General features: G+C 35.5%; 7 protein-coding genes and 1 long non-coding RNA gene across 52 annotated transcripts in view; 4 read left to right on the forward strand and 4 right to left on the reverse strand.

Moving 5' to 3' along the window:
- The first annotated feature begins 9,746 nt into the window (after positions 1 to 9,746).
- Positions 9,747 to 17,820, forward strand: LOC118266552 (uncharacterized). 4 transcript variants are annotated; one of them, XR_007707140.1, is made up of 6 exons: positions 9,747 to 9,893; positions 9,971 to 10,092; positions 12,299 to 12,476; positions 12,878 to 13,389; positions 14,293 to 14,736; positions 16,966 to 17,350. XR_007707140.1 is itself a non-coding variant. In XM_050704456.1 (5 exons), the coding sequence occupies exons 4-5, from the start codon at positions 14,734 to 14,736 to the stop codon at positions 16,483 to 16,485; spliced, it is 861 nt and encodes a 286-aa protein (XP_050560413.1). In that variant the 5' UTR covers positions 12,120 to 12,218; positions 12,299 to 12,476; positions 12,878 to 13,389; positions 14,293 to 14,733; the 3' UTR covers positions 16,486 to 16,957. The 4 variants fall into 4 exon arrangements, 1 of the variants encoding a protein (XP_050560413.1); XR_007707142.1 differs by lacking the exons at positions 14,293 to 14,736; positions 16,966 to 17,350 and adding an exon at positions 17,579 to 17,820 and having other exon boundaries at positions 9,749 to 9,893; XR_007707141.1 differs by lacking the exon at positions 14,293 to 14,736 and having other exon boundaries at positions 9,749 to 9,893.
- Positions 17,821 to 18,826: 1,006 nt separating this feature from the next.
- On the forward strand, positions 18,827 to 21,684 carry LOC126910598 (WAS/WASL-interacting protein family member 3-like). Its single transcript, XM_050704455.1, has 2 exons — positions 18,827 to 19,500; positions 20,528 to 21,684. Exons 1-2 carry the CDS (start codon positions 19,468 to 19,470, stop codon positions 21,416 to 21,418), a joined length of 924 nt encoding a protein of 307 aa, XP_050560412.1. The 5' UTR covers positions 18,827 to 19,467; the 3' UTR covers positions 21,419 to 21,684.
- Positions 21,685 to 26,016: 4,332 nt separating this feature from the next.
- Positions 26,017 to 61,576, reverse strand: LOC118263000 (protein grindelwald). 2 transcript variants are annotated; one of them, XM_035574854.2, is made up of 5 exons: positions 61,323 to 61,576; positions 44,400 to 44,608; positions 38,729 to 38,794; positions 36,485 to 36,618; positions 26,017 to 36,351 (listed from the first exon to the last, which is right to left on the reverse strand). In XM_035574854.2, the coding sequence occupies exons 2-5, from the start codon at positions 44,599 to 44,601 to the stop codon at positions 36,034 to 36,036; spliced, it is 720 nt and encodes a 239-aa protein (XP_035430747.1). In that variant the 5' UTR covers positions 44,602 to 44,608; positions 61,323 to 61,576; the 3' UTR covers positions 26,017 to 36,033. The 2 variants fall into 2 exon arrangements, with proteins under 2 accessions (XP_035430747.1, XP_035430661.1); XM_035574768.2 differs by having other exon boundaries at positions 61,405 to 61,572.
- A 2,565-nt stretch (positions 61,577 to 64,141) lies between these two features.
- On the reverse strand, positions 64,142 to 97,638 carry LOC118261937 (period circadian protein). 33 transcript variants are annotated; one of them, XM_035573188.2, is made up of 31 exons: positions 97,361 to 97,638; positions 95,004 to 95,111; positions 88,494 to 88,577; positions 87,033 to 87,187; positions 85,171 to 85,265; positions 84,595 to 84,675; positions 84,146 to 84,220; positions 82,817 to 82,948; positions 82,668 to 82,743; positions 81,053 to 81,256; positions 80,077 to 80,305; positions 79,828 to 79,939; positions 79,579 to 79,698; positions 78,183 to 78,332; positions 75,069 to 75,187; positions 74,343 to 74,438; positions 73,772 to 73,924; positions 73,301 to 73,496; positions 72,547 to 72,709; positions 71,895 to 72,032; positions 71,645 to 71,752; positions 71,228 to 71,391; positions 70,192 to 70,338; positions 69,431 to 69,520; positions 68,842 to 68,901; positions 68,374 to 68,580; positions 67,883 to 67,972; positions 67,683 to 67,784; positions 67,332 to 67,466; positions 66,944 to 66,997; positions 64,142 to 66,611 (listed from the first exon to the last, which is right to left on the reverse strand). In XM_035573188.2, the coding sequence occupies exons 2-31, from the start codon at positions 95,090 to 95,092 to the stop codon at positions 66,489 to 66,491; spliced, it is 3,747 nt and encodes a 1,248-aa protein (XP_035429081.2). In that variant the 5' UTR covers positions 95,093 to 95,111; positions 97,361 to 97,638; the 3' UTR covers positions 64,142 to 66,488. The 33 variants fall into 33 exon arrangements, with proteins under 33 accessions (XP_035429081.2, XP_035429004.2, XP_035428924.2 ...); XM_035573111.2 differs by having other exon boundaries at positions 72,532 to 72,709; positions 82,683 to 82,743; positions 97,361 to 97,637; XM_035573031.2 differs by having other exon boundaries at positions 72,532 to 72,709; positions 97,361 to 97,637.
- A 3,893-nt stretch (positions 97,639 to 101,531) lies between these two features.
- LOC118261860 (coatomer subunit gamma) lies at positions 101,532 to 105,511 on the reverse strand. Its single transcript, XM_035572905.2, has 2 exons — positions 104,865 to 105,511; positions 101,532 to 104,327 (listed from the first exon to the last, which is right to left on the reverse strand). The coding sequence occupies exons 1-2, from the start codon at positions 105,393 to 105,395 to the stop codon at positions 102,273 to 102,275; spliced, it is 2,586 nt and encodes an 861-aa protein (XP_035428798.2). The 5' UTR covers positions 105,396 to 105,511; the 3' UTR covers positions 101,532 to 102,272.
- Positions 105,512 to 106,273: 762 nt separating this feature from the next.
- Positions 106,274 to 229,603, forward strand: LOC118261815 (uncharacterized). The gene is made up of 5 exons (XR_004782448.2): positions 106,274 to 106,737; positions 114,298 to 114,439; positions 173,489 to 173,534; positions 202,983 to 203,074; positions 229,534 to 229,603. It is a non-coding gene; the product is annotated as an uncharacterized LOC118261815 (long non-coding RNA).
- LOC118282310 (uncharacterized) lies at positions 106,850 to 228,947 on the reverse strand. Of its 4 annotated transcripts, none has more exons than XM_035572706.2 (17): positions 228,301 to 228,947; positions 186,968 to 187,111; positions 138,445 to 138,507; positions 129,676 to 129,812; positions 129,184 to 129,383; positions 126,357 to 126,461; positions 126,045 to 126,165; positions 117,940 to 118,215; positions 116,711 to 116,903; positions 115,856 to 115,984; positions 115,184 to 115,418; positions 114,746 to 114,922; positions 114,222 to 114,430; positions 114,016 to 114,128; positions 112,824 to 112,910; positions 112,085 to 112,249; positions 106,850 to 111,960 (listed from the first exon to the last, which is right to left on the reverse strand). In XM_035572706.2, the coding sequence occupies exons 1-16, from the start codon at positions 228,776 to 228,778 to the stop codon at positions 112,097 to 112,099; spliced, it is 2,820 nt and encodes a 939-aa protein (XP_035428599.2). In that variant the 5' UTR covers positions 228,779 to 228,947; the 3' UTR covers positions 106,850 to 111,960; positions 112,085 to 112,096. The 4 variants fall into 4 exon arrangements, with proteins under 4 accessions (XP_035428599.2, XP_035459422.2, XP_035459347.2 ...); XM_035603529.2 differs by having other exon boundaries at positions 117,940 to 118,218; XM_035603454.2 differs by having other exon boundaries at positions 126,333 to 126,461.
- Positions 229,604 to 262,444: 32,841 nt separating the features above from the next.
- The window catches only part of LOC118278004 (RING finger and SPRY domain-containing protein 1), a 43,212-nt gene continuing 17,298 nt past the window's right edge, over positions 262,445 to 288,358 (forward strand). For all 6 annotated transcript variants that reach the window (XR_007707139.1, XR_007707138.1, XM_035597161.2 and 3 more), the window contains exons 1-4: positions 262,445 to 262,689; positions 277,339 to 277,538; positions 286,500 to 286,680; positions 287,849 to 288,019. Coding sequence is in view for 4 of the 6 variants with exons in the window: in XM_035597161.2 (XP_035453054.1) it covers positions 277,342 to 277,538; positions 286,500 to 286,680; positions 287,849 to 288,019 (549 nt within the window). In the remaining 2 variants the exon portion in view is untranslated. The remainder of the gene's footprint in view (positions 262,690 to 277,338; positions 277,539 to 286,499; positions 286,681 to 287,848; positions 288,020 to 288,358) is intronic.

Consider the following 288,358-nt stretch of genomic DNA (forward strand, 5'->3'; position numbering starts at 1 on the left):
GTTTAATTATAATAGGGGTGAAAGAGTTATTTTCCACAATTTACGTGTAGTAAATATTATGTTTAGAAACTTACGGGTGTTTTCGTAAAGACAACGCTAATTAATTTGACTTCTTAGATGACAGGGATGCCAAACTGCGCCTCATATTACTGTGTCGACGTATGTAGTGAGGAGGTAGGCTGCGTTTCAAAATTAATTGCAGTTAGCTATCACATGTGTCATTTATCATTAGTTATTGTATAGATAGGGAGGGAGGATAACTTAAAATTATAGTATTGTATACGTTTTCAGTTTATTTTGCATAAAGTAGTTTAAAAACCTTTTCTTTCCGATGTTTCGTAAAGTCAAGGCTAGTTAATTTGAATTTGATGTTACACTCGCATCTATTTTTAATTGATTGATTATCGAGGATTATCGGGTACGATTATTTGATCAGACAGAGTGTAATTGCGGTTTTTTTTATATCTCAGGAATAGCATACATAGCATTGCCATACTTCAGTATGGCAATCCACTCACTACGTGGGACTCCTCACAAAACGAACATGGGGCCCACAAAAACCAACCATACTGATGAATGATGATGAATTTTAAGTGTGGGAGAGCCAAACTTCGGAACGAATGGCCGGCCGGAGTGATATCACGGCCACACAGATAACCGACGTGAAACGAGGCTTGCGTTGTGCTTTTGCCCAATTTGCCCAATCCCCGAGTCCCCAACAACCTCTAAATTCCTAACCCAACCAAAAAGCCAGCACCGCACATGTAACGCCTCCGGTGTTTCGAGTGTCTACGAGTAGCGGTTATTGCTTACCATCAGGTGATCCGTCTGCTCATGTACCATTAAAAAATGAATCCTTCGTGGCATATTACCACAACAAAATGCACTACCATATAAGTTACGGTACATAGAATCTCGCATCAACGTACAGACAGAAACTCCTTGCACAAATAATAACAGTTACTATGAGCTCCACTAACTAAACAACGTTCCCAGGTTCATAATTACTTACGACTTATTTATTTGTTCAAATGTACAAGATATACTCAGGGTTGATGCTGTGCAGGTGGACGAGCGTAGTTAAATATGATTTACCAGACAGCGCTGAAATATTGCATTTTTGTATTTGAAGAACAAAGATGCATGCTAATTGAAAATTAATGATGATGTGTGGGTGCTAATTATCCTGAGATTCGATCAAGATTTTTTTAAAGTTTTCCTATCATACTACTACTATATTTTATATTATATTAAATAGATTATTTCATAAAATAAATATCATACTCAGACCAGGAACAACAATTTGTAGATCAAACAAAAAATTGTTACGTGCAGGATTTCGAGACGTTTCGCAGACGGTGGTCTGCGTACCAATCCCTTAAACAAAAACATTTTAAGCCTATTTAAATACTAATCATAATAATTTTAATACTTAAAACTACGTAAGCGTTCTAGATCGAATACAAGCAGAATGCATGCATACTGTCAATTCACGTGGCGATCAATACTTAAAGATTTTAAAATAAAAAAATGTACCTAAGTGTGTGTATTAATCGCCACACAGAGTAAGCAGGTTGGATTAGAGTTTTATAAAGTTCGGTTTTAACATAGGGGGCTGCACCCCAATCTCATTATTTAAGAAAATGGTGACTATGCTAATAATTATGCTCTATATAGAAATATACCAAAGGTTAATAATAACTAGCACTAAATTATAACAATTGGACGCGACTCCATTTTTATAAGCGGAACGTGAAATTTTAATTGAGTAGGGCAGCGACAGGGTGGGCGCAGTTGGCAGCGGTAGACTGAAGGTCACGATCCAAATCCTACTATCACTCATTGTCTTTTCTGTTTTCTGAAATAAACCACATAATTTATACAACTATATATTTATAGTTCCAAGCTGTTAGTCGAAATCCGAACACAATACATAATTCTGATTGTAGAACATGATGATATACTGAAGACGCTCGACTAGTCATAATTTAGGACTATATTATGTAACTTTTGAGAGTGATTTTCTACCAGAAATGTGCTATGCTACATTGCTGTTTGCTGTGGATGCATTTAGCTTTCACCAAATTATATTCATTGGTATACATAGCTTAGCACTGATGGAAACTTACTCAACTAAACTGTCTTTTATATCGAAAGATGCGTGCTATGGATGGCTTCGCCTCGAGCTGCGCATCTTCCTCGCACAGCTATATAGCTTAGGATCAGTGGAAACGGTCACATATTTCACAGATTAGCTATTCGGTTCATCTATCGTAGCATTAGCTATCTGGTGAAAAAACACCCTTAGTCCCGTGCTGTGTTAAAGAATATAAAACATAAATAACAGTAGTTTTTACACAAACCATAACAGTAAAGTAAGCGGCAATTGAAATAAAGTTCAATTAAAACAAATAGAAATAATTACACTCCACAATTGCATTTAGTACGAGAACAATAAACAAACGTTTGCGTTCCCTGCGGCTAATTGTTCTCATAATTACTTTCATAATAACTTTTTAAACGGGATTCATCTTACTTAGTCTTAGCAAACGCACAGACAGAGAGACAAGCAAACAAAGTTACTACTTTAAGTAAGTAAGTTTCATAATACAGTTACGGCTTCCTCCACATACGAGTTGCGCATTTCTCTTCTAATTCAAGCGACTAAATGATTTAGGAATTGACAATGGGAGTACCGTTTATTACATGAGACTCATTATGACTCACAATATAAAGCATAATATCAAGACTATGGCAGAAAGCAGACAACGCAGTTATTATTAAATATGTGTTCCTCTTTGAGGATTTAAAAGCGGTATGGTATTTGTTATGTTAAGTTATTTACTACAACTAGTATATTAGATTTTTTTTATATGCTAAACAATGAGATCTTTGTAGAAAATTCTACGTTCATAGGTTTAATCGAATACTAGTATTACTGGACATAACACTCATAACAGTGTATATACTTTGAAAAACTACCAAATATGTGTGGGTTGGTATAAGTAAGAACTTAGAAAAGATTACTTCGCCTTTTTTGAGAATAACAATAATTATGTAGCTGTATAATTGGGTAGTACATGACTAATTTTTATTTTTTCCAACTTGTAGGTTATTTTAAGACATCAGACACGTACTTTCAAAGATATATCGATTCGAAATATCCCGTGACGTCACTTTTAGTTATATTTTATACGTAGAAATGACAGATGTGTTCCCACTCCAAAACTTTGATTCGTTTTATCTAGATATTATTATCTGATATGACGAAATAAATAAATGCGTGTCTAATATTTTTTAATTACCTAACTGACGGACTAAATAGAATTTTAATTTTCAGACCCTCCGTCTTCCCAATTGTGTATCTACAATCTATACCTACATTGTACATACACTTAGGCTATTCCATTCACAGGAAAAAAATTAAATAGAGAAAGTTTTCCATTCCACCGGGACTTTCTTATTCACCGACTTCCTTACCCAAAAACTAACTCGTAACATAATTTTGATTTCCATAGTAAAGCGGTTACTGAGTTACATTATCAGTTGGTTCCATCGTACTATCTCATTGGGAGGTGGTTAAATTATTAATAGTGCTGTAATACAAAGCCGGTAACTCTAGTTCTCTAGTCTCCTGTATTGAGAGTTGAGACAAAGTTTGTAGAAACCTATGTTGACTGACGGACAACGCAAAGTTCCGCCACTCTGCCCGAATTACCCTCTATAATGTAAGCTGCCAGTAACCACCCCAATTTCCCGGCAAATTTTGATTAAATACAACGTCCAGGTGTTAGATTAATTAATGCTATCAAGACAAATCTTACGCTTTTAGGTAAAATAGATTAATATGAAATCTGCATTTTACTAAGCTATTTTTACTGAGGGACAAATATTTCCAAAAGTATTTGTTTATGAATGTGGTCTTGTGGTACATTGACTTTGACCTAGGTAATCAAAATGTTATAATTGCATGTTTTAGAATATTTTTCACTATGTATGACATTATCATACTTTAAGAAAATTAAGTACTGTAAATTTATCAATTCAATGAATAAAAGTTTGATTACTATCGTTTATTTAATGTTTTGTACAGAGTTAAGTGACGGCAAACGAGATAATTATTAAAAAAGAATTTATTTAATTAAAACAATGTTTATTACTTGAAATGTACTACAAGACTAATTTACAATTATAATATATCTATTAACTAAACTTATTGCTAAATCTGCAATTGTGCAGTTTCTGCTATGACGCACGGGGTCATCCGATGTGCATTCAGCAATTACGCATATCAGGCGATTGCCTTACTACAGTCGAAATAATTTATTTTTGACCGAGGAAACTACAACATTCGTATTATCATGGAAATTTCTCGCCTAAAAGTAAACACCGACCTCCACACAAATATTAAATTGAGCCAGATTTTAGCAACCAACGTGAATTATTCCGCTGACATGTACACTATGAGTTAGGGGGAAATTTGTACGAATTGACATCATGTCCAATTTTAATGAAGCCAGTTTTGTTTGTACAACGAACCGTGGGTTCGTTCCCATCGAGTAGGAAGTTTGACTTAAAACAATAGAATTTTCTAGTATTTAATGAGGAATACTGAAACGCTACTCAATGTTAAGTTGTAATTTCCTATATATATCGTGCTAATTCTGTCTTTTATAACGAACTATCCCCAGTTTCACGTGGGTACAATGGTGATATATTAGGCATATATTATACATATAAACCGTCCTCTTGAATCACTATATTTATTAAAAAAAACCGCATTAAAATTCTTTGCGTAGTTTTAAAGACACATAGAAAAGGACAGAGAAGGCGACTTTGTTTTTACTATGTAATGATTTGTACTATGCTTGAAAAGTTGAGAACGTCTTAAAATTGAGTGACGTTTGAGTATTTGAACATTAGTTGTTTAATAAGGTCATCATCATCATCATCATCAGCCGAGAGACGTCCACTGCTGAACAAAGGCCTCCCCCTTGGTCCTCCACGTAGAACGACAAGTCGCCACCTGCATCCACTGCAGCGTGGGCAGACCTCCCACTAGGTGGACCGACGACATCGTCAGAGTGGCGGGGAGCCAGTGGATTAATAAGGTCGCTATAGTAAAATGTATGTGTTACATAATTATCATTATCTACAGTCTAAAATAAAAACATAGTTTTTCGAATGGGAGAGCCGCGCTCCGTCGTGACCGTGGTGATACCACGCTTGCACAGAAAACCAGCGTAAAACCACCTTTACGTGGTTTTTCTTTTATGAAACGAGCCGACGTATCTCCTGATTATAAGCAATCGCCGCCGCCCATGGACACTTGAAACACCAGAGGCGTTACAAGTGCGTTGCCGGCTTTTTGGGGGTTAGGAATTTAAGGGTTGTTGTTCGGGAATCAGGGATTGGGAAGGGGGGAATTGGGCCTCCGGTAACCTCACTCACATAACGAAACACAACGCAAGCGTTGTTTCACGTCGGTTTTCTGTGAGACAGTGGTATCACTCCGGTGGACCCTGCCCATTCGTGTCGAAGCATGGCTCTCTCATACTTTAATGTGTAAGTGGTGTTTCAATGTGTAAGTGAGTGTGTCTACTACCAGAGGTACCGTCTACGCGTTTGGTTAAAAAAAAAATATTGAATTTGTTCCTTTTCTCTCTGTAAACACTAACGAGATGAAAATGTTTATGTAATTATGGATACGTACTTTACTAAAATAGTACTGTGATACACAATGTACCTTCCCGTGCGCTGGAATTCAACCGTTAGACGTCAGACGTGTTATCGTTAAGCCACTTAAGATTGCAGTCTAAACATAGTTTCAGTACTTGGCATTCACAGATGTACTTGGATTCTATTAGTATTGAACTTGAATATCAACGCCAAAATTGAATAAAAAGTAAACATCGCCACTTGTAATTTCTAGGCTGGGTAAGCAGAAGTGTTCAGTTTAATGGGTCGAATACCATAATAGGTCGCGCGCATTTTTTTATTGATGGTGTCATAAGTAAGAAATCATTTGTTAGCTAACATTTTAATTGTGCTTTGCTGCAGTTCTTTTTTTAATCCACCATTCATTACTTCTTAATAAATTGTAATAAGTTAACAAACGAGACAGTCAAAATCTGTTACAATATCGATCCGATATTTGAAAATAATTTTCGATCTAATCTTAAAAACATTATAAATGTAAAAGTTTGTATGTTTGTCTGTTACTCCTTCCAGTCAAAACGACTAAAGGTATCGAAATGAAATTTTAAACAGGTGCATATACATAGGCCACTTTTCATCATAATAATCCATAAATCCTTATTAATCTGACTAAAAACAAGATAGTCAATTGTCATTCTGGTCCTAGATCAATACCTAGAACTGCACAGGTTTTAAAAAGCCATGGTCTGGTGGAAATGTTGTTTCAATCAGCAAAGCGCGAAAAGCTGTTGGTCCTGGGTGATTGTTAAAAAAACTTGTAACTTTTATTTAACAAATCATTATTCTCGCGCGGTATTAAGCATCATGTTAACTTAATATCATCTTTATTTCTGTTTGATTGATTGAAAGCAGTGACACAGGTCAATTTATTGAAACCAAATTTTGTGTTTCAATCGCCAGAATTGTTAACTTTTGGGTGAGGATAATGACGCCGTTAACTTTTTGTGACTTTTTTGAAGAATCACCCTCCTACGCCTGACCTCTTTGTGCTGTCGGATTGCCCTCCTATCGGATCATGAGAGTGAGGGAACAGAGTGCACTTGTGTTTCTATATGCTTGTGTATCTACTATAACTATATACGTATGTTGTTACGTCACCTAGGGAAGAATTGTGATCTTAATCGATATGTAGACCAGTTAGTGTATTTTAATTACGGTATCCTTTTACAAAACATTGTTCAAATATTGAAAGAAGAAAAAAAGCACTTGCGTCTACCTAATCTAATATTGACTGCACGGTTGGCGTGGTGGCTGGGCAACCGGCTGCCGCGCAATGTATAGCGGGTTCGATACCCGCACGGGGCAACTCTTTGTATAATCCACAAATTGTTTTTCCGAGTCTGGGTGTCATGTGTATGTGAATTCGTAAATGCACCCACGATACAGGAGAAAATCCTATTGTGGGGCAAAGTTTAAAAAAAAAATCGAAATGCCGATAGGAATCTTCAATACTCTATCTGAAGTGAATTCTTCATTAATTAGGTACACGTGCAGTCAATGAAAGCAGCATTCTTCTACTCTCTTGTTTGTTTTTAATTCTGTTATGGTTTAACAATTTCATAATGAAGCCAGCCTGTTACAGAAGGCTTAATTAAAATATGTATGAACAGGAAAGAAGGTGCAAGTTTATTTTTAACTCAACTGTCCAACAATGTGTAAAATATTTAATTGAAATTTACCCGAAGTTAAAATTTTGACGGGCTATTGAAATTCAGATTGTTACGTAACGGCGTTCAGTTTCATAATTAAATTGCTGAACAATATTTAAAAATGTATGCTCATTCGAAAATTCTAGACTGTTTTAACATTTTTTATTATTTTTATAAAATATTTCATATTTTGTTTTATAAACCAAATTCTCAATATAATTATAGCTTTTTCACTACCGTACTATAACCAGTTTGTTGTTTGTTTGTTTATCTAAAACTCTATAATTATGATAAAAGTGCAGCTATTGTTACAAAAGACTCGTCTTATATCTAGTTGCACAACTGCCGCAACTACTTTTAACAGGGAAAATTGATACCGAAGTCGAGAACTTCGCGAATCTTCTAAAAGTAGATACCATACCAATTAATACCAAAGACCGCAAAAATGCGCAATTGACTAAATTCTAGATTTGCAGCTACGGCCCTATCAACTTTTAATATAAATGACATATTAAGTTGGAGGAAATGATTGCCTATTATAACCACCATTACAATTTTGTCATAACTATCTATAAAGTATAAGTATTATCAAAACATTTATTAAAGGTAAAACTTACACATATTATGACCATTTAAATCGAATCCAATAAATATTCGAATAATTTCAATAGTCAAAATTACTCCATAACTCGAACAAGTGCCACGCAACAAATGCACGTACTAAAATAATCTTAAACTACTTTATTTACATCAACCGTTAATAATATTAAATCTGCAGTATACTAAGGGTGTAAATAAAGAACCCAATTGTCACTTTACATGGTGTTTATGTAAAAAGCGTAACAGGAGTAGAGGTGTGAACGAACATCGTGCACGTTGTCGAGCCTGAATAATTCAGCCCGCGGTTGACAAATTAGATGGCTGTCAATCCATCTTAGTGACGCTGATGGGTGTGCCATGCGATACCACTGCAGCGCGTTATTCTTAGGCAGACGGTAGTACCGTGCTTTCCCCATCAAATCCAATGTGTCGTAACATAATATGTCATCGCTTCGCTTCCATTCTTCGCAGAAACAAGACCATCGTTGATTAAAGATTGTTATAGATTTATTTACAATGGAGTATTATAATTGTATTTGTAAATACATAAAGCACTATAAATATTCCTGTCTCGATTGTCATCCCCCAGCATTTACCTCAATGCTAGAATTATCTATACTCCGGGGTCTAATGACAATTTAATTTTTCACCACAATCGTTTTAAAAAGGTTTTCGCCACAATGACACGTTGGAGCCAGCCTATGGCTGAATTACGCATCCCACAATATATTCGTGAAAACCGCATCCAACTCGGATCAGCCGTTTCTGAGATTAGCGCGCACAGACGAACAGACAAACAGACAAACAGACAAACAGACAAACAGACAAAAAAAAAGTTAATTACATTTTTGGGTTCGACATCGACATAACAATAACCCCTGCTATTTTTTTTATTTTTATTTTCAATGTACAGACAGCACTTTTCTACGATTTTATTATATGTATATAGATGGAGTATTATAATTGTATTTGTAAATACATAAAGCACTATAAATATTCCTGTCTCGATTGTCATCCCCCAGCATTGAGGTAATCAGGGTCTAATGACAATTTAATTTTTCCCCACAATCGTTTTAAAAAGGTTTTCGCCACAATGACACGTTGGAGCCAGCCTATGGCTACGCAATACACATATTACATGCGTACATCCCTCACCTTAATAGCTCTGTAGTTAATTAAATGCAAAGCCGAAGATTTACAACAAAACAATTATTTTTGAGTTTGTTTCTGTTTCGCTCACATTGACTAATTACATTATAACATGGCTTCACTTTGTTATTGTTTGACCTTGCTACCTAGTAACAAATGTCAGCGAATAATTCTCAGTTGTATAGAGTTGAAGCCACATGAGTTATGTCGCAGCCGGAGAGGTATTATTAACATTTTCTTACTCTAGGCCAGTGTCTTGGACGACTATTTTTACACAGTGCCCAGCGAAACAATTGTGTAGAACTCTTTCGCCAATTGGAAAGAGTTGGGAGTCAGTGACAGTTATAAATCGTTGTACATAAATATTACCCAATGTCCCGCTAGCGCTGGCCGACACTGCTGGGATGAATCACAATAAGGAAACAGTAGATAAAGCTCCCTCTAACTCGGTAGGTAAATGAACTGAATGCAATCACTCTCCAGATATCGGTGGATACCTTTTCAGCAAAGATTTATGATAATGGCTTCCACGCGCTTGCATTTGTTTTGAATCAATCTTAGCTCCTTATAAATGAGATAAACATTACACATACCGTACTCTTATAAGCCTGTGACTCTAATTTATTGTGAACCTCGCGTTACTTTGATACGACTTTTCTAATACGGTTTTATCTGAAAACTATTTCAATAAGGAAGTAAAACATAAAACGTACGTTACACATAAACACCGCGCGATATTATTGAATCGTAACCGCAGACTCTGTTACCTTAGAGAAGGTGAATAAAGTTTCACAAGTTCTTTAATCGGTGATCATGGGTGTGTGTCTCTGCTTAAACGTATTTACTGTTTTTAGTTCATTTCATTTTTGTGTGGGAAACGTAATACGATCAGACGAGGTAATTGAAGAAGTCAATGCGAATATTAAGGATGCAGCCGACGGCGATAAGATTATCAAAAATATGGTTGCTGGAAAGAGTAAGTAAAGTTGTAGAACTACTTTCTTACGTTAAGACGATCGCTCCTTTAATGAACGTTAACTATTGTGAGAAAAAATCGTTTTAGGAATTGCAAAGTCACCTGCAATAATCATGTTCACCGCTCCCTATAAACTGTGTGAAGGCGGATGCAATGGAACTGACGAGGGGAATATCATACTGCAGTTCCCACTGTTTGTTGGAAAGAGAGGACGAGACGCTTACAAGCGTATATTCCATAGAGACTCCGAGAAATTGCATTCCAAGGATGGAGGAATGCCCAAAAAAGTGAAAACGAACGGAATTAAAGCAACAACGACACCGTGTGTGGCTGTGCTAGTGAATGTATTACCAACAACTACAGCTACCACCACCACGGAAGACCCAACCACCACGACACCGCCCGCGCCCCAATGCCCATTCTTCCCTTCTGACGTATGTTTGAAGAAGAAAAAGAAAAAAACAACTTTAATTACTGACGATGCGACAGAATCTCCTGCTGGGCAAATTGAAGATCAAAAATTAGGGATACCTATAGACAACTCTCCAAGTTCCGTTGCACTTAGATACGATAATGGTGATACGACATATTTAGATGGTCCTGTTACTGAGTACAATTTTTACGATCTCGGGTATCCTTACCTTAGCAAGGAGTAGGAACGGCCAGTATTTAAGCCAGTGGTTTGATATTTACTAGTGATACCAACTTTTATTGGAATTTGTATCTAACTGTCAAAACTACAGGATATTTTTATGGTGTAGCTAAATTTTTAACCTTCATCTATAACGATAATAGAAATCTTAGAGCTGTTTCATTGGTCATAAAGGTTCTTTTCGACGAGAAATGTGTTACGAAAATGTAATAGATAAGCTGTGAAACTGTGACCCGTTTCCATTACTAAACTCCTTATGTAGCTATCCGAGAAAGATGCGCCGCTCGAGTATACGATGTATCGATAGTAGGTAAGCCATCCATACCACGCATCCACGCATCTTTCCTTATAAAAACATAGCTTAGCTGAATACGCTTACATGTGTTTATTTACTTAATGAATAACATATTAGAATATTACCACACCTTAAAACTACCCTGTATACAACTCTCAGTGTTTACGTAATTCATTCAAGAAACTGAATACGGTACCGTACAGTAAGAGTTTTGTAGTTTATTAAAAACAGCATAATGGCGCATAATGGGTTTGTTGTTCAAGACTGAGGTTTGCTTGTTAACTAGATACCAGACAGAAATATTATATTTCATTCCGGTCTAGAAAGTTTATGGAGAAAATATCAGATTATACAAACAGAATGGTTACTGTATAGTATTGTATAAGGGGTACGCATACTGCATTTCTTTTTAAACGAGAATCCGACTCGAGCAGGACCACGTATCATTAAATCGTCATACCAGTGAAAACATACAGTGAGACTTCATATATATGCATGTTACATCAAAATATATAACAAGCCCGTGAATAAAACGTGGTGTGCGCGTCCCCTAATAGTTTTTAAAGTAATTTAATATAAAATTGATATGATAGTAAATGCTTTGTTATCTAAAAATCACGGTTTACTAAGGTAAATTAATTGAGAAAAGCTCTACTTGTTTCGTGTCGCAGAGGGACTCTTCATCATGCGCGAGGTTGTGCAACCTACCAGCAGTAGGCAAACCGTGATTTTTAGTTAATTTAGTGTCAAAATGTCTTACGGTAGTATGCTTGATTGTAAAATATACAATATCTGTACTTTTTACATCGTCAATAAACTATACTAAACTTTAAACAAGGTTTTATTAAACACTAATTCCGCTATGAACCAAATCAATTTTAAGAATTACAATTTCAATGATTTTTTAAACTCATTTATTTTCCTAATTAATTTGTTACACAAGAAATGTTTTTCTCGGATTTTTTTTCTTTTGTTGTTAAATTGCCTTGTTGTTATGTTATCTTCCCTATGTTTTGCTTATTTAGTTTTAATAACTTTATACAATTTCATCACCTACCTTAAATTCTAAATTATATATACTAGTATTTGTACGCCTAGACGGCATAACATCAACACGTTAACATATTTATGTACCTTTCTAACACCATTGCATGCACTTCTTATGTGTAATATGGTTTGGTAGGCATTAAAATGGATGCAAATAAAATATATCTATATCTCTATCAAATATGATATATTTAATATTATTTTGTTGGCAGTCGGTGTGCGTGACTCTGGTCCTGACGTGTATGGTGGTGGAATCCTGGCAGGGGATAATGCCGTGGGACAGATGGTCGTGGTCCCTACCACAGGAACCTATTCAGTATTTCTTCCGAAGACATGAGAACTTGCCTGTAAAATTCCCTTCTTTTAGCTGTGATTGTCCTCCTAATAACGGTAAATATTTTCAGTAATGTTTAATTTTATGCATTAAGAATTTTAGTACATTGTTTAATTAATATTTATTTTTCCAATATCCATCATTACGGAAGGAGCATGATAACTAAAAATCTATTTAGTCCGTCAGTTAGATAGTGAAACATACTAGACACGTATTTTATTATTTTGTCATATAAGATAACAATACTTAGACAAATGTGTTGATTTTACAAAAACTATTATTATCAACACCCATGTATCTTAATGTTAATTTTATTAACAATCATCATCTAAACGTACGTATGTTATCATTATACCTAGGTATATGACATAGTATTTAATATTCACTATCGCTAATATCATTGTTATACATGACATAGTTTTTATTCGACTTCATAAATTGTTTATCTTTATTCCAGAATGCGTTTTAGAATTTAAAATCGACCAGAACATGGCTGATTTTCTAATCATGCGAGGGGTTATAAAGAAACAAGACGTAAATGCATTTCGAGAAGAAATGAAAAGATTAGAACTGCAAAGTAAAAATAACAGTCAAAGTGGAAGAAAATTGTGGAAGACATTGAGGAATAGACGGAGTAACGCTAATGATCCTGAGGATACATGCTGTTGCCCTCCCAAAAACGTGTATATGCCCTCATTCATAACTGACAGTAAATTCAATGAGATGGCCAAAAAATTCCAAGCACAAAAAACATAAAACAGTTTCAAATAAATATTATTCAAATTATATTACGTTTTATTGTTCATAAAATAAAAACTATATTACATTTTTTTAATGGCTTCATATTTTGTTAGTCAATCATGTACACAACACTACTGAGTTTCATGTTATTTGTTTTTTCTTTATTTCACTATTCGACAAGTGAAGACAACGCTCCTAGTTTAAATAATATACTTAGAAATAATCAAGGTACGTACATTTTATAAAGTAGTAGTATTTAATTAGATTGCATAAAAAGTAATTTAAATCTTTTGGTATTTAATATTTTAATCACAACTCATTTCCATAGTACGTAATAAAATCTTTTTACCTATTAATATTGAATTGAATGCACGAAATCATAAGATATAAATATTTGTCTCTATATTATTCTACAGTAGCTTATGCCCGCAGCATCGCTCGCGTTGTTGGTTACAGACTTTGTGACTTATAAAAGTAGCCTAAGTTACTCCTTAGTACATCAACCTGCCAGAGATTAATCAGAGAAAACTGACGGACAGACAAAACTTGTAATAAATATTATTTTGGTATATGTATATTCAAAGCATTGCATGTAGTAAAACGTGGTTATTTCAATATTACAAACAGACATTCAAATTTCATTTATTAATCTAGACTAGATTAAATAGAACAAAAAGTTTAATACCTCATATAGGGTATTAGGGCGCTTTTCCGCCTGGGATGTGTTGATGCAGTTTGCTGACCATTTCCATTCCAATACTAAGCTATGTAGCTGTGTGAGGAAGATGCGCAGCTCCAATATCCGATGCATCCAGAGCACGCATATTTCCATATAAAAAATATAGCTTAGCTAAGTCTGTTTATAAATATTATTGCTGAAAAATCTCCATGAAAACTCTATGGATTAAGAACAATTTTTGACATTAGTTGTATAGAATTTTGGTCATAAACATAAACAGAGATCGACCCAGACAATTTTGAATTAAGATCGGTTATTTATTAATCTCGGCTGTTAGGGCTAGACTATGGTTAAACTATAGGACTTTAATCGTATGAATTTATAAAACTAGATCATTAGTCGCAATTGCGGTTAAACGATTTTATACATAAACGCGAAATTGTTTGTTTCAGTTGGTTGTGCTCAAGCGCCAATAATGATACAACCAGTGATAATAAAACTATTTAAATATCCAAATCAAAATCAAAAGCAAAACATACAGGAGCAACTGGAAAAAATGCAAATAGGAGGATTTTTAGGATAATGATAACGAATAAAATAAAAAAATTAAGCATGCAGTTTTATTTGTAATAAACGAATTATTTGTAGTAGTATATAGTACTGCAAATGATGCAACGTTGCGTAACAATGCAGGTGGCGATACAATAGAATTTGTCGTTGAGAACTATTGGAAAAAAAATAGAACAATGCCATAAGTAGGTGCCAATAAAGCGCGAATGAAAGAAGTTGACGTTTAAAACCAGACACAAAGAATAATGTCGGTGAGTGCCCGAGCAGACGCGACTACGAGTGACGAAGTAAATTATAAAACAGACTAGAAACTAGGTGAAACAATGGTGACTAATTCCTTTTCCTATACCTAGATTATGTGTGGGAGAGCCATGCTTCGGCACGAATGGGCCGGCTCGACCGGAGTGATACCACGGCCTCACAGAAAACCGACGTGAAACAACGCTTGCGTTGTGTTTCGTTGTGTGAGTGAGGTTACCGGAGGCCCAATTCCCCCCTTCCCAATCTTCCCCATCCCCGATTCCCGAACCCTTAAATTCCTAACTCCCAAAAAGCCGGCAACGCACTTGTAACGCCTCTGGTGTTTCAAGTGTCCATGGGCGGCGGCGATTGCTTACCATCAGGTAATACGTCTGCTCGATTGCCGGTTTGTTCCATAAAAAAAAAAAAAGATATTGTACACGAAACTTTACATTCAATAGATTTTTCAGTACATCAATGAATTCAAGTCTTATTCCATAATATAACATCACACATTTCATGTAATTACGAGTTGACAACATTGTAATGAGTGGTATCAAGAGTTATTTACAATTTAATTAATGTTAATATTATTATCACAGAGCACATTATAAATACGTTACACCTACATATTGGCATGGATGTACGACGAATGCGAAATCAGTTCACGAATCCCGCATATTTGTATTTTCCACCAGATAATGATGGAGCGAGATACTAATTAATAAACATTTTAATAAATCTATTTACGTTTGTCCATGAAGGTGTACTGACCTAGTCATGCATTACATTGCTTCCATCATTATTATATAATATTTTTGAAATATTTACTAATTAATGTTTATACAGTGTCTTATTGCCGTTTCCTTTTTTGTACTTGGTAAGTCAGAAACAACCAAGTTATTTATAACCCTTATAGAAACTTACTATTTATTACCAAAAGCATATCGTGTGTCAACCATAATTTACATTTCCAGCTAAAATGGATGGTGCAAGTATTAGTACATTACGAGATCATAGTAATAACGTCGCCATCAATCACCGGTGTCACGTACATGGACAACTTCGATTTCGAGGAGAGATACAGAGACGTTAATGAATGTAATCCGTTCCACTGGCATCCGCTGCATTTACCTCCTTACTGCGTAGAAATTTTCGAGAAATTAATACGCTCCAGATTAGCCAGCAATACTCCTGTCAGAATCGCGAGGGAGAAGGAAAAGGGAGGAAATGGAGGACAGGGACATCGAAACCACGGTTCCAGTTCATCTTCATCAGAAAATCAACATCATCACCCACATTACCCTGAACAGTTATATCAATTTCCATATCCGTTGTACCAAATCACTAGTGATGAATACGAGTCGTACAGTCCATCACAACCTTTGCCTTTGAGTCCGTATGAAAAACTAATGAAGCTTCTACGAGAAGATATTAAGAAAGATCCGAGCTCGCCGACCGTAACAGTCATGCCAAGTTTGGGCCCAGTCGCCTTATACAACCAAGCTATCTCCCAGAAGAGTGTCAACCTGATTCGCGAATTAGCTGAAGCCTACGTCAAAGCTACAAAGGAGAAATATGATGAGTACTATTCAGCGTTTGATAACTATCCCATGGAACCGCAACTATACGTATATGATAGTGCTAAAAATAAAACTAATGAAGAAAAAGCTAAGAAAAAGAATAAAAAGGACAAGAAGAAAGAAAATGAAAAGAAAGAAGAAGATAACAATAAAAACAAAGTTTATAAACTGAGAACTAAGCACGGAGGAGTAGTTACTATAATAGAAACGAGAAACGTAGACATGATGAAAAAAGACAGTCTCTTTGGTTGATGATGCTTCATCTATTAATCGTATATATACGTAACAAATAAACACGAGGTTTATAACGTTTTTAATAAAAAATATTCATTATATGAGTAACTTATTAAGAATATAGTTTTAGTTCCAATATGTATCTCTTACTGAATTGTGTAATTTATTGTGTGTCCTTTAGCTAATCTTTTTGTTGTGATCTGCTATCATATTCATTTTAATATGATCTTAATGAAGCCTTCCTTCCGTTTTCTTTACCTATCATTATTAGAATTAGAATATATATGGATTCTTATTACTTAGATGCACTAGTACCTTTACAGAATACTGCTATCCGCGCCTCCTAATTGCTACCGTAGGGTACACCGATGTCCTTACCTTAATTTACTACACATTAATCAAACCTTGTTTCAAAATCTCAACTAAATCTCTTTATAAATTGTAACTTTGTACAAACCATATAAGAAAAGTAGCATACAAGTTATGAAATTGTTACAGCAATGCAGATGCCAATAATTGTGTTACGCCAAAATATGTCGAGGAAAGGAGAGAAGATGATCAGAGCTGCAGCAGAATCTTACTTCAAAGCCCTCCAACAAAATTACTACTCGGCTATCGCTGAAAATTATATACCGCAATGGTATATTTACGATAGTGCCGTAAACGGTACTGGAAGCTATGGAACAAAAAATAAGAACAAGAAAATGAAACGAAACAAAAAGAAAATGGCAAGACTGCTAAAAAGGATAAAATACAGAAGTTGAAAGTTAAACGAGAAACGTGTATTGATATAGGAGTAGAAAACAATAATTCTGAACTATTAAAAAATACAGACGCCAATCCCAATGACATATAGTTTAACCTTAATAAAACCTGTTAAGAATTTAAGACAATTTTATTTACAATCATTCACCTTTAATAAACTTATATTTAGGGTTTATTACACTATACTATGTATAAGTTAAACAAATGAATTAATTGATGATAACTAGAGTGTTCTACATCTCAGATTCCTTAAAGTATAAAAATATCCTCTTAAATATACGATCACCTACAATTACTTACTTATAGTAACAAGTAGTAATAGATCCAAGTTCTGCAATTGTTACAGTAATATCAAGCCAGAAACCTGTTCGGTTGTACGATTACCAGGCTATATCAAAAAGAACTGAAGACATGATCAAGGCAATGGCTGCAGCTTATATGAAAGCTCAGCAGAAGAGACAAGAAGAGTATCTTAAAGCTTATAAGGACTACCTTAAAAAAAATAAAGTCAACAAAGACAGTGATGAGGAACTAGATGATGCACAGAAAAAAAACAAAAAGAATAAAAACAAAAAAGAAAGTGACAATACAATAAAACGAGGTAACTTAATAACTGTAATGAATCTAAAAAATTGGAAGTTGCTATAAATTGATAGTGTTTCCTTACTGTAAATACATCATGATTTTGTAAAATCACTGCAGTTTTGATCCTACAATTATTCTCGATTTTACATTGGGATGTAGGGCCCACAATTCTACGTATTTCTACATTGTAAGGTAGGACCTTATACACCGGGTCCCATTGTAAACTCCAAGCTACTATTTAGTATCTTTGACTGCCAAAAACTCCTTTTTTTTTTTTTTTTTGATGACGGGGGAAACCTTCAAAAGGCGCCTAGCTTTTTGGAGATAAAAGACTAGGGAGTGTGGGATTTTTACCTCACTAAAACCACCCCGGTGGCCACCCTCAACACCCGTAAGGGGCACCGGGTCCTCTTAATAGACCTGCTCCGGAGCCCCACGGTGCAACGCCTGTTACGGCACTTCCCTAGGGAGACGTTGTGTCTCCCACGAACCTTGCTGTGCAAGTTGCACGGCAGCACGTGACCACTGTGCCACCGTCTTCCCTGAGGTCACTGGGTAGGCGCCTAGAGTCCCCACTCTATGCGCCCGTGGCCCCAAAGGACCGCTTGCAGTTGATACAAGCGGAATTTCGGCGTATTAGACGTCAAGGCGGTTGCCTCCTCGACGCCTTCTACGAACAGGATCGGCCCTCTCGCGATCCCGCTCAGCAGCCTCCTTTTGGGACATTACAGTCTCACAAAAGGAAGCCACTTCCCTCCAATTTTCTGTCTCTGCCAACATAGCCCTAACTACTGCTGACAGAGACAAATCTCGCCCGATCCTAGCGACCAGGACCCGCCGCTCAGAGGTCCACGCTGGGCACTCTTCGAGCGTGTGCTGTGCGGAATCCAGGTCACCTCCGCAGTGATGACAATTCGTCGTAGCTTCTCGCCCAATCCTGTTCAGGTACTCACCGAAGCAACCATGTCCGGTGAGCACCTGAGTGAGCCTGAAGGAGACGCGCTCCTCTCTAGCCAAAAAAAAAAAAAAAAAAAAAAAACTCCTAGTGACACTGTCTGAACAAGGGCGATCCCTGCCCTAAACATCTAGCTTCACAGGTAATATTTGCGACCAAGAGGGAGAAAAGGTGAGGCATTGGACGTGCTTCGGCTGATGGTAATAATGTTTGCTTTCACTCTATTCACGAGAAGGGGAAATATATTTCTTACCGTATTAGGCTTAAAACTAATCATAATTGTAATATGTCGTGGCTTGTAAACTATGTAATTCACAAGTTCAAGCTTAAACATAATATTTGTTCGAAAACGCTACTGTCTGTCGATCTTCTTTTGAAGCTGCACCTCCATTTAAAAACGTTGACATTTCGTTTACTGTAATTCAAACCAGAAGCCGTTTCCAAATGCATTATCAGGCAAAAATTGAAATCACGTCTCCTCGTATTGACCATTAAGGCAAGACTCGCCATCTGGAATAACAGGTGTAAGTATGAAATAAAAGCAAACAAAGATTTTCAAGTATTGTAGTCTAAAAATAAGATGTTTCATTGACTACGTTGAGTTCTTTTCATTGTTTAATAAAATCTTTCACAATGTTTATAAACCTCGTCGTTGGAACAAACCAGTTCAGTTTCCACTTGATAGGATTAACACAATGTTCTACATAAAAGCCATTACAAAATTAAAGGTAAGTTTGAAAACAGTGATATTTAAAATTCGTAACCTAAATGTGGGACTTAAGTGATATGATGTGATAAAATATCATTCGCTCTCAAAGAAGCAGACATGATTATCACATTTTTCAAATGTGATAATCATCAGAAAAACATTTTTCAAATGTGATGCGCGGAGTAGCGGAACACAGATCCGGTCTCTAAGAGAATCCATGGTCGAACGGTTGAACTCGTCCTTGAAGGCGGTTTCCGATTGGGGTGAAGTTCAACGCTACCAAAACCCAGGCGTGTCTATTCTCTGCCAAACGGAGTCAATTTCCGCTGGCTCCGACTTTCCGAAATGTGTCCGTTCCGGTAGCGGATCGTCTTGAGCTTCTGGGCGTAACTCTATCGCCAACGCTTAACTTCGGCTCTTATATAGAGTCGAAGGCGCATCTGGCTGGTAGGAAGTTGGGTATCCTCTCGAAGGTGAGACGGTACTTCACACCGATGCTGAGCCTGTACCAAGCGCAAATGGAGTATCACGGCTCGGCCAAATCAGCTGGATGCGCTCATTGAAAGAAGGCTCATCAATGACGATGAGGCCCGGCTTCAAAGCCTTGAACACAGGCGCAACAAGCCTTTCCGTTTTTTTCATTTCGGAGAGTGTGCGGGGGAATTGCACAAATTCCCCCTAGTCCTTTTCATCATCGAACCACAAGACAATCGGCGAGGCGTCACCGCTTCATGGTAGATATCCCACCCACTCGCACGAATCAAGCTTCCTTGTGCTAAATCTTCAAGGCCCGAGTGAATAGGTTGCTTATAGACGTGCTCCACCGCAGGCCGTATCATCACTTACCATCAGGTACCCTGTACTTAATACTGAATCATAATAGGTATCACTAGGTATCATCAACGTGAAGAATCATATTATGTACCATTGGCAATTAAGGAGTGACGAATATAGGTTACCAAAAGCGTAACATATTAGTGTCTGTCCACATGTAGGTATACCCAAAGGACATAAAATGTAGTCTGAATATCGCATTTTTGTTGCAGTTCCTTATCATAGTTCTGTCGCTAGAGGGAATAAAATGCTCAATAGACGGAACTATTTCCATACGCCGGGGAAATGAAACGAAAACCGGCGAAGATCCCTGCAACCCTCTCTACTGGTACCCAAAAGCTATTCCAGAATATTGTAACTACCGGACCATGCCCACTCCTCCCCCGGATAATGGGCCTGGCCAACCTATTCCTGTCCCTATACCGGTACCCTTGCCTCCTCATGTACCAATACCAGTGCCTGTCCTGCCTCCTCCAGTTATGCCCCCAATGATGCCCCCAATGATGCCTCCAATGATGCCACCTGGTCCTCCTCCGCCGATTGCTATTCCTCATCCAATCATGCCTCTACCGATGCCTTTACCATTCGGTATTCCTCTTGCTCCTACAAACCCGATGGTGCCAGTGGCAGGAATACCTCTGCCGCCTCCACTACCAGCACCGTTACCCATGCCCTATCCTCCTCCGGCGCCTTACCCTCCTCCTTTTGGTTCACCTTATGTTCCACCGTTCCCACCAGCTTTCCCACCGGCTCCTTTGCCACCACCTATGTCACCATATCCACCTCCTTATCCATCAGCCTATCCATCACCTTATCCACCGTTCTATCCTGGACCCTATCCAATGCCCCCTCGTAGAGGAATAGGTATGATTCCTGGGATACCAGGTATAGTGAGTCCAGACGGTGGAGTCAACATAATGCCATTCTCTGATGCCTACGCTGACATGTTAGAAAGACATAAGCAAAAGATGATAAGGAGACGGATGCAGAAGATGCTGGATAACTACGAACGACCACCATGGAAGTCTCGAAGAAAAACGAGACGACACAATTGTAACAAAGCTAGTCATGAAGACAAACATAGTGATAATGACCTCGAGTAAAACAAAGCATTAAAGCTTAGTGATGATACTTTTGTAATATAAGAACCCTAGACAAATGGCACTAACCCTAGTTGATTCGAGTGAATAATAAAATAAATTAATTTGAGATTGATATTCAACAAAATGTTACTTATGTTAAAACTCGTGTATATCAAGCTCTACTAAACTTTTCTTTACATTCAGTTGGCTAGCGTTTTAAATGCCATTGACTAGAGGGTCAGGACAGTGGAGAAAGATTTTGTAACAGCAATTCATAATAAAACTTTGGTACAAACATCTTTATATTATTTTAAAAATACAAATTAGTTGCTTAATTCGTAAATATCTTATACCGCCACGTATTATGCTAGTACAGTTACTGGCTACGGTTACTGAATCCGCAAAATCACTTGTGAAGTAACATACTCGATGCTACAGCTTGTATATTCATCTTTTCAACGTTGCGGCGAGAAATCTCACAAAATATAAATCTAACAACCTGAGCAACCAAACGTCCGTACAAATCGGATCCACGCACAGATGCGACGCAAATATCGTGGGAAGATTCGTTGCAACTTTACCAAGTGAATATTTTATTATCCCAGTATTGTAGGGAACATGAAATATTATTCCCCTTGGAAGCCTTTCAGGGATTACAAACTACGATTTTCTTGTACTAAACACAACGAAGTTTTAAGAAATATATGCAAAAATGTACTGCAATACTTCTATTATACTGAGCACATCCCGAGAGTAAAACTTGTAACTCATGTTTTCTGGAAAGAATGATGGATCTACTTATTTAATCATATGGAAATGGAAACGTACGTACATAGGTGAGGTTTGTATGTTTTGTCTCACGTGTTTATAAGTACATCAAGAGCCGCTTTGCATGCTATACTAAAACAAGAGCTTAAGTCTTAATACGATAGTATTAAGATTTAATTTACAAAATGTTGTTATTATAGTTTTAAACAAAGAACAGACATGAGCCGCGCATTCGAAAATTTATAGGCAAATAGAAATAGTATTCGTGAAGTTTCTGTTATTACTGTATCTCTTTTATAGATAAATCACGGCTTTAGAACCAGTTATTTAGAACCCGACACATTTGCGAGGTGAAATAGTAATGTACTGTTATTACGTGTAGTCGCTTTATTTTGGATGGCAAAGCTCGTCTCGTGATTTCTATCTAGACGATGCACGATGAATAGAGGTTGATAACATCGAAAGCAATTCGTACGAATGGTTTCATGCCGTTCTCAAAGTCAGGTACTCATTGCTCAAAGTAGGATCATATCAAGTCGTAAAAGGTATTTAGAATTATGGAAACGTACTTATTTTAAAGCATGACTATTGTGTTTGCTATGAGTATACATCATCATGGCAGAAAGCCAGTCCTGTAGTGCCAGGATGACAAAACACGAACCTATAAAGTGGACAATAATAAAATAAATGTCCAACGCAAAATAAATGGTTACCCACAGCTGTGTGTGCAATATTAACGTGAAAAGTGCCCTTTACCTTAAATACACGAGTGTACATTTGGTGCCAAATAATGCTTTCGTTCAGTGGTTTTTACTAAGGAAACATCCTAAAATAAACCTTCAGATTCGTAACACTTCTATCAAATTAATTTATTATTGTTTAACGCGTATTTCATACTAAATCATGTAGTTCTAGTCACTGCGTATGATCTAGTGATTTGAAACTGACCACAGGCAACATAATCAGGACGGTGCCAGCTACTCAATTATACCAAAATCCACAGGAATTATCATAAATAAATTGGTGACATACTAATTAAAATGTTGATTAGGTCGATGACCGGTTCTAGGATAATGAATTTCATCAATTTTGTGATTAATTAACAGTTACAAAATTTACATGCCAAGAACGAATACCACCCCAAATGTTACTATAAAATTTTCAATTGTAAATTGGTAAGTGCTTAGAGTTATTTCCTTGGACCCAGTGTAAAATTAAAATAAATTTCTATTCTATTTAAATACTATACTATTTAAATAATTTAAGTGTTGTAGAGCCGTGCTTCGGCACGAATGGGCCGGCTCGACAGGAGTAGTACCATTTTTTTTTTATTTTTTTTTAGGGGGAAAATCATCCAATGACTTCTCCCGCCTTGGGCGAGGCGAGAGGGAGTGTCAGACTCTTACTGACTAAAAACCACCCCGTTCCTTCTCCTGCTTTTCGAGCCGGAGCCCCGGTAAACCCGCTAGGTAGTCCGCAGCTCCGGATCAGGCATCAGCCCTACTGGGCCCCATCTGTGGTGGTCTGATGGCTCTTTGAGGCGCGCGCGGAATGCGACGCGCCGCACGCACGGGTCTGGTTCTGTTCGGGCGATGAGCTACCCTTGCTCGCCGTCCACAGGCCCGCACTTACGGTGGCCGGAGATCGTCCCGCGATCCCCGACGCCCAGAGTGTCTCTCGCGACGGCTGGGGCGTGAGGAGGTTTGTTCCCTCACGCGCCCCGCCTCCTCCTTAGCTAGCATGACTGCTTCGCAAAAGGAGGAGACGGCATCCCAATCCCTCTCGCTCCGCACCATGGCCTGAACCAGTGCCGGGCGCGAGAGGTCGCCGTCGCCGACCACATCCCTGAGGACTTGGCGGTGCTCGGCCCACGCAGGGCACACCGCCACTGTATGTTCTACTGTGTCCTCCGGGCGGTCCTCGCTAGGAGTAGTACCATGGCCTCACAGAAAACCAACGTGAAACAACGCTTGCGTTGTGTTTCGTTGTGTGAGTGAGGTTACCGTAGGCCCAATTACCCCCATTCCCAATCTTCCGAATCCCCAAACAGCCCTTAAATTCCTAACCCCCAAAAGGTCCGCAACGGAGTTATAACGTCTCTGGTATTGCGGGTGTCCATGAGCTGCAACGATTGCTTACCATCAGGTGATCCATCTGCTCGCTTACTAGCTTATACCATGAAAAAATACAATGAACCCTACAATAGACGCTGTAATAGATAGAGATGTATCTTAAACATTCTGATCCACGATCCAGAAGGATTTCCATGAGTGAATGAATGGTATTTTTATTTATGACTATTTATAGAAGTAGATGATTAACGGTGTAAACGGGAGACAGGGTGACTTGACGCAGCATTTCTTAGAAGAGAATGTTTTATTTTAGGATAGTTTACATGTGAATACGACATCTGTGGACTGCGCGTGAGTGATGTGCGGCGCGTTGACGGAATCGCGCCAAAACTGTACTAAAACTAATTAAAAAGTTTCCACACATTTCGCATAATTTTTACAACATAATAGTATTTTACAGTAATGATCGTATAAGATTATGCATGCAACTTCGCTGATTTTCAAATTGCTGTGACTTTTTGTTTTGCTTATCTTCTATATATTAATACGTGATGCAAAAACTTTGGACCGTTTTTTACGAAAATTACGCGGACGTAGGAGCATAAAATTTGGTACACTTATAGTTTATGTGTAGGAGAAGTGCGGGACGCTAATATTTTTTCAAAAATAATGCTTATAAAGTAAAACATTACACACACATTAGTATCTGATCGTATTTGACAAAACGTCAAAATCGATAGACATTGCGATGATATTGACGTCTCATATGAACAGAGTTTTATAAAAGAGTTTGTTTGAGTTTGAGTTAAATAAAAATTATCCTTGAACGTTTGTTAAGTGGTATTGTACTAGGCGACCACTAGTATTTATAATTTGGTCTATTTTTACCGGAATTTATAGGTAAACATTGTAAACAGAACAATAATAACATAATGTTCCCTATATACATATATATCTGTGAATGTACGATTAAAAAGAATATCGTAAGTCAGCACAGACATATACCAAAAATGAAATTCTCAATTTTCATCGCGAAAATTGTTTGGCCCGCGGCCATTTTTTTTTGTTTCAGCGAGGCAATATTTTTTGTACGCGGTTTTAATTTTTTCCTAGTACACGTACACCTGACCAGTAGGCAGTAGTAACGTGTCGAAAATGTATGCGATTCTGGGTAACATAACTGTTACCACAGTCGACCCAACACTATTTTTTTAATACCCAGGGAATGTTTTGCAAATATTTTTAAAAATATCGATGGAAAAGCGAATATCCTTTCGACGAGGCAAAAAACGGTTGTATATCTGGTTTAGTGTCTATGTAGTATTCTCAAAATAATAAATGATTAATTTAAATGATTAAAAATGTGGCTTACCTACTCATTTAAACTGTTGAGAAAAGCTCTACTAGTTTCAAGTGACACCAGGACTCTTATTCACGAACTACGTGCGCCAGCTATTACTATAGTAAAATGCAACGTCATGCCTTTTATCCCCGAAGGTGTAGGCAGAGGTGCACATTACGGTTCGTAATTACGCTATACCATATTGACCTACTTTTCACCATTTGTGTTATAAGTACCATGTAATAGGGGTTGAACCTTACCATACACACAATTCCAGACTCCATGCTTCTACTGAGAAATTTTCTAAAAACCGATAAAAACCCAGTATACTTTGCCCGACCCGGGTCTCGAACCCGAGACCACTTATCCGGCAGTCGCACTTGCGACCACTCGACCAACGAGCCAGTGAAACACTACGGTACAATAAAACTAAAATATTAATCATAAAATTTTATTTCCAATTCGAAATCAAAATACAACAATTGAAGATACAATATACCTATATTTTATTTATGTTCCTTTTGACATATACATACAATACCTATACATAGATTCTATATCATTTTGTATCTAACACTACAGTATAAGCTTTTTCTATAAATGATGAGCCACTACATCTATTTCCACTACTTGTGTAATATCGAGTTATATGCTCAGAAAAAAGTTACTAAGAAAATTCTATGTATAATTAGAAATGACTACAAAGGTAAGCGTCCACAGGCCCGCATCGTACGCATCGCACGCAACGGATTTTAGTTTGTCTTGTATAGAAACTCATACAACTGCGTCCACTGATCCGCATCGTTCGGACCGCATTATCGGCAATGCCTACATACGACGCGTACTGATGACGACATACGGAATGCGTGCGGTGCGTACGATGCGGGCCTGTGAACGCTTACCTTAAAAGACTATTGGCATGATGAAGAGCCTTTTAAAGTTAATTTCATTCAAATTCTTCAAAAACTTCTTACAATGCAATTATTCATCATTGTCATAATCAAAATTGACTACAACGACAATTCTAAAACAATGTGATAATATTATGACTAAATTCATAAAAGCTTTAAGTATTGAAAACAATCTACAGTCAGCTAAAATTAGTCATAACTTAGTGCAGATCTTAATCTAGAACTAATATTAATATCTTTATAAATATCGCTACATAACTAACTTATCTACTTAAATAAGTTAATCTAATTGATTGGACGGAATTCCTGAAGGCTCCAAATATATACAAATACATTCTTAATACTAAAATACTATCGTAATTGTAATTCCTATAGACTAATTGTAAGTATTTTAATATTGCGTAAAAACGTGGTTTAAATTAGGTATTCACGTAAACTAGAATCATAATTATTAAGTAGATCCGTATAACTCGATATGTTTTCAAAATGTGATACAAAAATTATAATCTATTTAATGAAAACTACTTATTAACTAAGTATTATGTTTACCGGCTTTCTCGCCTAACTGTTTGACGTCATGTGTCGAACAATGATGCTCATGAATATGTGCCCTCTGTGTAGCTTGAAATTAGTTGAGTTCCGTGAAATAGTTACATAAGAAATCCGGTAAACATAATAATAGTTAATTTAGTACTATTTGCTAATTGTGTATAAAAACATAATACTTCAAGTTTCCTCTTTAAAAGTTGAGTACACTTAAAAATGCGAAACACAAAGGGGGAATTTTCTTTTTGTAAAATACGAGTATCAGTATATTCATCGACGTAAATTCTTGGCTAATTGGTTAATATTGTAACTCATGATGTTCCTCGCTGTAGGGAGAGTACTCCGCTACCTGGCCATAGAGCGTACTAAGCGTACTTGTCTGCTAAAACATGCAGTTATTTTTTAAGGCGAGAGAGCCACTTCATACTCTTAAGTAGGGATTATTTTTGTAACTGTTTTTCCTAAGTACGCTAATTGATGTCGGATTTTCCGCCGTAATTGGCAGTACGATGTTATGAGAACGCGAGCGAATACTTGGCTTTATGTTTGGCACTTTTATAGTAGTCTATATTCATGAAATTAATAATCTTGTTCAATCCATTAGTGATGATCTCAATTTTAAGTAATTTACTTCATAAAATATTGTCAATTTTCTTCTCAATAAGTATTTTATAAGTTTTTAATTTGAAAAGAAATGTACACTAATCTAATATGAATTGGCTTCGTGACATTAAAACTATATTTAAAAACGACTGATTCGATGAGTCTGTTTTATAATGATAATAGATAATACCAAATTGCAATTTTGAGAATTTAGAGGGTAAAAAAGATGTCGTATTTAGAGTATTAATACTTATAGCCGCTAGGTAAACAAAGCAAGAGAATTGTGATTATTAATTTCGAGGAATAAATGTTCAACTTTGTATAACTTTACGTCAAAAATGTTCCATAATGAGTCATTATATTTACTTAGTTCTACATACAACCGTTACGGGAATACCTAAACTAAGATTATTCTTAGATTATTTAAGTGCATTAATGCCGCAGGAGTTATCAAAATCTTAAGTAGTACTCCAGCTAATTTCATTTACTTTAAATACTAAAACTCCTTACACATAGTTAGAGCTATAATTTCTACGTCTGTGATTCAAAGTACATAGTGATGTATCATAGCAAATATCTTAATGTCTATTTAATACTATAATCGACCGAGCTAGCTCGCTACCATGTACGAAATACTGCGTACATTTTACTACCCTTAACATAAATACATTGTGCAACAAAACCTAACCTAGTGGAATGTCTAGTATGGACGGCTTAAGTTAAGTCCTTAAAAACAATATTAAACCTACCTTATCAATTATACCCTTATTTAACCTCGACAAAAATATACTTAAGTACTAGAATGTGAATGATGCAACGCTATAAATAAACAATTAAGCACTAAGACGCATTAGTGTCCACATTTTAAGAGATTTCGTTTAAACTGAGATTCGAGAAAATAGAGAATTTAGTTTCACCGTACCTAAGTATCGGTTGAGAGCGTTTCCCTTTAAATAAAATACACTAATAGGGATGTAAGTAGGTAGTCTGTATGTCTGAAGTAATGTTTAAGCCAGTAAGGAGCTTACGTTGTAGAAGATTAGTGTGCAACACTCCGGGCACGCGTTTACACGTTTCTAGCAGCAGCCTGTACCTAAGTCCCGTTTTCTGGTTAATCATTAGTTTGCAACAACATTAAGGAATTAAATACACTGTCCGGGCTGTTTGTTCTGGAAGCATTACACGGACTTAGGTACAGGAAAAGCATCTGTATTGGACATACTTAAAAGAAGATGCTGTTTTGAAAATTTTGGAACAATTTTAGTAATATGTTCTAATTAAGAACTGGGCTATCGTTAGCCAACAGATTAATTAAATTCGATTCAATTAGACAAATATAGGAGCACAATTATGCTTTCTTAATTACTTAAAAAACATTTTTTAGAAATGTCCATTTTAGGTGCTACAGTAGTGTATACATAGATGATAATCTTGCTAAGTTGTGTCAAAAGACACGTTAGCACGTTTTGTTTGTGTTTTTACAATAGTTCAAAATCTGTTCAAGTCACTTTTGTACACAAAATTACTAGAAACGTGTAAATGAGCTAAAGCTGTTTCATTGTCTAAAATCCCGCAGGTAATTCCTCCCTTAATGAGGCTAACCGCCGTGTAGACGGGTTCGAAAACATTTTCCCCTGTTATGCAGTGATAATTTCTGTTTAAAACATTCAACAACTGAAATTAGAACCTAAAACCATATCTATAAAGCACCTATTTACTTAACATATCCAGAAAATAGTTCTACATTTTAATGTCGTATGATATATGACTTATTTATTCTTATTTAAGTATCTTATACCGACATGTGATGTTGTGTAGTAGACAAACTACAAAATATAATGAACCTTATTATTATTTTGATAATAGCTGTTCTTAAGTACCTACTTCGATATTTCAAGTTATCATTAATGCTACTTCAGATTCATGAAGATGTCTGGCAACGTTGTTATTTTTTATTATTACTACATAATAGAGAGAGGGTCGTTTGTAAGAAAATAATATGAATATTTGCGAGAACAATGGTCTATAAGAAGCGTTTTATTTTATTGCGTGGTCTTAACTGTCTAGGTCTTAATCCAATAGAAAATTAAACCCTTAATTTAAAAGCGGCGTATTTAGCATACTACGTCTGTTCGAGTACAGGGTGGGAAGACGATGGATCAGGAGCCCATGTTCAGGTCACTCCGGAGTGCAGGAATGTGCAACCACAAACAAAAATCTAACTTTCCTTCACTAATTCCTTCAAACAAAATGTATCCATAAACTGTGCCCCGTGATAAAATATAAATTATTATTAATCGTAAATTATCTATTTATTTAAATTATTACTTATTAAGAATCTACCAAGCTATTTATAAGCTCTACTGACACATCATCTACCGATATATATGTATTATGTATGTAATACTAAACACAATTTTGATATAAATCGCCGATGAGTTTAATTACGTATCTATGATATATATTGATTTATTACATGGACTAAATATATACCCGATTGCTTTTAAATCGTATAACAGCACAAGGAAAGTATGTACAGAAACATCGATAGTGATAAACTTATTTGTAAGGTATTATGAGACAAACTATAGGGGGGAAGACGATGGATTTGGAGACCGTCATTCGGTACCTCCGACAGTGCGATATGGTGCTATTATAAAACAAAAATCCACTACTCGTCCTCAACTCAGAAAATCAAATAACTGTGAACCAGTGAAAACGGCTTCGTGGCCTTATTAAACAAACCTTAATTATTAACAAACTGTTCAAATCTTATTATAAGTTAAACTAACAATGTGTGTAGCGATACAAGGTTGAATTAAACCAGAACTTAGGTCGGAAGACGAGAGATTAGAAGCCATTAAGACTTAAGAATTGTTCTATACTGCCAATATGTGCAAAGCGAATATTCGTAAATTATTAAACTTACTAAACACAACTACTGGGATGGGAAGACGATGGATCAAGAGCCCAACTGGGGTCGCTCTGAACTGTGCAAGTAAATATGTGCAATCACCAAAACTAAATCGCCTTAAGTATTTCAACATAATACTACGTCAAAAGTGCTCATGATCATGATGACAATACTGATGTATCAGTGAAACCTAGGGTCGGTTTATATCTGACGGAACATGCGTCGCGTAACGCCAGAACAGACAAATGTATAGAAAAACAATTGACCGTTCTTACTCAACGGATGATACGCTCGACGTATTTTACGTTATATATGAACCGACCCTTAATCTACCCAGATGTTGCATATTTTCACTTGTGTCTTAAGATGTTAAAGTTATTTAATCAAGTTCCACAAGTGTCCTTATGTCTAACTGACACTGATACATCGTCAAACTATGATAACAAATCAATTTATGTTTTTAAATATGATTCTGATTGATGTAAGAATTTTCCAATTGTTCCAATTTGTTATGAAATAAATACTGTATTTTCAAATAAAGAAACTCCCTAAAATTATGAATACTAGTTAGATAAATATAAGTATGTAATAAGAATTTACTTATAGGAAATAATTATTTCATTTAAAAGCAATCGTATCACACGACCTAAGCCGAAACTACTTATTTCTTATGAATTTAAATATACATAATTTAAGTTTTAGGATTAACTTAAGATGTCGGAAGACGGTGGATAAGCAGGCCACACATCTGTGGGTCTGCCTGTGTCAGATTGTGAACTAATTAACAAAACCCATTAACCTACAGATAGTAATTAAAGAGAATTATTAATATTTCCAACGCATTTGTTCTCGTAAAAACCATATTCATTAAACCACAGTGAAGTATCAAGGAAACTTAGTCTCTAAGTACTTACAATATCTAAGTACAGAAGGGGGACAATCGTGTGATTTTAGAACTGCAAATCCGAAATTGTGTATCTCTTTCTAACAAACTGATTTAGTTATATGTAAGATAAGGAGGGAAACAAAACAATCTGTTTACGTGAAATCTTAGATAATAAATACGAAGACGATAGAGTATCGCTTTGGGAATAGACAAATTGATTCAAATATGACTGATGACTGTTATAAATCAAATGTAATAAACATACTTCCTTTAAATAATAAAAAGGGATTTTATTCCAAATCCCTTGGTGAAGAGATTATATATTTTAAATAATAAATGAAGAAGAACATCTATTGGTTTGGACGCGAAGAAATCTGTCCACCGTACTCAAAGTTATTTAATGATTACTTGACCCAATCTTTAGCAATGGTTTTTGGAAAAACTCGTTGCTAAGGAATAGTTTAAGTAATCATTAAATTACTCTGAGCACGGCAGTTAGGTACTTTGGTTTTCTTTCAAAATATATTTTTGGATCGAAATCTAAATAATTATGAATGCCAATACATAATAAGGTTGAAATGGATTTTTTAACCACATATCCAATTTTCAATAGTTACGGTTCACCGTCCTCAATATATTTTGATTCAACGAATGCAAGAATGTTTTTCTGTAATTAAATATTAGGTTAGTCACCCCTTCCTGACTTAACATGACTTATACCGAATTGTGCCGAAGTGCCTACCTTACCTATCCTAACTACCTTACTTATGACACTACCTTACACTAACCTAACTAGTGCAAAACAGTGACTTACCTCTATCACTACCTTACATAACCTTACAAGACTAAATAATTTAACTATAACCATGAAGTATTTACAAAGGGGAGATGCCATAATGTGATTCTGCACTGTGACACAAAATACCAAAAAGGTATAGATAGATTATAAGTGCTCAGATATTGGCACATTAAAATGTGGACCATAAGCAACGTTTTTGTAGTATGGGTCCGATAGATGTAAAATAGCCTATCTATTTGACGTGGTTTGTAACGTCCCGCGCTCCCCGTAAAGTGAATTCCAGTAATGACATCTCATCTTTGTATTTGCTTCACGACTATCACTAATAAAGTTCCTATGACACCTCACTGAAGTATATTATGAAGAAATTTGAGGAATTTTGATTAATAAGTAACTATATGTAGCCAGCCATCTTCGTGTATAAGAAGTAACAATAACTTATAAGTAAATAGATGATATAAATACACAATTATGTATGTATGATGCAAGTACTTTGTGCACATAAATCTATCATGATCTTCAAAATGTATAAAATAAGTTTCGAATACCGATATATATTAGTAGTATGTTAATTTGAAATTGCCTGACTGAAATATCAATTTTATGTTATAACTTTAGACCCACAAAATTCAGAATCTATTTTAATTTATAAATGTATAGGTGCACGCCATTTTTAGCTTTATCGTAATGACATTTATCATTGTAACCGCTTGTATGAGAAATGTTCCAGTCACTATTTTCATTCTAGTTGTTATCTCAGTAGTGAGTTATTACATAACAAAGAATGTCGCGGCTCATCACGAGTAATGTTTACTTCACTCAGTTAGATTAACTCGGAATGCAACGCAAATATTCTCACAGTGCAAATAAGAATACATTACTGTTATTAGAAAACACAAAGATCGTGCAAGACATTCCCATTGCATACACGACAAAATCTAACTGGTATAAATAGGTAATTTGTTTTACTTTGTAGATGTTATTATAATTCCGTATCCATAGAGTACTCGCGACAACTCTCCATTCGTAAATACAGATAATATTTATTATTGTAGTTGGTAACAAGTTGGTCGTGCCAGCGAGTTTGTGAAACATACACTGAACTACTTACATTGATTGGAACAGCACCCACAAAAGGACAACCCGAGACGCTTCCAAAGTTTTCATCTGAAGGACACTTGGTTCGGTACTTATTTTGTCCTCCTCACTTATATACCATTCATTCCTTAATACACGCGTCAACATAAGGGTCACTTTTATTGCTAGAATACTTTAAATACAACCTACGGGTACTTATTCGTAGAACTAATGATGGATAATTACGACATTAAAATTCGAATCTATACGCCTTACGTAGGCCTGCTAAAACTAAGTTGAAAAGGCACTGCAGGGAATGCTTTATAAAAAACTTAAAAGTAGCTATTGAATTAACTTCTACATTTTAACGAGAAACTTAAATAATGATCTGAAATTTATTCCGCCGCTTAGTTGCAACACTCTAACAGAATGTGCGTGACCTTAAATTAATTAACTACACCTTATAACATAATCCTTAAAAGTATATAAGAAATTCGTAATCTCTTTCACAATTAAATATACGTGTATCTTTTGGTGAGCTTATATGCGTTAATAAAATACATCAAAGACAAACAATCAAAGCGGTAAATACATAAATACACTTCACAATAACAACAATGTTATATTATCGAGAATCAAGTAATTACAGGTACTACAGTCTGACGGATTAATGCGAGAGTTTAACTGTTAGTGTTATCAGACATTACTGTATTAAATACACAGATCAAACAGCTTATTGTTGAAGATAATTTAGTTGGAGGTATTTCGGTGGCACACGAGGTCGCTTGAGGGATAACACCGGTGTAAGTAAGTGTAGTTAGTAGTGAGCTCAGTCAGCGGGCTCTTGTTCCGAGCTTACACTCGGGCCGGCTTACAGTTGCCAAGCTGTGGTTGATGACTACACAAGCTTCTCTTTTAATCATAAAACGAAACATCTCGACAATAGCAACATGCGTTGTTATCACAAAGTTAGTTTACATACTAAACAAATAGGATCCGACACCAACAATCAGTAACGTAAACATTTAACATAACCCATAAATAAAAAACTACCGCAGCCATGCTGGACATTTATTTAACCCGAGTCGAACTCGAAAATATACAACATAATTATAATTATATAAGCATTAGGTATACTAACTACCTCTATATGTATACTCGCAACATAATATGTGTCAATATTGTAGCTGGGATCCGCCAGACTAATGCGTAATAGTTATTAAATTGAAAACCTCAGTTTTGGGAAGTGGGATAATGAGTTCGAGCGAATTCATATTTATACACATTGTGTTGGAATCAAATACAATACCTGCCAATAACAACGTCACTATTAAACATCACAGTTCGTAGTAAATGCTACCTTCCAAAATCCATTCATTTGTTGAAAGCTCAGTTCAGTATTAATTAGGCTATAGACTGATCAAAATGTTGCGCTTTGCAACCAACTGCATTATTCGCTATGACAATCATATTGACATTTCCGAAACTCGCGAACTGCGAATTGAGTCTGGCGGTATCCAGGCTTAATACAAGCATTTATAGGTATTCAAACGCTATGCTATACATACAATATATACATTATACATCTTTAAAAATTATTGCCGACAGAATACACGTTTGTTATAGTCGTAATTAATCAATTAAACAGTAATTTACTGGTATCCATGTGACGTCTATCAATTCTCTTTGTTTTGTTTTGTGTGACAGAAAGACGCAACCAACGTATGTTTGCCAAAAATAAAAGACGGCCGATGTAAAAGAATCTCGTTATTACTCATTAAAAAGTGATTTTTCAAGAGCGTTAGAGAAACACTATTGTATTTTTAAATTATTGTTTTAAAATTCTGTGTTGCCAGCTTTCCCTATTATTTTTTAAAACTTGCGAATTTAATGTGAAATATTTCGTTCTGTGTAAATTAAAAATGATATAACGTTACACGGATACCGAAGTTTATTCTGTGATGCGTTTAAATTATTTTACTTTTTAATTGTAGTTTTAAATTACTTATATAATCTCCCCACATATAGGGCATTATTTAATATTCGATTTATCACTCATAACTACTTTATTGTTGGTGTTACGTCTTACAGTTAGCTTAACACTAATTGATCCTCACGTGTGTATAAAACAAATCTACATTGTAATAATACCTTACGTAATATGATAAATATCTAAAAACGCTTATATATCTCCCAATACTACACTTACATTTTATAGAATTTGATTACAAATCGTTTATAAAAATGCTTCATTTAAATTCGATGCATCGAACTAGTTTCTCTTCAAACTACATCATTCCGAAGAATAAATAGATCAAAACTTACTCTAACGTTATATAAACTGACTTTTAGTGAAATTACTGTAGAAAAATGTGCATTTTACTGTTATTTATTATTTACTCCATAACATTACAATATTATATTCCCGCTACGATTGTCTGTAGAAAATATTTCCTACTAAAAATACTGCAGACGAATCTAATAAAAAGTTAAACAAGGCTCTACGTTGCTCAATAGAATTAGTGCTAAGGACTATGATAGCATTACAACACGATAAATTCAATACAATCCTACGGTAAAAAGTTGTCTCATTTAGTTTAAATCTGAAGAGTCTTTTAATATTGTGAAACTTTTGTTGGCCTAACATTCTGACGTGGCAGTACTGAGCTTGCGGTGTATGAACCTGATGGTGGCACTGCCGAAGCTGACAACCCTTCCTCAGAACTTGTGGCTGGTCGCGGGCTGCTCCGGCGGTGTCACATTCATACCCATGTTATCGTACGAGAAATCTAAAGTCGTATCCTCGGCTGGATGTCGGTTGCTAAGTGCAGTACTGATCGTCTTCGGCGTAGTTGCTCCCTGACTCTTCTCCGTCTGAGAAGTCCTGGTTTCCAGGTCCCTCACATTCAGAGGCTGCTGCGGTCGTTTCGCTGGATCGGGGTTCCGTATCTCCAGTTTCAGTTCGTGCTTAGGTTTCGGCATCTCCGCGTGTGGGTTGTGATGGGTCAGGTCGTTTGGGTACTGCTTCACTCGGTTCTGGAAATTTATGGCAGGAGTTTCAAAATAAAGGAGTCAAAATTAGCTCCCGTCTTTTTTTTTCAACCAAATATAACTTTATAAAGGTTATGAATACTACGTGAGAGTACCTAAGTGAATAAAACGTCTTTACCTTGGCCGGCTGAAATTTCTGCTTGAGGTATCGCCAAGAGAACTTGCCCCTGCACACGATGATGAGCACAAGCACCAAGATGGCGAGGGCCACGGCGCTGATGATCAGAGCAGTCTGCGCTTGACGCTGCACACCTTCGAAATCATAACCTTTGTCAACCACCTTTCACCAATATTCTACAATATTAAAATAATTCTACTGGATCATAAATATTTTGGGTTTTAGGTAAATATAATTATACAATTGCATCAGCGTCTTGTCAAAAAAAATCCTTCGCAGTATATTACTATAATGCATTTATAAACTTCTGTTTAGCATTAGCATTAGCTAGCACTGGACAGGTTACTGCAGAGAAAGTTCTAACGAATAGTGCTTTCACTACTGGATAAATATTACGTGTAGTGATTTGCCAATCGAAACCTTTTCTTCGCTAATATAAATGTGGAAGCAATTTTATTTTGAACTGTAAACATTATAAGGCACAAAATGGCGCGTATGTACCCGCAAAGCCGAACTTGTAGTAACTACACTTAACATTGTCAATGAAGAATTATTAAGGTACGTAGAGGACACTAAGGGGACTTAGGAACACTAGTAGTTGGTCCAGGCATTACATGTCCGCTGTACCGAACACATAATTCATTGGAAAAGTTTACAACTTTAGTATCCAGCTGTATTAGTAATACATATGAGAGTCCGGCAGTAGTAAATACTATTTACTGCTGTATGTAACTTACATCGACCTCATTCGGTGTAATATGTAGCACAAGGCTTTAGCCACAGTTCTAAATAAGGCTATATCAGTTTTGTTCGCAATAGCAATCATATCGTAGTGTATTTGTGAGATTCGCAACAGGCAAGCAATGAGTTACATATTATGTGCTATTTGTTTAGACAGAATGTTGATAAAATATTATTTCTATTTCGAAATTTTGTTCAAATATAAACCGTTAGTAAACAAACTGTAATATGGATAATCAAATTAAAAAAAAACAACTAACAAAGTTACGTTTTTAAAAAGTTTCATCAAATTGGAAGCGGCAGTGTGAGCACAGCTATTGTTAACTTCTCAAGGCAGTGCAGACATGCACATTAAGAAATATCGAATCAAAGAATCAATATTACTCCTACAAAAGTTGAAGAGAAGCGAGATCGTAAGTTTATTCAACATTCGCAGTAAACATGTCTGCCGTCCAATTAAAGTCTAAAACTTGGAGATTCGCTGTGCAATCTGCAAACTTGCATAAACTTATAATAACAGATTCACAACACCAGACAACGGTACATCTAATAGTAAAATTGTTTTTACTACTATTTATATAGAGGATTTGTTCGAGCTCAACAAAGTCCCGGCTTATTCAATATTAACCCGACGAAGCGCTCAATTGGACAGCCAAAGGACATTCTCATATAAAACTCAGAAACCAATTTATATCTTTTTTAAAAGAAAATATACAGTTTCGATGTTCTAAGAAATAAACATTTATTTTTAATATCACTGAGACAAAATAGCATTACTTATTTGATTGTTACCGAGACTATGATTTTTATACTGGACCTATATTTTTATATTCTCGGGAGAAAATTGAATAATATGAAGGAGAATAAAATATAAGTTAGTCAATGTTTGTTTCAAACGTAGTTTCTTTTTAAATGTCATTATTTTGTAATCATGATGCACAAAAATAGTTAAGAAATCACATTAAAATGTACAATATATTTGTGTTTATTTTTGAAGTTTACTAGACGTGATAACGTGGCTACTAGTAACAAGCTAGACAATTAATGTTAATCTTTTTAGTCATTAAGTAGTGTTGAACTCATTAACGCTTGCGAACAGACGTTTAGCTACTTTGCTTCACACTTTAAACTTTGTCGAACTTTCACACAAAATTCGGATTATCTAGATTCTAGAACTACTTGTTTCTCGTCATTTATAGACAGATTTATTACTTCATAGTAAATACATTATATTGTGCTTAAAGAACTGATGCAACACGGTAAAGGTACTAGTCATAAGGCAAATAGACTATAATATCAAGAAAAAATCAATGTTCATCTATTGACATTTGAATTAAAATTAATTGCCTCATCTTCACTTTATTTTACCTATAATCTATAAAGACTCTTAAATATATTAACCATATTTACTACAAAACAGTCGCAAGAGCAAAAAATAACAAATTATGTACAAAATATTCTAAGTAAGTATATGTAGACGAAATATAAAAAGAGGATATTTACCGCTCAGATCCCCGGGAGGATGTGTTTCCTCCGACCTTCGCATATACCTCAGGTCGAGGAGATATCCTGTGAATAAAGAAACAACTTGGTAAATAAACTATTTAAAAACGTACATAGGTTTATGTGTGTGAGTAGTAAACATTCGTCATACCCTTTCTCTTCCCGCGGGTGTAGTTCGAGCTGATTAAGCGATAGAGCATGTAATAGAGATGAGACGGCTCTCTGATAAACCTGAACCTTTTAAATAGAGATCTCCTGCCTGAATGAGCTTGCTAGTCAAGCATTGATTATTACAAGATCTTCCTAATGCAGAAAAGTCCAGCAATAGACCGTCACCGGCAGTTTATTTGATTGGTTTATGTGTGTGTGTGTGTGTCAAAAATGTTCTTTCACTAGCTATCTTTGTCTCCCAATATTTTGACTACAAGATCGGGATTATCTCGAGCAAATCTTTCAAATTCTACTCGAACGAATTCGCAAACGGACAACTACAAAAAAAAATCAGACATCCATACTGGCAAACTAACAAAAAATAACAATACATTATTACATAAGATAGTCAGATACTCAATCATGTAACAGAAACGTAATAACAAAAAATATTGGCTCAAACACTAATGTAATAGAGGTGCGGAATGACGCTGTACAAAATTCTTTATTGTTTTAAAATATATGAGCATCAATTTCTAGTCATCAACCGTTATTGTCTGGCATTTTTCACAACACTTTTTGTAACTAACGTACGTAGGTATGTATGTATAATATATAATGGAACATATATTGCTTGCCTGTCCATCTGTAACGGCTATCTAAAATCTAAATTGACATACAATTACCTTAACTATACTCTACTAGTACTTAGTACCCATAGTATCGCTCTTGAAGAGTGTTAAGTATAGGCAAAATCAATTTCTTTGATAGATGTTATTATGTTTATATAATACTTAAAAAAATTGATACATGATTCACGGTTTTTGCTTTCCATTTATGGAATACATAGCTCGCTGTGGTTTCTTGGAAATAAAGTTGCACGGTTAGATAGCCACTGACTCTAAGACTATGCAATCATAAGTAAACCCTAGCCAACCACTGAACCGTGCCTACACCAGGCTACACACAAGATATTTGCCATAGTTGATCTGATTCCGACCACAATTTGCGCATGGTCCCTGCTCTTTGTGGGAACACTCTAGAATCCCTTTTAGTGCATCTAAAATGACTTGTGCCGAGAACCTTTGAACTCAGTACAACATTACATGACTAGCCATCACAAGGCATTCCCTCTGATGTTCTGCACCAAAGAAGCATTTCTGCCATAGTAAAAGCCTGTTAGACCCGATCGCAGCCTAAACGATGTTCCAGCCTAGACTAATTTTAATTTGTTTCCATCAACATAATACGTGCCGTAACAAAAGAAATTACTTTTGTTTTCAGTAAAACATCTTGTAAAACTCTGATTGGTTTCACAATAGAAAGCCACAACGATACGGTACAGTTTCTTTGCTACGAGATAAGAAAAAATTAGGAGCAAGTATTATGTTGACACAGGCGAGGTCGGGAAAAAATGTCCCGAACAAACAATTAGCAGGTCGAGCTGCGCCGACAGGTGCTTGCCCGGGCCACACACACACAGCGCCGTGCACACACACTCTCACAGCGCAGTTCACAAAACTATCAACTATTAAACGCTTAGCGAATACATTGTTTCGGAACTCCGAGCTCTAGCTACAAATGAAAACAAAGGTAAACTCTGTAGCCCGTGCCGAATATTACAGAAATATGTCGTCAAATGAAATATTTTAAATTGTCCTTTTTAGGGACATGAGTGACAGTGACTCCTGTGATAAACTAAAAGAGCATAGCTAGGCGCTATTTTGGGTAACATGATCGTAACAAAGTTCTAGCGTACTTCAAACTGTTTAGAGACAAACTCAATGAAACTCGCATTTAATTGCATCGCTACACATGCGACAAACAGATTACACTTGTACAATTTATAAACAAGGAGCCACCTGTATCGTGTGCACACAGGCAAGCTGCGCACACACACTACAGCTGGCGTGCGCGTGTGTGCGGGCCGTACCTGTCAGAATCAACGGAGCATGACTTTTATGGGTATTGTTACACCCCTTACCAATGATCCTCCAACTGCATTCTATTCAGGTCGTTATGAGTCGTGATGTGCGGAAAATAACGATCGCTCGCCGAGGTTCGGATAACTTGGTACTGGCGCGCACCTGATACTTTTAAATTGTACAGATGATATAAGCGAAGCGAGAAGCGTCCGCCAGTTGCGTCTAGTGATAGAACTTGTTAAAGTACTTTTTGATATTACATAGCGTTACTGAATGCATTGAACTTTTTAACTATTTATTATAACTATTCAATATTCAGTTTTCAATGAGTATTTTTTCAACTATCGACAAGGTTTACCTTCAGGGCTAACCTCGATATACGCTTATTTAATGGAGTACATTTTCCCTTAAACAAAACCATTAGCATAATACACAATTTCTAAACATGGTAAACACACTAAGTGCCCCAAAATGAACAGCAGCCAACCGGCATAGTTTAATACGATTTCCAGGTTCCGTAGTATGGACTAAACTAATGTACCAGATACGTATTACTAATGCGGAGTAACGTGAGGGAACAACTAAGTAAATAAGAGGCTTAATTGAAGTTTACAGGGAAAATTGGCACTATACCTGTTCAATAGTATTACTCTAGTCTACCTCGAAAAGCACTGAGTAATTGAATAATTGGTAATTGAATAATTATTACATTAAAAGCAAATAATGATTGAGTGTTCTCGTTTACAAAATGTAAGTGCAGTAAGCTAATGGTAATATTAATATCATTTTAAACACTATCCACTTCGGAATGCAGAAAATAAATTATAAAATCATTCGTAATTGAATTCACTCATTAAAAATGAATAAATAATGAGTGTTCGCGTTCATTTAATTAATTAATAGTTAGTCTAGATTATAGCAATATTTTCCTACGAATAATAAACCTTTTGCTTGTTTATTACGGACTAGAGACAAATAGAAATGAAATATTTATTTATTACTCTGATACTAGGATAAAATAAATGTAAGCTAAGAATCGAAGTTAGATATTATTATGGTTCAATAATTACTGTAATTATCTGTTAATTAATAATGGAATAATAACATGACGTAGTTATTAATTTTCCAATTACTTGATATTCGATGTGCATTAAAAATGAATATTATTTCTATAGAATTATTTCTTCTTTTCGTAATTGCAATTTTGAACATATTTAAAGACTTTTAGTTCTAGGGAATGCTTTACTTAATTTTTTACGTATACTTGGTGAAATGGTGACCTAATTTACATTTGAAGTCAAATCGTAAAGCTGTGCGTTAATGTGTTATGATTACATTATACACATGGCCGGAGCAGTGATGCGCTAAGAAAATGCGCATCACGCGAGAATAGTCCCGTAGCTCTAGGTATCTATGTAGGTATAGCATACCTACTAGTTTTAACCTGTACGGGCATTACAATCTCATTTTCATAACCGCGTCATTTAAAATGCTAATGAGCAAAAGTACCAACCTAATAAAAAGAACAATTCAATCTCTAAATAAGAAAAATTACAAACACAATATTTGCGTAGCGACTGTCATTTCATGACGAGTTCATTATCAAGCTCCATATAAAATGATTCCACCGAAAACAGATTTATTAATGTGTCACTATGTCAAGAATCAAGACTGCTCTCTGTGTACCTACTTGCAGCATCCTGGCACTGCACATATATAATTCGGTTCGACATCTGCACCATTACCTTGTTGTTGGATGTATAAATGTGAAACCACTCTCATAAGAGATGCTTGACCTGAAACCTACACATTCTTTACTCAAGTGTAAGCGAGACAAATCACGAGTAAAGAGAGACAGCTACAACCGTAGGCGGTTTGCGGTCACGAAACTGGTTGTAAAGTTTATTGTTTAATGATAACAGCCTTTATAACTAAGACAACTGAGTGAATAATCGATTGCTCACTGCTGGAGGTTCTATTATTATTATTTTTTTCGTATTAGTCATCTTAATGGCTCCAAGGATTTCCATCTGATGGAAAAACGGCTGTTGTACTCGGAGTATTTGCTGTAGAGTAGATAACACGCGTGTTTGCCGGCGGCGATGTTATACGTAATGTTTTGTTATTTCGGTGGCACACTCGGATTACTGCTCTATACTGTGTACAGTTGGCATAAGATAGTTTTTATTTGTTTTCTATCGTTTTTATTATTAGTATTTGTTGGGTATCGGCCGAGCGCTTCGGTACTGTGTTGTGGAAATAGTGTACTATAAGTCGTATGATTATTTGTCTGCAGTGGTCCTGCTGTTTCGTATATTCTAAATTGGTTTCGTTGTATTTGTCTATTAAAAAGTTTATTTGTTGGGTTTTCCTGGTTAAATTATTTAACGTAGGTTTAGTTTGATATCGATTATTAGTAGTTACGTTTAATAAAATTGTAAGTCTATAATTTATAAGTTAATTAGATTTAAGTCGTTTCTTTTAAATTATTTAGTTTCCTTGGTATTATAGCATTGAGGATAGGTTGTAATATAATTTCTTTTTTAATTGTTATAAATTCGTAATTCGTTTTCACTTTAGTTTTAAGTTAGTTTTCATCTTAAGTTCGGAAAGATTATAATATTTCTTTAGTTTAAGTCCGTTTTTAAACTATTTTTTCAATGCCCTAAGTGAGTATACATCTATTAAATTCAAACGCAGAGCTCATTATGTTGATTTTTGAGGAGTTCCCTAGAATATCTTCCACATCTCATTTTTGAAGAGATCCCGCGAAATCGGGAACTATGTGGTTAAAACCAAAAAATTGCCGGAAGTCACTATTCCACACGAACGAAGTCGCGGGCTAATAAATCAGGGGCCTTAGCTGTCATGCGAGAGGGACGGAGGTATAAAAATACTGCTCTCGACCATTCTGACAAATTGTAATAAGAGTAGAAGGGCCAATTCTGTTCATTGAAAATATAGAAAAAATAAATAGCAGGGTGTTACTTTCCATTATAGTGATAAACCTAACGGTTTGATTTCGATGAAACTTGGTATAATTAACTTATTATCCTGGACATAAAATAGGATCCTGGAAAAATACGTAGAAAAAATCTTTATTTTTCAGTTTTATTCTGCTCAACAGCAGTAGCTCAATAGAGGGATCTCCTTAATTATTATGGGCCTTGCCGTATTTGGGTCCAATAGATATTTATAAGATGTCATTTTCACAGTTACTCAAAATGGAGAAATAACTTCCACGCGAAGGACATCCGCGCGGACGGAGTCGCGGGCAGAAGCTAGTACGTAATATTTTGTTATTTCAGTGGCACACTCGGATTACTGCTCTATACTGTGTACAGTTGGCAATCTCGTCTGTCTGTACTGTGACATCGTAGTTGTGGCTCAAATTGTATTTTCACGTGTAGGTTGGAAATAATATTACAAATGGAAATTTTAAAGTTCACTTAAGCTGTCATCGAAAAAATACTCAGAAAATTGAAGAGTATAGGATTAATAAAGTGAATTTCCATTATAGTGATAAACCTATGGATGCGTGGGACTGTACGAAGACCCGTATTAATTTGGTTGTAATCTGTTCATAATCGGCTTACCTTGGCACTCTTTAATGCAGAGGCCGGCATCGTAGTTGTGGCTCGTCTTGTTGCAGGCGACGCTGCAGGGCGCGCAGCGGTTGGTGTCCGGGGAGCAGTACTCCTCGAGCTGACAGACCAGCTGCCCGCATCTGATGCCATCTAGTGTCAGTTGCGCAGACGCGGCACCGGCCACCGCCAGCAGGCATGCTAATCTAGACATGTTTGATCTGTAGACAAGGAATATACCATTTTAGAAAACTCATTCAAATACAATAATTCCGCAAACTGGCTCAAACGGGTTAAAGAGATGTATATGTTTTCATATTGTAGCATTACGACGAGCATGCATGAAAAGACTGATTACATTCCATTGTTCATTCCATTGTCTCTGCCTACCCCCACGGGAGACGAGCATGAGGCTATGTGTTTGTGTGTATGTATGTAATAATTAAATACTAATCCCTACAGTATATTATAATCTTGTAGTAAATAGATAAGTGACAATAACATTTTGAATCAGCTAGCAGTTAGCAGGACATCTTGTTACAATAAACAGTAGTATCATCAATAACAAAAGGAACCACTCGCAGTTCGAATCGAGTCGTACATACGAGTGCAAAACATACACTTGAAACTCAAAGTAACCGCACTATTAAGTCCTTTAGGCGGACGGAACAACGGAGTTAGTTAATGGAGAGGGGTTATAAAAACAGTTGTAGGCGACGTCGGTTCCCCTAGCCCCACTCAACTTCAAAGGGTTGCAAGTTGCAATCAACTCTACATGCCATCTGTGAGACGTCAGACGCAACCACGCAATCATCACAAAGCAATACTACCCCCATCTTACCGATACACATAAATTAAAAACTAAGATTAAAGTAAGGTAATTATTCAGAGGGCCTACTCCGGTTCTCGAATCCGAAGTTTCGTTCAATTTTCAGCCGTAAGTTTTATTAATTTACTAATGAAATAACTTAAATAAATGAAGATGTTTTATTTTTAATTTCAAATCAATACTTATTTATTTATCTTAATTTTTTTCGTTCGTTTTTGTTCACAAAGGTTCTCAATAAATGGAATTGTGATACGACATTTGCGAAGTTTCGTCACAAAGATATATGTGAATTATTTAGAAACGCATATTTGGTAATGTAAAATCAGTTAACTATTAAACTAACTATATTCATGTAACAAAATTTAATGTATGGTCAATGGTTATTGAACCGTGCTGCACATACCATCCATTAGTCGAAGTTTATGCATGTTAGCTTTAAGCTGCCTGTAGTGCTTTGTTGTAAAAAGTAATACCTTTATGCATAGTGCTAGTTTCTAAGCCCTAATCCCCTTTCAGGGCTTCCAAATATTAATCTTCCTATACGTGTATTGGCATGCAGTCCATACAGGCAAATGGACCTTTGTAAGCAAAGGTATATATGGTATTCACTCTTAGTAAGCTAGGTCTTACTAAGACAGTGAATACTATATGCTCGTACATACATAGTACACACGCTTTCAATAGAAATCCCCATCTAATGGTAAGTTACCATTGGTAACTGGTGACTTCATAATTTTAGAATAATAGTTCATAATAGTATATCCTTACATAATGATAAAAAATTAAAGTCGTATTTTTTTATTTAAAATTACAATTATTAGATAAAACGAATCAAAGTTTAAGCAAATACGTAGGTAATTTCTACGTATAAAATGTACCAAGAAGTCACGTCACACGATATTTCAAATTCAAATCAATTTATATACGAAAGTATTTGTATCCGTAAGAAAATAAAAAATACGTGTCTAATGTTTTAAAACTAATCTACAAAATTGGCATTAAAGTAACAATTAATCATCTACACTATTACTTGATTTTCGAACAAGGTTTGTATGGGAGAAAATATCGATAAAGCCACCGAGAAAATTTTAAAAACTAGATTAGTGTTCATGTAAGGTAGGACGAGTTTTTATGCCCCAGTATATTAAGTACATAACACTATTAAAATGTTTGTGATTAACTTATCTTTGAGAGTCGATTATTGACGCCCTCCGTCCTCTAGTGAGGGAAAACGTCGAGTTCTCTTATATAAACTTCATTTACTTGCAGATTATATTGGAATAATATTAGCATAAGTTATTTACACCCGACTAGCATGGCCAAGTGGGGGGAGATGAGTCTAATGCATTTAATACTAGAATAATAATTAGATTCGCGAATGCTAAATGATTTACCTGTATTATGTTATTCAGTTGTTTGATACATTTATCCTATTTAACGAGATTTTGGTGTAATTTTTTAAATATATTAAAGTTATTGGTACCGTATACATTTAGTAAATAAATAAATATATTCTTATTAATAACTCTCTCGCTTTGCGATTTGATGTGCAACTACTAAGTGCATATCACAAATTTAATGCAGTCACATTTTAGTTCTTTAAAAGAGAGATGCCAATTCGGGTATCAATATTATGGTCTCAATACTCTCAATGCACCTTCAATTTATTATATCCTAACCGGGCTGACATGTTCTCAAATGAAAAGTCCTTAAAACAATAGATATTAAAAAAAATAAGCTTCAAATTATCTTGTAAAGGCAGAGCACATAGAAAACACAGTTTCTACCATAAATTTAATATTAATTTCATCATGAGCCCTTGCTTAAATATGAGACGCGAGGATACGTGTCATGTTAAGGGTGTTCCTACTTAGCACCTAAACAACATTGTACTCCTATGTCGCTGCACGTCTCATGAACTGATTGCATACACCCTGTGGCACGTAATGCCGCTATATAATGTAGGTACACCCACTTTTAACCATTTGTGTTATAAGACCCGTGTAGGGGGTGAGCCTATTGCCATATACTGGACACAATTTCAGACTTCGTGTTGATACTGAGAAATTTACGAAAAATCGAAAGCCCATTAATACTTTGTCCGAACCGGGAATTGAATCCGAGACCTCTTGACCGGCAGTCGCACTTGTAACCACTCCGGCAACGAGGCAGTCAAACTTGTACATAAGTACCTAGTATTTAGATACCTATATCCTATTTCCGTCATCCGATTTCACTTCGTCTTCAATGAGTCTATATTCCAGTTTGTTGACGGATTTCTATCGAAGATATGATGAGTTAAAGTAGCCATATATACCTACATATTTTTATGCCATTTAGCACCATTTGTGTCTAAATAAAACTGAATTCGGTTATAGTTTTTAACCGACTTCCCAAAAAGGAGGAGAATAACAAAATATAACTTACCTATGCTACATTGTAATATATTTTTTTTACTATTTGTGGCACCGACTTCTAAACTATCAGTGGGTAGGTAGTACAGTGAATAATAGTTTTTTTTTTTGTTTTTAGTTTGTGGAAGTCGGAATTTTTAATCCGTATTTCAGTGGTCGTAGTGGAGAACCACTCTAACTATTTTTGGTGCTTCCGAGTAAAATATCAAAGTAAATTACATGCAACTAGCGAAAACCAATTCGATGTTGTATTTATTTTTCTATACGTGTAGATTTATTTTACGCCTACATATTTATTATGTACCTACATACTCCTTGAACAAACAAACCGAAATACCGTACGCTTTTGGTTATACCACCATCAAAAATACAAACACGGGTTTGCAAATAAAAATGTGCGATATACAAATTTATAACGAAAGGGTTTTCATCAGTTCCGTACAGAGCAAATATTAAAATTTACTTTTCCTTTGACGAGCCACAAATCGATGACTCGCATATGTATATAGGTAATAGGTATCGCGGCTACGGCTGTACTGGTGTCGTTCAAAAAGAATAACGTATTTTATTCAATAGTTTTGTGAAAACCGGTATTGATACAGCGATATTGCATCCGTTAAAATATGGCGTAGTCAAATACAGACTCAATAAGTGTGGTATTAAAAAAAAAATTGTGCAACGCACTTGATGGTATTTTTGGACCTGTCCAATTATTTCAACGTCCTTTGTGGGTTAATTCTACCGTGAACTGAGTACAAACGGTACCGATACATCAGTCGAAATTATGTATCTTTTATCATTACCTACAAATGTGCTATTTAATTTTTAATTTTACTACTTTTCTCCTATGGCTGTTACGTGAGTCCCTATGACTTGACGTCATAGGATATTTAAAAATAAAACTGAGATAGCTAGTGGCAATTATCCAATACCTATGTTAGTAATCCATATATTAATACGTAAACATCAGAAAGTTAAAAAAATCCGTCTCAACTATAAATAAATACAACTATATCAGGAGAAGACAGACCATTCATACCTTCTACACAAGGTAGGATATTTCAAAACCTTTTTATCGAAGCTAAGATTTAGGAATCAAGTGTTATCAATGGCGCCAGTATTGACTCTACGAGTCTATACAAAAATGACAGTTGGTTACAAAAAAAGATGTACCTACGCAACAACAATGATAATGCTTCTAAATAATATAATAACCACTGCACACAATGGAGTGCGGACCGTTAAGGTACCAATAGAAAAAAATATATATTTAAAAGGACACACCGTACTTTCGCTGCATAGTAAGCAGGATGAGTCATCGGTCTTATGCCACGCTAGTAAGGCGAGACGCCATATTTTTGAACTACACCTGTGTAACACACAAGTATTTTTGATAGGAAGGTAACATACGCGGCCCTTCCACAAGATAGGTCAATGACTTTTAGGGAATACGGGATGTTAAAATCTATTTTTTACACGTTTTTAATAGACTTTCTTAAAACGTTTAATGTTATTACCAAAAGTACTAACCAAACAAAAAGCGTGAGAAAGTATTTAACGTTTAAATAAAATAACATTTAATTTTATTGCAATATCAACATTTTCGACAGCGACAAAAATGTATGGTCATCAATAATGACATTGTTTTGAAAAAGGAACGTGCCAAGCGTAAGTTGATATTGTGAATTGAGCGTTGATCACGTCCGAGTGCGCAAGCGTTCAATGCATAGGTATGAGTAGGTATTTATGTTATGTAGGTACCTCTCTAGGATGTGCAACGTCAGTAAAATGACACGCGACGCAATCGACAAATGACAAGAATTGTAAATAAATGACAACTGACTACATAATAAAGTACTCCGCCCCCGCAGTAAGAGGTGAATGAAAGTAATTGCCCCCCTCTGTGACATCGTAATTAAGAGCACTCTGTATTTAAAATGATGAAGTTGTTTTTATAACAGACTAAAAGCAGTTTTCTCTTTGCTTCAATTCCTTTTATCGTTGTCGAAACTCTATCCTCTTACGTTTATGAATTATTTACTTTGCGTATTTTTATTTACTGTGGCATATGTGGCGTTTGTTTTAATAAAAGGTAACGCTATTTCGCGACTCCGTTCAAAATGGTACTAAGCAAAAGTGGAAAATTTAAATGTGCTGTAACATTAAGCTACTTACAGAAATCATTAACACATTTCGCACATTTATATAAAGACAAAGACGAAAGAACATTTTTATTTAGGACACCAAATAATATACAGAAGAGCTTAACCGATAACATCTCGTATTTGAATTATTCATAAATATCTGATATTTGTTTTATATTATTCACAAATGTGCCCGTGAACATCTACGCAGTACAAATTTAATGATTATAAACGACCTTTAATGTGTGAGTCATTAACCAACTGATGATTTTCAGAGGCTCGCGACGTTTTCCTAGAGCGTCATTGAATTCGTTGGTACAAATTTACCTTATAATAATTACACCAGGAAATACAACAGTCATAAGTCTCAAAATTTAGGACATTGGCAGCAAAAATTGACCCAACACGAGTCCTTCAGTTACTAAACAGATCAGGTACTGACTGTACGGGACTCTATTACCTGGCCCAAATGTCGTTCTCCTCACAAAACACCACATACCACACACCACACAGTATCATGTAATCCACTTTTCATGGAGGAAATAGCAATTCAAACATTTTACACGATACACTCATGATTGCCAACAAACGCATTTGTTCTGAATCACAACCTGTATTGTTAAGTTTTTACTATCGTTGCTAGGCGACGGGCATTTAATATGCTACGCTTTAATCCATATATTGGGAGCAATGTGAAGTGAAGTGAATGTACAAATATTGATGGTGGACGTCCAGGGTGATGGAGAGCCGACATCATGCCGTACTGAGCTCAACTGACAATATCATTTAAAAGTGTACCCCACTAGTAGTTTGCTGTTAAAATATCACCTGTTGTTTCGACGCTTCAAGCAAATATGGGGGATTGACACACATAAAGACTGTTGTGGACGATTCTAACGATAAGGTTTGGAAAATAAAACTTTGTATATCGACGTTTGCATATTTGCACTGTGTTGCAAAATAAAGGGAAGTGAAAACAATAAATAAGGCGGCGAGTGAGCTGACAGGCCAAGTTGTTTATTATTCACGCATCAATCGTCCCAGTCACAGTTGAAGACTAAACCTTACAGTTGTAAAATTGGTTCGGAGAGCATGGGCGTGCCTAACTAAGATTGATTTGAACTTCCTCAACGCTGAAATTCTTGCTGAATACGTAGCTGAGGGATTCTGAGATTTAGAGACAAGTTTTGTTAAACTAAGAGGCGCACGAAGTATTATGTAGGCCGACAACTTATTGAAATTTTCATGTGTCATGAAATGTCTGTGACTCATGAAGGAAGATAAAATTGATAGATGGTAACGAATTAAAAGTATGTTTTCAAAATTATCGATATAAATCTAAACCTAACAGTAGGTAAGTAGTCCCTACATACGGATACTATTTGAGTTATTGGGTTTTAAAGCGAGTGATTGATTTTTCGATAAGACTCGAAGGCTTAATATTCCTAGATAAGTCTTAAGCAAAGATACTTCGGACGGTACCCAAAGCTGATACTAATATGGCCGTCCAGTCCACGCCGTCGATACATATCGCTATTGTTGGAAATGCATATAATAGAGAGCTTTGAAAGAAGATTATCCGGCCTTTGCAGGAGAAATGACGTCACAGTATACTATCACAAGAGTACTATGACGTCATCTGTGCTCTTTAATATATCGAGATTTCTGTGTTCCACAAACACGGGTGTAACATTTATTTTCAACTATCTCAACATTGCATAAGTAGGTATTTATTAGTGTTTTTTTTAAAGGGAGAAGAATCATCCGCTGACTTCTTCTGTCTTGAGCGAGGCGAGAGGGAGTGTCAGACTCTTACTGACTAAACACCACCCCGTTCCTACTTCTGCCTTTTAAGCCGAAGCCCCGATAAACCCGCTAGGTAGTCCGCAGTCCCGGGCTATTTAGTGTTTAGTAACCAAGTGGTTAGAGTCTATCTATTCATTACTTATCTAAAAAAAATGGCAAAGAATCCTCCCCTATTGTCATTTCACCATTATTTAATGGGTCCCGTTAAACAATACTTGCGGTGCACTAAGTCTGGCGCATTCACAACGCCATACTTAGCTTCCGATAACGCTTCGATAATAATATAACTGCAGTTTTTTACAAAATGAGGTGTACAATATTACGCTGGGATTAAAGCCTTTGTGTTCCAAGATAATTGGCTCGCAATGCACCGTATTTCATCGTTCCTAGGATATAAATTAAAACCTCTTAAGACGAACATTTATTAACTCTTTAGGTGCCCGTTGATTATTATTTGACATTTATAATTATCCAGCTTTGCTGTTAAATGGCGTTATAAAAGTTATTGTGATGTGAATCTATTTTTTTTTCAACACTAGGATTTTCTCCTGTGTCGTGGGTGCGTTTACAAACATACAAGTTCACATACACATGACACCCAGACCCGAAACAACAATTTGTGGATCACACAAAGAGTCCGTGCGGGAATCGAACCCGCTTCACGTTGCGCGGCAGCCGGTTACCCAGCCACAGCGCCAACTGTGCAGTCAAATGCACTAAGGCCTATTTCGCCACCTTCATATAAGTGCCCAATAAACTGATGTGACAGATAATGCATACAAATTACGTTCTTAATTCAAATTTATCTGTCACGTAACGGCTATCCAGACATTGTGAAACAAGTCCTAAGCATCATTAATTTGTCTATGATGTGTTTAGAAAAATTTGATAATTAAGTTATACTTGTTATTTTTTATTGTTTTTTTTTAGCGTTGCCCTATACTATGATGTTCTATTGTGAAAAACAATTTTATCATTAACACGTAATATATTTTTAATAAATATGTTCGTACTTAATAGAATCTAAACTTAAACTTTAAGCGGTTTATTCTAATAGACTTTATAAAGAACAACTAAACAGCATTGATTTTAAATAGCCAAATATTTACTATAGCCATAGTTGTGCTTATATGTATGTACTATGGTATTTGGCTAAACGTGACACGATTGGTATGTAATGATCTAAGCGTGGATCACCTTGAAACGGAGGAGGCGCGCGCGCACGTTCCGCCATGCATCCTCCACCCGCCGGAATTAGTATATAAATATCTTTATATATATAATTCTTCTGTACGTGTGTATGTCACTGAACTCCTCTTAAACGACTAGACGGATTTTGATGAAACTTTTTGTGTGTGTTCAAGAGGATCTGAGAATGGTTTAGATTCACAATTTTGTCCGCTGGACAAAGTTTTTTTAATTAGTTTTTAATTTATTAGTAGTTGTTGATTTTGGAATGTTTTACATTGGATCCGACAGACGGCGCTACTATCGCAGTGTCAAATATTAATGACGTTAGATATTGTCATAACATTTGAATAACAATTTTCATCAAAAAGGTCCAGAATGTTTTAGCTTATTAAAAAAAGTTTAAAATTTTCAAATTAAAGACGTGTAGACAGGACAACGTCTGTCGGGTCCGCTAGTATCATATTAAATTCATATAGCATTACGTATATTGATATACATATGTATTGATATATTGCCTATTATGTACCTACTTATATACAGTCGTTAGTTAGATCACGCTTATTTTTTTAATTTTTTAAACCGTTGTGTGCCGGAACGTAATACTACGCGAGACACAATGTATTTTCTATTGTTGTCTTATGTACGAAAGGTTAATAAATAGGTAATCTAAATACTCGTTTTATTTAAATACCTATCATTCAATAGTCTAGCCCAAACTCGTTCGTTATATTGTTTTAATTCATCGAAAAAAGTAAATAAATAGTAAAAAGGTATGAAAAAAATAATATCAATATAATAAAACATTTAGTACACTTGTTTAACAATGTCACTTACAAAACAACCAGTAAAACGAGCAGAAAACTATTTCATCATAATATTTATCTTCAAACGTGTTTGTAATAATTACCATGTTTCCGAACACTTACTACATAATTTAATATCTTTAAAAAATAAATTTACTTTTGGAAACAAATAGTAATATATTGTTTCTCTTTATTATACGTGGAAAAGTTGTTATAATAAGACCTAAATTAGAACAAAATATATTCTTTAATAGTAGATTTCAACTTTATTTCTTATACATTTATAATATAAAGCATTTTCCTTACAGGTAGGTATCAAACTGACATAATTAAATATTAAATCTAAATATAGTTACAAAAATTCTATTCTTCTTTTTCGCTTCTTTGATATTGAAGGTCGTATCTGCAAGGCGACTTTTTTTTTAATCTTTTTTGCATAGCCATCCAGAAGTGTTCTTCTTCTTCCTCCAACAGAAGGTCTTCAGCGTCATGTTTGGTTCTTGAAATAATCTCAATCACGTAAACAAAAGATTCGCAAATCCTCAATATCAAAACCAAAAACCCGTCGTACATAAGTACGATTTATTTAAACTCCGTCTTTAATTCCAAAAGGTCTTAATATTCTATTATTTCAGTTAGGTACTAAACACTTCAACGGGATGTTACATAACTACTTTTCTGATAAAAGAAAACGCGTTATCACGAAGTAAACAGCCAAAACAACAACAAAGTAATTGACTCATTTACTTAATTATTGTAGTGACGATGTTTCAGCCTTAACAGTTAATGTCATTGACGAATAACCCCGCAGTCCGCACGTTTTTATCTAACAAGGTCGCAGCTCGTCATCGTCGCTCGAAAGAAAGCAACATAAGTACCGAAGAACCTCGCCGTCCTTCCATACCCAGACCCACACCACTTCATTGTTTCCCTCTCATTGGTATGCACCTAACATCACCATGAGTGTCCCAACTCAACGCTCTATGTATGTCTCACAATCGCAAAGTAAATCCCACGCAAAAATCAACTCTATCTCAACAAGATAAAATCCTATTACAGATAAAGAATCAATAGCGGAAAGTGCAGTTGCAGATTAGAGGACAAAAAGGTTAAGTTACTTTAGTCTTTACTTTGCTACGGCGCCATAAAAATGACTGCCTTTATCAATAATAGAGTATGCAAGCGGTGCATGTGTTATCGATCCACAGTTTTCCCAAGACCTGTGCATATTATAGTAGTAGTTACAAGCATAATTTTCTTGCGACCTCGCCGACAACTTATTTAGCTCGATTTAAAATGCAATCAATAATCCGCAATACAGTTTCTGAATAAATTATGTGTATTGGCATAAAATGTACCTACTCTGTAACCTTTTTCACTGCGCCTGCCCAGTACAATTTTCTAGAAAGTTTCAGCAAGTCCACTGTGTGTTAGTGACATATTTTAAATGAAACAAGATTCTAAACTAAAACGAAATGTTTCTATCGAATTGAATGCACCAATATGTCATCGCTGGAACGAGGATGAGTCCGGATATGATTGGGACATACTGTTCTGGCCCGGATATTACGCCGAGCTGTCTCAAACACTATTTGGTGTTTGCTCACCTGCCGGGATAACCGGTTTTCACAAAGCTTTTAAATAAAACTGCATTTACGTCAGTATTTATAAAAGTGGACACGGGATGGGAATGGTGGGAGCGGTGAATATTTAATTTATCGTTCGCAATTAAACGCACTCAGCCCAAATACACGAGCGAAATGATTTACTCCAAATATACTATTACTATAAAATGTTGAACCGTGTAAAGGAATAAAATAGAGTAATGTCAACGAAAATGAAAGTTACCCAAAAAGGAAATAACGTAAAAACAGTACCTAACTAAAAGTTACACGCAACTTCCGAACAAGTTATGTATTATAAAAACTTTAATAAAATGTGTATATTGCATATTATACTATTTAAACATGTATTTATAAATAATATTTCTCAGACATAATACAATTTGAATGATAAAAAAATTATCAACGGTTTTCATTGTTGACAATTGTCAGAAAATGCAAGCAACATAAAATCGGCTTGCATTGTCTTAACCATCTGCAATAGACATAATCAACTTAAAAAGTGATATTTAATTAGTCTAATACTCACCTTCATATAATCCCGGTTTCCCAGTTTCCGAAAGCATTAACAAGAAAAATAATTAATCAGTTATTTAGGACTACACACACTATATATTAGATACTTCTAAAAAATATAAAAGGAATAGAAGCAAACTAAAAATCCCAAACGGAACTACTGCTGATAAGACGAAAAGCCTTATACCAACACATATAAAATTGACTCATAAAACATGATATCATAGACTATGACACTATAAATTAACAAGAAATAATTAAGTAAATCACACATTAATACTGTGCACGTACCTACAAAAGATGTCAGCATCTCGAACCCGCACCACGGCAGTCTCTTTCTATACTTATGCGTTTTCCACAAATGCAAAACCATACTGACAGACTATAACCGAAAATAAATTCGCGACAATCCAATTAAAAAAGAAATAGGTACTACTATTATTTAATCTACTTAGTTAATTTCGAAAAGAGTGAAGAAAAAATATTAATTCAATTTAAAAAAAAAGAAGTTAGGGTTGGTGTCGAGGCGTGCGCTCAGACCGTCAGGCCATGCATTTCTTGTAAGCCTCCTAGGGCACCAACCATTATATATGGACGTTGCCCGGCTACCGAAGCAGTAACAATACGAAGCAGTAAGTGTGGATACCCAATAGAATATTGACTATTTTATTATTAGACAAATCAATACGATGCACCACACACTGTACAGCCTTAATATCAATTACATAGCGAAGAAAACGACGTTGCCCATGAATAATAAATATTCGTCCTAGATTTTCAGGCCTTTCTAGGTCTTATGTTCTACCTTTTATCGAACGGTTATAATACTTAGTTGAATATGCAAAATTAAATAAGAAATGCTAATTTTTCATTTAGTAACAAATTAATGAAACTTTGTCAAAATAGTAGGTGCAAGGACAACCCTAATTGTTAAAAAGAGATAATACAATTTTGGGACAATTATTATGCAGATTACCAAAATGCAATGGAACAAAACGACAAAAATCCATCTCCATCTAAAATATTCATCAAATAAACAATTCATCCAAAACGACAAAAAATGCATCTGCCAAATCTGGAGATTATAGGATTATGGCCAGTCCTTCTTATGTAGAGAAGGTACATAGTCCAGCAGTGGACGACGATAATGATTTTGATAATTAAGAAATTAAATTGTCCACTCTATCTAATTGAATATCTAAAAATATGTAGAAACTGCACTCCAGTGATAGTGATAAGTTTTCCAATCTACTTTTCCTTTGTGTAAGATCATTGATTCGCTGTCTGAATAACAAACGCAGTTTTGTAAACTTACTGAGTTTACAAAACACTGACCACCTGAAGTGGAACGTGTCGTTTTGGCACATATTAAAAATGACAAATTTTTCGGCCTAGCATATGTATGTATAATTAGCTCTTTATTATACAGAGATTATAAAAAAAAATATGGTTAATAACTCAATTCCAAAAAATTGGTCACATTCATAGTTGCAGTGGTCGCACCATACAGGGTGGTTGTCAAACAAATTATGGAAGGGTAATTTTGTTAGGAAATACCCCATTGCAATTTAAAGGTAGGAATTGTAAATGTCAGGAGGGCTTGGAGAGACATTTACGGTGAACCTACCTCAAGTTTATAAATATTAGAGCAGAGAGAATATGTCAGACGGAGTACCTCAGGGCACGTAACTTACGATTTGATTACACCTATTACACCTAATATTTCCAGCAACTACCTCGTAATCTTCAGTATTCTATAATGCTTATGTAAGTTCGTTGAACTAGCAGTTGCTTACCAACTTATGTTCTATGTTTCTATCTGATGTAGATTCTCTTAACGAAAAAACTGCTACGATTGAGACTATGGTTTTCAATACGCTTTGCTGGTTTGGGAAAGGTAGGGAACTATCAAGGGAAAGATACATAGATTGTGTAAAGATTGTTGTGAACGATAAGGAGTTTGTGATAGAGTAAAATTGGTATAAGAACAGAAAACAGAAGAAGAAGACTTCTATGGTAGTGGCATTGAATCCAGCGAATCGACACCTATGTTTCATAGAAAATTATTGAAACTAACATCTTAGGTACAATACATCATTGACTTAAACTAGAATTTCATTACTAAAATCAGTTTTCTATACAAATATCTTATCCCCGTATCTATCAAGTATTTTGTCAGCGACGATACTCCTATGCAACCTAACGTCATTATAGAAATGAATATCTTATAAGTAAAGTAAAATAACCACGCTAGTTTCCATCACATTCAATATTAATAAACTCATTTGCCTTCGACTTGTATTTTAAATATTTTAAACTAACAATGCATTTTTCTATAGGGCACTGTTTACCCTTTTGTCGTAATTTGTTTTGTAAAATGAAGGCCATGTGCCAAGAAACCCACGCATGGGGTTCCATAATTGAACCTACGGTGAAGGGTTAATTTGTAACTAGTAGTATTGAAATTGGAGCCTAATTGCAAAGCTAATAATGGTAAAGGGGAACAGAAAAAGAAATTCGATAATATTGATGAACAAATGAACTTTATCAATCACCCTACCCTAAACCTCTTTACTAAAAGTTACTTAGCGTGATGTAGCACCTAAACTACCCCTTAGTTGTAGGTATGTAGGTATATAGTACCTACACAGGGTTAAACCTACGTAAGGTGTCACTTATAGGTTAGTCATAACCAAAAGTCGTTAAAATGACATCTTATAATTTGGGCGATGTTGGTGAAAACAGGCATCGGTATTTTATTCCGTAATTACTTGCACAGATTCATTTCAAAACTAACTTATGAAACAAAATCAAGTACGATATACAAATGACGTTAAGAAATTAATACTACTTTTACCTATATTCATAAAAGTAGCCAATGAGGAAAATATTAGTAACTCTCAAGAATTATTATTAACTTTAAAAATACCAGTTGTTTACGACGAAAAACGCTCATACCCTTCTCCGTGTGAGAAAAGGCTTATATACTTATAAGCTGATGCTATGAAAAACGAGTTAAGACTGCAGTGAACAATGTCTGTAAGAACCCACAAACCAACAATCAAGAAAAAGAATCATCAATAACCAAGTAATCACAAATAAAGCCCTTAAAGTGTAGGTCGTACTGACCTTCATTTGACTTCTTAAAATTTAAATGCCGTTGAAAAAGTTTACTCTTCATAACTGAGAAGAAAAGTATTGTTTTCCTGGGAGGCAGACGTACATGTTATATATAAGGCTTTATTTGTGGCGGTTAGAAGGGTGCAGAAGTGACAATACACCGAAATTAAAGCAGAAGTACGGAATCTTTTTACAAAGTTTGTCATACATTTTCATTTTTTCGTTATAATTCAAATTCGAAATTATTCTATTACCTATAACTAAACTCTGTTCTACAATTTCTGTCTACAATAAAAAATAATAAAGTAATAAAAAAACAATCTCGTGAATGTGAGGAATCAAGATTTATAGTTACACTGGTGTTATTATAAAAACTACGTCGTTATCATTTCAAAGAAAAACATTAGAACCTTGGAGAATGATATTATTAATCTGTGCATCATTAGCACACCCATTATCATTAGTTGTAGCCCGGTTGGAGGTATCATTGGCCTGATCTTCGTGGGCTATTTTTAAAGGGGGGTAAATCATCTAATTCCTTCTCCTGCCTTGGGTGAGACAAGAGGCAGTGTCAGACTCTTACTGACTAAAAACCACCCCGAACCTACTACCTACTGCTTTTCGAGCCGGAGCCTCGGTAAACCCGCTAGGTAGTCCGCAGCAATTAATAAGTTTATTTGTTGGGTTTTCCTAATTTATAAATTAATTGGTTAAACTTTTTAACGTAGGTTTAGATCGATTATTAGTAGTTATTAGTTACATTTAAAATAGAACAAGTGTGTTCCCAACGTTTTTTGGTCTAAAACAAGTTAATTCGGGACCCACCTTAAAGAAATTTATCCGATATTATTATGAATATATTAAACTAAGTATGAAACGGTTACATAATTGGTGCGTGGTTTTTTTAAACAAGACGCCACTGAGTCATGCCTCACAACCCCTAGATTGAGAAACCTACAGAAGTGTAGAGCGGACCTGGTATAAATTCTGAATAAGCACTCAAACTAAATGCTGCATCCTAGGACTTATTCTGCCCGACACTCGTAAACTCGATTGCCGTCCAACAGTAGACTCAGCCCAAGAGTCAGTTTATATCTTCGCAAAACGGAAGTCTAGTAGCATCACAAATAATGAATCATATTAATTTCCTAGTACCGAAATTATTGGCTTCTTAAAACAATGTGTTTAACCAAACTCTCTAGTTTTATTCAACCTTGTGACTTGTTTCCTTCAAAGTTACCAAAAGTAAGTTTAAAATAAAGACCATGCTCTTTGACATTAAACTGCAATCAATTATCTGTAAAGCTAGCTTAGTTAAATAATATAAATAAATATATTTTATGTTATGAATTGCATTTTAGCAGGCCGCAGACATTCCTGTACCCGGAACATAGAATCTGATGTTCGTAATCTCCATAAAAAGCAAACTGCGCCGGTGACTCCAGACTCTAGAGTAACTAATACAACGGTCTAATCAAGGTTGTTAAACAGATAAAGTGCTAATATTACACCCGTACTCTGGTCTAATTAGCTTAGGATCATTATCCCGCAAAGACATTTAATGATTACTTAAACTATTCCTTAGTAACGATTTTATATCGAAAACAATTACTAAGGACTGTGTTAAATTACCATTATATGAAGTACAGTTAGTACTCAGAGGAGTACCTACAGCGGTAAAACTTATGTTGGGAATATACTTGGGTAGGTAACTAGGTACTAAGTAAAGCAGTGCTTCATTCATCACATATTTTTCTTCTCGTTGAGATGGATTGATTCGTGTTTGTGCCTTTTGATTTCGTTTTTACTATTTTAACATGGTTTTATCAAAAATAGGACATTTACAGTCTAGTGTTTTCAAGACACAAATCTGATGTAACGTTATCCAAATTAAAAGTAGGACGACAAGTTTTTAAGCGGGACACGCCAAGGACTTGTTAAAAACGTTATTTCAAATCCAAACATTCAATGTAACATGCGCAATACATTTTAAATGACATATTCTGATGGGGAATCCCTATGAGATGGGGTAGTCATTGCATTCGTGATTCTTGGTAAGTAATTACTTATGGACTGTGACAAAACGTTTATGAAGTTAACAATTCAAGTAGCAGACCATAAAAGTACAAGGCGAGTACCTTGATAACTGTGATGTCACGATATTTAACAAAGCCAGTAAAAAAACTTGCACCACTAACTTAACTTCTGTAGTTATTTTTTTCGCAGTATTTCGCAGATTAGTCATCGACCAAATGATGGATCGTAACGCTGAGATGTTTTGTAAATCGCAAATCTGCTTGTGTTATTCGGGATTTAATTATAATCATACCACCTTTAGAAAGTTATTTATCGGAAATATAATTCTATAGGTAAATACACAGAAATTCAAAACAGAGAAGCCGTTTCTAGGTATTACTACGTTCTTCCTTAACGAATACGAATACATAGGCGACAGTCTCACCATAATACATGTAGTAGCAAAGTACCAACCTTCGAGAAAATGGATAAAATGTATCCTTCACGCTGTTCAACTAACTGCACTTGTTAAACTAACTACAAAGTTAAGGCTCACCTTATAACACTGCCGACATTATGCCTCGTACAAAACCAATCACAAACACTGAGCCAAACTTTCTAAATTTAAAAATTTGAAGCGCTGTTCAAAGCCTTCGCAGGCTCGGCGGCCAATCGCGGAGGTGGGTGACGGAATGTGACTCTTGCGCAGGTAGAGGCGCGCGTGTTGTAAACCTGCGTTTGTGTGAGTGAATGTAAGTAACAGTGTAACGATATGCCCGTTGATAATGTGAGTGACGTAGCGAAACATTAAACTCTGACGTTTTAAAAACTTCCGAGGCGCATGGGTAGCTCCCATCGAGCTGTGAAGCAGAAGTGATTATATCTTTTTTGTAAATAGATAACAGTGCGCCGTGTTTTACACTGCACCTGTGTATGTTTGACGGATGTTATGGAACAGTATCTTATTTAGGTAATGAACATTCAACTTGCCTTGTACCGTAACTTAAGACTCGATTGCGGATTGTCAGGAATAAGCCTCGTTATTTAAGATTATGGCTTAGAATGTGTGGTTAATACTTACTACATAATGTTTTAAAACCTAGGTAAATGTGGCAAAAACAAAAACACTTCTGTGTAGAAAATGTCTTGAAATAAATAAGTGGGTAAGTTACCTATAGCTTGGTATGGTAAGTAGGTATAGTGAGGTGGTCTATGGAGCTTAACAGTTAAACGAGTTAGGTACAAATAAAATACCACGTGACCTAAATTTAAGACCTAAATCTAAGGGAATCGAAGTGGGTGCCAATCCAATCACTGTAGCCATTAAGTAATGGTCTTACATAATCTTGGAGTGGAGTGATGCGATTGGGACATGAAATCCAATATGGGAAAACGTTTCAGATGGTCTCTATATGAGCGGGCTTATAGAGTGGTTTTTAGTCAGTAAGTATGATACTGGCTCTCGCTTCACCCAAGGTAGGAGAAGCTGGACGATTTTCCCCCCTTAAAAAAATTGTCGTGTCGAACAGGGAAGAGCTACTCCCACAATATATCTGTCTGTCATGTTAGAATCAAAAGAGCATGACATGTTACTGCATAATCTAGTAGGTGATAATTTCGGATGGGGAAAGGTTAGATTATGGTGTGTAATAATACATAGGCCACTTTTAATCCCACGGGAACACGGTTGAATCCGCCGGCAGAAGCTAATGAATTCATATAGGCACTCAAGTTTTTCTTGTTTTCAAGCTAAAACATGAAACATAGTTAAATTGTTGATTGAGACTATTGAGTAAAAGTACCTAAAGGCTTTTATAATTATCTAGTAGGTAGGTAGGTAGTATTCATTTACAGCTTCAACACCTAACTTATCCACTTCTTGTAAAATATACATTGGCAAGGTATTCCACTCCTTAGCGGTTCTTAGAAGAGAAGTGCTTAGTGCGAATTGTTCAATACAACAGCTGCTATCAGCGGTAGTCTATTGTTTGGCTACATCTACAATGATGAGAAAGGCTGATAATAATCATAATATTGTGCAATTCCTTTGGACACTTACCGTATTGTCAAGTATTTAGATCATCATCATCGTCATCAGCAGCAGCCCATGAAAGTCCACTGCTAGACTATGGACCTCCTCAACAAAAGAGGGAATTGCCTCGCCACTATCTCCACGCTTGGCAAATGGGTTGGAGATTGCAGTTTTACAAAAGAATCAAGTTTATCAGATATCATTGATGTCCAGTCTTTGTCAAAATGTACATAATGTAATGTTTAGTTTACGCTCACGAATTCCACAAGGTTGGGATGAAACAATTTCCTAAACTTCTCAATTCAGATCCTAAACCACATTTTTGTGTATTAAGCAAATTATCGTTCCGAACAGGAATCGGACCTGCGACACAATAAATTTGCATTTAGGAAATAGGTAACAAACCACTCCCCTCTCTATTTTCCTTCTAGCAGTCCCATACTATAAAAACTTTGCCAATTGTTCACATTTTAATGTGCCATTTTCTGAGCGGTTATAACCTATCTACACCTTTTTACTAATAATATCATTGGGCAGGGCAGTTTTTGTGTCACAGTGTACAATCACATTATGGCATCTCCTCTTTGTGCTTGCTTTATGCCCCACACAACAATCATACCATAAAATCCATCCACTTGGACGTAAAGGAAAGACAAGTGAACACTCTCTCGTATTTATCATATGGAGTGAGGTCTGTGGTAAGGTATTGAAGGGATAATTAGAAAGAAACACGTTTTGATAGCTACAAGTCTCATTCATCATCTCTTAACAAAAATCCCTTCAAAAACATTCTGTAAAAACTAGCTAAGACTAATGAAGTTGCTTGTATATCTCTAAAAAATAATGAAATCTATACAAAGTCGTGGCAAGACAAAGGTTCATTATTAAACATTTATTATTATAGTGAACGACTGCCTCTGTGGTCTAGTGGTCGCAAGTGCGACTGCCGCTTTTCAATCAATTTCTCAGCACGGGGTCTGGAATTGTGCCCAGTATATGGCAATAGGCTCACCCCCTATTACATGAGACTTAAAACACAAATGGTGAAAAGTGGGTGTACATTGTATAGCGGCATTACGTGCCATAATGTGTACCACTTCGGGAATAAAAGGTGTTACGTTGCGTATTATAGTTAATGTGATATGATCGTTAAACATTCATTATACGTTAGTGGGTACAATTCAACGGCGAAGTCACACAACCGAATATAGACACACAACATAATATTACAGTACTAAACTACAATAAAACACAATAAGTATTCACTTTCCAATCATTTATTTCACAGAAATGTCATATTTTGGTGAATTATTCGTAACATTTAATTTTCTTCATAATGTAATTAATTAATTTAAAAATAATAAGCAACATCAATAAAGTAGAAGCCAACTCGTAATAATTAGCGAATAAAATTAATTACTTAATGGCAATGATTTTAAGAAAATTGTAATTCTTCTTCCTTCCCTTATAAGCGTTAGTAATCTAAATTAGAAAGAAGAGTCAAAAGTGGTAAACGTCAAATTACGATACATCTAAAGGGAACTAGAATTGACCATTCAAAATACCGCTTTTAAACTAACTTTACTCCGCTAGTTAAATTGAAATTACGAATAAAATTACTGGTAATATTCAACATTTCTTTCTGTTTTTATGTGACGAAAATGGCAGGATAATTACCACGCACAAGATAAAAATAAAAAGAAACATCTTTGCATATAATTAACTATGTATTCAACTATAAAACAGCATGAATACTATATGTCAACTTAAATATAAAAATCTTTTATACGTCTCTATCAGAAACGAATAATTTAAATTTAACGTAATAATAAACACCAACTTATTGTAATCGTTAGTGCGCAAATAATATTTACAAATAACTATCGTATCAAACTTAACATTAATCACACTTACAGCATATTTTAACTAGGACTAAGGTAACTATGGAGTTACCTATTCTGTCTGTTCTGATTCTAAACATAGGAATGAATGCCTCATTTAAGTATTTCAAATTTCTATAAGCTAAATCAAAAATTTGGTAACCTTGGCATTTAAAGACCGCACGAACAAATTCATAATTTTTAAAATTTCTCTGAATAAAAAAAATATATCTTACTGTACAAAACTAGACTCTCAACACATTAAAATCTCATTAATTCATCAATCACATACCATTTATAATAAATGCATTATGTAAATTTAATTACAAACTCGTTTCAGATATAAAGAGATATCTCAAAAAGACTTTTATTCTTTTAGTAGGAAATACTAAACAAAAGTTGATAATGTCAAAACCCTGCACGGACTTTTGCCAACAACATATTAACACAACATACTCTAACAACTGTTTAAAACAAAATAAAATCTATTTTTGTAATGTTGATCGATTAAATTCACACTGAACAATAGTTTAAAGATCGATTCTAAGGCACCTGTTACGATGATGAGTTTATTTTAACACTTTTGTTTCATAAAATAAAATTAACACACAAAATAATCATTCGATAACGTAAAAATAACCAATTAAGTATACAACAAATGATAAAGTCGCTGAAACCTGACAATTCTTTCATATCACATTACGTTCAAGTCAGTCCAGCTATTTATTTTATTTATTTATTCCAAATGCATAAATAGGACAACGCACAACCAACATAGCAATGTCTTGCGTAATCCAGTAAAGGCAATAAGTCTTTGACTGTAAGTATAATTCAGTAAACATAACGCTCGTATACATATATAATTATGTGTATAAATATACTTATGAAAATATAATATTTGATTCTGATTCATGATAATACTTTACCCTGTTAAAATACTTTATAAGCCATTGTGAGCAACTGAGCACCAAACGGAATGTTAAGAGAACTAAGGATACAATAAGCGCTCAAATTGAGTTCACTGGTTTTTGGTACCCCGATATAACAATATAATTTACTCATTTACATTAAATGACGTATATAATCATATATATATATATAAATCTCTTTTCATCTAGTTGTACTACCTACTATCTGTAATAGGAATTTGTGTATCACAGACTAGAATAGGTTTAACAAATTAAACTCGTATTCTTAACATTCCCAAAGTAACTCACGTTTACATAAACAATTTTACAATTCAGTATTAGAATTTGTGTCATAAAATACAAGCAAAAAATAACACACGCAACAAAAATAATTCAATTTACATATTTATCAATTAAGCAAAGTATTCTACGATCACTATTATTTGGTGCTAATGGCAGTCGATACAGAGGATAAACGTAACTCAGATACTTAAGTAACTATATTGGAATCACACCACACGACGACTGCATTCAAGTTAACTCGAGAACTGAATGAGATCTGGGTCCGAAGACACGAGCACAAGCACGATGTCTTCATCGTAGAACGAAGGTCCGTCAAACACACAGCTACGACACATGTCCAAACTTACACTCACCTATATGTCTATTTACGAATATTTGAAGTTTAACATTCCCTGAACCGTCGTGAGTATATCATGACGCTTAAATGCAAATTAATATACTATTATTGTGCATTGCTACGACATAACGTGACGAGGGAGACGGAGACCTTGCGACTAGACCTTGGACGGTCCTTAATTTAACAAGTGGACGAGCTGGATGCCTCTCCTCCTTCTACTGCGTCTTCTGGGGGCGGCGGCAAGGGCGCATCCTCTTCGTAAATCATAACTAACTTGCTGTACTCCCGTTTCCTGCGTGAAGTCTGTGAAAAGTTACAATTGTCAATATTAATGTAAAGCTACTTCATAAACTATTATAACATAAATGGACATTAGAAGGAAACAAATTGGCAGAAAATCTATATTGAGTACGAAATAAGTAATAATTGTTAGAGAGCAGTACTAAGCATGATTGGTGCTTAAAAATTAAATTTCATAACTCTTTACATGAAAGTGAAGTGATGAAGGAATGACAAAATATTATGTGTTGCCATTTTTTGACATTTTGTGGAAACGTATGAGTTATTACAATGACATTTCACAATTAAATAATTTTATCTTCATGTTTGGACCATGTATAATAAAATATTCTAACCGTATGTCTCTTTCCTTCGCTTCTTCCAGAAGTTGAGGCTCTGTTAGAAGCATGCTAGCCAAAAGAAAAAACAGTATTTAGTAGTCTTAAGACATTAGCAAAGGCAAGCTTATTTAGCAGCATATTTTGCGTAAAAATTGCCAAATTGTATCGTGAGATGTACGATCGGATGATCGTCGATCTGCTTTCATTGTACGGTTAGAACTGCATAATAAGAATATAATATTGAAATGCCCAAAATGTAAACCTTCTTAGTGTCGTTGCCCGTTGACAGAAAATTAATGCCAAGTGGTGTTTTAAGAATCTAAATATTTAAGAATTTAAAAATTTATTTTGTTAGCAAGCTGGATAGAACTACAGATTGCGTTTACTGAGAATTGATTCTAACCTTTGTAACGGTGGTTGTTTCTTCGCCGGAACTACTTGAACTAGTGATACCTTCCTCCAAGGTCAGCCTCGCGGCAGCACCTTCTAATTGGAGGTCTAGGTATAACTGGCTCAGCTGCTCGTTCACCAGAGAAGGCTGGAAATAATATAGTTTTATAATTATAATCGTTATTGGACCAAAAATACATTTTATTTTAGTATTTTTACAGTCAGCACAGCAAGTCAACTTACTCCAATCTATCATCCTTTTTCATTAGATTTCTGACTTTATATCAAAACAATAAGGTTGAAAGTAGTAGATTGGTATAATTGCATTATGTGTTTTATTTAACTATATATTTGTAAAACCAACCTGTTCCAGAGTTTTCATCTTCTGTTTGTCGGAGGACAAAGTCTCCTCCATAGACTTGGTAAGGATTTGGTACTTGTAGACTAACTCTGACGTCACGCAAACCTGAAAAGTGCATTGTTCAATTAGTTCGTTGGTTCATACTCTAAGTGTGGAAAGCAAAAATATAAATATAATGTTTCAGTTTAAGTAAAGAGCTGTACCTGTTCCAGCCATGGCGGTTCCATTTTCCTCCTGGCAACCTTCTTCGTTGGATGAGATAAATGGTATGAAGATGTCAGATTTAGGGGGCTCTGAAATAATATTCTTTTTTATTGTCTGAATAAACAAAAAGAAAAGAAAAATAATATATCAGTAATAGCAAAATTAGATACACCCTCATAACAAATCTTAGTGACCTGCAAAAAATGAACAATAATATGTGTAGAACTACGACAACTCATGATCCTAATATGTTCGAGCCTGATCTGATGAACTGTCGACGACGTCTAGTTTACGACTATGGAATTGCCTGAAATATTCTGTCTAAATGTCTGGGGAAGGGTAGTACGGAAGGGAAACAAGGTGCCACACTACTGGCTGTTGTGATAGGACGGGGCAACGATAAGTAGTATCAATGGTCATTAGATCTGCGGAAGGAGCTCATGTAAATCAATGAACTTCGGCTGAGAAGCTGATGTAAAGCGATATTTACCCTAGCTTGCTTGTCCTTGCCATTCTTGCCGTCACCACTATCCTCGGCACTACCGGACTCAGTCTTAAAAAAGGAAGAGTAGAAGGACGAGTAGCTAGACTCTCCATCAGTCTTGTCGGGGGTCTCCTCGCTGTTGCCCAGCCGATTCAGCTTGCTGAGGCGACTCTCCCTGGCTGAAGGTGGAGTGTTCGGCACAGCCTCTGTGCTCTGAAGGGAAACACGTCATGTAGACATTGCCATAGATTTGTTCGCAGACAACATACAAGCTTATTCACATACTATTTTAAAATTCATTATTTATTCTATCAGTCAAATATAGTCTAGCTGACAAGGTTCATAGGTACAGCTTTTTAAGGTTTTTGTTTGCGTCCCCGGCATTACTTGTCAAGTAATGCTTTTAGAGGGTAATAAGTAAAATATATTGTTTGTATAAACTTGTGCCAAGCAGATGGATTGCTAAATTCATACCTGAGGTATAAGGCCGAGTCTAGGCCAATCCTGCCTCGACGAACGCGTAACCAAGTTAGGCTGTCGTAAGAACATTTATCATTACGGTTTATCAATAACCGCTAAATACAGTTAGAAAGGATCATTACAAACATATTACATATAATATATTGTTTGTGTCCTGGTCTGTGTAGGTCACTGTGTACCTAATGTTGTGGTCAATATTAAAAATAGTGTATCGTGTTTTTGATTATTTTAATCAATCACAATTCCTATTTGGCACGTCACAATAACACATCACAAGCGAACAGTTAAGCTGACACAAAATTCAAAATACACGTTCACATAACTGATATTTAAACATTAACAATAACTCCATTTAGTCCTTGACAGATAGAAACTGGAAGGTTGAATTGAGCAGTCTGACGTATCGACGGACCTGCCTCTCGTGAACGCTTCAAAAGCAATTACTTTTTAATTAAATAGTTACGCCACCACCTTCCTTGCACTGGGTAAGTCGAGAATATTTAGTAAAAGGGAAGAAAGAGTGACATATTAACTTAAAATAAGATGAATAGTTGCAAATATGAGCCACGAGTGCAGCTCTAACCTTAGCGCTCATACTGTTTGAAGATCTGATGTCAGTTGAGTATATCGTAGACTTCTCGTTCCCACTCTGACTTTTGTGCGTCCCCGACACCTACAAAAGCATTTAAAATGTGCAAAAGAAAAATCTACACGTTCCAACATAAAATATCAAGAAGCTGAGCATGCATAAAATAAATAAGCAGAGGGAGCTTACAAACTGAAAGAAACAAGACTGAGTAGTCGATTGCCATTATCATTACGCTATGTACAAGTGTGATCATTTATATTTGAGTAGATGTAATGGCAGTGAGGTGATCATTAAGTAACATACACCCCCGGCCAAATTATTAGGCGCACCCAGTCAATTTTAAGATCTATATAATTATATTTTTTAGATTTAAGTATATATATTTTGCAAATATAGAATTACAGTGCTAATGAATTCTTCCACAAAAAAGAATTTATCAACATTGTAATTCCACATTGAATTTGGAAAATAAATACAAATCCAAAACATATAATAAATTTCTTAATGAACAACAAATTGATATAGAAACAAGAGTGCGTCTAATAATGTGGCCACGGACTGTAGGTTAGTAAAGTGAAAGGACTGATAATGACGTTGAGTTGTGTATCACCGATGATCTCTTATTTCGACATCTACTTGAGATATACCATCGTCACCATCACAAGTAATCAAAATAAACAATCATTCTATGAGTAATGCAGTATCTGAATAGTACTGTTGACATAATTATGAACGCTAAGATTTTGTTGGCATACCCGATTCAACGCATTCGTAGATGAGTTACTATCTGCGCTGCCGTTGTCTGTTTTTGAAGATGTGCCTTGAGATTCTGCTCTTTTCTTGTCACGCCACACACCGCCTTGCACCTTACTTGGCCTCAATGTTAAACTGGGCTTACAAGCCTGTGCAGGTATTCAACAACGATGAGTTTATCTCGCCTCCGACGGCGAATCGGTTTACTAATAAATGTTATCCTACACTATGCCGAACAGCAGGTCAAACATGAGGAAGAAGCAAGGTTTCGGAAGAAAGATATCGAGTAATGTTTGATGTTATAGGAAACGTGCACGAACTTTACGTGGCAGCACAATAGCCGATACCGGAGACGTCTGCGGATAAAAAACACTTTCTGTAGCTGTTATCCTAACGTGACGTAACATTACCTATTTACCAAGTGTTAATTATTAATTTATATACATTCCAACAACCAATTCCCAAGTTCCCAAAATAGTCATATACATTCCAATTACCAATACTCTAGAAATAGAAAGATAAAGTAACCAATTTGTATTTTACACACATTTTTATAGACATTACATCGACTCGTGCACGCTCCCTATTCCGACTCCACGTTTATCTTTGTCGTTTTAAAATTCGCTTCAGATTTTGCCTTGCTCTTCTCAAAAACAAACCATTCAAGCAACTAGACATTAAAATAAAAATAAAATGTTTATTTACTTTGATATCCACTAGTGTAAAATACTTGCGATACAAATGTAAATCATTAATCATGAGTGAAGGACTCGTTCTAGCGCAGGAAACTTTCAAATGCCAGTAGCGAATGTTTGTGCGCGTTACGTGGATCAACAATAAGACTCCGGCGACGCACTCGAGTTGTATCGAAGTACCCCAACTATGTTAGGGGGTCGCACCATTCTAGCGAAATCATTTTGCTTGTGAACAAAACATTCAAAGCATTATAGTACAAATAAAATCAACGTGAGGTTCTTTCTAGATTGTGTAAAACACTAAAACTGTGCAAGTAAAAATTAGAGCTGGTTGATTGCATACCTCTTCGTAGTTACTGCTGGTCAACCCTAAAGGGTTCATTGTATTGGTGTACTGTTGCATGGACTGAGCCATCATGTGAGATTGCTGCATGGGGTAAGACATTTGTTGCGCCATTGGCGAGTACATGAACGGAGCTCCGTACATCGGCTGGCTGTACATCATCACTGTAAAAAAGAAAAACGAATAAGAATAACAAAATAGAAAAAATTTTAACCATAAGAACTTCTAACACTTCATTAAAATACTACTTCGATTTCTACCACAATTATAAATTGCGTCAAGCCGATTTAAACATCTAGACAACTCCACAGCTGACCTACTTCGAAAATCTCTCGGCGTTATCACTGACATCCTTTTTATTAAGATTTTTTTTGCGAATTCACCCTTACAAATAATAAATAAGAAACATAAACTTACTGGGTGCAGGGAACTGATGCTGGCTGCTAGAAGGAATGTGATGATGTCCTGAGCTTGTAGGCATCGGTTGCGGCGCGGCCGCCGGAGCGTAGTACATCGGGAACATGCCTGTAATACCATTCAAAATAACTTTAATTACAGAAGTTGATTAATGCTCTAATCTCTTAAAACTTAAAGAGTTCAAAGCAATTGATGAAAGGATTTTGTCTTTAAAAGCGTTTGAAGTGTTTCTTGAAGACTGGATATTCACCTGGCACCGCCGGCATAGTGTGCATGGCCTGCATAGGATGAGGCATGGGGCTCATTATAGACATCTGCTGAGGAATCCCTACGCCCAAGATGAACGTGTTCATATTGTTTGCAGGAGGGGTTGGCCAATGATTCGATGCTGTAATGATTTATACATAAAACTTATGATTATATTGATATTATTATTACACATAGCTATGTGTACAACACATAAACTAACTAACAATAAGGTAGAAATGATAAAGCACGCTATACTACGGTCCTATCTTCTTTGCACTTCTTATGCATTTCTTAAACTTCCATCAAACTCATGTCTTTTGGTTATACAAGCTTCTATACATATAGCACAGTACAGATATATTCATTCTTGAATGGAAAGTTTTACCAGCGTGATCTATGTGTATAGCTAAAAACTAATATACTGGATAGGCAGAAATAGCATGTAATGACGTCTAACACTGCAAGAATTATTTCTAGGTTTGCAATACGATTCAAATTCTAAAGCTTCTACAGCAAAAACTACGCTAGTAACTAAGTTACTTACTGAAATTCATAACCAATGCAAAATCTCCGAATCGAATCGATGAAATATAGGTTGTAGCTATAATAGCTAATACAAAACATGCAACATAATATACCTGTAGCCAACTGACCGACAGTTGTAGTGGTAATACTGGTGGATGGTTGGGCGACGGCCGCGTTGGTCGACAGCGTGCGTTTGTTGCGGCGCGCCTGACGCGGCGACGGGCAGTGGTGCTTGTGCGCGCCGGCATCAGCGTCCATCATTTTAGACGTACGCTTTACACCATGGGGCTGCTGTAAGTTTTAAAGTTAAAGATATATGAAATACTTTGTCCATATTTATACTCATATAGTGTACTCGTATAGGCGGCTTAGTTTACAAATGTATAATAACCCGCATATACTCCACAGATACAAAATAAATAATACTTATGATTGTGTAACATCAACTCTACAATAGTAGTCTGAGAAATGTAGTACTGTTATGTAACATTTCGCATATTATGTTATAGTTGTTTTACTAAAAGGGGCTAAACAAAATGAGGAAAATATGAGCACCCGTTCTTGATTATTCAATTGTGTAACCAACATGATCTGCGCCTTAGTTTTATTTATCTAGAATGCTAACATTTGGAGATGAGCTTTAATATGTTACACAACAAATTTGTAACGCCTCTGGTGTTTCAAGTGTTCATGGGCGACAGCGTTCGCTTACCATCAGGTGATCCGTATACTCGTGGAATAATCCATAAAAAATACACTAAAGATTGTAGAAGAGAATTAGAAACTGGTCAAGTTACAAACTATAATTAATCACATCTGACGCCGTACCGGACTTAACAGATCTTGTGAACAGTTAGAAGCTAGAATAGTAGAAGTAATTACCTGATGCTCGGTATTGGTGGCGCCAGCACTGGTAGGATGGTAGGACGCGTTACAGCGCGCCAAGTGCTCCTTCTTCTTCTTTCTAGTCTCATTCGAGTTCTTCTCCCTTTCCCCCTTACTGCTAGAACGAGTCTCTCTATGCATCTTCATTAACTCTTTTTCCATATCAGCATTATGCCTATTAAATTTAAACGATCTATAAGAAAAGTTTTTTCTGTACACAATATTCGCATAGTAAAAACAAATAGGACGGCACAGGTCAGTCAATAGATACATATATACTTATAGGAGAATTTATTTAGTCTCCCGTAACTGTAGACTACACTTTATTAATTTCTAATGCTTATAAACGCGAGTGGTTTAAGGGTTATAGATAAGAAAACAAGTCCCCAATAAGTATTGTTTGAATTTATTGGCAAATGTCTCTTAGTGCTTCAACGAGCAACCCTTGTTGTTGAAGTCTTTACTAACTTGCTAAGCAACGCCTCAGTGAGACGTATTGGTTGGTAGTCTCCGAGGGGCATCACGGGACTGTTACTGCCCATGACCATGCCGTTGGAATCTGACGAGCAGGTCATTTCCCCAGAGTCCCCCGAATGCTGCGCCATCGGAGACAGGCAATGACTGCAACAGAACAATACTTTGTAGCACTAGTTAACCCACTTAGCATTAGGGTCTACATTTATGTTTAGGCATCACCACATTTCTTGATGACGTATCTATTTGAGCAAACATTTTATTATTAAAAAAGTATATGTAAATTTACTCACTACTGGGTAAATAACAAACACGATAACATGCACGGCATTCTATCTTGCTAGTTATTACTCAGAAAAAGTTTGATACAAAACACAGGAGTTAATCTTAAACATAGACAGCAGCTCAAACCGATACCACACCGAAGTGAGGCTCCCTACTTTATTAAACAACGATCCTTGGGGAACTACATGATCTACCAGGGCAAAAATCATTCCATGATGAACATAAAATATATTTAAAACTACAGTATATAGTAGCCACATTACATAAGAAACACACGTACTTTATGATTGGTCTCGGATCTTTCAGTCCGAGAATGTTTTCGCCGGTGACCGTGTTGTAGTCCTCATAGGAGATAGGTTGGTGACTATCGAAATACCTGAACACAAATATAAAACAGTTACATTGTTACACTTTCACCTAGGCTTAACAATAATTTTGCTAACTAACTTGAAGTGGGACTTTGGCGGAGATGTATTCGCAAATTCGTAACTGAATATTATCAAGGAATTTCTAAGTGGGGCATGATATAATGCTGATAGTCAATCTTTAAAAGATTTTGTATTGACATGTTCGGAATGAACCAAACTGTCATAAAGTAGATGTTCAATTTATGCTCTGAACCCCACTTGAGGGGAAATCAGGTGCTTTACTTAGGGTATATTCTCATTAATTTCAAACCATTATTATGGCAGACTTGTTTGGATTCAACCAAACTGGCAAATGTGTAATAAGTATGCACCTTTGAACACCAATATGGGTGCTTTGCTTTGCTATGCACACATTTTGATTGGTTTGATATTATCATCACCAAACATTTAGTTCAAGAAAACGGCTTGTTTCACAATGTCTGGATAGCCATTATGTACCAGTTTATGAATGTGGAACGTCAGTTGTATGAAGTATGTGCCACATTAGTTCATCGGGTACTTTATACATATTAGGATGGCGAATCAGGGACTACGCTACGCTCACAAATCATGGTCCAATACACGTGAGAACATCTTACCTCTGCAGCGTTTCATTATAGTTCAGTTGGTTGTAACTCAACGGAGTCTCAGTGCTAGACTTGCTATCATAATAGTCATGGTGTGGGGAAATCCCACCAAGCATCACCGAGTCCCTTTCCTGTAAAGAAGAAAACGTTTGAAGAATAAAATTGATTGAAATAAGTACAATTCAATTTTATCGGATGATATGCTACCTCACGCCTTTTATCGTAGGCAGATGTACACATTACGGCACCTGTCGCTATACAATGTTCACCCGCTTTCCGCCATTTGTGTTATAAGTCCCATGCAATAGGGAGTTGCCATACACTTGGTACAATTCCAGACTCCTTGCTACTACTGAGACATTTTCGAAAAACCGAAAAACCCAATAAAACTTTTGTCTGACCCGAGAATTGAACCCGAGATCCCTTGTCCGGGTACGGCAGTCGTACTTGCGAACACTCGACCAATGAAGGAGAAGATTACTTGCACTTAAGAAATAAAAAATCTTAATACTCAAAAATATTACGAAAGCGAAGAAAAACAAACCGAAGAATTCGTGTTAAAATTGGCAACAAACTATTTAAGTCTCTATTCAATGTAACCATACAAAGCGCTATAAAACGAAATGAACAGAAATAAAGAAATTACATAACTGGGCACTAAGTTAATGCGTCACGAGGTATTTCTGATTGAGAAACTTCAAAGTTTAAAAGCTACTAAGAAAATCATAAATATACAAGCCTGAAGAAACGTCATATAACTAAAGTACGAAACTAAACAGCTAAAGTTATTTTTGTCCTCACAAATGCCTGCTAAGTGTTTCTTTGAAATAAATAAGTATCGTAAAACATGGTAAAGAGATACAGAAGAAACCCTTCTTCAATGAATGTTATAATTCTTCATAACTCTTATTCAATGAATGTATTGAATGTATGTTAGTGATTCACCTCATTCTTATATCTTTTCATCCCTCGAATTCTATTCACCCCGTTTCACCATTACGGTACTTTGAATCAACTCGATCGATTAACAAAACCGAATTCAAGTTACAATAAATCTATACATGTTACACAATCAGTGCTAACGTAACACGTTAGTAAATTGAATAACTCAAACTAACATGGAAATGTTTAGGATTATCAATATCTCAGTACCTATAAACTGGAGAATTTTACCTATAATTTTAAGTGTGGGAGAGCCATGCTTCGGCACGAATGGGCCGGCTCGACCGGAGTGATACCATGACCTCACAGAAAACCGACGTGAAACAACGCTTGCGTTGTGTTTCGTTGTGTGAGTGAGGTTACCGGAGGCCCAATTCCCCCTTCCCAATCTTCCCCATCCCCGATTCCCGAACAACAACCCTTAAATTCCTAACTCCCAAAAAGCCGGCAACGCACTTGTAACGCCTCTGGTGTTTCAAGTGTCCATGGGCGGCGGCGATTGCTTACCATCAGGTAATACGGCGGCTCGGTTACCGGCTTATTTCATAAAAAAAAAAGAATGTTGGTTATTGAGCAACTAGCTAATCCGGCACGATATCATCCGCTGTTCGCCTCTTATTGATCATAGCGTGATGTAGCCTTCATTGATAACTGGACTATCCAATATAGAATTCAATTAGCACCAGTAGATGTATATTCCGTTCGAACAAACCATCTCATCAGTTTTATAGCATTCGTATATGTAGATGTGTTATTCCACATGTAGGGTAAGTAATCCTATTTGCTAACGTACGGGGAAATGGATCACAAAGGCATACAAAGTTTACGCAACAAAAGAGGATAGGATGTCTGTTATGACGAGCACGTGCTCTCCCGCCCACTCAATCCAGCGCATGTTGGGGAACCATTGCAAAGGTCACGTGGACACCACGCAACATGGATGGAAATGACAAACTTATTGATTGATTACCGTCTCACGTGGCCATTGAAGCCTTCTTACTTTTGCCTTATTTATTTGCACGTAATGATCGCTCATTTTTAATGTGGCTAGTGTTTAAGTAATTGTTTCAAAGTCAAAATATTCTACCTAGTCTCATATAACGCTCGAAAAGCAGGAGAAGGAACGGGGTGGTTTTTAGTCAGTAAGAGTCTGACACTCCCTCTCGCCTCGCCCAAGGCGAAAGAAGTCATTGGATGATTTTCCCCCCTCAAAAAAATAAAATAAAAGAAAGTCTCATATAACGTTGCTGAACGAAGAAATTAAACAGGGCTCCAACAACACGCACCGTTATCCAAACAGGACGAAAATTTTCCGTAAACTTTACGAAACTCTTAATACAATCTGAAGGAGTCTTAAATTTCAACACTATTTTATATTAACATCAAGTCGCAGCGCGAGAATCGCCGCATCATTTGTCGCGGAATGCTGTTCATGAACATGAGCCTCTAGCATGGCTTGAAACTAGTCGAGTTCCTCGTAAAACAGTTACATGGGTAAGCCGGTACCATAAAAAATAATAATTTAAAATTACACTAGTCTACAATGAAAAAGTATCCGAAATAATTTTAACTAATTTTTGCTTGTCTATACATGCTAAATACGATTTGATAAGTAAAAGTAATTTATTAGTTTAAGTTTTCAAGATACCTCATATCTCCCAAATTTTACGATTAACTTTGTTAGTTGGCATCAAATGTTAAAAATATCGTACTTTAGTGCTCTGTTCTGTATTACTGAATAATAAATGTGCTAAAAGTGAAAAAAAGTGAAACTAAAAATTATTTTATAACATAATGTCTCGGAAATGTGTGAATAATCCCGTCAATTTTTGTTACTTTTGCGGAGAGGTGATATTAAGTAAACAAAGGTGTTCTATATCGAATATGATAAAAAAACCTATTCTTACTACTTTAACAAAGACATATCACACCAGGACTTATGTCCTGGTGTGATATGTCTTTGTTATGCAATCCGTGTTCTACAGGTTTGAGAAATTGGCTGAGTGGCAAAAAACATCATTTCGTTTCTAATAAATGGAAACTAATTTATCTAAATAATTATTGTTTTCGTTACCAGCATGTAAAGATAAATAAAAAAAAACTACTTTGCTCGAAGAATACTTTTCTAAAGTCAAAATTTGTAGACCAGTGTTATCAAAGTTATAGAAAATAATGTCAACTTACATAGTAGCTGTGATCAGGATCGTGTATCTCCAAGCGCAATTCCTCATCAGTCTTGGGCACTTCCTCCATTAGGCTCTCCATGAACGAAGCCAGATCTTGACAACGCTTGCTCATCTGTTGCTTCGCTATTTCCGCGGGTTTAGTCAGAGCCTGTACAATTGAATAAAATTAACATTTCACACTAAATTCTGGCCATAGTGTCCACTATAAGGCAAGTACATAATAATGTTATATGCAAGCTACATAACATGCTATATTATGTAGATGCTTGTCTAAGACAAGGTATAAGCAGACACTATATAATTATGTACACTGATAGTTCAATAATTATGCTTAGCTGCAGTTGTAAGTAAGAAATCGTGTGTTCGATCCCGTTTCCCGAGGTAGAATAGCGAGTCACGAGTTAAGTAAGGCCGGGAACACGTTGCATACAGCCCCCAACACACGTACGAAGTATAAAAAAGATGGCGCGTGACTTTAACATATTACTCGCTGTGCACTTTATTGTAATTATCGGAAAGTTCGAGCAAAATTTTCCTTAAATGGTATATTAAACCACGAACACTCACAGTCTCGAATAGTGCAAAGAAATAAGCAATGTATTAACATTGAACTTTATAGATATTCGATACACTTAGTACAAAGACGTATTCGCTAACAAAAAAAAAATACATTAAGTAGCAGCAACAACAAAAGCACGAGTAATATTTTAAACAAAAACCATTTAATAATTATACTTCATAAAACTGTATGTTGCAAAATGTTCTCTTAAATGATTAACTCTTTAAAGATAAAGTCTTTTAAACTAGTACTGAAATAAAATAGGTATTAAATCAGGTAAACATAATTAATTGAACAGACGCCACAATTAAGCTAAACATCAAGTTGTACATTTAGATTCAAAGGTTTACCACCCGAATCCAAGAATCCTGTTTTAAAAAAGTAAAGTAAATATATGAACAAGATGTGACAGCAGAGGGCCGCCGACTGGCCGGCACAACGGACCACCCTGCCCTGCTATGCAGGCAAATAAATGACGACCATATTATAAGCCTGTCCATCCACTGCAATGAACCGATACTTTATAAAAAAAACTAAAATAATCAACAAAAAACTAAAAGAAAACAAACTATTATGACTACGATAGTTCGCACTAATATCAGAGCAGATCGTTTCAAGTCTAATAAGCAATCTCTCAGGTAAAGGCTCACCAATAAATGAGTCGATTTCGAAAGAAAGTCTTGAGGTAAATAAGCACCTCAATAAACGTCTTTCTTTATACAGCTTCAGCATTGGTTTACGCTAACTCCCTAACAATTTCTACATTCACTGAAAACCACAAAATGCTCAACAATATTTTTGTTACAATGCTATTGTTAAATATAACTTCGCTTGCCTCATTCATTGTTCGAATAATCGTTTCTCTCAGCATTTGTGCCTTGTTTTTTTCTTCTTCGGGAATTTTCATCGATTTTTCCGGCTCAGGAGATTGAAACACGTCTGGGTTGGTCGGGCCCTACAAAATTAACATTACGAAATCAGTCAAAGATTTAGCAACACGGGCTTGTCACGTTTATCTTTCAACACGACGAAAAAAATTGCACCATGTTGTGTTTCAAATAATTAAAAGCTCTTACTAACATACCTCTAAGATATGATGTTTTCCAATGACGAATTCCAGTTTCTTAGACCAAGGATTGATAAATGACGACCACTCCGTTTCCAACCGAATGTAGTCACCGTTTTGTGTAATCATCCTGGAAAAAGCCCATTGTTATCATGTGTACGAAAATGGTGCAAGAACACCCTGATGATCATTGTGACACCGTGTTTACAGGACATTGAAATTGATGAAAACAAAAAAATGATGATGTTATTAAAACTAGATACTCACCGATAAGCCTTAGATCTAGGGAGACCTCCTTCTTTGACGATGGTATCATAAACTTGTCGTAGATACATCAAGTCATCAGGATGGTACAGCATCAGCGCGTCCTTGTCAGCGAGATCTTGCGGCAGGTACCCCAGGTAGGGCACCGACTCAGGGTCCACATATTCAATGTGGCCATTGGCCGCATGTCTTATGACAAAGGGCACCGCTTTCACCACCACCTCGTTCGGCGCTTTAGGAACAAATGACATTTTTAACGACCTATTTTATACTGCAAGGACGCAAACAAGGAGAAAACCTTGGAAGCCTTAACGGTGTTTCAAGGAAATACACAATTATTCATTTCAACTCTTGACGTTATAAAAATCTATAGCAAAATGACGGGTTTTTAGTTGTGAAAATACCACATTGAAGGAAAGCATTTTGGCTGTTAAGAACAACTAAATGCTGATCCCCATAATATTGGAACTAATATATTAGATGTAGTGAAAATGCTGAAGGGAGAGCTTCGGTAGATTTGCCGATGACCATCGAACTAAGTAATAAGTCAGTATATCTCAGTAGATATAGACACTAAGTCAGTACTTAGTGTGAATATCTTGTCAATAATAAGCACTTATCAAAATTAACTAAATAATATTACAATTGTTTGTAATGAACAATTCATTCAAGTCAACTCTATGGATTATTTCTTTAGTGTACCTAATTGTTAGAAATGACTTGGTAACCAGTTACAACATCACGTCAATTGAATAGTTTTCATTATGAAAGCCACGTCATAGTTTGTGTGGATTATTTAATACATCAGAAGTTAGAAACAATTGTACTTTCACAATGTTTGTACGAAAAGGAATACTACGCAGAAGAACATTTATTACACAAAACCAGAATAACATAGTTTGTAAGATATGGCATAATGGCATACCTTTTCTACCGAAGCGTGAATGTTTTTATATGACACTTTATGTTAAACACTTACTTTTAAACGCAGAGAAAAATGGTGTCGCCTGTATAACCAAGTAGATGACTTTACCCTCTTCGTCGCTTATGTTTTTGAAGGTGAGTTTGAGCAGGAACGGCATGAAGCCCACGACTCTCTCTTTAACACCGAACCCCGTGGTGAGGCCTCTGTACCGCCGTATCCGACAAACCATTGTGGACACCGAGTTAGCTGGAGATTGAACTGAAGACAAAATGTACCATTTATATTGAAATATGACCTCAGCCGTAAGATCACACCATATTGTCACTAATTTTTCTTAGTTCCTGATAGTCGATACATTTAAATTTATACATTTAGCTTTCAGTTTTGTAATAGTCTTTAATATAACATATTCATAAGTTAGCAAGAGATTGTATAGACTTCCAGAAACAGGAATAACATGCACTTAGTCTACGTCCTGTTGGAAAACGTGTGAGAACCACAGGCAAGTATGAAAAACGCAAAGCGAGAGAGGCTTTTAACAACAGCTTACATGCCATTTTACGTAAAAGAACTTTTCTTTAAACTTACTTGGCTTTAAGGGGTTTCCCACCACATGATTTGAAGCAATTTTAATACCAATAACCATTACATAAAAATAGTTATTACTATCGCACACCGATTCGATACTAAGCAAAATAAAATGCGGTAATCTAAACTACTCGTAATGTGAGAAGAAAACTCTCTGTTTGAGAATCCCTCTTCTTACAACTAACTCCGTGCAGTAACCAACTATGCAAATAAATGCAGAAAAGCTGACAGCAGGAACATAATGCTTACTAACCTTCATTCAATACCAACCTTCTTGGTCATTCAATTGTCAGTAAAATAAAAACCAATGGTATCCAAAACAAATACCAAACAAAAACCTATAAAAATAATTTTGAATTTCAATTACACCGTGGAAGTGAAAGCTGGTTGGTTAAAAAAGGAACGAAAGAATTATAAAAAGAAAAGTAAAAAAAAGGGCTAACGAAAATAAAGTTCTCCTTACAGAATAAAACAGTTTTAAAAATAACTCCCCCTTGATGTGAATAGGCGGTTAGATAACCTTTAATTCACAGCTTCGCCACAAGGAAAATAATGAGGCTAGTCAGTTGCCCAGTGGTTGTATCAGCCACTCGGGTTAGAAGTCAATTTGCCTGACGAAGACTAACTAGCTAAGCTATTGTTTTAGAAGTACTACTTTTAAGTACTAATAGTCTTTATGTAATGGAGCTAGTTTTTAAAACTGATAACTTTATTTAACAGAGACATTATTCCTAAAAAAATATTAAAAACTAAAATAGAGGAACCAGCATTCACTTTTTCCATCCATGTGCCAATCATTCAATTGAATATCCAGGAACATAATCATATAACGGTATACTTTTACAAAAAAAAAAGAACAAGCTAGCTTATGTGCTATAGAACACAGAAGCACGTATTGAATAGGACTAGGTTTTGTGAAACAGGTAACATTTGTTAGGGAATAAGGTACACGTCAGGTCATCCTATAATCCCTAACAAATGTGAACATAAACATCATGCACAATATACCTATTACAAATAAGGTACAAAATCGCATAAAACAGTGAATTGGCACAATGGATTCAATAAATAATCAATTTACCTTTTTCTTGCGTACCATTAACAATTTTAGGGACGGCCAAACCATTCGTGATTTGTGATGCAAAGGTGTTGCGATCCTGTTGAACAATTACTCCATTAGACAGTGACCCAAGATTAAAACTTACCAACCTAATAACTAGACAAACTTACCCTTGGATGAACGAAGTCGATGAACGACCTTCCGATCCACATGTCTTTGGGGAACCCAAGAGTAGTCGTCAATGATGATGTTGCGTACATAACGACACCATCATGCATGGATATAACGCATGAAAATCCATCCTGGAAATGAGTACCGTCAGGATTATATTCTAGGTCACACGACATCCCTAAGCTGCTCGCCGCCAAATCCATCTTTCTTTTCTTTAATAAAACGCGATAGAATGTCGCGTTAAAACTCAAAAAGGTTTAAATGATTACTAATGATTGGTTATATTATTGCCCAAGTTTAGTTTAGTTTAAATTAGTCCACTCCAGTCACGAGTCTGGAGGCATTATAAAACGAGACCACACGACGTCTTAAGAAAATTAAGAACAATAAAACAAGGAAAGATTGTGCAGACTTTTTTTCCGTCGAGTTTAAATAAGGGGCACGTTTTTAGCTTCAGTATTTGATTAACAAAGGGAAACCGGCCTATAGCACCCCCAAACTTCTTCGAAATACTGTTATTTTTTACCTACATACGTCACGAAGTCTTTTTACCGAGGTTTGCACGTTTTATTAATCATTGTTCATTTACGAACGTACTTTCGCATTCGCCACTTCATAAAGCACTACGTCAAACGCTAGATGTGTGAACAAATTTAGTATGTTTGTATACATAACATACACATGTGTATACAATATTGGCAAATGCGCGCATTGTTTTTTCTTGGTCGAATATATAGTATACAAAGCTTTGCGTCTACAGATTCCCTAGGAATATGCACTTTTTTTCTTTCGAACATATATTATATAAAGCTTTGCGTCTACAGATTCCCTAGGAATATGCACATTTTTTTCTTTCGAACATATATTATATAAAGCTTTGCGTCTACAGATTCCCTAGGAATATGCACTTTTTTTCTTTCAAACATATAGTATACAAAGCTTTGCGTTTACAGATTCCCTAGGAATATGCACTTTTTTTCTTTCGAACATATATTATATAAAGCTTTGCGTCTACAGATTCCCTAGGAATATGCACTTTTTTTCTTTCGAACATATAGTATACAAAGCTTTGCGTTTACAGATTCCCTAGGAATATGCACTTTTTTTCTTTCAAACATATAGTATACAAAGCTTTGCGTCTACAGATTCCCTAGGAATATGCACTTTATTTTTCTTTCGAACATATAGTATATAAAGCTTTGCGTCTACAGATCCCCTAGGAATATGCACTTTTTTTCTTTTTTTTGGTATAATATTTGTGCACCGGTGGAGTAGTAGTTTCACCGTTTTTCTACTTATTTACACAACATCAATTACAAGATAGTTACCTTGCAACGCAACTGTTCAGAGCTCTCACATCGCATCTCGAAGCGGCCAATCTCTTGGTATCGTTTACTTTGCACCTTAGGATAGTAAATAGAAAATTAAGTGTTACCGCGAAGACAACACATTCATTTTTTTTTTGTTGATTGCGGTACCTTAAGATTTTCGGGTGAAATTCTCATAAAATAAATAACTCCATAACAAAACGAAACGCTATCTACATAGACACATCTATTGTAACGGTCATATATATTATATTTTCTTTTGTTTTCGACTTGTACTTCATTACCTAAACAAGAGTGGTCGACGCTAACATAGGAATCATAACTATTTTTGACACTAGTGCAGCTACCAGGCGCACACACCGTTTATCAATATCCCCGGTATACGAAAATTACACACACACGGAAAGTAACATCGCAGTAATTAAACATTTTAAAGTAGAAGTACTTACCGCGCAATATGTAGCTTGTAGGGGCCGACCGGTCACAAAGCTTGATCCAGGATTCACCTGAGATATGTTGCAGGAAACCACCTAAAACAATAACAATCGTTAAAACTATACACGCTAGAACATCATTAAAATAAACGCACTCCATTGTATTAAAGTATATTCTATAATCAATTCCCACTAATAAAATTTATCATAAAGTTAATTAAAAGAAATAAAACAGTTTCTGTTTCCCAAAAACATTTAGAACCGTAGCCCTCACCATTTTGCCGTTTACTAAATGAAATGTTCAATGAATTAAGCTAAATTGTGAAATGATTGTGTTGTTTGGTTGTTGTTGGCAGCCATAAAGGTATGTCGTCAATGGCAGACGTCAACTAGTAAAGGCGTCGCGCGCCGGTTTGTTTCGAGAGCCATAGTAATGCGTAACGAAGCGAGTCGCGTGCGCGGCGCCGACACCGTCACGTTATCAGACATGCAGCCGTGTACTTCAGAATACTCTGAATCACCTCTACTGCCAAGATCACTTTTAACACCACCAAGCAAATCTAATATTATCAATAAGGGAAATATACACACCTCATCTTTTAGAGTATTCAACTCAGGGGTACATATGTCCATGTTCTCCACTCCCTTCTCTGATTGAGCATGCGCAGGTGGCAGCGACGGGATAACTGCGCAACAAAAAATTAGACGGAAGATAAAAATGCACCTACGTGCTTTAAGGACATTTTATTATTATCTGAAAAAAAGACAATGACACCGCAACAATAACGTTTAATACTCATATTAAATGAATAAATTGTACATGTACATACCATGCATTCCAGGTAACAATATGTTTGCCCTGTCTATACTTTACCTCACAACGTATGTATGTACGGTTAGTAACCGCAGTGAGTTACAAATCCTGGCTGTTGGAGAACCTATAGAATATATAAGGGGGAAATTTATTAAATAACTGACACGAAGTTTGGAATAACCCTTCGCCTTGGCCTTCTGTAACGATAATTAATAAATCGATTTAATAAAACTCCTGAACCAAAACTACATAGAGCCTGCATTGTGTACATCTTATTATTAATTAGTCACCGCTTTATCAATTCATTTCTATTTTTATGGTTAAGAAGAGCGCGGCAGTTTTTATTGGCTTGTGTACAAGCGAAATAGCTTTAGTATATTAATAATTTATGTATTCATTAAAGATGTATTTTAACCTTGTCTCTAATTCCAAATGTCTTGACATAATTTATTAAGTAATATGTTTTAGAAACATTTTAATTCATAATTTTATTATTTTCTTAGACTTCCAGCATTTGCAAAATTTGTTTCATTATTCGTACAAAGTAGACAGAATGCAGCATGAAAATGCATTGACGAATTTTTAAATATCATACTGAAATAGCTGTAAGTTAAAAAAATATAATTAAATATCCTATTTTATTAAACTAAGTAGTTTATAGTTGTTTATTTTTTTTAAACTAATTGTTATCCTTATTATTATTTTAAACGGACACAATTTTTCATACAACAGAGGTATAAAACATGTTGTTTTAAATTTTTAAGCAGGATATTTTCGAAATGTCCAATACTAAATCAACAGAAAAAAAGTAAGAAATAGAAGGAAATTAAGAGCTTTGTACAAATATCTAATTCTGAAACTAAATAAAATAAATGCAAACGTCACCAACCAAACATGATTTTCGAATAAAATTAGATTGAACCAAGTTATTTGAAAATCTGGTGTGGCCGGTAACATATGCATAGCGTAGTAATTGTGAGATAGGATAGCTAGGGACCGATGATATATATAAGTAAATAGACAAGAAAACGTTCTACGTAATAAGGATCTCGTTCCAGAGGCCTTTGTAGACAAGATCTTAAGACCCCAATGTCAAGCGTGGTGCTTACACCCATAATTATTAGACTTCAATTGACTAAAACACAATGGTCTAAATCTCTTACTACGAACCAATTTATCGGTTGTTGTATGATCATACCAATAAGTCAGCCATGACACCTCCGAAGGTGTTAGAAGAAACTACATTGTGCCCATTTACAAAGTACTCCATATAAATTTTTGTGTGTATTTAGGAATACATTTTTAGAAAATCGTTTATACTCTTAAATCATAATATATCAAGTTTCAAGATAAAAGCTCGACTCAATCAAAATAGTCTAGTAGTCACTCCCAGTGATAACTATCTATAGATGTATTCAAGTCGGTACCTACACCCCATCACAAATTACGACTCTTCGGAAAAGAACATGCGAAGTAACGACAGCGAAATCTTTTACAATAAGTAGATAACAAAATATGAGCTCTACAAAATACAAAACATTGATCGTGTCACAATAGAAATGACTAAAGCCATACTATATAAAAGTCTAAAAAAAATACAAATACATTTGATATAAAGCTCAGTAGAAGCGGTACCCACCATCTAGCTGATCTTCTTTCGGAGCATCAAATGTAGGGACCGGCTCAGGCGCCCTGGCCTCCGTTTCCACAACTACATCTGGGACCATTGTTTCAATTTGGGGCTTCTTTTTCTTGGGTTCCTTATCTTTTTTAGGTGGCTGACCCAAGTTGTTGCTAAAGAGAAAACAAATATCCATTAATTAAGAAATACAAATACAGAAATATGCAAGTACCATAATTGAATATTTTTGCTCTGAGGAAAATAGGACAGTCGTAAGATATGGTACCAAGATGACGATAGATACACAAGATATTATCAAGAAACATACGTTTTGTGGTCATCCATATTGCGCGAAAGTACACGGTAAGATGAAAAACCTCCCTGATTTAAAATGTTCAGAAAACCAAATACAAGAAAAACACAATATGTCGCAAACAAATAATGAAACGTTCCCCTCCACTTTTATATAAGAGCTCGAAAGATCCTTGAAAAGAAAGTCTTTCTGTACTCCTTGCGAAGGTTTGGAAACCACGTTTTACTTCTTTACAAATGTTTCTTTTACAAAGACTTGTTTTTGTTTTAAAGCCCTAGAAAAAATGGCCTCAGGTAACAAAACTAAAACAATGACTTGAGGGGAACAAAGAAATAACTTTTCAACAACATTACCTAAGTTTTCGCAAGAAAAACACGTGTCTGAATAAATTAGGTACGCAGTTAAGTTGTTTTATTAGGAAAATGGGGGAATGAAATATTCTTTAGTATTATTTTGAAATAGTTGACTACAGTTACTTATGTATAACTATTGTTACGTAAGTAGTTGAGTAAGGCATTCGGTATCAATATTACCTTCAACTAAATAAATAGAATAAAACCTTAGACTTAAACCATGATCGATGATCGTGATTTGAAGAAAGATAATAGTTTCTGGCATCCCACGACACACGACGCGGTGCTACCAGTAGCAGCGCGACAATCGCCGCTCATGAATATGAGCCTCTAGCATGGCTTGAAACTGGTCGAGTTCCTCGTCAAACAATTACGTGAGTAAGCCGATAATATAATAATAAATTTAGTATGTCTCACGAAAAGTACAATAAAATATAATAGTTATGAATAATTCCGAGTTAAAACGAAAGTTAACGTAAACAGTTACTCATAATAATTACAGTAATTTTACACTTATAACAAAGATTGTATACATTAGGTATGTAGTTCTTACTCTATATAGGCCCTGGTATTTTTCCAGAGTGCCGGCTTGAAATTTTCTGAATCAATACGATATTATGAGTTATGAGTATAAATAATAGTCTTTAGCTTGACGAATCGAATATTTATACGACCTATATTTAAAATTGCATCAATTAGTTAACTGAACTGAATGACGCGGTCGACGCGGAGGTATGGACAAATAAATGCAGTTTCCATAAATAAATTAGTCTAAGTAAAAGTTACGTAATATTTCCAATTATTGGTACTGACCTGCTTCCAGATGTTGAGGGTTTTCCGCCATAGCCACTGCTGCCACTGGAATTGCTTCCAGAATGTGTAGACTTAGAACTATGACTGTAACAAAAATCTTCGATTAGTACCATACTTCAACCGTGGATGTTTTCACTATGGGATAGGTCGGCAAACGAGCAGACGGATCACCTGCATGTACGCAATCAGCGTCGCCATGCGTTACTGGATACCCATATCACCAGATGAGTTACAAAACTGCGTTGCCAGTATTTAAGAGTATGTGGGGAAGGATGGTTTGGTGTCCGATTTAAAAATTCAAAACTGCAATCAATTGCTGTTATAATATTGTTTCTAAATGCTATTAAACATCGGCCGGTTTCAGCTCCACACGAGTGGACAAAATAATTTTAGTGATTATTTACTATATAGCATTTACACTGTAAAAGATTTTAAAATCGGTCCATTGTTTTTTGAGCCAGTTCGTTACAGATATACATACATACAAGTCTTTCATCTTTAAAATTGTTAGAGGTAAACAATAGATAATTATTAGTATAGATATATGGCGATATATAAAAGAAGGGCCGAATTAAAAGTACCCTTAACCGACGAACATGCCTGAAAAGACTAAGGACTTTTGATGAAGCGAAAGAGGTATGTAGGATTAGTTGCAATTGGCGTTCCATTGTCTCTACCATGGGAGACAGGCGTAAAGTTATGTTTGTAATTTTTGTAAGATGTGTCATATGAATGGTTTTTTTTTTTCTTATCTACAAGCGTTTCCCACATGAACCAGTTTACTAAAACGATGTTTAATAAGTACTACAAAATCTTAGCTCTTCACACAAAAATATGTATGATTATATCCATGGCTCTTCGTTATACTTTTAATGTGTCTATTTAAAATTGTCTAGCACGGTACGACCATTTATAATTTGTTGGTATAGATTGTTTTGTAAAAATAACTTTTCAGTAGTGATATCTTGGAGCTAAATTGAAGTGAAGAAAATATGGTAAGGTACGGTACAGTTACTAACTAACTATTATTTCGTTCGCAGAATATTTTATTAAAGTTATGAATGTGTAGTGTGACATGACATGATGTGTCATATGAATAACAGAAGTTTGTCTAATGTAAAACAGCTTTCTATTTCTAGGGAAAATTTTTCCACACTAGAAACATGAACTAAACAAATTGCGTAGATTGATCCCATTTCTTGCTAATCTACAAAAACGCGATTAATAAAAATTTATATTTTCTTTGGTTTCATGTGATGAACTTTTTGATTTCTCGTATGTACGTAATAGGTACAATTAAGAATGTCATTAGCGTTTATAGATACCAACTTAAACGTGTAATCTACACACTTAGGTGTTTATACTAGAAAAGAGGCAAAGTACAAAACGTAAAGGTACATGTTTACCAATAACATGACACTTAGTACACATACATACTAATAACAAGTACATCTTACAACTGTACAATATATAGTTATATGCCTTGATAATTAGATAAGGTTTGTGCATACAATAACAATCTCTATAATATAAACATAAATAAATAGATATTTGTGCTACCAAGTACCAAGACAACACGTAGTTGTTAGATGCAACAGGATAAAGTGAGTTAGCGAGGCTATCGCTCTCGGATGCATCTAATGATTGAATGAATCATTCTATTATAGTAGATTGTATATAAGTGTACTATGTACTATGCAACAGCTTGATAGTGTGCAACAGAATATGTGTGCACATGTGCGGGCACGTTTTGCGTCATTGTGTCTGTAACCATGTCAAAGGATTGATGTAAATAATCTTAATACATAGATTTATAATGGCAATCGTTAGACAAAACATAAAGAGAACAGCAAATAAAAGCCTAACCTTCGTACTCAGAGTCATTTAATGGGTACTTAATCCGCTCCTGAGGAATTGTTTTCGGAACAAAATCGTTCCTAAGGAATAGTTCAACTAATTAGAGTAAGTTTCTAGCTGAAATTAAGGCTTGATAAGCAGTTAGCGGAAACTAGTTTTTTATGGAAACTAATACGGAAAATATTTACAAAACAAAGTAACCAATGCCGATTTTCTAACAGACGTAAATGCAAAAAAAAAGCTAGATGAAGGTGTGAGAAACACCTAAAATGAAATCTTAAATTTTGTTATGCGTCATGTCATTGTTGGCTTAACAATGGTCATGGTGCTGAAGGAATGTGTAACGTGAATGACACACAACTGTTAGTTGTGACCAAGTCGATTTATCGTTCATTACTGATTACAGGAGCTTAATTAAGATTGTGAAGATCATACTATCTTGTGAATACCCACCAGTAATTTGACATAAGACATTAGAATAAATTAATGAGATACTATGTGTTGTTACTATGTTGATTTCTTAGGCAGATGTTTATATTTGATTCCTAAACACCAAAAAGGTATAATATAAAATATACCTAAGTGAAAAACAAGTGGTTCTTGAATGGAATTTGCATGGCAACCGGTAGTTTTAACTTAAAAAACTTTTTTATTATGCCTTGGACTGCTGTACTATAACTATAATGTGGAATAAAATCTAAAATCTTATTCAACCGCTCTATATGAGCTATACTTGACATAATTTTAATAGACATAGACCTGTTATAATATAATTAATTAATTGGTATAAATTCCATAGGTACGTAATTAAAACTTAAGTAGACATTGTGAAACAAATACTAAGTCTGACTGAAACTGCAATGTACGTAATTTAGATGGTTTTAAAAAATGAATGCGATAATTGCATGTATCAGCTACGACACATTGCAATAATTCCACATATTTAAAACACATCTCACGGAGTCAGCGAATACATTTGATATGGCCACTTTTAATTGAGGTTGATATGTATCTACTTACTTATTAGACGCAACAAAAATCTTAGTAGGTGGCATTTGCTAGACTCTACTTAGCCCTATGGAACAAAGGCGAGAGATGAAAGTACGTGTAGCAGTAGATATAGTGATGAATGTACGACCAAACAATCAATGCAACGTTGTTTATACAAACAATTTCAATATACGCTTAGGTGGGTGTGGATTTGTCGAGTGAGTGACATATATACATAGTATAATGGCATCAGTCTTAATTTCATCTTATAAGATGAAATTACTGATTCATCATCTATAGATGGGTATACATAGAATAGAGTCAGCTGCGAAAGTCCATGCTACACTAACAATACATTTGGTTTATAGTTTTAAACCCGCTGTCACGTCCACAATTAAAATAGATGGGTATTAGCAGCAATGTATCTAATAAATTGATATTAATCTTACAATTTTCATTAAGTATAAACTGTATAAACACAATGTGGACCCAATCTCGACAATCAGCTATTCATAAGTAAACCCTCGCAAAGTCGATAAAACTGAGGGCATGAAAATAATAGGTAATGATACGTGGAAGGTTTGCCCGAGGGAAGGCCAGGGGAAGGAATTTATAAATAAAGCAGTTGGGGAAAAATACCCACCTATAATACTCAAAAAATCTTCCGAGAAAATATCATAACATGAGGGATAATAATATTAAGTTGATATGTCTAATTAGTTCTTGTTTTGTTCTTACTAGCTTCTTTGTTACTTATTGACCCGATGGTTACCAATATACACATGTTTTTATGATCCTGATGAAGTGATAAATGAGGTAGCGAAATTATTAAGGCTTATAAGAATTATCTTTGTTCGTTCTATTTACTTATACCGATTAGAGAAAAAATACGATCGATAGTAGCTAAACTGACATAATAAGGGTATTTTTCTCTCAAGTAAAACGTAATAAAGTAAAAATTACTTGGAAACAACTGGGTGTGTCTTTTTATTTCTAACTACCCTTATCCTTTAAGGCTTTCTTGGAAATCGATAAGAAACAGATAAACAACTCTAGGAATTGTTGTTTCGTGTCTGGGTGTCATGTGTATGTGAACTTGTATGTTTGTAAACGCACCCACGACACAGGAGAAAATCCTACTGTGGGGCTACGTTTTCTAAAAAAAAAAAGGAATGATATTCATATTGATTATGATTGGTATAATTTAGGGAGACAAATGGGCATGAGTATTTATTCACGTTAATAATATTAAAAGTTTCTTCAAAGGAAAATCTATTCTAAATACCTATGGGTTCGAAAAAGAAAGATGTTCTACATTCGCCTATATGCACTTTTGATGTTTTTTCAAACTGATAAGTCTGAAGCAAGTTTTGTATATTAAAAACGAAGGACGAATATCATCAAAATTAATCAATACTCTTATCTTATATACTGTACTTATATCTATTATATAAAAATAAGTCGGGTTTTCCTTCCTGACGCTATAACTCCAGAATGCACGAACCGATTTCCACGGTTTTGCATTCGTTGGAAAGGTCTCGGGCTCCGTGAGGTTTATAGCAAAAAAAAAACAGGAAAAATTTAAGAAAAAAGCCAGAAGACAGGGAAATTGGTGGCGAAACGGAGTTCGCCTGGTTTGCTAGTATCTTATATAAAGCTGAAGTGAACGCGCTAATCTCAGGAACTAACAGTCCAATTTGAAAAATTCTTACTCCTACGCTACGTTCAAAAGGAGCCGAGCAGAGCGGGTGAAACCGCACGGAAGTAGCCAGTGTATGAAATTTCAGTAAAACAGGAAGTTTTATTTATGAAACATTGTGAGCACTATCTAGATTATATTCACTAGGAAGGTACCTATACCTTATTAATAGAATGAAACTTGAAGTAGTTGCATATCTGTCTGGGATATCAAAATCTATATATTAATACGTGATGCAAAAACTTTGGACCCCATTTTACGAAAATTGCGCGGACGGCTTATAGTTTATGTGTAGGAAAAGTGCAGAACGCTAATATTTTTCAAAAAAAATGCTTATGAAGTACATTAAATCAATAAATAAAACATTACACACACTACCATGCATAGTATCTGATCGTATTTGACAAAACGTCAAAATCGACAGACATTTCGATGATATTCTCACGTCTCATATGAATAGAGTTTTCCTGTTCATGATGCGCCGGAATATATTAATTTGAATTTTACAAAACTAATAGCAATTCGTTAAATAAAAATTATCCTTGAACGTATGTTAAGTGATATTGTAAATTAAATCGTATATGGTCGAATTTCGACCAATAGGCGACCACTAGTATGTATAAATATACAAGTGTTTATGTGATGTTAGGTTTAATTATAGCAAGAACTATATTTATTTGTAAATAATATCTTATGTCGTACATAATTATGTATACTACAGAGATTACTTGCGAGTTTTTTGTAATAGATAAGAGAAACCAAATAATAACTTGGTTGAACTTTACGAATGTAGTGAAAGGAAGTTAGTATGTGCGTGTGTAGCTAAACTAGGTACATACGTATGTACCTACCTACGTACCAGTATACTAAATAATACTACGCGCTAACTGAATGGCGCGCCGTTATCGCGTCATAACAATGATAACGAAATACTCAATTAGGTACTTCCACTAATTGCAAGAGAAATCATATTTCATGTTTCATATCACCAAATTGTTCCGTCGAAAAGTTTTACTAACATAACAGTCTTTCCGTAACTAATACCGGCGTCTCCTAATTCTAAATCCAACTAAAATACAGTAAAACTTACACTTTTCATTCCTTGGTACACAACAAATCCATCATTGTAATCTCACACACGCTGGTAACAACACACACACTAGCGAAAACAAAACAAAAATACTTAAGCCATGTTAAATAATAAACATCAAAAGAGAACTAATATTTCTACACAATGCACGGAGCTAGAACCCTTAAATATATGATATGCGCGGTTATTATCACTGAGTAAGTAACTAGGTACATGTAAAACAATATTATGTAGTCCATCTTAGAGCTTTCTGGTCTAGTTAGTAATAAATCACGAAGGAGCGTTCCACTTGTCACTTCCTGTCAAACTGCATTGTAGTTATACCTTATGTAATATGCAGATGTGGATGCGCCGTAGACGTTAGCGATTTTGACACTCGGATGCTATTGATTTTCCGCGGCAAAACGCGTGTCGTCGGAAATGTTTCCGATTTGGAAGCAATGTAAATAAAGCAACCGTGTTTACAAGTGCAATCCTTATGGTGTATTGCAGTTATGAAAAGTAAGAAATTTAACAATAAATAAGTAGTGACTCAGTGAAATATAGAAAAGTGAAAGTGTTTCAGTGTTTGTAAACAAGTGATTTGATAGTTGATCCCTTCATGTGAGTGATACAAGCTGCATGTGTCTGTGCAAAAAGTGTGTTTATAATGCCAAGAGGAAGTTTTAAATAACCACGGAAACCTTCTTATAAAATAGACTAGTTTTCTGAAGCAAACTGTGGTGAAAATGACTAAAAAAAGTGCTAATGATGGTACAGATAACATGCTCATGTTATATTCTAACACAATATATCATTATTTGTAAGTATCATTGTATATGTATTAAATATAAGTTATTAATTAAGTTATAGTAAGTAAGATTGGTTTACATACCTCCTCCTAGATTGACTGTTACTGCAACTGTTTGAGTAAGCTGAATCTGAAATCTTCGCATTGTTCTCTGAATCATCCAAGTTGTCCATGTTGCATTGATGGTATTTACTGTTAAAATACATAAATATTAGATAGTATATAACCATTTTACATCTAAACTAAAAACCTTGACTCATAAATTGTGTCATGAATACCAAAATTGGGGAAACAAGGCTTAATATTTCGGTATGAATGAAATAGCAAAGGATATCAAAATTGCTATGCGTCTTTGAAAAAATAATGCAATTCGCACTTAGGCAATGGTCAGTTTTTTATAATTATACATATTATTAAGGCATTAACTGCCAAAAGGAAACTGTTGAAGGCAAATCCTCCGATAAGTGGTGGTTAACGTGTTAAAGTTTAACAATTTTGATAGAAAATTGGTAGTGCCGAACTGTATAGAAATTTTGGTTCTATACTTAGAGATCTCATTGGATGCCAACAAGATACCAATAAGAATGTCAATTTTATAGCCAATCAGTTTATTAAATGTTGATGAATACAATTAATATGTGAATTCGCAGTTATGAAATATACAATTGCAACAGCTAGTAACATAAAATTATGCTTCATTAGATACTTCTTCCTATGCAATGTTGTGCGATGTTTATAATTATTTAGATGAATGTTATCTTATATTCCTTCATTAGTATTTATTTACCATATAGTTATTGAATTGCTATCCTAAATTGAAGTAATTGAATTGAAATATTTATAATTTCATACGGCAACAAAATTTTGAAAAATTTTAGTAAATTAGTTTCACTAAATATTAATAATTTCGTTGTTTCTAAAACTGTAATAGGTAATAAATTAGTAATACCATATTTTATTATATGATAAAATATACTAATGAATGAATATGCACAGGTCAGCCCATACAAATCAGTAAAAAAAATTTATTGGATTTTTTACTTTATTGCAAAGCCATAAAGTTGAAAATCGAATGAAGAAATTTGACAAAAGGGTGTAGGTTGACATGCCTTTTCTGTTATGTATGTGTTGTCTATTTATAGTTGATATTGTATGTATTTCGGTGTAAGCCCTATTAATGCTTGAATGTATGTATGTGAGCTTGATTAGAAACCTATAATATATTTTAATTTTATACTTAAATTCTTGTAATAGTTAATTGGAAATATAAATAATGATTCTTTATAAGAGCTGTCACTTTTTTCCTTAGCAGTTGTGATCCTTACTATGTTGTGTTAAGGTGAATTTTTTTAGTTCGAGTACACCAACATTAACAATTACCGTTTCAAAAGTCACAATAACAAGAATCTAATTCAAGTGCTTTCATATTATTACTTACTAAGAAATATTTTTAGTTATAACATGCACTTGATGTTCTCAATAGTTATTAAGACAGTTTATTTCTAATTGTGTGTTTGTGTTTTTTCTTATAAGATTATGGTCAGTGAGTTTTAAGGCAGATTTTCAAGGCATAACTTCTGTGAGTTTTAACTAGTTACTGTAAAGTATCATTTAGATATAATTAAATGAAAGTGAATTAAGTATTTTCAAAGTACTTGACTGGTATGTAGAGTCAGGCGAGTTTCTATGTGAACATACTTTTTTAAATGGTTTAATTTAGTTTCACCTGTTTGTTTGTTTGAGTCAATTTTAATAATTGGCATTTAACTCTCTTCCTGATGTCCAATTAATCTGATATTTCATACACACTCTTTATCTTGATGACTAGACAATACAAACTCATTAAAACTGTTTAGCATATTTTTTTATATATTACTTGTGTTTTATTTAAAAGCAAATGGCAAGCTTTCTTATGTAAAACCAAAGTCCAGCAGTAGACATGATGACAAAACAATTTTTTTAAAGCGCTAGCTCCAATTGGTAATTTTGAATTTGGAAATATTTATTTTAAACAATCGCTTTGCACCAATAAAATAAAAAATAATTGACATTTAAAAAAAAAGAATAGACAATTCTTTTCAGCAATTAAAAAATCCTGGTAGAATACAAATTCTATTTGTGTTCTCAAACTTTATCTGTAGATATTTTATTTACAGTTTTGTGTAATAATAAAAAGGGCATTGTACTCTTCACATGAGCATTAGATAGCAGAAATTATAAGAGCACATTTCTGTCTTAATTCACCTATAATATCCACATTTGTACCTAAATAAAAATAATTTAATTGGGCCATTCAAAGTAGATCTTCTGTATTTTAGCATGCGTACGCGTAGCCTCAAAGTATTATAAAACACAGCTTCACCCTTGACATATCAACTTTAACGATCACCAATAATGCGTAAATCAAAACCTTAATATAAATAATAACTTTTTAAACTTACAAAAGAAACAATGCCGAAATCACGTTATCCTTTAGGGTAAATATTCCGTTTTCACATATAAGGGTTCACTTTAGGTAATGAAGTTTGAAACAGTAATTAGTACGTTGTTTTTGTAACAAATTATAGCACTTTTAAACTTTTCGACATCTAGTATTGATCGACGAATATATAAGTTTTAACAGCAATAAAAGAACAAACGACAAAACGAATGAGTTACGAGTTACTTCTCACAAAACGTTTAGCTAGCCGGAGCCGTTGCTGTTTGTTGTAGTGTTGCTCGAACGTAACACCGATTTATGCGATCATATCGATAAATAAAAATCTCTATCAATCGGTTGAGCAGCGTGTACATAATTGCATCTTATTGATCAACTAGTAGTCTCAGATCTCGAATCATTCTTTATATTATTATTGTGTATATTCATTTTAACACTTTCAGCAAATATGACAGAGAAATAGGTTAGTGTATAACTGTAAATTAAGTAATATATTTCATACACTATCCAAAAATAGACATTTTAACTAATATGTAGAGTGCCACCGGTTGCTATCTAAAAATAAATGTTGAAATGAGATTTTTTAGCTGACAATGAGGCTACTTTTCTATATTACGTAAATAAAAGAGGGAAAGATATTTTCAACAAAAATATAATTTTATGCTTTATGTACAAAAATAGATATCACCATAATGCGAATCGGGCTAGCGCAACAAAACTCGCAGTAGCCCTTTCGTTCTTTCTGTTTGTACATAAGTGACTGGAGAGGACATGCATGGAGGATGATCATTGTGTTATTTAATTCATTGTTCTCACACGAATGGGTAACTTTATAGTATTAATGGACCATTGAAAACACGCGAGATTGGAGATGAAAAGAGGATACAAATCAAGCGAGGTGTCACCCATTTTTGACCGCGATATAATTTCATTAAAAAGCTAGGTTTAAATTTGATGCTTGACAACTAGGCAGAAAGCCCGAGGCCTTCAATGGGTTCATGGTGGAAAAAGTTTATTTTTAGAGTATATTCGTCATAAGAAATTAAATAAAAATTACCTGCGTAGCTTCAATTCTATACGTAATTGTCGTTAAAATCATTTTATCGTGATTTGTCATATAAAAACATTAACTTGATTAAAATAATTAATATTTTTAATATAAAAATATAATTTTAAAACCGTTATATAAATATCTATCATCAAAAACAAATTGACAATTTTTTTTACTATAATCGATACTTCGATATGATTACACGTAAATAAACACTGAACATCACTAAGGTTCACGCTCAAAAACACGTGAACGGCTCTGATGGAGTAGGATAGGAGTTCTCTTTCTAGGATTATTCCGAACCGCACGTGGCATAAGAGCGAGAGCGCGATACGTGCGAACGTGTCTAACTCAGTGTCGCGTGGCCATGACGCACTTGCAAGTTAGAATGTAGCTCTCTAAATTTATTATGCTGAATTAGGTATCAGACAATCGTTCCCTCCCTTATAATAGGTGCTGTAATTTATGCTACCTAATTACAGGGTCAAATAAATAAACAAAGAAACCTGTTTTTCACAAGAATTGTTACAAATAATTGTTTATGCACTAGTTTACCACGGTAAGGTAGAGTAGGTAGGTACCTAGGTCTCGTCGGTAGGTACTGGACGTAAAGCAGGACGACCTGACACACGCCGAGACTCCTGGTCCTTGTCGGCTTGGCCAGACGTTGCAGAGAAATGGGTGCAGCTATTCCCCGTTCTTCGGTATAGACTAGCACAACGTTAAAAAAGGATAAATAGAGGCTTAGGCGATTGTGGATGATACCGATCTTTGCCTTAAACATATTTATTTTAAACCCAATAATAACGTAGCTCGCCATTTAATTATCTAAGTACTTTATTGAGTATATAACAGCATTAGATAATTATTATTAATATCAATTAATAATTAGTTAAATTTCCGTCTGTCAATTAGCCTCTTAATAGAAAATTAACAACCCACCCTGTGCGACTAGCGCTGACGCACTGTCTGAACTCAAAACGAGAATGGCAAGGGGTTGGTATTTTCTTTCTTGCCCGTGAAATCCCCTTGAAAAGTTTCAAGGTGGCATAAAAAAACCGATTGCAAAAATAGAGCTGAAGTAAAACACGCCCCCAGAAAGTAAGGGCAAGAAACAATACGGTATATACTACCTACATCACATTTAAAATTAACACTCACGTGTCTGGGTCTCGGGTGTTGGTGGCGTAAGAGACTACGTAGTTACGTACACCTAGATTACCTAGGTAGATATAATCAGACAGAAGATGTAGGCACATAATAAAATGGACCCCATGACATTTAATACAATCAACAGGTACAATGTTGCGTGTCTCTGCTGAAGCATCTTTTATTATATTATGCTTTAGTACGGCTCATTTTTCGTTACGTAATACCTACCTACACAGGTATAAGTATCTATATACCTATCCGTTACAAGTGTGCCTTGTCGAACATAACGCAAAATGTGTTCCTTTACTTTACCTGTTTACTTACTTAGGGCACAAAATAACTTGGGCTAACTGTCCAAGTAGCGTCATCTGACGAATGCATGCATCCTTCACAACCATTAGGCGGCCTACAAACTTCAATTCAATGCTTCGATCTTGCTTAGAAACAACAAAAACTGTCGACGAATCGGCTACTTTAAATCCGCATTATCGTTTTTGACTAATGCATGCATTCATCAAATGCCGCAACGACCAAACCCCGCAGCATTGTTAAGTTGTGTCTTACGTGTATCTACCTCATGAATTTTTAATGATTTGCAAGATCTTTGTCGAGTGATTTAATGAAGTACTTACATCCACTTTATATAGGTAGGTACCTATAGCTACCTACATCTACAAATAGAGAAAAAATAAGCCTAAGAAAGTATGATACCTCCTAGTCTACAGAATCTAAGATTAGTATCAACTCTGACAGTTGCCATGTAGTGAGAGATAAAAAAGATCGGTTACGGATTATGACCGATTTCTAAGCCACGGGTAAAAATAATTAGGTAGAGTTTGCAATCACTGAATTAGAAAATTCAAGAACTTCCGAAATATCATGAGACCGCGTACAGCATTGACGAATCAATGACATCTAGACCAAAAGATTTTTGCAAGATCCACACCATTAGGTATACACAATATCAAAGATCGAACGTAAATGAAATTAAACCAAAAAATAGATGATTCGATTTTGAACTGCATAGTTGAACTTTAATCGGTGTTAAATGCATAATTTTCATTTTGTACTCACTCATACATACCTATTTCCTACTTAAATAGTACCGACGTCTACTAAATACAAACTTACCTTACTAATCTAATTACTATAGGTAGCACTAGAATAAGTATCATATTATTATTTCAATCGTGTGGGATTCTTACCTCATTAAAACCACTACAGTTGCCATAATTATATACCATTTGTCACCTCTCCTGTACACCTGATAAAGCAACACCTGTTACGGGACTTCTCTAGTTCCCTACACACTACAGGCCGGAACTACATTATGAAAATACACAACACAATTAATTCTGTGCGGGAATCGAACCCACGATACATCTCAGGACAGCCACAACCAGTTATCTAGTCACTACACTAAACGCGTGGATTTTGGAATTGGAATATTAGTTTTCAGCATTTCAACAGTCAGTAGGGATTGGGGTCTTAATGTAGAAGCTCCTGAAATGTATCTTTTGTTTTGTAGTAATAAACAAACGTCTATAATGAACAGGGATATAATGTACCTATCTAATGAGTCATTGAACGTAGCAGTACTTACCTACAGTTCGTAAACCACGCAATGCCACACTACTGGCCACGCGATGGATCCGTGATAATAACATCTACTTATACACAAGACATCTACTAACTATAAAGTTGTCGATAACATATTCATAGTTTAAGAAATATATCTTTTACGGTTTTTACGTATAGAAGTGTAACCAGATGAATGGATATACTTACTTTTAATAATCCACAATCACAGATAATAGTTATTTAGTGATTTGTCTCGCTAAAAATAATAGCTTTTATTTATAATCCTTAATTCCTTACCTTTTACTGTCATGTTACTGCCTATCTATAAAATAACTCCTAAGTTGCGAGTGGGTCACAATCAATAGAGGTTCTTATTAAAATATATTCCACCTTAGTGTTATAAACTTTATTAAATAAGCCACAGTTTACATAAAATATCAACGTTAAGACTTTTTTATAAAATATATAAAGATATAGTATACATATATTTATGACACATCTCACGTAAATAAGTAGTACAATATATTTAAATCTCTGTGCTAAAATGTGTTAAATGTATAACGTTATTACACTTAACGTGTATTGTATATTAGAGGAACACCTACTCATGACGTCCGTATGAAAAGTATGTAGTTATTCCGCTTCGGTCAGAGTCCGTGCATAGAGTGCAATATCAGTATTGCGTAATCGCTTAACTGCTGTTGACGTAAATAGACGTATGGTAAGGACATTTATACAGTACACAATATCAAATAGGTACATTAAATTCATTTATGAAATTACTTGGATTATTTCACAACAATTAAATATTATTTAGAAATATGACAGCAAAGATAACAACAGTTACTGTAGGTATATAATATAACATTCATACACTACTCACAATGATATAATATAATAAACATTTAGCAGAGTGAGTTTTAGCTAGTATTCTTTAGTAACAAAACACAGCAAAGGATTTTCTCTATTTTCTTAGTTTGGTATTAATTTTGCTGGCGGTATACTAGCAATGTGTAAATATACTTCAAAAATAAAGCTATGGCAATGAACGGTTTTTTCCTCAAAACTCACTCTGATTTTTTGTGGAAAGGCACGAGCTAACACTAAGATTATAAATGGTTCTTAAATAACACTAACCAACGGCAGCCAACAATAAAGTGGCAATATCTTCGCGAGGCGAGCGGGCTGTTAATTGCATAGTAACCGCGCCTCCAGCCATGACCAGCCGAGCTCTGACGAGTACCGGTGTTCCACCGCGCCAAACTCCACCACCGCGGATTTCTTTCACTGCGTCTCCTGAGATGGCGCCCTTCGGCAGTCCTAAATGTTCACATACGGCTTTAGCAGCTTCCCCTACGTCGGACTGAGATAGACCGAAAGTGTCACAAGCTTCTTCTGCAGAAGCAGCCCTTTCCCAAGTTGCTTCCCAGTCGTCGGAAGCTGCGCGCGTCCTGAATTGTTCAGCGCAACTCACTTCTATTTCTTCTAATGGATAAGTATCGGCATATCCTTCTCCTGAATCTGGTAAGCCAGTTGTAGGATCGCAATCACGAACAACAAATTCCAATGTTGCGCCAAAGGTTCCCAAAGTTTCAATCGGATTTTCAGGAAATTCAAGGACACAGAATACACTGCCTTGTTTGTCATAAGGCAATTGTTCGCAAGGAACTTCAATTAGCATTTTGTAACCAGGGGCAGCTTCTAACCGTATATGAACTTTTTCCAGAAGTTGATCGCTCAATGTGTTCAAACATTCAAATTGTAAGACCAAATGGCGAGCGAAAATATGTTTTACGCATTGGACGCGGTACTCGGTTTCTGGTTCAGTCAAGTCAATAGACTCACATGTTTTGAATATTGGTCCAAGTTTTTCAATGCCAGGAATGACTTTTATTTGATCAGCATATTGTTCTTCGCGAGAAACAATCGGTGCTCGTGATTCGATTTCAACTGGAGCTTCCTTAGGCTCTTGTGTCTCCTCAGCCATAGTAGGGACTGTGGCCAAATTAAAAGGTTCGGACAAATCAGCATCAGAATTAAGATAATCCTGTAATGCTCTTTCTAGGAGAACAGGATTAGGTATCGGCACATTGATGATATAATCATTGATGAGTTGAGCATCACCAGAATCCAAAATTGCGCTATAATATATAGCACGATCACGTACCTCATCATCATCATCTAATTGACATCTAGCCAAAAGTACGCTTATATTGGGAAGCAATTCTGGGCGAGCAGCTCCAAAACGAGCAACAGCAGAAACAGCGGCAGCACGCACAGGACCAGACTCCAAAATCACTCTATTATATATGTATCGAATATATCTGGATGGCTGACGAGCTTTTGGTCCTTCACGACCCAAAATATGCAATATGCGCACAGCTAACGACGCATGCTCACAGTCTTCAATAAATTCACAAAGGTGTGCCAAGCCTGTCTCTTTTGCATCGGGATTTTCTTCCACAAGAGCAATAATTGCATCAGCAATAGCAGTTTTATACTGCAGTCCTCCTTCATCACGAAGCATACCAGCCAGAAACGATGCAAGTGATTGATGTTTACGTGGATACTTGGAGCACAAGCGCCTGATTGCACGCACTACTACAATTTTGAATTCATCTGAAATCTCTGACATGAAGCTGGATATCTGTTTCATTAAACGATCAATAGAACTTTCCGCTCCTGTAGCTAGAAGAGTAGTCACAGCTAGTGTGGCAACTGAGCGGTTTGGATCCGAAATTAAATTTTCCAAGTCAACAGCACAGGCTGCTACTGCATTAGGATGTTTGGCTGTTAGTTTAGCTAAAGTGCGCGCGCCTGCTAGACGCATTGTTGCCTTGGAAGAACCACAAAATATTTGTAGGACAGAAACAGCTTGAGCAAGATCACGAGCAGACTTCCTCAAATTGACAATCGCATGTGCAGCTTCATAAACTACAATCTCAGACTTATGACGCAAGCAGGATTCAATGAATTCCACATAAGGTTCTGAAGCATCAGTTTGGTCCTCTTCAGCTAATTTTGCTGCATAACGAATCAAAAGGCAAATTGCATAAGATGAACGGAGTGGTGTCCGAGCTAGTTTTGTAACAAGTTTCACTGTGGAAAGGCGATCATTGCGACGAGCTCCTGCAACTACTGCTAGAGCATGGTATGACACCATTGCATTATCTGATGTGATGACACCCTGAAAGAAGGGAAAGTAAACATATTATACCATTTTGTTGTGTATGCAATTAAAGATATTAAGAAATGGATTTCTTTAAGAAACTGAAAGGGCTGGGTTGATAATAGCATAACAATAATGTATCAGTAAAACCAGTGTCGCCAAAAGAATAACAAAAGATAACATTTTCATCAATTTAGAAACTTTCAAACTTAATTGCTTATAGAGTTTTGTCTGTACTATTAAAGATGTTATAGGCTTTTAATAGTATATTGAGTGCAAGTTATATACATGTTTTACAGCTTTAGTAAGAAAGATAGTTGTGGAAAATAGATTATATTGTGTGGTTATCAAGATTATGAGTGTGTACCAAATAACATCTGTCACAGGGGGTCTTGTTGATAGCTAGCAAGAAACAAAACATTTAGCAGAGGCAACCATAGCTTATGATAATTGCAATAGCATAGTAATGCAGTTGTTTTTCGTTTCAATTAATAAATGTTTAATTAGTAACCACACTCAGCTCAGCCAAGATTAACTTTGATAGTGTGTAATTACCTGTGCTTCCATCACCCAACGTCGTACTAGGTCAGGTACTGTAGCCGATAAGTGAAGAGCAGACACCAGAGCAGCAGAGCTCACTGCAGGGTTCGTGTCTACAATGGCTTGTTTCATGTAGCGCTCAATTGCTTGTAACATTGTGCTGTCAGTAATTGTGCATAAGGCGCGAATGGCAGCAGCTCTATACAAGTCTTCCTTGCCAGTCATGTCTTTCGTAAGTGATGATGTTACAATAATCACATCTTGTGCCATAGGACTAAGTTCCTTGATGGTTAGGTATACCAGTCGGCGTAACACCACATCCTTCGATTGAAACAACTTTGTGGTTGCGAAGAATATATCAGTAGCTTCTTGAGTAGTCAGTTTTTCTCCTTGATTTAGCAAATACAGGATTTTTGTAAGGATATGTATACATTTTCTCGGAATAACTGGTGTCGAGTTAAAGTATCTTGCCTCTTGCAAAAGTGTAGTCTTGTCTAAATTCTGAAAACCACTATCCTCGTCTTCCTTTTTGTCGCGGCGACTCATCGTTGATGATTGAAATTATTTAACTTTTGTACTTAAAGATGTTGATTTTATAGAATAAGCAGTAAAGCAGGCAAACGATATACCCGACACGTCAATCGCCGATTTAGGGTTGCCAATTTTAATAATGTAAATAATTACCCTTATTTCATTCGTTATCCTATTGGGCTTTTTTTCTATTGATTATTTTCATTATGTAATTCATATACGATTATGAGCAAAATAATTCTTATAAGATTTATTATGTACTTAATATTACAAACATTTATGTTTTAAGTAAAATTCATATAAGATTAACAAAAACTAACAGCTGATTCAGACGTAAAAAATACTATTATAAAATCAGTATTTAATACTGATATTATAATAGTACCTAGCCACTGTTAGAGGAAAAGCTGGTGCTAAGGTAGTAACTGTAAGCCGTTGAGGAGTTTTTTTTTAACAATTACACGTCTTTATCATCAGATTCTTGAACAATTAACAACGTTTTTGTAGTATGGGACCATTAGGTGGAAAATAGCGAGGGGAATGGTTTCTAATGTTAAAGTAAAGTATCACGTATCACATTAAAAGGAAATCAGTCAGTTAATGACATCTCCTCTTTATATTTGCTTGATGATTTGAGTGGGCTATAGTATGCTGGAATTCTTATGAATGTTTCAATTCCATAAATACGGGCGAAAATTTATAGTTTAATATAATATTATCATCATCGGCAGCCTCTAAGTGCTTACTGTTGAGTACAAGCCTCTTTTTACACGAAAAAGAATAGGCATTAACAACAACGAATATTCAAGACGGATTGTGAATTTTAGGGAAAATAAAATTTCATATTCAAGTTTTATTACAGATGTAAAAAGAAAAACGTTGCGCTAGTCTCAATTGGGTTTGTATAGAACATTATATGCGATGCTGTGGTAGCGCCGGTAAGTCTGTGTATCGCAGCAGTAGCTTAAGGCTTCATCATAAAAATCCACGTGTACGCACACATCATCATATATCTGCGGCACCACGGCAATGCTGCCGAAGCTCGAAGAACCTATAGGTCTTGGCCTTGAGCCTTTGGGTAGGGAACCATAAAAATGGTAGGATTTAATTCCAGTGGCTCAAAAGGCTTAGTTCACATTGACATTAAAAAACCTTCTGTCAGTTCGTGACAGTTCACGGAAAATCGGGGAACTAAAAATGGTTCAAAATCAAAATATTCGCTGGAAAATTAAAATTTATCATAATAAACATTCACCCGGGTTGAATGGAACTTATTTTTTGGATATACATTTATTTCTATAATAAACTGTGGGAACGGTGCAGACATAATTACGGGCGGGCCTTGCAATCTTTTGTTGTAAGTACCTAGAGTTTAATTCCAAAAAAATATGTGTATTTAGACAATTTATTATTAATTAAGAAAGTTGTGTACTTGGCAGTATGTAGGATGTTTTTAAATAATAAAACAATTTCATTTATATGTTTTTTTATTGATTTACCGATCTACAAATACATTTGTACATGGGTATTTTGAAACGTTTTGTGGCGATTTTTTGCCCTAACACTCATTATACATATATCAATTTAATTTATAACTACTGTATTCATAATAGCATCTAAAGAAAGAAGTAATTACGCTATTCATATATATATATATGTGTATATATAAATATATATAATAATATGTATTTTAATTTTGGTATTAAATACCTATGCATTAAATGGAAATAAAGTCTATAAAGGTACAATAACAGTAATAAATTATAAGTAATCAACAACTTTCAGAATAACTAAAAGACGTAAAATAAACTTACAGTGCAATTCATTTATTATAAAACTAATGACTAACATAATTGTATTCAAAGAGTGTTAAAATAATGTAAAATGGGCCTATTTAAGCTTTTCTGGGTGTCTAGATAGTTTTTTTGAGGTGGGTCAATACATTATGTTTGTCTCGGAATGATTTTCTCAGTTGAGCAAGTTAATTTGAGCAAAACTATAAGATTAGTTGTTGGAGTTTCAATATATTTTTATAAAGCTTTTCACCTCCTATGTATGTACCTTGTTTGGTGGCAACTACTCGAAAGATACAAATAGGCCCAAATATTACATGATTTTATAACAAAATAATTCATATATATACAAATGCTGAAAGTGTATTAAATTCAGGTCGAAGCAATATTTACTTATATAATGGCAGCATTTTCATTAACTTGGCTACTATTTTTATTATCAAACGACATCCACTACGGAAGATTTGATAAAATTGAAATAATAAGATGCATACATATGTAAATACAAGTATTCACAACACCCAAAATGGTTATTTAAATACTGATGACCAAAAGTTAGTAAAAATGCTCAGTTTCAAGAGCTTTTAAGATAAAATACTATATTATGAGATCAACGAGTACTGATGTATTAAAACATTTATACATTTATCAGCTAATTAATGTTTGTATTAATTTGTCTACTTGCCACAGAAAATTTATTCATTTTAAAACAGCTCAAGTCTCATCACAATACTGGACTAAAAGTGCAATAAAGTACTCAAGTATGATTTCCATCTCCGTAAATTAATAATGCCCAACTAGTATTTTGTTATATACACCTATCTATACCGTGTAAAGTTATATAAAAATCAATAAACATCAAGATTTAGACTTGAAAAAAGATTTTGGAATCTTGTTTGTGACCCATCACAATTTCTGCCTCTGGCATGTGTAATGTGCGTTTTACTTGGTATTTGCCTTATTGATTTATCAAGGAAATACTTCAAGAATTTCAATAAACATATTTTTAACAATTGTGACTACACTTTTTGAAAGTTACATTTTTAAAATGGAATTTGTCCATTTACTATCTCAATCGCAGTAACATTTAACACCATAAGAGCTCTTTTTTTGTATGAATCACTCATCATTCCAAATATGTAAGTTACTATGTTGTATATCAAAATTTTGAGTTAATACTTACAAGTCTGAGAAAATAAACTGCTTACATTTCTATGTAATGCTACTCACAACATCCCTTTTGTTCTTATTTTTATTTAATTTCACTACTAAATATGAGATTCATGTATGAAATGTGAATGAATTTTTGAAATTTTATTACCATTGATTTATTAATAAAATGTGGCTTTTACAGTGACAATGAAAAGGTTATTTTACCTTCAGTATAGGTGATATTCTTATCAAAACAAAAGTTAATCATTCACCGGATTCTAGTGTCTCAAGTGCTATGAACATTCAGAATTACAAACAGACAATATTGTATAATATTTACATGTGGCAATTCTGGAAACCATTGTGAAATTAAACAGTTTGCAATGCACTTGTGATGTGTCTTGTATTGCAGATGTATTAGGCTACAGTGATTACGTAACACAAAAATTCAAAATCATTTACATAACATTATACAAATAAATAACATTTACACATTTTCAATATCACACTACTGCCATTTGGTTAAGGGGTACAGTACATTAAATTATGATATAATAGTAGTTGGTCATAAGTTTGACTAGCTTAGCGAACATCATCAATTCATAATATTTTTTCATTGTAACATGATCCCAAATAACAATTAAACACAACTTAATATATAGGCAGATTAACATCTACAATAATATGTGATTTTCTTATAAAATCATATAAAAAAATTCTAAATAAACTGCTAAGCAGCAAAACAACAATATCACAAGACCGAAAACATTGATTAATGAGTTCTTTTGAATAGATCTATTACTTATACTTAAATATAAACAATTATATAACGTGAACCCTCAACTCAAGCATTAGTTATAAGAATTGCGTTGTTGATCTGTAATTATATGGACATTTATCTACCAAGTATATTTAGTAATATTGACATTCCGAGTCTACATGGGGCAGTTCTTATCTACATTGGTGGAATGAAGTAACACATTTAAGATTAACAATAATGGTAGGCATGAGAAAGTTTACTAATGAAGTAACAACCTTTTTAGAAAGTAGGCATTACTTAGGTCAATTGAATTGGGATATTTTCATTCTACTCTACAGATTTGGCTTCACATTAAGTTATTTTTTAATTATTTACATTGCATCAATTTACAAAATAGGTTACTCTTACTCTCCGGTAACACTTTTGCTACAATAATAACACATTTTTTTATCCTAAAACTTTTTACAAGAATCTTTGTCCCAAATATTTTCTGAAAATTTTCAATAGGATTTCATCGGCTTACATTATAGTTTCAGTAGGTGTCTAACTTCCCTATGTACCACTAGTTCAGGTCCTTTTTGAACTACAGGTCACATTTGTTTTGACCTACAGTAGTGTCACTGGTGGCATAAATTGTAATTGATTTTGAAAATCGTGTATCTCATTGTATATATGAACAAATCGTTGTGAATGAATGGTATCTCAGCATTAGGTACGAGATATCAAATTAATGTATCATAACAGTGACCCATTGGGTAACTTATTTTTTTGTTCTTATTATATCATTATCTCTATACTTATAGAGATGACACTAAATTGGTAAGTTAGTTAATTAGCATGATACCAGTGTCGATGTCTCAAAAATAGTTTTCTACCTATTTTCAAAGGAATGAGGTTCAATTTTGGTCTCCCTTTTTGGTCTAGTAGTTGTGCAACTTCGTTAATTTTTTTCTATGGTGGTTGTTAATAGATTGCCTTCTCTAGACACTCCTAATCAGTAAGCTGAAGTTACATCTAATAATTTACACAATAAACACGTGAAAGCCAATCTTATTATTATAAAATAATATCTACTGTTTTAATGTAGGTAATATTAGCGAAAGCGATCTTATGGTAATAAACATAAAAGTTATTGTCTTAAAATATACTAAATAATAAGTAATTTATAATACTCGATAATTTTATCTTAATGAAAATCGAGGTGTCCCTCACTTTGTCCAGTCAGCCGAGAAATACTTTTGATTTTGAGTAATTTACAAGTTCTTTTGTTAGTGGTTTGAATGATACCATTCACAGGCTTTATCAATAAAGATGAGTAACCTAAATTAACTTAATAGAATTATAGGCCGGCAATAGGAATCCGTAAACCTAATCTCGTAGGTATTTACAAATAACATAGCTCTCGTTTCGAACACTACGTCGCTAATACTTATTTTGGCACTAGTTTGGATATTTGCATGGTAACAAATGGTCCGTTGATTAGCCAAACTTAGAGAAATTAGTTTCCTGTGTAGCAACCCGCTCACTGACTTTACAGGATATAATTTATTTAATAAACAGTTAGCAATGAAGGTTTCATATCTTCATTACTTCATGGCCAGTCTAGTGGTAAATGAACGGGTTGCAAACGCAGCGTGAATACTTACCTACCTAATCATATACTTAACTGGTAGGCCCCAATAAGGCCATTTCACGAACAACATCAACAATGAGATCTAAGTTTTTAAATATTAGGTATATATTCATTATAAATGCGGTAAAATTGGTTCGCATTACTGTAGAACAATATTCATTTCAGACATCTATTGATAGTGTTGAAAAATTGTTTAGTATCATGTAATTTACTCACATAGACAGAAATTGAAATTTTTCATATAATATACTGATGTAGACAGAAATTTTGGGATATTTCATATAACTAGGTTTACTTTTCCGGCATTCAAAGTTCATTTAAGTTATGAACTACAATTATTTAAATATAAATCACATTACCTTCTAATCTAGGCCGTGTCAATTCATTTTTTCAGAACACTTTCCTTATCGAGATGTAATCTTCGTCATAGTTATGTCTCTAGCAACCCAAAATCCAACATCAGTTTTACACAATTCTCCATACATATAAACTAACACATCAGACGATATTTATTATTTTATTTAAGGAATATTATACTTTATGACAATTATTTCAGAAGCAAACATTTAAATTTTAAAATCTCAGCTGCTTGGAGCTCTACAACTGTATTCTATGGGTTTTATAAATATCACGATATGAAAAGCAATTAATTATCAATTATTCTATTCTATTAATAACATGTATAGTATTTCGATAAAAAAGTTAAAAATAAAATAAATGTACACTTTGGCAAATAATTTGGTTTAGAGTAACACAATAAATCTTTGGTAAGTAATTTTGGTTTTAAGAAGAACATGAATTAAAAATCAGAAGAGCAGAACTGTGAAGAGTTGCGTTTAAATTATTGCTTATCTGAACACGCACAAACTTGATTAGATACACACATAGAACTATTAATATTTACATTAATAATTATACAACGAAGACGTGGTGATTTTGTTGTATCGGTCCCAAAAAAGGTTAATATTCACAGAACTACTTATGAATCTTATGATTATTCTCACCTAAAACATTTCTGATACTCAAGAATTATAATAACATGGACAAATTACTTTATATACATCGACATACCATTATATAATCGTTAACGTGGCTGTTACCATTTAGGGTAAACAATTTTTAAACTCCTGTTTGTGCAGGGATCGACAACAACTGTTATTTTTTCTTTGTTGGAATGGTTGTGTTCTCTGGTGGCTGAATACTGACACGGACCTCTCCTGTGGGGCCCACCACGATTCTCACCTGGAATCGAAGAATAGTAAAATAAGTGACACGGATCTGGACACAACCAAATTATTTACATTACGTTTCTATTACTAATGCAGGTATTTCTAAACTAATACATATAAATCACTAGAATATTTACCTAGTCCCCCCGTCAGACGTTCATGGCATAGTAGACGGGGTTCGGGGGAGGTGCCATTGGTGACGTGGCTTGCTGTGCAGATACCCCAGAGGGCGCACCCTCTGGAGCCCCCCTGGCAGCTCTGGATGGAGACCCTGGTGCCGGTTGGTACATCGGAGCCGCCACCTGAGTATAGGTGCAAAACGTCATTATTAATCTTCATATCAGCTACTCATGTATAACTTTAAATAGCTTTGATTAGGCAGTTGTCCCACCGGCAACGATGAACGAGTAACGAGTAGAGCTAGAACTAGAAACGAGTTAAGCGAGACGTGGCGAGCGAGTGTGTAGTTCTGATATTTGTGTAGCTCGGCTATAAGCGAGTGTGCGAGTGAGGTGGGCGATTACTCGCACTACGATACGCACTGTAGAGAAATGACCACTGGTTGCTCGCTCGGCGTAGTTTTAATCGCTTGGCGAGTGTCGCCGAGCGAGTGTTATCTTTCATAGCTCTTGTCGCTCAGCGACAAACTAGTGAAGCGAGCACTCGCCGGCAGTGTGAACAGTCAGCGATCAACTATTTGTATATGCATCTCTTTTGTTTACACGGAAAGTATATCTATTGTACGTTTCTTGAGCGAGAAAATAGCCGATAGTTAGTCGTTCACTCGCCGTTGGTGGGACAACTGCCTTAGAGGTATGAACATAATTTTTTGTACACCATGATTAATATTGTAGACTTTAAAAAGTATTTACTCACTTTCTCAGAGTAGCAAATCATTTGCTTTCCACCTCCAGGTTGAGGGGCTGGCACAGGCCTGTAGCGCGCGGGTGCAGGGCAGAGCGTCTGAAACAATTATTGTGTAGATTTGTAGAGGCGATAGATAAATAAAGAATATTTACTTCAGTGTTTTATAGGCAATATAAAGACTTCGCAATATGTTATAGATCAGATTAGACCTATAAAAACACAATTAAGTATGATTTCGATTTCATGAATCATGTATGACACTAAACTTTAAATAGTAACTGCTCTTTTCTACTTATGTAATATCTAATTAACATTCGCGCAAGTTTGAGGCATATTAAAAAAAAAAACAGGAAATAAAAAAAAATATACAGAAAAGCAATGCAGAATAGTAAGAATTCACACTCAAATCTTACTCGAGGCAAGTTACTTGACTTGAGGCCACTACTTTGTATGGTTCAAGAGAAACTCGTTTAAACTTTGAGCCAAGGAACAGCTAAACTGAAGTTTACTTCTTAGGTGCCAACGGTATTCTTGGTTTTCAAGAATAAGTCGGGACACTAGGTAGTTAACCCGTTCACACCTACTAATTAAACTCAGAAAAGTTGATCCTTCTCCTTCCATCACATTAATTAAAATTAAGCTAGCGAAGGTGCAGCTTTGAAATGAATTCGCAGTGGTGTTTCACGAGATAATAACTTGAATCACGGTGCCTGAGCTCAGATGCAGCTTTATGACTAACTGTTGCCCACAACTTTACCCGTGTAAAGCCAAACTTCACGTCGTATCGTTCACGTAATCCGCTTCCAATGTAGGTAGGTATAGTTTTCAATTTGCCATAGAGAAGCTATTTAGTAACTTTACTTTTGTTTTATTATGTTGCTAAAAGTTTGAACTGTTTTCGTTCTTCACGTGTGATGTAGGTAGGTAGGTAGGTAGGTAGGTAGTTAGGTAGTTGAGTAGATTTACTTGTAAAAAACTTATTTGATGACAATTGAGTAAAATGCTTGGCATACCTAACACTAATTGCTAGAAACATTTATTAGTCGATATTATGGCAGTAGCATTAAAAAAGTCGCGAGTAAGCAAAATAAAAGTTGACAGGTATTTTTCATTGGTATTTAGGTAAATACATGATATTTAAGTAAGTCGCATTTTGTAATAAAACAGTTAGGAAGCAGTCGTAGAAAAAATAAGTATTTACCTGCAATTGAAGCGCATGTGTGTAGTGCGCTCGCTGTGGCTGTGCTGCGGCCGGCTGTGGCGTGCTCGCACCGCTGCGGGCTTGCTGCTGGTAATACGAGTGCATGCGGTTGTCTGTGGATAAATAATAAATATCGTTAGAAAAAACCAAGTAGGTAGGTACATAGTAACTGTTAACACGTTTGAAAATTTTCGGGTAAAACTCACAGTCGTTAGCCTGCTGCCATTGCTGCTGACCGTAGTCGGCATGGTGTTGGTAGTGATAGTGGGAACTGTATGGCAGGTAAAGCAGTTGATGGTGGCTCCGGATTGGTGGCGGAGACTCCGGGCGGCGGCAGCGTGGCACAGCGCGCACCGGAGATGTCTGCTCCGAGCTCGTTTGGGAGCTGTATAGCTCCTGGCTACTGTCCGAACACCTGGAAGAGGTAAGTGCAACTTCTATTATAAAGTTCACTCATATCCTGCCACGGGACCCCAAGGATCTTTGAAAGACGTGTAAGAGGTAGGTAAAGAAGTCAATAGCAGAGGCCCGTTGAAAAGAATTATAGAAATGAAATGTATCGTATATGAAGTCACATTGAAACAAACGTGTTAGCTAAGAGCAGTGCTTCGCAACTTGCAACTGGCTTTCTTTAAATTAAATCATTTAGTAAGGTGGCTTGAGGCGATAACATCTTAGGCCGTAGCCACTAGAAAGGCTTTAACAATTTTACTTTTCGAATGTATCTTACCCGATATTGGCGTAGAGAGAACAGTTGCGGTACATGCTCTCCTGCTGCTGCCGCTGTTGCTGATAGTGTGCGTAGGACGCCATGTTCTGAGCGTGGGCGTAGCAAGCGTCCGAGTGCTGCTGCGGCACCGGAGTACTCTGGCACGGTCGCGAAGGCATATAGTCGGACGATTTGGACCTGAAGCAAATAAAAAGAATAAACATACAATGAAAGATAAAATAAAACAACGGCAGAATTTAAATGAACCGTATTTCTACTACATTTTCTTCCGTGGCCAAATTGAATCGAGATTCGCAAATCATGCTGCGAGATTGGTTTTCCAAAGTTCGTCCGATCTACTAAAGCTTGTAAAGAAAGGAGTAATTCTTAATTGGAATCTTAAATAGCAAAAACTATGTAGTAAATAATTGTTTAGGTACTTAGTAGTATATTTCTCACCAGTTTGAATTAGCACTAGTTCTGCTTTGTGGCCGTGAATTAAGATTGGCTTCAGAATAGTAAGGCCAAGAATAGTTGGAGTTTGTGCGTTGGCAAGCGTGTGAGGGCGGCATTTGTTGCGGCGTCGTGCCTGGAGATGGCTGCAATTCGTTCTGCATCTGTTGCAATATATCGTCGGATGCGCCAAGCTGCTGCTTTATAGCAATACCGCGAACGGCCGGTCGGCGGTGGAAACCTAAAACATGTTCAGTTGTTATATGCGAAAAAAAGAAACCATTAAATTCCACAGACAGATAATAAAAAAGAACACAGAAGACACCGAGCGTATCTGCAATGAAAAATGCATTTTCTGCTTACCATTTCCACAAAGGAAAACATTTCAAGTTCCCCTAACAATAAAATATCAGTGAACTGTAATGTACAGTGCAATCGAGCGACGCATTCCCCCGAATGAAGTTAAAAAGATAGAAAATACAGTCGACTTAACGTGTTCTAGGATATTCCGAGAATTTTACTTTAATCTCGGCTTAGGTTTGGTAAGCTAGGATCTGTTCCAGGTGGCGCGCTGTGGGGCTTTGTAACTTTTATATTTAAAATGTACATTTATTTGGCGATATGAATAATAAATGAAGTAGGTTAATTATGAATGACGTCGTCTTTGTTCATTTATACCGTAGTCATCATGCTCATCGTCGCTGCTGACGGGTTGTGACTCCTGGCCGTATCGCTGCCTCAGTCTTTCAGTCCTTGGAGCAGTAGCCCTAGCGAAAGCAGCCAGACCGTCGTCACCTTCACCAGCTCCTGATGTACACATATACAATTTGAATTTGTCTATAGATATTAATTTGTATAATAAGTCATCTTAATGATATTCCTTAAGTGTGCTATTAAGTGTAATAATTGCATACATGGCTAAACGTCATAACTGAATTTGAGCCACACTGAACGTAAATAGTTTGGATAACTGTGTAAAGTTGTTGGTCGTGCGGGCAAAGTTCGCGTATCCTTGTTCACAAGTAACAGAACAGTGCAGACAACGAGATGAATAATAAATTGATGCTTTCGCGTTTCACTCTTTCGGTCTTTCGCTATTTTATTTTGTATTGGATGGATGGACCATCGTTTTAATCAATTTACGAGATAGTTTTTGTTTATTTTGTGATGAAAGAGGTATTCTCTTAAATTATTGTACGCGTAATCTATTAGGTAGATAATAGAGTAAGATTAGTGTAACAAGTAAAATAGTTATCTACTTGATTACGATGTTATTTTAAAGGTATGTGGAAGTTATGTTAAGTTGTAGAGCTCTTACCTCAAAACATGAGAACTTAACAATTTGAAGCCAATTCAGTATACATCCCTACTGACAAAACACCATATGTACATAGTTGCAGCAACATAATAGATTGTTGAATAATATCAAAATAGTTACGACCGTTTGGTGTTTATTAGAAAATACTTAGCATAATCTTGTATATGGTGTTTGGTAAAGTGTGTGTTGCCCGGCCGACAGACCTGATCGCTTACCGGGAGTTCCTGCGACTACGTCCGGTGCTGGAGCGTCTGTATGCTCCTGTAAGTCTAGGTTAGTGGCTGATGATGCCGACGTACGATCTCCAGGTGGTACGTAGTAGAAGCCCTCGTGATGAGCTGCACTTCCCACGCAGGCGGTCAATGGCGCCAGTGTAGATAGGAACTGTCGCCTCGGTTCTGACTTTGGCTGTGGAAAAATACATTTTTGTAGACAAAAATAAAAAATGTAGTAATGTTACTACTCGTAGCACTCAAAGAAAACAGTGTACTTCTCATTGTGTGGTTGTCTAGCATTATAATCCGACGTAGAAAAGCAAGCGCGCCTTTTTATGTACATTTTTAAATTGTTCCATGTTGTTGAGTCACGTTCTTTCTGATAGTTTTCGCGTGGGTAATAATTGAACAGCACACGGTGCATCACAAGTAAAAGTTGAGTTTAATAGTTTACCTCTAGTTCTTTCAGTCCTCTTTGTAAAGTTTAACTTCACCCCTTGAAAAACTTAAAATTGTAGTTTCTCAATTTTACACAAGTTTCTGTCATGTGAACGACCATAAGTTTACTTGGAACCGTTCATTTTCCTTTTGAAATTTATTTTACATCGGGAAAAATATATTTAGAAAACCACAAGAAAGATAAAAATAAATAAATTGTGCAAACTACTCTTTAGCGGCGAAAACCACCGGATACAAGTACAAATGCATGCACACACCATCAGTTTTAATTATGCAGTCAAACTATTCAGTTAAATCGTAGATCCATACAGCCTACACACCTTACGATTTGAACCGACACCTGACGATTAAACGTAACAAGTAAACTATACTAATATGTAAAAGTAAGTTGGTGCTTATGCAGTGTGAAAGGTTTGGAATTTTTTATCGTCATTATACAATAATGTCGAATTGCTTAAAACCTAAGCGTATAATTAGAATGTCTAGTATGTATGTAATGTTAAAATGTGTATTACAGCATGAGATAAAAGTTCAGTACGAACATAAGCTAGTTTTATCCTGAGCGCTAAATTAAAACGCGCTGCTTTCCCAGCATCAAATTACCAAGCCTTTGACACATTTCCAACCCCTCTGGCCGCGTTAATTATTCACATACTTAACCGTCGTAAGAAAACAAGAACAATTTGTTATACGACGACATAAGACAGTTTGATTAAGTAGAGAAAATCTCATACACCCACGGTGTTTGTCATTTTCACAAAGAACCTTACCTTTTGGGGCTCCTGATGTACGTCACCCAAGTCGGGGGGAAGCTGGCGTGTGGGCAGAGGCACTGATATTGTCGATGACGACGAGCTCGACGATGCGCTGCCGAAAGCTTTCTCGCTGTTCTTGTCAATGCTATTGTAGGACTTGTCGCTCGATTTGTCACTGCTGCTCGACATCTTGTCGCCAATGGCTCCGGCGGGCGATGCTCTCTGCTCCTCCGGCTCATCCTCGACATCACAAGTCAGTAAACGAATGCGCTCGGCGAGAGACGTCGTTTCCTGCTGGAAGAAGGACGTATTGTTAGTCGACAATACTGAGCAAATTGTTTCATCGACTGCAAGACAATGGTAACAATACAAGTTTCCCGTCTCACGTTGTATGAATTGCCAACGACGATTCTTAGTTGGGAACTTGCTTCAAAAGGTTTGAATGCTTCATGAATAGCTAGAATACTGAACTAGAGTATCCTCTAGAATATTTGTAATTTCAATAAGCGATTCATATAGGGCTTCATATATTGTATTTATAATGTTACGCGGATAACCTGTAGCTCAAGATAACACGAAACTTTTTATACTAGCGTCTATGCATAAAAACCTCACCTATCCTGTAAGCGTAACCGACATGCACTTGACAAGTTTTGTATAGGTACGGTGTTGAGTGAAAATGCAAAACATTTAATAAAAGTGAATAAAGCTGTCACGTTGCCATAAAACGGACATGGACGTAGAAATAATGCATCGACGTGAATAAAAGCAATATTGCTTGTGCACTTTTTCAGTCAGTTTTATTTATCCAGTCGGGCGTAAAGAATTAAAAAGTTGAGCTGTTGCTCCATTTGGTCGTGTAATAGGGATGATCACGGGGTATGAAAATTCAAAATCTATTAAGTCCGTCCGTTAGGTTAGGCAAAAATATTAGACACGTATTTTTTATTTTGTCGTATAAGAAAAAAATCTTAATACGCCGAATCAAAGTTTCGGAGTGGGAACAAATTCGTAACTTCTAGGTATGTTTTATACGTAGAAATGACATATTTGCTCCCACTCCGTTTGTTCATCTACCCTATTATTTACCTAGACTTGCCTTTTAATAAAATAATCCTTTAAAAGTTTATTTTACTTCCTAGACACATACGGACATAAATAAACATTTAATTGAATAAACCACAGAACGTATTCGTTAATTTTTATCCCAATAATGTATCTGATTTACACTCAATTTAAATTTCAAGGATAAAATTTAACAGGAGTGAGTTCAATCCACAATTATTTTCACGTTCAATTGAATCTGGAAGGCTCGGAAAATCGAGTGAAATAAAGTAAAATAAAGATAGCTAACAAGTCAATTATCGGTAAATCCCTATTTTTGTTACTAATAAACAAGTTAAGCACCTTTTCATCGAGCGCGTGAAAACTGTGAACGACATAAGTATGCCATAGTTTAGCTATTTCCAAAAATAAAATTGTTTTACTCAAGTAAGACCCGCTTTTCTGTACAACGCTGTATCTAGTTCTCTTCATTTATTTTTAAGTTTCCTCTTAAGTTATGTTTTACAACAATGGTTAACATATTTATGTGACTCTTTTAGGGTAAGTACTTATGTCTTAAGAGTTGTCGTTCGCCTTTGTTTCTTCCTGTAAACATATAAAATGCCTGCCCGAGCTACTCGTATATTTTTTGGTTCCAACATTGCGTTTCGTTTTCAGAAAAATATTTATGTATTTGGTTGAATTAAATTTAAAAAGAGAGGTTTTTAAATAACTAGCTTCCATAATTTTCATCATTATTTAATTTAAAATGCGAAAGTGTGTTTGTTTGTTTACTTTTTTAATCATACGTTATCAGATTATATGAAATGTAGCAATTAGGTATATACATTTTAATATATAATTTGTTCAGAATTGAGTACATTTCTTAGTAATTTGTACAATGGGATGGTACTTAGTATCTACCGAGAAATCGATATGATTATTTATGCAAACAATAACAGGTATAATACATTACGAAAACGAAACGAGAGCATGTTCGGCGCGCTGATTGATTGGTTAATTCGCGCTGGCCAATCAGAGCGCCGAATCCGCTGTAAACTAAATTCGTATTAAGTGCTGATTATATCCAGCATTTACTTCTACTGGTAAGGCAAGGTGCAGGTTCCTTGGAGTGTCGTCCGTTGAGGTATGCCCACCGTTATTAATCTCTCCCATTTTATTCTTGAGACTGGTATTTTAATATTAAATTTTACCATTCTTTGTGAAATATTGTACGAATATTATTGCAGAGAAACGCTGCGAGAATAGGATCTGTGTACAATATTGCAGGACACTGAATGCTTCTTAAAATTGTAATGATGTAATTTAAGTAGTTTGCTTTTCGCTTTTGTCGACTACGATATTGTTACACAACGGGACCAGAGAAATTCTCTATACATAATATTATAAATGGGAAAGTGTGTGTGTCTGTTTATTTGTCCGTCTTTCACGATGAAATGGAGCTACGAATTGATGTGATTTTTTAATTGCAGTTAGTTAAAGTTACAAAGGCTACTTTTTATCACTTTCTACACGTAAAATGGGGGTGTAAGTTTTTATGGAGCATTTGTAAATTTTCTACTAATGTAAATCTATCCCTATCCTGTTAAAGAAGCGCGTACGAAGCCACGGGTGGAAAGCTAGCTATATACAAACGGAGACGACCTTAATCCGATAAGTAGTAAGAATAAAATGTCATTAACTGAGTTCAATCATATACTCAGGGTAATTCTAGACTATCGATGACATATTCAATTACATTAGTTGGAATGTTAATAGTATACACTGTGTACTTATAATTTATTTGATAAATGGTATTTCATAAGCATTTTTGTAGTAACTATGTTGTAGCTACGAATATAACATTTGTTACCAAAACCGGTAGTCAATACTGCCAATGATTTTCATCAAAAGTTCGCGACAGTCCACCGGTTAGACTACGATGGGCCTTCTCTACACAAGAGGGATTGCTATTATTTGCTATCATCTTCACTTTTGACAAGGAAGCAACTTCGAAGTCACAGTTTGAACGGTGCAGGTTTATTTGAGAGTGCCCCTACGACACTCGCGGAAATATTTGATAAATAAGAAATGCAGCAACTATTTAATAAGGATTTTTTAAGCCTTAAACTGCCATCAGAAAACTGTTGAAGGCAAATCTTCTACTAACGTAGGTCACCGGTGACCCATGTGGCAGTTAACGTGTTTAGGAGGGAAAATCGTCCAATGACTTCTCCCGCCTTGGGCTAGACGACAAAGAATAACAGACTCTTACTGACTAAAAATCACCCCGTTCCTACTCCTGCTTTTCTAGCCGTAACCCCGATAAACGCGCTAGGTATTTCGCAGCTCCGGATTTAATACGGATAGGATTTTATCAATACCAAGTCTTTTCATTAAGAGTAAACGAATGACGTATTCATGTGTTAAGATAAATTGACTGATATTAATTAGTCTCAATCAATCTGACTGTTTAGGTTTACGCCTTACGAGATTTATAGGTATACACTGCCATAACGATAGCGTTCTCCATTCGATTACCGACATACCCAAATTGCTATTGCTAATGGCTAGTTATTGCTATAGTTCCTGCATTAGTAAGCTGTTGTATTTGGGTATGATCATAAGGTCTAGTAGGCACGGGTAAATATTTGTTGTGCTAACTGTATAGTGGCACATTTTGTATGAAGCGTATGTGGCAAACTGTGGTAAACAAATCTACGCATATATTGGTTATTGAAACTCACTGTAATCTATCGGGTCGTTTTGGACTTTAATATTTATTACAAGTATTTCTGAATAAGAATTTCTGAGATATAAAGCTGAATCTTTATGAAAGACAGATGGAAATAAAGGGTTATTGGCACCAACACGTTTAATATATTGAGGTACTTCTCTGTTCAACTGGTGCCTTATGACATAATGGATCCGAATGTGCGCACGTGGCTGTTTTCAAACACTTCAAACAGTTCGTATTAATAAAATTCCTCGAACATACTAAAGTGGACTTTAAAAACTCCTATTCAAGTAGATATTTGTATATCGTTAGGTAGAAATACGAACACGTTAAACTATTATACCTTAATGTTAAACTATATACTTAACCTTTAAGTATATATTAAATGCCGGCTTTTAACTACCCAGAGTAGTTTATGTCGGCGAATAAAAATATTGTGAGGAAACATGGTTTTATAATTTTTAGTTAGAAGTTTGACATCGCCAATCGGCCTTAGCATGCGTGGTTCCCGTGCGTGTGCGTCGCGTTCCGCACGCGCTCCAAAAGCCATCAGACCACCAAAGATGGGGATGTTGCCTGATCCGGAGCTGCGGACTACCTAGCGGGTTTACCGGGGATCCGGCTCGAAAAGCAGGAGAAGGAACGGGGTGGTTTTTAGTCATAAAAGTCTGACACTACCTCTCGCCTCGCCTAAGGCGGGAGAAGTCATAGGATGAATTTCCCCCTCAGAAAAAAAGCATGCGTGGTTATAAATAAATGCTTCACCATTCATTGGAAGCCAAACGCATCCGTAGCAACATAGCCTATGCTACGTTGCATACCCCTGGTGGAAAAATACCTTAAAAGTGTTGCATCAGTTAAAAGTTTTTAGTTACAACATAACAGACTAACTTTCTTTTAATTAGCCAAGCTACGGTTGCTATAAGGTCTAACTAAGGTATACACAGGATGTGGCCATTCTGAAACTTTGCCGACTCTATGTAAATACTTATTTTTAAAGTCTAGTGTTTTTTTTAGTTGTTGTTTCAGCAAAAGTAAACGAAATTCCACCTTTTAAATATAATACTCGTGGTCTAACGTAATCCGAACCATTAATGATATGTTCAAACCAGTCTGTATGTAGGTAAATCTCTTTAATAATAAATCAATTTAATTTTCTTTTTGTAACACATCTACAAAGTGGCAATTTCGTGAAAATGTTACCAGGTTAATTGGTTGAACTAAAATAATAGCTAGAAGTAGGTTGATGAAGCAAGAGTAAGTAGGTAACTATCGCCGGCCTATTTAGAAAATGTCTCGCACTTTTCTCTGTAATTAGGAGACGTATTAATATGAAGGTTTTGTAAAAGTCAAAGCGAATGTAAAAGCTCTTAAAATGGAACCAGGTCAGGTCAGGTACTTCATGGCGCCGTAGTAACGAATCACGGAATGAGTTTGGGAGGCATTAGGTACGTATATGACTACGTAACAATACCTTCCCCCAAATTATAGCTTTGAGCCAATACCTTTGCCGTCAAGTAGGTTGAAATATTTGTAAATGTATTTCCAGATCACAAAGTGAGTTCTTAAGTATTGGTCTAAAATATCGATCAATAAATAATATTTTAATTAGTAAGGAAAGAGTCCCATTTTCCGTTACGACGATCCTGTAATTACGACCAGATGGGTACCCAACACCGTGCCACCGACCGCCATTACTTTTTAGCGTTTAGAAAGGTATAATACATTATAAATTTTATTGTACTCTTACTCTATACTTTTTTATGTATACAGTTTTTTACGAAAGCTTTATTTTTCATAATAGCTATTAAAATAAAATGAAGCATAGTTTGTCAGTATCAGGTAACGTATAATGTACACACAAAATTATCACTTTCCTACTAAACCGGTCAAATTATTAAGAAAATTCATAACATTACAGCCTTATAGGTTGTTAAGAGGACAAGCGAAATAAATGTTTTACTTGAGTAAATCTATTTCATAATTAAATCGTGTTTTATTTTCGTAGAACTACGTCGCCAACTTTACGGTATCAAAATGCAGAATTTGAAGAAAATTTGCTTTAATATCTGTTCTGGCTGCCCGTATATTACCGTATTACCAGGAGGCGATCTTATTACAAAACTTTTACACCAGGCTTTATTCTAGACTCTGATTTTACTGAGAATTCGCACAATGTATTTCGCTCAACTAGGGGATGCAATCGAACTTCTTCAGCTGCGTTGTTGACAGCTCAATTGTTCATCGAGGCAGTGCAATTTACTTGTAGTTTGAGTAAAAGAAAAAAAAACATAATAATTAGGTATAATGCCAAATTATTATAATTGTATTAATACGAAATGTTTGAACAGCCACGTGCTCACATTCGGATCTGTTTAGAATACTTACAATATTTTTTACCCGACTGCCAAGGAAGGGTTATGATAGGATTTTTTATTATCTACTTTAATCTTCTTAAGACAACTCTTCAGAGCCGACTACAGACTACACATTAGATAGAGACAGGGCTACCGCACTTATTGAAAAACTTGGATGTTTTAAACAATCTTATGTACATAGATATAGGTACGATATATCTTTGTAAATACATAATATACTTCACTACCTATGTGTTAACCTTAAACGTTAAATTTCATAAGTTTGATTTGCTTCTTGACCTTACCAGCTAACTTGATAATTAAGATGTTGGGAACCTCTTGCTCATCCAACCAAGAAAATGAGATCAAGTTTGGATCCCATGCGGTTTTATACATTTATATCTAAGTAAAACCAATAAATTTACTATTTAGGTAATTCAGAAATGGAATATCTTATTAAAGATGCACTCTACATACGTTTTAGAGTTGACGATCAATAAAAATGAAAAAAATGGCTATGACATACGGACATACGGACGGACGGACAGACAGACATGACGAATCAATAATTTTTAGGGTTCCGTAGCTAAATGGCAAAAAACGGAACTCTAAAAAGTAATGATACATTTTTGATGGCATGAAAAGTTTATATCTTGTTCTTTGTTAATTTAATTCAACAGTTAATTGCTATTTTATAGCTAGTTACAACAATTGTGAATGGAGATAACGATATCTTCACAATCACCCAGTTCTAAGACGATCTATTTAGATTTCGTCGCAGTAGCCTTCGTCACATTCCAGAAAAAAAAGAATGATTATGATTTATTACCTTTTTTCTTTGTGAAGTGGTCTCCTTTTTACAACTAGGTCGGACTCGGTACTAAAACTTGCCTCCGTAATGACGTACAAACTGCCGTCTGAACTCCTGAACTATTTGAATATTCGTCAATTTACGGACTGACCCCAACTATCTAGTTCAAATCAAATAGCTATCTAATGACAAAAATATACTACGGTTCGTTTAGCTCAAGACTTTTATTAGGTACGCTTGAGTTTAATAAGTAAAAAGCCTACAAATATTTAAAATTCTTTTATTCTTCCAACGGAACTGTTATGTTTGATTATATTTAGTGAATATTAGATAAGCACATCTATTTTTACAGGGTATAAAAAGGTTCGAAAATATCTGAGTAGTAGCACGGAGTCTGGAATTGTGCCCGGTATATGGCAATAGATTCAACTCAATTATTACATGGGACTTATAACTCAATAGCGGCAAGTGCCATTATATGCACCTCTGCCTACCTCTTCGCGTAGAAAAGGCGTGACGTTGCATTTAAAAAAAGGATAATTAAAAATAGCAGATTTTTCTTCAGTGTCCTCGTAACTATGAGTACCTACTAGTATTAGCTTTAGGACGAACATACGAGTATTTACATGTCTAATAGTGTAGTATTTACACATTGCATTGCTACTCTCTAAGGTTTATTTCACTAAGAGCAATATTTGCGATAGCAATTCAATTACCTACTACTATATAACTATCATGTTAGTTCCATGTTTGTTCTTTTAGTTCCATGAACTCGCATATTACAGCTTTTTCAAATTTCCACGTAGTTGCAAAGTCAACTGGAAACTAAAATGGACCGGAATAACTTTCAGGTAAATATCAGTGCGAATTACAAACTCACCATTTCTGTTAATTGCCGATGGAGCCAAACTACTGTAGTCCAATACTAGCCCAGCAAATAAAGCTTTGTGAGTTAGTTACTAACAACTAATCTGCACAGATACCGCACAATTCCTTAACATCAGAAGGTAAACAGTTAAACATGTCGGGTTATGTAACTGCTGTGTTTACTACTACATTGCAAACTATACTAGTTTACGCAAGAGATTTGTTAGTCAAATTAGTTTTGTAGATACCATTATGATCCTAGTTAAAAATGCAAATACGATACAAAGTAATAGAAAGAACATACCTTTGGTTGTTGTTTTTTCCTGGCCTCGCTACGGAGTAAAGAGCAGCGTAATGCATTTCTTTCAGCTACGCGGCGAACCGCCGCCTCCTCAGTCTTGGGTCTGACACCCGCATCCCATGCCCTGGGTGAATGAGAAAAAGGAACATAATGAAATAACGTTTATAAAGTATGATAAAGAACACAAGCAACAGACTACGACGACAGCAGCAAAACAAAAGATAACGAAATAAAAATAACGTCCAGAAACAAAGGGTTGAAAAACTAGCAAAGTAAATGAAGCGTTCATACCTCAGCGTTTCAGAAGTGACTAACTGTGGTTCGATGGCGGGCGGCGGCGGTCTGCCGCTGTTGAACAACTGCTGAACCGCCGAATTAGCTTTGGGCGCGTTGATCGTTAGGATGAGCGGCGTCTCCAGTCTATCGGAAATAGTAAATGTTAGAACAATGCAACGATAGAGCTTCACCTGGTATCCCGTCCACGACAAATATTTTCCTCCACTTTTTTTGCTAGGTTTATAAAATTTATAAAACGAAATAAAAACGGTGTTTCTCATTCATTTTAATGCAAATAACTTATGATTTGAAATATTTAAAAACTAAGCTAGGTAATAAAATATGACTTTTGCTGTTGGCACAACGGAAAGCTAATAATTTGCGTTAGCAGTCTGGCAAGCCTTTTAAAGAGTAAAACAAATCTGATATTTATTCAAGCAACGAGAGTAAAACGTACAATTTTCAGACTGGCTATTCATTTTTCAAGCTTAAGGTTTTATTTGTGGATAATATTAAGTACAGAAACCGTTGTAAACCACAGCTAAGTACGTAAAAATTATAATTTGTTGTGGCATTGTATTCTATAGTGATTGACATACCATTACGTGCACAATACACGTCGATAATTACATTTCAAATGCGCTGTTATTAAATTGTCTGACAAGGGATGACTAACTAACATTGTATTGTCAAATCCAATATCAAATTCCCAATCAATGGGAACTGTTAATTAACTGTCACATAGATATACAGTGCTAATATTAACATATACTCTGTCTGTAAAGACAGTAAATACGATCTCAGATAACGTATTTACTCCCTGGTTTGCTAACTGAAGTGAAACATCTACGGTTGCATTTATGTGATCAACAATACCGACATGTAGCTTACTAGTACTACATACTAATACAATTTCTCCTACAAATACATTTAATTAAATTACTGCTGTTGTGTTAGTTACGACGTCTGAGTTATGTGGCCTTTGTTTATTATCTAGGCTTTAATCGCAAAATAAAGCTGTTTTTAAGAACATTTCAAAGAATTTGAATTTTTAATACTATCAGTATCACCCACGTGAACTATTTTATTATTGTTGTTTTGAAGGAAAATTTGATAAACATGTTTTCAATCAAAATTAGATTCTAGTGCGACCACGCTTCATTTTAAAAGTGTTGTGAAATATTTCAATCATGAAGTTTAAATATTTTGCCAGGAAGTATTGCCGATAATATTTCAAAGATGCGGGATCATAAATCTGAACTTTTTGCTCGACATAAGTTTGGAACGTGTCACAACGTCACTCGTAATGTGTCGATGCAGCCACCGTGCGGTGTCGGTCGAGTGATGTTTGCAAACTAACTGACAGCAAATAACGTTCACCGCCGCTTTAAGTAAAATATTTACATTATTTTGAGGTGAAATTGTAGCGTTGTCGCTTAAACTTGTTCATAATTAATTTTAAATGTCGAGTCTGGAGGTCACAATAATTATCACCACTTTGGAGTTTTATAAAATCTGCCACTTCAAAAATGAGATAATACTATAATCCTAAAACAAAAGGTTACTTTTTCATGTTTTTCTATAAATAAAAAAAGAAACAAGATAATCATAATTATTTGTTAAGGTTGAGAAAATTTCAAATAGAAAACGGATTAACACCAACTTTTGTCGGTGACTATCACTATCAATTAAACAAAAATTGTTTGTTTAATATATGTACGTTATCAACGATAACAGGTATTACATCGTATTGAAAATGCGGAATAATGAAATTGATGCTGTTAAAAAATAAACCAGGAAAATGTGTATTTGAAAATAGAAACGCTCAGGCGTGATAATTGAATGGGATGATAATAATATTTCGAAGCGACGGAAAACTGAAAAAGTACAATGCAATTTTTTTAATAGTAATAGTCCGGTCAAATTAGACGTTTGACCCACGACAAATAGGGTAGATGACTAATTTTTATTTTAATGTCCGTCTTGTAGATTATTTTAAAATATTAGACACGTATTTTTTATTTTCTTACGGAAACAAATACTTTCAAAGATATATCGATTTGAAATATCGTATGACGTCACTTCTAGGTACGTTTTATACTCTATAGTGACGTAGTTAGCTCCCACTAAACTTTGATTCGTGTTATCTAAGTATTGTTATCTTATATGACAAAATAAAAAAATACGTGTCTAATATTTTTTCATTACCTAACTGACGGACTAATTAGATTTTTAATTTTCATACCCCGTCATCATCCCTATTCACACAAATTGGTACAAATGTTCAATTCACAATTATAAACATTGTGAAAAAAAATTAGCGGGGTAAGAACGTCCTAAAAATGTGTTTTTCGCAATTTTCTTGAAAACAGAAAGTTTAATCTCAAAATTATCTCAGATATAATTTGTAGATCAGGAAATTTCCTATAAAAAAGGTATGAATATTTTTGTATGTAATAAGTTAGAGGGGGGGGGGTCACAAATTTTTCCACTTTGGAAGCGACTTTCAAACAATTGATTTTGACGAAAAATGGTTTTAGAAACCTTAATTTTTTTTTTAAAGTGCTATCCATAGACACCCTTCACGGATATGCTAGATGAATTGGGACTTTTGACACAAAGTTTATGATTGTGATTTGAACGTTTATATAACAATTTTCAGCTAGGTATAAAGTCGTGGGTTTACTGAATTTTTGGTCTAATTTGACTGGACTATAAAAAGGACAAAAAAATTTTTGTACGTCGAACAAATGCCGCGCGAAATTCTGATAACTTTTTCATTTATCTCACACTATCGTCAATTGGAATGGAATGACACGAAACACATTGGACATCGGACCTCCTTGTACATTAAACATTCCTATACCTGTGAGTTCCGCTTGTGGAGTTATATTCCTTTTGTTGTGTTGTAGTTTCATTATTTTCAGTTTGAGTGTGAACCGTTTCTGGTTCCTTCTTTGAATGCTCATCCTCCGAATCCTTTGGTCTTTCTAAAAATCGTACAGACCGTGGTGTGATGGAACCGTCTTCGTCGCTGGCTGTGGTCGTGGACCGCTGATCATCGTTCTGTTGTTAGAAATAATAAATTAATATCTCTGAATGCACGGATAAGAATAATGTTTAGTGTAAAAGTGTACGTATTATTTTGGCATATTAGTTAATGCTACATTGTTTTATCCACCTTTCCAGTATTTTGTTCTCATAAGTATACTTACAGTCGGTTAGGTAACTACCGTAGTGAAATTTAAGTAATTAATTTAGTGTGCTTAACTGAATTGCTTTTCGTTAAACTGTACTGAACAAAGAACAATAAACTTGTACATTTGTGTAGTTTAATCGCTTAATAAAATGTAATAACCTGTTCATTTATGTCCTTGTCGGTGTCCAACGACTTCCAAAGCCTCCCCCCTTTTAATATTCCACCCCGACGCTGCGGTAACGGCGAGCACTCGGAAGACAGTCTGCCATCGGTATCCGCCGTGTCGCTATCTTCGCCTGCGACAAAATAAATCTAGATTTTTCCTGCAATCTTAACAATAGAAAAAAAGCACTAGAGCTGAATGCTGAGAGGACCATCGTTAAACAGTTTATTTGTTTTCAATTCTAGAAGAACAAGTTCGTCTGTAGTAAGGTTGGATAGCAAGAGCTACTTCAAATTGCAACAGTTTTATTTCCAATTAAGATAAAGCATCTCTTTCGCTTTGCTACAAAAAGTACTTCCACGGCATATTCTTGGGATTACGTAATTGGCAAACAAAAGTCACTAATTGCTTTTTAAAGTACTTGGACTTCTATTTAAACGTAATTTTCTACCGACTAAAATGTTTACGTGAAAATTCTGGTTTTTATGCTTTTCCAGAAAATATTTTGGTCACGCAGAAAAAACGACAGACTAATCCCTAAAAAGGATTTAATTTTTTTCTCATCGGATATCTTTTTTCTTATCGAATTATCTTCTAATTCCTCAATATTTTCTTAACCTAGTTTATTAGAACGGTTTTGGACTTATTATTTTAGTTTGATCGCCTTTTGGAAATTGTTTGCGTGAATTTAATACCTAACGGCACAGTTGACAATTAGTCAAATCACTACTTTCATTAAAATGTCAAAAACTATACTTTTCTACGTCAAATAGCATATTATCGATTACCTTAAATTGACGAGAAAAAGAAACGAAAATTAGGAATGTCGTCAAATCAATGAATGAGAGAATTATTGTATTTGATTCTTTTTATTGCATTGTTGCAGTTGAAATAAATTAATACACATATTTACTATAGAAAATGACCTATTTACCTACATTCCACGGCACTAAAAAAATCAATAATAATTTCCTCTAATTAATGAAGTTTACAGACTCTTCACTGAACTTGCCCCCATCTGTTTCCCCTTTGAATTCAATGCAGTCAAAGCTATTCAGTATTCGATCTTTTTTTATCAATGGCAATTAAAAGCAGGCCGGATCGGAAATAGAGCTGTTTCCATTCGTGTCGATTTCCAAGGTTGAGGTTATTTTCAAATATAGGTGACCTGAAATTCTTAGCTGACACGAAATAGGTACTTAATTTAGGTTCTAGACGTGTGACTTCATTTCGAAATAAAAATCGAGTGAGTCGTGTATACCGATATCAAGTTATAATTCAATTTATGGCTAAAGATATTCCCTGATCAGATTTAACTGGTTTGTTTGTTTAATCTCCCCATATATGAGAATAATAATAATTAAACAAATTATGCTGTCTCATTTAATTTCTATTATTCAACGGACCTCTGTGCTTCGTATGCTTTCCAAAGATCTTGGATCATGTTTGTATCATAATGAAAAGGTAAATTAACACCTGACAAAATCACAAAAGTAACAATAATAAAAATGAATTTTCCAATGCATTGTGACATGTCACACGATGGTCGCCATTACAGATAAATCGCAATACAAATGAACAAACATACAAAAAAAAAAAAAAAACATACAAACAGCCGAACATAGTAAAGTCGGTAAAAATGAGATGCATTGTGACATGTCACACGATGGTCGCCATTACAGATAAATCGCAATACAAATGAAAAAAGAAAAACAAATGACATGTCAGTGACGTCACGCTCTAAATGACAAGGATAGCAACATGCGAGTTTTCCTTCTATAGTAATGAAAATGTTTTTCCCATTGGGACCACTATATTCGCCATACGAGAGAGAAAAAATCAAATGACACATAAGTGATCCGGGTGAACCATAAATAATGTAATGTGTAGGCAGTGTTTCTCTATGCCAATTTATTTAATCAATTGCGGTTCAGAGGTTTCGTAGAAATGATTATAATAATATCTTTACTGCTATGTAATTTTACGTATATACAATAGATACGTGGGCGACGAATTTTAAATCGTAAGCCTATAATATATTCTATACAAATTTAGTACCAAATCGCCCAAATTCCTGAAAGGCTGTATGGAATCACATGATTATTTTTTGTGTGTTAGCTGGATGAACTACTACTAAAATATAATCAGATTAGTTAGTTACACCATTTAAGGTTTTTCTCAATGCTTGTGATCTTTTGTTGAGTTTATTCCAACCCAACGCAATTGCAGAATTAATTTAAAACGCCATGAAAAAGTATTTATGCGAATGAAGCCGCGGGCGAAACGCTAGTTTTGAATAAGTAAACACAATATGTATCGTACCGTAATGCAGTTTGCCGGCGGGTCAGAGAGCAAAAAGTAATATTTTTTTTCCATTTGCCATTTAATTTTTTCAAGAGAGTAATAAAATAAAATGATTTCTACGTTAAAACGGAGTTTGCGTAGGTATTTAAGTACCATCCCAATAATGGATCACATAATTGTCCTTAATTGTATTATGTTGAAGAAATTCGCGTAATACGATACACAGAGATTTTATTCGTTCATTTTTTGGTAACAGAATTAATAAATGGTTTTCTTCTCGTAAATATTGGTTTCCTGTTTGTATGAAATTAATATGTTACTTGCCATGTTGTGGATACCACCAGAAATTACATCACATCAACAGCCCTGGGCTATAAGGTAAATGCGCTACTTCTGACCAAAGGCCTCTTCTCACACGGATAAGGTTTGAAGCATTACCCTTTAAGCACCCTGTTAAATATCCAATTACCGTGGCCCTACCCACTAGCCCGTGGCTACAAATCGAAAAAAAATCTATACTAAATAAGGAGGAGCAATCGTGTGTTGACTGTCGACATATAATACGACACGAGCGGTACACGGAAACGACAGAGGCGGTTAAAGGGTTACCACACTTTCTAAATGCATTGCGATTTCAAACTTATAATTTGAAATTATAAGCCCAGGCTTCCTCACGATTCAAACCGCCTCGTCGCGCACCTGACGGGAACAGGGCCGGACCTCGCGGACGGCCAGTTCGGCTTCCGCAGAGGGCGCTCCACGGTGGACGCCATCATGCGCGTGTGGGACCTTACGACGGGGTCTGCAGTGTCCAGGGGTAAGGTCGTCGTGGCGGTGTCTTTGGACATCGCCAACGCCTTCAACTCTCTGCCCTGGAGCTGCATTTTGGAGGCACTACGGTATCATCGGGTGCCTACCTATCTCCGTCGTATAGTCGAGGCTTATCTGACGATACGCTAGTACTAGCACACGGGAGGTCGCACCAGGTGGCGGCCGACTTGATGACGAGAGCGGTTGCGATAGTCGTTGCAAGGATCCGGCAGCTGGGACTCGAGGTGGCACTTCATAAGTCCGAGGCCATGTGTTTTTATGGCCGCGGGAATGCGCCACCTCCGGGTGGGTTCCAGATCATGGCAGGAGGGGTTTCCATCGGCATCGAGGTGACGATGAAGTATCTGGGACTCGTCCTCGACAGTCGGTGGAAATTCGAGGAACATTTCCGACGTTTGGCTCCCAAGTTGGAACGAACGGGGGCTGCTCTAAAGCGGCTCCTACCCAACCTCGGGGGACCAAACGCCTCCTGCCGGAGGTTGTACGCGGGGATTGTGCGGTCCATGGCCCTCTATGGGGCCCCGGTGTGGGCACCAAATTTAAGGCGACGACCAGCTCGCGCGCTGGTTTCATCCCAGAGGGTCATGGCCATTCGGATGATCCGTGGGTACCGCACGATCTCCGGGGAGGCGGCTAACCTCCTTGCCGGATTACCGCCGTGGGATCTGGAGGCGAAAGTTCTCGCGGACGTATATAGGTTACGTGCGGAGGCGCATCGCCGGGGCGAAAATCCGCTGCCGCGTCAGATCAGTGCGTGGCGGGATGAGCTCCGGCGGGATCTCATGGCGGAATGGAAGCAACGATTGTCGCAACCGAGGGCTGGGCTCGCTGTTATAGCAGCGGTAAGTCCCCTCTTTGAGGAGTGGCTAGAGAGGCGTCACGGCGTCCTCACCTACCGCCTGACGCAGGTGCTTACCGGACACGGAAGTTTCGGTAGGTACCTGTTTCGGATTCGGCGGGAGGAAACGCCCGGGTGTCGGCATTGCGTGGATCACCCGGAGGACACGGTGGAGCATACAGTAGCGGTGTGCCCTGCATGGGCTGAGCACCGCCGTGTCCTCAGGGATGTGATCAGCGACGGTGACCTCTCGCGTCCGGCTTTGGTTCAGGCCATGGTACGGAGCGAGGAAAATCGGACGCCGTCTCTTCCTTTTACGAAGCGGTCATGCCAGCTAAGGAGGAGGCGGAGCGCGACAGGGATCGATCCTCCTCACGTCCCAGCCGCCGCAGAAGACACTCCGGGCGTCGGGGATCGCGTGACGATCTCCGGCCACCGTAAGTGCGGGTCTGCGGACGGCGAGTAAGGGTAGCTCGCCGCCCGACCACAACCAGACCCGTGCGTACGGCGCGTCGCGTTCCGCGCGCGCCTCAAAGAGCCAGACCACCACAGATGGGGCCCAGTTGGGCTGATGCCTGATCCGGAGCTGCGGACAACGTAAAAGGTTACCGGGGCTCCGGCTCAAAGCAGGAGAAGGAACGGGGTGGTTTTTAGTCAGTAAGAGTCTGACACTCCCTCCCGCCTCACCCAAGGCGGGAGAAGTCATTGGATGATTTTCCCCCCTCAAAAAAAAAAAAAAAAAGGCTTCCTCACGATCTGTCGTGTCTAAATAATCTTAGAAAGTACTAACTCGGAAAACGTCACATTGATAGTAATGATATATTCATTACTATCAGATTACGCATCAGAAATATAGATACTTAATGAATTTTAAGATCCTCATTATTGATCGTGGTGTTATTTGTGAAATCGTAAATGAATTATAAGGAATTTATCCTTATAACTTTGGTGCTGTCATTTCACGGATGGTCGAATTAGATATGGAAATGGGTCAGGGTCCCTGAGAGACCAGCAAACAACACGAGAAAGGGTTTAGTTTAGTAACATGACAATATTTAGGAGATTCACATAATCATAGGTACTTAACGTACTTGTAATGTGATAATTATTTTGTGAAACGAGATTAGTCCGACCTTTCATGTGGTGGCCTTATCTCTCCTGTTTAAACTGTGTAGGCAGGTCCTCTTTATATAAGTCCGTAATTAAAAATATGATAGGTACAGGCTTACAATTTTTAGGTACGAATTTGAATATTGATTTCTGACATTTAGAAAATAAAATGTTATTTGCTAAATTTTGTTTAGGTACATAAGTTCGTCTCTGATTACACACAAATGTGGTTTAATGTATTTACATTTGGTGAATGGGCTCGAAAACGCGGCTCGCGAATAGCCAGGTAACGTTATTAGAAAGATAATCTTATTACTTACTCATACTATAACTCGTTTCAGTACCTTTGTGTGTGCGGTATATAGTCCTAGCTTCGCGGTCTATTAGTAGGTAATTGGGATTCATGGTGTAATTGGTGGAAAGCATGTGTCTGCACCTGCACCTCTGCTTATCCATTCGAGAATCTGTAATCTTCCCCTGAGTGATTTACAGTGTTCATATTTGCCTTTAGATTATTTTCTTTCTGCATGATTACATAATTGCAAGTTGTAGTTGAATCGGTACGGATAAAAAAGGAACAATGTCCACGTTTGCCTTTCTACATTTGTTCGCACAATATTTATTCATCAGAACAATGAAACGTACACAGTAATAGCTCGATACAAAACGGATGAAAAGGTTATCTGTTCATTTCAAAATAATTTATTTTGGGTCCGTGTTACAGTTTCAATTCATATTGGGATTGTAACTTCAATAAACAAATAAGTTTAAGTTATGATGATATCTATTTTAAATATCAAGACCATTGACTGTTCACTTAGCTCTCAAGAACAAATGCTTAGATCTGGCCTAGATATAGGAACGTCACAATTTTCTTTATTTCCTCAAGGCATCTCCCCATAACGTCATTTCTTTTAGATCAGGAATTTCTTGACTGCAGCAGATATTTTTAATCATAAGATTATTGCGGTATTGCATTGCTATCGGACTATCGGGTCAATTCTGCAATAGCTTCGGGTATGGTCCCGGTGTAGAGAAAAGTTATTTTTCTATAAAAGTTAGATTAAAAATATTATGTAATTTTAATGTATGGATTTTTGTACAGAATATTTGCAAGTTTCATTGTAACAGACAAAACAATTGACCTGCTCGCTACTTGGTTCATGAGTTGAGTTCATGAATGAATCAATCATGCTGTAATTGATCGTCTGATGGAGTATTTCAGAATGGTAAAGCTCGATGTATATTGCGGTGGGAATTATGGCTTATTCAGGTGCACTCTCACAATTTATGCAGATTTCGTAAAGCCAAAGGGCATGCCTCGGGAAGCGCGAAAATGTTAATCGGTATCGGTACAGACACGCAATTGGACTAACAAAAATAAACCATAAATGATTCGTGACATGAATATCAATATTTTTGTAATGTTTATCCTGTATCAGAGCAGGCTGCAATTTTTGCGAGTATGATTTCAGAATGCAATAAAAGAAATGGTTTACATTTGCATGCTTTTTTGTGGCCAGTTGCGGATACCGCAGTCAAGTTTCGGCTGTGATGAAACAGTAGGCTGCAGTTTTCTCGTTTGTCGCAAAAACGTACGTACGAGCTGCCTGGCGTGATATTCAGTCGGCCGCACTCTCCGTTCCACCTGGCTAGCGCTATTTTAAAGCTTTAGTGGGACCAAAAACTCGTAATAAAACAAGGTTTTCTATACAACAAAATATTGTTGTTCTGAGTCCGGGTGTTACGTGTATTTGTTTACGTTTGTAAACGCAACTACAATGTAAGAGAAAAATCCGGCGTGTGGTATAGTTTGTAAAAATGTCTGTATCCTCATTTTGGTAGCAATTTATGTAAACTTAATCCATTATTACGATGAAGGCAAAATGTTGTATCACAAATATTCCGATACATCGATATTCCTAATCTTAGTAGGATGTCGGTTTTTTCCTAGAATACCCTCCTGCTTTCGGTAATCCCACGTATAAACTAATTCTTACAAAATTATGATTAGGTCGGGTACAATATGCTCATATGAAGGCACAACATAATAATAATATGTTTTTAAATCTATAACAACGTATAACTTTAACTACGTTTAAAGCATTTTGTTCATAAAATTGTTTAAAATATACGCTATAAAACTAGTTCAACAAGTCATAGTATTGCTATAATTTTGGCGACCGATTTGTCACTTTACCCAGTTACCCTTTTATCATTACATTTTCTCCAAACAAAGCAGCTCATAATTCTATATTATCTAGTGACCTAATCCACTCTCATCCTTCATATAGGTTTTTGAGACTAGCCGTTATACCAAACACTTTGTATACGTCAAACTTGGCAGTTTTACCCTTTAAAAAAAGATGTCGGTTAGGTTCACCTTCTCCACACATCTTTTCGCTACATTTTTGTGACCTGGATTTTATTTTCTTGTATCAAGATTAAGGGGACATAACATTTTAAAGAAGGTCTCCACATCGTTCCAGAAATACGGTTGACAAGTTGAAATGTAGTGGAGGTGTGCACTGCGGTCACATTTGTCGTCTGGCCATAAGTAAGTGCAAAGTCAAGAAAGAGAGAGGATAAGAATATAATATATTTTAGAATCCAATTTTAGGTTGAAACAATGTGTTTTACCGTTGAAGAGCGTAAGTTGATGTTTTATTTATAATACATTGATATGTCCATATAGGTCTTCAATCAATAAATTATTAGCCCTTTAATCGACTAGTAATAGCTATCTCGCCAATTTCCTTGTCCATGACCAAGTGGTTAATACCTATTTCTCATTAATTGTGCATTGACTTAGTTATATCGCATGATGATCTGCTTTATAATTGAAATCCACATGTCCTTGTGTATGTGTATTCGATTAATATATTACGAATAGATTTATAGACAAAGCTGTTATCTGATTGTTCTACGTCCATGCGATTGTCTTTGTTATGCGGATTAAGGACGCATGATGATTGTCTATTATTTGACGAACATAATACTGACGGCCTTCGCACGCACTGACCAATCAACCAAAATGAAGCATTATTTTGTCAATAGGCGACTGTGACATATTTCTACACTATTGGGTCGCGAAAATAACGCCATTGACACGTAGAATAAGGATTTTACTGCGACGATTTTCCTTAATTGAGGTCCGTTAGGAAAAATGTCCGTTGGGAAAAATGAGGATAGGTACAACTTATAACAACATAGAAGTTAAAGACACTATCTAGTTTTAAAAGTTGGTAAAAAGCGGTCAAGCATGGATGGGGCTCATCTTATCTAGTTTCTTGGTTTTTTTTTTTGATAAAATGTACCTAAATAAAACTCTATTCTGTCATCATAATTATCATCATCAACTAAACAAGATTATTTCATTGAGTTTATTTCTATTAATAATTCGCGCTGATTATAAAATTCTGAACTAATTTTGAACTTATTTGTTTAGCTTGAAAATTTATTAATATTTTATGAGCCTAATATACATACTGAGGGAAGGTAAAGGTTAATTCCTCTGAACTACTAACACCGAGAAAACAAAAACGAATTCTTAAATCGGACGAACGATTTGTACGGGTGTTGAGTGGTTTGGATTGAAGTTTTATTTGGTTTTGGTGGATGTGTGTGGTGTGCGCTAACGACCGGCAGTTCGTATGTTGTAAAAAGCTTGCAATAGACTCACTAGTTAGCGGGGCTGATGGCATTTCAGGCTTCGCCTCTTCCACACAGATCTCCGGGTTGCACTCTGCAAAAAAGAAGGTAATTTCAACTGATTGCTCCACTTTATCTGTCACATGTGGGCTTTACTCTAGCTGTGACGTACTAGCCTTTAACGCTCAGGTTTTTGGCTCGTCAACAAAAATTTTAAAGTATGGAAATTTGAATAGCGCATCTGTGCGCATATCTGATCTGGAACGACTGCGGTGTAGTATCGCATGTCGATGCAACACGTTGGCTAGACGTTTCTCTTACATTACCAAGTGATTTTTAGAGGTAGTGCTTGAAATTATTTTATAATATTTCAAGTCTCCAAAAGTTGAACCATTTACAATAGTAGCAGGCCTAGTGTTGTGGTTGTGTGTGTAAATTAGTATGCAGGTATGCTAACATCGCATACTGGAATGAAATTCCATATAAACTGAGTGATGAATTGGTGGCACGTTACTAATTTAGTATTTCAGTTCGTTTTGTTTTGATGTTGAATACGAATAGCTTGCGGCATACTTTATTCGTTCATGTGGATTGTTATCATAATCAGCCATTCGTTGAATACCTGCATATATGGGACCGATTATAGGAGGGTAAATCTATGTAAGTACCTCGACTTACTAATGAATAATATTATATTTGAAATTATCTGGCAGTGTTGGGATAGCTGATAAGTACACAAACCGTTTTACATTTGTATTTTGATTAGATTTTTACATTTGATTTATAAAGAATGTGTAATACAAGTAACATTAGATATAAAATATATCAAATGTGTTTCATAATATTATCTGTCGCTATCAACTTCACAAATCACATAGCAATTCTTGTAGAGAGGTTACATGATGACAATTTGGTTCAATAACCTACGCCAGCCGCTACGAGTGCTACGAGTGCTACGAGCGCTACGAACTTTGATCTACAATATCTTACTTATTATTTAGGTAGTTTGATGAAATATTATCGCCGCATTTCATATCTTTCTTAGAAATTCCACAAAGAAAAATATCGGATTATTATTCTAGTACCGAATAATAAATATTGTTGGTAGAAAAGTACCCAGAATCTCAACTTTACTTAAAAAAGGTACGCTATGAAAGCTATCTTCATAGTTCTTATAAATCTCTTGGATTGTTGCTACCAATTTTATTCTGATCACATAGCAACAGAGGTTCTAAAATATAATATTAATTGCCCTCAAGATGCTAGCTATACGGTACTCCATACGTAGCCAAACGCCAGCTTATTAACATAAACTTAAAAAGAAATATACGAAGATATCTCAACTGTGAAATTTAATTTCCCAAGAAAACACATGCTGGAAATGTATTCAACAGATTGAATAACGTACAAAAACATGGTATATTTGCGTATCTCATTACAAGCATGTTAGTGCAATTTTCCAGCCGTTTTGTGTCGTTCGTTCGCGACATTGCGTCGCTACAAAGAGTTACATAATACTTGTACGTGCATGTTGTACTACAAAGTGAAGTGGTCACCGCGTCGACTGGTAGCAAACACGTCGCGGGAGGGCGCTCCAGCCGCGTCCACCGTCCACTGCAATTTAGATTTGCAATGCATGAACCTGATCTCGACTCGTCCGCCATCGAATTTTACAACGCTCCGCTTAAAAGCCTTTTTCACTAATTGACTACAACACCTGTGTCCTCTAAAAGGAATAGTAAGATTAAGCGTGTGATACCGAAACATAATGAATACCATCGAAATTTTTTTTGACATAATTAAGTTTAAGTTATTCCCGCAATACAACACTTCACAATCTGGCTGGAGAGGCTTCTATTTTTTGCAAACTTTGTGAAATCATTTTAAAGTCAGTGCTGTTTCTGTTTAATTGGGTTTCAAATAAATAACTTTATTCTGAAAAAAGTACTAAAAGGGGTAAAACCGTTTCAGGAGCACTTATTAATTAATTTTCATCTATATATATAAAACTCTTCCGTTACTGAGTGACTGACTGACTGACTGACAGACAACGCACAGTCGAAACTACTGGTCGTAGACAGCTGAAATTTGGAATGTAGGTTCCTTGGGATATGTAGGGGAGCACTAAGAAAGGATTTTTGGAAATTCAACCCCCAAGGGGGGAAAAGGGGTAAAAACGTTTCTATGAAAAATCTTATTCCTTGGGCTTATAAACTTGAAACTTGGCATGGACACGTACATAGGCAAGTAAATATGTTTGACATTATAAGTTTTTTCAAACTACCCTCCAATCGTGATTGCGATTGGGTGACTGATTTATTAACGCACAGCCGAAACCGCTCGGTATAGGAGTCTGAGATTTTGAACAGAGGTTCCTTTAGTAACATAAGTGAGCACTAAGAAGGGATTTTTGAAATGTCAACCCCCAAGGCGGGGAAACGGGATAAACTGAGCTGGGGCTGCGGGAAAGTTCTAACGAGATACCGTGGCCCCGGAACGCAAAGGGCAACTGAAGGAACGAGGTGGGTTTTAGTCAGTAAAAGTCTGACACTCCCTTCCGTTCCACCCAGAGCGGGAGAGGTCATTTGATGATTTCCCATCCTTAAAAAAAAGACTTTGTATGACAACTTTCAGTCGTCTCTTTAACATACATAATAACATACATAATTATGTACATACATGCATAACATTAATAACATCACGCCTTTAAATCCCTATTTTGTGTTAACACTACCCATACAAACAGCTAAAAGGAAACAAGTGAAGAGACGAAATTTGTCCGCATCCATTTTCACCTAAATAAACTACTGAATCGATTTCAAACATTCACCATTAGAAAGCTACATCATCCCTGAGTAACACAGGCTATATTTAATTCCAGTTGTAACAAGATTTCAGCCTGTGGAAGAAAAAGCCCTGTCGAGATCATTAAAAAACGCTATATAATGGGTGTCCCAAAATTAACGCAAGATTTGAATTTGCCGCCATTTGTGCAGTGAAGTGTTGGCAACCCTGAAAAAAAAGCAATTTGACAGCTAACAGTATAGGGTTATTAAAAATGGAGCGTTACACGATAGATTAACGTGTCTTCATTATTAAATAATATTTCAAAGACATTTCCAGGTCGTGTACTCTCTCGTTTCGGTGATCAAAATTGGCCTCCTAGATCGAGTGATTTAACACCATTAGACTTCTTTTTATGGGGTTATTTGAAATCACAAGTCTATGTCAACAAGCCCACAACCACCCGTGCATTAAAAGAGGAGATTCAACGCTGCATCAACGAAATTCAGCCACATTTATGCAGAATGGTCATGAAATTTTCAACAAAAGAGTGCGCATGTGCATGCAAAGCCGTGAGGCCATTTGTCCGATGTGTTATTCCATACATAACCCTATCCTATGTACTTTACGAGTCAATAAAAATATAAGTATCAAAAGACTAAAAACGGCGTTTTCTATTTAATTCAAATCTTGCGTTAATTTTGGGACACCCTATATAACCGAATTACACATGGGCGAAGCCGCGGGCGGAAAGCTAGTGGTTTATAAATTAATTTTAAATATGCTCTACTAGCTTCGGTCAAGCAGCTTCGCCTGTTTTCCCGTGGAATAAAAACTATGCTTTCATCTAATAGTAGTAGTCAGCTCATACAATGTCTGAATACCAAATTACATCAAAATTCGTTCAGTAGTTTCAGCGTGTTTGACCGATAAATATCCAAACAAACAAACTTTCAAATTTTGTAATATTACAGTGACTACGTTTCATGAATTTTTTGGGATTTAAAAAAAAGTCGAGCAACGTCTCTCTAAATAAAAATCAGTTCAACACGTTATTGATGGTCAGTTATCGAGTTACCGAAGTGTATAACAGTCAACAGGCCGCTGCCACCGCCGCCGACCTCGCCGCTCAGCTCTAATTAATAAAAGACAAAATCGATGCCCACGGCGATTTTTTATAAACGGCTTGCACTTTTTAGTACTTTGGGTAAAGCGACTAGGGTTAAAATTTTACTGTACCTTTAGTACCGTAAAAAGAAGACGGGTACTAATATTTTAAACTTAACTCGAATTTTATGTGGAATTATTTTTTTCAAAATACCTCCCTCGTTGTCAGATAGGCGTATCAAAATCATATCAATGGCAGGCGTTAAATTTAATATGATTTTCAAATTCTATTGAATTTGACAGACGGACAATTAAAGTTGATGTCGTAGACCTATTTATAAATTGAAACACGAATATGAAGTAAACAGGAAAGACCAATTTCGTTTATGTTTTATTAAACGGCCCCGCTAGTAACAGTAGCCGGTTAAATAAAATAATTAATTTACGCTCGTTCACGCTGACCTCGTTTTGCTAAAAAGTTTGAAATAATTATCTACGATCTGTTTCCAAAAGATAAAATGAACTTTTTTAACATCCAACGTTTTATGTTAAAAATTTTTGAAAGCTCAACCGTCCGAATCTGTTTGCCATGGACCCTTGATAAAGGAATGTAGGTATGGCATGAAATGTTTATTGGTCGAGCGGGAGGGAGGGAGGGACTGGAAATTACCTGCGTGAAAAAACAAAATGTATAAGCGTGATATAATGGGGAAGGCAGTTGGAAGCGTTCACAGCTCAGTACGTCGATACACGTTACGTACACTCCCAACGTGTCTCGAACGGTCCACCGGCATCGTTAGCAGAGGAACAAAGATAAATAATTGTTTCGTTACCTATCTCTAGTTAGTAACGTTGTGCAATAATTGCTTCACGGGTTCGTGCAATCAAAATTTAATAGAACACTTCCATTTGTAGCGCAGTATTCCTAGCACCCGTTCGAGGAAATATGCGCTTTGTGTGCAGTACCAGGTGATAATATGATTGATTAATTATTCAATTTGTGGTAATAGACTGTGATTATTGAATATTAGGTATTCATAACAGTCTGAAGCGGTTAAGGCAGTTAATTCAAACAGAATGTAATAATATAGTGGTTTCAACCGTATCATCTTACCGTAGATAGACTAATTTATCGCCTCTACTGCACGTCCATACATAGGTACATAATATATGTATTCTAATTCATTATTCGTTTTAGACAGATTGTTATTTTACATTGTGTATCTACATATTTAATTTCTACGAAACTGTGTATTTTAATTTGCCCATAATTAAGTCATTTAAATTTTGACACATGTAGGTATGTAGATTGGTATTACAGCTGAAATTAACACAGTAATATATTAATTTTAACAAACAAAAAGTTTGATACGTTGTTCAGGAGTTAAGCCTAACAAACGATCCTTCGTCACTCTGACATGATTAGATGAAGGCGCATACCTACAAGAAAATGTCTTATCAGTTACAAAGATATATTTCAAGTTAGTATAAATAACTCAGGCCGATGAACGACGCTATAAGCTTTTAGGCAATTAACAGCAAACAATTAAACGCAAACCAATATTATATGAAGATGGTTTCCAAGACAACGACATGAAATGAAACGATTTTCAAAATAACTTAATAACAGAGCTTCTTCACTATTGATTTTACTAAGTACTCTATTTTTAGATGCTTTAAGCTTGTTTTTGAAAACATCTAGTAACATTAATTATTATATGTTATCGGCTTATTCACGTAACTGTTTGACGAGGAACTCGACTAGTTTCAAGCAATACTAGAGGCTCATGATCAGCATTCTGTGACACACGACGCGGCGATTGTGAATAAGCCGATAACATATAATAATTAATTTTGTATGTCTCACGAAAGTTACAATAAAATTACATCTAGTAACATTTAAATGATTAAAACCATTATGTTTTACATTCGTTGATACGCCTCCCATAGGACTCGACGCCTATTGTGCTAACTTGGACAAACTTTCACGCAAATGCTAACAACAACTACTTATACAAAGTTTCAATTTAATCGGATAAACGACAGACGTGAGACGTGCGGGTGCCAATTCATGGAATACGAGCATACGGACATTTTGTGCGTGCTAAGTAGAAGTACCTACTACTTAATATTTTGCTGAAGTCCAAATGGAATATAGAAGAGAATATAGTAATAATTAAATCTTCAATTAATTAATTATGTTACAAAGACCTTACACAGATGTCCTTTCTTACGCCTAACTAAACATTGACCTAACGATAGGCTATTGTTGAAGTGTCATAAACAATAGACTTAACCAAGAATATCGTTATTTACGTTTGCGTATTGGGATCTTTAAATCTAGACATCTTCATTTCGGTCACGTCCAACAGCTTTCATAATAAACTGCCAGTAAATTGTGCATGATGTGTGATCTGGGCAGAGTTGGGTCGAGTCAAGAACACAAAATTCTCCTTAGATTTTCTTTGTAGCTTTTTAAGAAAGTTATAGGTATTTTTTCTTGTTTATAAATTGTTAGGAATATAAAACACGTAACGAGCGCTGGAGCCGTGATTAAACCTATTCCGTGTGAGAAGAGGTTTTTGATCAGCCGAGGCCACTTGTAGGCTGTTGAATTAATGGATTATGTCTAAGAACTACTGAACGGGTATGTCTTGATAAACACGGTAAATTGATCACCCTTATTACAATTGGAAGCTTATTAAACAAAAATAAAATCTTAATATCTTCAAATTATGTATTTAATAAAAAGAGAATTGGTAAGCTCGACACTCTTCAGTCGATAGAACGTTCAATTTATTCTTAAATAACGTTCATATTCCGAAGTAATAAGAGTGGTTTTAAGTTGTTCAAATGCCACTCAATTGCTGCCACGAATAAAAAATTCGAAGTACCGTTTAAAAATACGTAACGTTTTTACTGAAATGAGCAAACATTCCGCATTTACCTGTGCTATTTGCCATTCAATATTCAATACTGAGGTTTCGAAGTGAAGTCTTTTGACTTACTGTCTAACTTGTTTGCACGGAAGAAGATGAGAAGCGAAAATATTGCATTTCGTATAAGCAAAGGGGCGTGTGATTTAGATCCCACTACGTGATACCGATATTTTGTAAATGCTATCACTATTTTTGGGTTAGAAATTTTGTGTCGGTAGTTTTTAACGTTTTCAATTTTGTGACAGGATTTCATATGTGATGTTGTTTTAAATTCGGATTAGATAAGTTTTTTTTTAAATCTTTGTACCACTCTAGGTTTTCTTTTGTATCGTGAGTGCGTTTACAAACATACAAGTTCACAAACACATGACACTGAGATTCGAAACAACAATTTGTGGGTCACACAAAGAGTTGCTTCGCGCGGGATCTATTTATTAAAATAACGTCTTCTTTTCACTTTGATATAATTTAAAAGTAACGTCTTTTCTTATATTTTTTGTAGGAACAGTTTCTTTGTCTTCGAGAGAGAGGAGTAATAAAATACAATTTTCATAACAGTAACGTTTTATAGCTGTCTTAACTAAGTGTTTCTTGGTCTACTATTGAGTTTAATTATGTTTTATTATACGATGACGTTGCGAACAAAAACAGACCGACGGGTTTTGTTTTAAACTGTAGATATTATGTATGTAATTATTGCTGTTAAATGAATAGATATACCTACACATTTTAAAAAAAAACTTTGCCCTACACTATTTTTGGATAGGATTTTCTCCTGTGTTGTGGGTGCGTTTACAATGACACATGACACTTAAACCCGAAACAATAATTTGTGGAACACACAAAGAGTTGCTACGTGCGATAATCGGACCCGCTACACGCTACGCGGCGGTCAAGTCAATTAATACCTCTAATTGAATTTTGATATATGTATTTACTAAACGCACTTTTAATATTGAATTCATAATTACATAAAATGCCTTCAAATATAATTTGTGATATTAAATTGTATCGGTAAATAATTATACAAAGTATCATTCAGTTTCATAGTAATAATTAATGTTTGTTGGTTTGAATTTTGTGAGTGGTGTGTATAGATGCATTTCATTTAAATACCTTATTATAAATTACGAACACATCAACACAGGACCAACAGCACTAATTGTAATTACTGTTATGAATAGTAGTTTAAACAGTCAATTAATGATATGACATGATTGTAGGAATTTTGCAATGAATTTCAGCTATACTATATTAGTTTTTCATGGCCTCGCTTTGTGTGTTCTTTCCGCACATTCGACGGTCAGTTTATACTGGTTAGTTATATTTTTTTTTGGAGTGGGAAAATCATCCAATGACTTCTCTCGTCTTAGGTGAGCCGACGAATGGGGAGTGTCGGACTCTTACTGACTCACAAAAACCACACCGTTCCTACTTCTGCTTCTCGAACCCGAGCTCCGGTAACCCGCTAGGTAGTCCGCAACTCCTAAAAAGTCGGAACAGGCATCACCCCACCTACTTATATTTTGGGCTTTACTTTACCTAATACGTCGTCTACAAACGGTTGACTAGTCAAGTGCCTAGACTAGTATATTTTTAAATAAACAAATATCTGTTGTTTGTCGAAAATTTACGAAATTTTCACATAGGACGCGACGCCATCGTCACCGGAGGGACGTGTTCAGAAGGTGGAAGATGGTGGGTTGGCTCTGTGCCAGTTCTGATACATTCGCATTGTAATACCTCTGTTGTGGCTTTCTTTGTTAACTTTGTTAAAACCCTCTGAAGTACTCGTTCTTAATGTTATGTCCCATGGTTTTATTATCTTCTTGTTTCTGTATTTCGTCAAGGAAAAAACATTGATATCGTTTTGCGATATTTAATCATAGGAAATCAATAGTTGATTCTGTACAGCGGTCTCCGTATCAGATGTTGCTAGGTAGGTATCACTGTCAGTTAATGTGTTCAAAAGCAATTTAGTCGTTCCCACAATCTTAAAGTTTTAACTTAAAATATACTTAAAGAAAAGCTAGGCGTAAAAGGATTACTTTATGCTATTGGATATTTTAGAAAACTTGTAAAAATACTTCTAAAACGGCTCAGACTTAACAATATACGAAGTTGGCCAGTTATTTTTGTTACGGTATGTTATGCTAAAACTATGCCTCGAATATTTAAATGGTGATTTACATTTTTATGTATATCTTAGATAAAAATGTACCGAAAGGATTTCTCGAAAATCAAACCCTAACTGGGTTACAGAGGACCGGAAAGTTTATAGAGCGGAATTTACTGGACTTATTTTACTCAAAAGTTGCTAGATATGATCGCTGAGTAAATAGTAGGTATGAAATAAATTCGGGTTCTCGCGTCTGTCTGTTTGAAGACGATTATCGTAAAAATGTATTAAATGTTTATCGCTCTTCCAGAGTGACGCAATCTTTTTTGTGTTAGAAATTGATAAAAGTGTTATTTATCTGCAAACTTCTTCTGAAATATTGGTAATTATAAATAATATTAGCGCTTCTGTAAAATATAAAGCAATAAACTACTGTTTAGTATACAATCGAATGGTTGGGACACAGCTTGTTTCAAACACATTTATCGGTAGCCTTTAAAAGCCTTTAGTAAGAGGTAATAAGTCCATTTGTGTTCATTCTACTGCCTGTATTGGCTCCGGGAACATGGCTGCCAAGCGACCAACAGAACCGGGTAATTTTATTGAGAGTAGCTTTCCCGCGTCTTGGAGCTATGAAAAAAAGAAAGAACACTCGTCACTCAATGGAAGAAATGTTGGTCGAACACGAGCGAGAAATATATTACCATTCCTATATAGTAAAAATGTATTAATCTGAAGAAAATGTAGCAATAAAACGATAGTTGTTTACGTATTTCAGCGGCAGCCTCCTTGAATAACATTTGTGTCAGGGTTCATAGTTTAAATATTGCCTTCGCTTTGTGAACATGAACTTGTTAAAATTCAAAACGTATTGTGGCTGTATGCGGATGGCCAAACAACTTTATGATGTTTGTAGTGTTCTGTTTTCTGTCCGTGTGTCTGTGTGTATTCCACAAAAGCCTTGATGTTTTTGATTTAAATGTTTTGTTAAAAATAGTTTACGGCGCACTAGTTAAAGTGTCGCAGCGTTTTGTGTCAAGTTCTCGTTCTGTACACACTAAAGCCTTAAAGTGTCCTCAAACAGTTTTCCGACTTATCATCTCTCGAGGATTGTGTGTTGTTTTTATAAATGAAAAGTCGCAAGCTATCACCAACTTTAGTCGGACATACTTAGCTGTATTTATTTAGTTGAACTTAATTTATTAGCAGTATTTTGTTTTACTTCTTTAAGAAACTATTAAAATTCGGTTCCATGGTTTTATTTTGATATTTGACTGCCATATTTTGTCTTTACAATTAGTTATAGTAGTGAATTTATAAGCTATTAGAAGTTAGTACCGTACTAAAATACAATAACAAAGTTATAACCTAATGGCTAATAGCCATTCCTTTAGATAAACTAATCTAAAGGAAAACATGAACTAAATAAAATGACCTGATCCACTTAAAAAAACCTTGACTACTCCGCTACTCGATTAGAAGTCTAATCAATTTAAGAACATAATTAGCCGTTAAGTGGAAGTTCTAGATATCCAGCTCCCTTGGCAAGTATCAAGATAAATAAAATTATGTTGTTTACTCAGTAAAGTTGTGATCGACGTCTACGATGGAAAATAAATTATTGGAAGCCACCAGAGAATGAGTAATAAATAAAAGTTTTATACAGTTAGGGAGTTCGACACGGAGTGAGGTGTCGCGACACTATTTTGCTTGATTTTTGAACGTCGCCGTCGCTCGCTCGTCGCTCGGAGATCGCACCTCTATTTTTCGTCACAAAACCTTTGGCTTCGTATCCCATTTATACGGAGCTAGTACGAGCCACGAAACAAAAGGACTACTGTGTCCGTCACCTATGAAAAAGTTCCGAAGCGTTGGCTAAATCACTGCATCCACCCGACGTACAATTTTTCATTGTTCAAGTATCTTTCAGTGATTGACTTTATTTGTTTTTAACTTTTGACGTTATTGTCTGCCTTAGTTGAGTGGTTGCAAGAGCAACTATCGGGCAAAGTGTTATTGAGTATTTTTGGGGGTTTTTATGATTTTTACTAGTACCGTAGCAATGGTATTTGAAATTATGCCTGGTTTATAGAAATTGTTATGCTCCTGAGGATGTTTCGTGGAGGAGCGAAGCATGTCGAGTGGTATATTGCATGTTATATGTATGTATTTTATGTTGCATCTCCGCTGCATGAGCATTTGATTGCGAGCGCGAGGGCGGTGCTGTACGCCGCATGTTAAAAATAAATGTATAAGCGGAATTAAAACTAAAAATCTTACTGTTTGTTAGAGAAATTGTTATTTTCAATAACTCGTTATTCACGGCCTATATCACGCTTAGCAGGCTGAATAATTACCGTCCTCACTGTAGGTCTGACGCGACGCCAAATTCCCGGGGGCAAGACGCGCGACGGCGACGCTAAAATCTTGTCGCAGACGAAGCCACCGGAAAAGATCTATTACTGTGTAATATCTGTTATATTATTTTCTTTTTCCCCGATCCGTCCACGACTAGGTTATACTTTAACAAGATTTAAGTTTAACGCGGGAAGACGTCAATCTTGTTTTCGTCGCGTCTATATTAGGAATGGTTAGATACTGAGATTCAGGTTGATAGCTTAACCTTTAGGTCTGCTCTAGTTATAACTAAGAAAATTGTATGCATATTACATTATACAGGTATCTACTACACAATTATCGTTATTATACCTTCGACCATTATGGAACGGTTAAAAATGTGCGAATAATAAATAAATAATTGGTTTGCAATTGTGCAAGATTTCAATTTGGTACATATCAAAAACAATTACCTATGTTAATAAATATTGATTGAACGTAATAATGTGAGTGCAATAAACCCATTTCATGTTATTACCCAAATGTATTACATAGTACTTAATTAACTGTATAGTTTGAGTTGAAAAGTTAACTGAAATTATTCGAACAGATTAACCTAGAGTAATTAATCGACTTTGGGACGGGCCCATATCACAGTTATTGCATTTCTATGCTGGTAATCCACAAACACATTATTGAATGCGAGTCGGCCAGTTACGTTCTATTCGGATTAAACCCGTTTTATCGATACCCCATTTCGAATTGTGTTTCATAAATCCTATCCTCAAATCATTTTAGCTGAACTGAATTCCTTTGTGATTTGCTACACTAAAAGGTCTTTCCAAGCGTGTCTTGGTAAATACGAAGGTTAGGAAAGGTTACAATGATAGCTAGTATGAACGCCTGGTTAAATCCGTTACGTCAGGGTTCGTACTATCTAGAGAAACGTTTGACAAATCGTGAGTATTAGAGATATGAGGACTGCGATTTATCTAGCATGAAGATGGTTCGTGGCTATACATATTACCTACACACATGTCTATCCCAACTTATATGTTCTCCTTTCAAACGTGTAGAATATAAAAATAATGTTGTGTCACAGATAAAATGTCTAAATATCTAACATCTATGTCGGTGACATCGATGCTTGCTTAATTTTTACACGACATAATGTAGATAACCACAGAGATAGATAAAAAAGAAAACATGATGAATGAGAAACTGTACGAAATGTAACTTGTTAAGCAAAATATGACTATTATCATAATCGTAATAAACAGTACCCAAAAGCATTTACGTGAGGGCTGACTGAAATCAGAAAAAAATTGTGACAAGGGTTTAGTGGCACGGTTCTAATGAAGAAAACAACAGGCTGAATAAAGCAGTGCTCATCCAGTCACACAGGAGCTCTGTGCTCATATTAACATACTCCGCGTTTCTCGTATTCGCGTACATTGGCGCGGGGCAGTGAGTGTCAGGATAAGTTGGCGGCTTACAATTCGAGATAGAAGGTCTGGCGCCGCGCCAACTCCTTGCCATGTCTGTCTTTGCATACGAATGAGTGTGCCTAAGGAAACCGTAATTAAAAAATATCTTATCTGCTTGATTTTGGTGTTGAAGATACATGTGGCCTTCATTTCATAAATCGTTATGTTAAAATAGGAAACTTTCTATCCTATTCTATACGAAAAATTATGAAAATTTATGAATGTGTTAGCGGACTTTTCCCGGGAAAATCGTAGCGCGAAATTTACTTATGTATTTGTTTCTGCTTAGAACATTGTACTCGAAATGTACTTCGGCTTTCGAACAAATCAAAGCACGTGTGATTCCATCTTCTCTGACCGGCAAGTTTTAGAAGAGTCTCGCAAGTTTGTAAGAATGCATGCAACTCCTGCATGCGTTGTCGCGGTGTCGACAAACTACACAACAAAACAGACAGATCTATGGCTTATGTTGAGTCTTAATGTGTCATTAGGTATATGGAAGTGCCATAACAGGCGTTACACCACGGAGGCTCTCAGTGCCTCCTTTGGGTGCAGATTGTGGCCATCGGGTTGGTTTTAGTGAGGTAAAATCCCATACTTCCTAGTTTTTTCCCCAAAAAGCTTGGCACCTCTTAAAGATTTCCCCCGTCAACAGAAAAAAGGTAGATTTGGTCTTAACGTCTGTGTGAAGATTTTTTCTAATAGGTACACCAATTACTAAATCTGTACAGAATTGTAGTGAATATTTACTTTCATTTATATAACCACAAACGAGTTAGCAAAATGACATGCTAATATTTGAGTGTTGTTTACTAACCGCAAGAGTGTGTATTCCATTAATTTTATAGTTTTCAATAATTGGGTTATTTTATCCAATTAGTTGAGTGCATAAATTGTAATTTGATATAATTATGAACAAACATTTTAGTGTGTTCATTCATATTCTCCGTTAATTAAAATTAATAAATAACTACCTATTTATTATACTCATATTACACGGCACATAGAAAAAAGTATTTATGTTATTCCAATCAAATAAATAGAATTATGATAGGTATTTTTTTTGTTCAAATTCAATATCATAATATTTTTACTGCATTGCATATCCCATTTTAGAAAAAAAAGCAATTTTTGCAATCATTCAGCATGAAATAAAAAATTCGTCATGATAAAATATTCAAACAAATTCCTATTCGATTCTAGTTCATGAACTAACACTGATACAGTTTTCAAAGGGCGTTTGAGTGGTTGTCAGTCATCGTGCCAATGTTTCGATGCAAATTGCAGTGATTCAGTTTCGTAATACTATTGAATGCGTTAGTTTTGGGACGTGTTAGTTACACGTACAGGCATGGGAAATTGAACCCGTTTCCTACTATTTAACGCTCCGTATTTTGATGTGTAGACCAAAAGCGGTTCATTAACAGATTTCGGAAAGCAATCAGCAGTTCAAACAACTGCCGACAAAGGCACGGCTTTAATGTTTACTACCCACTGTTGGTATCTATAGAATAAATTCCTCTCAGGCCACAAATGGAATAAATTCAAAGTCGAATCATCTAATTCCCGAAGGACTCGTAGTGGTTTATCTACCGTGTACTTTATTTACCTGTACCTACGGGTACTTTGTAATCTGTATGTGGAGTAAAAATTCAGTTAGTTGTTGAAATGTTTATCATGATTCGTTATTAAATTTAAAAGATAAACAGAATTCAGTTTTGTGGGTATACAATACATAATACATATTGTAGTAAATAATTACAAAACATCCTAAGATGACAATTCCCAAGTGACCGTGGCATACCATCATACATGTGTCACGTCTGTCATTCAGCAGCTCAGCTCAACCCTTATTCAATCAGGTAATGATAAATTATTCAAAGAAACAAGGCATATCATTCGAGTACTGAGTAATCGCTACTACAAAACGAATATTTACTTATCTCTTCACAACAGATCATCGGACAGTGTGATTTTTGTCATACATATTTTATGTCCCACATAATTTATGAGCACAAGAGTGATGTAGGCTATTTTTGTCGTGGAAAATATACGGCTCGCATTTGATACACCACGGGAGCGGAACCACATGTTTTATTGGTTAAATGGTACTTTTTCGGGGTCGAAATGTTTTGCTTTAAGTTCTCTACTTTCGTTAAAAGTTTGGTAATCACAACAGCTTCATTTTAAGTAAGGCACGATGAATAAGTGTGTGGGTGTCTCACTTAGTAAATAGGATAGATCTAGACAAGCTGATATTTCTCGACCAAACAAAATATATTTTTTAAAAGTTCTTTGTTCGAATATTTGTTGTGTTACACATTCGCCCACAAAGCCTATAGATAAAGGTAATCCTAGCTTTGTTGTGATCATCCTATCTATTCGCTGGAGTAAATTTCCTGGAACTGAGCAGTGTAGTGTAGCATGTACCGTGATACCTGTCTTAGTGCGTCCTGAATGGCCGCTGTACTATGACATGTTCCTAGACGGCTTGCAAAGGCGAGCCATTTGCTTTGAGCTGATTTGTCATTCATCGTATCAGTGAGATCTGGAGATACACATCTCACTGTAGTGTACACTTAGTTCAGCTCAACACGTACGTATAATGTAACGTGATTACCAAACTAGTTACATCGCTTGCTAAACATAGTTGGTGGAGTTTAGTTTTGAACCGACTTTTAATCTATGCAGTTACCAGGAAAATCATACGCTTCGCTTGAGTTTCTCGTTGGTATATTTTAAAACGCTTTTGTAAAGTAATTGTGTGCTAAGCGGTACTTGCAGTATTGCTAGTCCTTTGTCTGTCGTCCCTCCCATAATAACCTTCCTTGCAACAGACATTTATAACTTTTGCGGTACGATATCGGCTTTGAGATAAATTGCTTTTCAAACTGTTGTTTGTGATTTTGCTTCTAGCAATATTAACATGCCCTTTTATATAAGGATTTTCTTTTGAAGAATAGTTTTAATAAAAATGTTCATTTCATATTTTGTCCTGTGTTATCTCGATTGCCGGGAGGGTTCGTCGTTTAAACAAATCGGTATTAACATATTTTAAAGAAAATCTAGAAAGAATATTTTGCGATATTTCTATTAGATTCTTTCGTTAGGAATTGAGCTTACTTAAAACAACCCAATTACAAAACTAAATGTTAATACCTATACCTATACTAAACTACTTCAATGCGCACTCGCTAAACGAGTTACCTAATGAGTGATACAAATTAAAACACGAATAAAGTAAAATGGAAGTTTCAGTAAAAACCGAAGTAAAGTAGCTGTGAACAAAATATTAGACTTGATATTTCAGTAATTGGATCATGCGGCGGGCCGGCGGCAAAAACTTCAACAAAACACAATTTTAAGGTTCAAGTTCTTCGTCAATTTCAAGTTACGAGGAACTAGACACGTGGGAAGGTACATTCGCTATCAAAGCATCCTACTAAAATGCTCTTTCATCTTTGATATTTGATTTAAACCATGTTATAATATCAATAGAATCTGTTTTTGCGTGAACTAGCGTCGTGAGGATGTTGAATAAATAATGGTGTCTCCTTCATGTGGTTTTCAAGTTTAACTTGGTGCATTCATCAATGTGTTTAGGTTGCAGTGCACTCGAGGCTGCGGCTGTGTGTCGCCGCAAAGTGCTAGCTTGCCGTGCAACCGTCTAAGTAGCAATTGATTGCATTTCCACCTATTTGTAAGCAATCAATTAACACTGCGTTCTGTCTAACTATGCATTATTGATATGAGGTTCATAGTTCTGTAATAAACTAGTTCCCATGTTAGTTGCTTATATGTTGTGAGTGGAATAATCAACCTTATCTTTGATTGATAAGATTGATGTTCCCTTTATTTACGCATTCAGTGACTGTATGTAAAGAATCCAAGTTGTTGTTTCCGTGTTTTAATATTGATGCAGATTGTTTAAAAATTAAAGTGTGATAGTAAACTCTGTGGACAGCCTACCGCTCCTGTCCGTAGCGAAACTTTAACGTTTCGCTTTTGCCAAGCTTCTTAACAAGAATATTAATTAAGTTGTATCAACAACAGAAATATTGAATAACAGTTAACAGATAGTTAAGATTTGTTTAATTTATAAAGACTTTAGGCCTCTCAGGCCCCCGTAATAGGTTTTCTAGAGACTAAGTAATTACTTATTGATTAAATGAGTATTTGTTATTTAACGTCTCGCCGTTCAGGTACATTTTCCAGGACCCGTCTTCGTCTAATGAATGTGACAATATACTTTCTAACTACACTGTACGGCTGTAGTAGGAATCTATAAGAAATGGACACTAATCGCTATTAAAATGTCTTCTGAAGATTATTTAAAAACGTCATTGTCGTTTATGTGCTTTTGACAGGATCTATCCAACGATAGTAAATTCATTTTGATTGGACAAAGCCCTGTCTTTGTACTGAAAACCTTTACTTTCAATACAGGGTACCTAAATGTAATTTTATCGTGATAATGTCGGCAATTTTGTTGTTGTATAAAATTGTTTCGTAAATCTTGAAACGACTTCATTATAAGACCGCAAGTTGAAACAAGACAATCAAGCGGCAGAAATTAAGTTTTACGTATTCGTAAGATAAACAGTCAATTTTAATGTACAATAAATATTTTACGTGTAGTAGGTATTAACAATAGTAGTTTTCCATCAATGGTATCAACATATTCAAGAGGAAAGGTATTTATCGTCAGTATTGAAGAAAACTTATGGGTTTAGTGGGTAATTTGATTTCTACCCCGCTGCGCACGACTCCAAATTACGATCAAGAGACTTTCAAATCAACGAATAACTAAACTTTGATACATCGGAACCTTGTATGTAATATAAAGTTTTGATAAACTTATGTCATTATAGGCGCTGCCTACAGCACTAGGGGACGTATTTGTGACTCACGACACGAAGCCACCGACGCGCCGTAAATTTAGATACTCGTATGAAGACTGATTGCTACATATAAGTGTACCTACCGTGATAAGGACGTCTTATATTATCCAGGCTGAACGACGAACTTATTTCTCGTAAGGAAACTACTCTCAGAAATATACTTACGCTTAAGATTTTCTGTTATATTTTATTTAAATAACTTGTTTTGTAAACTATGTCGTACTCCATCTTACGATTGCAGTGTCCTACGGAGCGGGACAGTGCCGCCGGCTGCACTCTGAATGCACCCTCAAGCTTTTATGTTGGACCCGAAACACGAAATAATTACGCTTCGCTTCATATGCTCGAAAGAATACTTTACATTGTAGCATGAGAGCTACATACATATTCCGTTCTCCATAAATTCGCCTGGGTACTTAGTATTTTATCTGGCTCAGAGGAGCTTCACATTTTTATTCGTATGAGTTCATTTGGCCGGATCTAAAGCTTTGCCTTGTATGCGTGTATTAAAATGTGTCGGGTTTGTTTATTTTATCTAATATTTGTATACAATTTATTTATTAAATATACTATACGTGTGAAGCTTGGATTCAGATAGGAATTCTGCTACACTTTCGCATATTTTACAGTATCTAGTATAAAGTATGAGTGCAGAGTGCAGGTAATATTTTACTTTCTGCTATAGCCCACAATGTGGTTAAAGTAGGATGGCGAAATAGAGCCGCTTGCGGTTCGTTGTAACACAAAATCGTGGTTATGACGTGGTGGCAGCGCAGTTAAGTAAGTTATTAGTTAAATTGAATTGTGTCCCGACTCTACAGACAGTTTTTTGATTAACAACGATACGAAATAACAAGTACTTAAACAATTAAAGATACCGCAGTCTTCTATAATTTTTTAAGTATGATTTTAGGTCACATTTATAAGTAGATAATTATAAAAATACCTATAAATATTTCATCTAATGGTGCTATAATTAAATGTATTCATAATCTAGTGAACAGTATTAACCTAATCAGATACTCGTTAGAACTTCGTGTAGAGAAGTTTGTTCATAACGTAATGAATTAGACTAGTTTTACGAACGTGACTTTATCAAACTTTATGTCATTAAAACATTTTAATAAGAACCTAATTTTAGCGACATAAATACGACATATAATTGGAAGTCCTGTATTTAATCACTCTCTCACATATAAAGCTGAATAGTTTATTTTTTTGTTAGTTTGAATGATGATTTTCCACTTAGGGCTAAACAAAAGCAAGTACGAGATATAATAGAGGATACAAGGATGCATACAAATATAGGGACTCTGTGTTGCATCGCATGTTTTGTCTGTACCGATGGGACTTGGGGACTTCAGCCCGTCCGTACAGAGACCAACGGCTTTACGTGTTCCCCGAGACAGGTAAATAAAAAAAAAGCGACAATTAGCATAACGTCCACCGTCGCTCGGTTTATTTGCTCGCGACCACCAATGTCAACACTGTATCTGTAGTCTAGTAAAACTTTAAACCCAGCTTAATACCCAGCTGTAAAAAGTTTACGTTATTGTGTAAATACTAATACATGGTTCTATTTTTGATCTTTGTCCAATAATGAATGAGTAAATTACAAAACTATTTAGTTTTCGTTAATACATTAATTGTGTGTCGCTTTTATTTTCTCCAGTCTTGTACGGGAGCTCATGTGATATATCTTTTTATATTTCGCAATAACATTCTCGATAAAGCAATCGTCAATATTTAATAGTATGTTATAATAGAAAATGTGTTTTATTGACCGTAAATATACGATCTTTAACGCATTATATCAAATCACTGCTTAAAATGTTGTTTAAGTACGTTTTCTTTACCTATACGAGAAACTGAAAAAAAAACCACTACATTATAAACAACCACAGCTGCACAGCTATTTTAAAAAGTGAAGAGTCTTCAACTAAGAGCCTAGCAAGGCAACTTGTTTGTTGTTTTACAAACGTCTTCGTCCACACTTTTACAACAGCAACTTATAATAAAATCTCAAGCGTTCTCCGTAGCGCGCTGGGCGCCGCGCGGCGGGCGGTGAATTAATTATTTAATTCAATAGACTTGCGTGCTTGTGGTTATTTTTTGATTTTAAACAATTTTGTAAGCTTTCAGTCTCAGCTATAACAAAGGTAGTAGCCATACCACGCCATGTTTTATTTTTAAACGCTGTCCAAAGTGACGGGTTGCAATTTACATAAAACAAGGAAGGTGTGGAAAGCATTTCTTTTTAATTTTCAATCAAAATTTAACACGCTTTCTTATCGAGTAGTACTCGTATAAAAGCTTGTTATTAAAGCCTTCTTTTTGAATTTTATTTATATGCAAATACCGACCGACTACCCTGCAGTAATCAGTACCGACTTACACGTACTGTGTGTTTTTAAAACCGAATATTTATAAGAAAATCCTAACAAAATTCTAACGTAGAATAGTAAAAGTGAATACTATACGCCAAGTTCTTTACTCAATAGAAATATCGTTTTTTCGAAAAGCGGCGTCTTCAAAGCAGCTTTCATATTTTTGTCGTTGACAATGTATTTGTGGAGCGAGAAAGTTTCCCATACTTTGGAATGTTAGCCGCGTCCCAGATATAGCTTAGGTCAAGGCCACTCCTCGTTGCTCCTCGCCTACTGTCAAGCTTCCAGAGCTTAAATCGAGCGTGAAATATGGCCGAATTTTATGAGACAGCTGCCTGCGATTGTACCCGTATCGGAAATTACAAACAAGCGCCTAGTCCTATTTTCTCCCGAAAGGGTAATCATAGCAGGTACCTAACTAAAAAGTCATTATGTACTTATTGTTATTTTTTATATATAAGTAGATCATAAAATTCTCTTCTTTCTTAAAAAATATTTCTTTTTTTTTGGTTATGATTCTGGTTTGACAATTGTTTAAATCCATAATGTGTAAAGGGTCGTTTTTCGAGTATTATATAAGATGGTGGAGGGGGCCAAGTTTTCAAAATTTTTACAATGCGTTCCATGATCCTTTCTGTAGGTTTCTTAAACTCGTAACGTGGACTTTGCGATATTTTCAATTTAATGTTTACGGAGAATCTCCCGGTTGTATTATGCATCATTTTATTTCGTTCCCCAAGTTGGTAAGTTATATTTGTTAGTTTAAAACACTAACTTTAACACGAAGATCGAGGAGGTTGCAAAGGAGGTAATGCATGGACTACTTTTCATCCCGGAATTCACGAGAGATCGGTTTATACACAAGGAAAACCTCCTTACCGTTCGAATACCGGAGTACTCACTTCGATATATTATGAACGTTTTATTAAGAAATTATAGATAATCATTTTATTTAAATACCAAAATGAGGAAGGTAGTAATTGGTTCTTCCACGCGAACGAAATCGTGGACACGACTAGTTACGTAATATTATAATATTGTGACTTAGATGGAAATGGTCACCAGAGTATTACGTCACATTTCGGGCGTGGGTGAGGGGGGGGGGGTAAAATAAACAGGGGAGGAGGGTACAAATCTTAAAAAGCTGCGTTATGTACTTCGGCCCTTAACAACAATAACATCTCTACTCGGTTTTTTGTAAGAGTACATATAATAGGGGAAAATACAAGTGGGGTAAGTTTCAACAATGTTATTTTAAAAATAATACTTTTATTTTATTTACTTTTTTACTTTTTTACTTGTTTATATTTACCATACCATTTTTATATTTGATGTAATACGATTCATTGAGTTTCACTGAAACAAAAACAAATGAGTTTTTCTTTGCACCATTTTCCAGTTTAAAAGTATTGGCACATAATATTGGCGTAGGTAAAAACGTGGTAAAAATATTTTTCGCGTTTTGGATGTTAATAAAACTTTATAAAATGTGTGGTACATTTTATCTATTTTTTCCGCTGTATGATAAAAAAATAAATAAACTTGTTTAACGCATGATGTATTTGCCAACGTTATTTATTTCATCACTAGCTTTTGTTATACGGAAAATGTGGTAGCAAAATCCATTTTTGCTAAACGTGCATTGTTTGTATACCTAATCAATTGATTGAAGCTATCATCTGCACTTTGTCGTAGGAACGTCGCATATAATATCGCCGTAAGAAACAGTTTTCTTTACAAATATAATATTTAGTATCTGAGAATAAAAACCGCGTTTTTGGGTATCTTAGATACAGGATAAAGGGATAGGGAAAACCCAGAGATAAAATCAAGGACAGTAATATAATTCTCTGTGAGTATAAATTACGGTGTCGTCATTGCGGTTCCCACGACAAGAGCTTCGCAATCGTCCCTTTTACTACCCGCCAAAACGACAATGCAGACATGATTGCTTTTCGAATTGATAATCATCGAATACTAGCAAACCCGGCGAACTCCGTTTCGCCACTAATAATTTTCCCAGTGTTCCCGTTTTTCTCTTTGAATTTTTCCAGAATTCTCTTTGCTATAAACCTCACGGAGCCCGAGACCTTTCTAACGAATGCAAAACCGTGGAAATCGGTTCGTTCGTTCTGGAGTTATAGCGTCAGGAACGAAAACCCGACTTATTTTTATATAATAGATTACTATAGTGTATTACTCTGCAACTTTATCTTAAAGTGTAAATGTATGTAATATGTATTTGTATGTATATTATAAACAGCCCGTGCTAAACTATGGGGCTTAGAAACAGGCCTTTGCCATAATCTCCACACTTGGAAGACGGGTTGGAGATCGCAGTTAAAAAGGGTGGACAGCAGAGTGCGCTACTGCCTCACCTCCGTTAAAGACATTTAATCTCTTAGTTGGCTTTGTGGGAAGGTACATATATAGGATTTTTTTAGGTGTGATTATATTTTAATATGATATCATCATTCAATAAATTTAATAAAATCTTTGTTTTTTGTTACGTTCAGTACAAACCTCTCAAAATATAACCGATGCATGAAGGATGCAAAATATTTTTATGGTACGTACGTTCGTTCTATGATAGTAAAATATTTTTTTTTAATCGGAATACATGATAACATGTTCTACTGCCGTTGTTGAAGAATATATGAGAATTTTGCAACACCAACAAAAAAATCCCGTATATTATATATATGTACATGTTCTAGTCTGCGACTACCCCAATATTTACTGAAAAACAAGTTTTAAAGCCTTCCGTTGTTTAAATGCGGCGTGAATTTGTATTTTATCAAAATAACATATGTTTATTAATAAGACAACAAACAGAAACACCAATGAGTGTTGTTTTATTGCATAATAGCTCTATTATGCAATAATAACAACGGAATTGGACGATTCACATGCGAAACGAAATTCTATTGTTTTTCACCAAGCTTTTATTGTATTCATGCTTCGCTCAAATTGAAAAGATATTAAATCCCCTTTATATGAAAGGTAATGAAATTATTTGTATGTTTACTTTTATTTGTAGCAATTAACACGGACCGTATTATGAATTATTATATTTTTCGGATTACGCGACAGTTGCCGCGTTTGTCGCGGAATGCTGCTCATGAATATTAGCCTCTAGCATGGCTTGAAACTAGTCAGGGTAAGGACCCTGACTAGTTAAATAAGTAGTTACGTGGTTTAGCCGAAAAAAAATATAATTAACTTATTATGAGCTGGTTTTCCAATCTCTGAACGTGGTCGTGTCTAAAACATTTTAGATAATTTCTTAGAAAAAAAATTTTATATTTCCTAACTATTAAGTACTATCCCTCCGCCTACAGTTTCTCTGAAAATATTCCGATATAAAGTAGATTGTATAGCAGCCTGTGTTTGATTCAGGTCTCTCTATATTCGGTAAGATACATAAATATTAAAAAGTGTCTGTCTCGCAGACTTTCGAATTATCACTAGTATAAGTAATGTCTAAAAACTAGGTAGAACATACTTGAATTCTGTGATCGTCCTTAATAAATGTTATATAGTTGTTTAAAGTTTGTGTATTGGATTCTAATAATAGATGGGTGAAAGTTATTTCAGATATTACTAGGTATAGGGGTGATTTTCCACCAGAGGTGCTACGCTACGTTGCTGTAGATGCGTTTGGGTTCCACCCATCATACTTGGAAACGGACTCATCTAAGCTATGTTTCTATATGAAAAGATGCGTGCTATGAGCACAGTTATATAGCTTAATATCGATGGAAACGGACACATAGTTTCACAGCTTAGCTTGAAACCGTCACATAGTATTACACCTTCGTAGCATACCCACATAGCACATCTCTGGTGGAAAAGCATACTAAAGCCTACAATACACAAAAGGATGCCTCAATCGAGGTTGTTTGTGTCCATTTTATGTGGCACAGCTAGGATTCTCGGAATAAGCCTCCTTGTTCGTACCTAGAATGTGTATAAAGCATTATGTAGCTGCAAAATGGTACGAATGACAAGCCCGTTTCGTGCGTAAAAATGTGACATAACACATGTTCAGATGTTCGTGGAATTACAATGAAATTATACTTATATCCTTAGTCCTTACCTTTTTAGTCTTGAGTTATGTAAAAGTAATGGAGTTTTACCAATTTTGATAAATCTGAGTTTTTTTTTATGTAGAAAGCCGGTAAGCTGTAAGCAATCGCCACCGCCCATGGACACTCGAAACACCAGAGGCGTTACAAGTGCGTTACCGACCTTTTGGGGGTTAGGAAATTAAGGATTGTTGGGGAATCGGGGTTGGGAAAATTGGGAAGGGGGTAATTGGGCCTCCGGTAACCTCACTCGTACGAAACACAACGCAAGCGTTGTTTCACGTCGGTTTTCTGTGAGGTTGTGGTATCACTCCGGTCGAGCCCATTCGTGCCAAAGCATGGCTCTCTCACACTTAAAATGTGTATGAATACGTGCACTTCACCATTATTGAACGATTTAATACTACGTATTGCGGTACTTGGAATAACATACATTCGAAATTAAAATGTTGTTTGATGATGTTGATTACTAACTGTATCAACAAACACTAATGGTTTCCAATATAAAGGTAGATACTGTAATATTATTAAAAATCCCGGAATTGTAGGTACTTGAAATTTGCAGCGGTTATCAAAACTGGGTAAACAGTAATATCTAGCATTGATTTCGTACATCCATTGGAGCGGAAATACCAATTCATTGAATTTTTAGATAGATAATAATTTCCCCGAATGTTTTGAAAACGTTAATAGGTTTTACTTATTTTAGTATTCATTGAACTGTAAATTTTTTAAATGAAATATTTTATAATTAAAATGGAAGTTTTATATTTAGATCGTATATAAAAATATAATGTTTTTTTTAGATAGTCGTACAAATCCATTCGTGAGCGAGTCCGACTGAAACTCGGTCGGCTTTCTCGAACACTTTTCTGAGCAGTTCTATTATTTTCTAAGCTATAAAAAATAAAGTATATTTGCACGAAAAAAAGTTGTAATCTTCAATTTAGCGACGTGCGACGTCCGCACTTGTCACAAGCAGCTGTCGCCTTTGGATGGAAACCAGGGCACGTGACTCGATGTGCGAAACGAACTTAAAGAAAAATCTCGAGTCTTAAAGTAAAAATTCCTTAACCATGGGAGCAGCCTTTATTATTTTTTAATTTATGTCTTCAAACAAATTAAGAATGTATGAAACCAAGACTTATGTGGAATATGGTAAAGGGCAGAGTAGAATACATGTATCATCCTTCGCAAAGGGTATCGTGAAAGCCGACTATCGTCAAACGTACCCCGTTTAACAGGGACCGAGCAGCAGCACTCTCTGATAAACCAAAACTATATAAACAAAATAAATAAGTTCTTTATTATCAGCTCAATGTATACATTTTCCAATTTACACAGTGACAACCGCACTAGGCTGAGCCTGTATAGCAGCTGTGAATAATACAGCGGTTACCTTTGGACTATTCTAGTAGTGATTATCATAAGGAAACATAAAATAAAAAAAGAAAAATATGTATAACAATTTGAAATAAAAAAAGGTAATGTGTGTGGGTGAATGTGAGTGTGTGCGTGTATATGTGTTACTTGTTACTACGATTCCTACTTCGCCTGCTAAGCGATAGATATCATGATAAACGCCTATTATATAGCCCATAGTCCAGCAGTGGACAATTGCGTGTGATCTAACTAGAATGGATGTGAGGGATCATAAGATTGATAGATACATGACGATTATTAATTCATAGGGTATCGGTCTCAAGATGGAACATGCGTGATCACGTATGCAAGGGATTCTATCAGTTTGCAATCACTCTTTGTACACGATAAACAACGATATTCCAATGTTATGGTGTTCAAGGAAACACGCAGTGTATTCCATTAGTACCATCTGTGTATCAGACTAAGCAAACACTAGGTGCATTTCGTTCTACGAGAAAGATTTTTAGTAAGTACTTACTTACATTTGAAACACTAATGTTAAAGTACTTAAACATCACTCAATTTTAGGGCGTCCTTAAAAATGTGTTTGTCACCTTTTTGTCACTATAAACACTTCATAAAGTGACAGCGATAGCGCGATATTTAAGTTGAACTTAAAATGTACGGTACCGTACTTATGTATATTTTACTTACAACGTACGTATGCGCGGACTAATGTTAAATATTTCGGTGTAATGCGTGTATTTAGAAATTATGACGTTCCTAAAAGACTATTTTATTTTAGAATTGGAACTTGAAACGGGATATTTACCATGTTTTTCAATTTTTATGAGTTTCCGATATTTCGGCACTGATGCAACATGCGTAAACATGTAAATTTCAAGTTCCAATTCTAGTGTTAGTGACCATGTCAGTTTAAAAACTTATATTTTATTTTAGTGTTCGAATGAATTACTATTGACATATATTATGTAAATAACAAGAACAATTAAAATATTACAAGAATAGCAAATTCATTCCACTATTGGATGCATTTTTTACAGAGAGATTCGAGAATCGTGATAAAGTTTAAGCGGAAATGAGAGGATAGAGGAATTGTGCGAAGCGTCAAATGACTGGGGTTAACTCCTTGATGCCACAATGCAACTTCGCAGTGAAATCTCATCGATAGTTAGATACTGCTATTGAATAGTTATTGACTCGTCTTCTTGTTAAGAGATAGATTAGTTGTAGTTATTTCTAATGGATTTTAGGTACCTATGTATGTAAATTATCTTAAACTCAATCAGACATTTTACAACCCGTAGACTCTTCAGTTCCTGATTCGGAGCTGCGGACAACCAAGCGGGTTTACCGGCGCTCCGGCTCGAAAAGCAGGAGTAGGAACGGTGTAGTTTTTAGTCATTAAGAGTCTGCGCCTCTCGGCTTGCCCAAACCTAGAGAAATCATTGGATGATTTTCCCCCCTTAAAGAAAAATCAGAAAGTAAACTCCTGTCAACTATTTGTTAATAATAAATGACTAAACTAAATTGGACGGGCGACGAAAATTTATAAGAAAATGCCACATGGTAATATTAAACTACATTAATAGATTATATAAGTGTATCAGCTAACACAGGCCCTTAATACCCAGCGTTTTGTTGGCCGATTAAACCTAACCTCATCGGAGGCGTTATTGAAGCTCTAATGCAGCGGATTATTCCAATAAAGTTAAATTTTATCTCGAGATATTCACAGGTGTTCTATTAAGTTCGTTTTATCGCAGTTACTAATCGAAGGAATGTTAAAAAGGTGATTTTTGTTTTATGTAACAAGAGCTCAGTTAATACTTTATTAAGCTTGAAAATGCCATCTAGTTCTGTGGTACATTAACGTAAGTCTTCTGTATATATATACTTAGTAAATATATGTATGTAACGAGAGGACTCAGCCACGCGTATCCGAAAAATCCGGCCATCTTTATTTGCCACCATACCCAGTAGATTAGGGTTCGGTAAATCAGAGGTTATATTTTACGTATTTGTACGTCATCTACATGTGTACAAGGTTTTAGAGAAAGGCATATTTATACCAAGGGCACGGCTTCTTCGGATCCTGTTCTGTATCTTTCCATAGCCGGAATTTTATACCAATATTTTAATATCAAGAAACCTGTTAGAAAAAGTCAGATGATCCGTATCAGCGACCTATTTAGCATGTACCTACTTTTCACATATATACGTTTGTTATGATTGAATTGAAGAAACTTTATGAAACCGTTTGTTTTGCAAATTTTACGAGTAGCTATTTTAATTTTAGTTGAAATTCTGGTTAAAGTTTCAATAACATTTGTATTCGTTCCATAACACCTCCTATAAAAGTTAAAGTTTGATTGTACTGAATTAACTAATATTTTTTTTTCTTGTTTGGTCAGATAATAACCAGGCTTACGTTCTCTCTTTGGTAAAAGACGCTAGTCAAGACATTAGTCCCATTTAATGAACCATTTGAGGCCTACTTCTGAATGCTAGGCACAATTTCAGGCTACGTGCTGTTATTCATAATGCGTTTGTTTCGTAATCGACACAGAACGTAAATACATAATTGGCATCTTCAATAACCCGACCTATTGTTAGAAGCTGTAAAATATTTTCTTTATTATGGGCCTCAAGTTTAATGGAAGTTTTATAACTAGAATAAAATACTTGAATACAAGACCAAATAAACATTATCATAAATAAATATACTTTCTACTAATTAGCATAGGTTTAATTTTGGGTTTAACAGAGGGTAGGCACATAATAAGTTCGTAACTTCAACCGCAGGGAAAGCGCAATGCGACGGATTAGCAGACAGAGTTAAAAACTTCGCTTATTGTAACATTATGTTAGCATTTATGGTCTCTCCGCTACTTTTACTTATTACAGATAAAAACTCCACTTTATGACTGTTTTTTTATGGGCTCGGGTCAACAATGAAAGGATTTTGCAGGGATTGTAGATAAGGGCAGACCCTAATTTGTTTTTGGCTCACAGTTACAGTCGACGCGCCCTAAAGGTCACTTCGACACATGCCTTTATATTCTCACTATCCCTAAGTATACTTTATCCACCCGTATTAGGAGCTAGGAAAACGCGTAATACGATTTTAAATTAAACTTTAGCTTTGGAAATTAATTAACGTATAATTAATATTAAAACGTGTTTGCTGTGGCAACTTTTCAGTCATCGAAAACCTCCGTTGTTAGGAACAAAATTGACGAACACAAATAAAACTTGAATTTACAACCCTAACAGATTAAAGCCGCATAATTAAAGATTGATATTTTGTAGCTAAGAAGGTCCAGAAACTTGGCATATCTGCGCAATCCTGAAAATAAAGTAGCGCTCCTACGTCAAACAACGTTACAAAAACTTCAAAATATAACATTGCTCTGAACTTTTCCAAGGCGTTTTGAGGTACCTAAGCCGAAAGTTATTTATATCTGAGGTAGATAGGTAAACAGTTCTGCTTATACTAGATAATGAACACAAAGTAACCAAGGACAGACACAAAATATATAGTAAGATTGTGCAATCTTATACAAAATATAATATATTTTGTGTCGATCAAAACATTTACAATTATTTGGTTTCAGAAAAAAGTCATTATATTACCGTTATTAAAAATTGATGTTCGTTTAATTATTTCGAATTGATTTTCGGGGAAACTAATGTCCTAATAATAGCTTGCAGTACTTACTTCCGTGTTGTCATGTCAAACCACAACAGAAAAAAATCAATTATGAAACTTATTTTTGTTAATTTTTGTTCACCAAGTTATAAGAATTAGTTAAACACAAAATAATTCATAAGTGAATATTTAAATGATACGGGTTAGCGTGAAATTCGTATTCTTGTTATTATGCCTGGGTCAGTCATTTAGCCATCTCCTTTACAACCCTAACAGATTCAGGCCATGCCCTCGTTAAAAATAGCTATTTCAACTCATTGGACAAGCTAGCAAATTACGTGAGTAGACGAGAAGTTACTAAGACCAAGTTTAATTTATGTATTGTCTTCGCTAGGAAGCAGGCTTGCTTAGTTTAAACTGACTAAAGTCAACATGTTGTAGTGTAGGTAGTATAATAGAAACTACTCGTATCTTGTTAACATTTCATATCCAGATTATAGTCTAGACTAATATATAAAATAGAAGTGTCTGTTTGTAACATTAAAATAAAATTTTTTTATTACATGCATATTACATTTTTCGTCTGTTTGTTTGTTCTGGCTTGCCTCTGAAATATCTGAACCGATTTTGACAGGAATTTATTGTTAGGATGTGTAAATGCTATGTACTAAGGAGCAACTAAGGCTAATATTATTTTAGAAAAAAAAAACTCAAATAACTATTAGATGCCATTATTCTACGCGGTTTAAGTCGCGGACAACTGCTAGTTATTCATATCATATGCTATCTATGTTGATTGTTTATAGAAAAAGAAATAGTGAGGAATAATAATCAACAACTTTTTTGTATACTTTATTTTAATTAGAAGAGAATAGCTAACATAGATAATGGCACTTATTGTTTACACAGTTAAATTGTATGCTAATACTTAGTTACTTGCGTACATAGATGAAAACAATCATTCCTCTCCTAGTCAATATTTGATCAAAGAAATAAATACTTTCATAACACTTAAGAGTTATATAAGACAGTTTATGATCTATATGTCAATCAATAAATAAAAGTAATCTGCTTTTTACTCACCATGAAACGATCTTTATTTAAATCGTAATTCGTAATAATATAAAAAAATGGATATCAAATTGAGTAAAATGGTTTCTTTTCGTACGTAACAGAATATTCTTTTTCATCTAAGTACGTTTGTGTAACTTCATGTGTTATAATTAGATTGTACCTCGTCGCTCTCCCGAGCCTTAACTTGCGACTTAAGACAGCTTCGATCCCTTGTTTGTTTGTTTGTAGTCATACAAACGAGACCTTTTTGTTTGAACGCTACTTAACAGTTTTAAGAACATATTACAAATGTTTATTTTACTCAGAATACGTTTTATAAAGACCAAGTCAGCAGAAGACTTGATGGCGGCTTAAAATTGAACAGCGTTTCAATATTCCGGTGTTAGTTTCCAAATCTGCGTCGTAAAGTGACAAAAACCCTCGGTTGCTTTTATAGACCTTTTGTAGGCAAAGGTATGAGTCGTACGTGCCCGCAAATTATTAGCTTAAGCCGTGGTTCTGTGAGACTATTGGAAAGCAGATCATTTATGCAATTTTTCGTCAGGATTGTGACCAAACGCCTAACGAACAGATTATTTAATAAAAAAAACACACTACTTTACCTTTTTTTTGAGGGGGAAAATAATCCAATAACTTCTCTCGCCTTGGGCGAGGTGAGAGGGAGTGTCAGACTCTTATTGACTAAAAACCACCCCGTTTGTACTCCTGCTTTTCGAACCGGAGCCCCGGTTAACCCGCTAGGTTGTCCGCAGCTCCGGCCTCTATATCTACCTACATATTCGATTTCCACTGCCCACATGTAATGTAATTTTAGATATACAATGTAGACGTAATTTTTAAATAGATTAATAAAAAAAAATGTTACACTTATTCCAATAACGTTAATAGAATAGAATACATAAGTAACAGAAGTTCGAATAGGCAGAGTGGGTAGTGGAATGAGTGAAATTCAATATGTATTCATTTTTATAGAGGTCAATTGGTGTGCTGTCAGGTCCATATTCATAGGCGAGGGAAGCGAAATGGACAGTTCAGTGTTGAAATTTTCGACAGGTTTGACACAGCGCGGCGCGGCGTGGCGTGGCATACTGGTGGCATAAGTATTATTGAGTTTTTCGATTCCGATGCTCACCAATAGTGCTGTGAAGTGCTGGCAATTAAAGTATAGAACTGTGTCGGATCTGATATTGATACTCAACTAGTCTATGTTGACTAATAAATAAAATAGCAAATGCATAAGAATATACATACGATACATACGTATACTACAAAATAAATTTTTTACAATTCTTGGCTCTTGATGTGCTCGCTAATGCCTGTAATGGCTGGACCGATTGTGACGGAACTTTTATTAGTAAGTAACTCGGCAGTTAATTTCCTAGTACGACGATGCAATGCTACGATACGACACGAGAAATGCGAATTTAATTTTGTGTTTGTGACCGCTTTACGCTTTATCTCATCAACCAATCATAGCATAGCACCTACATATTTTTATAGTTGGGAGTGCGGAAAATAGGCTAAAGAACTATATATGTAGTCTTTATCATAATGTGTTTTGAAAACTACAGTTTACTATATAGTATTTTAATATTATTTTATTCCATCCACGTTACATCTACTCCGTCTCCGTACGAGACGTGCCGTTGCGTGACAAGCCTTGCCCCACTTTCTTAATGTGGGTTTAGATATCAGTAGTGATAAATAACCCTGTGGTATGTCTTAATAATCTTCTCTATGTACGGAGGCTGCTCTAAGAAAAATGTTCACTTAAAATTCTTGCTAATTTACAGTTAAAATCAATCGTTTTTGTATTGTAGGCAATTCATTTGTTAGTCAACGATATCGTCGTTACTGACGTTTGTTTTATTGTATTTAAAAAAAAGAATAAGCATGTGAGCATGAAATATAATATTTTTTTGTATAAAAGTATTGAGTTAATATTACTGAATCAATTTGATTCTTAATTAAAACGGTCTCTAAGCTTTCAAGCCAATTAAAAATCGAACCGATACATGCGGTGCTGAGTGTGCACTTATGCAGAATTGAAAGCTGAATGTTGTAATAAGCAATTTTTTACAGTCTTTACGCAAGATTTTTTCAAGTTATTTTAATTAATTTTGTCATAAATGCTGATGTGCGCAAATAATTGTAATAGTGCGCAAAATAAGTAATAAGTTAAGAATAAGTAAAGTTAGTTATAATAATAAGTTCAGTAAGGAAAATCATAAAGATTAAATTAAATTTTATATCCTCATTCGTACACATATTAATAAAATAATTTCCCCTATTATTTAATTTTCAATAATATCCCAAACGTGGCTTCGTGGAATTGCCTTTTGCTAATACGCAATTTGTAAAAAAGTTTTAGGAAGGAATATACTAAATATAGAAATGTTTGGCCTTTAGGCTTGCTGAAGCCTTGAAAATATGTCTATGAATATTATGTATACCTATTGTACTAAAAGAGAGAAGGTAGCTTATGTACTGTTAGTAGGAAAAATATTATATGCTGTGGAAAAATGCCGCCGTAGCCTAGAGCGAAGCCGGAAATCTCGCCAGTCAAAACAGAAATATGATAATTACTGAAAACTGGGCTCGTTAATCAAGAAAATGAAAATGTAAATGAACGACATATTATTATAATCTGTAGTTAGGTAGGTATAATAAACAAATTATATAACGACTTCATTTAATTTTTTTTACTATTTATAGTTTATAACGCGTCATGTTAACAAGTTTATTAAAACAGCCATTAAAATACATACAAGCTTGGTCATACAATGAATGAAAACCGAATATTGATAAAATATTTTAAAACATTGAGCATAACAAAATATTGAGTACTCGCATTGGAAGCGAGAGTTTTTAAATGAAATAAAAATAAATACTCATGCAAGTGAACTTGAGGTTGCATGGCGTTTCATAAGAGAATTGCGGTACAAGAAACTCGCATCGTATTTGTAGTACTGCGTATGTCGGAGCGCGTTTCAAGCACCGACTTATATATATGAACTTGAGAAACTTACACACTGCACCCTCTCAGAAATATGTACCGTTGACAAACTATTTCATACTGATCTTAAAGAATTCCAAACCTTACGTACCTTTGGATTTAACTTCAGAGACCTTTCGTAAGTGGAGCACAAATCACATTATGACATGTTTAATCAAATCCCAGATAGATATACTTTAATAAATTATAAATTACTTTGAACTTTCAATCTGAAATCTTGAAACTTTCACGAATTCTTAAGAAAATGATACAAGTGCCCATGTCGATGTCGATATTACATCTGAACGAAGTTGTATAAAAGTTAAATTAGGTAGGTTTTTATAAAAATACGTCTTCAGCTTGCTGAGAAACAAATACTTCAATTTATTTTCATGTCGTCTCAGTATTTATAAAATTGTCATCGTTTTATTTATTGAAGAAGCGAGATGTTTCTTTCATTTAGCTCGCCGGCGAAGTGGAAACAAAAAGTCACTCGTTTCACCTGGACGCCACAGTGGGGCAGTGGCAGCGAAATGGACAAACATTTGTTGACGATACCTAACCGAGGCGACGACCGCTGTTTCAAGCTCGGTTGCAGCCGGCACACGCTTGCTCGAAATTGTATTTGTAATATTCAAGAGGCATAATTGACTTGCAATTCTATTATAATATAATATTGATAACTCTATACAGAATAAGGTAAACAGGCTGGTAAATTACTCTTTTGATAAATAAAGAGGGTTACTAAAATATGAAGAGAAAAGAAAAATGTAAGCACAAGGGTCTAAATGGTTGAAAACGTTAGAAAAGAATTGTAAACAGTGTTATTTATCGTTGTAGGTCAGCTGGAAACACTAAACTGTCCTTCTAAAATGAAGGTGAAAACAGCGAGCATTCGCCTGAAATATAACTGAGCCTTCGACCTTCATTCCGTCTGTTTTCTTAACAATTTTATTGTTGTTTATCTACTCGTACAAATCTTGCTTTTAGGGTTTTGTGTCCACTGAGTGTTAACGGGATTCTATTTCTATCTAAGACAACAATGTTCTGTTTGTATGTCAGGCGGAAAGTGAAAAGTCGCTCATTCGCTTACACGACAACTATTTGTTTTATAGGTAACAAGGTTTAATAAGAAGATAATTAATAGAAAATGTGATGGTCAACTAGATTGGATATAATGAAATTCGTCTTTGATGAAATTGTTAATAAATATTTTGAGAGTTTGGAAATGTCTGCCCCTTAGGGCTGAATTGAGCAGAAACAAAACAGGAAAACGGGATTTGTTTTTGTAAAGATAATAAGTATTTATTCCACGTTCATAAAGCCAGTGTCCTATAAAAGGGCAGTATTTGATTGTGTTACAATTTTGCCGATATTTACGAACATTTCTTAGGAAAACATTTTTTTTACATCATGGCTCGAAAAACAGGAGTAGAGACGGGGTGGTTTTTAGTCAGTAAGAGTCTGACGCTCCTTCTCGCCTCACCCAAGGCGGGAGAAGTCATTGGATGATGTTCCCCCCTCAAAAAAGGAGTGGAATTCTTTGCCGAAATCTGTGTTTCCTGATGGGTATAACCTGGGTGTCTTCAAAGTCCGAGTGAATAAGTTGCTTACGGGCAGACGTGCTCCATCGTAGGCCGTATCATCACTTACCATTAGGCGAAATGGGGCCCAAACATCGATCATCAAACGTAAAAAAAGAGTAGGAGAAAATTCTAATGTAGGGCAACGTTTAACAAAAACCACTCAACTTAATAAGCCCTAATCTAGTTTTTTAGCATGATCTGTGTAAAACAACCAAGTTACGATTTATTTGCAGGTACTCAGCACTTGCAGTCACAACGAGGTTGCTGATAACTTGAGTGGTAAGTGCTTGCCCTTATTCCTACCGGCTTAAGGCTTACCGCGTTTGCATACTCGCTTAGTGCTTATACAGGCTGCGGCAATATTTTACTAACATTGTTTACACAGCACTTAAATAGGTATCTTTGAGAACTGGGATTGTAAAAAAGATTCCAATTTTAACAAATATTTTTTTTTTAAATGATACGTGGATTTGGATTTTTTCCTTTGTCGTGGGTGCGTTTACAAACATACAATTTCACATGCATAAGAACAGTTAGACCTACATTAGGATTTTCAATCCTGTGTCGTGGGTGCGTTTACAAACATACAAGTTCAAGAGTTGCTCCGTGCGGGAACAGAACCCACTACACGTTGCACGGCAGCCAGTTGCCCAGCCACCGCGCCAAACGTGCATTCAATTGTAAAAAAGATTTTAACAAATATATTAAAAATGAGGAGCATTTATGAATTGTTGATTTGGAATAAAATAGAGGATTTCGAGCGCAGATGTAATCTAAAAGTCGGAGTTTATAAAGTTAAACAATAGTTTTTACTATTCAAACGTACTAAAAGTTTTGAGCGTTCATCCCTCACAAAAATGAATTACAAAATATTTTGTGAACATTTTCAACAAACATACATAGGTATATAAAATTATTATGTTTTTCGGTGTATATAATGTAGTGGTCAATATTGAGCGCAGATGCAATCTAAAAGTCGGAGTTTATAAAGTTAAACAATAGTTTTTACTATTCAAACGTACTAAAAGTTTTGAGCGTTCATACCTCACAAAAATGAATTACAAAATATTTTGTGAACATTTTCAACAAACAGACATACATAAAATTATTATGTTTTTTTCGGCGTATATAATGTAATCATAAATATTTAGTAGCAGCACTATAGTCGCCCCGCTGTTTGTCGCGGAATGCTGCTCATAAATATGAGCCCCTAACCTGGCTTGAAACTAGTGGACTTCCTCGTCAAATAATAACCATAACATAACTAATTTAGTATGTCTCACGAAAGTTATAAAATCAACTAACAAACATACATAAATTATTATTATAGTATTTACCTACTTATTGGAGTAGATACGATTCAAGCACTGGCTACGATTGCAATCAGTTAATCCCTTTACCGATAATACTTCAGCTTTAATTAATGATGCCAATAGAGACTCCACGATAATACTATGACAATAGTATTATATTATATTAATAATCGTAGTCGTCGCTATGTAGCTGTGTGAGGAAGATGCACAGTTTGAGTATGCGATGTATCGATAGTAGAGAAGCCATCCACAGCACGCATCTTTCCATATAAAAAAACATAGCTAAGTTGAGTCCGTTTCCACCAGTGCTAAGCTATGTGTACCAATGAATATGATTGGTGGAAGTCAAACGTATCCACAGCAACGTTGCATAGCACAACTCTGATAGAAAAACACCAAAATGCATATTCATTTAAATCTAATAGGATTTGGTCTTTCTATAAAATTGCACAGTTTGATCCTTGATATTGACAAATGAAAAAGTTAATAAAAGAACTTATGTCAACCCTGTTCAGTTTTCTACTTCCATCGTGTGTAATAGAAATGCCCCTTGTCTTAGTCCTCTGACCCTCAGGAGGTACATGCCTGCATCGGGCCGCCTCCGCCATAGCCCTCGCGATATCTTACTCTAAATAAGTAGTTTCATTGCAAAAGAGTTTCTATTTCATTGTTGATACTTAGCATTATTTGAACTGGTCGTAGTATTGCTGCTTCAATCGTTGAAATTGTCAAATCGATTCATTGACTGATCAATTGTTGTCAATTAACAAATAGACTACTGGAGAAACGAGCGTAGTTTGTGCGTCAGTGGCTACTGACTGACGCGAAAACAGTAGTCTATCAAATTCTATATACTAAAATTATCATTTTTTTTCCATATTTTCTACAAGTGCTACAATTACGTTAAGTGACATAAAACCAATATGTCATTAATTTTGAGGCGGTACGGAGCTTGTAAAACAAAAACAAATAACACGTCACGCACAAAATGACAAGTACCGAAATATATCGTGTTCTCTTTCCAAATCCAAGTTATTGCCGCCTCTCGAACGATGCGAAATACGAGAAACAAAGGCAGCCTGAAAATGACAGGGACAGAAATATATCGTGATCTTTTTTCTTCTAGTCTAATTATGACCCGGCTTTATTTATAATAAGTATTACAAAATTATGTAATACGTGTTACGTATTTGAACATATCAAAAGTTTTATGCGTTTTTAAATAATACTAACTTCTTTAAGAAAATATGCTTATTATACATGTCGCGGCCAAGTATGTAATTAATGTATTTTTTGTAAGTATCAGAAATAAAAATAAAAAACCTATAAGTACGGTACCTATTATGAATGAATTATCGGAAATTTAGTAAGCACATAACGCGATCAATGAAGTTGAATAATTCCTTTTTGGCATATTCTTTATTTCATTCAAGAAAAGTTTGAGACATTTGTCGGAAACATTGGAGTAGGTATAGCACCAGGGTGAAACTAGAGCGAGCTGTTAGTAATAAATAAATGCGCGCTACATTTTAAGTAAAAGGTTTAATTTTATAAACGGTCTAAACAGGGCGACGGGACTGTAGAAATATGTATGTATACTTATTTGTCCATTCACAATCTATCAACCGGCAAACGGCTGGCGCCGGAGGCCGCATAATATTTACCCTGTCGGGGCTAGGGTTGAAATTGCACACAGCCTTAGGTGTAAGTGAGCAAAGACAGATTAATTAGCATGATTTGCTCAGCTAATAAATTATTATAATATAATCGTTTAACTACAAGAGTAAATATTGAACGGTAATATTGATTCAGCGTTCATTGTCCAGCTATTTATTATACCTAATTGAACAAATTTACCCGAAATATTATTGTAATGTTACGAAACTATGTTGAAGTGTAATTTCAGCATTAAATTATTTATTATTTTACGAAGAGCCTATGGTTTCAGTTTCCATTTAATATTATCACATGATAGTCGGTAAACAAATCGTTGTGGTTTTCTGTGAGTTTAAATTGATTCGTGATTGAATGCAATTACAATGTACCTGCATATTATGTTCAGTTAATTACAGTAAATATATTTTGGGTAATAAACGTAATTCTACGAAGGTATGCCGAGTAAAATATATATTGAATAGCTGAAATTGCATTTATGGTTTCCAACAAAAACATTTGAGGTATACAATGATGCATTTTGTCTGAAATAATATTCATATTACCTACCACGATATTAAACAGAAATTACTAAGACGGATTTAATGAAATGTAGCGATAGTTTTTAGAATTTATGAACTTCCAGTTTAAATAAAATTCTATACTTAAATATTTTTACGAAACTGAATCTCAGAATTACATTACCCTACTTAAGTGTCATTTTCGTATTCGTCGGGTATGATTTTAGGAAACAAATATTCTTTAGCACATGGCTACAAGGGAACAATTATTTATAAAATAATTTTTCTTTATAATATAAACACTCGACTCCTATGAAAAGGATTGGCCACAGAAAGCTCTACAAAGAGATGAGTGGAAGGAGGGTAAGGAGGCCTTTGCCCTGCAGTGGGACGACCATGGCTGAAAAAATAAAAATAAACACTATATTTAAGTGTTCAATATTACAATGTTTATATAAGTTAATTTATTTATAGACGCTGCGCTCGCCGACCACCTATTTCCAGACAAGTTTTGAATCAAGGCTGGATAAGTCTGTATGCAAGTTGCTGCCGCTGTTTAACTGAGTTACAACTTGTTACCTCTGCGGTACAAACTAACCTTTAATACTGAAACGGCAAACTATTTTAGTGTTTTGTTACGCTAACAGACTAACATACACCTTTTCGTGTTGTGTCTGGGACTAATTTGTAATGAAGTTTTGTAGTAAATTATCTGGTCTTTAAGATTTAGTTAAATGTCGTGAATGTATTGGGAATATTGGCTGGTCTAAGTCCAATGTTTCAAAGTCAAAGTCCAATAATTTATTCTAATTAAACCGTAAATACTTAGGTAGTTTTGAAATGTGATCAAATAAAGAAATAAATAATAGTCTGTCAGTCTGTCCGTTAGTGAAGCTAGGTGTCTGGTCCTATAATTGTTTTTCTTTGGCACTTCAAGATACACTTATCCCATTTAGTTTACTATTAAAATGCTAAAACACAGTTTTCTTAACTCACAATATGTTCAATAAAAGACTGATATCTTAATACCATTGAATTCAAGCCATTTTCACCTCGTTAAATAAATCAAAATCAAGAACGATACAGGAAAAATATGCTAAAAACGTATCGCTCTTTTTGTATAATCTGGTATTATTTGCTCGAAATTTTATAAAATCTGATAAAAGTGAATGATATCAAAGGAGGTTCGGGGTTTATTGAAACCCTTAAAATTGTGAGATTGATAATAATATGGCTGGTTCTCTTTCAGTTGATGACGTACTGGGTTACATCTGAGACATAAAATAAATGTTAGGTCTCATTTATCAGTCAATGCAATTTATATTACATCAATACCATTTGTAGTATAAGTGTGGGAGAGTCATGCTTCGATACGAATGGGCCGGCTCAACCGGGGTGATACCACGGCCTCACAGCACGCTTGCGTTGTGTGAATAAGGTTACCGGAGGCCCAATTATCCCCCTTCCCAATCCCCGATTCCGCAACAACCCTTAAATTTCTAACCCCCAAAAGGCCGGCAACGCATTTATAACATAATTTTTAAATTAAACATTTCTTACCATCAGGTTTGCTCGTATTTTGTTCCTATTATCTTGTTCAAATAAATCATTATTTTGTTCCTAAATAACTTACCTATCTTAATTTAAACTGTAATGGCTCCACTCGATTATCTCAAGATGTCTGAGATTCGATTACCAAGAAAGAATTGTTGTGTTTTGCTGTGAATTGTTGTTTTTATTTTTTAAACTTGTCAGTAGTATAAGAATTGAGTTGTACAAATTTATTCACTCCACATTAATATAAATGACTTTATCATTTATTAGTTAAAATTATAACGTTTGCACTTTGTAGTACATAATCAAAAATCAGTACCTAGTATTAACGATTTTAATTAATCTCAAATTAATATCAACGGTGTTGTAATGAAATTTCTATCATAGTTCACAAATTGAAACCTCATTATGAATTTAATCCATTTCTAGTATATTATTATAATTACTGTATATGGCCCAAGTTATAGGACATAGCTGATCAAATAATATACGAAAATATATTGCAGTTTCCATCCAATAAGTATTATAAAGATACACAATGAAGATATTTATTGGAAAGTGCATCATATTCTGTAAGAAATAGAGTCTATTATCTGTGAATGGAGCCCGGAAAATGGCAGGGTATTTCGCTGCCACAATAGGAGCACTATCTTAATAGCTTGAACTAAGTGAATACAATATGTTTATGTATGACAATAGTGCCGGCCTTAATTAGCCTTGGGAAAACAGTCCGCAATCGTATGACTCGCTCATGTAATATGCAAGTTTGATTTATTAGTTATTTTATGTAAACAGGTACATTTTAAAGCAATGTTCGTCTAGCATAACTGCAGTATAGAATTTTTATTCGTAATTTAAAATCCATTGTATTGTAGTTTAAAAAGTTTGTCCATGAATATTTTTGACAGGAAACTAAAAAGTTAGGTGGGTACCGTACAGTAGATATATTGTATTCAAATTGACGCGACTAACTCCCCTGTGTGGGTCCAGTGCGTTCCATTACGTACTCACAACTAACTATACAAAAAATATACATATTCGTTCATTGTCATATTCTTTATTCATAAAAACGTATTATTATTTGTATTTCATTCCTAAAGGACGAGAAACTTGCTTCAAATAGCAACGTTCGCGAATTCTTTTATATGCAACAGCAATTATTATTAAAAAGAAATAGTTCAGTAAGTATAACATCGAAAGCGGTAGAAAAGGTTTTCATTAAAATTTTAAAGATGTGGAATATCTCGTTATCTCCTGTGCATACTTCTCTGTTACTTCAGCACTTGACCTACCAACAGATTTAAATGTTTCTACCGTCTGACATTTTTGCACGCTTTTATTAAATTCTTTTTAAATGTAAGTTTTATTTAATACACTACACTACACATTTTAGAAGTGGAATACCTTTTCTCTTTATGTTTTCTTGATGTAAAGAAAATGTATGTTTTCTACGTAAGCAAAACAAGATGTTTATGTTTCGAAAATTTAATACCATCTAGGTCCCAAGAATACGAGACAGAAACTAATTTTACATTACTATTTCAAAGTAGAAACATGAGTAAACTCTTCAGTCATTTACTTTGCGGAGTATATTGCACTGTAGTGTTGTATATTTACTGTCGCCAAACATAATCTAGTGCTACTAGTTCCACCTTGCAAGTTAAATTGGAAACTGAGAGCTAAATTTTGTAGCTAATGAATAATAAAGGCTAATTCACACGTGACGACGGAGAACCTTCCTTCCTCAGGATAATTAGTGCCAGTTCGGAGATAGGTTCGGCAGTTCTAAACATAAGAACTATTTTAAGCAGAATATTTAATGCCAGGGTATCGACCATTGATTCCTAAACCAGGACATTGAGGTTGTCGTTACTCTCCAGACAGTAGCTTCGAGTACCTATTTTGGTTTCTGATATTTGTGATTCAGGTCGGCCACACGTTGACATGTCTTCGATTATTTTTCCGGCTGCCTTAATTTTTAATGTTTATTTATTCAGAAATATAAATATCGATAATGTAAGATAGAGGATTCAGTGAAGCGTTTATATGTAAATATGTATACCAAAACTTATATTGTTTTCTGATTCTATTTATGTTGTTGTGGGATTTGAAACATAATCATATCTTCTAGACACACACCAGCCAGACTCACATAGCCTACCAAGCTAGACACATATATTCGGTAGGCTTTTGTGGTTCGAAATCAAACTGCACTCGTAGCAGGCAGGAATTGCAGTAGCAAAGGTGAGTAGTTTGCTAACGCATTTTCCACTCATGCAAGACGTTATTGGAAGCTGGGTAAGCCCCACGATGTATGTATATGATCGCTCCACTGCTTCTTACCGCTCCAATGACGCTTATAGTCTGATCCTAAGTTTAATGTTATTGACTCCTTATTTATTCAACTACATTTTATCTACGTATTTACTTTCTTTCTATAAATAAAATGAAGGAAAATCTGTATTGAATTTTTTGTAGTAACCTCCAAAAGTAAATATTTTTACATTTGTATTTTTCTCAAAGGAAATTGGTCTGTATTATTAAGGTACAATCACAATCCCCACTGACAACATCGTACACAAATCAAGCTTCTTTTGACGACTTCAAACGACGAAAATAGAAAACTCTTAGCTTTCTCTTTAAAGTCGTCAATTCAATAATTGAATTAAGTAAGTAATTTTAAAGAATTGGTATGAACAAATGAAAATTATTTATGTCTAGCTTGATGATTCCGTAAACTTGGGGTACCTTTTAAATATCGTTTTAACTTTGAAAATTTTTCCTGTTGGCTACTTGGCTATTTCTAAAATTCATAAAATCATTTACTTAAATTGCAAAGCAATATTATATTATTGGAATGAATTGTACAATATTGCTTTGCTACTTGCGGTACGCTGTAGGCGAACGTCACGAAAAATCGTCGCGACAATTTGTTTCACGTTCTAATATTTTAAATTTCGAAGTGACAGTAACGGCCATATTTATTTGCTTTTTTTAGAGAGGCGGGAAGGTGATAATGTGATCTGATAATTCTGCCTAGATTATTATCAAATCGATTTGAGAAAATATAAAATAGATTCTAAATACATTGAAAATAAATAGATATTGTTATGTACATAATAATAGAATAAATATTCTTTACTTATTCGAATGAATTAAAATTACTTACGTATTAATTTATACATTCACAAAGCAAAAATTTAGCCAAGAATAGTCAACGTAAATAAAATACAGATATTTTTTCGATCAACGTTATTTTTGACGGATACGGTTTGCTTTGTAGTTTATGTATCATTCATTAATTTTATATGATCAAATAATTATATACATGAAAATACTGTTATTTACTTTTCTTATTTTAATACTGTAACTGATGTTAATTTATTTAATCATCCTATAATACGTACATATTTCAAAAAGAATGGAACTTCGTTCCAATCTGGTATCCTAAATGTGATACCTCACTTTTGTTATTTATAATTAGGGATGGGCACTGTGTGTCTGAACTACCTAATTGCCTAGTATTTAATACTAAATAGCCACAAACAGCTATTATGCGCAGCACTTGACTAAATACTGTTCTAATTTCACGGCTTGATTAATCGATATCTACTCTGAATTGAAGCTCGTAATTGACATTACATGATGGGCAGGTCTAGTACTAGTTGTCAAAGGCAGGCATGCCGCCAGGAAACTCGATAATGTCAGGTGTTAATTGTATTTGGTCGTGTTTGAAGCGTCCGCACACTTCGTACAGCGTTCCCGCGACACCTGTGTTACGTCTCTGGTCAAGTGTTTGGCGAATGCATGTATCTGTAAACGATAGAATCAGATATTGGTAGAAGTTTGTTCTTAATATTTAACAATTGTATGTTTCATTGTATTTGTTTTCAATTAATATCATTCACGTAATATTCGAAAGTGGCTCTGTTGTTTGGTGTTTCAACCCTCTAACAAACATTGCCCATATTGTAATCCCCCACAGGCTTAACCCGACTACGCCAATGGATGGATCCATCGGCTTAACATTACCATACGTATCAAACACAGGTACATGTGCATTTGCTTGCCTTAACATTTTGTACGGTACTTAGCAAATCCCCGTATATTCCCCTCTATAACTGTCTATAGAATAATGCATATCCTTCGAATATATGGCGGAGCTATTGGTACTAGAAATTGTCAATACGTAAGCTTGTTAGGAAGACAGCGCAGAAACCAGATATGCTTAAAAATACTAGTCCCATTATTTCAGTACTTTCTATGGATTATATTATTAAAATTGAAATAGTCAGAGTACTACGTTATCCAAGATATGACATTTTATTTGATTCATTGCACAGCGAACATATTTGTCTGATTCAGTCTGAATAAAATGACATGAAAACCATCTTTGCATCTTAGTTCTCTAGGGACCAGTCTGACTAGATTTTCTTCGGTTGATTGTGCACACTTGTTGAGAAATAGATTTTAATATGAAGTGGAACCGAACTAAAAATATACTTCTTGAATCTCGATAAAAATAAATACATATATATTGATATTAAACACCTTATACCCGGCACTGCATTATAATATTTAATATCGAGTGTGAAACTCGAGACGTGGTGGTACCTAGGAACCGCGTCAGTAGATGACGTCAACCATTAAATACTGAATCTTACGAGCTAGGGACGTTTTTCGAGCGGACCAGAACTTTGACATCCGCCCACGGCCCGCCCACGGTGAATATTGTCGGCGATATAAACATGTTAAATTAAAATAAATTGACTTTGTTTGCCATCTCGTTCGAAAGTCTGTTACCAGCGCACTTACTTACAACGAAACTTTTACTCGATTGCCGTATTGGAAGCTTATTATTGAATTTTATTATACAAAGATGAGATTGCTAATAGTTTACCAAGTTTAGATTTGCTACGTAGGATGACGGCAACAGAAATCCTTAGCTTACCGCGTTTATTAATGCAGGTGTTAATTCGCAACGCCTACGTGACAACCATATTTTAGATAGATACTGTTGTATTCAGAGAGATAGATAATGTTTAATCAATATTCTTTTGTAGTGAAATTATATTGAGTTATTCAGAATGTCAGGTCATTTATCAAATTCAGTTACAGCACAAACTGGTCTGTCCAGAGGGAGGTGTTAGAGGGGGACGTTCAATCGAAATGTTCTGCTTTGACTCCGAAATAACTTCGGTCCGAGCAGAGCTCCTTTCAATATTTGCTGTGTCGTGTCGGCCAGAGATTGTCACTTTCATTAAACGGCTCTATGCAGTTTCAATAACGGATTTATCGGTAAACAAGGACGCCCTATATTCTCCATTAACTTTGCACAGGGTGGTAAATTGATCAGGTAATTGGTAAACCGGTCCGTCGATTCAGAGCCGTCAAGGGAAAGGTCAAGCAGGTACAGCCACCTCGGTATTTACGATTCAGTGAATTGCCGTGCGGCTTTGTGCCCCAGCATTGTGGAACTACCATTGTGGTCGGGCCAGCATACGATGCCACGACAGCTCTCACAAAACAATTGTTTGTCCATTTGCACTGTATGACAAGTTCTTTGTTTGTCTTATCACTATGAAATTTTGACTGATTTCTTGGTAACCTTAATAAATATTTTTTAAGCATCAAATGTTACCATGGAAGTGGAGGTATTCTTTATTCAAATTGGTTTGAAAATATTAAACAGGATCTGTATCATAAAAGCAAATTCTTGTTATTCGTACATCAACAAGATAGCAACAACATAATAATGTAACAAGAATCTCCTTAAAATTAATAATTTTCTCAGATTTGCCTTTTCATACAAAGATCATTTCTTGCCAAGCACTTATTTTCTCATGTTTGTTTTTCTCGGACTCATAAAGTTGGAATAAAGTCGGTAGTGTTACTTGAGATCCTTGCTAACGTATTTTGTATAAAATGTATGATATATGGTATAAAATATTGCACTAAAGCAGAGGAAAATACCGTTGACTCCTTGTTAAGTATGTGCATATTTGACTTGGTCCACATTAGCGTCACTTAATACCGGGGAACTGCGGAGTGGCCCCAATGATACGGCAGTGAAGTAGTACGTGCCAAATCGACTAATAGCCAGGCTTTACGTTTAATGGAAATCATGAACCTATGTTAATTAACACGCTTCAGCTTCGCAAATTTGATTTCTGTCGCAAACGAGCACGAGTTATTAATTTAGATTTGTCTATCTTGTGTTGCGAAGCTGAAATTATAATAATATCTGACTATTATTCTTCATTCGTACAACAGTTGTTTCATAAATTCTTGTTAGCATAACGGCATTTAGGTCTAGGGACGAATTCGCCATTTCATTCTGTAGACTAATGAAATTGACTAGTCTTACATGTCTTTTTTAAATGAGAGACTCCTGCCGTAAGCGCTGGTTCTTGTTTTTTAAAACTGAAATTAACGTTTACCTTCATCGTTACTGCTCACAGTGACTGCGGAAAGTCACTTCCTACAGAGAGCAAATCACTTTACCTTTGCACGTGTTCGCGTTTCACGTATTCGTATTCTTTTTGTTACGAAACCGAGCGAGTGGGACTTACAGGAGATTAAAGCATTGCATCGCACACGGAGTGTACTCGATGAGCTTTAGTTGTTGTCATTTATTTTGATGGATAAAAGGAAGAAGCGATGTCCAATGAATAAATCAGTACTTTGTCATTGATACCCAGATTCATATTAGTGAGTTTATTAATATTTGATGAAAGGCGCCATACTATGAATATCAAAGCCGGCGATCCGAGGCTCGTATCATACAACCACTACCGCCCGATGTGCGGTATCACCGATGTTACCTTAGAATATCTACATACCTCACCATCGCAGTGGTCGGATGACCACAATATAATATAATACAGATGCGGGTTTATAATTCCGTTGCATGTATTGTTACTAGTTACTCCAACCAACTTACCTACTCTTGTCATTAGAGAAACGGTCCATTTATCAATCAATACGTTAAGCACTAAAACGTTTATCTACTCGTACCTAATGAATAAACTAATTGTGAATGGCGGCTACGTCCCGTTCGGATGTCACCAACTTGGAAGTCTAATGAAAAACGCGGTCAGCCCTGTATAGTGTATACCCGCGTATACGTACTTTGTTCGTTCATTTGTTATGCATGGCCGCGTAGCTGCGTACCAACCTTCGACCCGATCGGTTTTATCATTTATTTTAAACGCGTTAACTGAAACAAAATTCGATTGCATCCGTTTATTCATTGAAAGCCTTTTCTCGTTTGTTGTGTTACTAACCGTATCACATTTTATTGGATCAATGATAAAGAACACGAGATATACTGTATAATACACCTATCGGAGTTACTTTCAACTCAACGTCAAGTTTCGGTTTATTCAAAACCTTAACTTTTGAACTGAATTGAAAATGGTTACCACGAGGCAACTCCTTTTAAGAAAATATGTAGTTTTTGAGAGAACATCGTGAACATCAAAGTAGGTACTTCCAAAAACAAAGCCAAGAGCTGCGAATCAATACTCGAGCCTTAGACTAATTAATTTTATGAGTCGTATTTGTAATGAACTACGAGTCTCACAATATTTACATGAAATGTAGGCCGAGGTAGTCGCCTATGTATGTTGTAATTAAAGTTAAATTAAGGCCCTGTCTTCAACGGAATGAATACAAATACTTTTGTCAGTTTATTACTTTTGTCTAGAGAGACATGAACAAAGATAAAATAGTTGAATAAATGCAAATTATGTTAATAGTATTCTGTGCTTTCAATCAAGTTGAAATGTTTGTGTCACGAGGCTGACTTGCGAATTCTGGTTGGTATGAATTTAGCCGACCTGCTTTGTCCATCAGGCATTGGCTATTTCCCGTTCTACCTATTTCATCTGGCTGAAAGCAATTCTCTATTCCTGGTATAAACCAGGCCATTTTACTAACTGTTTTTGCCATAGGAAGTGTAAAGTGATTGTTACTTATTCTTTTTTTAGTGACATGTTTACTTATATTCGTTAGTCGACATTCTCGGGAATATGACAATAAAAGTATATTTTTCGAAATTTTCATTGTATCGTTTCAGGGAACATGCAATCAACTCTCCACGTTGTTCGGGCATGTAATAAAGAAGAGCGAAATTTCGTTTTATATTAAAGTAGTAGAAAGAATGGAAACGTGTGAAGTTTTTTGCTGAACATGTACGAGATTTAATTACTAGGTCGGGTCACTCGCATAGAGTGAGCCAAAATTACATTCCATTGACGAAGCGTCACTCGTCCGTCGGTGTGAGCAAACTTTCAATCAAAGTAATTTTATTATACCGTAGTGCTTGAATAACAAAAAAATCTGAAAATAAATCTGTCATTTACGTAACCTCTCTATAGGACACAGCGGATGATGTAAAACAAGAACGATTCTCAGTATCTATTATGTACACCTGTAATCCAATAGTGACAAACAAACAAATGGCGAACCTTAATTATATAATATAATATAATTTTATTATTCACTGTTACGTTGGTTTTATAGAAACTATCAGTACCAATATTTGCAGGTAAGATAATTAAGACGGATTGATCTGAAATACTAAAAACGTATGAATCCACCACGTACCACCAATTCACCATATGAAAATTGTTAGTTAATTGAAGTTCCGGCTTAACGTGGTACTTACCATCGGTGGGGGTGGTCTGTTGGCTGGAATTGATCCGCGGTCGTTCTTCCCCGGCGGCGATGTGCTTAGCCGTCCGGCGAGCGACCGGCCGCAAATCCGTCTCCACGTCACTCCCCTCCTCCTCTTCATAGCTGTATTCCATTTCTGTAATATAATGTCATGTTAATATCAAGCTTTGGAACTTTTTAATCAGGGACTGTTATATGTTAACGTGTAAAAAAGTTCTTTGTAAATATTCTGAGGGATATTTTAAGAGGGTTTTGCCGTAACAAATATTTAAGTGTAACAAATTAGTTGCCTATCAATATCAGATATCACAAATGGAGTGATAATTCATATTTATTAGATTTATATTTTTTTGTCTGTAAATAACTGACCTGGGATATAGATTTCGTCATTCGTAATACTAATGAAAATAACAATACAAGTTTGAGCGAATAATGCATTGGATACCGGCCTCTTGCGCCTTTCTTGTAGATTTATAGATAAACCGTATACAGGCATTCATAGAAAATACGATATAGCTATCTCATCCCGATTTCTTACATTTATACGCTTAGCATACCAAATATTTTTGTATTGAAGACGTACAAAGAATATTCCTAGAACAACTTACTACGTTTTGTAAAACGAAATAACAAACTTGCTAAAACAAAACAACAGTATGTCCCCGCAATCCTAGAAAGCTATTTTACGAAATTGACATTCCCATTCCATGAAATGGCAGTTGAAAACTGCTAACTGATTGGCAATCAGAGCAATGGTAAGCCACCGCACCGTTGTCAGTCGTGTTTTAGGTTTTCCGTACCCGCCCGCATTGGTTGTCATGTCAAAGACTTCTGTACAGCGCCGACGGGCCAACCATGGCCGACCTAAGCTCCCTTATTGATTGATCTGTTCATCACTATTCCCGACCGTTGTTCTCTAAATCCAAATACTAAATCTTTACTTACTATAAAACGTATTGGTTTACATTTTATTGATATTTTGCGAAGAAAATGCTTGCGATTTTCGACTTGAGATCTTAAAATTTGTTGGTTTTTTTTGTATATGGAAATTTGAACCACATAAATAGCATGAACCATATTTTTATATGTTACTTTGGCGTAAGTCGTTAATAGTAATCACTATAGCTTACTGAGTGATATATAATTAATTGCTCAATGCGAGGATCATTTTATGATTAGAGTAGTGGTGAGCATATCAAGAGTACCGAGCGTTAGCTCGTTGGTCAGCTTTAGAGAAAGGATATAATCCGCACGCCGTTCGTCCGCGGTTCTCCTAAATGGATGACATTATACATATTGTCCACAATAATTTTATTTGATGGTGAAGTAGAACATACGTATGTGTATGTGCCAGCTATTAAAATGGCTAACTAAGTCAGTTGGAAATGGAGAAGAGTGAAGGTATCTATAGTTTCTTTAAAAAAAATGTTGGCCCTTCATGATTACCATTGACACGGGGCCAACGGTAACAGCTAGGTTTTAATCCTTGTTTTGCCGTATTGGTACAATCGAATGAATTCTGTTTACGTGTATAACTACGGACACGTACGTGCGTATGTGTGAGGACACGATCGAGCATTGCCTTCACCTCGACCTCATGTGTTGGAACGCATTGCACTTGCGGTTTACGGTTCACGTTCTTTAGTTATAGATTCCATTTCAAGTATCTACTGAAACCCTATAAAAATATTGAAGGTATTATCAGGTAAGCTTCTGTTGGGTTCTTTATCCAAAGTATACGTTTTACAATAACTTCTTATTAATTACAACAAACGACTTTTCTAAATGGTTGTCACAGAAAAATATTTTACGACTTCATGACCGTCGTTTAAATTTAATGAGACTGGATTTAATGGAGCATCCATGAAAGAAAATACGTTGATTATAGCGTGGTCAAGCTATCCTGAAAAATAAAGTTAGCCCTACATAAATTACCAAAATGCTGAACATTTACATAAAATTATAACGGTAGTCTACAGACCAAACATCAACCTAGTTACGGACCAATAAAGAACATTTTCTTAACTGACTTGAGAAAACGTTGGAAGTTCTACAATCTTGAACTATTTGCTATCAATAGATGATGTACCAAGGACAAAACCACCTGTTACATCTTTGACTTTCTCTTTCGCATTTCTTGTTGGTATTGGAACTACAAAAATGCGACAAAGTTTCTATTTCCACTTTAAAATGCTCGAAACGACATTTCTTGTTTAAGATGTGCTGAGATACAAATAAAGATTAAACGATTCCTGTTTGAGATTTTTATGTTGTTACAAATTGAATGATAATGTGTTAATTTGCTTAATGATTATTTTTTATTAAAATTGTAAACATGTTTATCAGAAATCGGTAATGGTACATAACTTAAATACTTATTTATCCTACAAATATGCGTGGGTGCAGCAACATTATTTGTACTTGATGTTTTTTTTTTTTTGTAAAGATCTGATTTGCTAGACCTAGACAAAATAAAACTATATTAGAAAACACTTTTAAAATTATTGTGACTTGATTTTAAAATGGTTTCACCTTTCCACCCACTAACTATTGTTTTTGAATAACAGTCTTAGTTAAGTAGCTCGCTTTTAACGTAAACGTGGGTTGCATTTCATTCCAACGCGACGAAACATGAAATATTAATATAATTTCGCGGTCTAAGGATGCACTCAAATGGATTAACTCGAGAACACTTGCGCTGCACCTCAGCAAATTGTGAGTATTGTGAGTAACATCGGCCTCAATAACGTAAGAAGCTTTAAAATCGTCAGGTCGGTAGATACCGTCTGCACCAGAATCGTCCCAATTTTTCAATGTCATCAGGAAGGCTTAACGTCGTAAAGGCTATTGTGGACGGTATCGACTTTTCTACCACAATTCAATAAAGCAAATCAGAGCTCTCGACCGGAGCAGCTTTCGTCGTTTACCTGATATTTTATCGATATAATCCTTAGAATACTTGTAAAACTGCAGTGTTTGATTTCGCTTTTGTGCTCGTATCTTCTTATATTTTAGAAATGTTGTAGAATTGGTTCATATAAATATTATTTTTCATTTTTAGAGGCTGTGAGGTGCTTATAGTACCTATTGGCCTTTTTGCGCCGTGTATACTTTTAGGTATTTTATTTCATATTAATTATTTATGTTTATTCTTTTTTTATTGGTGCAAATAAAGCTGTTTTTCTTTCTAAACCGTATTCTAAATTCTAAACCGTAAAACATAAAATTGGTAAAAATTTTTTTAGCTACGTTTTGTTTTTTTAGTTGCAGAAAATCTGCATTTATTTCGTATATTTGAAAAGCGTGTTTGAATTTTCACGCACGGTTGGTCGCGTACTGTGTACAGTTGTTTATGTAAATATTAGACATGCGAGTTTTCCACATCCTTTATTCATTGTTGACATAATCTATTTTCTTGTATATGACTAGCGACCCGACCTAGTCTCGCTCGCGTTCTATTTGCCGACTTCCCCCGTGAACTTTCTATACTTATTTTTATATTATAAACCTTGTCGTCGACTAGAAGGAAGACTGCAACAGATTTATTATTTTTGTTGCAGTTCATATTGGTAATTTTCTAGGGCAATGAGATTAGTTTTTACCGACTTCACAAAAAGGAGGAGGTACTATGTTCGGCTGTTTGTATGTTTTTTTTTTTTGTATGTTTGTTCATCGAATACTCCGTCAATTGTCGATGGATTTTCAAAATTCTTTTTTTGTTCGAAAGTAGATTGTTCTGAGGTGGTCCCATTGTCACCAAGTTAGGATCTGATGATGGGATCTTAGAGAAATCGAGGGAACTCCTCAAATATTATAGGGAACTATGTAGTGATTTTGGTATATTCATCTGGAATTGAAGCATTTACAGTCAAAAAGTAACCTTTGAAGAGGTGGAACTGATGAAGAAGACTAGAAATGGCCAATGGAACTTCATACTCACATAGAAATCACAATAAAGTTATACTCCGTCAATTGTCTACGGATTTTCAAAATTCTTTTTTGTTCGAAAGTAGATAGTTCTGAGGTGGTCCCATTGTCACAAAGTTAGGATCTGATGATGGTATCTTAGAGAAATCGAGGGAACTCCTCAAATATTATAGGGAACTATGTAGTGATTTTGGTATATTCGTCTAGAATTGAAGCATTTACAGTCAAAAAGTAACCTTTGAAGAGGTGGAACTGATGAAGAAGACCAGAAATGGCCAATGGAACTTCATACTCACATAGAAATAATAATGAAGTTAATTAACGGCGCGTTCCAATAAACTACCGATCGGTAAATTTGCTTACGAGCCGTAGAATTTTGACACATTTTGTATGGAGCTTATGTCAAAATTCTACGGCTCGTAAGCAAATTTACCGATCAGTAGTTTATTGGAACGCGCCGTAAGTGACTGTGACAATACAAATAAATAAAGTAGTTATTGAGATAGAGAATTTTAACCGACTTTTTTAGTTGCGATACTGAGTATCGCAACTAAAAAGTGTGAAATAAAATACTTTTTACAAAAAAATAAACCGACTTCACTAAAAAAGTTAAAAATAACTTTAATTTCGGAAGTCGGTGTAACAAACAAATAATACCGAGAAACATCGACTTCCGAAAGTAAAAAGTATTTTATTTTTTTAAGGTATAAATAACGGAACTTATATTAAGGTGTATTAGTATTTATAGGCGCTGACAAAAGTTTAGTTGACCCTACCTACCTTTTTGGTTAAACTTCGAAATACATTCTTCATGGTTTAACTGGGTTTAATTTTATTTGTATTTAATGACATAAACCTAATCCCATGATACCTAGACAATTTTTTTGAGTAAAATGAGAACATAATTATTATTTCCTTTATTATCGTAATGAGGATGACGATACGCGACGTCATTAATGCGTTAATTTTGTTTCTGTGCCATTGTAATTGTAAAATCTGTTTGTCATGCCCATGAGTAAGTTGCTAGCGCTCGACGAACGCGCTCTTGTTTCGATTTCTTTAAACGTAAAGCAAACTCGTACCTAGGATACTGTAGTGATAAGAGGGGAAAGTATAGTTTTATTGCAATAAAATACAAGCGCCACTCATAACATATCTAGTGGAAAGTTAAATTTTTCATCCTTATGCAATATTTTAGTATACGCAATAACGATAACCCCGTAGAACCCACAAGTTATTCCAATATAATAATAAAGAAATACGAACATTATTGCATCTTGACAATATCAAAGGCTGAGACACAAGTGAGAGCTTATTGTAGTGGCTTATGGTACTGTAGTACGCCATGTCATGTAGCTATTTATATATTAGAATATTTTTACGTTAACACAAGATCTACGATATGGAAAATCTTTGTGTTTTCCATGAAATTATTGAAATATTGTTTACTTCATTCAAAGAAGGATTCATTTTATGGAAATATAATTTACTGTTGATCAAGGAAATCCTCTTATCCTGTTCCTTAATCTGATCTTATTAGATTTACACATGGAACTCTCAAAGAAGAATTTACCTGCTTAGAGGTTCGTGCTAAAACGAAATTATTTCAACGGTTATCAATTTTTGACGCTCCATTAGCCCGTTACGTACTAGTGTACCATTATTCGCGAACTAATGTATATAATTCATGATATCCGTTACTCAATTTACTTTCAGTCATAAGGCGAGGGTGGCGAGGGCGGAATCGGGGTGGCCAAACGACGAAAATCGATCATGATTCACGAACACCAACTCCGCTTACGATTCGTGAAATGAGACATTGTAGATCCGTGTTACCTCGAACAGATAGAATTTCTGACACATCTCTGTGGTGGTGTAGTGATTTTTTGGCAATTAGGTAGTGAAGAAAGTACTTGACTTGTAAATCTGGGGACATTGAAATCCTACTTACTCTGAGCTTCATGCTTTACATAAAGGTTAGCGTCAACATTGTCATGGTCCATACTATATTTAAAGATTCCATGCTATGTTTTCTGTAGTCATTTCGCTTCTTAAAGCTGCAGACAGTGAATTTCATCATCGACAAGTGCAACTATTTTCCCCAATTTAATTAAACACCATTTTCGTCCGGCATTTTGGCAGCACATGACCATTTCGTAGTTTTGGCCCAAATTGCTGTAGTCAATAAATAAGATTCGACATTTCATGTCGAGTAATCAGTTCTCCATTAATAACTTGACTTAATTTAACATCGTTGGTGTTGTGAAACTTTTTTTTTGTATCTGATCACTTGTATGAACTGTCATTAATCATTATTGTCACCTGCTAATGAAGATTGATGATTTTTTTCCGGGTGTTTCCGACCTCAACACGAATGTTTCGACTTTCTTCGTAATTATCGTTAGTGCGATTGCATGTGACTTGCGGGGCCAGTTTTCTGTTTGTGTGTATTCTAGGATTATATTAATGGTTGTTAATGGTTGAAAGGCTAATTGATCTAAGTGATTTTTTTTACGATATTAATTTACATATATACATATTCGGAATCAATCATCCGAATTTTTCTCCATCAAATGATCGCAAAAAATGTCTCTTAGATCAATTTGCCTTTCAACTGTCGATATACGTAATATTATTATGTCATTGTGGATATTAATGATATGGGATATGTTTATAAACAGGAATATATTTTAGTTTTGGTAACTAGTAACTATGCAATATTGACTGGGTGTAAATATTATGTGTGTGGAAATGTCTATTCTTTTCTATAGACTATTTAAATTCCAGTAGAAGTTAGAATAGATAAATATGTCCCGATACTCAATAAATCATCTGGATGAGGCCGCGATAAGCCGGGCGAGCAGCTTGTCATAAAATGCGCTAACTGAGGTTAGTCTGTCGGAAACCGGAATTTATATCCAAACATTCGGAACTAAAATATTATGTTGCATGTTGTATGTTGTATGCAGTATCTAGTAAAAACATTCCTACAATATTTTTTTTTTATATCTGGTACCTATTACTCAATGCTTGTGTCAAACGTATCAATTTCTATCCCGCTTTTTCCCTTTTGATAATAAAACTTGTTATAACAGAATTGTAATCACACGGACAAGTTTATTTACTTATGTAGCACTTGAGTTGTCAGTGTTGTCACCCCACAGGTACGCGACCCCATATAAATTGGATAGGGTTGTTACCGACGCCTTCTAGCAATCCACTCGAGCCAATAAACGAAAAAAAACATGTCTGTAAATTGTTAAATCACCACGAGTTGACGTCAATGACCTAATTTGGACCTTACATGGGAATAATAATATATGTCCAAATACTCAAACGCTACTCAATTTTAAGACGCTCTCAAAACTAGTTCTATCCTTAACAATTCTTTATAAAATGACAGAGATAGCACGATATTTAAGTACAACTTAAAATTGAGTAGCATTTCAGTATTCGGGCGATAGACATCTTATTACTGTAGTAAAAGCAGTACCTACCTAACTTAATATCTATTTTAGTCATAGCTATAATAAACATCAATATAGAATCCTCCCCCTTCATAAAATAAAAGTCAGAACAATTCATACAAAATACATATGTCGCGTATGGTTGCGGTTAGCGGTCGCGTGGCCGAAGTTACGGTCTCGCCTCGCCTCGCTCCGAAACTGTAATGTCCCCGTCACGGGGTATAGCTCGCTCACTACTTGTTGCCTAAGGATTCCTACACTTGTGTTGAATGCACCTGTTAGCGAAAACCTAGCTAAGCAGATTATGCCATGTGACATGTGATGATCAATACATTTCAAAACCGAGAACGCCACTTATCGATTCTTTAAGCTTATAGCTGTTCCATTTTAAAAGTGATCATGCGAAGGCCGCCCGGAGGACACGGTGGAACACACGGTTGCGGTCTGCCCTGCGTGGGCTGAACATGAATCTTTCTCCGTATATTAATTTTAACAAACGAGTTAAGTTAAAGTGCACTTAAGAGGCAGTATACAATTAATTATAATGTGCGAGGAAAACGTTTCTTTCACTATATAAAATATGCGTTTTGACTGCGGTTGCCAATGTGGTTCTTAATCCGTTAGTGACTAGATTTAGACATTAAATTAAAAGAAACATAGAGTTTAGTCCGTCTAATTAATAATAATAATTAACAGTAGCAGCGTCGTATGTCGCGAAATGCTGCTCATCAATACGAGCCTCTAGTACGGCTTGAAACTAGTCGAGTTTCTCTTCAAACAGTTACGTGAGTAAGCCGATAACATAATAATTAATTTAGTATGTCTCACGAATGTTATAATAAAACCGAAGTTCGTTAATTTATCAACTTCTGTATAAAAAGTAATATTTGACCAATGTAACAAAAATATACCGTATTTCGATACAGGCTTATGATATTAAAAATAAAAAACATTTCACTTAAATATTCGCGTCCCAAAAGCTATACAAATAAACTGCTCTCTTTTGAAGCACTGCAATGGATTCTGTTTACCTACTAGTGTATAAACGGTGACAGTTTTAACAGAAAAATAAATAAAAACATACGTTTTTATTCAAAGGTAGGCGAAAAGGTACTATGTTCTTGATTGATTTTATCTGTACAACTGTAATACCAATTTCTATGAAGAGCTTTAATATTTTTTGAATGAAATGAAAGCAAGTAATACGTACAAATATTTTTTTATGTTTAACGGTTTTCATAGGGTAGTAAGTTATGGGAAAAAATATTATATGTATTATATTGTAGGGTTATCAAGATTAAGATAGTGTAACCAAATATCAGATCGATCTGTCGTAAAGAAGGGGTTGAATTCTAGTTACTGCGCTTGACCCAAACAAGCCAAGCGAAATAAAACAGTTTAATAATATAGAATGTTAATACTCTCATATCTTCAGTTGTATATAAGCCAACAGATTATTACAAACCCATAATCATTAATCTATTTCTATAAGTTATCTTCTAACAACATGTCCAAATACCCGAAGATAAGACGACATTTTATTTACTTTTTTAGCTAAAATTTTTAACGGCCATCCTCTCTTTGATGTCACACAGATAATAATCTTTATCTCTATCCATCTTCGAGTGCTTATTAATCCGCCATTTTGTTGTCATGCGCACTTTGACTAAGAGGATTTGAATACTAAAATGAAACGGGATTATAGAAAATTAATATTAAGAAAGGATTAATATTTTCATAATAACTATCTTGAGACATAGGTACTAAATTAACTAAAAATAATGGTTTACGCTCACGTTTAAGAGTGTGACTCGAAACTAGTTGAGCTTTTCTCAATATATTTACATCAGGAAACAGTGTTTTTTATTAAGAAAGTATTACTAAATAGCACAATTATATTTGTATGTAATGTGGTGTTAGCTCTATATATTTCTGGAACATCTCCTTCAGGGATTGAAGCTCAGTAGTAGGTATACTGAATAGTTAATTTCGTTTGTTGCTGTAGTTTAGAGCCTTTGATGTTGTTATGTCTACTCGACTGGCTTGTTTGAAGTTGTTTCAGATAGTCCATACCATACGTGATTCGGCAAAAACCTGTTCAACTTTGTCTTGTTTATCGTTTTTCCAACATTTTTGATACCCTTTTCTACTCGTATATCAGACAGTAACCGTTTCATTGAAAAACTCAGCGCACTTTTGGTGTTAATGTTCGTCTCTCGTTTTGGAAAATATTTGGTAAAGGACACCAATTGTTACGAATTCGTCGGATAGTTGTTTTTGTATAGGTCCTATCTAAATAATAAAGTAAATAAACACATGTTTTAACCGCTAGCGGTGCGACCACGCTATTTGTTGGATCGTTTTATTTTTTACCAGCTCCGACGCTTTATGTTTACTTTTAACGTAAAATAAAATTGAATATAAAAGTGTAGCACCGCTCTGTTATACATTTTTGATTTATTTATCGTTTAAAAACCGTTTTGTCACCTAGCCCAATGTTTCGTAGAATGGCCCGAACTATGATGAAACAGCAACTTCGTAGTCTGTTTTATAAAGTTGTCGGAATCAACGGCACTTTGTTGGTCTCCAAACTTCGCAACGGCTTGAATTGCTCGTTTCAACTTTAGTGTTCTAACACGCGGACCTCAATACCTATATTTCTCCAGACAAAACTTATTTAAGAAGAATGGGCCAAGATTTCAAGTATTGTTATAAATACAAAGTTCGTTAGGTACGTTTTGACACCTAAACCGCTTAGGGTAGGTACTTTTTTTGATGACGGAGAAGACCTTGGAATGCCGCCTAACTTTTTGGGGAGAAAAACTAGGGAGTTTGGGATCCTCACCTCAGTAGATCCACCCAGATGGTCACATTTACATCTTAGCGACACCTCTAGAAAGTCACATCTTTTTTTACTATACTTTTCTGAATAACAATTTTGATTTGAAAAATGATTTGTATCCGTATTTTTCAATATTGGTCAGGGGCAGGGGCCATAGTCCCCATAGTTAACCGGTTAACTATTCCACAGCCACCCACACCCATATCCCTGATCATTTTTTTTACCATATCTCACAATAGTCTTGCATCAGCCGGGGATTGTCCTTTGGTGTACTTCCATAGTGCATACAGGGATAATTATTTAGAGTAAAATTGTTCAACGGGCCTCTGCGATCGGCCCCTCGTAAAAGGTCCGGGACCCTGTGGTCCCGTGATTATGTAAGGAATAATAATAAATAACCTTTATTGTACACCTTTAAATAAATTAAGCATAATTTAACAATAAATATAGGTAGTAATTTTTAATTGAAACGATCCATGTTCTGACAAAACACTTTTTGGCAAGAATTCAATTAAGAGATCACTTAATTAATATACGTGTCTAATTTTAGCCCACTGTGTTAAATATAGTAACAAAGGAACCGAGCATTCGGGCCGTACCTATGTCCAGCCAGGCAGCCACTCGTTACTTAGTGTGTCACGGTCGATTATGCCAGTTATATTTAAAGTCCCGCCTTGGAAATTAGCACAGCTACTAATTGAAATGCCAGTGGCAATTAGCAAAACTCTGCAAACAATCGGCTCGCTCCCAAACGATTTAGTATTTTCGTTTGATCTTAAACTGAATTATTTGAAGTTAATATTACTAGTTGTGAAGCCTGTAGGGTTCAGAATTTATTAATTATGGGAGAGGAAGATCTACTTTCACCAACAAGGCATACCGTAAAACGAGGTGAATAGAATTCGAGGGGTGAATAGAAACAGAAGAGGGGTGAATAATTGTTAGGAAAATGTTCTAAAATCTATTCACCCCATACCTGTGTCTATTGGCCTTTCGAATTCTATTCACCCTATTTTACCTTACTTACATACTTTTTGCTTTTTTTTAATCTTGGCTCTACTCTAGAGTTGCTTCTGTGTAGAGGCTCAAATTGGTTTTGGTTCTAAGAAAACTCCCTGCCATAAGTAGTATGATATACCTTATTTTTGTAGCATCAAAACAGCTACCGACTTGAAGCACTTGTTTTTCTGTATCCGAAGCCGCTAGCTAAAATAGCGCGTTTTGTATCAGATCAGTGTATTTTGTTAACTCAGCTAGTAAAATATTTGTGCAAAGAGAAAATCAATACATACAGGATGTTTGGAAAGCAACATTTCAGTGGCTCCTACTTAAACTATCGTATGTTTGAGAAGTCAACAGGGTAGTAGTATTAAAATAAGTATTTTAAAATATTTTGTCGGTTTTTAGTTTTAAGATTGGCCACAGAAAGCTTTACGAAGAGACGATTGGAAGGAGGGTAGGGAGGCCTTTGCTCTGCAGTGGGACGACCATGGCTGATAATAATGATAATTAAGTTTTCGTCACCCGTAAAGAATGAAATATGCACCTATTTCAATGACTTTGCACTAAGTATGAAATGAATAATTAAATAAAATCTCAGCTTTTAACAACCCAATCACTAATAGCAAGTAGTACTGCGATGGATGTATGCTGTTTTAGTTCATTCCGAATACTAGTGTCAGAGCTGACTGAGTGCCGACGTAATCCTTTAATATCTTTCACAGACGGCCACCAGAACACACGTGCAAACCAATTACCGATTTTCATATCGGACAAATGTCATGATGTTTCACATGTTACCGTGGGCATCTCTTTGTGTTGCTAAATCCTTTCTGTGTTTAACAAAAAAATGGTGACATCAATATTCTGTTTCCAAAAATCATTTTAATTGGTACCGATAACTCGGTGATTGAATAATTAAAGTAGCACAATAATATCATGAACCCGTCCCTCATACAATAAACCCATTAAAATATTAAAACTGATTCAATGATTTTATTAATGCGGACTGAGCCATATTGATATTCCGTGTGAAATGCAACGTTGTTTACGTTGAAAAGCCAACATTATTATTACATTCATACCCTTTTTTTTATAGCAGAATGAGAATTCATTTTCTTTAATTATTAATGTTATAAGAATTGAACCTTATTAATGGACAGTAAAGTTCGTATTTCATATTGTGATTGGTGTTTCTAAACCCATTGTTAAGAGTGGAATGTTAACACAATTATAGAAGGTTTACAAACAAGAAGAGAAACATTGTAATTGTTTGAAATATATCGTGTTCTTCAATTTCTCTTTAAAAAAAATACATGTTACGTGTCTGCTCATATTAATACTTATGTCAGAATTATCAGACATGAGTTCACGTGAATAAAAAATGTCCTTTGTGTTGTCCGCTGACGTGTGTTTGTTTGGCATAAGTTCGCGCAGCTCATTGTTTTTCCACTGGGCTTATTTTGTTATCCTATAGGATTAAAATATTTTTTAGCTGGACCAAGTATTGCATCATACGTGATGGCAACAAACGTACATTAATAAATAATAAAAACAACGAAATGTGAATTGGGCTTGTTGTTTTTTACAATTTTATTTAATAACTTCCTAGAGATGATAAAACTGCGACTAGACTAAAATTAAAAGGAGATAAATTAGAAGATAGTAAAAACTGAAATGCTAAAATACTGGGAAAATATGTATTAAACAAACAACATTGTACGCAAGTGGTAGTATAATATTATGACAGTTATTAGTAAGGAAAGCAGGGTGGATGTTCCGCTCATTTAGTCCAATTATCGTAGCGATGAGATAATTACAGATAATAGTCATTAGTTGCCTGATTCTGTTCAAACACGACAACCATTTATACGAAGGCTATTTAAGTCTGTCCTTCTTTTATTTATGCTTTGTTGACCTACTTATTTAATTTAATTCAATTCTATTTTCGTTCCATAAGCTGTTTGATATTTTTACAGCCTATCAAATATTTTGGGGCTTATCGTAACAGAATATCAGTGGAAATATTTCGTTTGAAGTAGAACCTATCTGCGGCAGACGATCTTCTATTCATGCCACACTATCCGCCATTCATGCCAGACGCCACGTGTTGCTATATTTAAATAGCGCCTTCACTTGTAAGTCGGAGTCACATTTCTCGCGTATGTAAGTACTAAGTGCTACAAATTCACTACTAAGTACTCAGGACTTGTTTTGAGTGAGTAGTTTTGAGATGCAACTTAAAGAAACTAGGAGAACTACAAACTCTCCAGTTGTTAGAGAACAGGCCATTTAAATGCCAAGGGGACGAGTTAAGATACAATGTATGGGCCTGTTGGTCGACATAAAGTTGACATAATTAGTCCAATGTCAGGTAAATCGATTTACAATTTTTTCTATCTACTCAATTGAGTATTCGATTAAATGCCATTTGTATAGGACATAATAATATCATTGTTATATGGAGAAAGATTAATTAATTATTCTGAGTTAGAACTCTTTCTCGTAAAACTAAAATTGCTTTTACATTCTACAATGAACAATTAAAAAAGAATGCTCTACTTAGTGCTTTTCCATCTAAAAGTCAATTTGTGTTCTTCAATTCAGTGCAAGATTAAGGTCTCGTGTTTTTCTCATTTGTATTAGTTTCAACTTCCTCACTTCCGAGGTTTCCGTAAAACTATTCTGTTAGAGGTCGGTTCAACAGCTTTTTGAAAAGAGATTACAGGCTGAAGTCCAGTGCCATTTAAACCTTTTATTAGAATAAAGGTGTTTTTCCAGAGATGTGTAATGCTACGTTGCTGTGGATGCGTTTGGCTTCCACCAATCGTATTTATTGGTACACATAGCTTAGCACTAGTGGAGACGGAATCAGCTAAGCTATGTTTTTGTATGGAAAGATGCATGCAATGGATCTTACTTTGCGGCCGCGCATCTTTATAGTACAGCTAAATAGCTTACAATCAGAGGAAACGGTCATATAGTTTTACAGCTTAGCGATAACATCTCTGTATTCATAGCACATGTCTGGTGGAAAATTACCTCAATAATTATAAACATTTTTAAATCTGACATTATTTTTTACTAATGTTCGAAATCTATGTCACAAGCATTCATAACTTCCAACTGCAAATAATCTAGAACATATCTCATTAACTTTGGCCAGCCAATCACTAAATAAACAATTTATTTAAACATTAAAATCAATTTAAAAATAGGTAAAATTAAAATACCTTCCTAAATATTAAATCCTATTTAAAGCCTATTTAAAGTGAGGTCTTGATAAGCTTACGGTACGTAATTGCAAGCTTTAACTAATTATTCAATTAGTGTGAACACAATACATTGTAAGCGTTCAGGCAAATGTGTTCCTATTTTTCTGCTAAATGCAGTTTGGTATTCAATACCGTTCGAATTCATTTCTCTATTACAAACTATTGAGCATTGAATTTTCACGAGAATTTCTGTTCAGGAACGGACAGTGAAACTCGTCAGGTGTTGGTAAATAAACACGTTTATAGAGCTAGTAACCTAATATTGTAACAGTAAATTAAACTTTGAAACTAAAGTGCACAGTTTCGACCACTTCAAATATGACTCGAGTATTTAATTAAGTCAATATTTACAAGCGTTAAATAGTTGCGCCGGACGCTTCGTGAACTGTCGGCTATAATATTATAGGGATGATGACTGGGTCAAAAATAAATTATTTCAACTTTTCAATACAATACAATGTTCAAAAATTTGATAAACTACTTAATTTTTTATTTTTTCTAGCAAATTTTCTAGAAATAAGTCTGCTATTTGACGTAAAAATCTGATGACGTCATAATAAACTATTTAATACAAAATTCATAGAAAATATCGTTGTTGAAAAAAAAGTATTGCATTTGCCAAACCTTGTGCGCTGTAACATGGTGCGGCTGACAGATGTCTGTATGACGTTGACGTCTCTCTCTAGGGATGGACATTAGAAAAAATTTTTTTATCGCTATCGATACTCGCAGCATACATTTAATTCTCTTTAATTTTTTTATTAAATGTGTGTGTTATTTAGTTGTGCAGTGTAACTACGTGTATATACTTGTGAAAATAAATATTTTATGACTGAGCCCTGAGGTGCTTCAGAGTTTCAGTTTTACAGAACCGTGAAGAATATAACTGTATATTAGTTTGTATGTGTTACTAAAGCAACCACGATCTTTCAGATTAAGTACCACCACGCATTATCAAAGGCGCCGGAAATGTCTACTACATATTTGTGCTCAGGTAAAGTCACTGTGGTTCGGGCAGAGAGAGCCGCGTCTACAGTAGATTTACCCACATAATTAAAGGTTTTTTAAGAGTGATAATTGAACGAGGCACGATTTTCCTTTTTTATTCTAAAAAATATCGACTACCTATCCATCGTAGCAGTACATCCCATCATTAAACACGACTATGGTTTTACGTTATACGCATAACACTTTACTTTATTTTTCATTTCATTAGATTTTATTTAAAGACTAGAACATTCCGGTTGGATTTAATTTAATTAACTACACGTCCGAATGATTTAACATAATACGAATGTGATACAGTTAAAATACTAAGGCAAAATTTTTAAATCGCAGCTACTTCCAAGAGTGATACGAAACGTTACTGAATCTGTCAGCCGCACCTTGTTACAGCGTACAAGGCATAGTAGGAAACTAGCCTATTTTGTTACTGAATAAGAGTAATATTCTAACCATGAGTCGCTTGGTAAACGTGTGGTGTTTGACTGTTTGCAGGTCGTGGCCAGGCACGAGTTGCTGTCAACAGTCAATACTTACCGGAACCAATATGAAGTCACTGCGGAACCAATGTGCCGTGCACAGGAAACGTAAGTATTTTATTTTTATTACGTGCTATATTAGGTTTAGAATTCTACATCAAGAATTCACAAAATGTTTAATATATTTCTAATTAGGTTAGCAATCATTTATATATTACACTAGCTAACTCGACAATCTTCGTACCGCCTCAAATATTTTTTTTCTCACCCTATAAACCTTCCCTGGATTTTCACAAATAATTCAAGACCAAAATTTGCCAAATTGGCCCAGTCGTATTCGAGTTTTAGCGAGACTAACGAACAACAATTGATTTTATATATAGATTTTCTTTATTAAATAACTGCTGAAGTAGCTAATCTATGATGTATGGTGTCGCACATGGGAAACATTCACAATTCTGTCATATTGCTCAGCTCTTCGATGTCAAATACATATAAGAAAATGTTTACCAAACTTTAAACGTTCCATTAAAGTGGGGCTCTACAGGCATTGAGGGCTTGATTGAACACAAAGTCATTATCATGTTAACTGAAAGACATCGAATGTTGATGAAACTAGAACACGACAACGACCTATCTCTAGTATTGTGCATAGACAGTAGCTATCTATCTGTTAGTATACCGAAATGAGACCTTTTGTGTATAACATAAGACACAGATTTCAGAATCAATAAATAATTTCAGTTTATTGTCTACTAGCTGTTCCGTCTAGTATCGTGTCGTTCTCCGTGATATGTGTTAAAAGGTATAGGAAAATGAGTATACAATATTAAACAAAGACCAAAATTGGTTCAGCCGTCAATCATCAATCGGAATACGTCATCATAATCTTCTCACAAAGAAGGCGTTAAGGTTTTATCATGAGACACTTACAAGTTGATCTCGAACAAAAATCAGAATTGAATCAAATTAAAACATTTATATTTCTACTTCTATTAACTAATAGTTTAAAACAACAACAATAAATGCAATGACAAACTAACACTTGAAAGTAGAATAAACCAACAGCAAGTTGGCGATTGGTTGCTCAATTTTATTGGTTAACCAATAACCGCAGTAATAGACTACAAATTAAATGATCATTTCGCAGACACCGGCAGTGAAGCTCTCTCAACGACTGTGCACTAATTATTGCTTCGTCGGAAGCGTTTAGTACAAAATCCAATAGTATTGTTGACTTCTCTTCCTTTGCGTAAATGAATTGCTATTTGCTACTCCCAATTTTCTTTGATAATGTTCCTACAATATAATACTTACATAGAACATAGTACTTTAATTTCATTTGTTAATAATGTAAGATTAAAATTGATTGCCTCGTTGGCCGAGTGGTTGCAAGTACAACTGCCGGGCAAGGGGTCTCGGGTTCGATTCCCGGGTCGGGCGAAGTATTACTGGGCTTTTTTCGGTTTTTCGAAAATTTCTCAGTGGTAGCACAGAGTCTGGAAATGTGCCCGGTATATGGCAATAGGCTCACCACATGGGACTTACAACGTAAATTGTGAAAAGTGGGTGTACATTGTACAGTGGTGTTACGTGCCATAATGTGCACCTCTGCCTATCCCTTCGGGGATAAAAGGCGTGACGACGTATGTATGTATGTAAAATATAATTATTTGGTAGCATTAGTGGAACAAATTACACTGGCCTCACACATCATGTTACATCATTCACTTTAATGCAGAGAGAATAGTAATATGACCGATGAATGGATCATGTCGCGGCGACAGGCGACACTGCACTCCCATAATATTACACAAAATGTTAATTTTCGTATTGGATTCGAAGCCGCACGACCGTAATAATTGTCTAATGGATACAGATGTCCCGGTTACAATTGATTTCATTCGCATATTAGATATTGAAGCAACGCCCATTGAATGCAGTGTGCAGGGGATTATATACGGTATGGTGGCACAATTTCATTCATTAAACATGCATAATTGCATGCACAAACGAACGTATATGTATACATTTTATTAATATTTCATGAATACAGATAAATCAGCTTACGTATACACAAAGGATTTCAATTTATACTTGTAGTTTCTCGTACCAAATTGCGGATTTAAAACATTCATATTAAGGTGATTGAAAGCAGAGTTCCAATTAAACTTAAAATAAAAATTAATGTTACTCAAATATATATAAAGCGTATGGAAATATTTCCATAAAATAACCAGACGTTTTTGGAAATTGGTTAAGTGGTAATGCGGCTTTAGAATTGAAGTTTTAATTGGATAGGTACATATGTTTGTCAAGCGTGCTAACTGCTAACTACAAACTCTGATTTTACTATTCCCAGCTACCAGTGTGTAAATAACTGTATTCAACTGCCAGCAATGAATGTCGGCAGTCTGTGAAGTTTCCGTATTGTGGTAACTTCGTAATTGAGATAGGCAGGTAATATTAGAATTCATTCGGTACTAGAATATTTGATACTGACAGTTTCAAAAGTTTTATTTCCACGAATATCGACGGTTTCAGGAAAATCTCATATAATTTTATTTCACACAGATATAATAAATAATACAATAGCAGTAGGTTTCATTAGCTCGTACAAAAAACTTAAACTATCTGCAGTTAAAGTCAGTTGCTTACGTATGACAGCCATGAAACTGACCTTTAATGTCTTAATTTATTTAAGTGTGGGAGAGCCATGCTTCAGCACGAATGGGCCGGCTCGACCGGAGTGATACCACCGCGTTACAGAAAACCGCTTGCGTTGTTTTGTGATTGCGGTTACCGGAGGGCTAATGACCCTCCCCCCTCCTCCTCCGAATCATCCTAATCCCCGAATCACAATGAACCCTTAAATTTCCTAACCCCTAAAAGGCCGACTACGCACTTGTATTTCTGGTTGCTTACTATCAGGTGACCCGTCTGCTCGTTACTCGTACCGGCTTATACCATAAATAAAATTAAAAAAAGCAATGTGTAACGCCTGAATATCCATGTTTGCATTTCGGAAGACAAATAAATGTAGTGAACGACTTTTTACCGATAGGTATTTTTCCAGTATAATATTCTTTGAGTAACGTATGAAATGAACCCAGTGCGCTTTAAATTGTTTGTTTTTAAAACTCTGCCGCCACTCTCAATCAAATTAACAAATGAAATGGCACAACTTCACATACATTGAAGTGATTGGCAAACAAACGTTGTCAAAGGTTTGTTGCTTTCTATTAAATTGGACCAATACTAATAAATGTATTGGAATGTACAAACATTTTCCTCTCAGTCCTCGTTTGTAAATTAACAAACAAATGTTAGGTCCTTTGAGGACAACAAATATGCAGATTCATTGCATTTGCCAAGGGTTCATGTTTTCAAAGCATAATAGGTATGGCTTGGAGGACCTCGACTCGAACTTTCTAACTTTACCCTAGACGCAGATAGCGCACCATGTTTTATGCGATTACTTATTCAAACGACTATAACGATACTCGAAAAGTTTACACAAAAGAGAATAAATGTTTAAAGCAGATTATAAACAGATAGGTACTGTTTCTTTTAACATATTTGTCTAGGTAAATAATCACATAAATATGTCAAGTCGAGAAAAACTATTAGGTACTCAGGCACTCACAAACCTACCCAGAATCTCTTACTGAAGTATTCTTAGAAAAGGATTACTTTTATCACGTAAAGCCAACATCAAGGCAAACTACTAATAGACTGAACCTCCTTAAAAAAGTATGAAGTTTCCTGGCCCGCTACCTTTAATAACCATACCAGCGCTGCCTAAGATATTACAAAAGTTAGTCACTTAAGTGGAGTTTTCACTAACGAGAAGTAAACTGGACGTAGTAAACATATAATATAGAATCTAAATTTGCCTGTCAGTGTGTAGTTTTCGATGAGATGAAATAAAAATTCCATAATATAAATTAATACATTCCAATTCTCAGTCTTACTGAATCACATGTTACCAAAGTACATAGAAAACAATTTATTTATACCGACATCCCAAAAAACAAATAAATAAAACATTAGTCATGAGGAAATGGATTATGCGAGCTCATGAGTCTCACTAGGGAATATCTAAAGGCCACATTCTATTTGATGTAAGATAATAATTATGCTGATATACATACATATGTTTAGTGAGCAGCCTGGATTAAGTTAGGAAATAAATAACCTAGGAAGATTTTTTTGTAGGTAGCAGCTATCATACATTCATACACAGTTTTGACTGCACAGTTAGTGCGATGGCTGGGTAACTAGCTGCCGTGCAACATGTAGCGGCTTCCATTCCCGCACGGAACAACTCTTTGTGTGATCCACAGATTGTTGTTCCGGGTCTGGATGTCATGTGTATATTTGTAAAAGCACCCACGACACAGGAGAAAATCCTAATGTGGGACAACGTTTTTTTAAGATAAGAAAATAAAGACAAGCACTACAATGTTAAGGAGATCATTACGTTATGTAGCGCTACTATTAAGATAATGACATTAAATCTATACCTCATTTGAGCTCGCAGTTTAAGTAAATACAAAATCGAAAACATACATCGTTCCCGTCTATTGATAGAAAACGTTCATAAACGAAACAGATTTTTAAATGAAAAACCTATTCACCAAAAGCTTTTGAACCGCGTTCGTTCAAATCCGCTCTGTGCAGGTAAGAAAAAATTACTAGGTACAATCCGATAGCGTCAATCAAAAAATTTATAGGTGTAGTTTATTTTTTTTTATAGTCCATAACTGTCTCTTTGTTTGTTTTTTGACAAACTATTCGCACATGCTGGTAAAATTTATAATAGAAGGTTGACAGTGTGGTTATCCTAAATTGTAGAAGAGAATATCCTTTTTTTTTGCGGACTACATAGCAGGTTACCGGAGCTCCAACTCGAAAAGCAAGAATAGGAAGGGGTTTTAGTCAGTAAGAGACTGAAACTCCCTCTCGCCTCGCCCCAAAAAAAGCTAGAATTCATTGGATGATTTTCTCCCCTCAAAAAAAAGCTATTCGGCTTTTCTATTTTATAATGAAGATTTAGAAGATTTACAATTCAATTGACAAGGTCAGTTGTTGCTGGCAACGCGTTTTTGTTCTTATGTATTTGTTTACAGGTTTAATTTTTCTAAATCATGTATCGCAGCCCGTCTTGCTTCGGAGTAGCAAATTACGGGACGACATAAACGTATAACGTATACAGTATATACATACTAGTTTTTCGCTCACGGCTTTACACACACATATAGGTAGGGATTTTTTTAGATGGTAGGTTCTGAATATCGGGATAACAGTAGTAGCTCGAACCTTTATAATATTTTTACCTGTATCTCGTTGTCGATGACGGGCATTTTACTTGTGCCTAGGCGTGGTAGCGAGTGGTAGTTGAAGTTACTTACCCCTAAATTGTGTCGTTTTACGTGGAGAACTAGGGGGAGACCTTTGTTCAACACTGGAAATCTTCCGGCTCATGATGCTGATGATAATGAAATTGTGCGCCAAAATGCATTTAAAAATTAAAAGTTAGTCGTCATAAAATGATCGGCTATTACGTGCCTACCTAGCCGTAAAACGTGGTGTTATTTATATCTATATGTAATGACTTGATACATAGACATTTTAGCTGAGCACTGGTCTTTTGTGCCTTGTCCAATATTAATTTATTTTCTTGTCTTGCCTGCAATATCTTGTAACGCTACAAATAAACTGTTTGCTTCTCTTTCTATCGTATACATTTTTCAAGCTCCTAATATTATCACCGTTAATCAGACAAACAGTAAATTTCATGTTAATACAAAATAAATAAATCATTCAAAAATATACTCAATATATTTGTACCGTGATACTTTTAAATTCACCGTAAATGGTTACGTTTACTATTTATTTTAACAAGCTACCATATTATTTATTTCTAATAAAAGCTTTTCGAGTAAACTATCATTCATTTCAGGAATTATTAATATTTTGCTGTTTGTTAGCTTCATATTTTTGTTTTAATTATACTGTTTAATGAGACGAGTAAACGGGTTCTTAATCAAAGGAATAGTGAATGATACTTAATCATTCGTTAATTATACTATTGACTCTGATCGATAATATTTATGATTCCAACGTTTTAGTTGATTCGAAAAACATTGGTTCTTTATTTGACAAAACTCAAGAAGTTTTGGTAATGCCCGTTTCATAAATGGTTTCTTTCAAATAGTTACAAAAGTTCTTGTGCAAATCAAATATTTTACTTGAGTATTTTGTATGGCATTTCCGTAACGTAAGTTAAATTTTAACCGAATTTTTAAGTGTAGTTACTTTGGTGGTTATTCATTCATATTCGATACAAAGATAAATAATTTCGCGCTACTGTTAAAAAGTAGGTGTTTAGGACATGTTCTTTGTAACGTAAATTTACTTACAATGATAAATAACTCCACTCTTATGAAATTTAGTTTTTAATTCATAAAATAAAATTAATTTATCTCAATGTCAAAAAGAAAATTCAATAATCGTATCTAAAAATAAAACTCTGACAGTCAGGTCTTAACTAAGTCAGGCACTCTAGATTGTGTTAATTTTGGGTTAAGTTTAATCTAATCTAAATCTTGTCTGAATTGCCAGTAGCGCATTAATGCTGTCGAATTTTGATATAAGAATATTTAAGATGGAAAATGTTACCTTAGAAGGCGAAGTTACTGCAGCCCGTGAGGTGGCTGGCGCGCAGATCGCGATAGTGGAATGGCTACATATTAGAAACATGCTAGTACGAGGTGTGAAGCCACAGCGATATTTTGGCAACCTGACTCGTTAATGCATCTTTAAAATTTGACATAAATGGCCTCTTGCCAGGAAAGGAGTGTAAGGCTCTTAAGTACATACCTGAGCTAACTCATAAAATTTTAAAAACATATTTGCGTTCCACAAATAACTTCTAAGTAGTTCTAAGCTTCTAATATTATGTAGGTCAGTAGAAAATATAGTCGATATTTGCTATTTGCTTTAACTATGAACGATAAATTTGGCTCTAACGTCGAAAGTTAAGAAATATTGGATTTTAAATTAACTGACCGAAGTTTTAACATTCGTGAACCAAATACCGAACATAGTGCAGACAGAATATGTGAAGGTAAACATGAAGCGTACCTTGATATTGAGACCAAAGAGAAAATAATATGAAGTTGGTTCCTTTACTGAGTGCCAGTGAGCAAGGGAATTTCTCAAATTGAATCTCTAAAGGCGTAAATTGTAGACTGAATATCATTATGCAAGAAAGGCGCAGACAAACAGCTTAATTTGCATAATTATCAGAAAATGACATTGGAGTACACATCTGTTTTACAGAAGTGTCGTCAATAGTAACCCAACAATTTTGTGATATTTCGTTGAATGTTTGTGCAATATTAAACGATGTTTGTGGTACAATGTAAGCCAACAGCTGCCAGTGTTCCAGTGACCATTATGAAAAAGTTGAAGGACCTGTCTGGGGCGCTAGTTATGCCGTCGAACTCAGTTATCACGCAAGCGTCTATGCCAGTCTATTTAGGACAGCTATTTAGGTGCTGACTAAACCTAACCCAGAGAATGTTGTGTTGTATCATTGTGATATTATCGCAGTGATTATACATTAGATTAGTTCTTTTTTGTATGTTATTGTATATTGTCAAAAAGGTAAAATAGAAAATACGACTCATTTCTCTCTCTTTTCTATTTAGTTTTTCGTTCACCTAATAGAAGAATTACACAATATTTATCCATATTTTCGCCAGAAAATACCGACATTGATTTAATATGGTTTATAGAAACGAGAAAATGTCGAACCTTTCTACCTTGCTACATAAAACCGAGCAAGAAACAATGTTAATCAGAAAAGTCTCATAAAATTCCTTTTGTAATAAATAACGTAGTAAAATAGACACATTTTCTTTGACTCTCTCATTCTGAAAGAGCGGAACTACGCGGGTAAATGGCCCCTTGTTCACCTACCTGCATCATAAATAGCAACTTTTTAAACAGTAAACGTGTAGAAATTGAAACTACTCGCAGTAAAAGGTGTGCTTAGTATGTTTTACAACAGCCAGCCAGTACGAGCTAACTTTTCTCTTCACCATTCAAAGAGTATACAGCGAATGAGTTCGAATTCGGTTATAAAAGCAAAAATGTGAGCTGGCGAGCTATTTTAATTACTCCAGCGGGTGTAACGGACATGTTGGGACATTTTTAAACAGAATCCAAACAAACATTTTCGTGAGAAAATAACACAAAATGATTGTTTAACATGTTTTCATAGTTCATTTTAATAAAAGTTTGTTAAATACGATTGCTTCTGTCCGACGCCTTAACTGTAAGCATAACAGATTTACTTATTTAATTGAGGCTCTTATTTATTAATATTAAGTTTTCTCTGAACCCTGGTTACAAACATAAAATTTAAATGTCAGCAGATTAACTTGTGTAGCTGTCACAATGCAAGGCGACGATATAGTACGAGTAGATACGATTGTTTACTATTAGTCCGTAGTAGCCTCGGACCTATAATGTATATCTCTGTCGCCTCCGCAGCTAAATGTTATTTGGATGATCACTTTATTTACAAACAACGAAATTCCATTATCGGCTGTCTACAGTTACATGTATGTTTACCTTATTCTAGAGCTCTTTGAATCGCGTCGCCCTACTCAACAGGGTATTTCTAAGTAAAATTCAGGTAGGTACCTATTGTGAACCATAAATATTTGAGTATAGGTTTCCTAAGCAAGAAATACCTTTTGTATTTCTATTTTCTAATAGATTTTGTTTATTTTGGGAAACATATAGAGAATTGTTACATGTCTATTAATAGTAGTTGTATAAAAATGAGTTCAGTGTGCTGATGTAAATAATGAACGTCAATTACTGCTACTACACTAAGTGGCACGATGAACCCTAAATTCGTCTGAAGGTCGGACGTACAGCGGCCTCGAGCTGATCGTCTATCAGTTTTATTAAAACAGTTGACAATAACCTAAATTGAATAAACTAGCTATTTTAATGTCACTACACTCAAGGTCTCAACTACGTTCCCGGACGTCATAATCGTTCGCTCAAATGTAGCGAAAACGGAATTCACAAGTTCTGAATTTTCCATTCAATAAACCTCTCAAAGATCATTCCGAATGATAAATAACTATAAAATATACAGAAATCCGGCTTGAATTTGTACGTATTTGAATGCAGTCCGATAACGTTCAGGTCTCGTGATAAGCGAGCCGATTTAGCTAAGAGCTCCTCAGACGACTCGAATACTCTTTTGAGAGCGCAAAGACCAATCCTTTACCGTTTTGCTGCCGCAAAGAGCTATGAATATATCTGAAATAGGGCAATGTTAGATAAGCGTACCTACACTACATTGATGTCATTGAGCACAACAATTAAGTGGTACGCCCACCATTATTATTATGCCGAGGACAAAAAAAGTACAACAAAGGAGAATGACATGTTATTCTAACATATATAAATGGATTAAGTTAAAAATAACCAGGGTCGATGTATTTGGATAATGCTAAAATATTGATCTTTCATTTGCCTCTTACATTTTGTTAGGTCGGCTGGTGACATATTACCTTTCGTAACTTAAAAGGGAATATAAAGCATGAACGTACCGTTACGGCCCGCATAGAATATGCAGGGCAGCTACGCATGCGTGATGCGGTTTGGAGACGAACAATTGGACGATTCACACGAATAATAGACGGAGACTGTGTACGTTTTAAGCCAGATAAAATAACCGAGGAACACGCCGCGACCGTAACTCTGTGCTTTGTTTATAATGCAATTATCTAACTAAAGAATTAAATAGAAAATACGAATGTAATTTTAAATGAACAATATTTTATAAAACCGCTTTCAAAGGAGTTTTGAACTGCAAAGCTATTAAGATACAATATTTATGGGTACAAAGTCGCTGTTTTTCTAAAGCTAATTATTTCTGAGTTGGAAGAAAAACGACAACCATCGTTTCCATAATTTTAATTCCTTGCATGCATTTTCAAACAAATATAATCTCTTTGTTTCTGAGCGCAGAATGGCTCGGGGCACATTGCAAGAAGAAGTTCTATCTCTTTGCGCTAATTCCTTTCAAAAACACCTCGATGAAGTTTTATCTTCACAAGAAAGACATTTTATTATTCTGAAAGACAATGCAATTGAAATACCCAAAGTAAGTTATTACCAAGAGTTGCTAACTACAATATTTTTATAGCTATATTTTGCTTTTGTAATATAGATAACTTGTCAAGAACATAGTCTTATGTAAACGGGACAATGGAATACAGTACTGAAAGAGCTAGTTCCCAGCTTGAACGACTTTGAATTCGATTTGAATAAGTGAGATACACATCTGTAACTAACTGGGAATTTCGTTACAGACGCCCAACTTCACATAAACAACGGGTAGAGGACCGTCCTTGGCGTGAATAGGGCCACGGCATACATAACCTTGTTGTATGCATGTTATCTTTAGGTCGTTAAGCATTGTTCGCGCTAGGGTTAAACAGTCAATGGCGACTCTAGAATGGTGTAACGTCTGAGTCTGCTTATGCACTTGAATTGAGAATTACGATGTATGTCGCAGACTAGCGATTATGTTGGTGCTGAAAGTACGTTCGCCCGCCCCGCGCCGCCGTCGCCACGGTCACCTCACCAACCTTACAGTTCAACAACATCTGATAGGTCAGACCGAGTCAACGAACGTCGGGACACGGCAACTTAACCAGTGCACGCCGCTGTGTGACCTTTCTTTTACGCTGACATCTAGCAAAAGAATTTGAATCGCTTGAACGTATACTTTTGCAGATTCGAAGATGTAGTTAGTATTGTCAGATGTTATTGATTGCATTTTTAAATTATACGACGCTATGCGATTTCATTAGTCTGAAACTTTAAACTTAAATACCATTCCAATCTATTATATATAATATTGCTTATTAGGTCAGTTTGGTGGCTACAATAATATCGATTTTACATTGAGACAGTAGGTAACTCGTTTTCAAAAACGACGATAAAAAACGACATTCCTAACTAAATTCGGACAGTCACAGCTAATAGAATATTATTTTAATATTAAAACCGACGACCGCTTGCCGAGGCTTAAGCTGACATAATCGAATAACAAAACAATAGCCAGGTATGCGGCGTCGATAAACCTCCACAAACTGACGGCTAAGCTGATCGACATAACTTTAAATAAAGTGCTCCTGTCACTGCAATAAGTGCTCTCGTGTTACAAAACCTGTCAAATGGCTTAGATACTAAATTGTACTTATATAATTAGGTAGCATTATGTACACTTCACCAATTTGCTAATTAATTGGCTAACTTAGTCAATTATCTCATATTATCTAAGATCTAATCACACATAGGTAATCGTTATCGGGTGTTAGATGTGTTAGCCTCTGTATCTTAGATATAATGTATTAATGAGATTACATATTTGTTATGATTAAGGCTAATTAGGTCTAAGTATGTAATTGCTACAAGCTCAGTATACCAAATACCAAAAGTGTATCTAACAAACATGTGAACCATTGATAAACAGTAAAAGCGGAAATTACATCAACTCAAACCGCTGAATGTGAACTGTGTCGATCAGGCTCAAACTCAAAGCGTAACGTGTAAGTAACTATCTGGAGCTTATGCAGTTTCACTTTGTTCCCAACTCCGCTCGATGCGTGCGCCTAATTTGATGTTGCCATCAAACTATATTTCGATTACCCAAGTTTCGAGCTGCTACTGAAAGTGTTTGTCACTCTGAGGATCTCGAACTGCTCAATGAATTGATATTAGTACGTTTATTTGACTAAACTCTGATTGAGTAATGTTTCGAGCAGATGCAGTATTAGTTTCTGATTTCTGTTTGACATTCAGTTTTGGAAGCGTGAAATTAATTGTGCAATATAACAGCTTCTAAATCAAAATATTTGAGAGGGTCGTGAGTGTACTATGACAATTTCTACCTCTGTTTTTGAAGATACGTGGTTTCCTTGGAATTATGAATACTTGCAGCATTTTTGAGGATACCTTTTTGCCTTACGTTTAAGCAGCCTGCTCGACATAATACCTACCCTTAGAGCATAATGGAATAAATATGAATAAGTTAACATAATAACAGTTGACTTTGAGAGTAATGGCGAAGATTGCCAAAAATGCAATTATTACGTATTAACGTGAGATGCTAACGAGCCTGATGATAAATCAGAATGTAGCTGTACCAACACGCTAGCTCTAGAATTACCCAGTCGCGCAACTTTATAATTTCCACACAAATTAGTGCCTTGTGAACTTGTGCCGTGCCACACAACCCTGCGTTTAGGAAAAACTAAACTTTATAATGTGTCTGTTTAAGCGGTGCTTAAATAGAGAGCAAATGAACAATGTTTGTGAGTCATTACAATGGAATTAAACTTTGATTTACATTAGTTCGTTTAGACAGTTTGTTATATGAGACGGAAGTTTGTTGTTTTTACGTAATACGTAATACGCTTTTATTTGGTCGACCTGTATGTATGTGACTATGTAATTAAATCTAAGAAAACTAATTTAATCATCTTCTAAAGATCGTACCGTTACGAAAATTGGCAGTTTTATGTGATTTTGATGACAATACAATACTATGGTACTGTCGAGCTGATCTGATGATGGAGCCGGAAGATATGACATGGAACTTCATGATTTACTTTTACATGCACCTATATTTTTTATTACTATTATTTTATTATTCATCATTGGTTAGAAAATAGCCGTCGTCAAGTTGCAATTATATTAAAAACCGTTCTTTGTATCTGAGGGCTGACAGTGATGTGTATTGTAGTCTCATTATAATTGCGTCTTAGAATTTCTAAGGTATCTTCACCAAAGCGATGACGTATGTAGTGGCGTTCAGTAGACGATACGCCGCGACGTTCACAAATAACTTGAAGCGTTGTTGAGGTTCACTTTAAACAGTTTCAACTCGATTGAGAAGCGATCAAACAATTTGTTAACTTTGATCACTATTTCTAAACTTATCCTAATTGAACTTGAAACTAATTTGTCAAACACTAGGCGGTGTGTATCAATGAAATTCACCCATTACCTTTGTTTCTGCTGTGAATTGTGTTATACAGTTAACATTTTATTCGAGTTTTTTTTTTATTGTTGTTATTCCCCCGCAGACGCATTTCAATACCTCCACAGAAAACCATTCTTTAGTACTTGACTCGAAATTAGATCCACGTAAAAATGTTTTCAATTATTATATTTTTGTTTAATAAAACTTCCGCGGTCCTCGTCAACTAGGCCGCGAATTCAATTATAATAAATTGTATGATTGAATGTGTGACGAACAAACAAATTTTAAAGTATTTTGTTCTGTGGTTGCTATTTTTCACGATACTTTTTCAATACTCATAATTTTTATAAAATATTGTTTTATTAAATTCTGACTACGATTGTTTTCAGCTGGTGACATTAATTGATATGTTAAAATGCTGATTGATTAAATTCTATGAAAACGTTAGCAAAAACGATAGTACGGTACCGTACTTTCTATTCAGCACATTTGTCAAAAATATTACTACGCTCGCGTAGCCGATTTCGTAGCCGTAGTATCACCGCGTAGTAGTAGTGCTACGCGCTCAGGCGACACGTGATGCATTGATTTTGACTACCGGTCAGCTGATATTTTCGCGGTAGGTAAGAAACTTACTAATAAAAATGCTTTTATTTATTGTATTTTTCAATTCAATCATTATTTTATGGATAACCTCAGTTTAAAGTACGTTTTTCTCTGAGAACATAATCTAAAATTATTTAACAGAACTAAGTTTTGATGATATCGTATTTCGTATCTCTGAACAACGATTTATTTCCTTAATCTTCAATTTCTTAAGTAAATACCAATAGTTTAATCAGATAGGTTAAATCTAGCATCATAGGTTAATTCAGAGTAATCGTAGCAGAGTAGTAATATTAATATTATGTATGACCAATACATAACGGTGCGGTCAACCTAGCGAATTGATGGAGGGGATACAGTATTAACGTGTTTGCTAATCAGTTTATTCCACTACATTAAACTTGGCTTTACCGATGAATTGTCAATGCAGATGTAGAAGATAGCAGTTCAAAACTGTTGACATGTTTCATCACTACGTAGTATAAAACAAAGTCGCTTTCTATGTCCCTATGTCCCTTTGTATGCTTAAATCTTTAAAAAACTACGCAACAAATTTTGATGCGGTTTTTTAATAGATAGAGTGATTCAAGAGGAAGGTTTATATGTATAATACATGCATAATATATCACCATTCCACCCATGCGAAGCTGGGGCGGGTCGCTAGTACAATATAAACAGTATAAAACCACACTTTTATTTATTCGCTACTTTTACAAATGCCATTTTAAACATTAACTTTTTATTATTTCATAAATACTTCTTTAGTATTTCAATACAAAATATCTTGATTGGAAATAGAGAGCAATTAAATTAATCTTTTAAAGAAGTGAAATGACAAACAATTGTATTGTTGTTTTATCGTCATTCCGTACGGTGTAGTGGCAGCCATACTTGTTCTTTTTTATTAGCAACGCTATTGATATGAAAATGTGGAACATAAATTATGGCTTTATTTCTATCTCTATGCATTTCTTTGTGTTCTCTTTTCACAATAATCGTTCCCGCGAACATTTCTCTTTTAACACACATTTGCGTGATTATTTACATCGATTTCCTTTTTCATTTATGCAATTGAAGTTTAATTTCTTTTGTTGAAATATGGCATATATATTCTTTGCTTTCAAATGATAATGAATTTAATTTAAAACATTAGATACTTCTTTCAGCGGCTTTGCCTGTTTTCCTGTGGGATAAAATGTACCCTATCACCCAAGCGACCTCATACCATGTCTGTCTATCAAGTTTCATTAAAATTTGTTGTAGTTTTAGCGTGATTGACGAACCAACATCCAAACAAACAATCTTTCACATTTTTTAATTTATCGTGATTTCACTGGCACCTTAAGCTGTTGCTACGCTAGCGTTATGTGTCCCATCTTGTTCATTGTGATAAAAAATGTCGTAGGTTTTTCATTCCAGTTATAAACCGTCTGTCTGTCAGTCTACATTTTGTACGTGAAAGTTTTTAACACTATTCATTTTTTTAGCTACAGTTTAACGGTAAGGAATGATTATCATGCTAATGTCATTCTAATGTTATAGTCCCTTTCAATCGATTATCTGAACGGTGTACAGATACACATCATTAATAATGAACAGATTTGGCTTGCTTGTATCAGAAAATCAACAGCTTAAAGTGTAAATCCGCTGTAACAATGGCACGGCTCAGTAAATAATAGGCTTAAACTTTACTTATCCGATGATAATAATATTATACTAACCGACAATGTTAATTCAAACAAAACCACCTATATTTTAACTCCTCTTGAGTTCTTCTACAGAATGTTCCATAATGTTACAGTTTCACTAATAATGAGCTGTACCGTGTAAACACGAAACATAACTCCACTAAGTGAGTTACGTTTCGCAAATAACTGAGTTATTTCACCGCGTTATTTTATTTACCATTTCATGTTACCACGGGGATGCTAAATACTGCTAAGTGTATTTAATTTCTCTTGAATGCGAGTGTTACGTTATTTTAATTATATTTAAGTTTATGCTCCACGAATATTCGCGATGTCTCCCTTACTTACAGGAGTCCATTCAAAAGTAGTTTTGCAACTTGAATAAGAGTACATTTTTGAGTAAATTAATGTTGAGTAATGAATCCGGAATTCAAATGAAACAGCTTTTTGTACATGTTTCCTTTCAAATTTGTTAATTAATTTTACATGTACTCTATAAACAAAATAACTTCTTGTATCTTATTTTATGCAGATACTTACTTTAATTAAAAATACAGCTTTTATAATATTTACTATATAGAATTTAAAACTAGTGAAACAATGTCTGATTCTTCTTAAATTCTTTTATGTTTCTCTTCAATATTTTAAAGTTTATAGAAAGTATGAAACAACAGAAGAAAATAATATTTTACGAAGAAAGATGATCGATGATGTACGTGTCCTACTTATTCGTTTCTTGGTTTTATTACCTGGTAGTAATAAACTAAGACGTCACGATATGTTATATTTGAAATACTAGGACCAAGAAAAAAATATAATATAAAGTTTAGTTTCGAGGAATACACGAGGTTGTTGTCTTTTTTTTTTTTCAGGGGGGAAAATCCTCCAATGACTTCTCTCGCCAGGGCAAAGCGAGAGGGAGTGTCAGACTCTTACTGACTAAAAACCACCCCGTTCCTACTCCTGCTTGTCGAGCCGGAGCCCCGGTAAACCCGCTAGGTAGTCCGCAGCTCCGGATTAAGCATCAGCCCTACTGGGCCCCATCTGTGGTGGTCTGATGGCTCTTTGAGGCGCGCGCGGAACGCAACGCGCCGCACGCACGGGTCTGGTTCTGGTCGGGCGGCGAGCTACCCTTGCTCGCCGTCCGCAGACCCGCACTTACGGTGGCCGGAGATCGTCACGCGATCCCCGACGCCCGGAGTGTCTTTCGCGTCGGCTAGGGCGTGAGGAAGTTCGTTCCCTCACGCGTCCCGCCTCCTCCTTAGCTAGCATAACTGCTTCGCAGAAGGAGGAGACGGCATCCCAGTCCCCCTCGCTCCGCACCATGGTCTGAACCAAACCGGACGCGAGAGGTCGCCGTCGCCGATCACTTCCCTGAGGGCACGGCGGTGCTCAGCCCACGCAGGGCAGACCGCAACCGTGTGTTCCATCGTGTCCTCCGGGCGGTCTTCGCAGTGATGACACCCGGGCGTTTCCTCCCGCCCAATCAAAAACAGGAACCTACCGAAACTCCCATGTCCGGTAAGCACCTGCGTCAGGCGGTAGGTGAGGACGCCATGGCGCCTCTCTAGCCACTCCTCAAAGAGGGGACTTACCGCTGCAATGACATCGAGCCCAGAGGTTGTTGTCTGAGGTGGATAGATAAGGTGAGATGTTATTTTATCAGGAACATTTCTTTAACATCAACGTGTTTCATAATATTTTCTCCAAAACACAACTTGATTGGAGGTAAATTCGTTAACATTGACTTGTAAAGTTAATGTTCCGGCCAACCCTGTCTTATAATTTAAGCTGCCTAACACAGTAGACGTTAAATGAAGGATTTATGAGGCAACAACGTTCACCTGGGCTCGAATAATCGATCAACTAACTGTTCACACAGCGAGATAAAAGTGCTATGATGGCAATTTCAAAGCAAGCATTTGACAAGCCTTTGTGCACTACCATCGCTTGTATTTGACATGCTGTCATTTAGAAAAAAGTTTATTATGTAAATCTGCTCGTTCGTTGGGTAATAGAAAAAAGCATTTTGTTCATTGATGTCGCAATTTATGTAGGTAATGTTTTGTTCGTCCCAAACCGCCATGTTCAGCCCAATCTGGTCCGGACGGTATCGATTTCAAATTAGTAGTAAAACGGGAGGCGAGTATAGGTGTATAGTAAAGGGAATCCATCCCCTTTAGTGAAAATTACCACCTACATGCTGTGATTCGGTGAGAAAAAAATATATTATGGCCTTTATTTCTTGTTACATTTTAATCTCATATAGGTATCCAAGTATGCGTGACTGTACAGATCGATTAAGATGTTTGCTATTCGGTTTAAAGTCGTTATCAAAATTATGTTTTTTTTTTATAAATGAACTCGACATCCCCTAAGTTCTTGTAGGATCATTATTAATCATTCATCTTCATCTGTTAAAATTTTCTATAGGAGTTCACTGCATAAGTAATTATACGATCTACAGGTAGTTGTTCCGAGTGTGTCTGTGATGTGAGTGCACCGTGACTAGACCGGAGATAGACGTACGAGGTGTAATTTTATAAACATACTAGCGATGCCGTCGAACCACGAGCCGTCACCGCCGCGCCGCTCGTCATAATTAAATTGTCGGCGAATTTACTTCACGGATGATATTTTAGAATACTTTAATAGTTATTCCGAAACGTTTATGTTAACACTGTAACACGTTATTTGCCTAATAGTAACAACTAGTGCGTTTTCTGATCTTTATAGTTTGGTGTAGAAGTTATCTAGTCACTAAATCCAAACATTTAATTTAACATTTACGACGCAGTACAAGTAACTAAAATTTTAATATTTTTTTTAAACTTATATTCTAGTCAATAAACAGATTGTTCCAGTTTATTACCAGGGAAAAATCTCTCTTCATTCTTGTTGTTTATCGTATGTATCGCATTATCTTTGACCTCTCGGACTCTGCAGCGTATTAACGTTAGCTCAAGTTTCTGTAAAATACGATGCAATAAAGTATTCTCCATTTTTCTATTCATTTTTCTTTCAAACATTTTTGTGGTTACTCATGCTCATGATTTTGTTATGATATTTAATCCTATTTTTGTCACGTATTATAATGTTATTAATAGTGTACTATCGATAGTATTTAACAAATAATTATGTACATATCTCAAATGAGGAGTTCCATTGCTATACGTACTTATCTAAGGTTGTTAATTAAGTTTTTAAGTGTGGGAGAGCTATGTTTCGCCACAAATGGGCCGGTTCTATAGACGTTATACCACGGCCTCACAGAAAACGTGAAATTTTCCAATTAGTCTTCCCAATCTGCGATTCTCCAATAATCCTTAAATTTGCAATATCAATGCAAAAAACTAACCCCCAAAGTAACCAGTACTCATACACTTTTTAAGTGTGGGAGTACCATGCTTCGGGACGAATGGACCGGCACTACCGGAGTTATACCACGGCCTCACAGAAAATGTGAAAACGTGAAACAACGCTTTCGTTGTCTTTCGTTGTGTGAGTGAAGTTACCGGAGGCCCAATAACCCAATCTTCTCAATCCGCGATTCCCCAACAATCCTTAAATGTCTAACCCCCAAAAGGCCCCGCTCGTAACGCATCTAGCGTTTCGGATGTCCATTAGCGGCGGCGATTGCTTACTATCAGGTCTGCTCGTTTACCGGCTTATACCATAACAAAGGTAGACAAAACTGATATGATAGATGTTCCTATGTGGCGACGTATTTGGCGTTCTATTTCTCTAGGTCTGTGCGAGTGTGGGAGTCAGGGGTCGCAGTATATAATTATTTATGTCGAGATGTACAGAGCTGTCACAAACACAGCTGAACACTAGAGAACTGGCTTGTTCCTCTGCTTGACGATTTATACATTGGTACCTCGCTACTTGGTAATCTTTTTTAATATATGTACTATTAATAATTTTCGTTAAGTCTCCACCCTTAAGAAGATAGGTAGTTAATGCCCATGACGTTAAAGCCGCCGATGTACGATAAATTCATAATATCTACTTACTTACTTAAGCTTAAATAAATAACATTTTAATTTTAAACCACAACTTCCAGGTAACGTTAACGCTCCTCGCCTCACGTTTATTTTGTGTTGAGCAATACTTAAATCAATTATAACACTATAATCTTCAATAAAATGAAAATTCCACGTAAAATACGTAACCGACGGCCAATATCTTGTTCTGAAAATTTTAATTCAATACTTCCGAATTTATTTTCTACATTTGTTTTAATGCGTTTTCATTCAGAAAAGAATTGTTCTTATTGTGTTTTTGACGTATAAAAAACAATTTTAACAAAAAAAAACCGACTTCAAAACATAAATATTCCAAAACAAATTAATATGCACTAAAAAGTAAAAGAAATAATTGCGTATTTATCAACAACTTAATAGATCAACTAACTTTACTAACTCATCACACACATTATAATGTAAGTAGGTACAATTATTGTTATTTCTGGAGTCGGTGTCGGGACCACACTGACATCGTACTCTTTCAAACACAAAAAGAATTTCTCAAATCGGTCTATTACTGCCGGAGATATCGATTAACATAAAAAAAAATACGGTCGAATTGAGAACCTCCTCCTTTTTTTGAAGTCGGTTAAAAATAAATCTGATTGTATTACGTAGAAATAATAAATGAGAGACTGCCGCTGTTGTGTGCTTGCTGAAATCTGAAAATAAGAGAAACATTAACCGCGGGTGACCTGAAAATGAATGGACAACTATGACATATATACGGTGAACGAACTTAAAATTACTCCTTTTCTACATAAACTTTACAAATGTAAAGTAGCTTCTACAATTTTTTCTCTTCTGTACACGACTTGTGTACGACTCGTATCTAGGTTACAATAAGACATATTATATGTATATTATAATTGAGAACTCCATTGCTGCCAAATTCAAATTAGCTAAAAAAAAAAAAAAATTTCCTCAAATAACAAGTTTCGGGAAACGAGCGAGTATGAAAACTCAATGAGGATTGTTTAATGACTCCGAACCCAGTAAAACGGTTAAAACGACTATTAAGTGTTGCAGAAAAAGAACCTTCAAACTTTTGCCAATAAAAGTGTTCGAACAACTACCAGTCAGGTTCATTGGCTAAAAATGGAATAAGCCAAATCCAATCAAAATTGTCGTTTAGTTTACAAATTGTTTTGTTTTGCGCGATTGGCCATTCGATATGATTTTCCAATTTTAAATCCTGGCTGTACTAAACCGTCATTAAAGTCTGGCTGTCTGGAGTGGGATAGTCAAGTGGTACTGGTACTCTAGATTAATAAACCAAACCATATTCGATAACAAGCTGAAATCGTTTATATTCCAAAGTAGTTGAGTTGACCACGCGGACGATCGCTTAGTTTGATATTTGGTTCTCTTTTTTTTTTCGATTCATCTCTATTTATGAACTACCTTCGCTCTTCGGTCATTAATGGAAAATCGCAATAAAGAATTTGTGGAATCAGTTTAGTTATTCTTTATTACAATTTAAGTGATTCATTGTAATAAGCAATGAAAATGTCAGTTTCTGTTGAAGTATGAAATCAAAGTTAATTGTTTCATTACTTGAATATTAAATAAGCGTATATTTTTTTAAATTCATTGTAACACTGAAGTACCAATAATAAATATTAAATTGGGATCCCGACCATTGAAAGGGAATGTCTAGTTTTTATTTCTTCTTTAATTAGAACTCTTTTAATATTATATTAAATACAATATATCAGTTGCAAAGTTGTCATTTTCTAAAGTATACGTGTTCTTCCAACAATAGCTCTCACGTGCTGTGAAAACGTATTAATTAAATGTTCGTTACCGAAATTGTTTGTACTTCAGCCAGGTCAAAACTAGTGCAGCGTCCTACTTACATACGTAATGTTCTTCGGTTGATGTATTGCTTTGTGAAGTTATTATTGTGTTTTCTCGCGATCGTTTATATAATTGTGTATTTGGATTTTTATTTTATTTACATTTCTTTCTTTCAATTATATTAATAGCCTTCAACATTGGAAAGTAATTGTAACCTAAGGACAAACCTATTTGATATTAATAATTCGATTCACCTTTAATATTTCTCTGAAAATACTTCTACAAAGGAACTCAGAGGAAACTTTATGCTAAGTAATGATGCGACTACAAACGACAATGCAGCCTTTCTTTATTTGATTAAATTTATTTATAAATATAAAAGGGATGTCGTCTGCAAAACTTTTATTATTTGTGCAGTTAGAATTCCGATTCAGAATAATTATAATAGGAGCCTTTGGCTTTTCCATTTCTAGTTGTTTTATCGTATAAAAGACGCTCGTTGAGTTAAACGATTGAGATACTTAGGGCATCTTATGCATTGGAAAGAATGCTCTTTGCGACTTAGGATCGTGTAATACGTATATGCATAACAAGCTTTTCTGACGTAACTCCACAAAGGTTGAAAACAAGAGCTGAGTAATAGACTCTTTTAGTCTTCTATTCGTTGTTTCGTATAGGGTAATCGTATTTTAAACTCTTCAGAAATATGTTCGTGTGATGCACTAAGGATAGGGCTTTACGCGAGTGCTGTTAGTGCTAGTGCGATATAAAATCTAATCTATTCCTAAACCGGAACAACTACCTGTCGAACGTGCAAATATTTGTTCCGTATGGCCATCGAATGTGTAACAGCTGATACCTTCCTGTCGTCATTGTTTTTCCTAACACCAATTAGCCCGTATTCAAATAGTGCGAATGTAAAACTTTTATTTCACGATTGAGAGAAAAAAATATTTTTGTTTTTTGTGACCAGTGTGCCTACACACTCGTCTGTTGGTACACATATTAACTAATATGTAATAGTGGTTAGTAATAAGGGGCAGTGGGAGTGCTAGTACTACACCTCCGCCTACGACATCTTGGAAATCTTGTAATATTGCATTACATTCCATAAAGGAGTCGATGACTTTTGATCTCGTTTATTCAGTTAATCGACATGTATTGTATCATATCTAGATATTATATTATGAGTCAAGTTTTTATAAAATATTTGCTCATCATTGTGGCAAAGCTCGTTATATTCACCACGCGTTATTTAAAATTCTGTTATAACCGAGCGAATTAATCAAATATTATTACCGCCGACGTCCCAATTTATGTTAACATCGTAGTTAAATTTTAATTATAACTTTCATATTGAACTCGATCTGAATCGAGGCATACTTAACCATTTGTGGTGCGCTCAAATTCAAACGTCCGTTCGATCGGAATGCATTACTAGATTTGTTAGAGGTTCGCTAATTACTTTTGATTTATTGAAATTAAGTACGTGTCATTCTAGTCGTAGTAAAGCCTTCATTGTTTGTCATTTTGTTCACTTAATTAAATCTATACTAATCCAATTTTATATGTGTGTTCCTGTGAACATTGCGTTATATAGAAGTGATGAAGATGATTTTACAATGTGTAATTGTTTGAATGAAGAGTAGTTCAACGTCTAAGTTTTATTAACATGCAAAAGTTATTCCAAATATTTCGTGTACAATAACCGTCGGTGGTTGTGAGCGTAATATTTATAAAACAATACCGACAAACATTTACAAACATCTTGGGGAATATAAATTGAGACTTGCATAATACCAGTGTCCAGTGGTAGTGCGAGCAATCAAAGGTAATTGCAATAGATTGGTTGTACATGTTGCCGGGGCGCTAGCGTTTACCGCCGACTCTATGCACATGACACCAACGTGTGGACCAATTATTTAGTCAAGTGCTCTTCTACTGATAGTGTCTGCCGGCCGATTGCTCAGATCGGTTTTTAAACGTGCTAGGTATATTGTGCGAAGTTAGCTGTTTTATTGTTACTTTTTGGAATGCTTATGATATAATTTCCGTGTCTCTTTATTGATTAAATAGAGGCTTTCAACAACTTCTCTTAAATTTTAAGGTAACGGGACATTTAAGGGGTTAGGTTAAATGTTTCCTCATGCTAGGTAACTTTTCTTAGTTAAGAGGTGGTTTAGGGGTGGTTGCTGAAAATGGTCATAAAGGTTTTGTAACTTTGAAAGAAAGTATAAGTGTTTTTAGTATATGGCTAGGATTTTGAAGTAATTAGATTTTTTTTACAATTTGTCCTTGTTGCTTGTCAGGTTATGTAGATAAGGAGACTTCAAAATTTTGTTAGGTACCTATATACTAAGGAATAGGAAGTTATTGCAATTTGACACCGCCATGTTTAGCTAGCAATTTATAGTTTTAGAAACAATAAAGTTATTGATATTGTTGATGTTTTGAAATGTATATTTATATTATGACTGGCACTGTTAGATGCTGATGTTTTGCTAAGAGAAATAGTTTAAATGTTTTTTCAGGATAGTTTGAAATTCATCTAAGAGTTTTATTTTGTTCCTAGGCAGAAAATGTTACCCTATTCATTAGGAGCCGCGGTATGTTTCGCATAATGAACACAGTCCTTTGGAGCTCACTATGCATAAAAACTGGCTAAACAAACTAAGCAGGTATAGCATAAAGAACTATAGGACGCCTACACGAGGTAGGCCTGAATGTCGTACATATTTAGATTGGAGACAAAAGGTTTGACAACAATTATGCAAACCCTGCTGTTTTCATGTACTTGAAAGCATTTATTTATGAATTAGCGTCAAGTAAGTATTTCGATTCTAGTTAAAACTGGGAATGCGTTAACTCTCCTATAAGAGTTTTATGTAGTTTGTGATAGAATTAGAAATACCTTTATTGAAAACTTCAGTCGATTTATTTTATGACTGAATTATATTATGTGCCAATTAAGTATGTTTATATCTTGTATGTTTTTGTGATCATGGAGTTTGTATGGAATAATATCTCAAATTTAAGTTACGAATCTGAGGTATGATTTGATTTAATAGTATCTTAATGATATGTAGTTTACTATTATGTGTTTTCGTAAATATCGTTTGGGCACTTTTTACGTAAATTGATGTTTAGTTTCGTGTATCGTTAGTCGTTCGGAATTCTAGCTTACTTTTATTCTGACAATACCTAATCTTCGAAGACTCTGAGTAAGAAAACCAAAGGAATTTATATATAAACCGTTCTTGTTATCTGTAATTCCCTTACTTTTTATGTAATACGCAAAATACGTGTGTAATTTATTTCAGGGCAAGTCGGAGTCATTGATTAAACGTATTATCAGGCCAACTACCTCAGACCTAACAGAGTATGAAATTGTTTTCTGCTATCGCGAGCTGTTTTTGGCAGTTGAACGACATTTTATGTTTTTATTGTCGACTGATTGTCAAGCGGTGACTTTGTGAGTAATCAATACAGTTTTGGTGGTACCGCCGAGCGTCTTAGCTCGACCGTAAAAACGTTCTCGTTTAAAAAAAGCGAAGCAATGAGTGCTCTTGCTTTGGGTGAGCACAATAGGGCCCCCGTTGTTTTGAAACCTGACACCAGTTACGTCACTTGTTCTAATAACGATCTAAATTGTTGTCAATTCAGTTTAAGCGCTTCATTGTTATATAACAAGTACCCAGTTCGCTACTGCTACATGTAATTAAAATGATAGCGGTTCTATCATCATAATCACTAAATTGACAATGTCATTTCGCTCGGCAGAACAACTTAGGCAATCGCAGGTTTAGAAAATTACATTACAAGTGACAATATACGTGTTATTTATTTTTTGTTATTAACTTACTGACTTTGCAATTGTATACGTGTAACATGATAATGAGGAGTAAAAGGATAAATAAAATAGCATCTATGGAACACTGGAAACGTCGATAGTCGTAGGGTTTCACTTGTTTATCGGTCATGATGGCAGAACGTGTACACCAGCGGTAAATATGAAGAACTGTGTCGTCGCTCAGCGTCGTAAGACGTGAAACTTGAGATGTCAGCGACACAAGGCCGACAGGAGCTGTTCGTCCTTGGCAAGGACAAGGCAGGGTGACTCACCTAGAGGCTGGTGCAGAGCGGCGTGTGCGTCACAGTCAGCACAGATGGTGGAGCGCAGCATCCTCTCGCGCTGGAGCCGCCGCAACAGCTGCAGGTGCTGCGGCGTGAACACCGTTCCCGAGCGTTCGCCCACCAGCAGCACGTCCCCGGCTTCCCACCAAGCTTGCTCGCGCAAAGTTCCATCGCGGTTGAAGAGGCCCATGTCTTTGTAGCCTTCTGGTGGGCTGAGCGCGCCCGGCTCCGGCTCTTGGTACCGCTCGCACGCGCCACAACCCGAACATTCTTCGCCTTCACCCTCATCAGAGTATCCACATTCATCGCGCACGACGATAATGTAATCAGCTTCAAAAAATTCGTTAGCGCTCTCATCGAATATAACTCGGTGCTTTTTAGATTTGGTGCCCTTTTTCAGTGATGATTTTAAGTTTTCGTGATCTTTATTGTGGCGCGTGTCGCGCGCGGCGCGGTCGCCGCGCATCGTCGCGAGTTATCGCGACGCGAGCGGTCGCTAAAGTGTCGGAAGGCTAGGACGGCAGGCGTCAGGCGGCGGTGTATGCCGACTGCAGCGCCGCGCCCGCCCTATCGATCGTCGCCGCCCGCCGCCTCGTTGGGGCCCGCCAGCGTTACGCCGACCATCCACACACACCACCGAGACGATTTCCCACTTGCCATGCTATAAACATTGAGCACCGCGCGCGCTCATTAATTGGGCTCATAAATAAAAATGTTAACCAAAATTTTTTTTTAATTTTTTTTTTCTTATTACGTTAGAAGTAACGTCTGATGTAGTGTATATTTTAAATTTAACGTCGCGTATGGTTTTCTAATTTTCTAATCACTTCTCGTTGGGTTGACGGCAATGTGAGCACTGGCGGAGTATCCCTAGCTAGAGAACAATAAGTCGCGCTCGTATATCGTGCGATGTAAATAAATAGTGTGAGTCGCACGCCTGTGCCGCGTGTTTACAGATGCTTGTCAACATTGAAAGAGAAAGCGACGCCACGGGCAGCTCAGAATACAGCTGACCGCCGCACTTCTAGTCATTGTAACCACAAGTTTGGTACCTCAACTATCGCATTTGAACACAATTTAATTTAAATCTTGCTTGTAAATCCCACGAATACAATAATCATTTTCCTCAAATGTTTTCTGAATTAAATTTTCTTAGGTTCTTTTTCGATAGAAATGTTTGTTAGTTATCTATTTACTGAATATTTCTTTTTTTGTTTACAGGTAAACCCGAGGCGGACGACGACATTTATGGATCGTTCACTAATTATAGTAAAATAAATATTTGTACATATTTACATGATATTTACTTTTAGTCCTAATAGATTTACCTATTTATATAGGAATTCTAACATTTCTAACAATTTGGTGCTCAGGCTATTTTTAGAGGGATAACTTTACGTTTTAAATGAAATTATTACATTACAAAGTAAGTACCTACCTACGTAAGTTTTTAAGCCGTAATTGCCTAGAACTAGCCAATGGACCGTGCCCTACAAAGAGTCAATACAGCATCAGTAGGTACGTATAAAATAACCAACTTGTATCAAATGAGAGTGCCCCGCCGCAGCGTTCTTTAAGTATCAATTACTCTTTCAATAGACCTCTCGACATTTCAAAAGTACCCGATTGCATGTGAAATGTATAAAGCCCTGTATACAAATGTTTACGTAATAAAACTTGCCATTTTCTGTAATTGAAATGTATTTCCATGGAAAGCAATTTATTAAATGAAAAGGTCCGTGGGAATGAAAATTTTGTAATTATTTTAAAATCATCTCAACTTTGTAATTATGTTGTATTCAAGCTTAATTATACATACATAAATATTTGGACGTATATGTTAAGAAGGTAGCATATTTCTACATATAATGTGCTCAAAACAGAAACAGGAAAAGTTTTAAGCGGCAGAAGCATGAACTTGAAATTGAGTAGCAGACTAAACAATTCGTTAGGAAAATTAAAGTGAACAAGGTAAACAATCGCAGCTCGGCCTTAGTTACAGCGGGCGAGTGCAGGCGGGCAACTCGCTGACTTCGGTGAAATGCACCGCACGGCGAGCGGCCGAGGTGTGGCTACTCTAGCAGCGGGCTACACAGGCGAGGCGTCAGAACACCGGAATATATCCGCACAATGCAATTGTTTGCATACCTGCGAGTGAATAACTGTTATATATTAATTATTCCGCTTCCATATCTGAATGCCTCTTTGTAATAGCAATTTTAAGTTCCTCCGAAAATATGTGCAATATAACTTCGACGCGTTGTTCGGTTTCGCACGTTGAAAATAAATTATTATGATTGTTATGAGATATGATGATGAAATGTTGATTTTAATGGACTTTCATAGTGTGTGGGATTTATGATACGAATTATATGTTGTTCTTTTATTAACTGACCGACTTACAGAAACTGTTGGTGTTAATTAGAAGTAGCGTAGGTTGAGTTCTCAGTTTACTTTTTTTTTTCTTTACTGTTTATTGTCACACTTGGGATTAACTGAGGACTACGTAACATCAGTTTTGTTTTCTTTATTTGCTGGTTTAATGTCCTTCTTTTCCTCTGTTTGCGATATCGAAACTCAGTTTAAAGAAATTTTCTAATGATATATTCATTCCGTTACGTTTGCAACAAATTTTTTAAATCGATTGAGTGATGATTTTACTTAATTGAACCGTTACGTTTTTGATATCGATTGAGTGATGATTTTACGTACATGAGGTGATTAGGCAGATTAGGATCAGTAAATTTTGATTGTTTTTCTTTCTTCTTTAAAATAAAAGGATTTTATAGGACTTTCTCCTGTATCATGGGGGTGTTTACAAACATACGAGTACAATATCACAAACATATAAACCCTTACTACTAGCTATTTTTTCTTAGGTGTTATCTGGGCCAAATGAACCGATGGATGACTTAATGGTAATCCATTAGCACTGCCCATGGAAACCTTGCAATATTGGACCGATATGCTTAATTCTGCATAAAGCCACATTGAATACTTATTGGCTAGATACAGCTAAGTGCTATGCAAGTAAGCCGGGAGGCTGTAATTACGTTGATCCGTAGCTTTTCGCTAGTAGCTTTTGTGACAACATCCCACATAAATATACAACAATGTAATGTATTTTGCACTATTTTATTATCAGTTTTGTGTACAAAGATTAATTTATTGTATTGTTCGTGTGTGTTTTCGTAATTATAAAGTAAATATTGTGGGATATTGTTGATAGCTGCGTGGCGATGGTTCTAGCATCTTACCTACGTTTGTAACCGCCTCTATTCTTGCGGTTGTCATAAGAACCGATTAGAGAACTTCACATTTAATAGGGATCGGGTAGTAGTAGCACTCTCTGGTAAACCTGATCTTTTAAAAGTGCGATCTCCAACCCGCCTGTCAAGACTGGAGATTACATACAGCAAACTCGTAATTTGTAGAGAATGCCCATAGCCCAGCAGTAAACATACAGATATAAGTACGTATGCAAGATACATTTAGAACAATATTGGAATGAAAAAATTTAATAAGGAATTGTATATTGGCTCAAAAAGTTCATCGAGATGATTTCATTCAAACGTCCGAAGTACGAGAGTCAGATAAATGTGACATAAGTTTCCACTTCGACGTCTCTTCGCGAAGGCGAATGAGTGAAATTGAAAAATCGTTCGAAATAACGTAACGTGTTCGAAAGCCGGCCTTTGTGGACGGTTTTAGAATGTGGAATACTACGCCGAGTGTAATGGCACAAAGACACCACTTGATTCTGTTCTAGTGCCCTTCGCACGCGAGAATTTTAACTTTATTGGCCAAATAACTATGGAGAGCGAAGGCACTATCGAAAAGAATTTCGAATAAAATATTTTTGAGTATTTGAAGTACTACAATTGAGATATTTTCACACCTTTTTCGTTCCGAAAACTGCATTTTTGACGGTTTTTGGAAATGAGCGCTGTACAGTTTATCTACTACCGGGAATTTTAAAATCTGTAGGAAATAGAAAAAAATATAACTCTCGACTACAAGACCAAATGTAGCCTTTATAACAAAGTAGAAATATCGACAGTAGGTACTTGTAATATAATTGTAGAATCGGAATAATATTATTATAAATTCAAAGGCTCGCTCTTTTACAAAGGCGATTTGAAAAATAGAGTCGGTACGTAGCGACGTACTTATTTAATCTATAGGTTTATACTTAGAGTTATACGGACCGTTTGTTTTAAGGCCAGAAAGCAATTATAGAAATCGAATTGAAACAAATCGGGGCCGTAACTGGGCGGTGTCTGTTTATGATAAATGGTTAGCAGAGAGATACAAAGGCTGATTTTATTGTAACTTTCGTGAGACATACTAAATTAATTATTATGTTATCGGCTTACTCACGTAACGTTTTGACGAGGAACTCGACTAGTTTCAAGCCATGCTAGAGGCTCATACTCATGAGCAGCATTACGCGACACACGACGCGGCGATTGTCGCACTGCTACTGGCGATTCGAGCTACGCGCCCATCGCGCCCTCTGCCTGGAATCGCGCGTATTGCATTTAGCGTATGTGACACCGTTTTTGCGTCGACCCGAGAATCGAACCCAACACCTGCGCAGCCGCCGGCGAGCGAGTCTAACGAGCCAACATCGTCGCGCGCGCCGGATAGTACGCGCGATTCCAGGCAGAGGGCGCGATGGGCGCGTAGCTCGAATCGCCAGTAGCAGTGCGACAATCGCCGCGTCGTGTGTTGCGTAATGCTGCTCATGAGTATGAGCCTCTAGCATGGCTTGAAACTAGTCGAGTTCCTCGTCAAAACGTTACGTGAGTAAGCCGATAACATAATAATTAATTTAGATACAAAGGCTGTTACGTGCGCACTTTACAATTTACCTTTCCCCCTAAGTAGGAAATAATCCCATCAAAAACATCCTGTAAAAAACCCAAGTCTCGCAGCTCAGTCTTTCTACCGTCAAAAGTTGTGAGATCCATGTAATACCAAGTCGGTTAATCTATTTAGTGTCTACTTGAAGGACCTTCTGTCTTAAGTTATTACATAAGTTATTATCATGCCAATATTAAAAATATTTAACGTTTTAAACAAATAGATCGACTTGGACATCGCTTGATTTGATTATTAGTATGTATCACACTACACAGCACGACGGGCCAGCGACCAACAGGAACGAGAGTTTCAATCGCGTGAGGCGCGAGAGACTAAAGAATCTAATATAATATTGTAATATTCATTTTGTTTTCATGCGATGTCCAAGTCGATCTATTTGTTTAAAACGTTAAATATTTTTAATATTGGCATGATAATAACTTATGTAATAACTTAAGACAGAAGGTCCTTCAAGTAGACACTAAATAGATTAACCGACTTGGTATTACATGGATCTCACAACTTTTGACGGTAGAAAGACTGAGCTGCGAGACTTGGGTTTTTTACAGGATGTTTTTGATGGGATCTCACTTCTTTTTGTAGAGCCTTTCTTTTTGATACCATCTACTTCTAACGAATTTTGTTAAGGGTCTTATGATGTTTTCTTATTTTTATATGTAGTCTTCCTCTTTTTCGTCCCAATGCGCTACCACATACTCCACTATAGCAAGTCTAATCTCATACGACGACTCAGTATTCCCATACATAGAGAATGACAAAGAATGAAATAGACACGAACCATCACCAGGTATACGGACAATCCGGTGTGGGCATGGATGGTCATTCACATACAGTATTTCCGAATCCATTGCGACTACTAGTACTGGTAGATATGCAAGATGTAAGAATACAATTAATACTTAAACGTAACTTTGGTCTCGTTATTTCGACCGACACTATTAAGTAATTATATTTGAAGACTAAGGTATTTATGTAAGTTCCTTAAAATTAACCAAACAACATCCCAATCGTAAGCAAATAATATCAGTAAACTAATGAGCAAGCCTTTTAGTCGTAAATGTAATTAATAAAGTCGTAAATGCCTCGAAACCTAACCTATAAGTTTGCGATTTTCATTTATCAATCGAAATTATAAATGAAAATCGCAAACTTATAGGTTAGGTTTCGAGGCACATCCGAACAGCATGGGGACGCTCGCACGTATGCGTGCGGCTGCCGCTCGCTCGAAGGCATTCACATTTCATTGTTCTGTCATTTTGGCGTATATTTTGCTTGTCAGTCATAGAGTAAAATAGAGGCCAGTCTGTCTGTAAGGAGGCTAGTCGCGCTAATAATTTATATATAACAGATTTAAATTATAATATATTGTTTTATTAGATTTTCGTACTTCAAGACATGTCCAATCATGTGTTTTTCATTACGTCGACCATTTTACAAGTAATAATGTTGTTCAGTTTCATGGGCTAAACACACCCTTACCCACCCTATACCCCCTCCCTTGCCTCATATGGTAGGTACCTATCTACACCTATTAAATTTATAACCACCACCAACCACCAACTGCATAAATAACTTTGTAATCCCATATATTTATATGGGATTACAAAGTTATTGATGCAGTTGGTGTATTTGGAAAACTGGACCGAAATTACAAAATATTTAAGTTTTCCCATGATTAAGACACTAAACTCTATATGTATTCCAAATATGAAGCTTCTAAGTCTGCTAGAAGTGTCTTGGACTTTTGATGATCGGTGAGTCAGTGAGTGACAAAATTTAGAAACTTTAACAAGTTGTCATTCTTAAACTACTGGTTCAAATTGACTGAAATTTTAAATATTCCGTGTTTATACAATGCCGGATTAGTTACTGAAGATTCAGGTTTCTTGCTTTATCCACAACCGAATTATAGGGGGTCGAAAAAGGCCCGAATTGCTTCGAGAAAAGGATGGTACGGCCGTGCCGCTTTTTTTGCTCGACTTGGCGGGGGCACTGCCGTGCCCCCAGATATTGTACTTGACAGCATTCTCCTGTTTATTTGTTAAATCTTTTATCTTCAATTGGTATACTCACATTACGGTGTAGGATAATGGAGGTGTATGGAGGTAAATAAATAGTACTTTCTAGCACAGTGATTTTTATAAAACACAAACAACACACTGTCCTAAATCTAAAATAATCCCACTAGTCAAAGACGTTAATAAGCCGTTAAAAGCAAAACGTATTATAAAATTTAACTACGCCAAGCGGGAATTGCATCTTTAATTAATAAACTGCCGCTATTCAAAGCAAAAAGTGTTACAAACTAAACTGTTAACTAACAAAATAAACGCAACACAAATTGGTTCTAGGGTCTATAAACCTAAGCCTAATAAGTGGATAGTTCAGATCTACCTCATCCCCTTAACGGAGCTCGCAGGACTAATGCACTTGTGTAAAGCAATCAGCTTGCAGATCAAACAGTGTAAGTGTAACTACACCCTGCACCACTTGTGCAACTCTCTATAACTTCGCTTTAATATAATTTATCATCCAATGTACCAAGTGGCTAAGTCAATAGGATTATCGAGTTCCAGCTAACAACTATTGTGATTTAGCTTTGTTTTTTGTTAGATTAAATAGAATTGTTGGACCTATTAATAATTTAATTTAACTACCAAACTAAAAATGCAGCGAAGATTATTACTAAAAAGTATTTTACTTTTTTCTTTTTTTTTATGAAAACGTCACTCCACACTAGGATTTTTTCCTGTGTCGTGAGATCGTTTACAAACATACAAGTTCACATACACACGAAACCCAGACCCGAAACAACAATTTGTGGATAACACAAAGAGTTGCTCCGTACGGGAATCAACCCGCTACACGTCAGTATTCTTCTATCCATTGATAGATTAGTCTTTGGACGTACGGTGATTGAAATAATAAATGTTCTGTTTTAAACTAGGCTTAAGCAAACTGCGCAAGTAAAACGCGGACTTGGCACTCTCAAGTCACTTCGATACAATAGCAATGGCAACAGACTTGGGACTTACATAAGCTTTGTTAAACCAGGAGGTCCGCCGGCGCAGCTGCGCTCTTAACACTCCTATTCGAATAACTGTATTACGTATGAGAATAGGAATTTTCGAACACTATATTCACATACTTTATTTTACTAGAGTTTGCTTACTGGTCGAGCTTCGTTGAATTTTTCACATATGTAATTTGTTTCAACAAAATTGTATTTTATACGGCTGCCTAATATTTCAACAGCTTATAAACGGCCACTGCTTTCTGACCAAAGTCCTCTTCTCGCACGGAGAAGGTTAGCATTAATCACTACACTTGCTCAATGCGGGTTGGCGATTTCAAACTTATAATTATAATTAGAAATTATAACCCTAGGTTTCCTCACGATGTTTTCCTTCACCGTTTGTCAGCGGTGTCTAAATAATCTTAGAAAGTACATACACTCGGAAAACGTCACATTGGTACTTTTCGTTGGTAGGTGTCGAACTTTCTTGCATGAGAAGCGAGCGTCTTAAATCTCCCGGCCACCACGAGATACTTAATATTATATTTAATTATTTTTTTTCAGCTTTCTCCCTTTTCTCTATTTAAACTTTAAATGTTCAAGTTCCATTCTTCCCCGTCCGAGTAGTTTCTCGAAAAAGGTTAACGTGTCATATTTTTACTTTTCATAAAAAAAGATAAATTAATTGACACCGTGGCTAATTGCGAATAGCTAGCGTACCCTCAATTATCGAGCATACATGATGGAATTAACGAATCGGGTCATTTGGCGTTTAATTATCTCTGCCTACCCTGATTGGGGACGGGGATGAGACATAGGGGAAGTCAGCTCAAAGCGGCCATAGGAGGCAAAGCGGCCACTCTTAATTTTTCGGTTATTTGAAATGATAGCGCAACGTTGCTGTTCTGTACGTATAACCAAACCTCCCGCCCCGCGCCAGTCACTCATTTTCAGGAAGGAGAACGAACGCGTGGTTCTAGTAACGACAAATATTTTTTTGTGCGTTTTGTTAAAATAATACGAGGTAAGTTCAACCTGTTTTGGCCAAAACTATTTATATTAAAATGCTTTTATTGCACGTTTAACGTTACTTATCTATTTTGCCTTTTTTGTGTGGTATTTGCTTCGAAATATAGTTAATAATGTGAGTGAAAATATTTTTTTTAGTAAAATGGTTGAAAAAGGCAAAGCGGCCCGGGCAAAGCGGTCAACTGACCGCTTTGCCCTTACTTTCATATTATCGCTGCTTAGATATAATTCTTATTTATTTTGTTTACACCACAACAGGAAGAAGGCGTCTTAGAGTACTTGTTTCATATGGACAACCTCTTTTTTGGCCTCACAAAGGAAGATTTTTTGCAGCTTATGTTTCAATATGCTGAATCAAACCATATTCCACATCCTTTTAAAACGGCTGGACACGATTTTTATAAAGGCTTCATCATGCGTCATCCTAATTTGGTCTTGCGACAACCAGAACCCCACATCCATAGTCAGAGCTCGAGGCTTCAACAAATCCCAAGTATATCGATTTTTATAAATTACTTTTATGACTGAGTGTGATTAAAATAGGTAAAATGTTGTTGATTTTTTTTTATGTGAATTATATGCGTTGATTTTTGATTTTGCATTTTTATTTTGTCAATCACGGTATTTTCCAACAAAAAACAATTCATTGCTTGAAAACTTTTGGGGTGGCCACGTTGCCCTTACCCCCGTGGCCGCTTTGGGCGACCACTCGGGCAAAGCGGTTTTATGACAAGTTTTCGTAATCTGCAAATCATATGATTATTATTCAACTTACGCAAATTTCAATTGGCCATTACAAAAATTCGATAAATTCTCGACTAGCTAGTATAAAATTCTCTTTAAAAATCTTTCGTTTAATGGCTTTTTTTTAAACTCAAAGTTAAGGTGGCCGCTTTGAGCTGACTTCCCTACATACTCACATGTATGTTAACTGAATTGTGTTATATAGTTGAAAGAGAGACTCCATCGAAATAGGGTAGTCATTTTAAACGACATGTGCTTGTTAATGGCAAAATATATGTGTTGGAAGTTAAAGTATATAATATCTAGTTATATAAATAGCAGTTAGTAAATTTGTGAGTTCTTCGAAGAATAAAAACATTTATTAAGACGTAATAATGTATTTTTCATTAACAATTTATTATTATTAGACCAGCTAAGAAAGGCGAACCGGATGACATTTTAACGTGATTGCGCTTGCGAGCAACCAACTTGTGGGAAGTTAATAAAAACAGAACTAAGAAAATAATGTTCTTTAATAGTTGGTGAAGTAAAATGTGTAGGCACGTGCAGGACCGCAACCTGCAGGTGCTAGTGTGGGTGGTTGAACAGAGACACTGATTGCATTCTAAAAATACAAAACCCATCTATCTCTTGTTTAAAATGCATTTGTTTCAACTGTGGCTAGAATCGCTATTGTTAAAACAACACGCCTGTTATTCCGAGTAGTTCGAAAAAACATTAAAAGCAAAAACGATCTACGGTAAACGTACGCAGTTAGCAGAAGCGTGAAAATTTCAAAATTCGATAAACTCCATAGTTGGACTTTATCGAATTTCGTGAAGCCCTGTGTTCAGCTTTCAGCTTTCAGCATCCACGTTTGTTAATTAAAATGAATACTTTATTATCAGAAACGTAAGGATGCAGTTTCAAGGAAATTTAATTATTACTTATACTAGGTACTGAAGCTAGTGCTTGCCTTAGTGACCCAGAACTTTAGTAACTTCTATTAGAACAACATTCATTCTGCTGTAAGTAGTTTTAGTTCGTAATGAGTTAACTACTTTCTATAAGGTCGCCAAGTTTATTTAGCTAGTAATAACTTTGTATTCATTATGTAGGTTGTTTATTGTAATAGGTAATGCTAACATATTGTGTGTTTATAGTAAAGGCGTCATGTAAAATGCAATCTGTCTTATTCTTTAATGTAAACCGCGCAGAATCAATTGATTGTCCTACAAAATAAAAATGTAATGTGTCAAATGTAGTGATTAAGTCTTTGGTGAATCTTTAAATAAATAAATAAAATGCCTTAAATTACAGATATTTATTCTCTGTCTTATATTTCATGTAACCTTCAAACAAATAAGTTTTCGAAGAGCTATTTAAAATATATATTACTTAGAGAGAATAGAACCAATACCTTGCGAAAATCTTAAAAAAAATCACTCACTTCTTACCCGATTAAAACTAGATATTTTTCCTAAAGTACGTTACGTAGTGGTTCAATATTTTTAACATACTTATTTTCTTTGCGTCCCCTTCTCGTTTTATTCTTAACAACTTGTCACGTTGATAGGTTCCGCGCCTGGAAGAGCATGTGGAGCCGCCGCCAACGATCCCGGCTGTCACACGAACATAATATGTTGAAATCTTTATAGGTTAGCAGCACAGAATTCTGGAAAGACTCGTGTATCACTAATAATAGGTTTCGAGCAAGTGATGTTCAATTTCTTTAGAAACATTTAAGTTTAGCCCCTAACTGCCGCACTCGGAGACATTTAATGATTACTTATACTATTCCTTAGTAATGATTTTGTATCGAAAACAGCCGCTAAGGACTGGGTTAAGTAATCATTAATGGACTCTGAGTACGGCGGTAAGATGCCTATGCCTAACTTAGTTATTTCCACAATTTTAGCCATAGTGGTCAATGGTCATCAAAAAGCCTGAAATCAAGTTTCTAACCATGAAAAGTAAATCGATGTAGGTCGTTTCAAACAAAAACTAAATCAAATTCCCCTTAAGGTGTCCGCTTTGGGCCCCGTTCCCCCTACTTATTATATACCCTTTGCATTTAGTACATAATTATTATTCGCGTTTTTCATTTACTATCAATATTTTCGCCGCTACTAAGGTTGACAATATCACTACTGTTCCTGGCTTAAAAGCGTTGCTTTTTCATCGATTTGATATTGCAATATTTCGGTGTTACATTCTGAAATGCAGGGATCGCGAACCATTGGCACGCGCGGCGTACATGGTACGCGGACCACGCATGATGTTTTGGGCACGTTACAGACGATAAAATCGATCAACATGTACCTGCAAAAAGAGGAACTCTTCAGGAGGGGATAGTTGTTATTTTAGTAAATTGAAATTTTTAAACTGCCTGCCTCGTTGGTCAAGTGGTCGCAAGTGCCTACTAGGGGTCTCAGGTTCAGGCAATGTATTATTGGGCTTTTTTCGGTTTTTAGGAAATTTCTCAGTTGTAGCACGGAGCCTGGAATTATGTCCAGTATATGACAATAGGCTCAGCCCCTATTACATGGGACTTTTAACATATATGGTAAAAAGTGGGTGTACATTGTATAGCGGCATTACGTGTCGTGATGAGCACCTCTGCCTTTGTAATTTTTAAATGATCAGAAATATAGTTGGATTGAACTAGACTAATTAGTCTAGTCTATTAGACCCATTACACAACTATTATACACATTAAACATTACAGAACTATTCGCTGCGTTCCGTGAACAAGAACGTCTCGAGTACCTCCTACTTTCATTTTCTGAGAAAAATCCTAAAAAGCCACAATACGTCTGAAGTACATAGAAATAAGCTTTAGAAAGACTGACACGAGGTACTTGGACGCTCGCATAGCGTAACTACGTAAGACACTTGTAAGGAATTATAAAGAAGAATACACAAGTGTTTCCAAGCGAATGAAGAACACTACTGCCATTTACGTTTGTCGAGTTAGGTCGCTGCCTTTTTATAATATAAGTAGGTACATGTTTAGTTCCAAGAGCCAGTGAGCCAGAGTCACTTTCGCTATTATTAGGTACTATACTTGTCGTACTCGTCACATGTGTAGATATTTAAAGTAGGTATGTCCTTTGATTACAATTAGAACAAGGTAGAGCATACTCCTTTTTAAAAGGCCGGCAACGCATATGACTCTTCTGGTGTTGCTGGTGTCCATGGGCGGCGCTGATCGCTTACCATCAGGTGACTCGTCAGCTCGTTTGCCACCTATTCCATAAAAAATGGTCGTTCAAGAAGAAGAATGTTCATACCAGAATTCAGCTTTCCTTATCCTCGCAAATACTGTAAATAGACTCTTGCATACACGTTTCTAAATTTCAACATCAATATAAAATATAATCCCCAGCATACCGTGAAAGCATCACGCTCAATTTCCCTTGAACAAGTAAGCAGAGGTGTTCCATATATATCCCGCTCGCCAGTTGCGGTGCAAGTCCGTTGTAATAGCGACTAATCCGGCTTGCGTGGGGCTGCCGACCCGAAATCCCGAGCCAATAAATATTTTGTTCGACCCCGCCGTTTCGATAGACGAGACATAACGCACGACATCGGAACGAAACACGGCAATCTAAATTAAATTTGTAATTGCATTTTGAAACATAGTGTCTATTAACATAATATTTTTTATTTTTAAATAAAACATTGGAAAAAAGGATTGATATAAGATTCTCGTTTATTGTCATGTATTATAATGTTGGAAATGATAGAAACACAATAATTAAAGGTTTATTCCAAAAACTAGCTTTTTCGAGGATTATGTCAGCCCCCGCAAATAATAACACGTAGTTGTAGGTATTTGTGGGAAGTTATTTTGTGGGAAGTTCATCAAAAAAATACTAATTCGAGTATGTTTGTTGTGTGTAGTGTCTGTGCCAATTTATATGACACAAAATCTAAAGAAACATACTCGTATACATATTATAATTGTTAAGAAACGATTATCAACTAACACGCGAATATATTTTTTTAATTTTGAAATTCATAGAAGTCAAGGGGTCATGTACTTAAGTATTTACATAAGTAAAAGTAATTAGAACTTCTTGATAAATCAATACCCTTTTATCGGGTACAGGAAAAACGAACAAACAGATCACCTCAACAGTAAGTGATTGTAATTAGGCTAGAACCCCAGCACAGTCCATTATTAAAAATTGACACTAGAAATACTAGTTCACAGGTTCTCTATTCTTGTTAAAAAGCAATACGCTCTAGTCTTGAAACTTTGAAGGTCGTATCGGTTCGAACTTAGGTAACTTAAAAGAAAACCTTTAAGTCTATAAGAATGAAAAGAACTTAAACTTGAACACGAGGAACTAGGTAACTCGAGAGATTACCGTAGACCGAAAAGCAAGAATTAACATAAAACTTTGTAGGCTACTTACTTACTTATTTACCTACGTATATATATTTTTTACTAAATCGATGGAAATATTAATTTAATTTCAACGTGTAGCCACACTGACCTAACAACTGGTGACTACTTCCATAACTTGACTATTTTGACTTTCTATTAAACGTTGCCGTTAGTACATACATACATTGAAATAAAAACAACTAAAGTAAACTATATATAGACTTCAATGTGTAGTGACTATACAGTAACTACCTTTAAGAAATAAGTAAACATACGGAATTTGGACTTTGTATAATAATTTTATTCTTTTACTAGTGCCCGCATAGACTTTGCACGAGTATTTTCCAATTTTCCTCGTGAATTTCTTTCTTACGTGCCTACTGCCTACCTACTTTATTCTGATGACATGGCAGAAATAAAAAAGGGTATCGAATTTGATGCATAACGATATAACTTTATTTGTATAGCCACCTATATATAAATGCTGTTCTTCAATATATATTTTTTATGCCATTCATATTTTCAAAGCTCTTAATTTCACTAGTTAATTTTACTTTCATCTTTCTGCCGCACCCCATGTTGTACAATAACACATTATATATGTCAGTACTTTTACATCACAAAGCTCATGAAAATACAACAAGAGGAAAACGTTTGGAAATGCTGAATATTTTTCCAATAATGTTAAAATTGTGAATATACCCTCTCTTACTTACTGCGTTTTTTTATTTCATGTTCCCACCACTCGTGATTCCCGCTAGATCACAAGCCCGCAAATACAAAGTGCAAATAAAAATTCCTTTTCAATTCTTGCAGACGTCAACAGTCCGTGATAGTAAAGCCTTTTCATAATAAAAAAGTGCACAAGCGAGCCAGGCTTGAGCCTTAGATTTTTTATTCTAAACGTCGAGTCGTTGCGGTTAGTCAAAGGAATTAAAAGATTAAAGTTCCGTGACAAAGTGGCATTATTTACAGGAACAATGGTTAGATAAACGTTCAGTTAGAGAAACAAATAAAATGCAGAATGCTACAGAGAAAGCCCGCATCAACAGATTACGGTTTTTATTTGCCCGCGGAAATAACAAAGTTTTATAAAATGCGCAACTACTCGTGCAGTACCAAGAATTTTGTCGGGAAAATAGTGAGCCTTTGCAACAGTGTGGCAGGCTCACAGGCTCGCACTGATACGTAGAACCGATATTTTCCAACATTTCTTTCATAATTCTTAACTATGAAAGTTATCCGTAACCAGATAAGTTATTTCTTCTAGACTTCAGTGGACGGTAGCCGCTGCAATTTGTATTCAATTTTATTAACTTTCACAGAGTTTGCAAGTTCTTTTGCGTTTTACCGATAAAATATATGTTGCCTACCCCTATCCGCATTGAATTGAAACCAGACGAGACGTACATATTACCTATATACAACTATGAACATACATACTTAAGCTTTCGTCCCAATTTCGACAAAGTTACGGCTTGCTACCGCGTGTGTCGAGTTACGTAAATATTCTCAGATACCTTCTCAAATTAACGAAAAATGTTCTGAAAATTTTCCGGACTAAAAAAGACTAAGTCAGGCTTTTGAAATTGCTTCCCTTTGAGAGGGAGTATAATCTTTATTTTTACTAGTTTCCGTGAGATATGTTCATGTCACAAAGCTGATGTACATTTTCAGTTAAAATTACTAAGTTTTAATAAGGAAATGGTTGAATTTCATAACTTAAACAAGAATTTTTACAGATTTTTTTACTGAATATACCTCAAGTATTTAAGTATATGTACGTTGTGTAGGTGGTAAACTCATTTTTAGTTATTCGTAGTCCCATTCCATTTTAATTACATTGAGCGAGACTTTCCTCTGATGATACAAAATTTTGAATACTTTATCTAAGTTTAGACATTTGTTCATGTATCTTAAAACAATGTAAATGAATGCTTGTAATGACAATGACATAGGTATCTTAAATAATGTGTTCAGGTGTGAGCATTTAACTTGGATGTCCCTGAGTCCTTTGACTAACACGTGGATCCTAAATACCTGGCTAGGTATACGTTACGTAGGTTACGTAGCGTGCCTAATACCGTACGTCGGTATATTTCAAATTCTTCATTTGTCGTTCCTGTGCCATGTGCCACTACCTTAGTGAGTAGTTAGGTACATAGGTGATTGGAGAATATACACTAACAGAGGGCGTTCTTTTAAACTCGTTAATCTATACATATAATAAAATCGTAGAAAAGTGCTGTCTGTACATTGAAAATAAAAATAAAAAAAATAGCAGGGGTTATTGTTATGTCGATGTCGAACCCAAAAATGTAATTAACTTTTTTTTTGTCTGTTTGTCTGTTTGTCTGTTTGTCTGTTTGTCTGTTTGTCTGTTTGTCTGTTTGTCTGTTTGTCTGTTTGTCTGTTTGTCTGTTTGTCTGTTTGTCTGTTTGTCTGTTTGTCTGTTCGTCTGTGCGCGCTAATCTCAGAAACGGCTGATCCGAGTTGGATGCGGTTTTCACGAATATATTGTGGGATGCTTAAATTTACATTTAGTGTTTGTTTCATGTCAATCGGTTCATAAATAAAAAAGTTATGTCAAATTAAAGAATCACGTCGAACATTCTATGCTTATACCATTAATCTCCGCAACTATTTGACGGATTTGGTTGAAATTTGGTACAGATATAGTTTAGAACCTTAGAAAGGACATAGATAAATAATAAGAAATAAATTATTTATAAATAATTCTATGTCGATCGTTACACGACTTCGGTTCATCTTATTGTTTTAATTTATCGAAAAAAAGTAAATAAATAGTAAAAAGGTATGAAAAAAATAATATCAATATAATAAAACATTTAGTACAAAGAAAATGCTCTAACGGAGTATAGATAATTCTATGTCGATCGTTACACGACTTCGGTTCATGTTATTGTTTTAATTCATCGAAAAAAGTAAATAAATAGTAAAAAGGTATGAAAAAAATACTATCGTAGAAAAAGTGTATTATCAGTCGTATGATTATTTGTCTGTAGTGGTCCTGCTGTTTCGTATATTCTAAATTGGTTTCGTTGTATTTGTCAATTAATAAGTTTATTTGTTGGGTTTTCCTGGTTTTCTGGTTAAATTATTTAACGTAGGTTTAGTTTGATATCGATTATAATATTAGTAGTTACTGTAGTTAGTTTTTTCAATAAAATTGTAAGTCTAATTTATTAATTAAACGTCGGCCCATTCAATATAAAAAAAAAAAAAAAAAAATTAGATAGATTAGATTTAAGTAGTTTTTTTTTAATTATTTAGTTTAAGCTTGGTTATTATTGTAGGGTCTTTACACCTTTTATTGATGATAGGTTGATTAATACGCAAAGAATACGTAAAAATAGAATTTAATTGAATGATAATGAGTGCACGCGATTTGAGTGATAATTGTGTACTAAAGTATAGAGCGCGGTAGCTAGTCTATAATAAGTATTAACAGATTAAAATAAAAATATCAGCATAGATATTTGCCGTTGCCTTCCTTCAACAATGCGTGCACAGAGTGTTTCTTTTATTGGTATTTAAAAAAATAAAATTGTTTTGAATGGTAATATATTTTTTAGCATGTATGGATGCTATACTATTGCGGGTTAACAGGAACGCCCTCTGTTAGTGAACATACTGTAAATTGCTGTGATTAAACACAAGTACAAGCTATGTAAAACCGGGGTAAACTGACCGTCGAATGTCCAGAAAGTTGTACAAAACAAGACCAGGATAAACTGGATTTGACAAGGATCAGGTTTATCAAAGAGCGCTGCTGTACAGTCTTGTTAAATATGCAATCCCTTAGTCGCCTCTTACGGTACCCATAGGAAGAATGAGGGCAGCTATTAAGCTACGCAATAAATACTAGCTCTTGTTTTTTTAAATAAACCACTATAACAACGATTCAACAAAAAATTTCGCTAAACAGCCCAAATATTTTAGAAGTACATACAAATTTTAAAAGTACGAAGACGGTTGTCTGGTCTTCCTAATTCTTTAATTTTCTCGTCAGACGTCGCCGTCGCGTCGTCGCTCAGCACCTACTACTAATCTTAAATTGAGCAAACTTTTCCCACATTTTACCGTCCCGGTATAAAAAATGCTTCGAAGTTATTTTAACTGGCATCAGACTTGTGGCAGTTTAGTCCCTCTTACTTTTTTTGTTAAATAAAAGCCCATTTTCACTTATTTAAAAAAAAAACCATTCGGAACAGTTTGGAGTAGGAACTGAGTGTATAATATTTTGTGTAACATATATTATTAGGTACTATTCAGTACTTTAAAATATTTGTAGTAGGTATTATGGCATAATATTCCGAGCATATGCAGAGCTACTCTTTTACTGTTCTAACCCATCTAGCTTTTTAGCTTCTTCACGAAAATCACCATGAAATGATTTGTCCAAAACATAAAAATTAATCGCTAAATCTATTGCTAAGCGCAAATACCTAGAACAGCTTAAAAACAGATTTCGCTAATCCTATTTTTGTTGAGTTAAAAAATAACAAATATGCGCAGAAAATTTTCCAAAGCGTTAATACAAACTAGTTCCACTAGTTTTTTAATACAAACAACACCTTCACACATTTATACCTATTAGTATGTAGATACATATATCTGATATATCTTGTATTGCGTCATTTGCTATTGTCATTTTAGAAAAGAACGCGCGTCTTTTATCCTGCGTATCTACATATTACTTGGAATTTGGAGCCTCTATTTTCTGGTGTCCCATTCTCGACCATTGAGGTGTCGATAAGTATAATAATACCTGAAGGAATATGAAAGAATTCGAGTGTAATGTGTCCACAATAAAATACCTCGGCTTTAAGTAGGTATGAATAAAAGTTACGTGCTGTAAATCGCATGGAAATATGATCAATGGCTCTCGACTGCCTCAAGGTTGGGTTTGAATAAAAGATTCAAAGAAGCGCTGGTTTGTTACATTTGTGGTGAATCCTGTGTCTGGTGCTAAGATAGATCACTGTTTTGTTATAATCTTCGCTATTGAGGATTGGGTATGAAAATTAAAAATCTATTTAGTCCATAGTAGTTTTTTTAGAAAATGAAAAAAATTAATTACTTTTTTTTGTCATGCGAGATAACAATACCTACTTAGATAAAAGTTTACGAGTGGGAGCAAATACGTCATTTCTATGTGTAAAACATACCTAGAAGTGACGACAGTTGATATTTCAAATCCTGTGTTCAAATCAATATATCTTCGAAACGGACATTAAAATAAAAATTAGTCATCTACCCTATTATTTCCATTCCCATGGCTAAGAATATAATCAGAGATGAATATAATATTAAAGTACTTACATAATCTATTATATTTTACTCGTAAGTATTAAAAACGTGAGGTGTTGTGGTGTAGCTATTATATTTATTCTAGGAATAAAACTCAAGTTTCTCTATAGCAAACTGTTCGTTTTGTTGGTTTTTCCTAGAAATGTACACTCTATTTTAAACTACCTTTTATATCGATGAAGGAGCAAAAGTCGCATCGGTACTCAACAACCACTTAAGGAGGAAAGAAAATTGCATTTTACAGTAATTTATTGATTTAGTTCCTACTATTTTTCTCCAGTCTCACTAAGTAACCACTTAATATTCTGAGTACGTATTTTAACATAACATTTTTATAGTGAATTTTTTACTTCTTACCTTCTCGCTCTACTTCGAAGAAATTACATTAGGTGAAGTAATAGGTAATTCTCAGTAAAATTACGTAGTCTCATGGATTCACAAGCACTACCCATAATTATAATAAGGCAGGCACATAAATAGCGGGAAGTGTCTGTTTATCTTAGTGAAGTAATGAAGTGGCTACCTGTGGGTACAATGTAGATCTTAAAACTGTTACCAACCATTGTAGAATAGGAGAATTCCCGTTAGAACAGCTGGAGCATCTAATTCTTAGGGATAGGCAGAAGTGCACAGGACGGCATGTAATGCCACTGTACAATGAGCCTATTGCCATATACTGGACACAATTCCAAACGCCGAAAGAAGCTTAGTAATACTGTACCCGACCTGGGAATCGAACACAAGAACATAATACTAAGCCTGGCAGTCGTACTTGCGACCTCTCGACCAACGGAGTTATCTCTTATGATACTAATTAAAGCATCATCGCGATAGCATTGTATACGGCGTCTTTTATGAGCATGCCAATAAACTACTGCACCTCATTCCAACATTCCGTTATGATCAGCAACGAACTTTACCCAGCTGATGACGATGATGATGTTAGCCGAACACTGCATAAACACAACATTCATCTAGAACAGCCATTATCATGCAGTACGTGTGTGCGTCCAAAATTGAATAACGTTCGACGAACAATACGCACGTGACAATCTGAACTTCAATAGATACAGCCGCACATCCAGACCTACCCCTAAACTGTGCCCTAACTATCAACGGTTAAATGATTTTCCACTTAATTTCAAAGGCATATAAGGTTGAAAATGCAATAAATGAATTTGACAATCAGGATAGTTTGATGAGCTGCTGTTTATAGGTTACTAAATAGAATCTGTTGTGTGGGACGCCCCATTTGAATTCAATATGATTACAATATATCTAACATAGGTACTATCACGTCTTTTGTTCTCCGTAGGCCTAAACAAAGGAGAACATAATATAATATAGTTCCTAAATGTAATAAGGTTGACATCTACATTTAAAGGATTCAATTCGTAGTATTACGCTACGTCTTGAGTGAGCGAACTAGACGCGAAGGCGATGCAGTGCGACACGGCGCGGTGCGAAAACAACAAATTGTCAAAATCTATGACGTGGCCTACGTGACCAACCGCGTTTTCACGAACAAGACGCGGTCTGTTATAATGTTGTAAACAGAAACAAAACTGAAACGAATCACTTGAACATAGGATATAGCCGCCACGTCGCGCCGCGTCACACCGCATCGCGATGGATTCGCGTATCACCGCATCGCTTCTAGATCGCTTCACGATACGTCGCGAAAGGAATTTTAATAACAAACAATGTTAGGTATGTATCTACAAACCTACATTCGAAGGAAAAATGTATACTAAGATAGATAAGGCAATATTAGGAAAACCCAGTGTTTCCTTTCTTCAATTGACTGATGGGCTCAAGATATGCCTCGATGATTGAGCGATTGCTGGCACTATAACGGAGGCTAAGGTCCTGGAATATCAAACTCGCTCCTATTATACATATTATTGAAGTTTCAGTTTTGATGTAGGTCCTGTTACTTAGTAATATAGTTCGGAATTTCGGCTGGCTCTCAGCTATAGACTCGCTACGGTTGCAATGTATTCAATTAATAACATAACTGGGTATACTGAATGTAGATAATGTTCACTTCTGCATAACACTGTAAGACATGTGGTGAGATATTATTTTACTGACATGCAATGCAAGTATTATCCTTTCTAACTTAATAGGTACATAGTAGGTACTATTATTATTTATCTTTTTGAATTACAAAGTAATAGTTTGGGTAAAACAAATGATAAGCAATTATTATGGTGGATAGAGAGTTTTCTTGGTTGTGAAACAGGCTGAATTAACGAACTTAATTTATGAAACCATCATCATCGTCAACAGCCCACGAGATTCATTGTTGAACTAATGTGGACCTTCTTTGCAATGTACCATAATTTCCAAAGAGGGATTTGAAATATGATCCATGCAATTCGAAAAGATTGAAAAAGATTCAGGTTTGTCAGAGAATGCTGCCGCCCGGTCTATGCTAAATATGTAGTCCCTGTAGTCGAATACTACAACACTCGCGGGATGAGAAGTGACAGAGGCAAAGCACAAATGTAAGTATTCTATTCATCGTTCGATTCTTGAAAAGTCGTTTTAAACAAAAATGATAGTAGAAACACCGACAGAGGCCGCTTTACAACGATCTAATGCCGACCTTATCACAGTTATTTTCAAAGAAAAACGGCCGGTTGCATTGCCTAGAGTACCTACAATCAAAAGGCGGCGCGTCTGTATGACCCGATGCATTAGCGTAATGAAAACTGCATAAGTAAGTAAGTAAGGAAAGGATTGACTCAGTGACGCATTTATTACGTACCCCATTGAAACAAAGCCATGAGTTTCTGTTTGTATGTAGGTACTGACTCCTCCTTGCGTCGTTTGTCCTCAATGCTGAGGGTCGTGACCTCGATGAATTACTTTCTCGCGGACTTTCTTTATCATTTGCTATCCTGTCCTGTCTTCGGCGGCATGAATGGCATCGCAGACTGTTGTGTTTAGAGTGGCGCTGATTTGGTCTGTCCAGCGCTTCGGCTTCTGATGCCGGAATACTCTAACGGTACTCAATTTTAAGACGGTCTCAAATGTAGTTCTGTCACTATCTATTCTTTATAAATAAAATGACAGAGATAGCACGATATTTAAGCACAACTTCAAATTGAGTAGCGTTTGAGTATTCGGGCGTGAGTCTCTTTCCGTTCGCCTTGCCACTCAGTAGCAGTTCTGAGTACCTATGTATATAAATATGTAAGCAAATATGTTCATAGTAGTTGCCTGGTAACTTAACTGGTATTAATCGCCAGCACAATTCCAGACTCCGTGCTACTACTGAGCAATGAAAAATATTATGCATATTATGCCTTCACTAACTTTCCGCCAGTTCAGTTTTCTATCCCTATACGTACATTAAGTAAGTACATAGATCTGTAACAAGGCTAGAAACAATGGGTTTCCAGGTCAAATAGAAAGTGTGTAATGAGTTCAGATCATAACACGATCGATAAATAATAACTGGGCAGTTCTTTTTGTTCTTTTCTAATGTACTAGATCACCCACTTCTATCAATGTTATAACAATAGGAACATTCATTGTAGGAAATTACCAATCTATTTTTGTACCAATAAGAATTTGAGGAGAAAATCTATTTAGGTTAGTTCTTATCTTATATGGGTATGAATACACTTATTCCGTTTAAGTATTGAAGTTTTACGATTAGAGAACTTAATGCTAGTTGCATAGGACTGTAATTTCTATTATAATTTCATTTTATTTTAATTGGTATTGTATTTGTTCCCTTGTTCCCATGTAAGAGAATGTACCTAATTCTTCAAAATTAAAGTTTTTAAAACTTGGAATCTGTTTATTCCCTTAACAAAGTCGTTTTGTACCCATCTCTCGGAAGCCGGCATCAACCTAACAATACTTTTGTAAGCATTTTTCAATTACGAAAAATCAGCTTTGGATGGACGCTATTATTGTTATTTCAATTCAATTTAAATACATTATTTTATTTATTAAATAAGTACCTATAAGTAACGAACGTAATACCATAGTCGATCAGTTTATTAGAAAAGATAGGTTGATAGGTACCTAATAGGTATTGCTAAACTCTTTTTCAGTTTCATACGTTTCAATTCAGGCAGACCCAATCGCGCAAATACAACTATAAATAGGGATGTACCAGGTAAAAGGGTAGGAGCTGATATTTTTCTGTTTATCATGTTTAGGAATACAACAAAAGTCTAGACCGTTTACGTAATGGTCCGAATATCGTCTTCCTTCGATAATAACTTTAAACCTAAGCTCGAGACACCTGGTCACATTTTTACACACAATTTATCACAACGACGCGTTGTGTGAAATAGCCAAATACTTACCATGGCAAAATACATATGTAGAGTAGTAGATTTAAGTGTGAGCGAGCCATGCTTTGGCAGGAATGGGCCGGCTCGACCGGAGTGATACCACGGCATAACAGAAAACCGACGTGAAACGACGCTTGCGTTGTGTGAGTGAGAATACCGGAGACCCAATTACCCTTCTTCCCAATTCCCGATTCCCCAACAACCGTAAAATTCTTAAATAAATATTGTATATTTCATTGATATCGTAGCTAACAAGAAAGCAAACGACATCTGAAGAAATGAAATGTCATCGGAGCAGCTCGCTAGCTCGGAATCAAATGGTTGTGCTCCGGGTTCAATTTATACATTTTTAACACGAATGCCGAAGACGGCTGTTTCGTTCTACGGTTCTGCCGTAAAGTGCTGTGAATGGAACAAGCCTACAACTATGTATCTATAGATACTAATATGAACCAACTGCCTATTTAATTTACTTTACTATTTCTAGACTATGCTTAAATTGAGAAGGAGAGGAGTTCGTTGGGTTTCGTTTTCTTTGGTCTTGTCTTTACTTCGACCAAAATAAGGTACCTAATACCTAATTTATGATAAGTACCTAGATTTTGGAAACCATATCAAATGTTACCTAATATTATATCTACACCGCAGTCACTGTTTTAAGATCAAAAGTTTCCTTTCCAAGTAACATCTGATGTTGCTGAGTAACATTTGGAAACTAGCAAAAAGTTAACAATATGTGAAGTTAATAAGCTACATAAGTTACTGATAGTTACCTACTTAATGTTACCGTGTTGCATTTTGTTGCTCAACAAAAGTTAACTGCGGTCTCGATGCACGGTTAGGTACCTAAGTTTTAGTAAATGAGTTTAATTATTGGATATTGTGAACTTCAGTTGGCCACTTATAAGTATTGGTGTTAATGTTGATCAGAGTAAATTAATATAAACATGTATCATTTCAGGATTTATGTATTATTAAGATATTTAGATAGGATACTATGGATAGCATCCGATGTGACGAAATGTATCTCTTTCACTCAAAATACACAAGACAAATAAGACGCTTTGGCACAGAGACATATAGATTACAGTCTCTGGTAACGCAGGCAAAGCTGCATGCAGAGGCTAGTTAGTGTACGGGCACAGCAGAGGCGCTTTTGTTTTAGCTAGCATAATAGGCAGCACCATGCAAGATGCTTCGAACCTGTGCCCAGGCGGTACCTAGCCTTTAGGGAGCACGTTATTGAAGATTTCATTGTAACATATTTCAGTGAACCACTCTATTCATATCCCTTTTATGTATGCACCTGCAAGCGAAGGATTATACGCTATACACTGTCCTTAGTACAAAGCTTTGACATAAAGAGCTATAAGACATCTATAGCCTTGGTATCATCGCTTGGTTGTTCAAACATATTGGCTAAAATACCGTCCCTATTTACTATATGTTTAAACTGACATGGTCACTAACACTAATATTAGAACTTGAGAAAGGATATTAAAAAAGATTAAAAGAGATGGTGATAACATATTGATAGATATTAATTACAATAATAATAATATTTATGTTAGGTTTTGTTACAATATCATATCATTATTGTTAAGATATCATAGGTACTAAGTGACTAGATACTAAATATGTTAAAATGTATGTTGCCGTACCTAACCTAACCGGGTTTTCTTGTGAGACAAATGCCTTACAGTCAAATTATCAAAATGTACACATGAATGCAATAAATCATTTGAGTTTATTTACCATGTTTATCTATTTCTATGAGTTTCCGATATTTCGACACTGTTGCAAGCGCCATGATCACGGTTGAACTGTTCACTGTTCAGTTCAGTAAATATCCCGTCTCAAGTTCTAGTAGTAGTCTATTTACTAGTTATGTATTTATCTTATTAGTGGCTGCAATTCCAGTAATATTACACACAAAGACCTGACCTCAATCCTACAAGCAATAGCATAAATTGCTGAGAATTTCTGAATCGAAGTTTACCTCGTTAGTAGAGTGAATGATTCTATAATATTACTCAGGTTAAATGTGCTTTTCCACCAGAGGTGTGCTATGTAGCTATGTTACGAAGATGTAATAGTTAAGCTGTGAAACTATGTGACCGTTTCCATCTACAAGTATATTAAGCTATTTGCGAGGAAGATGTGCAGATCGAGTATGTGTTGTATTTACTGTAGGGAAATCATCTATAGTACACATCCATGGTACGCATCCATAATACGCACCCATAGCACGCATTTTCTTTATAAAAAACATATCCTAGCTGAGTCCGTTTCCACCAGTGCTAAACTATGTGTACCAATAAAAATGATTGGTGGAAGCCAAACGCATCCACAACAACGTAGCATAGCACAGTTCTAGTGGAAAAGCACCTAATCTTTTGAATTGAAAGATCTGACTCGATTAATTTTCAAATGAATTTATATTTAGGTATCTATGTCAACTGAGAATGAATATAAAATGGTGCCTTCGTAAATTGATTAGAAAAGTAGAAAAGTGATGTCTTTGGTTTTCGAACATTAACCTAAGTTATAAATAGAAAATAAGTTTTAAGTTACTCTAAACCGTTGTAAGTGTGATGTTAAAAACATAACTTTTTTATAGGGGAAAAATCATCCATTCACTTTTCGAGCCCTACGAGCCAGAGCCCCGGTAACCCGCCAGGCAGTCAGCAGCTCCGGGGAACTGCACTTGACATCAGCACCCATTCTCATTTCTTTTGTCGCTGAAGTCATCAATGTGTCGTTATTTGGAATTTTGCTTTAATTTTATTAATTTCATGTTAAACTATAATATAGATAATAGAAGTTAAGTGATGTGTGTGTGTGTGTGTGTATACTATAATACTAACAGATCTGAATCCCAGACTAGAAGACAACATTTTAGAATACTTTGATATTTTTTAATTTTTAATTTAAAAACTTAACAACACTTTAAAGTAACTTACCAACATAAAAGACGACGAAAGAAAATAGCCGAATATGACATAAATAAAAATATTTTCTGTTCATTATTTACTGCCTATAGTAACGTATTTCATACATATGTTGTAGCTCCTATTAAATTTCTACGTAGTTCTAGTATAGGGAAAGTGAAGTGTTTCCTTTCGTGTTGATTTTTATTAGTTAGATCTTTGTAAGATAATGTTTAATTTAGGGCTGGGGTATATAATAAGGTTAGTGGGCCGCACATAGCCCGTGAAACACGTCTTGGACCTTGACCTACATAGGTACCTACCATACATTCGGGGGTGAAGATTATTCGGATTCTTTTCACAGCATACGATAATCTCTTTGGAAGAAATCAGTTTCTAATAATCAAGGTGTTATGAAATGCCGATGTTTAGATACATCATAGTGTACAGTTATATTTCGTTAGATATATAGGTACTTCACTACTTAGTATAAAACAAAGTCGCTTTCTCTGTCCCTATGTCCTTTTGTGTACTTAAATCTTTAAAACAACGCAATGGATTTTGATCCAGTTTTTTTTAATAGATAGAGTGATTTAGGAGAAAGTTTTACATGTAGGTATAATACATGCCTAGTATGTTACCATTGCACCCATGCGAAGCTGGGGCGGGTCGCTAGTATTATATAAGTATACTACCTACCTACTATGTACCTAAGCTATGTTATAAAATTAATAAAGTACCTAAACAAAAATGTATGCTGTGTTTTATTTACCTTGGTGAACAGTGCCCGATTTTTATCTTTCAGGATGCCAAAGTTCTTGTATTCTAGATAAGCTGTTAACAGTTGACCTACTTACAACAAAAATATATTTTAGAAATTACTTTTATCAAAGAAGAATTACCTAGATAACAAACGTATCGAAACATGTTTTGGTAGATCGAGCTTCTTTTGTTGTGTTCGTTATCATCAAGACAAAGACTAGTTTTCTGCTAAAATAATGTAGAAAATTCTGATATAAATGTAGTACGAACGATGACAGGACCGGCTGCGGCTAGTAAAACAAAATAATAATTTAGACACAAAGATAACATCGGTAGAATAATAAATAAAATAATGTCATTCTATTAATCCAATATTTTTTCTTTCTTAATAAAACGTTGCCCCACATTAGGATTTTCTCCTGTGGATCACACAAAGAGTTGTTCCGTGCGGGAATCGAACCCGCGACACGTTGCACGACAGCCAGTTGCCCAGCCACCGCGCCAACCGTGCAGTCCAAAATATTAATATTTGTTTGTTATATTGTTTAGGCTTTGCTGTCCCTCTGTTGGTTACATGCCATTAAGTTATTTCTATCTTGAAACAACCCTCAATCATACTGAGACGGTTTTTGTATACGTTATAGGTAATACTAGTTATCCCGGAGCAGGTCTATTAGAGGACCCGGTGCCCCTTACAGGTGCTAAAGGTGACCACCGGAGTGGTTTAAAAGTGGTAAAAATCCCACACTCCCTAGTCTTGTATCCCCAGAAAGCTAAGCGGCTTTCGAAGGTTTCCCACCGTAATAAAAAAAAGTATTACAAGTTATAGAAAAGGGGTCTTGGCCACAGAATACTAGGTAGTAATGTGCACCACTGTCTATCACTTCGGGGATAAAAGGCGTGACGATACAAGTATATAGGTAATACTATCCTAAGACATTGGTACGTTACGTTACGTTATAGGTAGGTACTACATGAATTGGTTTCTCGAATGGTTCACGTAACGTGTGTAGCTCGTATTTTTCAATTAAACCCTCATCGTACTCAACAGGATCGTTTCGCACTGCGCACAGGTTTTTTGGATCGACCTCGGCGACGCGAGTGTCCTGAATCCTTAGTATGAGTTTGCGAAACATTTAACGAAATTGAAATGTGGCCGCATTCGGCGCTATGATTGGCCAGCTTGAAAACGTAAAGCTAACTCGTACTAGTGGCCCCTGAATCAGCTACCCAACAATAGTTTTTGAGCATTCGGAAAACCTGTCCCGCAAATGTCAGCAACATTAATCTATAATATAAAAATAAGTCGGGTTTTTCTACCTGACGCTATGACTCCAGAACGCACGAACCGACTTCCACGGTTTTGTATTCGTTGGTAAGTTCTCGGACTCCGTGAGGTTTATAGCAAAGAAAAGTCAGGAAAAAATTAAGAGAAAAGCGGGAAAACAGGGAAAGTCATAGGTGGCGGAACGGAGTTCGCCGGGTTTGCTAGTATAAAATAAAAATAAGTGGGGTTTTTCTACCTGACGCTATGACTCCAGAACGCACGAACCGACTTCCACGGTTTTGCATTCGTTGGAAAGTTCTCGGACTCCGTGAGGTTTATTGCAAAGAAAAGTCAGGAAAAAATTGAAGAGAAAAGCAGGAAAACAGGAAAAGTCATAGGTGGCGGAACGGAGTTCGCCGGATTTGCTAGTAGTCACAAAAACGGCCAAGAAACCTACCTAGCTACCTATACAAGATAGATATACCTAGGTATATACGGTTCTCAGAAATCACAAACGCCTTCCTACCTTAGGTACTACGACTACTAAGTACTTTACATTATATAGTTACCTATTACTTTTGTTTTTCCCACGTCCACGCACTTAATCATACACGCACACAGGCTAGTTATGAAGACCTAAGTACCTTCGTGGCTGCCCGTTTTTCGGAAGCGCTAACGAGGTCTGTATAATTAGGTAAGTGCGTTGACCCCGTCCGACCCTTTACGATTGTACGTAGAAATTATACAACTTACATAGGTACATATATCTATCTATCATAAGTGCTGAGGACTATGAAATCCCATCAAAAACATCCTGTAAAAAACCCAAGTCTCGCAGCTCAGTCTTTCTACCGTCAAAAGTTGTGAGATCCATGTAATACCAAGTCGGTTAATCTATTTAGTGTCTACTTGAAGGACCTTCTGTCTTAAGTTATTACATAAGTTATTATCATGCCAATATTAAAAATATTTAACGTTTTAAACAAATAGATCGACTTGGACATCGCTTGATTTGATTATTAGTATGTATCACACTACACAGCACGACGGGCCAGCGACCAACAGGAACGAGAGTTTCAATCGCGTGAGGCGCGAGAGACTAAAGAATCTAATATAATATTGTAATATTCATTTTGTTTTCATGCGATGTCCAAGTCGATCTATTTGTTTAAAACGTTAAATATTTTTAATATTGGCATGATAATAACTTATGTAATAACTTAAGACAGAAGGTCCTTCAAGTAGACACTAAATAGATTAACCGACTTGGTATTACATGGATCTCACAACTTTTGACGGTAGAAAGACTGAGCTGCGAGACTTGGGTTTTTTACAGGATGTTTTTGATGGGATCTCACTTTTTTTGTAGAGCCTTTCTTTTTGATACCATCTACTTCTAACGAATTTTGTTAAAGGTCTTATGATATTTTCTTATTTTTATATGTAGTCTTCCTCTTTTTCTTTTCCGGTACTACTTCTTGAGCTTCAGCCACAGTTTTTCTCAAAGCCCACTCCCTGTCTCTATGGGCTTTTCTCGGAGGCTTTGATGCTATCTACACCTATTAAATTTATAACCACCACCAACCACCAACTGCATAAATAACTTTGTAATCCCATATATTTATATGGGATTACAAAGTTATTGATGCAGTTGGTGTATTTGGAAAACTGGACCGAAATTACAAAATCTTTAAGTTTTCCCATGATTAAGACACTAAACTCTATATGTATTCCAAATATGAAGCTTCTAAGTCTGCTAGAAGTGCCTTGGACTTTTGATGATCGGTGAGTCAGTGAGTGACAAAATTTAGAAACTTTTACAAGTTGTCATTCTTAAACTACTGGTTCAAATTGACTGAAATTTTAAATATTCCGTGTTTATACAATGCCGGATTAGCTACTGAAGATTCAGGTTTCTTGCTTTATCCACAACCGAATTATAGGGGGTCGAAAAAGGCCCGAATTGCTTCGAGAAAAGGATGGTACGGCCGTGCCGCTTTTTTTTTGCTCGACTTGGCGGGCACTGCCGTGCCCCCAGATTGGTACTACACGGACTTAGTGTTTTAGACTGTGTAGTGCTTGATTAGTCCCTGAGTGCAATCCTAATCTCATAAGCTTAATGGTGTCCTCCAACTAAGTTACAAGATGGACCGCGATGCATCCATTATATGTAGTTACATAGGATATGCAATCTCGGTCTTGATAGAATAACGAGATTGTTTTGGGAAGTATAGTAACCTAACCAAATAAGGCCTATGCCCCAATAAAGCCTATTTTGAAAATTTCCTCTTCCCGATTTCAAATGGTCGCCAAAGTTTGTAGAAGTGTGCATGCACATTACTTAACTAATTTGAGCACAGCAAGCAACCCGTCCCGCGATTATGTTGGAACCTACAGTCGAAAACAATCACGACGTGGAGCGCACTTTAGTTTTTATAAAATTCGAGTAGCGTAAACTGTTAGTATTTTTATATTTATCAGTATACGACGTGCCGTGTTTTGTCTGTATGACAATTATACCTTTAGCCATCTCCTCACATAAGTGAAATACCTATAATATCGGTGTATTTCATATAATCGTTATTTTGTTTACCTATGTGTCATGCCCTAATAAAGCCTACAAAAAACGTGTAGGCCTTATTACGGCATAGTTGTTTTTCAGTAATTTCATAGAAAACGGATCACCAGCTTCTGTCAAAAAGAAAGCCAATGGATTTTGCAAAAGATGGAAAACGCTGTTAAAATGGTAGAAAGGGGTAAACGGGGTGAATAGATACAGAAAAGGGGTATCGATATCGGGTAGGGATATCGGGAAATTCTTCATAGTATCTATTCACCCTTCGAATTTTATGCACCCTGTTTTACCCGGTAGGCTGCTGCAGCCAGATATAACCTCCAAAGAAGTACGCACCATCTAAAGAGTGGTTCGACTACACAAAAGCTAGGTCGGTCGCTGAATTGGCTACAGAACAAGAAGTTATTCTCATTCGTTTGACTAATGCTGGGGTACCGATGACTTCAAAGATGTTACTTGGGTATTACATGATGAGAAACTCGTTTAGCCTCATGTATAATGACCAAAATTAATTAATAAGATCTCATTACATTTATTATAAGCATTGACAAAGTTTTATTATAATTAAGAAGTTGAATACTTACTAGTTTTTATTGAGGCCTTATTAAGACATAGGGTTCCCAATAAGGCCAAAGTGACACTTTAGTTATTTGTGTTTACAAAATTGTAATTTTTGTTTCTAAAGCCATTTCGATTCCATTATTACAAAGTTTAATAAATAAATATAAGATTTTGAAATTATCAGCCCATTGTCATTTTAAACCTACGAGCTAGGCGGTAATAAAAATAAGGTAGGCCTTATTTGGTTAGGTTACCTTACCTACCTAAACCTACACATGAATGCAATAAATGATTGAGTTTGAGTTTAAAAGTTAGAAGAAAAGAAAGAAATCTATTTGTTTTTTTTTTATAGTTAGGTAGGTACGTATGCCAAAGTAGAAGTAGTTAACTAATAAAAATGCATAAAAACACTGGGTGTAGTTTCTGCCGCTAACTTCGTCCACGTAACAAATTTTTTCTCTTTAATTTTCAATTTTAGAGAAAAAAATCGTGAAAATAAAGGAGACAGCCCTGCAAAGGAGACAGACTCTATAGGTATGTAGGTACCTACTATAATATTTTATAAACAGTCCAAAAATTATCCACTTACTGTACAATTCATAATTGCGGACACTATTCCAAAAACCTTCTTAGGTAATTAGGCTTAGAATTTTAGAAAACACTGAAAGTTCCTAATAAGCCGGGATTGAACCTGAAAACTTTTCAGTCAAGTGCGACGGCGAGTAAAGAACCAACAAGACAGTTGTAAACAAATAGCATAGGTAGCTAGGTCGTAACTGCGGACTACCTAGCGGGTTTACCGGTGGTCCGGTTCAAAGAGCAGGAGTAGGAACGGGGTAATTTTAAGTCAGTAAAAGTCGTCTCGCCTCACAAATAGCGGGAGAAGTCATTAGATGATTTTCCTTATAAAAAATCCTAGGAAGGTAAGTCAATCTTTTAAAAAATATTGAAAGTCAATCACGCTGTTAATCAAGAATCATCGCCTAAGTTATCAAACTATTTAATTTTAGGTACATACACTAAATATAAGTTTTTAAACTGACATGGTCACTAACACTATAATTAGAACTTGTGACGGGATATTTACCATGTTTATTGAATTTGGTGAGTTTCCGATATTTCGGCACTGTTGCAAGCGCCATGATCACGGATTAACTGGAGTAAATGCGGGTGGGTGTTCACGAGCAGACAAATCGGTCTACCCGCTTTCTCGTTCGTTTCTTGCTGACGTCACTAACACCACTACCATTGTCACTTGTATCTCGGTTTAATTCTCGACACACAAAACTCACTGTGTCCGCTCGCGAACTTTTTCTTTCTTGGCACTTTTGCGGGTTTTACACAGTTGCCACCCGCATTTACCCCAGTTCATCCGTGATCATGGCGCTTGCAACAGTGCCCGAAATATCGGAAACTCACCAAATTCAATAAACATGGTAAATATCCCGTCACAAGTTCTAATTATAGCATACACTAAATTCCTATAGTACTTATTATTCTGTGCTGTAGGTAAGAAACCAATGAGACTGGCAAAAACTAGAAGGCAAAACTACAGCACAATGTTCCTCATTTAGTTTGTAACTTGCTTTTGTACACGAAATGTTTATCCAATCAAATGAAAATGTTCAAAGAATTTAAAAAATAGAGCACTTAATTCCAGCAGTTTTATTTTAAAAGCTATATTAAAACTTTGCCGTGCGACATTAGTGCCACGGAAAAAAATGGAACTATATTTACTGGCGCTAGTGTAGCGTGATGCAAAAACGCGACACGAATACCAAGTCGCATTCAAAGCATCGTTACCTATGTGATGAGTTAATAAGTTCTACAGTTTCACAACAGGTGGCGTTGTACTACATAAAATATCAACCATTTTGTTTGTTAGTGGTTGTGAATCTGTGCTTTGTGTATAATCTATGCCGTTTTGAGCCATGACATTTGAGTTTAGGGCTGGGTAAGTGATATTTCGATATTAAGGATCGAGTAATTATTCGAATGTTTTAATTTATGAGTAGTATCGAGAAAGTAACAAAGTAGGTACTTTGATTTAAAGATGTCTGAATTACCAATAAAACTAAATATCATTACCAAAAGAATAAGTATTCTTATTTCGATTACCTTATCATAAAAGTTTGAAGTTGACAATTGATCAAAAAATATGTTAACGTTTTAGGCAAAAGTATTTATAGTCTAATTAATTAATATGCACAGTACACATCAAAAATATTGAGTTGTCCACAAAAGTATATCGAATACAATTTTGACATTACGTTCGATAGTAATGCGGGCATCACTATATCCATTGACGTCATTCGTTCACTTTGACATTTAACTCCTGCCATTTCTCACAACAGCCACAGACTAGAGCGGATTTTACAATTCACTTCGTCGCTCGCTTGCTAGTGCGGTGGTTGTGTGCCGCAGCTGGCTCGGGCATAACCTTCAGAAGAATTGTTTACAAAATAAAGTCTAACAGTACCCTCAATAATTAAAACTTTTATAAAAGTGAATTATTTTCTATTTCGCCGTTCTTAAGATCTGGTGTTTTCAAACTTCGCTGCCGCCGATGGAGTAAGCGGTAAGTTTCTTATAAAATAGAACAGATGGTGAAACGATTGTTGATTGCACTGCACTGTTGAATATTGTTTTTTATTTACATATTTATATTTTTCTATTGGTTATTTTCGTGAGATAACTGTCGTATCTAATATATTAAGTAATGTCAAGTTAGAAAAGTGGTGCATAAGCACTTTTATTAAGGAGTACTCATCTTGATCTTATCACAAATATTTATTAAGATAAGATGATGTGATATAATTTGTGTAGATGCATGTTGAGATTGCAGGTAGTTGAAGTTCCCTTGTATGTCGGTGCTAACATCAATTTATGTCAGGCAGATGAATATTTCCAATTACTAACTTCCTAATTGTGCATCTTGTGGGCTTTTGTGTAGCAATGATACTGCAAAAGCCGAGGAATATGTTCTATGGATCTCAATTGTTGGTCTAGGAATATGATTTGAATAATAAATGGTTTTGTGTACTACCCACAAGAGTTTCAAAGTATGGTAGGAACTTTTTAGCGTTACAGATTAAATCACTCGGTGATTTGAAGGAGAGTTGTTCTAAGGATAGAAAATATTTGTTGGGCTACATTCTTAGATTCAAGTCTTTGTTTTAACTAAGTACTCCTCATTTTAAACAAATAAATAAATAAAAGGGCATATAATAAACATCTATAAAAACTTTAAATCAGATAGGTGGGAGGAATTTAGGAGTTTTTTAGCATTTTTTATACCATACTAGTGTTACAGCTTATTCGCGATTGGATATTTTTCACATGCGAAATTTCTTTTTTATTATTTGCAAATGCAATTGATGTGCTTATTGCAAATTTTGATTATTTGTGTGCATGGCTGCATTGCTGTCTAGCATAAGCAAATAAAGAAATATGAATAAATAAAAATTGTTTTATTGTTGTTAACAATTTACCTTATTTTACCCTGTGTACCTTAATAATACTTGAAAAAATGTTGGTAAAAAATTATAACCATTGTTTGTCTATTGTTAGACTAAACTAAAGTGGATCAATACAACATACAATATGTCTCCCAACTAACCCTCTTCTATGGAACCAATTATGTTAATTTTCATCCAACCATACATAATAGTTATCTTATTTCGCGACCGTTAAGGTCCTTGAGACATTTTGTTATAAAAAATAAAGTACTTACCTTTTCGGGAAAATAAATATAATGAGAGATACTGATATGAAAATTCGAATCTTAAGCCGTTACGGTTTGCGTTTGCGCCGTTTCGCAAAATACGATTTAAAGATAAACTATTCTTTGAGTTTTTTTATATACTTAATAATTTTTTTTTTTTAAATAAAATAAATAATAATCGATATACGTACTCGGCAGTTTGCGGTTTGCGCTTGCGTTTACGGCTCGCGTATGACCTTTGAAAATAAAATGATTTTTCGGAAAAATAAATAGTTATATTGTTAATACGACTCAGTTTTCAAATAAAACGGCAAATGGTAAGCCGTAACAGTTTACTCTTGCGCAGTTTAACGAAAGGAGCCTAAAAGGTGCTGATTATCAATTCATTCATTTTCGCTTACAATAGATTAACGATAAAATATTATTTGGGGAAAATTAAATAAATAATATGAATTAACTAATTAGCTAATTAAACATTTTAAAATAAAATTAATACGTTTTACTCAGTTTTTCGTAATTCAACTTAAAGATTTATCTTACTTTCGCGCATAAAATTTTTTATAGAACTTTTTTGGATATCTATATTGAAAAAAAAATGTTTGGAAACTACTACAAAATATACATCAGTTCATTGACAAATGAAACGAAAATGATTATCGTATAGTAAAAAATCGTAAATAATAACGAAAAATCAAACAAAAATATTTGTTAGAGTTTTGCGCTCACGCAGTTTACCCTGCCCTTATACAAGAACTCAATGATAACGAAATGATTACTATAAAAAAATCGGCTACTATTATAGTATTTTGGATACTTTTTGGTAAAATTTTACCATAACTAGACTCATTATAGCTATGTATGTGTTACGTCTCAAGCCAGGAATGGTTCTGGACATACCTAGGTCTACTCCAGTTCCCTCGGAGCAATTTTGGGCTTGTGCCTTTAGCATGCAGTCCAATTTTCCGTGTCGACTGATGTTTGATGTTCCCCACCTAGCTTTTGGGCGGACTGCCGCGCGGCCTGGTACTCATACGGGACCTCAACCTCAGTGGTTGCCTTGTCTACCCGTGCGTTTTACCAGTCCACTTCTGTTTGGAAATTATGGAGACTAATAGACTATTAATTAACATATTTTCGCGAATAATACGAATCAATTTTCAAATGGAACAAATACGATTGAGCCCTTATGGAGATTTTTTAAAATTAAAAAATCGGGATTTATTTTTCGGGAAAAATATAATTGACTCATTTTATAAATGAAACGCAAAGACTTGAACTTGCAATTTTTTTACACATAAGTCTTTAAGTTTTAAGAGCATCTTTTTATAAACAGAATACGATTTAACTAAAACCGAATGATTTTGAGCACTAACAGAGCATTGGAAAAATTAAATACCTACTTTTTTAGGAAAATAAACATTAAGACTCGATTTGAAAATGTTAAAAAAATTTAAGACGTTACGGTTTGCGCTTGCGCAGTTTTATGATATTCGACTTAATTATTGATTTATTAATATAATTTGGAATACAAATAATTATCCTTGCGGTAATTTTAATAGATACATCTTTTTTAAATAATAGGTATACATTTTAGAGAAAATAAACAACACTGACTTATGGGGTTTCTTAACAAAACGTAAAGGTTATGTGACAGTAAACTACACAATAGGTACGTAAACCTATTGTGTAGTTTACAACACATTGGTTGGAATAATTTGTTTTGATTCGTAAATAGATAAATGCAATGAGGACAGAATACATTTCGTTCTATAGGTGTGAGACTGTAGGGACAAACCACCGCACCTTTTGAACACGCTTTTATTAAGTGTATCCTGAATGAAACACTTCTTGTATCATTCTTTAAAAGACAGGCAATGCACTTGCGACTCCTTGGGTGTTGCAGGTGTCCATGGGCGGCGCTGATCGCTTACCATCAGGTGATACGTATGCTCGTTTGCCCCTATTCCATAAAAAAAATCTGTATTTTGGCAATTATATGTAGACTAGATTGACCATACAATACCAGACCATACACTAAGCTGGTTTGATGATAGAAGTGGAAGGTGGCTAATTATACGTGTATCAGCCACGGATGGGTCATTGGAAAAAATGTATTTTTTTATATGAAATGGGTGTAAAAATTTAAAACAATGATATAATATATTATTTTTACACCTGACGCAACATACTATCTACAATTTGCGTTTGCACTTATGGGTTAGTCTCTCTCATTATAGCTGCACAGTTAACGTGATAAGCTTGCACTACCTAAAGAGGAGGCGGGCGCATGAGAGAACGAACCTCCTCACGCCCCAATTGTCACGAGAGGCACTCGTAGGCGCGAGCAGACGCACAGCACGAGAGCGTCGGGGATCTCGAAACGATGTCCGGCCACCGTAAATGCGGGTCTGCGGATGGCGAGCAAGAATAGCTCGCCGCCTGACCAGAATCATCCGTGCGTGCGTACGTACCTAAAAAGCTATAAGCTAAGTGATTTTTAGTCAGTAAGCCTCTGACATTCCTCACGCCTCGCCCAAGGCGGGAGAAGTCATTGGATAATTTTTCCCCTCAAAAAAAAGCTAGTTTGATGATAGTAGTGGAAGGTGGCTGAGGGTAACCTAAGCTTAAGCTTGGGCTATCTACTATTTTTTTAACGAGTTTGGGCCCATTCGGTATGCCCATCAATAACTAGGACTCTTTTTTAATTATAACTGTCGTACTTGTTCAAAGTTAGCACAGTTTCAATGCCGGAGAAAATGAAGTGTTCACTTGCAATGCGGGATTGTACACATAAAGATATGACTTAGGTACACATGTTACTCGCAATCCTTATTCGATGGAGCGGTAGTAATAGTAGGTGACTTTTTGATAGAGTCGTGGGTAGTTTACGTTCCTCGCGGTATGACGTAGAGCTGAGACATTTTCCATTGCTGTAAAAAGCTTTTGATATAAGCTGTTAGCTTTTATTAATTTATAATTTAATATATTTTTTTATTATTATTATTTTTTTTAAATAAACGTTGCCCCACACTAGGATTTTCTCCTGTGTCGTGGGTGAGTTTACAAACATAAAAGTTCACATACACATGACACCCAGACCCGAAACAACAATTTGTGGATCACACAAAGAGTTGCTCCGTGCGGGAATCGAACCCGCTACACGTTGCGTGGCAGCCGGTTGCCCAGCCACCGCGCCAACCGTGCAGTCAATATTATTCCATTTAATACATTACATAATATGATGATTATTGATGATACACAGCGAAAGCGTTTTAAACAAACTTTTATCGTGGAAAATCTATAAATTTCCGTTGTATACAAAATGCAATTTCATAATGATCACGTCCATCAACGATGTCCATTTGGAAATTCGATGTCAATCAGTTGTGAACTGATTATGTTTTTTCGCGAATGAAAGAGAAGCAATCACACACTTAATTCTGAAATTCACACATTTAAACTGGTTGATCGAGTGTTGTAAGTGAATAAGTAACATCTCGATTTTGATTCCCGGATCGGGCAAAACATTTGTATTTCTTTTTGGCACGAACAGCATAGAATCTAGAATAAGGGTTCCCAACCTTTTTCTGGCCAAGGACCACTTTTATAATTCTTGTTATGTTTGGGGACCACTATTACTATTAGGTACATTTCCACGTGGTCCCACTCTGAATTTCTCATTCACTCATACAAATAGTGAATTGGATTTTAAAATCAATTCCTCCTCTCAGTTGTCTCCATTGGAATAAGTTTAATTCGAGGTTTAACCGTGGTATTTATTGAACAGAGGTGAACCTCTGTGGTCCGCGGACTTCCGGTGGGGAACCACTGTTTTAGAATTATGCCTAGAGTAGGGTAATATTCTTACCGCGTATTTATTATGTACACAAGAGTCGTAAGTCATAATATAACCTATGTAATGGGAAAAAATTACTTATATTGAAAACATGCACCTCCACACCTACGCCTATTAATTACTCCTCTACCTATTAAGACAAGTGTTCATTAATACTGTTTTTTACGATAACAACCAATCGGTTTTATATAAAAATATACATACATACAACAAATTAAATTATTCTCCTTACAATACATATACAAGTATTCAATTCAAACTACAAAATGTTTCGCGTAGGTAGATGTTACTCGGAAATATCGAAATAAATCTGAAACAGGGAACAAAAGCGGGCTTTAAAATTTTGTATGTTTCACTTGTTGTTCCGACCGCGTTGCATTGTCTACGGTCGTAAGCGGATTACATTGGACCTCAGTACGATGTGAGCCGGTGCCGAAAAATACATAAGCACTCACTCAAATTGTTCGTACATTAAGCTTAATGTTTTAATTTTCCACACTGTTGATATGCACTAAAGGTTATGAAGAGTGGGTGTATGTACATATTCGTAATACATTTTCTTGGGTGTTTTCCGTTTGTTCAATATTTATAGAGAACACTTATGGAGAACATCGGGGCAATTGGAATTGTTTACTATCATTAAAAATTAAAAATAAAAGGGGTCTTTTCTACCAAAGGCTAGCAGCGTTAGTCATCAAGTCCCATGTAATTAGGGGTGGGCTTGTTTACACACACTGCACTTAATTCCGAACTATACGCTATAATTCCAACAATTTATTATCGGACTGCAGCGGGGTTGCTTGTTTTTTTTTTGGACTAGCTGACCCGGCGTACCGCCTCAAACATGTTTTTTTCACCTTTTAAACCTTCCCTGGACTTCTACAAATAATTCAAGACCAACATTTGCCAAATCGGTCCAACCGTTATCGAGTTTTAGCGAGACTAACGAACAGCAATTGATTTTTTTTTTTTGGATTTCAGGAATAAAAAGTCGTCATTCGTAGTTGAAAGCCTTGCTTGCTACTACCGTACAATACGTTTTTATTAAAATAACATAATAAGTATAATTATAAGCTTGTGTACGTAATATTCAGGTTAAAGTAAATTGTGAATTAATTAAATAACTTTTGACGGGCTGTGGCATACCGCACCTTCTCGAGGTGAGCCTACACTTGTACAATACCGCGGCGTTTTATGGAAACAGAATCCTATATTAATATTACATAACGTCACGTCTTTCAATCCCTTAAGGGGTAAGTAGAGGCATACTTCATATATAGGCAATAGAACACCCACTTTTTACCGGACTGCTTTTGGCAGCTATCACTATTTGTGATGGGAGTAAGCCTATTGCTATACATCGGACACAAATTCCAGATATCGTACTATTACCCAAACATTTTCTAAGAAATTCAATATTTCTTTATCCAACCCGGGAATCGAAACCGCGACCTCTTATTTGGCAGCCGCACTTGTAACCACTCCACGTTGGTCGAGTGGCTATAAGTCACACAAGTGTATCTCGTTTGTCTAGTCAAGAGATCTTAGATTCGATTCAAATGATTCGCAATTGTGTTAGTTTCCTAAAATTATTTTCACTTTTCAATAAAATATAATATTCCAAAATAATCTCACTTTCATTCAATTATTTGGCGTTGTAATTACTTTCCGATTTTTTTTTATATTTTTAGAGTAATAGGTATGCTATTTGACCCAAAAACATGATGACGTCATAAGTAGCATCCTACAAAATCAATAGAAAAGTATCACTTTTGATGTTTCGATAAAAATATTGAATTTGACTAGTTGAAAACTACCGAATTATCATGAATAGCGTGGAGTTTTTGAATAATATCCGTGCCTTCCAAACTAATGACGTACATACATTCATGATTAAAGTGGTTATACGAGATTATCGCATTTGGGTGATTCTTACAAAAACAAGCACAAAAGTTAACTGCGTTCATTATTCTCAATCAAAAGTTAATAATTCTGCCGATTGGAACTCAAAATTTGGTTTCAATAAATTAAACTGACTCAAAAAAAATATGATAAGAAGCACTCAATCAATCGATAAAAGTATTGAAAATAAAAATAATCGATTATAAAGAAACTACCACGATGCTTAATAACGTGGGAGAATAATGATTTGTAAAATAAAAGTTAAAGTTTTTTGAAGAATCGCTCATTTTGTACATGCACATTCTTTTAAAATGTTTCTTTAAAAAAAAACGTTGCCCCTCATCAGGATTTTCTCTGTGTCGTGGATGCGTTTACAAACATACAAGTTCACATACACATGACATCCAAACCCGGAACAACAATCTGTGGATCACACAAAGTGTTGTTCCGTGCGGGAATCCAACCCGCTGCACGTTGCACGGCAGCCAGTTGCCCAGCCACCGCGCCAACCGTGCAGTCATTGTTACATATACATGTGAATAAAGGGCTTGATTGTATGTTACGTTATAAAATCCAATAATACATCGTGTTGTCACATTGAATATGTATTGCAAGTTTACGTACAAGATGTCAGATGTGGCGTTGCGAACGAATGTTCAATTTCCGGCTTTGAACTTTGATGTTTACACTGACTTCTTTCCTCGTTGGACAAACTAGCATTGCGTATCTTTTTCAATTTCATGACTAATATCGAAATTATATATACAATGTGATAAGGGTGAGACTTCTAACCCGTTAAGGCTGAGTACTACATCTAATTTTATCGACAAAAAAAATAATATCGGGGGTTGAACCCTAATTGAAAATATTGAGAAAAGTGATTTTTTCGGTAAAAATAATTCACAAATGATTTCTTTTCTTACCAAAACATTATCAAACATATGAAAAAAGTAATGAATTAGTTAGCCAAGGTTATTAGCTACCATTTGTCTTTTTTTTTTGTTTCTACGACGCATACAACCTTTGATATCAAAAAAAGTAAAAAAAATATTAAAATAGCCATAATTTTTAGGGGGAGGGGATTCGACCCCTTCGACCCCCGACTTTTGTTGATAAAATTAGATGTAGAACTCAGCCTTAACGGGTTAGAAGTCTCACCCCTATCACATTGTATATATGAAGAAAGGTAAAATTTCACAGTGTTAGTTACCAAATTTTATATGCGTATTCAGTAGGTCTGAGAATCTGCTACTATCTATTTTCCATGCCCCCTAAATGACAAGGGGTATCACGCTTAATTTGTTATTAATTTTTTGACGAAAAATATTTAATAACGCAAAACATCATTTGCCGGGTTAACTAGTATGTTTTTGATTCACCAAAAATTACAATGATTTGGTGAATAGCGTTCTATCCAAGTATTGATATGACGACTATTTTTGCCCAGTGATAGAAATTCGACCTATATTTAATACGTGGCCAGAAACAAAACAAACACTTGAGTACCAACACATCGTTACTGAAAGTATGGGGAAAAAGGAAGGTAAAGTGGGCAAAAACTAATGATACCAATCGAAAAAGTGCCCACAAAGACGTTTAGCATGCGACGCTTTTAAGAAATCTTTTAAAAGCACGACGGTTTCCTTTTTGTTCGTAAGAACACCGTTTTATTCTCACCTGCATTCCACGGCACGAACTTTGATCAAACGAACATTCGGGAAATCTGCATAGGTACACAGAAATTTAGATTCATCAAGGTGCATTAAAGAAAACCAATAAAATGTAACGACGTGTGCTTATTAATTAGTGTCTGGAAAGTAATCGAAAAAAAACTGCTATAGATTTTCAGTAATAACATTAAACTTTTTTTTGAGGAACACCTTTGGATTATGTTACAAAAATATTACTTTGCTACCCCTACAAATTCGTCGGCAAATACGATAAGTCTCGACTATTTTTATATGTATAAGTGTATACTACCGAACTAATCCGTTGTGAAAACTCATCTGAATGATTCATCAGTCAATTTTACGTTGTCATTTGTTTAACTATGAAAATTATAAGTTGTCTTTGGAAATCAAAAACTGTGCGGTACATACCTAGATTTAGAGTTATTATGGGTGCATATTTCGTTCCCACATGTTACTCAGTTCGATAGTTAGCCAACGGGTCTGTACTGTTTCCATTAAATTGTGCTGGAAAATATTAATTGAGATGTCATTCAATTCGAAATTGAATCTCGAAAATACGTGTTATAAAAACCGCGCTTGAAAAAATTTAAGTTTTAAGTAAAAACCTTGACACAATAAATAGTATTTGGTTCGATGCAAAATATTTCAAAAAGTGAGATTACTGATACCTGCTTTCAAAAGATTAATCTTCTTATGCGTCGTTTTCCTCACCGCTGAAGCTTGTGGCTGTCCTGGAAAAGATTCATGAAGACGGGAAAAATATCTTTAAAAGAAAGTCATACTAATGAAACTGGACACTGAATATTAAAGATTTTCTTAAAAGAGTGAAAATTATCTGAAAATAACTTTTCTAGCTGGTGCGAGACGTGCCACCTTCAACATTTTTACTTAAAAATTAAGTATTTAAAAGTTTAAAATAATTTCACAATAATTTCACATTTCACACTGCGAAATAATTGCCAATGATCGGAATTTCTGAAAATAAGGACTATGAAGCAATAAACATACTATTGATTCGTGATAAGCACCTACCTTTATTAGACCCTTTTTTAAATGATATAGTAAAAATCGACATTGGTAACGCGCCGGTTAAGAATGTTGCTAAAAAGTCAAAGGTCACGAATTCCAGTTTTTTCGCAAATACCTTACGTTGAATTCTTCGGGAGTCAATAGAGATTTTAGCTAAAATTGTTAGTTAATCATCCGATTATCTTTAAAAAAATGTCTAAGGTATTTTTATAAAATATTAGTTAACTTATTTTAGATTTTTACCTCGATTACTTTTACCTGTATAGAAATTATACCTACTATAAACGAATATTGCATCAAAATCCAAAGAATTTTCCGCAATATTGGTACTTTAAAACGGAAAGTGACTAGTGAACCGCATGTAAATTGTAAAGCGACTGCAAACTGCGCTCGCTTTGTACCTATTACGTCTAGCATCCCTAGCAAATTAGCGATCAAAAAGAAGAATTTACTGAATGGCTTTCCCAACAGAGTTTAGAGGTCAGAATTTATTTTATTAAATATAGTAAAGGACTATCAAGTACATTTTTTTTTCGTCATTTGTTGATTTGATAGAACAGTATTGATGATTGAACAGTTATTTCTACTTATATAGACACTTAAATTTTCCTGTGCCTGATTTAGAAGCGCTGTGGCGTAGCTTAAATTAAAACAATAAATTAATATGAATATACAACGTGTAACAAAATACCCATATACATCAAGAAGCCCTGATGAACACAGGTTGAATAGAATCTCTACACAAAGTTTCAGCTTAAAATACGTTTAAAAAAAAATGTACCAAAATACTTGATATCGCATGGTTCTTGATTTCTAATTATACAAACATGTCACAACACTACAGGGATCACTCACGAATACTACGGAATATTTCTTCTGTCAATCTAATCGCCTAGTACCTGTCTACCCAATTTTGCTTCCCGCGGCGGCGCGATTTGCAAAATTAATAACTTGGTACCATGAAAACATGCGTTTAAAAAATCCTTCCCGTATCGTTTGTTATGTTATCTAGAAACCGTGCAATTGATATGTATATCCCCTTTTTGTTTCACGTTGTATAATATACATTATTAAGGCTTACTCCCAGTACAGTGATTTTCTTCTCCCAGAAAACACAAAACCTACTCTGGTATTGTGTTTGCAAGGTGATTTTCCAACACACGGGCCGTTTTAAGATCAATCGCGGAAGAAACCACAAGTGCGGTTGCGGACTTAGATAAAGAGGTTTTGTCTAGAAAATCTCGACAAGATGTGAATGGATAGAATTTTCGTTTGATCGCGTATTTATATTGGAATGTATTTACATTGTACAACTAAACAAACCTGCACGTGTAACCCTGTAAAAACGCCTAAGCCTAACCTACATATTCCACTAAGGAGTGCCCTTAGTACTGTTGCTTATTTTCATGAATAGGTTCTACCTACAGATATACTAAAAAGTTCCACACAAGTTATGTAACTAGCAGTGTTAAAAGTTTCCAAATCAGATTTTGCTTGATATTTTTTTTTGGATTTGATATAAGTACTTTTTTTCGATTCCGAAGTCCTCATTAGTAAGACGCGATCCCGTGTTGACATAGCAATGTTACAAAACCAACAGAAATTACTTACCTTCGCCAACTTTTTGGGCAACAACACGGCAATGTTTATAAAAATCGGCTAAGTGCTTATACACGGTGTAACAAAAAGGGGGTATACATATCAAGTGCACGGTTTCTAGACAACATAACAAACGATACGGGAATGGTTTTTTAAACTTATGTTTTCATGGAAAGAAGTTACCATACCATAAACCGAACATTAGATACAGGTACTAGGCGATCATATTTACAGAAAAAATGTTTCGTAATTAGCGTGTGACCCCTGTACCTAGTAGTGTTGTGATACGTTTGTATGATTTAAACTCAAGAACCATGTATTTGGTACCAATTTTTTTTAAACGTATTTTAAGCTGAAATTTTGTATAGAGATTCTATTCAACCTGTATTCCTCAGTGCTTCTTGATGTATATGGGTATTTTGTTACACGCTGTATATGCGACAATAGCAAAGCAAACACAAATCCATAACCGTCGTTCTAATATCCATCAGGATAGTATTCCAGGGTCGACAGGTACAGTATTGATGTGGTAGGCGGAGGCAGATTGCCTATCCAATGCATTCGCGATCAAACTTGTCAGTATCGTTTGCCTCTTGGTGATAGGGATAAATCGGCTCAATGCTGAACGCGATCTATCTGCCTACCTATATATCAGCTTGTAAACTGTCCCCTAGTGGGCGAAGGCCTCTTCTCATATAACGTTGTACGTTAACCAGTCATAACAGATATTCATCCTTGTATATATTCCCAAGGAGCTGAAAATGTTGCATGATCTTAAAGATAGATACTATTATACTGAAATTGAAGAATTCCCTATTGATTTCTTGATTCCGGAACAGGTCCCATGTGTGCGAAAATTGTGCATCGTCAACGTTCGCAAGTTACGTGCTTTCGTCTGTTGGGGAATATAACTTTGATTTTAACTTAACATCTTTTTAATATCTTTTTAGGTATTTTAAGTTGTAAAAATTTTATCATTATCATTTTTTGATTTATATACCTATGGGTATATTAAAAACAAATAAGTAGTTAATAAAAGTAGATATTAAATTATTTTTTCATAATAATTTATTAATATGAAAAACAAAATCAAAATTTTGCAAAGTAAATAAACTCTTAATACTTATTCTACCCTTACATGACATAGCCTAGCATAAATAAAGACGAACAGAGGATTACCAATAGAATCGATTTTTCACAATGCAAGTTTCAAGGCAATACAGTTAAGGAAACTTTTGTTGATAATTGCACAGTTTATAACTTTTACTTGACAACTTATAATTGATTATTAAACTAAACGTTTCGTTTAACTTTAACCTGGCATTGTTTTTACATATATTGTGATATAGGTATATGATATAGGGAATATGCACCATTTCGGTTTAATGATAATGCTACCGGTAAAATTAATTAACGCACATTTTCAGCTACGCGGGAACTATGCTTGTGTTTCCCTATCTAACTTGACGAGGTTACGCTGTGTATTTCATCTCTGAATATGACAAGCAGTGTCAAAAGCCGACTAGCAGATCCCTGCTAATTGAACCCAGCGTGTGTTTGATATCTAAGCTTTGCTGTCAAACATTGTAGTGCTCTACGCCATTACGTAATTCAGAATTTCCGAGATTCATTCTACATCAAACTTTGCGTCCATAATACAAATTTCATCTATTCCAAATGCACTAGGGAATGTATGGGAATACATGGTTACCAAAACCAGTTTATCTTGCTCTCGCTTCGTACGACCTTTCCGTGCATTTGACGCTCAGTTTATACTGGTTTTGTGTAGCTTGATCTGATGCCGTGTGTACGTCAAAGTAGGTTATACAAATGAGGTTTCAGCATAGGTAAGATCATCGTGGATGCATTTGGTTCCGCTTGCATGAATTTTGAGTTGTTTATTTAGGACATAGGTTGTACCTATATTTCATGGCGTAAGTCGTTGGTTATCGAATATTAGTATCGATTCGTTAATGAGTTCCCTTAGTGGTTACGTACGTTTTTAACATGGTTTTACTTTTAAAGCAGTCGTAGATAAAAAAAAAACGCGCGGTTTCGCTGACCTTTTAAAATACGGAGAAAATAAGTTTTTCCTTGTAGTTGCTTAGTAGCTTGGATGACAGTCTCATACTGAATTAAACTAATGTTAGACTAATTAGTATACTGCAAGTTACGCGCATAAATAAAATAAATTAAATTATTGTTTCGTGGAATTACACGAAGCATTTTACTGTAAAAATATATTAATATCAGTCTCAAAGAGTTTCTCATGTTAACTAGAACTCGCCGCGGATTTTTTATTCAAACAAAGGGGTAATTCTAGGTAAATAGAGTTGAGTGAAAATCCTCGTAAGTGCCTCTTAGATGAATTGTAATTTCTCTTTATATACTTATGATAGGTATTTGCAAACTTGAAGCGATTATTAAAAGTTAGATAAATAAAGATATTTTAAAAAAGGTTTTATCCATTTCATATCTTTACATTTTACAAAAATTGTGTGATTACTTCTAAGAATTGTGAAAATTAATTGAAATTAAAGTGTTTTTTCAGTAAGTTCAATAAAAAGGTGATGTTTTGTTTCTATTCTGCTTTGCTGGCTTAGGTCGATTCCTCATCTAGGACCTCATTTATGTCTTATGTCGTATGTAACAGGATTACGTTATATTACTAGCTCATTACATCAGGAGACAAAAGTATCTAAAAATCTTATTCTACCATTTTAAATTACCAAGGTATCCGAAATTATGCGAAAAGCCACAGCGAAAAACAAATCTATCTCTATCTATGTGCTAATCTCAAATATCTATAACCTGTGTGCCTCTTTTCATCCAATTATCCAGACAAAATCCATCAATCCAAACTTTTGCTATAATAGCAGTAAGATTCGTTGGGATTATTAAGTTATATTTGTCGTACCTACAACTATATAACGAACGGTACCAATTTTGCGAAAGATATTTTTCTCTATTTTGTATTTATAATACAATAAATGATTAACTAACGTAGTAAGGTTTTTACAGCAAATTAATCCTATAAATAACTCTTAAGTTAGGGTTATTTTCGTTAGGTAGCTTATTATCGTTATCTTAACTACCAAAATTATTTACTGGAAATTCCTCCCACGCAAATACCATAAATTTTTTGTTCTCCCTTATTTTATGTTATTCTATTCATAGTTTATGTATATAGGTATTTCTTTATATCGCGAACCGATACATGGCCCGAACGGACGCCAACACAAACGTTCGTGATCTAAAGGTTTTCCATGTACAACGCGCTCGCGCGGCGCTACAAGTATCAAAATAAGTTGTATAAAAACATACAGGACAATGTCATGCTTACATATATAAATATTCAGACTTCAAAGCAGTTTTTCCTAAGAATCATTTAATGAGGTGTTATTTATAAAATTCTTTTGTCCATAGATAATGGGGTCGTGTTGTAGCAAGGAGCCGCCGAATACCGGTCCTGTGGAACCCTACGTTCCGTCACCAGTCGCGGTGCCGTCCACCACCCGCGGCATAACCGAGACCCGTGTAGCAGCCCCTAAGTTGGTCGTCGATCCAAGAATCGTCGATGAACTTATTCTCGAGCTGCTCGCATTGATCGCATCCTTCGTGGACAAGTAAGTGATTAATATAATATTTTTTATATCTAGGTGGAGACGGAAGCCGATTTATGTAACACTTTTATTGTACAATTTTATAATAGGTACCTGTAGAACAAACTTGGCCTCAGTCTTGAGAGTTCCACAAGGAGAAACCACCAGTTGAATACACTTAGGTAACCGCACGATGTGATCGACTTATACTCCAATCGCAATGTGTCACAAGTTCCGCTCTGAAGCCGCTCGCGCTGAAGATGCTCGTTACATTTTAACTTTAAAACTGTCCAACATACCGTCGCTCAATATCTAGGGCGATTCAAGCCGTCTGGTTTTATTTATAAATCGCAAAGTGACTATTAAATTGTTTTATAAGGTAGCATTAATTTTGCCTGAAAATATGAGCATACTTAATAATAGTTATTAGTCTGAACTAGCTTCTGCCCACGACTTCGTACGTGAAATCCTAGTTTGCCAAAGTTTTTTTCCATTCCCGTAGGATTTTCGGGAAATACTTGGATAAAATGCCCGCCTTCTGATTCTAAGCTACATCCCCGCCAATTTTCAGCCGAAAAAAATCGATTTAGCTGTTCTTGAGTTATAAATAGTGTTGGTAACTAACATGACTTTCTTTATATACTTATACGAATATATCGTAATAACCCTAAACGTAGACAGAACAGTAGGTAGACCCAGGCACCGCTAGTTATCTTATTAGAGCTATTGTATTCGGGTAGCTCCTAGAAACCAAATAATATTGTTCGTCTTGGTAATCGAATACATAGACCACTGTTTCAATAAGTATATTACCTAGTCTTATAAACTTAAAAATAAAGGAATACGTAACTTACTTGGGCAGCAGAGTCTCACGTAAAAGCTACGTTGGTAATTGAGGGTCCGCGGTACCATGAAAATTCACTCCATGTGTAAATTTTATTTCACTTAAACATGCTGGAATTTTCATTCGTCCAAGAGCGGCTGGAAAAAGATCATATTACCTTGCAATTTCTCACAAGCAATATGTATTATACTTTATGAGTAAAATGTTTTTCTTTAACCCTTGGTTTGCCACGATGCTATTATTTCTCATCCAATTTGCATTATGAACAATCTGCGCATCACATATGAGCTCTATGAAGGTATATTCTCTTGTAAAATGAACGCAATATTATCTTACATACGTAATTTAGAATTTTCATCAGGTGTAGTTTATTATAAGGACCTTGTAGAAACTAGTAGGAATTTCTGAGCGTTTCTGGTGCCGTTTTGAATTTAGAATTGCCAGCTCATTACCAAAAACTTTTAATTATACACGAATTTTGTCATTTTCACGTTTTTGAAGAAATAGTGAAGATTTAATTCAAAGCAACTAAGACTTTAACTATTGTTAGAAAGACTCTTATGCATGTCAGTCCAAATCAATGGTGTGCATTAACTTTCCATGGGAGATGGTTGGGTACTAGGTTGTGCTACAAGGACCATTCAAGGTCGAATTTAATACACGACCTCAATCTAAAATATTTTATAGTTTGCATTTTTTCAAAGACAGATCGATTCAGATTGTTTGGTTGCTTTTTTAAATGCAATCATCATGGACACCCGTAACATCTGTGTGGAGTTACAAGTGCGTGGTCGGCCTTTGGGGGTTAGGAGTTTGATTTAAGGATTTTGGGAATTGGGGATAGGGAGAAAGAATGTTGAACTTCCACTTATTTCTCATTCACATACCGAATCCGGTTGAGCTGGCCAAGAAGTACCGAAGCTTGGCTCTCACATACTTCAAAAAGTCATGTATAATATAAATATGAAAAGACCTTGATGTGCTTTTGTAGTGGGGCAGACGCTCCTGTGCCCTTACCTCCCTATTATATTTAAAGCGGAGAACTTTATTCCAGTTTTGAGAAAATCGAGAACTATTCCACTTTTGAGAAAATCCGGTGCACAAGCTGCACGTGTAAAAGTTTTAACAATAGGATCTAAAGAGCGCGATCTTTCCTTCAAGTGAGCATTGTGCAAACCTGCGAATAACTTTATGGATTGGAATGTTTATTCAGATAATCATTTCTCAAATGTAATGCTTTTTATGGATAATAATTATTCTAATCGTTTCATTTGCATGCTGTGTTGGCCAGTAAATAGTTCTTATACTCACCAAAGTATTGTTCGAAATTATATAACTAATGTATAAGTAACTGCTAGTTAACCGAATAAATAAATAAACTATCATGTTTCTTATGTGGGCTTTCACTGGAAATGCCTCGCAAAATAATTTTCCAGTTTGATTGATATATCATTTATCAAGTATATTAAAATACGTTTTATGAGTGCTAATTATTTCGTTCCGAGATTTTCATTGCGCAGCGTCCTTTAACCAATAATGATATCAAATGTCATATCGATAAAATAAAATAATAAACAAAATATGTAAAACTAGTGACCTGACCCAGTTTCGTACAAGGATTATCCCGATGTTTATTGTAAAAAATAAACTTTTCCTGGAAATAACGAACATATCGATAGTCAATTATCCATTCTGTAGAATTCGTTCTGATTGGAAGCACATATACATGTTATATGGATTTCGTCAAATTATTTTGGGTTTAAAAAAATCAGAGATTGCATGAAGTTGTATATGCGTGGCGTTCGCATATATTTTAAAAGAACAATATAAGTAACGGTACTTATATCTACGCGTAGTGTGGCGTCACATAGGGGTAGCTACAAGGATGTTTTATCAGAATACTTTTCTTGCATCAATATTGTTCCTTTAATACGCTTAGTTAGGCGTGTGTTTATATTAGTCATTTTACTAATATTATAAATGCGATTGTTTGTGAGATTGTGTGTTTATTTGTTGCTCAATCATATCAAAGTGGCTGAAGGGATTAGGATGAAATGTTAAACAGGGTTAGGTTACGGTCTAGAATAACATATAGGATACTTTTTAACTTGCGGGGCCGCAGACGCAGCCGTTGGTAGAAGCTAATATTCAAATAATAATAATGCGAGTTATTTCTCTTTTCTTACTAATTAAGTGATGATTTATATTTTGAACCAAAATAAAATTAGGTGATTTTTGAAAATATGGTATTTCGTAAAGAGCATAGGTGTTTGCAAGCAACAAATTCGTGTGGCCTTCTCTGTGTAGTTGTATCCTTGGGCTCTGTCCCGCAGCGTTTCCAATATGCAGACCGATTCTCGATAACTTGCCGCTCCCGTAAACTCTCTGTGCTGTTCACAAGCAAGGCCATTTTATTTTGCCACTTCGAGCTATGCTGGCTCCGGCTACCTCGGTGCTTCCTCGAATCTCCTTGTCTTTGATTTAATTGTATTAGTGAACTACATAGCCACTGGACCTCGAGCACCTAGTATTGAATATTGTAAGGCGCTGTAGTAACTCGGCTGCTCGGTCCGATATTGCAAGTCCGCTGCACTGACCACTCTAACTACCGAACTTGTTACTATAGAATATCATCTAGATAGTTAGTCTTTGTCTTCATACTAACAATTGAAACTGTAAGCCATACTCTGTTGGTAGGGAGGTAAAATAAGGGAGTTTGACGTAATCTTCAACTTGACTGGTTGCCCTCATTTAGTAATTCGAAACCATTCCACATTAGCTTCACGTTTCTCGAAAGTTACAAAAAAATCTTATCTTTACATAGTTATAATATTTGGTTTGCTTTTATAGATTTTCTGAATTGTAGATAATTAGGTAGCTATTATTCCTGAGTTACTATTTCTATAAGGTAGACCTATTACATCGCATTACGTCTTACATTGAGGCACAGCAAGACTGCTTATTACCTAAATATGATCCATAATCAAAAAAATCACAAGATTCTTTGATCGACCTACATCTTCGACAAGACTCTAATTGCCCATAACATAAAAGATACCATATATATTCAAATAAAAAAGTATCAGTAGAAAGACTAAAAAATAAAACTGCTGAAGTTACGAGGAAAACCTATGCAGCACTTTATAAATAAATTCAATCGGCCACCGTTTAAATGATTGAATAGACTCGTATCGATCAGAAGGCAGTCGCTAACAATCAACATCAAAGTGGTTATATTTATCTTGTTTTGAAGTTCAAGAAAATAATTGTAATCGATAATATGTGATACAAGATCATAACAGCAGTTATAGCTTGCGGCGATGGTAAATGTGGAGTTTCGTGGAAAGGCCGCCACAAAAATATGTGATATTCGACAATATTTTCTTAGAGACGTCCTTGCCTTATCATATTGCAGGTGTAGGCAGCGGGCGAAAGGTCTTTCGGATTAAACACTCGTGGGTGGCTGTCATTAATAAATATTTATACGCCATTGTGTAAATTAATATTCGATAAATCACTGTCTCGGTTTAGTGGTTATGTGAACAATTATGGATCTCAATTCTTGGTTTAAATCGGCTTTTACAAAAATTGTCTAAAATCAATAAAGTAGTTAACAGCTATTTCACAGGGCCCGAAAAAAGCAAGAGTCCAAAACGGTTGTACAATATTTTGTGTTTCAATATTTTAGGAAAAGTAAAACGAAATGTTTGTTCATGCTCGATGTATGACAAAAGCCTTGCCCTCCTTCAGTACATAAGGCAAGTGGGCGTTCTGTTACTACCTGTTTACCTCATCAGACAATATGAGGGGTGGGATACGTTGTACTTATAATTTATGGAATATATTTATAATAATTGAATACATTTAAACATTTCATCACGGTCTCGACCATTTGTAACCGACGGCTACTGACCACCGCCGACGTTAACCGCCGACCGCACGACACGTATAAAATTGGTTCGGGTTTTGTAAAATAAATTTACAGTTGACACTGAAAACATAATTACATTTCGTGGTATGCTTTAATCTGCGTAAGTAGTATTAGTACCCCCTTGTAAGGACACGTATTCAAATATGAAGAACACCGGTATCAGTACACAGTACACAAGACACACGTGTCCAGCAAAAATGGAACGCTTTTTATCTATATTGTGTTTGTCGAGCAACATACATACATATTCACTTACACCAATGGGTTGGTATGCAAAATAGGTTAGTATGTGTGTTTGATTGAAATATACTGAGTGAATAATGGAATAAGGATTAACGGAATCAGCGCAATGGACGTCCTCGATGGTCGTTTTATACCCCCATGCCCATGCGTAGGTTGTACATAATATACATTACGATTTTATACTCTACAGTCTTCGTTTTGTATTTCAACTGTCTCGTGTTTCAATTAGTATTTTGATTTGGTTTATTTTAATTTATACAAGTGAGACGTGTTAGCGAAACATTTTTCAAATGGAAATCTTCCTGATAAAAATGGTAAATAAAACAGTTGTACAAAGGGTTTTCGATCAAGGACAAAACGTTTCCGTGAGCGAGAGAAATGTATATTCTTTAATAGAAAACAGCAAAATAAAGGCGAAGAAATGCATTTTCAATTAACGGTATTTACATAGTATCGGTGGTAGGAAAATTGCATTTTCTTTGTATTGCAATAAGACTAACAAAGCAGAGCTTGAAACATGTTTCCTGTAAAAATCAAAGGGCTTTGGCTCGGACAGGCTCGAGAGCTGGGTTAATTGAATTTCAGCTTCTTTGTGTACCTCTTTGTTTCTCTACTTATTGTTTATAAACTTGAGTAGTTTTCAAGGTTAGGTGAAAGGGTAGAGAAACACATCAAGTCTAGATAATAAGGTTTAAAAGCACTGTGAAACATAATGCTTGTTTATGAAATAATAGGAGTAAATGAAGGGCGTCCGTCCATTTAGCAGTCTGTCACCGAGGCTCCTAACAATAGGGCATTGAAAGAATGTTAAGCTGAATGGCACACGGTACATTAGGACTAAGAGCTTTTTCTAAAGTTGTGTGTAAATAAAGTCTTTCTTGAAACGGTTTGGACTTCACAGTAATTTGTGTGAAGCTTGTGAAAAATTTCATAGTCGCGAACTACCTTGTCCTAGTTTTAACGCGTGTGTGTGTTTTTTTACGACGCTCGATGTCCTTTAACTAAGAAAAAATATATTCCCTCGTACCTAACGTAATAAAACTTATGTGGTTTTTTTTTATTTTCCCTCGAAACTAATTACGGGCATCCTTCGGAAGTTGTATCGATATATGATACATAGTCTCAGTGGTAATTAGTTCTCGTATATGAGAAGCTATGCCATGTAAACAGTATTTATTAGCAGATAATTTTACAAAGCTTTGTGAGAATATCATCTGCTAATTAATAAATACTGTATAAAATTATTACCTACATATTTCGCTTAGGGCTGTCGTGTTAGATTAAGAGTTACATTTAAAACTAACAATTTAAACAAGTAAAGATTCATGATTGTCGATCAAACAAGAGGGTGGGGGTTCGAAACCAATGCGGCTTTTTCAAATTTTTCAAATTAGTACTTGTCAAATTCGTTTATTCGCTACTCACTGAAGGACACAAGATAATGAGGAAACCTGGATTTATAATTCCAGATTTTGGGCTTAAATCTCAAATCCACATTGTGCAAGCGTAGTGGTTGAGGGTCAACTGGCCATAGGTATCACAGTTCATGAAATATTTTCACTTTACTAAACCCAAATTGTTAATATCACGCTTTCACATAATAACGTGAAGTTATTTCGACATTGAACTAACAAACAAACGAAACGATAATGTCGCACTAACCCTAACTTTTTTCAAAATGTGCCCCACTCAGAGTTTTCTCCTAAGTCGTGGGTCGTAAGTGCACATACACGTCGCACTCCGACCTGGAACAATAATTTCTGATTCACACAAAGAATTGTCGCGTGTTGTAATAGAACCGACAACACATCGTCCATCAGTGTCCAGCTGTTGTTCCAAGCTTCCCGTCGGAGCTGGCTGTAAGAGCGTAAACCGACTTCTTTCGGTATCGCTGCGTGCAGGACGAGGGGCCTGTGAGCACGCATACTCTTTGCTAGCAAGGGTACAACCGATTTGCGCGGTTAAAAGATCAGCCTTCGTCCCACTTACCTACTCATGGGACCTGAGGCTGTACCGGCGTGGTGGTCCCTGTTTTCCCTGAAACGTGGATAAACAAGTTCCAAGAATTCATCGAGGCTGTGCTGCGTTGTATTGATCGCCTCTGGAAACATGACACTGTTGTTGTGTTTACCATTACCTGGAACACTGTAGCCAATGTGAACAATAAACATCATATTCAGTTTCAACGTTGGTCGGGATAATATATTAATGATGCGATTCGCTGCAAATCCGTAGATCGTATAATTAAGTTTATGCTATACGTATCTGTAAGATCTAAATTGTTATAGATGACGCTCAGTGGTTAGATTACATAATCAGTGTTAGGAAATGCATTGTCAACACACATCGCGTCACTCGACTGGAAATGCGCAACAATTGGACGGAAACAGTTGTAGTCCGATCTGTATTACATTTGAATCTGTTGGCGACGAGACTGTACGTCGATTACGGAGTTGCAGAAAGAGCATCATGATTGCTCGCTCATTCCAAGGCCATTCACAGTAATCCTATTTGACGGTATCTTGATAACTTATATCAAGCAGGGTAAGAGTTTTAATTTGCTCGGGCGTTCTATAATAATCTTTTGGACCAATCCTGGCTTCCGAATGACGGTTGCTCGCGCCTTCTCGGACGGCAGCAATCAGAACTTGCACCTGATAAAATTTAACCCGGACTTAAGTCGCTGGCCTGCATTTAAGTTTAAGTTTCCATTAGGGTGCTAGCGAGAACCAATGTAATTTTTTCCGATTTATATGTAGATACTTACTTAATTATTTTCTAAGATAATACCACTAGCATACGATGAAGAAAAACGTCGTATGATAAATGATATTTATTTCTGTAAATAGGTTATAAAATAACACTTTTACACGTCAATATTTCAAATAGCTAGATGAGGCCGGCATTTCCTAACCGACTACTCTGAGGAGAAATGCCGAAACAAACTCAGAGGTCATTGTCTCTTTTAAAGTCCAGACAATGAAATAGAGGATAATGTGAGAGGAATGGTGAGAGGTGATGGTGGTGAGAGGAATGATAGTATGGAAACCTGGTCTTATAATTTCTAATTATTTGAAATCACCAACACGCCTTGAGCAAGCGTGGTGATTAATTGTCATTCCTTCTTCATGTGAGAACAGGCTTTTGAGCATTAATAATGATAACCCTTCTAACGTGGAATAGAAAGCGAATGGATGATCTACCTTCGACTTGACCATACGACCGTCGCTGCTAGCACTGATAATGTCCATGAAAAAAAATAAAAGATATTTTAACAACTTCATGCGAAACTTTTTACACATTGTACACACACAAAGATAGGAACTCAAAATTTTGCATTTAATTAGGCATTTTATTTATCGACTGAACTTCAACTTTTCTTTTTAATTTAACTGGGCATCCACATCTCAGAGTAGTCCGATAGTAAAACCCTGCATCATCTAGTAGTAGAGATTGACGTATAAAAGAGTTACATTGTAACCTTTTTGCAAAAATAAATATAATTTATCATTTACATTATGTTCGTCCTAAGTTCGCCCAAACTTGCGATGAATCGTGTTATAAACGTCGCCTGAGAATTTGACAGTGTTACTATGTATGATATTTGCAAGCGAGGCTCACATAAGCTGACCAAGGCATAATCCGAAACGTGTCAGTGTCGCCTCTTATGTGTGAATGTTGTAACTTTATGCTTCGTAACTTGAACTACGGTTGCAAAAGTCGCTGAGCTCAGATCTAGGTTTGATTCTCGGTTTGGACATTTTTTGTCGGTATTACACCGTTTTTTATAGATGAGACTCATTAAATATGGGGTTATATTGCGGTGTCTCACCGAATCCTGTACAAGGTGCTCCGACGTTGGTAGGGTTTGATTCCCGTACGGAACTGTATTTGTGTACTGTGGCTAAGTTACTTCTACCTACTACATTGTACAATAAACTATTTAACGTGTATTTGTTCCCAATAGCGAAGAGGAATCCCCCGTCTCCTTGGTGAAGCTCCACGTCATTGCTGAGAAGGAAGAAGGATGGTTCCAAGTGGTAACCTCCATGGTCAGGATTATACCACTCGATAATCCCTTGGGGCCGTCAGCCATAACCATCGTCTTCGATGACTGCCCCCTGCCCTCCAAAGAGCAAGTAATTAAGGTAAGTTAAGGTGAAATATATTTTACGAGTATTCTCTAAAATAAACTACAAATACCTACTTCGATATTTTGCAATAAACTTGTGTTCATTGGATGCAAAATGGAAAACCGATCACGCCACTTGTAAAGCTCGTAAAGTGTTCGTGGAATTAAACGTAGCGCACAAGGGTCTTAAAGTCTTAACTACAGGAATGTTGCAAAATGTGCATAATGGCTACATGTACTGTGTACGCTTATTGATTGCGGCCACGTTTCACATATCACACGTCCTTCAAGTTGAATTTTCAAAGGGAAACTACGAGAACGACGAATACGTGGAATACGACATTTTAATTAAAACTAGAAACAAGCTTACAAAATGTTTAGTTGCAGTTTCTGGTCCCTGCTTCGAACGTAACTGAAACAGACAGCGACAACTGCGCATAAACCTTTTTCCCGGACCTTGTTATACTTTATTGGGAACTTTTGCTTGTGGAAACTTTCGATACGATCCAAAATAAAAAAATATAACAATACGAACATTCGTACACTGTGCACTAACACTAACTGGAATCCAATTATGAAACTGTCAGTTTCCTGAAACAAAACTTTTCAATGTTTGAGAACCCAATTCCGATCTCACTGAAATTAAAAATCAGAGGTATGAAAATCGTGTTACGTGTTCCCTGCCACTTTCAATCCGATTTACAAAAATAAAATGACGATTGCATTGCATCTGACGTCCACGTGCAGGCTTCGCAATACCAAGAGGAAATCGGTTTTTTAAATGTCAATCCAGTAAAAAAGGATTTGGCATGTTTTCATATTGGGCGTTAATCCAATTATGATTTTAAAATTGGGACAAGGTTGTGTTGCCTGTGCAGACAATATTCAGAAGTTACGTTTAGGGCTACACATTGTAGGGGTTCACAAAGGCCACAGATGTGAGCATTTCTATAGTCACTATCGTTAACCAAACCGAGGCATCTGAGGTTAGTTGGCAAATACTGAAACATGTGAGGCTCGTCGCAAATGATACCCGGCAATGTCATTTGTGATCGGTCGAAGCCTTAATTTTAATGGATCGCTTCCTATTTTAAAACTTTCGCCATGTGCAGGATAAATCTCGCAGTTCTCAATCTACTAGATTCTGTGTAGGTGGTCGTGTATACATTATGTTTTAATTTCAGCTCACTCAGATGCTCGGATTGTCGGCCATGCGCGCCCTCGCGGCCGATATAGACGTACAAGTCGAGCGCAACATTTGCGTTGTGCTCGGTTGTATCGCGGATAAGTTGGCCGGCCCTAACAGCGTCGCCGTGCTGACAGAAGAAACTCTTGATTACATGCTGTCTTTCCTGGTAAGTGACATTTTTCAGGTACCTAACTTATGCACTTACGAAATTCTCTCCGTGCTCACCGAAGAAACTTTTCCTTCGTGTCCTTGCTAACTTGAACGTCATTAAGGAACTTTTCGTAAACTAAATTTTTCCGAACATACATACTTTGTAAATGTTTGCTGTAAAATTCATAATGAGTAATGAGTTCAGTATTATTACAATAAAAAACAATAATATCATTAGTATCATTACCACCCACTGATCTGCATAATCCGAGCTCATGTTATTATATTAATTGATAATTGATAATATCATCACATAATAAGCTTTTCCGATATTATAATTGAATTGAGTGGAAGC

This window comes from Spodoptera frugiperda, chromosome 25 (genome assembly GCF_023101765.2).
Source record: "Spodoptera frugiperda isolate SF20-4 chromosome 25, AGI-APGP_CSIRO_Sfru_2.0, whole genome shotgun sequence".
In the NCBI taxonomy this organism is placed as follows: Eukaryota; Metazoa; Arthropoda; class Insecta; order Lepidoptera; family Noctuidae; genus Spodoptera; species Spodoptera frugiperda.

Coding starts and splice junctions, on each gene's coding strand:
- LOC118263000 (XM_035574854.2), bottom strand. CDS start 44,601: ATGTCTAGATTAGCATGCCTGCTGGCGGTGGCCGGTGCCGCGTCTGCG. Junction 38,795..44,399: donor CTGCATTAAAGAGTGCCAAG/GTAAGCCGATTA, acceptor CTTTATTCACAG/GATATCTCCTCGACCTGAGG. Junction 36,619..38,728: donor TCCTCCCGGGGATCTGAGCG/GTAAATATCCTC, acceptor ATGATTTCGAAG/GTGTGCAGCGTCAAGCGCAG.
- LOC126910598 (XM_050704455.1), top strand. CDS start 19,468: ATGTTCTACATAAAAGCCATTACAAAATTAAAG. Junction 19,501..20,527: donor AAGCCATTACAAAATTAAAG/GTAAGTTTGAAA, acceptor TTTTTGTTGCAG/TTCCTTATCATAGTTCTGTC.
- LOC118261937 (XM_035573031.2), bottom strand. CDS start 95,092: ATGGACAACTTGGATGATTCAGAGAACAATGCGAAGATTTCAGATTCA. Junction 79,699..79,827: donor GAAAACATCATATCTTAGAG/GTATGTTAGTAA, acceptor TTAATTTTGTAG/GGCCCGACCAACCCAGACGT. Junction 66,998..67,331: donor AAACAACCACCGTTACAAAG/GTTAGAATCAAT, acceptor TCTTTTGGCTAG/CATGCTTCTAACAGAGCCTC.
- LOC118282310 (XM_035603373.2), bottom strand. CDS start 228,778: ATGCGCGGCGACCGCGCCGCGCGCGACACGCGCCACAATAAAGATCAC. Junction 129,384..129,675: donor ACAAGGACATAAATGAACAG/GTTATTACATTT, acceptor TTCTAACAACAG/AACGATGATCAGCGGTCCAC. Junction 114,923..115,183: donor ACTAGTGCTAATTCAAACTG/GTGAGAAATATA, acceptor TATTTGCTTCAG/GTCCAAATCGTCCGACTATA.
- LOC118261860 (XM_035572905.2), bottom strand. CDS start 105,395: ATGAGTCGCCGCGACAAAAAGGAAGACGAGGATAGTGGTTTTCAGAAT. Junction 104,328..104,864: donor GTTGGGTGATGGAAGCACAG/GTAATTACACAC, acceptor CCCTTCTTTCAG/GGTGTCATCACATCAGATAA.